Source organism: Lutjanus erythropterus, chromosome 18 (genome assembly GCF_056507025.1).
Source record: "Lutjanus erythropterus isolate fLutEry1 chromosome 18, fLutEry1.hap2, whole genome shotgun sequence".
Lineage (NCBI taxonomy): Eukaryota > Metazoa > Chordata > Actinopteri > Lutjaniformes > Lutjanidae > Lutjanus > Lutjanus erythropterus.
In genome coordinates, this window is record NC_139334.1 from 33,307,731 (window position 1) to 33,596,088 (window position 288,358).

General features: G+C 39.1%; 3 protein-coding genes across 3 annotated transcripts; 2 read left to right on the forward strand and 1 right to left on the reverse strand.

Moving 5' to 3' along the window:
* The first annotated feature begins 52,864 nt into the window (after positions 1 to 52,864).
* On the forward strand, positions 52,865 to 205,744 carry LOC146311340 (neurexin-3a-like). Its single transcript, XM_084743001.1, has 20 exons — positions 52,865 to 52,928; positions 55,867 to 56,168; positions 62,570 to 62,731; positions 84,325 to 84,618; positions 85,051 to 85,198; positions 85,440 to 85,823; positions 106,456 to 106,659; positions 108,600 to 108,626; positions 113,466 to 113,585; positions 113,876 to 113,996; positions 115,070 to 115,330; positions 116,677 to 116,867; positions 118,199 to 118,372; positions 126,659 to 126,778; positions 173,406 to 173,587; positions 175,827 to 175,998; positions 180,589 to 180,678; positions 182,292 to 182,599; positions 184,673 to 184,757; positions 202,972 to 205,744. The coding sequence occupies exons 1-20, from the start codon at positions 52,865 to 52,867 to the stop codon at positions 203,910 to 203,912; spliced, it is 4,350 nt and encodes a 1,449-aa protein (XP_084599127.1). The 3' UTR covers positions 203,913 to 205,744.
* Positions 205,745 to 219,162: 13,418 nt separating this feature from the next.
* LOC146311341 (zinc finger BED domain-containing protein 5-like) lies at positions 219,163 to 219,822 on the forward strand. The gene has a single exon (XM_084743002.1). It carries the CDS (start codon positions 219,163 to 219,165, stop codon positions 219,820 to 219,822), a length of 660 nt encoding a protein of 219 aa, XP_084599128.1.
* Positions 219,823 to 245,425: 25,603 nt separating this feature from the next.
* dio2 (iodothyronine deiodinase 2) lies at positions 245,426 to 250,731 on the reverse strand. The gene is made up of 2 exons (XM_084742719.1): positions 250,399 to 250,731; positions 245,426 to 246,555 (listed from the first exon to the last, which is right to left on the reverse strand). Exons 1-2 carry the CDS (start codon positions 250,621 to 250,623, stop codon positions 245,962 to 245,964), a joined length of 819 nt encoding a protein of 272 aa, XP_084598845.1. The 5' UTR covers positions 250,624 to 250,731; the 3' UTR covers positions 245,426 to 245,961.
* Between the last annotated feature and the right edge of the window lie 37,627 nt (positions 250,732 to 288,358).

Genomic DNA, 288,358 nt, shown 5'->3' on the forward strand with positions numbered 1-288,358 from the left:
AAATATGTTTGGGACCTGCTGATCACCAAGTTGGCACGTGTGAATGCTGACATGTAGTGTAAAGCTGTTGACTGGTCGGAGAGTAGATAGGCGCGGTATAAATGCAGTCCATTTATCATTTACCCATCAAGTGGTGTAATCTCCTATAGGCAATCAATCAGGCTGTCATTCTTCTCTCTGTGAACTCAGTAATAGAGTTAAAGAACTACACGTATACTGATAGAAGTGGTGATAGAACAGGTAACTTCAACACGTTGGTCTAGAACAGCCCCTATAATGCTGTGTGATTTTGAGGTATCTCAGACAAAAGTTAACAATCATGAGAGAACTGTGGTGAAAACTTTGGTTGTCAACACATAACTGATCTGTGAGTCACATTACTGTGATTTGCAGCTTTGTCGACCACAGACAGGTCAAAAATACAAGACAAAAGTCGCTACTGCGTAACTGCTGCCATGACCCAAATGTACAAAGCAATCAATCAGAACACACTAGGACGTGACACATAACTGGCCAGTGCCAGTGACATGGACAGTACACATGATTACCACGTTGGCTTATTGCTCTGCTGCACGCAGTTCTTGAAGTTGAAATAACTAAAGCCAGAGCTTGTTCTTTATTTTGCTGCAATTTCAAAATATGAGAACGCTGCAGATGGACTGGATGGATAATCTGTTTCTGAAGATTTTATCAGAGAGCGGTATCACCAGCAGATCCAGCTGTTGTGTGCACACAGATACACATCTGGCAGCCCCTCATGTTGAGACAGAACCGTCTCTAGAGAGAATCCTCTCAGATGAAACATGCTTGATATTTGAAATGCGTCACAGATCGTTTCTGTTGACGGACATTTCAGGATTCAGTAATAGTGAAGCCAGACGAGATCATTCCTGAACCAACACATGCTGTACGTGATTTTTGTAAACATGCAAAACCACAATATGTCTTGTGTTGCTGACAGACCTGTGTTGTTAACAGCTTTTCTAGTGTTCCCAGGGTAATATGGCTTGCCAAATGGACAATTGTTCATGCAAAACCATTGTGTGTCTGGCCTCAGACCATTCTTGCAACCTGAAAGATTGCTGTTTATGGATTGTTGCCATTGGTTACCACCAGACACAGAGGCTGTTGGCATCGAGATGTTCTTCAACTGGACTGGAATATCCAAGTTCAACCTGTCACTAGTCCAGCAGCTTCACCAGGAGCTCCCACTGTCCAACCACACACTCATGTGCCCAAATCCAAAAAGGCAGCATAAGCACAGTGGAGTGGACCAGAGTTTGGCACTGCCTCCTTTACCCTTTTTCCAACAACATGGATTCAGTTCCATCATGGTTTGGACACCTAATTCTGAACTATTTAGAGGATTTTGACCAAATTCAAAATGGTTCAGAACAAAGTGTCATATTGTACAGGTTGTTGTGCATTGTGCAATCCCCTCGTGGTCTTGATTACAGTGGTTCTGCTAAAAATGGTTGGAAACGCAGGCTGGTTTATTAGATAGTACCAAGGTTCCAAGAATCTTAAATGGAGTGGGTCGAAGAACTAGAGCTTATTGGTCGAAAGGTGGCGTTTGTTGCAACACTTAGCACTGACAGCTGTACTGAAGTTCAAGTGATACCCCTGAGGTCTGACTGAACAAATGTGGAGGTAAAGGAGCATGATGTAGGGTGAGAGATGTCCCCCAAACCATTCGAAATCAATATGATTTGGATGTGATGACTGATGGGACCAAGTTGGACTGGGTCTGTTCCAGTGTGGGTCCATTGGTGTTGGCAGTTGGCAGATAAATCCATAGGAAAGATTCTAACCCAAAGTCTTCAAATTGAGTCACTGCCAGTTGTTCATATGAAGATTTAATATCTATAACAGATACTGGCAGCTGTTGATGTCAGCTGTGTGTTGCCTCTAGGTAGAGATTCAATTGAAGTTTTACAAACTTCCCACATCACCTCTCCTGTTCCTCAGGTGTGTTTTTAGCCAACACGGGCGTGAAAAGGTCACTTTGCAAACAGCTGATGTGACAGGCAGTCAAAGAGTGATGCACAACTGTTTGAGTAAGTCCCAAAAAAGCAACCTGATGTTACCTTTATAACACAAGTGCATCACGCATGGTGTTGACAGTAATCCCATTTTGTTGTTTTCTTTCACTAAAAGAGATTATTGTCACTTCAAAATGTTCTGACATCGACAAAATTGCCCTCCTTGTCAAGAAATGATTTGCTTTTGGGATTTGGGGCAGTTCACAGCCTTCTTTATGGATGAAAACTGTCACTGTGTTGCAGCGTTCGTCCAATTTTTAAAACCTGAGTGCATGAAGATCTTCTCCACTGGATGTGCACAAAACATTGCAAGCATAACAGAAACCGTCTTGCATACGTGTACCTGTGTGTGTATGCAATGTGTGTGTGAGTGTGTGTGTGGAGGGAAGGATCAATGTTTCCTGTGGAGAGACGATGAACTCACACAATGGGTAATGAATTGTGGCGACATTATGGAAGTAGTATGCTAATCAGCTAATCAGGTTTCATTGCTCTACAGAGGTGTGTACTCTTGCTAACCTTGAGGAGACATTGATAATCAGGAGATGATGAGCCCTGGGAATTCTCTGCCCCCCCCACCCGCCCACCACATACACACACTCTCACTCTCTCACACACACACACACACACACACACACACACACACACACACACACACACACACACACACGGATACATACACACATGCAAAAGTCAGCAGAGTGGGATTGATAACGCAGGTGTGTGTGTGTGTGTAATTTAACACCCTTGTTCGTAGAGATTTAGAACTTCATTTAGTGCAGATTTCACCCTTGATTGACTTTGTCACTCATCTAGTTGCTTCACACTGAAAATCTGCATACTTGGACTCAGCCAGTCAGGTCAAACGTGGTCATGGGTAAATGGGTAATGGATAATTTTTTTAGACCAGTTCCCATATTGATATGTTAAAAAGCATTTGATAACAACATATTGCACAACAATTTTACACAAATACATTGTATAAAGGACCGTTTTTTATTCACATCCATTAAATTTGCAATTTCAGTAAATTAGCTCAGACATGTATTTGACTCTACTGATATTTCTTGACACTTATCAACTGGTGCTGACACTGATACGTCTGCGAAAAGCCCTGATCAGCCATGCTGATTATTCTAATATAATACTTTTTTAGGTATTAATGTTGGGATTTTTTCATCTTCTGTTCATTCTTCGAAACTTTCACCACCTTGTACTAATTTAAATTTATTTTGTTTAATCGTAAAGCATCAAAGCAAAAGGACTCCCACACACTGTCGTCTTCACTTGCAAATTCAAATTTTATTAGCAAGGTTTTGGTGCAATGAGCTGCTTCAGGCTAATTTTATAAAACACAAGGATAGACCAATTAAATAGGTAGAGTAATCCAGGCAGACCAATCAGATACGTGGTGACATCATGGAAAAACTACCAAGTCATACTACACAATCACATCATTCAATTAAATCATTCATTAAATTTTTTTTAATAAAAATATGTATTTTACTAATCAGCAGGAAAATTATATGTATTTTCTTAATTCACAATTACAAAGGAAAGTTACCACACCAAGAAAATATTCAGAGCATAAGATTTGAATTTGACTGAGCTTGAGAAAAGTCTCTTCTTAAGTCTGTCTCCAGACCAGAATAAGAGAAAAATACCATCATACACAGAAGTCACAATAAATCCATCATGGTACCATAGGTCCATAATGTAGACATGAAACCATATGTAAATTTGTGCAGATAAAAAATAATGTGTAGAACACAGTTGTCTTAAAAAATAATATGTTAAGTGATTAAAATTTTTACTTTGTAAAATTAAGCTGATGGTCATCGCACCAAAACGTTCAGAATAACTTTGATAAAATCTTGAATATGCAAGTGCAGAAGACAGTGTGAGGGAGCCTTTTTGCTTTTTATTGTCGACACTTCTCTCCTACGCACCTGTCTGCTTACAGATGTGGAAAAGTTTTGCTCTGAAATATTTCCATCTCAGCATACTGTATGTGTATGACACAGCTCTGCAAGCGTCAATGTTTTTCCCCCCTGATGAGTTTCTGTGTGCGTGTGTTTGCACCTGGTTTATGATATTCGGGTCTTTCCGGTCCATCTGTGCCTCCTCTGTCATATCACGAGTCATTTACTTCACTTTTGCATTTAGCTTTTGGCTACTGTTCCAACTTGGCAAAGTCAGTGAGTGAACGAGAGGGCAGAATGCAGATGTAATTGATCCAAAGTTCACACTGGCTGTGTAAACACCAGGTATGATGATCGCCGCAGGTCTGGTGATTCATTACCATTTGGATTTTGACAGCTCCCGGCTCATCTGCCAACGGTGGCCACTGGAGGAAGAAATGTACAGTACACAGAGTTTGGAGGCAATGAGCTTTAAAAGGTAGCATTGAACTTGAAGAGTAAACTGTGATGTCATGGTGTGGTGTGATGTTCAGATGATCCTCTTCTCGTTTGGATAAACAAAGATTTATTGACTTACACCCAGGAAGTTGGTCTTTGTGTTCTGTGTGAAGCTGCTTACTTTTTTTTTTTGACTTAGTTGACTTATTATTTTCAGTTTTCAGTCACAGTTTGGTCACATTTAGGCACAGAAACTATTTTGGGACGTTTAGGCAAGAAAAATTTGTTGTAAGGTTTAGCCAAGAAGACATTACTGTTTGGCTGAGGAACAAAAACTACTTACAGACACAAAAACTTGGGTAGGGTCATGAAAACCTATCACAACACTAGAAGGGCCCTCTGGCAATCACACCTAAACTTCTTCAAGGCAATATGAACTAGCCAATTAAAGCCCAACAGTAGTAGTAGCCAATCACAGCACAACAGGGTAGGACAAATGACCTAGACCAATCAGAGCAACAAAATGTGTGATGTAGTGGTGCTTGGTCTATTTCCAAGCAGGACACATAGTTACCTGTTTTCAACTTTCTCATATTACAGCTAAACAGTACACTAAAATACACATCCAGAAACATTTTAAGTGAGAATTATGCCTTGCACTAAGAGTATCTTGATCCATATCAGGTCGGCACTGCCAAGTTTGACAGTTCGATCTTTTTCGGGACCCAGTGCTGATTCAATGCAATTTACAATTCTGTCTGAATTAGCTCCTCAAATTTATCTGGCTCGCAGGCTTTGCAAATGTCAGTTTTCTTCATGAACTTCCTGTGATTGTATTATTATGCTGACGACATCCAGATTTACGTTTCAGATTTTTATTTGCCATAGAACAGGTTTTATGTTAGCAGAGGGTATCATACATGTCAGGACACTTTGTTCCATTGTGGAAGTTTCCAGGACACTATATGGTGGATAAATTTACACACTCAGAATGTATACTCTCAAAGAAAATGGCGGACTATAGATAGTGGGTGCTATATAGTAAATAGGGAGTGGAACTCTACTCTTAATCTATGCTTTAATGATGGTGGTGCGAAAACTTCTCATAAGTGTGGTGATTGGTCCGACTGGATCCAAGGCAGGCAGAAATCTGTCTGAATGGAAGGAAGGCCAGACGTATCTGCCACAGCAAACTACCCTCATATAGCTTTTAAAACACATAGACACACAGGCACACAAGAGAAATGTTACAATACTGACCCCAAAATATTTTTTTTGCTGTGAAAATGTGCTTTTACAGCCTGTGTGAGTGCATCTGTGTGGCAACCAGGCCATGATCAAAGCAATGACCTTTGAAAAGGCTGGAGAATTACACCATCTATCAGCTGTAGCATGCATGTGTGTGTGTGTCCTTACCTGTGTGTATCTAATTTTGGAACCCTCTGTATACACTTTACCTGGGAATGTAGCCTACTCCTGTGGCTGTGCCTACGTATCAGTGTGTGTGTGTGTGTGTGTGCATGTGTGTGTGTGTGAGTGCCCTGCTCTGCTCTCTGTGTGTTATCCCGTGGGCCAGAAGTGCTTCTACAGCAGAGTCCACTCCATCTCTTTAACAAGGTGCCACCAGAAATAACATGACCCACATTATAGACCACACAGAGCCACAGACACACTCTGAACCCCACATTGTGTTGTCATAACAAACTGCTGGATTTCTGCCTCCCAGAGAGTTAAAATGCTGTTATTTTATTTTATTTTATTTTAGTTTAGTTTGGTTTAGCTTAAGTTAGCTATAGGCTCATTTTGAGCTGTAGCCCCTCGGCAGGAAAAAGAAATTAAAGGGACAGTTCATCCCAAAATTGAAAATTCATATTTTTCCCATGGCCTGTGGTGCTATTTATCCATCGACACTGTTTAGTTGTGAGTTGCAGAGTTTTGGAGATATCACCCGTAGAAATGTCTGCCTTCTCTCCAATATAATGGAAGTAGAAGTCACTCAGCTTGTAGCGCTCAAAGCACCAAAAAAATTGAAAACCTGCAATGTGTCTTTCCAGAAATCATGACTCAGTTCCTTCATGAAACTGCTCTCAACAAGGTCTGTGGATTATCTTGAGTAATAGGGTCATAATTTTTGGGAAGAGACACTGATTTTCAAATGTATTTTTTTGGGCATTTTGAGCACTATAAGCTGAGTGCCATTTTAGTTCCATTATATTGAAGAAAAGCCTGAAATCTCTTCTCCAAAACTCTGCAACTGACACCAAAAAAAAGCTCCCTTTACTATGTCTGCTTTTAAATAGCATCATTAGCAGAAGGTTTGCTGTGGCCACATGCTCTGTATCATCTGCGCCAGCTTCACATCACATATTTTGCACCTAAATGCATGAATCAGCTAACTTACAAGGATACCTGACACTGACATGTGAGAATATGAGAAGAAAATTTAGAAAATCTTATAAATCGCTTACATCTGCACATACAAAGACTAACTGCTGCGCACATCGCTGCACAGGAAGACTAAGCACCTTAATGCTAAACGTGTTCAAAGTAAGACCCCTCTCAGCTGCTGCTTGTCAACCTGCTCAAAGTGTGTGCACTTTCTACTTGGATTTAATTTACCTGAGCTAACAATGATCACAGCGATATACACCACAATGTGCTTTTCACAACTTACTCCTGGTGAGAACATCAGATTAAATAACTAAATATAAGAATATTCAAGCAACATAAATTGTTCCTGTGATCTCTAAATGCTCTTCATAGTTCACTGGCATAGTAACAGGCAGTTCCCTGCAGTTTATTGTTGTTTGTTTGCAGAACTGTTGCCCCACGTCTGTCTGCTGAATGTCAGCTGTAACATTGGGAGTGCTGTTTTTTTTTTTTTTTTTTTACCACAGTTCTACAGCTTGCATTAGAGAACAGTCTGTCAGTGTCGTATGAAGAAGGTATGTTCAGAACAGCAGAGGGGTTTGCTGCTTAAAGTCTGACAGATCAATAGTGCAGACAGACAAGACGTGACTGCAGCTGGCCTGTGTAAAGCTGAAGTCAGCTCTTGTCTTCTCCATGAAACGCATGAGCTTGTCATGTCAGATACAGAGCACAAGCTAATGAAGCACATTCTCAAGACGTACACAGTCTGATGCTTCAGACCTCTGGATCTCTGTTCTCTGGAGGTTGGTCATTTGATTTCATATGTAGAAAGACATGCCACATGAGCATGTACTTTTTGTGTCTTTATTTTGAAAGTCTGACTGGATGTTGCATGCTTTTCATTGCTAACGTGACTATGGAGCCCTGCACATGTAAAACTGATACTAGTGGGGTACCCACAGCGTTATAGTTTGAAGCGCTGGGTCATAGATCAAGCTGCTGCATTTGATGAGTCAGGACTGAGTTGGTTACGTGTGGACTCATGGCCTGATCTGACAGTTATTTATTATTAAAACAAACACCATATTTTCATGTTTATATGGATATAAAATTATGGCCCTTGTCGACTCAAATCAGGACCATAACCAAATGTTTCAAACTGCAACCCTGCAAAACTTGGTCAAAACCTACTTCAGTGTGTTGGCACTTATTGTAACAAAAATCTAAATACAAAAAGAAGTTGTTCTGCATAAGACATGCATGACTCCTCACAGCATGTGTTCCAGCCCAGAGCTAATAGGTATAAAAGTATATCTCTTAAAGTCGTGTGTAGACATAAAAACTCAAATTCACCTCACCCCTTCACCTGTTTATGTTCCACTAACAGTGGAGTATAAAATCAGGGAGTGTATCTTATCTTGAAAATATGCCATGCTTAATGCATAGCATGGACAGTGAGATAAGGACCTGTCTCTGAATTATTTTTCTTTGGCCTATAATGTTAAAACCCCGGTCTGCAGCAGCCATAGCAGCGCTCTGAGCTATCTGCTACAAAACGTGGCAGAAAACAGTCCAGCCGAGCGCTGCTGCATTGTCACACAGACCCGTACAATGAATTGTAACCCGTTCAGCTGAAGATGTCAACCCCAATAGTCCAATTGCCCCGGAGCAAACACATTTCGGCTGCAGAACACTCCCTAGACGACATTTCAAAGAGGAGGTTGTGGGGGTGGGGGAGTGAGAACACGCTTCAGGGGAAGAAAAACATGGCGTCGATCTGGGAAACGATTAAATCCAGATTCCAAGCGACAACATTTCTCACCACCCCCAGAGGGGAATGACACGGGTAGCGGCACAGAAAGGAAGACGGAGGGAGAGAGAGATGGAGGAGGAAGGAGAGAGATTATGAGCGAGAATGTGCTGGTTATCTTAATTAAATGGAAGTGCATTTTATCCTCCTCCTATTGATTTCTGCCAGGGGCACTGTGTGTATTTCAAAGGGAGAGCGTGCTCTGTAATGCTGGTTTGGAGGCTGTATTTTTTACTCATGGCGGACGTGACTATTGCAGTCAACAAACTATTGAAATAGTCATTAAAAGGAACAACAAAGCCAAGCTCTAAGAAACAATGTACAGCTGCCAGACTCAATTTGGCTCAGGCTTTAATGCTGCACAGCCACATGTACAAACAAATGACATATGATATGCATGAAAGAGAAAGCGCGTATTTGCAAAGGTGTCTGTTTGCACGCATGCTTTTTTTTTTGATTGTGTGTGCGTGTTCCATTTGCCGGTGCTGATACCATCCCCCGGACAGCGGCCAGGCAGGTCGCAGGCAGAAAGCAATGCATTTTTATTTCCCTTCCCTCCCCTCCTGTCCTCCCTCCATTCATTTTGATTTTGCAGAGTTAATGTTAACAGTTTTGTCAAGCGCACTGTGCTCCAGGCAACGCCGCTTAAGTATATCTTTTGCAATTTAAGTGACCTGCTTTCTGGCAGGGACTTTTTCCCATTACTGGGAATGACATTTCATTTAGACTCCATCATTCATCTTTCCCACTTTGGGCACTGGCGCTTGGCCTCTGCCTCTTTCTCTGTGTTTCCTTTCTTTCTCTCCCATCCCTCTCCCTTCATTTTTCATCTCTGCCTCTACCTTTATACCCTGTTAATTATTTTTTACATTTTTATTTTGCAATCTCCATTTCCCATTCTCCCCGTTCACATGGCGGCCATATTTGATTGACACCATACAAAGAGGTGTTAGTGTTATTTAGCGAGCCCTAATTGATATAACTAGGGTGGGCAAAATAATTGAAACACCTGTCGATATAAAGCACTAAAGTTCAGCAGCACCACAAAGAGACTGAATTAGTTCTTTAGTTTATAACAGTCAGTCTGAACTGTGAAGTGAGAGAAGACTTTTTAGGAGCCACTGGTTCTGGAGTCTCATTCATTTCACCAGAGGTGGGAAGTACAAATACTTAGTTACTGTACTTGAGTTACTTTTTTTTATATAGCCAATATTTTTTTACTTTTACTCCCGATATTTTAACAGAAATATCTGTACTTTCTACTCCTTACTTTTTCAAAATTATTACTTTAGTTTTAATGTATTTGAGGGAAATTGCTGATTATTTTTATTTTGTCTCATTGTGCACCACTTTCCTAACATCAAGACTGATTTCAACCTCAATGCATGGAACAATAATACAGAGAAAACTTGATTCCTTGGTGTATCTACCAGTGCATATCTCATACAAGACACAACAAGACAAAAAATGGCATAACAAAATGAAAAAAAAGAATATTAAAGTAAAAAATCATGTGAAAGACGAAGAAAATTGTGTAACATGAAGAAAAAAAAATCAAACAGGATGTAAAAGAAAGCCTGGGCATTCCAAAGTTTAAAACCAAGAGTAAAACCTTCTCTCAGTTCTAAAACTTACAGTTAAGCAACAAAGGGCAGCAAGGTTGTACAGCTTGAAAAAATATCTCATTGCCATTATTTTGACTGATATTGCAATTGCGATGTGATTTGCGGTATTGTTAATTTTATTGTTAATTATTATATTGTTAATGCTAATTTTTACGTCATTATGCTCATTTTCATTTAAAACATATCATTTTGGTGTGAGTTTTGCAAGGATCTGTGCCAAACAAAGATTCTTCCTTAAGCTTGTAAAAAATGATGTGTAGGCCAGCAGCACAAATTTAATTTAAAATGGTAGTTTGACACACATTTTGCATTTAACACATATTGCACCTCCTGCGATTTGAAGATTGCCGTAGGCCATATTGCGATTTCGATCAAATTTCAATTAATTGTTCAGTCCTAGTGTGATGTGCTTGCCTGTTTTGTATAAGTTGCAGTCTTCAGGAGAGACAGGACTCAGAATGCAAGCCCTGGTCTCCGGTGCCAAAGTCCTGCACTGTGTAAGTCCACCACAGCTGGGTTGGACTGAGACCATATCTTCATTTGACTGCTTTAATGCCTGACGTAGAGCCAAATTTGGTTTGAAACTTTTCTTCTTGTAGGAGCAGATAAGAGTCCTTTGGTAAGCTTCAAAACATCCCTTCAGAAAGCCTGGCACTACATCCTACAGGGTGATGGTGCTCATGATTGGTAGATGCTACACTGATTTCCTGCTCCACACAGACTCTGCACCACCTTTGATGAGCCTTGTGTTCCTCTTGGGCTGCAGGTCCAGACAGAGAAGCCTGCAGATTCATTTTTTTTTTTAAATATACAAGCACATTTCTCAACTTCTCTTAATCCTAAATCACACACAGAGGTGGAGTAGATTGTTATAAATCCCTGAAGGGCCTGTGTTGGAGCCACGTGAGCACGACCAAATGGAGCACAACCGCCCAGGGGAGAAGAAGAAAAACGAGCACCTCTTCTTCCCTGCCAGTCTGGACACAAAATATCTCGGAGTAATCAGGGAATGACTCACAATCTTTCATGCCATCACCCGGTGGGATCCTGAGTTCCCCTCAGAAGCCTGTGCTTAATGTCACAGATGCTACAGTTATCTCCCTGGCTGTGTGTTTTCATGGTGTGTGTTCATTCACACTTTGAGGGACTAACAGAAAAAGAAACAGACAGGAACAAAGGACCTGGTTGGTTTGAAACATCCAGAAACTTTGTGTGACTGCATGTATGTGTATTCACATTCACACACAGTTCTGCCTTTGTTTTTGCTTGTGTGTGATGGCCCTGCCTGCGTGTCTATGTATAGCCAATGTATTTTGTCAGAATGAAATGGTGTTTTAATGGGCTTTTAATGGCCTTCAGTCAGTGAGGACTACACAGCGCTGAATCCTGGTCAATCTGACCACATTTGAAGGAAATGATCTTTTATGGGTGTTTAGGGAGCAGTCATAAAGAAATAAAGAGCCCACTGCACAGCAGCTGAAGTCAATGCTGCCTGCGTGTTTGTCTATTAACTGCATTTATGCATTTTTAAGTCGACATGTCGTGGTGTGCTAAAGAAACATCTGTATGGAGCATCTGTGAAGCCTCTTCCACCATCATGGAATTGCCCCCATGCTAATTCACAAACCTAATTTTAGAAGCCAAAAGAGCTGGTTCCTAGCTCCTTTATTACAATGGTTGTGCTCAAAAGTGGTGGAAGCGTAGGCCGGTTTGCTCGATTACACCAAGGTTCCGGTAATCCTGAACAGAACATTAGAATTCAGAGACCTGGCAGACTTGCTTGTAATTTGCTTATGAAGTCTTTTGACTTCTACCATGGACCTGCGCACAAAAGAAGCTCTCATGTTAAGAAAGTTAACACGTCCTTAAACCTCACAGTTCGTGACTTTTCCTAAAATTGATTTATTAATCATCTAGTGAATCATGAGGGGTGTGGAATAAAAAGAAGAAAAATTATGATAATTTATATAATATTTAAAACCACTGAGGGGTTATTTTTAATGCTGTGGTGAACATTTGCACCCATCAGCCTGCCCCACAATACCTATTGTTTAGTTAAGACATCTTTTTGATTTAGAGACCGCATGCAAATCAAGAAATTGACCGTGACAAGAGAAAAACAAATGTCCAACACAATGCTCAACTTCAAAATGCGTGACTCTTCCTATGGCGATTCTGTTGGAATGTTGGCGGTTCTAGCGTTAAGCACAAGACGGAACGTTTTGACTTTTTCAACTAAACCACCATCTTGTCCTGATCTTTGTGGGCTCACCACGACCACCATTCTGTGTCTTCTGTGGAGTACGTCCACCAACCCCATGGCATGTGTTCACATCTGTACTTCTTGTATTTGCTGGCTGTAACAGCTCCACTTGGAAAAGCTTTGATGTGCTCTAAGAAATGGATTCATTATCGTCCAGTAGTTGATCCACACACTTGCTCGGCATCTATTATGTATCTGCCGGGAGGCTCGTCGGATAAACAGTGTGGAATTATGTAACACTCCCCAGTCTGATGAGCGTTATATTGGACCTCGATATTCTGCACAAAATATGCCCCAATGTATTCACCCATTCATAACAGACTTTTTAAACATGGCTGCTGTACCTGTTTGGAAACAGATCTATGAATATGTTATCCAGAAGATTATGGTCATATCAGCGAAGAGAGAATCAAATCTTGGAGGGTCTTCAGTTGTCAGTGACAGTGAAAAGGGGACATTTGCTGATGTCTTCCAGCTGTAGTTCATTTCCACTGAGGGTGTGGTCAGCAGACAGTGAAAGCTGCCTCGTTCGCTGCCGATGCACCAAAATAAGGTTTGCATACATTTTCTTCTTTGCTCAATACTTGACAGTCAGAGTGTGCCTTCCTCATCTTTTTCAGCTTTCGCATTGTTCCACATGGCTGACTTCCAATGATCAGCCGATCGCTTTTACTCGACTATAACTGCAGCAATCATAAAGTTATGACAGAGAAATGCTGGCCCTTTTGAAGAGAGAAATGCTTTGGTGTTGCCCTGCTCTTTGATATTCTTTAAGTATGACTGGCTGCTATCGAAACCGTTCTACCCCAGAGAGGAATTATCACTTCAGAAATTGTGAAATGAAGAGGAAAAACTGGAGAAGCAGTGTTTCAGCGCTGAAGGTGACCTCCGATCTTTCAGCATTATGGCTCAGCAAATTAAAACGTTGGTGCTATCAGATGGAGGAGGGCTAAGCGGATATACACACCACGTCAGGCTGGCTGAACATACGTAAGAGGTAAATGCCTATCACTGATTGATCTCACTCCTAGATTACCCCGCCTCATGTAATTCCCCGTCAGCATAATTCAACCTACTAAATATTCCCTTTAGGCTTTAAATTAATGTAAATTCCCACAGAGGACGATGACTGGAAAATATTTTTGCTTTTGTAGGAAATAAGATTGCTGTTTTTGTGACATACCTCAGGGCTGTGTACCAGGCCCGCTAAGCTTTTTAACATTTATAAGCTCAGATAAGAGAAGTCCATTACATCTCATGCAGAATGCTTATTACAGCGAGACACTGGCTTTGATACCTCAAAAGCTGTGAAGGCTTATTTTCTCAGAGGTCAGTGTAGAATCAGAGTGTGATCTGTATCTCTGTGTCCTCTGTCTTGGCTGAAACTTCTCACACATTTTACAATACTGTATAACACTGTAAAGTAACAAGATTTTCCTCCGCAGACACACAACAGAATTAATCATTTGTTCAAACATTTTAAATTATCTATGTTTACATTTTCCTGAAAGGTGACCTTTTACAGCTAAGCATAACTACTGCTTTCATTTTGTTGCAAAGGTGAAATTAATCTCTCGAAACAAATATCTGCATATGAATGCAGAATCTGTAGGAAAGGGACAGGACTTTGGTATCAGAAGCATTCTGGTTTCCAGCAATTGTATTGACCAATCAGTTTGAGCAGGCTTTGGTTGCATGCAGGTAAACAATTTACATGGAGAGAAAAAGAGGTGGAACACATCGTCTGAAGTGCAGTTTTGGATTCCAGCTGCTATCAGCTGACGATGGCTTTGCTTTTTGTTAGCATTTTTAATGTATCTGCATTCATATGCAGATTTATCTGTTAAAAGAGATTATTAATCTTGCAACTCCAACTCCATTGTCATGCCTCAAGTTGCTAATCAGGTTGTAAACGACTGTAAACAGTCTTGGCCCAGAAAGGTGTTACCCATAATCTGGATATCCACTAGCCCGTCAGTTGATAGCTAGTGATTTGAAGGTTGAGGGGGAAGTAACTGGACATGATACCCTCACAAAGCCTTTTACAATGGCAGTCAATGGGTTAGCAAAGCGTTGCCTTGTGACACATAGAGCAGGTGCTGGGCAGCAGGTTTATCAGAGCTTTTACACTGAAAACAGCTGCCTGCTGCGTCAGGAAATGAGACTGATGAAACTGCATTTTGTGTACCAAACCAAAACAACGGGCTGAAAGACGCTTAAATGCTCTGTAGAGCTGAGTGGACCTATAGAGTCAACACTTTCTCACTCTCAACTCGCCAAATATGGCATCTTGGTTTGTGGCCTTACGCTTCAAACTATGACACTCCTCTAATGTCACTTTTGCACATGCAAGGCTAAATAAGCAACTTCTGGTTAGACTTTCAAAATAAAGGCACAAAAATTACTTTGTTAGGTCAAGTAAAAGGTCATGTTTGGTTTGGAATAAGTACAAGTACACTATTTTTGTAAGTTAACAAGTAATGTAACAAACTTAAAAATAATTCAATTTCATAGACTGGTGGTTTCACATGGGACACGAACCCCAGTCTCTGGCGTTTCTCTGACCTAAGCACCCACCCCACCTCCTCCTTGGGCACACTTTCTCGCTCTTTACTACATCACCTGACCTGATGGCATATCAAAACATAACGCCAGAGAGGCACCTCCAGAAATGATGCTAGAGAGGTAGCTTGTCCCACAAAATACTGTACGTCCTAATCTAATTGTCAGTTTCCTCCACAAAGAATAAAACCATTTGGATTTTAATGACTAAATTGCCTTTCTTCTAGCACAACAACAAACACACCTTTACAAAGGAAACATTTGTAACTTACTACTGCTGCTCTAGGCTCTAATAATGCAGTGTCTTCAGTCTGATTGTTCAGTTTAACACTTTTTATTGTAAGTGTTCAACATAGCAGCCTTTAGGTGGTGCTAGTGGGTTTCCGGATTTCACATCTGTGGAATTATTTATTATAAAAGAAGCTGCTAATGTTCTGAATTTCTCCCTCCCTTTGAGGGAGTGAAAACAAATGGCTCATCTAATGCCCTTATGTTTTTCTCCCCTCCATCATTGGCAGTATCTTCTTCCCATTCTCATGAAAAGCTTTCCTAAGGGGCTGAGATTTCTGCACTCTCCTGAGCACAATAACAACACTCATTTGCGGTGGGAGGCGAGTGATGGATAGACTCTCCATGTCTGGTTGCACTATGTTTGCTGGCTTCTAATAGAGCTGCTTTTTCCGTGATGGAGGCGTGATGCTGTATGTGCACATGGACATGACTTAAATGTGAATCAGTCACATGGATGTGTGCAAAGTGCATTATTAATGCGTTTCTCATAGATTAGCTCATACTTAGATATTACAGCGATCATATTACTCTTCCATAATACTGAATGGTCTGTTATCTACTAATTAGTCAAAGTTAAAGGCAACACTGAACTACCAACAGTGATTAGAACATACATGTGCTCTGATTTTAATCTTTAATTAGTTTTCAAATGAGACTTCAGTTTTCTCGTGTGCGTGGTATCATGTTCTGCACTCTTCTAGTTCTCCTGCTGTGTCTCTGCAGTCTTGTAGATGTTTCTTCAAGATCCACATACACGACCGCGTCCTCCTCCCCTGCTGTGACTCCAGGAGGTGATTTCTTGCTGTGAAAGACATTTCTCATCCATAATGGTAGTAATTATAGTAGTTAGCCAGTTTTATAAGCGCCCCGTGAGGTGTAGTTAAAACATAAGGAGAGAGTAGGGATGGGAATTAATTAGATTTTATTGATACCGATGCCAATTATCGATTCTGCTTATTAGGCCACCTCTTTATCAGTTACCTTATTGATTCCTCATCAGTTTTAGTCCAGCTGGCTGCAGCCTGCGAGCTAGCTGTAGCAACAGTCTGTCTGCTGCAAAAACTTTATTTTAGGACTTATTTGAGTAGCTTTAAAAGGACTTCAACTAGCATTTTGTTGTGCCATAAAAAATAATACTACAGCAACATGACTTGTCACTGCTACAACGATGGAATGGACTGATTTTTGTTCTTAAGAATGTATTATTTTGGATGATTATTCATCCATTTATAGGAGGAGCATAAGGGGCTACAACTAGCTTCTCCTTATTTAAACCTGTGTTGTAAAATGATAGATAAATGAGCCTTGTACCTTGTAAAATAGCCTAGCATTATTTGTCACTATAGGGCTTATGTGTAAATGTCTACAATGATGGGGTGCATTGATTTTTGTTGCTATAAATGTATTTTTATGGCTGGATAACTTGTACCTTATAAAGTAGCCTACACCAGCATAATTTCTTACCTTAGGTCTCACCTGCAAATGTCTACAGCAATGAAATGTACTGATTTCTGTTCCTTTAAATATTCCCTTTTTGTTTTGTAGCCATATACCCTACTATTGCTTACGTTTGTCTTTGTCTGTGTAGTCTAAGACAGTGTTTACCAACCCTTGTCCTCAGGGACCCCTGCCCTGCATGTTTTAGATGTGTCCCTGCTCCAACACACCTGATTCAAATGATCAGCTCATCATCAAGCCTCTGCAGAAGCCTGATAACAACCTGATCATTTGAATCAGGTGTGTTGGAGCAGAGAAACATCTAAAACATGCAGGGCAGAGGTCCCTGAGGACCAGGGTGGGGAAACACCGCTCTAAGCTTAGCTACTACTATTTGCTTTACTAGCTACAGCCACTTTGGAAGAGTGCCTCTGCTTGAAACAGCTAATGTATGTATGTATTCTGGGACATGTAGTTCATAGAAACCATTTTAACATAACACAGCATAGGCAAGCTCTTGTGGGCCATAAAAAACAAGATCGGTTTTGGCCAACAGGCAGTTTGACATTTGGTTTAAGAAGATTTAAAGTGTTTTAAATACATATGTGAGGAAAACGGATGAAAAACACAGTAAAAACAACACAAATTCAAATTAATTAGCTCAATAAATAATACACAACGGTAAGAACTATACTATACTGGCTAAACAGTTGTGCAGTTGTGACAGTTTAGATTTTGCTGGACTGCCAAAGATTCTTGAAAAGGCATAATTTCCGTCGTGTTTTTCACACACACACACACACACACACACACACACTCAGAGCCTGCTGCCCTGTTGTGTGTCAGGTTAGCAGACTGTAGTGTTGGCTCCGGCTGTCTGCTTGTTTAAGGTTACAGAGTGCTGTTTGGTGTGTGTAGACGCTAGAAAGCTGTGCTGTTTTGGCCTCAGCTCCTCTAGTGTTGCTCTGCTGTGGGTGTGTGTCATGGTTGGTGAGATAATACAGCGTGAACATGAGAACTGGAACTGGCCAAGCCTGGGACCTTTTCCAAACACACACACACACACACACACACACACACACACACACACAAAATCCTTGTCTTCATGGCATTGTAAGGACACCAGACCAGACAAAAATATATAAATAAAATGATTTGGTTTGAGCCCAACCTCAATAATTTGAGATGGCAAAATGAGTAAGATTTTACTGATGCTCTATTTATCTCTAACCACAGGATGTTTTTTTTTAATTTGGTAAATTAAAATGTAATTTTGGCTAGATACTACAAGAGACAAATGATCACAGAGAATATGGTGTTTTTTGGCTTTTTCTTTTGTACTGAAAACAAGATATGAGATATCTATACTAATTTAAGCAATTTCCGATCATTTTAGCTGATCATCCAACCAGTTCTCATCCTAGGATGACAAACACTGACACTGCTTTGTCATGTCCCTCAGTGTCTCATACTGATAAACCCTTTAGCATTTGTATGAGATGCTGCCAGAGGGCCTTTTTAACATGCAGTTAACATTGTGAAACATTCACAGTTTGGTTAGGTTTATTAACCAAAACTACTTGCTTAGGTGTAGGCACCAAAAGTATTTAAGTAGGTTTATGTACCAAAATTACTTGGTTAACTTTAGCACCGTTTAACACATGTAATGTTCTTGCTTAAAACTTTGGATCAGTTTCACATAGGACACAAACCCCTGTCTCCTGGGTGAAAGCCCTCCAACCCAACTCCTCCATATGTGTACTTTAGCCCTTTAGCATTTATGTAAGATGTTGATAGAAAACCTTTTTTAACATGTGACTAACGTTAAAAAATGCTTAGATTTACGCACCAGAACTGCTTGGCTGAGTTCAGGCACCAAAAACACAAAAAAAACAGATGCTAAATGGTTCCTTGTAAATCGGTGTGAGATCCTGAATGGCGCGACAGAAGTGACAGTTGGGGAATGAGAACGGGCTGGATCCCAACAAGACATGGCCTTTATGAAAACATTGTAAGTTGCATGGAAAATGTCCAGTAGGAATCAGCACTCTGGGGGACCAGCCTGGTAATGGAAGAGTTACTTCCTCTGTCTCCTCACGTCATTACAAAGTTCTATGCATTTAAGTGAGAACCCAAGCCTTCTGCAACGCACTTCCTGGCAATGGGTATTTCACTCTGTGACCAACCCTGCCACAAGGTTTTAATCAAATCCATATGTAATCTTTTGAAATGTCCTGTCAACTGACAAAACAACCAGTGGTGAGAGTAAAATCTTAGACTTCATGACCTTTTCTAAAAGGCTAATTAGGAGAAAATTGTGAGAAAAACAAAGATATACCTGGCAAAAGATTGAATTACTTTGCTTTACTCTCATCTCATGGTTGTCGGGACTCTCTTTGATAAGGAATTGAAGGTGAAACTGAGACAAAGTCTTCTAGTTTCTGATCTGTTCAGGTATGGGGCTGTGTGTTTACACAGCACAGTCTTTTCATTGGATAGATACGGCACTGGTGTTTCTTGCACCCTGGTCCTTAAACTCGTGGTGACCCTTACTGTGATGTTATCCAAGAGCTCTGCCTGGATGGCTGCTGTTTTAAGCTGTTTACACACTGACGTGATGCAAAGTGAGGCGAGAGGTGAGACATAGCCACATGTAGAGCCCGGGGCAGAGCCAACAATTGCACCATGCTCAAAATAATGTTAGTAGGATCCTCTTTTAGAAGTCACCTTGTTGACCCTCCAGCAGCAGCACAGAGGTAAACCAGTTTTATATTTCATACCCTGGGCTTCTGCACAAGCACCGGACGTGTGTGGAAGTAACTCAAGACTAAAAATGAATCTCAATTTGCTGTCAAGCATCTTCACTGCCTTATTCAGTGCACTGGACTCCAAAGAGTCAGATAAAGATATTAAGAAAACACTGCGTCACTAACTACCTCAAAAGTATGCTGACTCTCAAAACATCAGTGATGAACTGTTGAGGAGATCTGGCATTTGAGACGACCATCAGGCCTTCACACTAATGTGACACTACTGTGTCAAGACTCACACTGTGACCCAACAAATAGGCCGTCTGTTCATTTTTAACAGGTTGAATGGTGATGGAAATGTTGTTTTGTTTACCCCGTACTAGCTAACCGACTAATGAATGACCCTTCAGATTATAAATCCAAGATGAAACTCATGAAGCTGGCGAAACTGAAAAATTTGCATTTATAAATCCGTCTGCTACTTCAGCACCACAGACCACACCGTGGATTTATCAATACGCTTCTGATATTTTAGACCAACACATGTGGCAATTGCATTGATTCTAACTGTTAAAAACCTCAGTCAAATCAATGAATCAGACAGATTAGACTATCATATTCAACTAAACAACCCCGCTACCCTGCACTCTCACTGCTACTAGGGAATGGAGAGGGAGGATGGTGGGTAAACAAGTGGCATACATTTCGGTCATTTTGCTCACAAGGGGGGTGGCATCCTCTTTCATAACCCCCTCAAATTGCCTACTGGTCTTAACTGAATGACGTGAATGACCATCCCTGATTTAATGCATTGTTTTCTATGGCAGTGTCCTCTCACGACCAATCATCTATATGTATTTGAACGTATGCAAAATATCAACAAAACCATGGAAAGTGATACACAAGCAAGCAGTAAAGAATATGCACTGCACTCTGTGCAACGTCATCAGCATGCCCGTGCCCGTGAATTGACCTGTTCTATTCACACATGGGCTCACACCGTCTTTGGACGAGGGAGCTGGCAGGGTTAAGTCTTTTTAATGGTTGGTCCAGCTGATGTGGACATTTGTGTTCACACATACAGCTCCTCCAGGTAATGTCTAGATAAGTTCAGGGTTGCGGTGCATGTGTGTGTGAAAGCAGATAAACAATGGTGGACACAGTGCAAAAACTACAGTGCTCGGCTGCCAAACAGTGAACAGCAGTGCAGTACATTTGGACTGGGGCCTGTGGGCTCTGAAACTTTGGTGTTATGCTCTGTCTAAATTGTCTCTCAAAAGTTGCCTGGGCTTTCAGGGGTGGGAGTAAATCTTGGGGTCACAGTTAGGTTTTGCCTGATATTATTCACATGGACCCCCACATTATAGCTATAAATAGCACCAGATTCACAGCAAGAGGCTTCAGAGGATGAATGGGAATGGGACTCTTGCAGGAGAGCAGGTTTTGAGTCCTGTCCTGACAGATTAGGATTTCAGTCTAGTGTGAAATTATAGGTCAGTGTACTTATGTATTACTTATGTTTATTACTTATTATTTACAGTTTTTTCATACAATTTGGTCAGGTTGTAGGAAACAGACTGTTTGGTTAGGTTTAGACAATAAAACTACTTGATCAGGTTTAGGCAGCAAAACTACTTGGTTAGGATTTGGAAACAAAACTATTTGGTTAGGTTTAGGAATGGATCAAAGTTACCTCTGCCACATGGGTGTAAATAGCCTATCCCTGCACTGGCTATTTACACACCATGTGCAAATAGCATTATTGACTATGGACACCTTTTTTTTTGTCTTTGCCATGCTTGGCAATTTATACCTGCATATAAACAGCCACACTGGCCATTCCATCCCAGGTGCAAGTAGTCATCTCCCTAAAAGTAAATCCATAAAATGCCAAAGGATTATCTCAGGAATGCCTCCATGACCATGATGGGTATGAAATGAAGTAGAAAAAAAAGTGATCAAATTAAGAATTTGCCTGGTATTGTCATCACTTTAAAGGGACAGTTCACTCCAAAATCAAAAATAGATATTTTTCCCCTGGGACGCTGCGCTATTTATCCATCTGGATGTTTTTGGTGTGAGTTGCAGAGTTTTCAGCCATAGAATTGTTTGCTGTCTCTCCAGTATAATGGGACTAAATGTCACTTAACTTGTGGTGTTCAAAGCACCAAAAAGATACATTTGAAAAATTCAAAATCAGTTTCTTTCCAAAAATCATGACCCGGTTACTCAAGATAATCCAGACCTTGATATGATGAAGGAATTACTTTCTGTCTGCAGTAGACTCCACTAGAAACTACTTCAGAATCTACCGGAACTACTTTCTTCTCTGCTAGAAAGTAAGGCTATAAAGAGCTTCTCAGTTTGATGTGTATTCTGTACTTGCATTTTTCCATTGTAGCCTACATGACAGACATGCAGTGTCAGCCATGGTCATCTCAACACAACCCCACTTCATTGTCCTCCCATTATTCTGTCCTCAGTGGGACCTCTGTGGACGGTATCAGTGTCTTCATCTAGTGTCGAGGCTCACAGTCAGGGAGCAGTGACAGGGGCCGGCGCTGGCCAGACATTATCTGCATGTCATTGTGCTGCGGGCCTGACTGTACTTTTGTGTGTGTGTGTTTGTGTGTGTGTGGGAATGGAGTTCTGTGGTTGCTGGTGGTGTCTGTCGTCTGTGTTGAGGTTGTGCTTCCCTCGTCGTCATGGATACACAGTTAAAAACATAGTAGGATGTGAGTGTGTGTGTATGTGTGTGTGTGTCTGTGTGTGAGATTAGGGTAGCTAAGGTTGATGGAAGCACGCGGACCGAAGAGCCAAATAAGCCCAATTGTAATCAGTGCTCTCTAGACTGATGATGCAATTATGAGCCTGATGAAGCTCTTAGTGTGTGTGTGTGTGTGTGTGTGTGTGTGTGTGTGTGTGTTCATATGTAGGGCAGTGGCAGTGTTCTCAATCATTTTAAAGAAGTCCGTAGATCTCAGTCTGACTTCATTACTGTCACCTCTCCTCAGTAAGAACCACACAGCACCACTCTATTTAGATCTAATCTATATCACTTTACTGTAGTCCACTTCACTCCAGCCTGGTATCTGTATTACTTCAGAGGTTCAGCATGCAAACAGCAGCTTGTTGTAATAATTGCATCCATAGCAATTTCTCGCAATTTTTTGCAAATTCATAATGATTCTTTTGCATGTATGTTGAACTTTCCATTATTTTTATTTTTGTAACAAAAAAGAAAATCATACTCAACACATTGTCACATTATACAGTATATATTGTAAACACAGAGAAATAATTCAGTCAATCATTTTCTATGAGGCCCATGTCTATTATGCATTATAATGCTTTGTAAACATACCTATAATGGGTTATACTATGTTTATATCTAGGGCCGAACCAAGTCTGGAACAGAACAGACTATAATATACATACATTACACATTCTATATAGAATATAGACACTTTTTTGCAATGATCTCTGAATCTCTAATGACACCAATATATTTTACTTTCACTGGTATTTTTAATCATTTATTAATCACTGTAAACCAATAAAACACAAATAGAGCAACAGTTTGTATGTGTTAAGAAAGAATAGCATATACTTAAAATGCTGTTAATAAAGCTAACAATCCTATTGGTATGTGTTGATGTGCTGATAAGAATATAGACAGATAAAGTTGTGATAGGCCAATACTGGGCCAAAAATATCAGCTGACTGATACATTGTATAATTATGTTTATAAGGTCTCATAATAATTCTCTATAACAAAAATCAGAATACATTATAAAGAATGTTAATTCTGTTTAGGTACTCTTAATACTTTATAATTGCTGGTCACTCACTGACACCATTGTTAAAATGCATTATAATATGATTATAATGCATTATAAAATGCTTATGATGTATTGTATTGTTTTTGGGGGAAACATTACATTAGTGAAAAGTAAATATCTATCATTCAGTTGTTAATCATCACGGTGTGTCAAAGTGGAGTACTGAATTTCATTAGTACTCACTGAACAAATAAATTCCTTTTACCATGTTTTGTTATTCTAGCACAGATTTTTTTTTTCACTTTCCTTACAGGAAGCAATAACCAATTAAACTGACTTATAACCAGCTTATAATGCATTATATCTGCCTGTACCTGAGGAATTTCGTTACTTTACTTTAATCATGTAATGACCACTTGGAGTGTGGCGGCAAATCAGAGTCAATGTGGAGATGAGACAGAGACAGGAACTTGTGCATAAGAGGAGCAGTTGATTTGACAAGCTAGAGTAAAGATGCACGACCTCCTTTTATAAAGTCTCAGCTGCATGTTTATGTGTGTGTGTGTGTGTGTGTAACCTTGACTGATCATTTCTGAGAACCCCCGTCTTCACGTACTTTATTGTTTTGATGTTATTTAGAACGCCACAGTCTGTTGAAGTCAACAACCTCTTATGGTCATAGACTGTTCATGGTTATTTGTGACAGAGTATGAAAGCATTACACAATATATTCATGTGACATATGTTGGCACCACCTTATAATAACATTATAATTTATTATAAACTGAATGTAATGTGTTACAACTATGATAATTATAATACACCATGATCCTTGCAAAATGTCAGTGAATGACAAGCAATTATGATACTTGACCTTATAAGTCATCATAAAATATTTTGCAGTGTGTTATGATTGTTGTTATAAAGCATTATGATACATATGAGTGTTTATAGCTATAACGTTACATTGCTATAAGCACAGTATATACCACATTGTAAGTATATGATAGACATTTACCACATTCACTAATGCTGTTTCCCAAACACTGAAATTCATTATCATTTTATATCACTGTTATAATGCATTATAATCACATTTTAATGTGTAAAAAGAGTGATTATAATGCATTATGTATTAGAACGATTAGAATTATGATACACTTTGATCCTTGCCAAAAGAAATGTCAGCGAGTGACCAGAAAATTGGGAAGCATTTTGATACTTCTTGTTATAAAACATTATGAATATTTATGTGTTTGTAACTATAATTGTACGTTGCTCTAAGCACACTAGAACACATCATATGTATGTTTCTGATTCATTATAATCCATAAAAATATTTAAACCTAGGGGAACATATTTTTGCAATGGCAAAGGCTGTGGTATTTGGAAATATTTTGTTGGTATTTTGCATTAATTTACACACATTTTCTTGAAGTTTTAACCAGATATTTTCAGAAGCTCTGAGGTCTCCACTAGAAACTTCTGTTTTTTGTTTCTTTTTGTCTGTCTTGAGCTTTCATCATATCCCGTGGTCTCGATCAGCGGCTGGAGTTGGCATCACATGTTTTTAAGAACTTTGTTGGTTCTTTAGGAGAGGTGTTCTGTCTGTGTTCAATGATGGTCTCCGGTGTCAGGTGTGAATATCCCTGAGAGGAAAACTGTAAATTACCTTGTGTGTGTGTAAAAAGTGCAGCACATTTAGCATGTAGCTGCTGTTAAGTCCATACAAACACATGTCCACAGACGTCCATACAGGTACAGAGCTCATTTTCTCAAATGGTGCTTTGTTGGATTAATAGTGCAGGTTTACTGAGCGTACAGGTTTTGATGAACACCTCGCCTGAGTAAATTTGATCATTGATAAGGTGTGTTTTTGTGGATTTGAGTGGATGTGTGTGTGTTTGCAGAGCAGATTAGCGCGGTGGGCCCTGGCCCTATCTCTGTTGGCCAGTCGCTCACTGTGACACGCCACTCACATGACAACTCAGAGAGAGAGACAGAGGCCTGTTATCTCTTTCCCTGCAGATCCTGCACTCTCACCTCCTCCCCCCTCCTCCCCTTCAGATTACTTCCTTTTCTCTGTCTCCCTAATTTTTTTTTTTTTTCACTTTCATCTTTATTTATTCAGGATTGATTTAAGGCTCAGTGGTTTAATTATAAGAATTAAGTCTAGATTAAAATAACAACAGTATAAAATAATAAACTAAACTAAAATGGTAATTTTAAAAATTACTTTAAATTCCCCATGCAATTGAAATGTCTTTATATGTATTGCACTGTAGGTCACATATATGCCAATATCTGGCTCAGTAATACTGAAAGATGTTGTTTTGTAGGTATTCTTAATGCAAGAGTTTGTTATTTTCTGGAAAACAACAAAAACAGTATTGATGATACATACTGGACTTGGGGCATACGCCAATTTTGTATCCAACTAACTACTTTATTAAATTAAAAATATATATATATTATTATCATTATTAATAGTATTTCTAGGAGCCTGGCCCCACTGATTTCTATACAAAAATACAACCTTTTAACTTGTGGAAAAAAAAGAGTTCATTATTCACTGATTTTGGTGACAGTGGATCATATTTTATGGAGAAAATATTTAGTTTTTTTTTCTTCTGTTATCTTCCAGCTTCTCTGCTTCAACCTTCTTTTGTAATGGACAGATAGCTTTACTTATAGCTAAAGTAAGTGCTGCTAACTGTAGCTGCCCTTGGCTGTAGGGCACACAAAGTCAAACCATGCCATGCTGTGCTTACCAGTTTAAATGCACTGAGCTGTGTGTCGCTTCGCAGATGCAAATTTTTATGACCTTATTTTTATGATGACCTCTGATGCCTTCCAATTACCCTGCCTCAACTCTTTTTCATTTAGAGTTTCCTGATGGACAGATAGCTAGTAACTACTACCTGCTGCTAACTGTAGCTGCTATTAGGTATGGTGCGTGCAGAGTCAAACCATGCCATGCCAGGCTTACCAGATTCAACCTGCCAAGCTGTACCAAGTTGTGTCAGAGGTGCAAATTGTTCTGACCCTGTCAGAGCGGAGTTTTTCTGGAGGTGGGCCACACTGCCCACTGTACAAAAACACAATCCTTTAACTTGTGCAAAAAACAAATGTATAAGTTTATCCACTGATTTAGTGAAACTGGGTAAAATTTTATAAAATGTTTTCTGGTTTTCCAGCTCCTCAGTTTCAACTCTCTTTGATTTACAAAGTTTGCTGATGGACAGATAGCTTTACTTGCTGCCAGTAATTGCTGCTTACTGTAGCTGCCATTTGCTAAAAGGCTTTTCCAGTGTCACTTTTGGCCATTCAGAGTCAAACCACGCCATGCTGATTTCCTTTTCCGTTACCTCTTATGACATGCTGAGCTGTGCCAAGTCATGGCCGAGATGGACTGTCTCTGGAGTGAGGTGTGTCGTCTTGTAAGCTGTTGAAGTTTAATTTTACTCTTTCATTTTTGCTTTAAGCTGGGTAGGAGTTAAAGGCAACATTTCCTGATTTTGATGCTACATATTAAAACCCTTAAATAACTAAATAACATTTTTGGCTTCATCACATTTTGTTTTATGAAGAAACATTTCACCACTTTATAGTTTTATATTATTAAGCTGTTGTGTCATCATTACAAGTCATTGTAATTTAACATTTTTACAATTCTATTGTGTTTGATTCCTTTTTTTCCCTTTTTTGGATTAAAAGAAACAAAAACCTCTTCATCACATTAACTGCCTCCTCATCAAATCTTTTATCTTTCACCAGCTCTTTCTTTTCGTTCCTCCCTCTCTTGTTTTTCTTCCCCTTTCTGAAGGACAAACAGCAGAGTGAAATGAAAGCGTTGTCTCAAGAGAAAAACAGGGAATAGTGAGGGGGAAAAAAAAGATGCCGGGGTGGGGTGGTCGGTGGTGGGTGGGTGGAAACCAAGCCAATCAAGAAGGAGCGTGTGTGCCGTTACACACCAGTGACTCCCACTCCAATACCGCCCCCACCCTCAGCTGTTCACCACCCTCCTACACACACACATGCACAGAAACACACACAGTCAGCTTCATATATCATCCAGGTTTTTTTTTTTTTTTTTTTTAAATCACGTCCTACCACCTTTATGGTCCTTTTTCAGTAGAGAAGAGTAACATCATATCTTTGAACCACAACCACCATCTTTCTCTAACCTTTAAATTTTCAGCTGCCTCAACTTGACCAAATCTAAAACATACAGCTAGAGATCTAAGCATGGATTAAGAATGCAGAGGCCTCTGGGTAAATAATGTAATCCATAATGTGTGAACAACATGAGAGAAAGCCTGCATTATGGGATGTTTCCCTTCTGTCCTTTCTCCTCAAACATTCCTTCATAAAAGTCTCTGATGAGTTCCGACTCTTTTGCCAGTATTCATAGTGAGTACAAAAGTTGTTGAGTCATCTTTTCTCTTAGCATGAGTCAACATTTTCCTTGCCACATGCAGTTTGTCACCAGCAAAGTGAGAAACATCCTTAAGGCTACATACATGTTAGGGAAAGGGGATTGCAATGCCCTGTTTTTTTATCCATGTTTGTGAGTCAGCAGCTACGTTTAATGTTGTCTATTCTGTGTTAGCTAAGGTAACGTTAGTCAAACTGAATGCCACTTCATCCAAATTCCCACAGTCACCAGACTCATCATCATCATCATGATGCATACTGCCAGCAAACAATCTGAACATTTTTATTTTTTGCAAGTGAAGTTACTCTGCACTCAGTGGTTAAGATTTCTAGACACATTATTTTGTTTCACAGCAACATGAGGCCTTGTCAGTGGAGTTTTGGAGGCCCCTGCAGGCCAGAAGCCCTGGGCACCGGCCCAGTTGGCTGAGTTTATACTCTGTGCTTGTAGCGAACCCTCAATGGTGATTTTTCAAACAGTCTGTCATCTGAATCATTTCGGATTGTTTTTTAGGCTTGAGGACCTTATAACATTAAATTCCATATTTGTCCAATCATTGTCAAAAGTAATGCCTCGGATTTGAAGTTGTTCTTGTCTTTCTGAAGTGTTCAGTGTTTCCTTCTTGTCAGTGTGGAAAAGTCTAAAACACCCTTCATAAGAATAATAAAATCATGTGATTGCAAACCTTGTCACAGTAGATAAATTGTAAGTGAAGCTTAAACAAAACCTAAAAAGGTCTTTAAGTCTGAATATTATATTCACAGCCTTACCTTATAAAGAGTCTTTTAAAAAAAAATGACATAACATATTTCATGTGGCAGCCATGACACAGGTGACAAATCCACCAAAACTAAATCCATGGCTATCAACAATACAGGCAATTTTAAATTAACCTTTACTATCAGAGAAAACACAAATGCACCCCAAAATAGACTTGTAAAGATCAAATCAGTCTGGTACAAGATTTTCAGTAAAGAGGCATTTATCCCTCATTCCAGTCCCCCCACCACCTATTTGATTTTTTTTCCCTCTTATTTTCTTTCTTTGGAATGGTTGAGATTGCGTCGCTTTTTGTCTGTTATTTATTCATTTATCTTGTATAACAGGTATATTAAACATGCAATGGATGGAGAAGAAACAATCATCTGGAATGATGAGTGACCTTATGTTTAAAAACTGAGAAATCCTGTCCTGAATTAAAGCATATTTATATATTTTATTACTACAAATAAGAGGAATTGTGATGATAAACAGAATCAGTCCTTTTGGAAGCGCTGTCTTTAGTTACTGTGTGCATGTACAGTTTGTCTTTTGTGTTGTTCTTTGACATCTGTTTTATTTTTGTATTTTAATCATTAAGTAATTCAATAATCACGCTGATCAGATTAAATTTACCTCTAACACAATTTCAGTACATTTCATTTCCTCCAGTAGGCCTGTAACTGTAATCCAAACTTTGATACAAACATATTTTATTTGGAGGAGAAAAGCAGTTTTTACATCATTTATTTCCACAGCTGTTATTTTCAGATTTTTCCGAATTAATGATTTTGTTAACACAAATTTGTGGGATCATTTAGTGTTTGAATAAGATTTTGTGGATGAAATGTGTCCGTATGATGGTGTACTGTAGATCCCAGACATGAGGGCGGGAGCTGGCGTGTTTGTGGGAGGGGGAGGGGGCAGATAGAGAGGTGATTATTAGCGCTCCTTGGGGGCTTTTGTCTGGGCCCCATGAGAGAAAGAGGTTAACGCCACTTAGCCTCAGGAAGGCCCGCCGAGGCCCATTGTGTGTGTGTGTGTGTGTGTGTGTGTGTGTGTGTGTGTGTGTGTGTGTGTGCAGCTCGCGGGTGTGTGTGACTGATGGGCTTCCCTGCTACGATCCAAAATCACTTACTATTTTCCTCAACCCATCATACCCCCCCGGCTCCATCAGCTTCACGCTGACACAAAGGCCTACATGTGTGTGTGTGTGCGTGTGTGTGCAGATAAACAAAGATGTAAAAAGGCAAATGTTTGCAGCAGAGAGCGGTTGTGTTTTTGCCGAAGGTTCATCCTCACCTTTAGTGAAAATTCCAGTAAATCACCAATAGCTTTCCCCCTGAGATTTTCTCTGAGCAAACTGGACTCAGTTCTTCAGTTTACAGCAAATTCGCAGTTTTAAAACAGTAAAATTTAAATTGAATGTAGTATTTTAGTCTGTAGTCAAATGAAGAAACACAAAAACACACATTGCAAAATCCACTGAGACCTAAACAGCGACCACAAATAAACTAAGGGAAATTTATAATACTTAAATTAGAAACAAGAAAAGGAAAACTGAGTGGACAAGATGTAAAACTGTTTCTTAACATTTGTGAGCATACATTTCAAGTTAATAAAAGAAAGTAGGGCTGCAAAAAAAAAAGTGATTATTTTGACTGAATTGCAGTATGCAATACGATTAGTGGAAATGATCGGTTTTGCGTCACAATTTTCATATTCACAAAACGTACTAAAATCATGATAATGTGATATTTATTGAGGTATGAACCAAAGAAACATGTTTTTTTTCATGTGAAGAACAAGATTTTTAGGCCAGGTCATCTCTGCAGCACCACAGTACTTCATTACAATGCTGATTTCTCACGCAATTTTAATTTTCAAAAAAAAATTGCCCTTTGGTTCTGGTCCTGTGATTTGAATGTTGTACTCAGCCCTATTGGTAGAGATGGTAAATGTTCCCATGTGGGTTATCTGACTACAGACTTGGTTGTGTGAGGGTACATTGATGATAAACTCTACACTTTATCCATTAAACTTGTTTGTTTGACAGTACAGGCCCCTTCCTATTAATTATCAAGTCAGATATTTCTGATCTCTCAGAAGAATCCCAGCTATAATTATGATGTTGATTGTACGATTGTTGACATGAACAGGACATGTGAGAGGGAGCAGATAAAATCTCCTCCAAACCTCTGAAAATAACCAGGATCCAATCCCAAAGCCCACACTCACAAACTCGCACCTTTGAGGCATGTTCCTACTCTGTATTTGAAGGCTTAGGGCCTGCTGTTAAATTATCAAGTCTTTCTGTAAGAAAACATATTTGACAATTACCATTCATCCACTCTGTAAGTCAAGAGCCTGGAAGGTCTTGGCTGTAAAGAAAGAAACATTACATAAAAAGTCCCAAACCCACAATTGTGCGTAACATGTTTTGGCATTGTTGACGAAAGATACGACGCAAAGTGCTGCCCCAGTCCTGTTTGTACCATTTCAGGTCCTTGAAACTACTTGCACCAGGTGATGTCAACAAAGTCTGTGAGGGTTCGGGCTCAGGACTATGGATTGGAATTGGGTTCAAGACTGTGTTATGGTCAAGATGGCGCTGCTGATGCTGACCATTTGCACTACAATGAAGGGGAGAACTGCTGCGTACAACTCGGGGTTGGCCTCCGGACAAATGGAGGAGTAAAAGAGAGCATCCTGCAACCTGCTGACAGTTGTGAAGGAGGGTCAGAGGTAATATGGGGAGAAAGTGGTGTCCCATTTCCAGCAGTTGGACACTGGAGACATGCGGAAAAGACTGAGGATGATAACAGATTTGTCAGAATGAGTGCCGATGCCTCTCTCGTAGAGAAACTTAACTAAACTTTTTCACAGGTAACAGAGCTGGCGATTGCCTACAGGCCTGCACAGCAGAAGTGTTTCAGTCAGAGAAGAGAGTGTGATCACAGCCTTGGAGCTCAATATGAGGAAGTCCTACAGCAGCGTAAACACTCGGAAGGCAGCAGGACTAGACAGCATCCCTAGACAGGCACTGAAGGCCTGTGCTGTTCAGCTAGCACTGATGTTGAAGGCCATTTTCAACCTCTCCCTGGTCCAGGCTGTTATCATCATATGACTCGAAAAATCCATCAACGCGTCCATGTCCAATATCGATTGCCCAGCTTGTCTCAGTTATTACTGTCCAGTGGAGCTTCCCTCCAGGTCAGGAAGTGCTTTGAGCAGCTGATAGAAGACCACATCTGCTTCTCACTGCCCAGAACACAAGACAGTTCTTCAGTTTGCATACTGATCCAACAGATCAACTGACTGACATAACTATGTCGGCAAAACCAAGGAGCTGAGTGGACTTTGGGAAGGAGCAGGAGAGATAACCCTAACCCTAACCAAGTGTTTTTGTCCTGAAACATACATTAGATCTTCACCACAGTGTTGTCACATTATGAAACATAATCATGTAATGTGCAGAATGATCCAGTTGATCTTGGGGTTCACGGTTAGGGAAAGATCATGGTTTGGATAAAAAGGATCACTCGCACAAGATATTTTGAGGTTCTGGGGTTCCCTTCCCATTGGAGAGGGTGGATCACCTCAGGTAACCCTGGGATCCACATCCCTGAGGACCTGACATGGTCCGTCCACACAAACATCCTGATCAAAAAGATACATCAGTGCCTCTATCACCTCAGAGGGCTGCAGAAATTCAGGATGTCATCATCATCATCATCACCTGCACTGTGGAGAGAGCATATTGTCAGAGAACATTAGTAGCACCCAGCAGGACTACAAGGCCCTGCAGAGAGTGGTATGGTCGGCCGAATTTAACAATAGGGGTTGCGCTCCCCAGCCTAGAGAACATTTATTCCAGGCGGGAGCAGGACCAGGACGAGGATTCAAGCCATCTGAGCAATGCCCTCTTTGAACTGTTACAGTCTCAGTCACAGAGTCACAACACAGAGGCTAAATGTAGAGATCTAATGAGTTTTCAAGAAATAAAAACTTGAACTTGAACCTGAACTTGAACTTAAACCTGAATGTAATCTTAATCTAGATGGATAAACTGCACCACAGCAGGGGTAAATATATATGTCTGATTTGGAGGTGAACTGTCCCTTTGGCATTAAAAAGTGTCAGTCTCACAAGGGATGAGTGTTTGTGTTATGTGAACATAAAGTTTTCTTGTCATTTTGACAGTCTTGAACATTTGTCTGGACACATTTTGTGTCATGGATGAATTGCCATCTACAGTTATAGCTACATCTCAACAGGACTGGAAACAGCCATGTATTAAGAAACACACAAGGGACTTTGTTGGTGTGGGAGTGTTGCTGAGAACCAGTGAGGCGATGAAATGAGACGAGAAATCAGTTTCAACTTTGAGCTTTAATATGTTTGATGGCCTGTGTTATTTGCACTTTCTTAATCATTTTAATTCTTGTGTTAATTTTAGACGATCTCTATAATATCACATTGCAAATTGCTTTATTTGAAAGCCAGAAAGATCACACACACACAGATGCACACTGACAGAGCCAGTTTCTGTTCAGAGGAGCTGGCTGCAGGTTTGCGTGGAGGCTGACAGGCGTCTCATCAGCCTGACCTGAGCGTCTTCTCATTAGGTCACAGTGTGCATGCGGTATTAGCCCTGCCACATCTCATTGTGGGAGACGTACGCCCTGCTTGGAGGCCGTGCGTGGAATCATTGCCCACCACCTTACAACTGTCCCTCAGAAATGAGTTTAGTGTTGTGATTAATTTGGCCCCGTGTCATGTGTCCCTCTCAAAACGCAATTATGCCTCTGAGGTAAAGGACAAACCGTCCATCAGACCAAACTGATTACAAATCAAAAAGAAATGGTGAGTGGCAGTGGAAGAGGAGCCGGGGATCACGTGGAAATGTGTTATTTACTGTACGATGCAAAGAGCAATGTGGCAAGGAGAAAGAAAAAAAACAGAAAACGAAAGTAAAAGAATAAAGAACAAAGTTTTCTGACATTTGAGCTCAGTCAGCTCAACTCTAAAACTGATGTCTAAAAACAATATTGCTTTTTACTGAGTGTCATCAAACTATTCACTGTCAATGTAGCATCACTGCACTTGTTGCCCATTAAAGGACCAGACTGTAGATTTAGTGGTATCTAATGCAGATTACACCTCGTCTCACCCTCTCCTTCCAAGCATGTTTAGAAACCTACAACAGTCATTCTTGGACTCCCCGCCCTCTGGTCGGGCCTCAGAGCACCATCTAGTGGGCTGCAGGGGCAGCAGTTCTGCAAAACGGCTGCATTTAGTTTTTTTTTGTTGTTGTGATAATTTATAAATCTATTTATTTTAATATCTAAATGTGCTTCAAAATAAATGAAAACATGAAATTAAAATGCATAATTTCAGTGACCAGTTACATGTGTTTTTTTTTTTGTTTTGCCTCTGTTAGTTAGCTAACATTTCATCTGATGCAGTGACACAAACTGAATTGTTTTATAAATGAAAAAAATGATGTGGGACAACTCTGCATCAATGCAAGCTCAAAAACAAGTGGTGAGGAAATATGATCCCAAATACATTCAATTTAAGTTATTTTTACTTTTTGTTTTGTCATGTTGTGTTTTTTTCTAATTTATTTGGGAAGGTAGTCCTCAGAAAGTTTTAACAATCAGCAGTGGGCCTTAAGTTACAAAACAACAGTGTCCTCAAAACTCGTGCAAAACATGAAAGGCCGTATCTAGAATCAGTGTTTGGTTTGTCTGTTCTGGGCCACAGAAACATGACCGTTCAATGCGGTGGTCTCCATGGAGGAGGACCTGCTCAGTCTATGGTAATGAAAACATACCCATTCTTAGTTTTAGCTCAGTATACACCAATGAAAACATTTTATTTCTGCCCTATTCTGCCAATAAATCCCCATAAATCTTACACGCTGGAACTTTTTTAGTTTAGAATCTAAATTTGCATCAATTATTTACAAGGCCGTGCCCTGGTTCAAGGTTATATTTAAGAATTTTTAACTCCTTACAGCCAAACCAAGCCCTTAATATCAGCTGAAAACCTTTAGGCATTCTAGCTGTTGCAGTTATTCTCCTCGGCCTGAAGCTTTAAAGTGAGAAGATGCTTCCCTTAATAATGTTTTACTCCGATATTGCGTCACTTTCATATTTTCTTTTTATTCAACCATTTTATTGATTTATTTTACCTCATTATTGCATATTTTAATTGTGCTTATTTAAGCATCATCATTTTACTATTTTATATACATTTTTTATATGCACATCGTGGTATTGCTCTATTGTCTGTTCTTGATTAAATTTGTTGTTTTATTGTAATTTTATCTTCTTTATGAGATCATTATACATTATATTTGTCTCATACAGTAGATCATCTCATATATTTAGATCTTATAGTTTTTATGGCCTACTGTATGCACTCATCTCCTTCACTGAAATTCCACCTTCTTTATATGATCTGATTTCTTTTATCCTCATTTTATTTACTTACATAAAAACTTACTTCCTTTGTTTTGTACTTGCACTTCCATTTGTTGCACCGGCTTGATAATTTGATCACATGTTTCTAATTTCTGTTTTTATCACACGGGGGGGGGGGGGGGGCTTACATGGATATATGATTTTTATTTTTTGTTCTGTAAATCCTTGAATCTGGAAAGCACTTTGTGCCTAATCTTTCAAATGTAAAGTTATTGTTATTATTAGCAGCAGTAGTATTAATTTTAGTAGAACATCTTCTCCTGGAAATGTAAGAATAACCCTTGGTTAGTGTTAAAGAAAAATAGAATTACATAGAAGTATTTATTTTGTTATCAGGTGATGTGGTGGAAGTAAATGGTCTTAGAAAATGTTTCTTCATCAGGAATTCTAGTCAAACACTTGTCTATAAAGGTCTAGGTTGTGGATTTATTTTCAGTAGTTCTCTGCCGTCACCCTGCTCTGTGTTAACATGCTGTCACTTTGGGAAAACTGTTTCTCTCTTTTCTTGAACAAGCAGCAAAAACAAATACATCAAATCTGACTTTGCACTCATCCACCTCTCCTCCTGAGCTCCTCTTCTCTCCATCAGATTTCACTCTTTTCTCTTTCAAATCCACTCATTCCCTCCTCCTCCTCTGTCCTGTAACCATGGTGACCGTCAGCTGAGAAATGGCAACCGTGGCCCTTCATTAGGTATCAACACAGGCTCCGACAGCCCAGATAATAGCCAATAAGGAGGTGTGTGTGTGTGTGTGTGTGTGTGTGTGTGTGTGTGGGATGGGGGGGTTTGGGGATGTGGCATTATGTTGGGCAGTAAATGAAAAGCCCCCAGGGACGAAGCCAACCTTGCTGTCATGCTTCAGAGAGTTACGTGTGTGTGTGTGTGTGTGTGTGTGTGTGTGCGTGTGTGTGCTTGAGTGGGATCATCCTTCATGTCTGCATATGTGGGAAGATGTGCACATGTACATGTACACATGGATGCCTCATGTGCATATGCATGCACTCACACATCCTGACGCACACACACACGCACATGCACACACACTGGCTGCGAGGAGGGATTGACTTATAGGCTAAAGTCTATGTAGAGGTTTACACTCAGCTCATTTGTTTCAACATTCAAAGACTTATCATATATGTCATATATGCACAGTACAGTACACAGTGAAATCTTTCCAAGTGTAATAAATGACATGGAGACAAAATAGATAGAAATTAGGAACATTATGAACATTTTAAAGACTGAAATTAGGCAAGAAAATAAGAAAACAATAACAGAAAGGAGCAAAAAGAACAAGATGAAGAAAAGGAGTGTAAGTAAATGGTGACCAGTTTTCAAATGAAAAAAAACAACAGGGAAAAAAAAAACACATGAAATGCCTCCATACTGCTTGTCTGGTATAATCCAAGTCTCCTAAAGACACGCCGTTCACTTGCACGTGTACACCGTCACACCACACACACCATGTTCAGATGGTGTGAACGTGGCTCCAAGCTAAGGATCTACAAATGCAGATTTTTTTCTGTAGAGGAAAGACAGGGCTCAACACTAACATTTAAATCTGGTTGCCAGGCTAGCAACCAAAAGGTATCAGGTTGTCGTTGCCAAAACTAAAAATATGGTTGTCACTTTATATAGAGAGTAATTAAGATACTCTACAGCTATACATCAGCTTAATAATTAAATGTGACATAAAAGAGTGTTTATAGACTTTACTACAGTAACCTGTGGTAAGTAGTGAATTTGATGTGGCACTTATCGAGGTGTATGTTGGACAGGCTTTACAGGACAGTATTCCATCCAGCTCAGAAATGGTGGTGATGTTGACGGGTTAGTTGAACTTCTCACCCCACGGTCATGTGCATTTTGTTTCTAGCAGAAAAAAAGTAGTTCCGGTAAACTCCGCTGCAGAAAGAAAGTAGTTCCTTTGGGAAACAGCATGCAACAATGTCTGGGGGTTATTGTGAGTAACCCGGTCATGATTTTTGGAAGGAGACGCTGGTATTGAATTTTTCAAATGTATTTTAAGCTGAGTGCCATTTTGTCCCATTATATTGGAGAGAAGTCAGACATCTCCTTGGCCAATATCTCCAAAACTCTGCGAATCACACCAAAAAAGTCTAGATGGATAAACAGTGCTACATGCCAGGTGAATAATATGTATTTTTGATGTGAACTGTCCCTTTATGTACTTGTCAGTGATAGAACTGGTTTCCAATTGCCCAAAATGGTTGCCAGTAGGAGCCTGGCAACCATTACTGCTGAGCTCTGGGTAAAACATCATGTGTTTTACCAGTGTTGTAAAGTAGCTCTTTCATTTTGTATACTATAACTATAAATGAGAGTAATATAATGTTCAATAAATGTGCTCAGGTATAGGATGTTTGAAGGGGAACTTCTGGCTGTATGTGTGTATATGACCTGATCGCTATAGAAACGTTCCATGAATACCTAAACAAACATCCCAGCATGCTGTGCAGTGCGTATGGCAGTGATAGTATAACTGCAACAGTGCAACAATGGTAGAAAACCTGACCCAACCACAACCAACCTTCCCTGACATCCCTGAATAAAAAGAACACAATTAGACAAATAGACAGCCATTATACAGTTCAATAGTGCACCTTATTCAAAGAGAGCTACAATGCTCAAGATGTGCTACGAGGTAGTTATTGTTCGACAGAGAGCTGCTGTGTTAGATTTCTGTTCAGCCCTCTTCTACAAACCGCCTGCACAGCATTGTATTGATTGCTATTACTATTTCATATTACCAATAAATAATACCTTCAGCTTCATAATTACTGTGCACAATGCATGTCAAAAATGCTGCATATGGTGCCATTCAGGCAGAGGGTTTAGAGTAATGGAAGCTTTTTATTCCGCTTTGAGCAGCGGTCTTTACTGTGACCTTCTGATTCTGACGATGATGTAACTGTTAAAATTAGCTGTTGAAGAAAAACGAATCACAAATCAACAACTTCATGGTCTGTTTCTCACTAGATTTACTAACTTTTGGTGTTTAGTTTAATCAGGCTAGTGGAAGAAATGTCACAGTATTGCCAGAGCTGCTGAGAATCAGAATCAGAGTCTAATGACAGCCCATCAAGTATCGTGATGTGTTCACTGACGTGTAGGAAGACTCCATGTTGTCTGAGTGACTATTGGACAGATAACCAGGGTTGAGTATGGAATTCTGTACTTTAACGGGAACTTGGTCTGCTTCCAAACAGACTCTGGTGTGGTTTGTTTGTGGTCTGAAAGTAAATGAACAAGCCACAGGATTTTATAATAGAAGGTATGTTATCTTAGCTGATTTAAGGAGCTAAACTTCTAATAAATCCATCTGTTGATAATGCAAACTGTTCAAGGAACGATCTTAAAATTGATCTCTACAAGTCATGTATATACTTATGTAAATCATTTATGCAATCATAACGTGTGTGTTCAAAATAACAACAGTGTTGAAAAAGAAGTTTGGACTTTTTGCAAAAGAAAATAAATTTTTGTTCCATTTCCACTTGAGACAAACTTAGCTGATTGAAATGATCATGTCACTGTTGGTATTTTTGCTGAGAACACCGTGGAGCAGGACAAGGCCCCTCTCAGAGACCTCTGAACTACTGACATCCAGTATCAGTGGACACTGATCACACACTCAGTTTATCGCTCTTTATCAGTGTGTGTGTGAGAGTGAAGAAGCCATTGTCTGAAGAGCTCAGCCTCCACTCTCTTGACGCCATCAAAATGGCAGCACCTCTTCCTTTTCTTCCTCGGAGCTAATGCCTCAGTGGCTCCATCCCCCCCTCTGTTCCACACCGCCGTTTGGTGCAGACATCTCAACGCACCATTGGTCAAGCCGCCAAACAAATGGAAATCCGCCAGCTCGCTGAAATTACTGATGGTTATCTTTCCTAGCCCCCCCCCAACACCCACACCACACCACACCACCACTGCCATACCTTACTTACTCCCTCCCCTCAGCCCCTGCTTGTGCTTGTGTCTCCTTCAGCTATCCTCCACAACCAGACTCCCCTTTGATTACAGTCTTTGCAGAGCAGAGGGGGCTCAGGATTTACTCTTATTTTCCCTTTTTATTTTCTTATTCCCTCACATCCCTCTCTCCATTTATTTTCCATCCACATACTGATAGCTGGCTGACCCATTATGCAATCTAGAAGCCATTGTTCATCGTCTGAAGACCATTTAGCATCCGGGGGCTTCCGCTGTAGCCAGTGGATATCCCTATGACGGATATCGGATATTTCCCCTTCCATGTGCCTGTTATTGTTTACAGTCCAATTAGGAATTTAAAGGGGGAAGTTAAACAGATATCTGCACATGAATGCAGATGGACTTTTAAAAGCCAATAAAAATAGTCTTTTGTCAGTGACTACTAGAATAATTTACTATAGATGAACGTTCTCAAGATTTCATATACTGTCTGACTCTTCCCAAATCCACAAACTGTATGTGATCATTCTCAAAACTGCATATGTGACTGTTCCCAACATTACAGTAGACTGCCACCACTAAAGCAGAAAACTAAATGAGACTCATTCATCATCTCTGATCATTACGGTTTTCCTGAACACCTCCATGGCTATCAAAAACCCAACTTTGAGTCCAAAACCATCTAGGAACTTTGTAAACAGGGAGGAATAAAGAAAGCACAAACCCATTCAATCCTGGTGAATGCTTTGATCGAACACTCCATCAGATGCTTGGCACCTTGACTCACAGGCACAAAACTCATTGGAAAGACTGTTAAGCCATCAGTTGATGCTTCTGAAAGCATTATTACTAAACCTACTACTCAAATACAATTTTTACAGTCTATATGACCGTTCCCAAAACAACATACTGTATATGTCTATTCCCAAAACAACATATTTGCTCATTCCCAAATGACCTACTATATAGAACCATTCCCAAAACTACACATACAGCCATTCCCAAACAACATACTTTATGTGACTGTTCCCAAAACCACATACTATTTATGCCCATTCCCAAAACTATATGACCTTTCCCCAAAATACATACTATACATGACCATTCCCAAAACTAGATATATGACCATCCCAGAATGACATATATGACTGTTCCCAAAACCATATGACCTTTGGTACCAGCAACAAGCGTGCCAGACCTTCATCATACCAGACCTCACTGAACCTTCACTGTCATGTGGTAAACGTTGTGAAAATGTTGCAGCATAGTTAGGTTTCGGTCCCAAAACTACTTGGTACTACTTGGAGCAGAAGTAAGCGGTAGCCAGCATGGAAGGAGTTCATCCTCTTGCTGTTCATTCACTTACGCTGCAGGGTAAGAAATCACATATGAGCAACCAGGTAACTTATGTTTCATACAAACATTATAATATGATGCACATCTGGATTCAAAGTTAGAATCTGAATAAATATTGAATCACAAAACATGATCAAGACAGCCATAAGAAAAGTCAGGCACTGATAATATCTCCAGCTCAGTAGAAATTTATTTAGTATTTGTTTTGTGGAGAGGTCAAAGACACTCCTACACACTCCCATGTTATATTCCATATCATATCCAGAACATGATTAAAACTATGATAACACATAAAAGGGAACAGTGTTCATGTAAGGATATTAATTGACAGATGATGCTGATGATGTGACAGAAAAAAGTTCTATTCAAATGCAGCAGAATTATAAAATGAATATAACTGTCACAACATGTTATAGTGAAAAGATCAAACCCCTCTGGGCCGTCAGTGGACATCTCACCTAGAGCACCAAAATGTCCAAAAACAGCCCTGTCCACATGACTCATTGCTAATAAAACAAAATACAAACACCAACATTTTAAGCTAATTAGAGTGATGACATCATCAGTTTCACCTCATATTAGGTTTTATTCCATATGGTCAGACTTTCATTTTAGTAATCCCTGTGAGTGTGTGTCTGTGTGCATATTATGCACATGAGGCACTGATGTCTACGTTGACATCACAGTCTTAATTTGGTGCCTGCAGTTATTTTCGTGCTCCGTAGCTTCTTTTCTTTTTTGCCATCTGAGCACCAGCGGCCATCATGTAGTAGGTGTGAGATCATAATGCACTCACTGGGGCGCGTAATAACTTCTTTGGTGTGTGTCCATGCCTGTGTGTGTGTGTGTGTGTGTGTGTGTGTATATGCAGAATGCTGGTTACATTACTGTATTGATCTACATCAACATCATCAAATGCAAAGCTGGTTTTGCAGACTAAAGCCGTAGTTTTCTCTTCATGGGGCCTGTTCCACAGCTCCTTGTGTTGATGTCCTGCTGTCTGTCTCTTCTGGATTTCTGTCCATATTATTAGCTGTTCTGTTTTTGTTTGTTTTTTAACCACATTCCTTATTCCTGTCTTAAAGTGCCCTTTCAAAAAATATTGTTTATATTTCTTTCATTTTATTGACACAGAAAATTATGTTTTTCTATTAAAACCACAAAGTGTGTACCATGTAACTATCTGCACCCTTAGAAATAAAGGTGCTAACTAGAACCATAAAAGGTTCTATAGCTTGTCCCCATAGAATAACCCTTTTTGGCTCCTAGTATCACCATTTATGAAGGTTCCACATGGAACCCTTTCAGAGAGCCTCGAAGCAGAACCTAACATAAAGGGTTATACCTAGAACCATCTGTGAAAGGTTTCCCCAGAACCCCCTGTGAGAGGTTCTACAGAGAACCCTTCCATGGTCACCTAGAACCTTCTCTGAGTGTTCTATCCAGAACCTTTTCACCTTCTAAAGGTGCTAACAAGATCAGGGGGTTCTGCTGAGAACCTTTTTATAGTCCAAGGATTTTATCTATATCCTAACCAGGGGGTTCTACTGAGAACCCTTTGTCATTCAAAGTTGGCCAATACAAGGTTTTCATTATCACTCTTAGAAATAAAAGTGCTAACTAGAACAATATAGGATTCTTCATCTTGTCCCCACAGGAACCTTTGTGGTTCCTGGTAGAACCTTTTATAAAGGTTTCACTTGGAACCCTTTCAGAGGGTTCTGCCTAGAACTCAACATAAAGATTATACACAGAACCGCCTGTAAAAGGTTTCAACCTGAATCCCCTTCTACAGAAAAGTATTCTATGGTGTAATGGTTCAACCTGGAACCTTCACTGGGGGTATATCCAGAACCTTTCCACCTTCTAAAGGTGCTAACAATATCTCAATCAGAGGGTTCTACTGAGAACTTTTTTTTATATTTCAAGGGTTTTATCTAGAACACACTCAGGGGTGTCTCCAGAAACCATAGACAAAAAAGTTATGCAAGGATTTCAACAATCGTGGAAGAACTTTCTTCCAAAAAGGGTTCTTTTGATGAAAAGGGTCCTTAATGAAACCCTTAGTCTTACAATTAACCTTCAACAAACCTTTTCCTTAAAAATAGGCTTCTTCAGATACAAGTGGTTCTGGGTAGAACCTCAACCCTTCAAGAAGAACCTTTATCTGTAACAGTGTAGATCTAGCTAACACCTGCATGTGACTGCCAGGTCATGTCCATTCATTGCAGCTCCACTGTCTGTGGAAACACAAAGAGGGAATTTGGTACTAAAGGACTGTGAGGCAGATTTACAAAGGAAAGGGTGCAGCCTGTGTAAATTCAGCAGCTGATTTTGTAAGACAGCAGCTAATTACACAGTCAGCTCCTGCTGCTGCCCTCCAAGACACATTCTGTGAATAAAGGAGCGTTCAATAATGTCATAAACGATCACGTACTGATCTTGATGATCAAACATGGCACCACTTTATTTTAAGTCTCCCTATTTAGTATTCATAAGCAGCATGTAAAGTTTTAATAAACGGTTCAATGACAGAGTTAAAAGCTTAATAACAACTATACCTCCTCCTGTGGAAACCCATGAGTGCAGGCTGCTCACAATATTACAATGTAACAATTGAAAATATGTTGCTTACAACAACAGCATAGTGTGTTATAAACCATTAATTAAATGCCTGTATACTGCTTATAAATATGGTGACTTAAAGAAGGAAAAGAAAAATTGTTATTACTCAGAAAATGGTGATATAATCTTCAGTATTAATTAAAATATGAATAAATTATGACAGTAAACAAGTGCAGGGGAAACAAAAATGAGACGGTGTGACATAACCAGAAAAGTTTAGTTGCGGCCTGCAGTGATTTTACAGTTCATTCATGTTCAAGTGAACATTTGTTTGAAGAAGTTCCTTCTAGGTGTTCTTGAGATAATGTGCTGACAAGACTGGGATGAATGGGAAAAGGGCTTTTAAAGATTTTTCAGGTCCTTCAGCATACAGTCATGAATGTGCACAAAAAAATTTAGACTAATTGGTCCAGTAGCATTCGAGATTAGCTCCAGACAAGCTATAGGTCCTGGGATAACACACACATGAAGTGATAACATGGTCCACTCCCAGTTTATGCCTGGTGGAGATAATTAGAGACACACTTGCACAAATGACACGCAAACTGTGACTGAGCGTCTGTTTAAAACAGTACAAGTATTCTACGACTGAAAAACTGTCAAAGAGCGTTTGCAAATCTGACCCTGTGACTTAATTAATTTGCCTAATTCTGTCTCGCATTGTCTCCCGCTGAACTTTACAATGTGTTTTTACACAAAACTGACTCTTACAGTGGAGTCATGCTATGAAACGATCACTTCACAGCCAGTGTGGAGAGGAGAAATAATTACAGAAACCAAGAACTCATTAAATGCACTCCTGATATGTAAGTTTCACATTAAGACAGACTTGAGAAATTACAAGCCTGTTGTTGTTTGAAAATCCCTTCAGATGAGTCAAAAGTCTTCAGGTCTCATAAACACTTATCAGTAATTTTCCACTAACAACATACAAGAATACTAGATAAGTGGAGTCAAGGTTTATGGGGACCTTAGACCTGACTTTACACCTGCATGTAAGGACATGGATGTCTAAGGGGGACAAGAGGTCATAAACAACTTATCTAAGTGGAGAGCAATGTGTGTACATGAGTAAATGTGAAATTATAGGTATACATAAAAAAAAATCGCACTGTCCTTAAAGGAAGGAAATGTATAAATGAATGGCTTGTGATCTAGCTAGTGCTACATCATTGCTAACACTTACCAGAATTTTTGCGTGTTTGTGTCTTACCCACCTCCCCTTCACCTTTCTTGTAGTCAGGAGCCTGTAATTGAAAAGATGAGGGAATTAATGAAATACTGCCACTGCCAGAAGATGAAAAGAGATCTGCCAAAATTAGCTGGAAACGGCTCCTACAGGACAGCTGCTTGGCAGTGACTCTGCCAGCTTCTGTGGGTTTGGTGACGTGACCCGCAGCACTGACAAAAAGGAATCATTTTCATCTGAGGGAAGACACACGGAGACGGAGAGGGACAGAAAGAGAATCATTGAGATGATAAATGGATGATATTGTTGTTTATGTTTTTCCTCTGTTTTTATTAATTTATGATTGTACACTCATTTCATCCAAAGAACCGTTCTTTGAAGAACAGCATCATCGAGAATTGTTGAAATCCTCATCAAGGGTTCTTGTTACCATAATATGAAAGGGGTTTCGGTTGAACACCTTGGTTGGGTTCCTGATAAAACCACTGGAATATAAAAAGCTTCTTTGTAGAACCCCTTGGGGGAGTTCTATATGAAACCCTTGCAATTTAATTTAATCTGGGTGTGTTGTAAGTACAATCCTTGGAATATAAAAAGATTCTCTGTACCACCTCTTGAATGAGTTCTATATAAAATCCATGAACTATAAAATGGTTCTCGGTATAACCCCCTGGGTAGGTTCTAGATAAAACCCTTGGAATATAAAAGGGTTTTCGGTAGAACCCCCAGAATAGATTCTGTATAAACAACTTAGAATATAAAAACATCTACCGTAGAACCCCCTGAATGAGTTCTATATAAAACCCTGAGCATATAAGAAAAAGTTCTCAGTATAAGCCCCTGAATTTGTTCTGGATAAAAGCCTTAGAATATAAAAAGGCTCCCAGTATAACCTCCCAAATGGGTTCTACATAAAACCCTGAGAATATAAATGGGTATAAAATATAAACCCTCCTTGAAAGAGTGTGGATAGAGTCCCCAGGGTGGGCAGAACCATTACACCAACTTCTCATAGGGGGTTATTGGGTGAAAACTTGCACATATGGTTCTAGGTGTAACCCTTTGTGTTAGGTTCTAGGTAGAATTCCCTGAAAGGGTTCAAAGTGGAACCTTTATAAAAGGTTGTAAGATAGAGCGGACCTCTTTGTGTTTATGAGTAAACAAAATGATGTTTGATATTTTTAGAGAACTGTAATATGTCAAGTAAAGAAAACTTTTTGTAAAGCAGTGCAGTGCCCCTTTAACAATAGCATCTGCTGCAATAGCATGTGACACAGTTTTAATTGATTTCATGTTCAATGCATTTTATAATAACACAGAGGTTTGCTGTGGAGGGCCATCGCCGTGGATGAACGGTTAGATTCGATTTCACACAGAAATCCTATCAGCCGTAATCTAGAGAGCTACAAATGGATGAACATGGAAGCCATTTTGTGCCTTTCCAGTATGTCCACTCTGGCTTTGCTTGAGCCCTCTTCTTTGATGGTGTGGGCGAACAGCTCCATTCAATATGCCGATGGTGTGCAGTTGAAGGCGTACATGCTGTTTCACTCCTCGCGTCTCACTCAGTTCTAATTTACAGTCCCTACCCTGAGAGAAAGGGAGAATCCAGCAATCACATTCATATTCAACACCACCCGAGATAATGCTTCCCTCACTCTGCTGCTCCTTTTCTCTTCCCCCAGCACATTCGCCACTGCTTTATCTTTTTATTAACAATGCAGTCCAGTGGATGAAAAGTTTCCTGTCTGCAAACCAGCCTGTTTTCCCTCTGTTCACCCCTGTCATCAGGTGTGAGAGACAGAGACACATAGATGTAGTACTGGGGTTGTTCAGATGAGTATGAACAGGATTATTGCCTTGCTACCTGTCTATTGAATAAGACCAACAGATGGTCCACCCAGGATTTTTCTAAATGCTCTCACCTGAGCTCATGCCAGATCACGCCTTCATCAAGTGTATGTACCTATGTGTGTGTGTGTGTGTGTGTGTGTGTGTGTGTGTGTGTGCCTGTTCATTGTGGAGATTTTTTATTAGTTAAAGTCAGATGTATGAGGTGATGGCAAAAAACAAGGTATGCATCTTCTTTCTTTTACAAAGAGTTTCTTAAAAATGTCAAAACTAAGTCATTAAAGCATAATTCCAATATATTCCAATTTGGATCAATTCTGTGGTTTTGAAATATCAGAACATGGTGATAAAACATTTGCCAAAATGGTCTGCATGTCCATTGAAATACCAAAACATCTGTTTTGGTATCTCATTGGGCATGCATGTTTAACCAAAAAAACTTCATTAGATTTAGCCACAGAAAATTACTGGGCTAGATTTAGGAACCAAAACTACTTCGGTAAAACTTCTTGGTTGGGTTTTGGCAACAAAATAACTTGGTTAGGTTTTGATATCGAAACTGCTTGGTTAAGTTCAGGCACCAAATCTACTTGGTTAGGTTTAGGTGCCAAAACTCCTTTGTTAGGTTTAGGCAAGAAAACAACTTTATTAGGTTGAGACACCAAAATTACTTTGTTAGGTTTAGGTACCAAAAATACTTAGTTAAGTTTAAGCACCAAAATTATTTAGTTAGGTTTAGGCACCAAAACTGTTTTGTTAGGTTTAGACACAAAAACTAAAGGTTTGGGCACCAAAAATAGTTAGGTTGTGGCACCAAAATTATTTAGTTCAGTTTTGGCATGAAAATTACTTGGTTAGTTTGGGCACCAGAACTATTTAGTTAGATTTAGGAAGTGGTTGTGGTTTGGGTTCAAATATATTTGTTCAATTATATATGCATGTTAAGTTATCTTACATATGTAAGTCAAAACAAGTCAATGTTGACTTTTGGTTTCACGCAGGGACATGAACAGCGCCCCCCTGACTGAAAGTCTGGGTGTGTTTGACTCATCCATCCACCCCAGCCTGCTCCTTGACTTTGTCACTCTTTATACTGTGTCACCTGACTTGTTCCCATCATAATTACTACGGCTACCAGAGGATGCCATCTAACAATAAGCATAAATATGTGTCGCATTAGGCTGCTTTCTGGTGAGGGCAGACTGGAATAGTCACAGGATCAGAAAGAGTGGGAAAAAATTCCCAGGTTTATATAATATGGATGAGAAAACAAAGTTTAAGTGTAACATGACTTTGACCAGCAATACCTACTGTATCTGTGTTCATATGTTTGCATTTTTGACCTGGACCCTCAGATTCTAGATAAAACATATGTATATCCATTGACTTGTTCCACCTATGCTTTGTTGAAATCCCACCTATTGCTTTTGGTTATTTGATTTTGATTTGATTCATACTGAGCTTTCATTTTTGTTGTATACATCTATCAGTATTGTAGCTTTATGAAGATTTGTTCATTCTGTTTTAAAATGTGACACAATATATAAACTTTCTTATTAGTAGTAGCTTTATCCATATTACTTTTATTTCAAAAACCAAAGCCTTACTCTCTTCTGGCAGTCTGCAGACTGTTTCACATGCTTTGATTTCTCTTATCTGTTCCGTCTTGACTAACTCTCTTAATGTGGGAGTCAGTCAGGCGTCTCTGTCTCGCCTGCAGCCACTTCAGAATGCAGCAGCAAGACTCGCTGGTACCAAGAAGAGAGGCAATATTTCCACTGTACTGACCTCTTTTCATTGGTTACCAGTGTATAAAAGTATATTTATTTGGTCCAGATTGGCCACTTTAGGTCATGTTATGTTGGGGCCAAACTTGAGTTAGACACTCCCATAAAAATGAACATTAAAATAAATGGTCATTTAAAATGTAGTATGAATCCAGCAAATGTTTGGATCTAAGATTCTTCATTCTTTATTATTTTCTTGTTGTTTATCTGATCGTCCCACTGTGAGCAGGGCTCGTGGGTCTATTGCATCATCATAAATCATGGTGTCACTCAGTTATGTATGAGCCAATGACTTATTTATTGCAGATTTATACTCAGACTACAACCATTACCCTGGTGCCACTGATGCCTGTCATAACATTAATATTTATACAAAACAATCCATATTATTCATTTATCATCCCTCATATACTTAACAGTCACTTAAGGGTGACAGACTTGAAACAGCCTCTGAGTTTTATACACATCTGGATTCAACTCTGCACTAATATCTGAGGTGATGTCGATTTCTGAAGTTTTTTTCATTTGAAAAACGTAACAACTGCAAAGGAAAGGACAAGAAATCTGACAAATGTCCCAGGAAAGATCAACTATACATTTCTGAAATTCTCAGTCATCAGTCTTTGCAGTCAAGATATTTAGCTGGATTACACAAGTATTTTAAAAACACCTGTTATAGCAGCCAAGTCTTAATAGTGTACAATGATTTATACATTTATACATTGTGCTGGAATTAGGGTGTCTGCCCAAGTGTCATATTTTGGGTGATGGAGCCTATAAATATCAGTGACTACTGCAGAATCATTTGACCCGGCAATGAATGCCAGGTGACCCTTTCAAAATACCTCCCCTTTTCACTCTGTGCTCCAGTAATGGTTGAGCAAGCTTGGTACCTTGGCCAACTTTTCTCTTTCCTGCTTGTCTATGTTGAAAAGACATAGACAAAACATTTTGAAGCTGGTAAAGATTTTGCTAGGGAACCTGTAGAAGTGACATCTATTCACATCTAAAATTAGCTAATGTTAGCAAAACACCAGCTAACTAGTGAGCTAACTATCATTGCTAGCTCTTTAGCTAACATTTTACTAACATTAGCTAGGTAGTTTGTTAGCATTTTTCTGACATTTAAAGATGTTATCCCATATGTCTCCCAAAAGAAGAAAGTTGATCGAGGTATCATGTTGGCTCAACTGTTGAAGCACAGAGCAAAAAGGGGTGGGTCTATTGTGCCCTTTCCCACTGAAGACAAAAGTACCTAACTTATGTCATGTACGTCATTTAGTCACGTAAGTAAGATGCTCGGTTTCAGTCATCATTCAGAAATCTACGTCAGGTCATGTGAGCAAATGTTTTTAGAAGGGCATTTTAATGCTTAGACATAGAGACTTTGATTGAAAAATATATATATATCGATTTGAATACATGAGATTTGAATACAGGTACAGAATGATATGAAAATCTCAAAAAACAAAAAACAATGGACCCACTCTTTAAATGATAAAGGAGATCTATAATTTACTCAAGGTAACGGTATATTTCCTGGTAGCTTTTGCTTGCTCATTGCTAACTTCCAGGAAAACATAGGATATGTCAAACAGTTGGCGAATGTGTCTAAACTTAACAAGAATAAAATTGTTATAATGCCTCGTCTGTGAACATGATTTCTGCCTGAGTCATAAGTCGTAAGATAGATTTTGATCAGCTGTGGTGGTTGTCTAAAAAAATTGAGACAACAACTCCCACGCTACTTACTGACATCAGCAAACTACATATTTTGTTATTGTATTAATGTGAGACTAGACTCCTAGTGGCAGAAGTTACATACTGGGCACATAAAATGTGTAGTGTGTAGTGTTGTTGCTAGTTATATAGCAGAACAATATGACCTTCTGGGAATGAACCTAACCAGAATATTAAAAAAAAATAACAGTAGCAAAGTTCTCAGTGGAGACCAGACTACATCATAATTTATCGCAGATGTTGATGAAAAGTTGGAGAAAAGGGCACAAATTCAGTCCTCTCCCACCTGCAGCATCCAGCACCTCCTTACCTTCCAAATATAAGGGAGATTTACGGTGGCCATAACTTTTCCTTATGCCACCTCTCCCTCTGACATTTTTATGGATGACCCCTCGCAGGACTCATCCAAGCTCATCCATCAAGCGCAGGCTGCAAATGGAACGGCTTACGGATGCCATTAAAACCATTATAGGCTGATAACAATCTCCTCACTTCATCCTCATTTCAGTCATAAAGAAGTTCTATTCGTTCTCAATTCATTACCATTCCATATCTCAACAAAATGGCTACGACTACCTCTGTGGGTGATTGTAATCTTGTATTGAATTTTTCTTTCTCTACATCACCGCTTATCATATAAAACAGAGGTATTAAATTCCCATGTTGTATGTTTGGATCCGGGTGTTTATAGACCATAACAGAATCATTTCAAACCTGACAGTATTGATTGTTTTTCTGCTCAAATTCTGCCTTTCCTTAACTTTTCTTTTCTACTTGTGTGTGCCATGTGAAGCAGGGCAGTGTTCTTATTCCAGCCCTGCAGGTAAACTTCCTCATGGATGAACTTGCATGGTTCCTCTTGCACACAGATAAAGCTGCTTTTTCCTCGCAGTGGGCTGTAGATGGAGAGAGAGGCAGGGATGCTCTATCACCTTAGGGGATCCATGTTGGAGACAAGATGCAGTTTGACTTTGCAGCCCAAAAGGTGGATGAGAAAGATGTATTTATTTCTCTGCAGTCATACTATATATTGATGTTTTTCAGTGGGTGTGAACTCTTTATAATGTTTGACAATGTCCATGTACAGTAATACTTATTCCTTCAACTCCAACAGCTTTACAAACTGATATCAGCTGGAACTTATTATCTGATCAACTTCAGACTGGACGTTGCACCCCTGTTGATCCTCAACGATAGACCCGCCAAGTGTGAAGTTAGTTGGATGAATGGTTCTCAAGATATGCAAGGGACAGTCATACACAAATAATAGATACAAACAGAAAGAAATTCTTTCCTTTAGAGTTAGGTGATGCTAATACAGCCCCATCTATTGGCCAAATGGCATCAAATGTGTCATGGTCCCTCCAACATCGTATCTACACATGTCCACCAAATATGTTTGCAATAGCACAAAGTGTTCAGGAGATGTGACAATTTTTGAAATATGTTGCATTCATTTGAGCAAACTTTGAGGGCTAGCTATAGCAAAACTGAATGGAATATCAAGATCAGAAAATGACCCTTTTTACGGCTTCGTCTAGTGATGTACCAAATTTGGTGGCAAATACTCAAAATTTGTAGAAGAAATGAAATAAATTAATAAAAAATTAAAACAAATTTTGTTTCTAAGACTCAAAAAGTTTAAAGTTTGTTTTTATTGCACCACCACCTGACCTCAGTAATACACCTGCTAAGATTCGATGGACATACACACAGACAGAAATTCTTTCCTTTATAGTTCAGTGTTGTCGTACTCCAACTCCTCAAGCTAAGCATCTTCCTTTCTATCATGTAGAGCAAAAACAACAATGAGTGTGCAGTAGCTGTTGAAGCAACATGAATGACAATTTTAACATCTAATATGAAACTGTGCTAACTTTAGCAAGGTAGGTTAACTCCTTTCACCAACAACTTTCTGAAAGAAATGCAACTTAACAGTATGAGTCTCAATGCTGAATGCTGTGAAGAATAACCAAGAGATAACAGAATATGGATTTGATTTAACATGACAAAACTTCCTGTATCAGTGTTCGTAGGCAATGAAGCAGTATGTCATTCCCTAGCCAGTAGTGCAGAACAAGTCAACAGCTGTCACCTAGCAACACCGACTCTCGGTTGTCACTTAACCAATGCCATTGGAAACACCACCTCAGAGGCTGAAGGCTTTAGATGTTATCTCTGCAATCATGTATGGTCCATTTAACCATACAGCTGGTACTCACCCCCACCCCCAAATCCACCTCCACATACTGTACAGGGCTTTACTGGGATCATAATTCAGGCAGGAATCTAACATCAGCCCAGATCAATCTCCACAGCACACCATGTTATAGTGTAATCATTTAGCTGAAATATTCTTTCTATTAACTGTTTGTGCCAATAGTGTCTTTAAATTTTATTACTACACACAAAAACTGAACATCCCAAATAATTAAAAACAGCCAAGCGTTTTCAGTTTCAACAGTTAGTCAACTGCACTTCCACTCTTAAGGCTTTAGGAATAAATATTCAAATATATGTATATATATATATATATATTCGCATTTCCTTAAAGCTCTGAAAGGACTCTTTATCATAATAAAAAGCTGGTAGCTCTGGAGTTAGTTCCACCTGACTGAAAAGAGTGCAGTCAACTGGGGAAGGGTGGCTGGATTGACCTACGAGCAGAATGACCCATTTTATTTTGCATTTGCAACACTGCAGGCCAATCAGCTGGCCAGGGAAATCCAATGAGGACACAGCTTATTCACCAAGTGTGTTTCCCAATTCATTATATATTAAAGAGCTGTTGAGGAACGGTCTTTATTAAGAAAGCATTCTTGTTAATTAATAATTTATCATTATCCTATCATTGGAAGTGTTTTGAGAGTTGAACTGTCTGCGATGTCAGGTTGCCGTGCCAGCAGTGAGATAACTGACAGGGTGTTTTTAGAAGGAATGTCAAAGCTCTTCGTCAGGAGTTGAGATGAGCTCTGGTTTCTGAGATATGTAGCTTATGATTGAAATCCACATATTTATATTGCTATAGTTTGGATTATTTTGAGTGTGGTTGTATGAGGTACTTATCTAATGTCCATCTATTACCTACAGTAGATGACAGTTGAAACAACCACCAGTTGGAAGAAGCAGCAGGAGTACAATTGTAGGAAGCTAAGCAATGTACTGTTGGTAGACAGGGTCAGCAGCAAAATATATTTTAGCCAACTAAAAAAATCAATAAAAATTGAACTGTACACTATACCTCAAGCATTTTCACAGCTTTACCTCACCATCAGACAGACATATATGAGGTTTTATGCCTTTAAGGACAAAGATTACTCAGCTTTGGTCAGTACATGCTTTGGATGGTCATCACGTTGGCTCATGTCATACTTGTAAGGAGATATGTTTGCATCAGCCCAGCATGGCAGGAATTTGCCTCCTCCTGAGATTACAAACAACAACACAGGTTAGAAGCTCAACTTCAAGCCACAGAGATTCAGTGAGAAGCTACAAAAGTACAGAGAGCTAAACACACAGACACTTTTAAAAACCTCTTTGTTTTGGTCTCCTGCACAGACTTGACTTGAGTCTTGCAACACACTTATTTTAGGGGAAGAAGTGGTGGGGATGGGATCACAGGTCAGCTGCAGTCGACGAGACGTCACCGTAACCCACTTGAAGATGGATTGGGCGTGTTTTGACCGTTCTCTGGAGAATGATTAAACTCAGGTGCGACTTAGCACATCTTTTCAAGCTATAAGGTAATGGAAGTGGATTGACTTGGAACAGCCAAAGGTGACAGTGGAAAAGGTCTTGGACTTCTACCCATGAGCTTTGTTTACTGTGTGAGACTAATTGTCAGAGTCGATTGCTTTAAACCATGATTTTTTCCAAAACCTTATCAAGTAACTTACTGCCAAAACATAGCCAAGACCTTCATTTTGAAAGCCTAACATAGCATTTTTAATGTAGCTAACATGACCGTGGAATGAGAACAACTGTGGATAATCACACTGAGTGTCACGAAAAAAGAGAAAAGTGTCCATCTGTACGAATGTGTTGGGTCTTGCAGAGGTAATCATGAATTCATTTTCATAAATTACTCTCAAAGGCTGCAGAACAACATACTGAAGCATACAGTCTTCTCCCTCGTCACATGCTGGAGTGGTCTGTGCTGTGTGGGAAGAGTCTTCTTTGAGGAAGTGATGCCTGAGGTGTCTGTGTTAAGGAGATGAAAGCGGAGGCCATTTTGTTTCATTCTTTTTTCCCTTTTTTCAGCGTGGGGTGGGGCTTCGTTGCAGAGCACATGAAAGCTGCACTCATGCAGATCCTCGTAGTGTCTTGGCGGCTGATGGATTGTGCTGTGTTGTGGCTGAGCCCACAGTCTAGTGTTTTTTGCTGCGACAGTGAGTTAATTGAAGATGATCTCACAGATAACGACTCCGCTGACTCTGCTGGGCCCTTTCCTTGTTTCTCTCCTGTATCTCCCCTTTCTCTTCCACCAAGATGACAAAAACAGTCAGTCCTCCTGATCGTGGCTTCTCTCAGCGACTTCCCTCCCGTCTTTGCTTCTCTCAGTCTCATCACAAGCATAACCACTGTCACAGGCCGGCTATTTGACAGGAAATGGCAATTTCACTGGCAAGATTAGGCCTTTGATGTTGCTAGATGATAGCTATCTGCGGTCTCCCTTTACTTCTCCCTTTGCCTGCATTCCTCTCTGTCACGTGTTGAATGTATTAGAAGGTTCTTTTCTGGACAGGATGGCTCTGTTTATTTCTCAGGCAGATATTAAATTAGAGACTTATTATTATGTGGCGAATGCTTATTTTTACTCACCTAAAAGTATGTTTTCAAGATAAGAATCATCTGTGGTCTTTGTAAACCTCACGAACCTGTTTTATTTTTACCTTTAATGTCCACCTAGCTTCAAATAGCACAATGATAATATATACCTGTTTCAACCAGAGTAGTAGCCAAGGGCTATCCTTTGGGCTAGCCCAGGGCCATACAATTCACACTGCACTTCTACTAGCCCTGGGTTAAATGTCCATTGGAACTAATTTTTACACTTTTCAGCCCTGTTTCCCACCTTTTAGCCCTGCTCTAGTTGATTTTTAGGGGGTAACCCTGCAAATTTGGGGCTAAATCTGCTTTGAAGCACGGCCAGAAAGCCCCAGGCAAAGGTTGGGATGAGCTGAATTTCAAGGAAATTCTTCCAGGATTGTGCCAGTGTGGAAGCTGTCTTAGCCTGGGGATAAGAAGATTGTAAGAATGCTTTTTGCCTTTTCGGTCTAAGTGCAGTGTAAAAAGTCCCTTTGACTACCAAAGCAACAGCAATTAAGTGACAACTTTTGATGTGCTAAAATACAGGAATGATAAAGATGGCCATACACTTTTAATATATTTGATTGTAAGTCTACTAATAGAAAAAAACCCAAAAATGTATTAAAAATAAAAATAAATAGAAACATTTTGTCTTGGCATTTTTGTTAACTTCAAAGATTTGCAGTTGTCATATAAGGACTTGTTTGGACTTGTCATGAAGTATTTGAGACTTGATTTTGTTGATTTTGGACTTGTTTAGAGTGGTGACCTGGACTTCCATTAAAGAGATTTCAGGAGAGACAGAAATTTTTGGATGGAATTCAGAATTTCTATGGATTTGATCAGCGCTTGGGCAATCTCAGAAAAAAACTATTAGCCATCATGTGACGAGTGTTTAGCCTCTGTGGGCAATGGCCAATGTTTTGAGGGTCCCGGTGCAGCCAGGAGATATCATGATAATGGATATCTGGGCCAAGACCTCCCTTTCTGTGTGGCTATGTGGCAGTCCATTTGAAAAGTAACTGATCTTGATTAACAGATGTCTACATATAAATGCAGATATTTAACAAAACAGCTAATAAAAAACTGAACACTGGACACTAACCAATAGGTTTGAAGATTGCATTTCAACTAATGCTTTTGCTCTTCATGGACTGTTAACTGCATGCGACAAAAGCCTGCTCAAACGTGATTGGTCAATACTAGTCTACATTACTTTATTTGTTTATTTGATAAGGATAATGCATATTAATGAACATCATTTTAAATATACTTAATGCAAACATGCTGTATTTTAGCAAAAAGACTCATTTACATCTGTTGTCCCTAGGTAAGAAACAAAAGGGCTACAAAAAGAAACCTGAATTCTACTGATACCAAAATCTTGTCCCTTGCCTCCAGATTATACATTCATATGCAGATATCTGTTTATAGAGATTAGTGCTTGGCTGCACAATGCCATCTTTGAAGAAATTATTGGTTGAATTTTTATCCCTAATTTGAATCTGTCATGCTGTCTGAAGACTGAAAATGTACCATTCCCAACATCTTTTCTCTTTTTTCTCTTCTCACCACAGCAAGGGAAGAGAACGTGGCCACTTTCCGGGGCTCAGAGTATTTCTGCTACGACCTCTCCCAGAACCCCATCCAGAGCAGCAGTGATGAGATCACGCTCTCCTTCAAGACGTGGCAGCGCAATGGCCTTATCCTTCACACTGGCAAGTCAGCCGACTACGTCAACCTGGCGCTGAAGGACGGCGCTGTCTCCCTTGTCATCAACCTGGGCTCTGGAGCCTTTGAGGCCATTGTGGAGCCAGTCAATGGGAAGTTCAATGACAACTCGTGGCATGATGTTAAAGTGACCCGGAACCTCCGGCAGGTAAGGCACAGGCACAGACTGTATTATGTGAAAACAATTAATGTTGTGCTTTGCTGCAAACCATTTATAAATAAATGATATCGATGATGATGTATAACAGTTGAGTTGTACCATGCTAGATTGCTAGTAGCCAGCGACAACAGCCTGCTAAGCGTCCTCACTTGCGACTTGTCAATATGCTTGCTAACTTCCACTTAGTGAGCAACCTACCTCTTTTATTCTTGCTAAAAACACAGTCTTGTCTTGTCTCACAACAGACTGCAGACCCTCCAGACTTTTAAGATTTTAGTTTATTCAGAGCAGTCCTCGTGCAAAGCAGCTAATTGCAGCTTGAGCAACAATGCTCTTTACTTTAAACATGACTTTTAATTCAGAGTCCAATTAAATAATTGTTTTGACTGAAGGAGCACCAATTTCCAGGTCTGATTTTCTCACTGTCTGTCATCTTAGTTCTTATTCGTTATTTTATAAGGCTGCTTCCATCTTCTTTTTCTATTATCTCTTCCTTTTTCCTTATCTGTCTGTGGACAGGCGCGTTATGGGGTGATCAGGGTGAGAGGCTCTAGTCACCCAAGACCTCTGTTGATTACCCACGACTAATCTCAAGTCAGATACACAATTTCTCACCAACCTGCATGTCTAGATATGTAAATAGACACCACCTTTTATACCAACCCCCTGCCAGCAGAACCATGTGCTTTACAGATTTTACAAAGGCACAAATTAGCCTGAGTTCTCAGTGGCAATGGAGAGATGGATGGGAGATGCCCTCCCTGGAAAGAAGACCAGCTTATTCTCATCAGGGATGAGCTTCAAGTGGTGTGCAGAGAGATGTCAGCCAGATACACAGAGATTTGTGCTGCCATCTGGGCTTCAGAACTGAGAAAAGACAAGATTAGTTGAGTGTCATCTGCATAGAAGGGTGGAGAAAGCTAAGTGAGTGAATGACAGAGCCAAGTGACTTGGTGTAAAGACAAAAGAGGAGGACAATCCAGTTGTCAGAACTCAGAGTCACTCATGTACGTGGACCAAATTAGTTTTTCTATATTTACATTTGCTCTCTAGACCCCAGCTGTTAAGAAAAGCAGCTTTGCAAAATTATCACATTGTAGTTAGCAACACACAGAGTACAGAAATGATCTGTGTTTTATCTGGTTTATTCAGCCCAGTCTCTTCAATGTGTACAAATAACACAACAAGTCCAACCTTGTGCGCAGGTGAAAATACTTCAGATTAATTTCTGTGGGGAGAAAATAAAAGACAGTCTGTGTAGGGTGGAAGTTGGGATTGATGGATGGGACAAACACAGAAATTTTAACAAGGATGCCAGTGTTTGAGTCCATATGAAACCAAAGTCGTAGGCTTGTTTTAATGTATGTTGGTAGCCTAATGTATTGTAATGTAACAGAACATAACATAATGTAATGTAACCGAGTATAATATAACAGATTGTAACAGAACAGAACCTAAAATTCTAGACTTGTTTTAATATATGTCCAAAACACAACGTAACGTACTGTACTGTAACAGAATGGAATCTAACAGAACAGAACAAAACGTACTATTCTACCCAGCCCTAACCTTAATCCAAACCATGATCCCTTTCTAAACCTAACCAAACTGTGACAGGTTATTTGAACGTAGTCTGAAGAGACCAGGTTAGGTGTATTTTACCTTTTACAAATCCATTTCATATGTCTTGATTTGTATGGAACTTCACAAAAACCATATCCTTGAAAATGCTTTACATCAGAAATGTAAGAACCTCTGCAAGAGGACCGTCACAAACACTTTTACCTTGGGTTGCTCTTGGAAAACAAGGCCAAGTCTGCCCTGATTTCCTTTCCATTACTGCCTCTATTTCCACCTTTTAACCTCCACCATTGTCTGTCCTGGTACGACTCTTCTTAAAAGTAAAGACTTGAGGAATGAAATAAACCTTTTTTTTTTTCTTTTTTTTTTTTTTTACTAACGTGTACTAACTCCCTCACTTTTCATCATTTGGTTTTCATTTAATTTGTTTAACATTCCACTGTTCATTTCTAAATTGGTTTCTTACCTACTCCACCTTTCTGCAAAGCAAACAGGCAATGGATTCGCTATGGTAAACACACTCCATTGTATGGTAGATATCATTCTCATTGTCATTTTTTGGTTTGCTGTGTACTTCTCCCCTTCTTCTCTTTTGATTTCTGTATATCTAGATACTATTCCCCCCAGAAAAATCAAGGAAATGGATTCTGTATTCCCCAGCTTTTCTTGTCCTAACATTCACCTGGATCACCCGCTGATGTTGCTTTCCTGCTTTCCTTTTTTTAATCTCTTCCTCTTTTTTTAGTCACCCATAACCTTTCCTTCTCTAGGGTTTTACTAAATCTGCTTCATTCCGGATTTTCCTGTTAAATGTCTTGGGTGATAATATTGTGGAAACTGCCTGAGGCTTACTACAACCAAAAAAGAGAAAGACAAAATCCACACTAGAAATCTTGACACTGTGCTCGACCAGACTGTCCTTTTCATTTCCGCAGTGAAAATACGAGGCAACCCACATTGCAGGAGAGAGCTGGAAATCAACAAAGAGACCTTTGGAGACAAATATCCCTGTATGTTTTAGATTGTATGAGACAAATGAAACGTGTAACTTGTTAAACAGTAAAAACAAAAGTGGATGATGATAAAGGTTGAGAGAGGGCTTGGTGTCATTGTGGCTGGAGATATGTGATACCGAAACATGAGCAGTGATCAGGTATGTGGTTTCAGTACAGCCCTCAGCTCGCCAGCAGGTGAATGTTAAAGATTCTCCACCTTTAGCTGAGGCTACTCACCCATTTGTTTGTCCTTATCTCGGCTTCCGATGGCACGCAGAGCCTGTTCACACCTGGCATTAACATACATCTCCACGTACGTCTCGAGTGACCACTTGTGATCTGATCTCACTTCCCCACTCTATATGCTAATAAACATGTAGCTGCACCATTTCCATTCCCAAAGACCAAATGTGTTATTGTTTTTAGCCAGAGGACAAACAGTAGAAGCCAACACTCACAGATGAATGGACACAATGTTTTTTATAAGAAGCAATAAATAACTGTATAACATTTGCTGAATTTACAAGAAAGCCTAAATAATTAGAATTTGTCATATACAGTTTTTCATAAAGTTAATTCAGTGTCTCCTAACTCAATAACTCAACAAAATCTTTAATGGAAGTCTGGGGATACCGGTTACTGTTCACTGTATTAGTAAAATTTGACATGTTCAAGATCAATAAATTGTTGTCTTGTTTCATAAATTTATTGGAAATGGTGAAATCAGCAGCAACGGTGTCTAAATGGTGGCACGTAAGATGCACTTTAGACAAGATTAGTCACCTTGCACAGATGCTGCGACTGACATTGATTTTTTTTTTTACAAGGAAAGGAAACAACTTCATGAATCGCATTCAATGCCAAATTTGAAAGACGGCATGAATAATAAGGAATTTGCCACAGCACTTTCACAAAGTTTAAGTTCCTCCACACTGAACAACTCCCAGAATTGTTTTAAGGAAGTCTGGAGATGTTGCGGTTACAAATTAAATGGTTAAATCAGGTGAAACAGACACAAACAACATCTACTTATCTTTGCAGGTAAGAGAGCCCAGACATGTTTGCACCGCATTACACTGAACCAAAAGGAAATCAGACAACATGTTTTATGCATACTTACAGGGCATCAGTTGAGTAGGCGGTCCTTCAATGTGGACAAATTTACTAGATGGGTGACAGTCATCGACCACTGAGCCCTCTACCATTGTATTATCGGGATTTAAAAGCCTTCTGTATTTGAGGTGAAGTGTCCCCTAAATTCCTTTTTTGACATGTGGGGAAGTAAATAAAAAGAAGCTGTAGCTGCTGTTCATTGCACTGTACCTCCCAGTCATGTTTAATATATTCTTTTTAACCACAACTAAGTTACAAACATGTGGTGCTCAGGTGAAGACCCTTTTAGATCCAGCACCACTACCATCATCCATTGCAATGTTTTCGCTGTGGGCATCCTCATATGCCACTTTGGTAAATATTGCCCAACCCCAGTGTACATAATGCTCAAAGAATGTGGCCATAGGAGGCCCAGACCACCTCCGAATGTGGTCTGAGTGATCAGATCTTACTGCATCTTGGGTGCATTCACACCTGTACGTAGAGCTGTCCACTCGTGATCGGGTCACCCAAGACGCATCTTAATACCAGGTGTAAACACGGCCGCAGTGCTAGAAAAAAAAAAACAAGATACCAACTGCTATTGGAATTCCTAAAATCATACAATTTCGAAAGACTAAAAAATATGTAAAAGAACAAAGAAATTTAAAGGTGATTTTGTTTCATGACAACAATGGATCAGAGTAACGATACTTCAAGCACTGAAACACATCAGCAACCTTATTAATAAGTATTAACTATGCAGCATGGTCTTTTTCAGCATGTATATGGATTATTATTATTTTTGCATTAACATTTCAATGTCAAGGCTAGTTAAGGTTGAGATTTTTTTTACTCCTTTAGGTCAACAAATTAATTAATCATATGTTTTGAAGTCTCATCTGTAGAGGCAAATAAAGAAGCATTAAGAATCGCCTAAATATTGTACTTAAATACAGTACTTGAATGATCAGTGTATCTTTTGATCAGTGGATGTTTCTGTCAGAATTGGGTATTAAAAAACAAAGAACAAATTTCATTGATTTTCATTTTAAAATACAAAAAATGAAAATTGAAATACACTGTTTTTGTTTTTCATGGTCAAAGAGGGATTTATAAAGTGTTTGATTCCCATTTTTCTATTAAGTATTGCAAAAAAAAAAAAAAATCGCTAGAAAACAAATTTGGTAAAAGTTTTGTTTTTTCATATTCTGAGGAATAATTTTACTGCTAACTTATTGAGGAAATTAAATGGGGAACGTCAGCTCAAGTTTTAAAATTTTCTATAAAACTGAACAGTAAAATAACTCCAAAGCAAACCCATCGAAGAAAAAAAAAATATGAGACTTCAAATGTGAGGAGATTATGGATAGTATAATGTAATTTGACTTTACTTTCCTTTTAATTTTCTATTATAGACACAGATTTATCAAATTAGGACGTATTTGCTGATGTCACATTCAACAAGACTTCACTGAATCATGATGTGTAATATAATGTTAAAAATTATTGCTGTTTCGTGAGTCTTTTGTCCTCTTCCTCTCCAGGCACAAGTACCGTAACAGCATGAACAGACGCACATCAAAATCTGATTGGTGGCTGGCTTGACTGAATTTTTGCAAATGATGGTTCACTTGTGCACAGCGTGATTTCTACAGATGACAGACCCTGTTTTCATATTAGAGTAGGCATCTGAAGACATTTTCGCCCAGGATAAAGACTAAACACTTGTGCGCTGGCAATCTTATATTTGGCACTCATCTTGTATATGATCACATCTGGTCTCTAAATATGAAAAAACAGGCATTTTTTGGTTTATATTTGCTTGTGATTTTATTGTTTTGTTGTTGTATGAAATAGAAATTAAAATCAAACAAATTTTAACAATTTGATTATACTTTTTGACCATGAAGGAGTGACGGAAAACCTCTTGTATTTCAATTTAATTTTTGTATTGTAAAATGGAATTTTTTTGTTGTTATTACATGTTTGTAATGCACAAAAATCAGATGACCAAAAGATACACTGACCTTGAATGAATATATTTGCTTGCATTCTGGTTAGGCTGGTAAGACTTTCAGTTGTAAAATAAATGTTGCCAAAGGTGGGAGGTTTTGTTTGCAGTAAGCGACATTGTTCTCAGACCGTTGTCCTGCAATGTGGTTCTGTCCTCTGCCATTCTGTGTGTCCTGCATGTTTGCATTCAATTTTGTGTGGTGTGACACTAATTCCCACTTCTTTTCTGTTGGTTTGTGAGTTTTTCTTTTTGTCTTCTCCTGCTTGTTATAATGTATGTAGTCCCCCACTCCATGCAGAATATATTTAGACACAAAGTAAGACCAAATTTAAGAGTAAACATAGTTAGTGCATCACTAGTGCTACATGAAGATAAGAATCACTGCATGTTTGTCAGTGTCTGGAGCTAAATTCACCCAGTTCACATCTTTGTTTTGACATTTTACTAACCCCTCATACCATATCAATAGTTTCAACCCACAAATAGCATCTACTAACTCACATCAGAAATAAAGAAAATTGTGGGCTGGCAGATTTTCTTTCTATCTGTCCTGTCTGATCCATAACACACAGGTAAACAAACGCACCAGATATGAGAACACACCTGAGTCAGTTCTACCAACTGTACTGTCGGCCACATTCTACCCTTAAAATCCATGAAAACCTGTGTATTTCCACCCCTCACTTTTCACGCCTCGTTGTCAGGTGACAATATCGGTGGATGGGATTCTGACCACCACGGGTTACACCCAGGAAGACTACACCATGTTGGGTTCAGATGACTTCTTCTATGTGGGAGGAAGCCCCAGCACCGCTGACCTGCCCGGATCTCCAGTCAGCAACAACTTCATGGGCTGTCTCAAGGAGGTAAAGTACCTGAAACACTGTTAACTGTTTGTTTGAATGAAACATGGTCCTGGTGTGATGATGGGTTGCTGAACAGCTCATGTCCATTTTGGGTTGGGAATGTTTAAGTAAGTTTATATTAAAGTTATCATCATCATCATCATGATCTTTTTGATTTGCTGTTTGATATTTTTTTCTATTAAATAAATTGAGGTTTGTGAAGATCTGACAGACAGAAACAGAAGACAAGAACTTTCTGACTTTACAATGAGTTTACATAAAGTTGCACTGATCGCTTTGTGGCAACTGAGGCTCAAAAGGTCTCCAAAAAAGCTGATAGACACTCTAGCTGTTCCCTGACTGCTGAACAGGGAGCAACAGTCTCATGCCATTGAAATTGTGTTTATGTCCACTAGACAAGAGTGGGTGTAGTCAGTTTTATCCCAGGCCTTCTTTGAGAAAATTATCTGGCTGTTTAGCTGCTAGATGTTCCACTCTGTGTGGAAATTTGCCTGTCTACTGTTTGGTGCTGGGCAGTTCGTGTACAGTGGGTTTATCAGAGCTTGTTTGCTGCAGCATCTCAAAATGGTATTGATGAGAGCAGTGGAATTCAATCATATAAAATATCTACATGCAAAGAAACCAAAACAGTGAGATAGAAGTGGTTAAAAGGCTCTGTAGAGCTGAAGAGTTGTGGGCTTGCAGTAAGCACAGTGAAATTTGGCCAGTGTAGTTATTGCTGTGGTCACTTTGTGAGGCAGCTGGCTTTGCGAGATCACGCAAGAATCCACCTCGCCAGGCTTTAAGTTATCTGTTTGTGTCTGCACTAATAGTGGCGCGGCCAATCAGCATCCCAAGAAGCACTATTGGCAGCCACAGGCATGGTTTGAGGTGTGATGACAGCAAGAAGCATCCATGGAAGCATTGATCTGATTGGGTGAAGACTGTGTTAGATGTGATTTTTATTTTAAAGTGCCTGCCCCTTTCCAAACAATTTCTAAAGACGACTTCCCAGATGGTTCTGTGTAACAAACCATCTGGTGTGTCCGGTAAGCACACCTTTGAAACACATCAAGGAGAGTTTTGATCTGCTTTCACGCGAAATCTGATGCAGTTTGTAAACAAAACATAAATCACAGGATTATTTAAAAAGCTCCACTATCACATTTACCCACTTCATGTTTTAATATTGGGAAGTGTCAAGGAAGTGATCCAATATCATTTGGTAATCATGGCAGTACATGTGGCAGTGTGTGGATTGTCATTGATGCATCTCAGTTTGTCCATTTTGTCATACTACGCATGTTTTTGTAGTTCCTCATTAGAAAGTTAGCAACCACACGACTGTGTAATATTATGGGAAAATATGCTTCTTTTTGATCCTGCCTATTCCTGTCCATTTTTATCTATGAGTTGTTTTCAGTCCTGTGGATACTCATAACCATGTGTTGTGTCACGAGCTTGTTGTTGTTTTTACGTATGACAGGTGCTATATGAATAATTAAGTACATACATTTATAATCTGTATTATTTGTGACACCAGATCTGACACCAGGTGATCAGAAAATTGCATGACTTCATGTTTACATCTCTTGTTTTTTTCTTGTATTGAGCTGCTGTGAATACAAGGCAGACCAAAACTAAAAGGCAACTGTGACAGCTCCTAATTATTCAGTCATTTCTCTGCCATACTAACTCTGCGTCTCATGCCAGATCCAGCCTCTCCTTGCCCTGAAGTAACCCCTTTCCCACTGTTTACACCACCTGTCTTTCCCTGCCTACTTACTCACCTGCTTCCCATTTCCATAATCAGCCCAGTTGTAGATATGCTGGTTCATTTCCACTAGTACTGCGCCAGATTGTCTACTTTTCATCCGCCCTCTCTTTCCAGCCTTGTTTATTCTGTCTGCCTGGTCATGTCTGCCTGAACCCCTGCCTGTTTTCTGGATTGATGATTCCTCGCCTGCCCCCCGTCTGGTTGAGTTAGCCTTTTGTGACTTTTTCTGTGCCACAACCGTTACAGTACAATCTGGCTAGACAGCTCTGAGTCAGTTAGGCAAGAGCTCTCGGCACAGGCCTGAGCTGGTCACTGGCTTGAGCCTTGAGCCTCCAGGAGATCTCTGCATAGTACAGACAGATTTTGGAAACAATCTGTGAACAGATCCACCTGCTATCCATTTCCAGTCAGCATCCCATAGCAGTGTTTCCACCCAGCACTTTTCCGGGTTCTCTGGTGCATGCTGGCTCTTCCTCATTCAGTGCACACTCATATTTTTGTCTCAGATGGCCTACATCATTTCCTAGCATCCTGGTTGTACCTGGGATTGAGCCACTGCCAAGTAAGAGAAGCAGTCCTTACTAAGGAAAAGTGCTTGATCAATGTGACTCCAGGAAGTTAGGAAGCTCAAGGTTTACTCAACCTGGTTCAAGGAGGAAGAAGGATGGCCAACTAGTCCTTAGAGTTCAGGACTTTTCCTCCCCCTTTCTCTGTAGTTCCTGCTTCATGCATTCCTGGCTCTTCGGGGAAGTGACTCTACCAATTTTAGGAAACTTGATGCCTCTGGGTTTCGGTGTTCGTACAGATTCTGGTGCCAACGTCAATGCACCCACACAACCCAGGCCAGCTCTTCTCCCTCTCCACTTTTGAGACCAAAGTCATAGAACTATACATCAGTGAGTCCCTTGTGGGCGGCTGGCATCATTCAGCTTTCCTCACCTCTGGCTGGTTTCTTCTTTGTGGAGAAAAAGGACCTCCAACCCTGCATTGACTACATGAAGCACAAGACCACCACCTTCACCAAGCTGCATCTGAGGACTGCAGAACTCTTGCTGCACATTACAGAAGGGGATGAGTGGAACCCATGTTCACCACTCCTAGTGGCCACTATGACGCATGTGTTCTTCAGAGGTTCCTGGACAACCAACTTTTTGTGAAGGTGGAGAGGTGTGACTTTCACATAAAAGACATATTCTTGAGTACATTGTTAACCCTGCCAACATGGATGGGAACTTGGACTGTCCCACCCCATCTTTCAGAAAGGAGCCACCCACATTTCAAGTCCTCGTTTTTCAACTTCTATCGGCTTCAGACGCTTCATCTAACATTTCAGCTGCTTGCAATGATTACCTTATGTACTGTCTGTGATTACACATTCTTGTGTCATCACTAAAACTTGAAGTGATATAAAAAGTAACAGTTTTACCCAAAGTTGAACATTTGTTAACTCATGGTGACCAGAAAAAGATGCCAAACATTCAGTGCTGCCTAGTGGCTCAGCACCGCATCACGCTGGAGTGTAGCAGAGTGTAAATATGCGGCGGAAACAAAAATAGCACTGGATGTAGGAAAAAAAAAAACAGCCCCTGACACTTAAACTCTTTTCTTTTTCTTTAAATTATTTTGTTATTTGTGTATTTACATTTTGTAAACAAATGTTTATTGTGTGCTCACAAAAGATTACTGTTAACGTTTGCAGAACAGACAGAAAACTATTTATTTTCTGCTGTTGTTTTACTGTACAGCTACAAATACTGGTGTCATTCACGCCATTAAATAGAAGTGGAGCCTCAACAGAACAATTTTTCTTTTTTTTCTTTTTTGAGTAGCCCCATTGAGTCAACACACACACACACTTACACATACACACAAACAAATATATTGTTCCCTGAAGCTGATGATGTCATATCTTAGCACTTGACTGGAGCCACACACACACGCACATACACACACACAGACTAAACAGCGTCATATGGGCTGCAGGGAGAGGGAGGAAGTGGCGCAGTGGCCATTTAATCCCCCTCTGGCCTACTTCCTGCTCTGTGCCATGCTGGGCAGGTTTGCAATTCCCTGTACCACCCACCCCTGACACGCACACTCATGCACACACACACAAACACACACATACACACATCTATATACAAATAGAAACATACACACCCAAGCATGCACATTAGGTTTGGATCTTTTATTTCCTCATGATCAAACGCAGATATCAAGGATAAATGTGGTGTCACAAAAGAAATATGAGACGCACAAACATATTTTCATGTGAGCTTATGCACACACATATACAGTGCCCAAGCACACAACTTCAGCTACAATGTTTTGGTGTTGATTTATTACTTTTAATTCGATAATCTGCAAATCATGCAGCAGAGGGAAATGAAAACATATGACACATATACATCCATCATTTTCAAAAACATAGATGTTTTCTTGTATCACCATACTAGCGACTTCTATGAAACCATGTTGATAAAAGTGTTTATATTCGGCTGTGTTGGACCTTGGACGATGCATATGTACAACAGTGGATATGTGTAAACTGTTTGGATGTAAAGACAGAGGATTTAGCAGTTCAGACATGCTTAATTGAGAATGAATTTTTAATCCACAAATGACTTAAATGATTAATGAGTTATTACTGCTGCACAAAGTGTTTTTTCATCAGCAGTAAATACACATTATCTGACAAAAGACATTTCTCACTCAGCAGATGACTGCTTTAAACTGGCACATTGCACTCCTCTAATATTGTCAGACTCATGATGGGCAGTTTAAAGAAGGATGCAGCTCGATCAAAGATATCATCCTTTTTTTTTATTATCTTCCTCAAAGCCTTATGTCCTAACCCACAATGCAACATACCTGGGATATCACTTAAATCAATTTATCAGACTTCTTGCAGCTCCTTCTCAAGATACAACAGACTTGAAACATGACAGTAGTGCTCCATAGTCTCTTACAGCCAGTTCTCTTTCAAGGTTTAGATATGAAAACAAATATTTTACTCAAAGGCTCCCTGTTTAGTATTTCTAAGCAGTATATGAACATTTAATAAATGGTTTATAACATTATAATGTAGTTGTGTATATTTAATGTAGTTTTACACATTTAATATTATGAGAAGTGTATTTAACTATATTGTCAGTCATTATGTTTTTCACTGGCTCCCTCAGAGCAGTGGTTAAAGCTTTTAACAATTACATTAATAATATATCTGCTTATATCAGCATAGATCTGCTTACAACTACATTGTGGTTTGCTATAATTACAAAAAAAAGACTTAATCTGCAACATTTTCCTTTAAAAAACAGTGTCTAGAGTAATACCTGTCAGTCATTGCTAGTGTTTTGCTGCTCAGGATGTTGTACCCACCCAAAACGTTGGTATTTGACCTCCTGATGCAATCCTAGTGACTCTGCCTTTGACCTAAATTTCACTCAATATTTCAGTTTTTGCTAAATAAAAACTGTGCACAGGAGTCGTTTAGATAAACTGCCTTATTTTTTGTGTTAACTTGTTTGCTGCTGCAATTTGAACTCCCACATGTAGTTAAAAATACACAAAATAATGTCAGTCTGTTGAAAACTTTTGTCAAGAAAAACATTCCACAAAAACCCATGAATAACTTAAAATAAATAATATAACTGAACAATAAAGTTGGTTTGATGCCTATGACAAAAATCTGAGAGGCCTTGAATTTGGCCATTTTGCAGAATCAGCTTCTGGCAGTTCCTGGACGGAAGTGGTACAAAACTGTATTTTGAGGGTTTTTTGATTTTTACTCGTCACTTACGCTGGAAAATATATATCAAAGGATGAAAACTCCTGTAGCCATGTAACGGGCCAACCTCCATGTGATTAAAGTTTTTACTAAATGTAGACATCAGCTCCGTAATTTTTACAAAATCATAATCTAATCAGGCATTTAACATGTTAGCTATACCCTAAGGACCCCTGTCTCAATTCCTGGTTTAAAAAAGGTGGGAATATTGGTCAAGCACTGGTTAGCTTTTTATTATTTGATAAATTTGTCAAATAATTTTGCTATCAGATGTGTCTCAACCAAAATCTGTCAACTCTGTAGCCCTTGTAAATCAACGCTAAATAAGAATTATGATCTACAGCTATGCTGGGACCATTACAAGGTTTAAAAGAATTTGATGTTTTAAAATATTTTCCAGCATCATTGAAGAGTAAAAATCAAAACCCCCTCAAAATACAGTTTTGTTCAGTTCTCAAGAATGACTGATTATTATTCTCCGCAGGATCAAATGATACACTTTTATACATGCATTATGGTCACAAACACACAGTCATCACTGAGGATTATCAGCACACCCTCTCCCTCACACAGTCACACACACTCTGCCCACCTCCTCATTACAGGCCCACCCACCCACAGCTCTGCAGCAGCCACCAGCTCTGCCTCCGTCTGCTGTCCAGCACCCTCTCATCCTCCACTCCCTGCCATTAGGGCTAATTTGCCTGTTGCCAATGCTCTTGTCCTCACCATCCACAGAGCAGCATTATGGATAAATGTTTTGTTACCATGGCACCGAGCGCTGGTCGCCCTCGGTAGCCCCTGTGGCTGGCTGGCCCACGATTATTATGCCTTTCATAAGCCAGCAATTACAGAAAAAGCCTACATCTCAAAACCTACAAAATACATAATGGCCTACAATAACACATAATTGCTGTAATTGTCATTGTCATTACACCTCCATCAAGCACTCGTATGGAGCCTCCTGGCTGTGGCTGCATGCTGTATCCAACAAAGATACACAAAGGAGTTCACAGACTCAACACTGAAGATCAGCATTTGTACCATTTATTATTATGCTTTTTGATTCCAATTTACTACATTTAAAAATCTCCCCCGATGTTATTTGCTGCAAAACATAAGCGGATTTCATCAGCACTAACTGATCTTGATTATAGGCTTACCTTTGTGGTACTTTGTCATGTAGTGGGGAAAGTTAACCACATATGTACATTTTAAGTAACTTTTTGAAGCACTAGTACTTTACTTGAGTATTTCTATTCCATGCTACTTCCACTATACTTCTTCCACTACTCTCCAGATGGAAATATTTTGCTTTTTACTCCACTATATTTATTTTACAGCTACAGCAACTTGGTATATGTTTTAAGATGCACAATTTATACATTAAATTTATTATTAAAAATAAATATTGTTATAGATTCAACTACCTAACAGTGTAAGTAGTTTAATCTATTTTCATTTTTGCCAAAATAGCAGCATACACAGTCATAAATCACTAAAAAATCAGTCAGTGATATATTATAACACTAACAAACGTCATTCTGCTGCATAATGAAGAGCTTTAGTCCTGATACTTTAGGTAAAGTTTACGGATAATATTATGATAATACTTACTTAATATAGTTTTACTTAAAACTGCATTCATTGGCTATTTTTTCCACAGCTGTAAACAACACTGACTTTATAACAAATAGTTGCCCAGTTATACATCAAGCAGGTAAAAAGCAACATTGTCATCCCACTGGAGTTTAATATGTCCAACAGACACTCTACTACCTCTGGTTTAGTCTCTACCAACCTTTGAGAAAAATACTTAAAAAAAAAAAAAATGTAATTAGATTTAATTAAATTAAATGTTATTTAATTTTATTTATATTTTATTTATTTTATTTAACCTTACAAATGTAGCCAGGAGTGAAGTCTCCTTGAGATTCAATACATCTTTTTTTAAAGAGTCTGGCAGCACAGTTATACACTGATCAGGCATAACATTATGACCACCTGCCTAATATTGTGTTGGTTCCCCTTTTGTTGTCAAAACAGCTCTGACCCTTCGAGTCATGGACTCCACTAGACCCCTGAAGGTGTGCTGTGGTATCTGTCACCAAGATGTTAGCAGCAGATCCTTTAAGTCCTATAAGTTGTGAGGTGGGGCCTCCATGGATCAGACTTGTTTGTCCAGCACATCCCACAGATGCACGGCTGGATTGAGATCTGGGGAATCTGGAGGCCAAGTCAACACCTCAAACTCGTTGTTATGCTCCTCAAACCATTCCTGAACAATTTTTGCTTTGTGGCGCATTATCCTGTTGAAAGAGGCCACAGCCATCAGGGAATACTGTTTCCATGAAAGGGTGTACATGGTCTGCAACAATGCTTAGGTAGGTGGAACATGTCAAAGTAACATCCACATGGATGGAAGGACCCAAGGTTTCCCAGCAGAACATTGTCCAAAGCATCACACTGCCTCCACCGGCTTGCCTTCTTCCCATAGTGCATCCTGGTGCCATGTGTTCCCCAGGTAAGCTACACACACACACCCGGCCATCCATGTGATGTAAAAGAAAACCTGATTCATCAGACCAGGCCACCTTCTTCCATTGCTCCGTGGTCCAGTTCTGATGCTCACCAATTAGAGCAACAGTAGCTCATCTGTTAGATTGGACCACACAGGTCAGCCTTCACTCTCCACGTGCATCAATGGTCGGCCATGACCCTGTCGCCGGTTCACCGCTCCTTCCTTGGACCACTTTTGATAGATACTGACCACTGCAGACCAGGAACACCCCACAAGAGCTGCACTTTTGGAGATGCTATGAAGCTGTGTGCTAATAAACCGATGGTGCTGTCCATGGTGCTGAAGTAACAGACACATTTGTAACTGCATCCTGTCAGTTACATTTTGGATCTATAATATTAAACTGTGTACTGTATGTGCAGGGGGAGTTAAAGAATAAAAAAACAAAAGAGTTATTCATCAGTCTTGCAGTTTGCTAGTGGCGGGACAGCAGAATGAACCAAGTTACTTAAAACTCGCTGTTATGGTGCTGCCACTGGGCAGTCCCCCTTTTTTTTTTTTTTTAAATTAACCAATCTTATAGCACTGATATTTATCCTATTGGCTAACTGGCCATTGTATGGATTATTTTAATTCTTGTTTCTTTAAGTATGATGTAGTTCTTCTTTTTAAAAGCTCTGAAGAAAGCACATTGTTGCAGAACAATCTAAGCTGCATATCTGTCATTCCAAAGTTATTACTTAAAATGTGTATTATTATATTGTTATTATACTCGGCTTGGGCAGTATCTATTTTGTCATACCTTCATACCTTCCCAACATTTCACTGGGGTATACGGTATATGACTCTATTTGTGTAAAAAACAAACAAAAACATACTGCTGGTGGTAGAAGACATTTTCACATGTATGACATTGTCTGGCCAAAAGTTCTATGTGTCTAATATGCAACTTAGCCTACTTTGACAAGTTTTGCTGGGTTTGACACATAAAATAATGAGTAGATAGAAAATAAGGGTCTTTCTTTCATAGATTCTTGCTGGAGGACTGGATTACACTCGGCCACAGCGGATAGCAACACATCAGTGAGCTGATCAGGTGGAAGATCAGCTGCTTTTGTAGTTGGAAGAAGTCGCCTCATGATAAAATTATATGTGGAAATATATTTGTGATTCCCAAGATAAGCAGTAGGAGACCTATAGAGAAGAAATTACAAATACTCAAATTACTGTAATTAAGTAGTTTTTTGGGGGGTACTTTTACTTTTATGAGTAGATTTCCTAACCTATACTTTCATTCATACTTAAGTATGCATCACAAGTACTGAGTGAGTACTGAGTACAATTTGAATTTATATCCAAACCTTTCATCTGCATTTTAGTAGCCAATCAGCTGATCTGATCACAAACAGGCCAATGAAAGTAAAAACGTATGAACGAAAAACAAAACTAAACATTGCAGCAGCACACATTTGGAGTAAAGATGTTAGTGATCAATCATTAATTGATTAATTGACGTTAAGAATTTAACCAATCAAAAATGTATTCATGGATATTTAATCAATAGTCATGGCAGTAACTGCATCTCATTTGACATGGTTTGTCTGGTGGAGCCGTTTGTTGAAGAAGGAAATTTAAACTTAGACAGTTTTGAAAATGAGGACATAAATATGTGTTTTGTATCTTATAAATGATTAATGATTTATTGATTGTTTCTGCTATTGGTTAAGGAAAACGCACAAAATTTGCAACCCTAGTTTTGAGAGGTGACTGTGACATCAGCAGTTAATGCTAATAATCTGAGTAGTTTTTGTGATGAATACTTTGTACTTTTACTTAAGTGTATTTCTAACACCAATACTTTTACTTTTAATTGAGTATTATTTTAGCGATATATTAGTACTTTTATTTAGGTACAGATTTTCAGAACTCTTTCCACCACTAGAAATTACCAGCAAATTATTTCTTTAAATGTATTTCATTTTATGTTTTTATTTTCCATCAATAAAAAACTGTTGTAGCTCCTACAGTTTTAGATAACTTTGGGGATTGAAAATCATACCTTTGGGATTTCTAAATACCCTGGTATACCATAATACCTTGATACCGTCTGATCCTAATCACAACCAACCCTGAGCTTACGGTCATTAGCATCTTAGCATTTCAGAACAGTGAGAGTATCCACACTTATCAGAGAATGTGGCCTCTTGTTCTGTCTGTGTGAGGAGCAGATTATAACACCGGAAAGCAACCAGGCCAAAAATAATTAAGTACTTTATAAAACTACACTTACACTGTGGCTGGTTAATTAAATAAATTTACATAAAATGTGAGGCCCCTCACCAGACCACTGCCTACACACACACACACACACACACACACACACACACACACACACAAACCATTGAGTGACATGCCTTTATACCTCACCAGATGAAAGCTCGTCTTTATCTAATTAATAATCAAACCAGTGTATAAAGCAGCAGCGTCAGCCTCAGTCGGAGTCAGAGCATCGCTTCACATGTTCCATCAGACTGACTGAGGAGGAGCCCTGCTCACTGTGTGGTAGGTTGAGGGAATGATGCCACCCTGTGGACAAGAACACACACTGCAACACCTCTGATCTTGCAAAACACTCCACAGGGTGTCTCATGGCAGGACCATGTGACCGATAATACTACACAACACTAACATTTAAAGAGAAGTGCTCGCTGCAGGTGTGTCTGCATAAAGGATATATGATATAGGACAGTTTTCTGTTGCCTGGAAGTTAGAAAAAAAAAATGTGTGTGTTGCCAGAGCGACTGGAAAACATCCAACCTGTGCAATTGATTTAAAAGATTTGGTCGATTCCTTTTTTGTGACAGTCATTTCTGAACAGCCATGCATGCAGCACCCACGCACACAGATACACACACACAAACACACACTCTATACACTGTCAGGTGGTAGGCAGAGATTTATGGGCGAGGCAGACATGTAGGGATGATAAATGTTCATGTCCCCCAGTGCCTACACACACACACACACACACACACACACACACACACACACACACACACACACACACACACACACACACACACACTCAGGCTAATACTTAAACGTCCACTACAGTAGGACTGTAGGCTCCACGTTTAAACTTTGGCAAACTGTAACTGGTAGAGTGAACATTATGCAGAGCTAAATGAAAACTTTTTTTTTTTTAGTTTAATAATTAAACCATTATTTTTTGAATGCAGGTGGAGACAGACAGACTTTTTCTTGATTAAACCAAGACCATTATATGTTCATGACCTTAACCAAGTCCAGCCAGAGCCTAAACATAACAAAGCTGAATAATATTGTTGACACTATGAGCAGATGATGGATTGTAAGATTTGATATTCTGGCAGAAAACAACTGAATCATCACGTATCATCATCATTCTGGAGATGTTAGGTAGTTCTGCTTTTTCTGACCCGAAGCCTTGATTGATTACCGTGTATAGAAGGGAACCCTTGATTTGCTGTTTCTTCATTGGACGTCAAGGAAAAAAAAGTTTATGAATCACTGTTTTACTATATTATATGAACCACCTCCCTACACTTGTATTTTGTGTGTAATTCTTTTTTTTTCTCAAAAAAGAGACAAAACATTGATTTCAAATGGTAGGATTTTTTGTTTTTGAGTTCAACCCCCCATCGCACAGGCTCCAGTGCAACCACACTGCCTGCAGTGTCCCACCAACATGATTTGAATGACCTCATGGACTTCCCTGCTTTCACACATCAGGACAGACTTTGCGTTATTGTCCCTCTTCTTGTAAGCCACTAAGAATACAATAGTTTTTTCCCCCAGTGTCCAGAGCTTTAGTATTACATGCAGCTAAATCAGTTTAATAATGTCTCGTGGATATTCTGAGTGGATGGTAACATTCAAATCTAGCTGCTACTGTACACCGACTGCCAATCTGAAAAGGTAATTTCAAGCCTGAGTCATATTGTGTTACACTACTCATTCTCACACACTGATAAGGACGTGTGTGTGTGTGTGTGTGTGTGTGTAATGTTGTGTGTCATGGAGGCCTGGTTGAGGAGATAATGCAGTGATGGATTTCTATCAACCAGCCATTGTCAAACATTTTCAATTGCTTTCTGTTGCTTTAACTCTCACTCACTCACACACGCTGACACACACATGCTCACATACTTATATATATATATATGTATGTATATATGTGTGTATGTGCGTGTGTGTGTTGCTGTGGAGTGTGTGCTGGGTGTCCCTCAGCTTTCTATCAGTCTGCTAATGCTTCATTCTCATGTTAACCTGCAGCCTGCGTCTGCAGCGTGCTGATAAAGCTTCCTTTGCATGTTGAAAGGCCTTTTTGCTATTATTGTTCAGAGGTGGCAGCGACCTGAAAGTGACTTGTCAAATTGTCAGCTACACCCTCCACTCCCACCTCCACCTCCCTGCCATGCCCCCCCCCCCCCCCTTTTCCCTTCCTTTCCAGTCTAAGGACACATTTCATATGATTTATGCTCTCTTTTATCAGCAAGCATGTAACAGAGGGGAATGTGTACAGTAAGCACATCAAATGCTTTGTGTGTGTGTGTGTGTGTGTGTGTGTGTGTGTGTGTGTGTGTGTGTGTGTGTCCAGCCACAGGCAGCATTTTCTCATGGTCATCTCCCATGAAAGGAACCATCCTTTTTGGTAACAATACAGCAATATTTCAGATCTTTGTCAACAAAACAAAACATCACAAAAGCCTCATCATTTCTGTATAGTTCAGTTTTATCTCAGTTTTTTTTTTTTTTCCCAAGGGGGGTGATGTATGTCAGGTAGGATATTTCCATTTCTTTTTTTCCAGCACATGATGATATTGCATTTTTATAGAGTTAAAAAGCAGCACAAAAGTACAAAACAGGTTGTCTCACTGTTACAACAACATAACGGTCATCAGCAGAGAGAGCAATGCAATTTTAAGGGTTTCGAAATCCAAAGGGGTAGGAGCCTATTGTGCCACTTTATTTCTATTTTTCTGTCGCAGCAGCTCAAATTAATGCAAGCCGGACTGAGCGAGAGACATGAAACTCTGCCCAATAACTGGAAATGATGTGCACATGCTTTCAGGAAATATAAGCCTAATTGACACAGTTTTGGAAAGGCCACGCCCCTCACAACGTAAGTCTGATTGGGTGCCCAAGTCAAGCTCAATTTGCTCTACAAAAAAAGCCTCCTGGGCTATAAAAAACAAAACATATTTTTGACATCACCTCCTAAAACACTGCATAAAGTTGTATAAAGCTTATTCATATCGTATTTGATTTTCAAAAAATTGACCAGTGTAGTTCAAGAGGGTGTGGCTCACCACATAAATAGACCCAAGTCAACAATTGTTGGACCGATCATCACAAAACCTGCAGGATACATCAACATAAGTACCTGAAATGTACCCTGAAAGTGTCATTCAAATTGACCACTAGTGGGTGCTATAAATGCGAAAAACGTGTGTGGAATAACGCAATCAGACCCAAATTTTATGTACATCCAGTGAAGAGGATGGGGTGAGGTTGGGTTAGCACCACTTTGAGTGTGCAGTTATTGATGCATGTGGGCTTCACTGTAGCCTGTTCCACTTTGGTTTATAACTCTTCAAATATCAGCAGAGCTCATCGACTTATCTTCAGACAGACTTTGGTATTTAATCTGGCAAAGAGGAGCTTGGTGACTGCAGAAAGCTTCACAGATGACGCTTCTCTTCCTGGGTTCCTCCGACACTGAGAGAACGGCAAATGAAAGCTGTTATTCTTAGATGTTAAACCCAAACAGAGCTAAATCAGACTTTTCATCAATGAGCTCCCCAATTATATATTTATTATATGGTAGACAAGATAAGATGTTATTTACAATATGGACATCTTTGTTGAAATCAGACATTTTTTCTGCTGCACATGTTGTAATGATGAAGTGTGTGATTGGCCTCACTCTTTAAACAAAATTAAACCAGCTGATCTTACGTTGCTCATTGCTGCTGCGGCTTTAACTTTCATTAGAACTATTTGCTTCTGTTAACCATAAAATTGATATTATTAAAGGTTATATTAAGATCGTTGTAATGAACATGATCTTTGTTAAGATTATTATGTGTAATTAGACTATAAAAGTATAAATAATAGTATCATAAACACTTTTATTGCTGTATTATAATACATTTAAAAGCACTAATGAGAATCTTGTTGGCAGTTTATAAACTGCTTAGGAAGGTTAATGAAAGCATCATAATATTCTTACAAAACATTTCTTGTTTACTTAATTTACCTATTATATCAATGTTGAAGCTTTACTAAGCTTTCTTATTTCTTTATTAAATTAATACATACATTATTATGCATTTATTTGCAGTTAACTATCCATTTTGCAGCTACCAGGTTTAAACAACAATGAAACAGTGCCTTAATAGGGTTAATAAATCCTTTATTATGCATTTATTAACAGTTAACTAAACTTTTTGCAGATCTAAAGAACAATCAAACAATGCCTTGTTAGGGTTAATACATTTTTTATTATGCAGTTATTAACAAAGATACAATGTCTTGCTGGGGTTAATAAATCTTTTAGTATGTACTTATTAACAGTTAAATATTCTTTTTGCAGATCTAAATAACAACAAAACAGTGCCTCGTCAGCATTAATAAATCCTTTATTGTGAGATAGCATCCAGCAAAGGGCTATTATAAACAACTATAAGAGACTCATAAGGCTTTTATTACCATTCTTGAGCATCTATAAACTGTTAAGTTTATTATAAGTGCTTATAAATATCTTATAATGTTTTTATGGTGCTATTATTAACATTTGTATAGGATTGTTAACACATAAAATGTTAATAAGCATCTTATGAGGAGTTGTAAGGATCAAGGACCTTTAAATAAAGTGTCAGCATTGAAAGTGTTGCAGGTTTTCACTTTATTACTTCCTGCAGAGCTTGCAGGCCACTGGGGACAAGTGAAATTTAACTTCTTTGCCGTTGAAGTCCGAAGAGATTGTCGTTTTTATTTAGGCTTTTATTTTGGAAGAAAGAGTGTTGGGGCTGCTCAAGAGGCTCAGGGTATTTATGTTCAGTCACAGCAGGAGAAGGAACGGCTGCCTCGTGCAGAGAGGTGGGGGAACGAGATGGATGGAGGGAGGGAGAGGAGGATGGATGTAACACAAAGGGAAGGAAAGGCGACAAAGAAAGAGAGTGAGAGGAGAAAAGAGGAAAAGACAATTTTCCATCCAATCCCCGAGCACCTTAAGGGATGAGTTGATTTACTGTCAAATCTGCTGGTGGATTATCGATAATCTCAGCCAGGCCCCTCAATCTACCCACTCAGCCATCGCTGCTGCACTCTCAGACAGAACCCTGGGCAGGGAGCGTTAGCGGGATGGGAGCAGAGGCATTAATATAAAGGAGAGTGAAATGGAGGAGAGGGTGTGTTTGTTTTGTGTATGTATGCGCCCAAAATATAGCCAGACAGAGGGTGTTTTTCTGCCCAGAGAATTAGAGAAAAAAAAAGGGGCCTTCAATTTTCCACTTGAGCAGATTTCAATTTACACACACATCCCCCTCCGTGACTCCATCCTCCCGTCGTTATTGATAGCATTTAGGGCTGCTGTGATAAAAGATTGGCCACTTAGTGTTTTTCATTCATTTGTTTTCCGTCATTGGCAGGACACTCAGTCATACAGGAAACTGTGTCTGTTATAAAGCAGCTTTATGGCCACGGATGTAAACTGTGTATCTGAGGGTGAATGCATCACACACTGATCTGTGGTCTGTCTGTAGGCTTAATTCAGGAGGTGGAGGCTGATACTCCGACGTATTACTCTATTATTATTAGATTTTTTTTTTATTCTTTCTCAGATAGAGCAGTACTTAACAACCTTTTTCCTTGAAGCCCTTGGAGACTTTAGTATAAATTTCAGGTTCATACAGGTGCTGGAAATCCTTGAAATCACTTGAATTCTAATTCTAAAGAGTTTTGAAGGTTTGAAAATTGCTTGGGTTTTTGAAAAAGTGCCTGAAACTCCTTGTAATCACATTACTTTCAAAATAAATCGCTGCCTGACTGAATGATTTAGTTAAAGATAAATTATTCAGTTTTAGATAAAGAAATAAAATAAGTCAGATATTTAAACATGTATTGACAGATAATTAATCAAGTCTAGAAATGTCATTGATTTTGCCTCATTTGACATTGTTTGGTCTAGTGGAGGCATTCGTTGGATACATTAATTTGCAAGTGTCAGATTTACAGTGGATTAAAGTACATATTTTTGAAATACAGTGATACCAAGCACCTGATATACCTCTTTGTAGTTTCTGGATATAGGCATTTCTGTAACACACTATTTTTAGTTGTATTTTTCACAAAAACAATGGTGAAAATACAAGTCCCTCTGATCACCATTTAGACACATCAGCTTAAAATGAAAAACAAAAACAGAAAAAATACATAAAAATGATGAAAGAAAAAAAGAAAATGTTAATGAAATGTTGAAAATTTGCAACCCTACCTTTATTTTAAAGCGTGTCCGCTTTCCTACTTTAATAAAATTAAATGAAATAAGCCAGCTATGATGTGCAAAACATGAATCGTCTTTTGCAATGAACGTTTGTATTATGAATGTGGCAATAATAATAAGAAGAATTGCAAAATAAAAACAATACAGAAATGTTTTGAATTTTTGCAATATCACAATATTTAATATATTGTTACATCACTACTTTTACAGTTTACAGTTTATTTTGCTTGCTAACACACAATGTATGCACCGTGTTTATGATACATGAAGAACTTAAAACTCACCTGGAAGAAATTTTGAACATGGGGTAGTGATGCACTTTGGCCTCTTTTGGCCAAAATGAATATTACAACAACAAAAACACAAAAGTGATACTGAGTGACTTTTTTTTCACCTGCAAACATAAAAGTAAAAATGACCATTTTGTCTGAAACATGCAGCCAGTATGACTGACAGTTCATTTAACAAGCTCATTCTACACGTCCAGAACTTGACCTGGAGATTCCAGCATGATTACTATGTACCGTTTTTATCTTTACACGCATGACTTGACTCCTGTCCTCAGACTCGTAGGAGGCATCTTCTTACCCTGGAGCAAATCCCATTTTCTTATCCCCATGGGCAGAACCATGCTGCTTGTGTTCATTTTGTATTTTGACATTTTGCAGCTTAAACCACAACTGTAAAGTGCTGCTGTTGGTTGAAAACTGCACGTGAACTTCACTGTTTTGTTCATGTAGGTGTGGGAGATGAAGAGAAGCTGTTTCCGAAGAAGTTATACAAAATACTGACACTGTGGCAAATATAATGGGAAAGTTGTTGTGTTTCCTATCTCGTCTTTTCTTTTTTTATTATTGCAAAACAAAAGACAAAACAGTGACAGGACAGCACAAGGACAACAAAACAGTTGGTGCGCTGGAACAAACGCCTACATGCCTGCACGCCAACATGTCTAAAAACAAAACTTTTTTACGACTCAGTGTTGATCATAATCCCTTGAATATAACATGACTCACTGAAATTGGCTGAGAAATAAACGTTAAAGTGTTTTTAATTCAGAAAAACTCCCTTATTTACATGCGTTTTTGTTGACAGGTCAGTCTTGACCAATTGCAGCAAAGTTAACCCGACATGCCAGATGGTTTGATACACAAAATCATCTGTGAAATCATCCTTAGAAACTGTTTGGAAAAGGGCAGGCATTTTCAAAGACACTTGGTAGGTGATTGGATGAACCATCTATCTATCGTGTCTAACATGGACTAACTTCAACCAACTGTTCTTCTTTTAATGAAGAAATACTCTCCAATTCTGATATAACTGATGCTATCACAGTTTCTATACTAGCCTTGCTGCCATTGTTCTGCCTCGCAAAGTAACAGCAATGTTGCTGTATTGAAGCAAATGGTGGACGTGGTCGATACAGCATTTATGTATAAGTCTACAACTGAAACACTCAGAAAAGCAGTGTCCCACAGCACTGCCCACTTCCTGTAGATGCCTGTGTCGGCCATGCCCTTTTGTGTCTCATTATGTCTTTGTCTTACATGATATATTTTTTTTACATCTTTTTTTGTGTCTTCTTATACTTTTTTTTTAGGTATTTTTTGTCTCATTACTCATTGTCTCATGGTTTAGTCTTGTTACAGCATTTAGGTCCCTTATCTCATTTTCATCTTGTTAAATCTTTTGCATCTTTTGGTATCATGCGACTTTGTTTTTATCCTATTATGTCATTATTGTCTTGTTACGTTATTTTTGTCGTTACATCTTTTTTTGTCTTGGGTCTTTTTTGTTTTGTTACGTCTTTTACATTGTTTTCATCTTGTTACATTTTTTGCATCTTTTTTGTCTTGTGACTGTTTTTATATTGGTACATCATTTTTGTTTTGTTGATCTTGTTATATCTTTTTTGTCCTGTTATGTCTTTTATGTTGTTTTCATTATGTAGTTTTCATCTTGTCATCTTGTTCTATCTTTTGCATCTTCTTTGTCTTGTGACTTCATTTTTATCTTGTTATGGTGTTTTAGTCTTGTTATGTTATTTTTATCTTATGTTGCATCTTTTACATTGTGTTCTTTGTCTTTTGCCTCATTTTCATCTTGTTATGCCTGTCGTGCATGATGTGCACTGATGAATACACAAAAGAATCGTCTTTTCTATGTGTTTTGCTTCCCTCCATTTAGGTTGAAATCAGTCTTAACTGGTTTTGTATTCTCTTGAATGCATTAAATTAAAGTAACAAGCCTGTTTTGAAAATATAAAGAGTAGAAGAGCACCAATATTTGTGTTTAGATGAAGGAAATAAAAGTAAAACTTTGTCAGACAAACAAAATACTCAAGTAACGTACAGATACCTGAAAAATCTAATAAGTACAGTAACAAAGCATTTGTACTCTCACCTCTGCTGATCGAACACCAAGTCCATGCACAATAATTACACAAAACCCTACAAAACAGCCAGACAGACGTCAGCTGCTCATACATTTAAAATCACTGATGACAGGACATCATATTTTAATGAGACATTATGCATTTCTTAAAACAAATTGCAGCATTAGAGAGGCTAATCTCAGCACTACAAGGACTCACAGGACGGGTGACCATGACTCATAGTAGGTTAGTGAGGTCTTTGGAAAATGTTAAGTGCACAAACAGCCAATATTTCCATGACGAATGGAAACTTCACCCCACAGAGTCCACAGTGACCCTCCCTGTGCAGTTGTGTTAGACCGTGGGAGAAAAGCTGCTGCTGCTCCAGTTATTATTCCATGCTTGTCCGCCTGGAAACAATTGTCCAGCTCTGTCAGCTGTGTTGAGGATATTGTTTCAGATGTGTCTTTGCTCGTTGCTGCTTCTCATACTTATTGCTTTTCCCAGACTAGTCGTGAGGACAGATCCCATGTGTCTTGCAGGGAGCACTCTGTCTCTGGAACCGGCTGTGATGTCCAAGCTTGTGACTCAATTTTTCTGCGTCAGTTCGCTCTGTAACTTGTTCATAATCAAACTTGGGATTGTCTCTTTTAAACCAAGTGAAGTTCTCTTTCAATCCCTCAATAAGGTTAATGCACTCGCTCAGACTGACACTGGGCTCTGTAAACCCTGAGTGGTGAAATAACTCCTCTCAAATAATTTCCAGAAAGCATCAAGGCAAATGTGGACTTTTTTGTCTGCCTCAACCTTTGTCTGATCACTGCTTTCACCACACTAAGGGAGTACCTCTAATATAAAATTAAGTAACATCAGATTTTCTGTTATTGAGAGCATCTGCGTTTTCCCTGTGTCCATTTAGGGGAATGTACTACTTGGCACAGAACAATACAATATCCCAAACTACTTTTAGATGGTCCTGATCCCTCTCAATACAGGAATAGCGTGGCAGCCATGGCAGCCATGGCACCACGCTTCATTTGATTTAACACATTTTCCTGGCCTGCGGTTTGGCTGGCCCTCTAGCTCTGACACTTGTCCAGTGAAACTGAGTGGGGCTTGCTCATCTGCTGTATTCCACATGCCTACAGTACAACAGGTTCTTCCAAGTGCCACCAGCTCCCCTGGACCAAGAAAACGGTCCTTACCATTTTGATGAGAAGCAACATGATTTTCCATTCTTGGCTGCACAGGGAAATACCTTCAAATCTGGCTGTGATTGAGTGGTTAATCAGTTGGCCTAAGTCCCGCCCCTTTTTGCTCTGTGCTCCAATGACAGTTGAGCAAACTTGGAACCCTGGTTAACTTTCTCTTTTCCTGTTTCCTGTACTTATATGCTATGTGCTAGGCTTGTCTATGTTGAAAAGAAAACATTTTAAAAATGGTTAAAAGATGTTGCTGAGGGACCTGTAAAAATTACATATATTTGGAGCTGCAATGATTAATCGATTATTAAACTAATCACCAATTATTCTGATAATCAGTTAATTGGTTTGATTAATTTTTTTTTAGGAAAGAAAAGTCAAAATTATCTGATTTCAGCTTTTGAAATGTGAATATTTTTTGGTTTCTTTACTCCTCTCTGACAGTAAACTCAATATTTTTTGAAGAAACAACTATAAATCGATTAATTGAGAAAATAATCGACCAATTAATTGACTATGACAATAATCGTTAGCTGCAGCCCAACATATATTCATTGCTAGTCAGCTAAAATGAGCAAAACATTGGCTACTAGCTACATCAATCATTAGTTAGCTAGTGCTAGTGTTTCTCTATTATTAGTTAGCCAACATTTTGTCAACATTAGCTACCCTACCTATGTTGCTTTTAAAGAAAATGGAGAAAACTGACCGAGGTCCCACTTTTGCAGATAAATTGCAAGAATGAACTCACATCAGGCTGCGTGCGAGCCTGAAAAACTTGGCTGAGTAGCCTCAGTCTTGTATGCTGTATCTTCTTCCTCAACTCTTGCTTTTTAAAGATAATGTATTAAAGAAAGTTTGTTTAGCCACTTTTGTAGCATTAATATAAAATCGCCTGCAAAAACAGCGAGCTGACTGTATAAAAGCAGGTCAGAAGTGACGGTGATGGAACCACAAAAACCAATTACATAGCAGGAAAGTATTAATCTGTGGATGAAAGACCTGTCAATCCATTTGGGGAGACAGCATGTTCCAACTGTGTGGTGCTTATTTGTGTGATGGGGTGATATTTGAATTGTGTCTTTAAGACAAGCAATGCCTTCAAAGCTTGATTCATCTGTCCATCATCAAACACTACATTCATGTCTGAACAGACACGCTTGTATAAAATCTAAGTCAGCATGATTCAAAGGTCATATCCCCAGATGTGCATTGCATTCATCTTGAAAACATATTTTCTCATTATTTTGAGGTCTTTTTTCTTGTTTCATTAGGAAAACAATATAAAATGTAACTTCTGTATTCATCAGTGTTAATTATTTTAACTTTATTTTAGTGTTAAAGTGTTACCAGAGGTACTTGGTGGAGTGAGAAGTGTAAATATATCCTTTTCCTTTGACAGGTGGTGTATAAGAACAATGACATCCGTCTTGAGCTATCCCGCCTGGCTCGAATTGTAGATCCTAAGATGAAAATCCAGGGAGAGGTGTCCTACAAGTGTGAGAATGTGGCCACCCTGGACCCCATTTCCTTCGAGACTCCTGAGGCTTACATCAGCCTCCCCAAGTGGAACACCAAGCGGATGGGATCCATCTCCTTCGATTTCCGCACGACGGAGCCCAACGGCCTCATTCTCTTCACCCACGGCAAACCCCAAGAGCGCAAAGACGCTGCCCGCAGTCAGAAGAACACCAAGGTCAGTGAATAATACCCAAGATCACTTGCTAATGTCAGCTCTGCTTTAAGAAATACCATCCTAATATCTGCAAACACAAAGTCAAAGGCAACTGGACTTCTCTGTTTGTTATTTAGAATAAGCAAGTACTACTACTATTAGGTGGCAATCCTAATTATAAGCTGACCTCAGGATTTACAGTTTATGGCATTTAGAATTTCTACATGATTCATCTTTCCTTACACGCATACCTCAATTGTATTATGTCAAGTCTTTTCTCAGGTCTCAGTTTATAGGTGGTTTTGACAATCACAACACTATGCAGAAAACTTTATTGCAAATCAAATAATAATCAAATGAAGACCCACATCTTGCATTTCTTCTTTCAGAAAATGAAATGAAACTTTGAATCAATGGCAGTCTCTGTTGTTGTGTTCTTTTGTCCTTGTCCAGGTGGATTTCTTTGCGGTAGAGCTGCTGGATGGCAGCCTGTACCTGCTGTTGGACATGGGCTCAGGGACTATCAAGGTGAAGGCAACCCAGACAAAGGTCAATGATGGTGCCTGGTATCACGTGGACATCCAGAGAGATGGACGCTCAGGTCAGCGGGGTTGGTGAACTAATGAAACAGTGAAGAATTTATATAACCCTCTACCATAATGCCACTCCCTTTAAGTAAACTTTAAAAAGTACTAGAATTGTCTTTACAATCTACTAAAACGAAGTAAACCAAAAACCTTAAAAGCAGTGACAATAGCCAGAATCAAAAAATCAATATACGTATTAAAAACTTTTCAGTGCAGTCCTGTACGTGATCTCTGCTCCCTCTGTCCCCACCACAGGCACCATCTCTGTAAACAGCAGAAGGACCCCATTCACAGCCAGCGGTGAGAGCGAGATTCTGGACCTGGAGGGTGACATGTACTTGGGGGGGCTTCCCACTGACCGCACCAACCTCATCCTGCCCACCGAGCTCTGGACGGCGATGCTCAACTACGGCTACGTGGGCTGTATCCGTGACCTTTTCATTGATGGCCGTAGCAAGGACATCCGTCAGATCGCTGAGGCACAAAACGGCGCGGGCATCAAACCCTCGTGCAACAAGCAACCTGGCAAGCAGTGTGAAAGCTACCCGTGCAAGAACCGAGGTGTCTGCAAAGAAGGCTGGAATCGATTCATATGTGACTGCACCGGCACTGGCTACTGGTCACGAACCTGTGAGAGAGGTAAGCGTGCATTGGATGTGCCCATGCTTTGTTCTCTTGCATAAACCTTGGAACATACTGATACTATCTCCATGGCAGAGGTAACAGTGTCCAAGACTACTGACACAATAGAGAGCTGAGGCAGCAAAGAAGAGTCATTATGACAGAGAATGTCCTGATCACAGGCTTTTTACAAACTGACTCCCCTATTCAGACAGAATTCCACCAGCCTTGGATCTCGTCGGGCCACCCACAACAGTTTATTTAATAAGGGGCCAGTTCTGTATGATGATTGACAGAGGAGCATTGCTGGTTCAGATTATCCAGTCTATCCAATTACATCCAGTCAGCAGAGTCTTCCAGTACAACACCTCAGGCTCATGAAACTCAGATCAAACTGTCAAACTTGGCAATGCTGATAAAATATGAATCAATCAATCAGTACTGTTACTACACTACCCATTTCTCTATTTCTCTCCTCCAGTGTTTTCAGAAACATATTTTAGTGTACTGTTTAGCAGTAATACAAGAATGATTGCAACCCAGTGACCACCATTTTGTGTCCTGCTTGGAAATGGACCACTATGGTTGTAGGTTTATTCAGAGGTTAGAGGCCTTTTGGTCTGCATGTGGTGATAATGCCCCTTGGAAATTGAAAATGAGTGGAGACATAGTCTGGTAATGCCATGCTAATTGATTGTATCCCATTTAAAGAATCACTTCCTTTCAAGGACAAAGCTTATTAGGCTGAACCTGTGTCTGTTCGCAAAAGTTTATCATCATATCTTAGTGACGTCCCACCATAGAGAAAAAAACCCCCCAAAGAAATGGCATGCAGTGGATTTTGGGAAAGTGAAAACTAAAAGAATACTAACAATACATTATTTGTGTGCCCAGTCTGGCTGCAATCAATGGCTGGAATAGTGTTCGAAATATATGGCAGAAATGCGGGGAACTTGGTGAAAATGCTTGTAAAACCAGAATCAAGTGGCCATTTTCCCCGTTTCAGTGACAACAACTGGGTCTTGGGATGAGGCCTTGGTGCCGTTCCTGGAACTGATGTATTTAGTCAGTGGCTCATATGGGCCAAGGTAGAAGTCTAGGTGGAAAATCTAGATGGAGAATGAAGCTCCCATCTAGTTAGTTTTACTTCTCCAGAGTGTGAATATGGCAAAGTCAGAGATATGAATGTTGTCAGATAGACTGGGATAAAGAGAAGAGGTACAGGTCAATAAAGCTGGGGCAAATTTGAAGCACTGCAGGAAACCAAAACAAGGCAGCAAGAACATGGATTGTAGAGTTAGGTTTAAAGAAAAAGCCCTTGATAGATCCCCAGTAGCATTTTGTCCAGTTTTAATATTCTGTATACTTTGGAAAGCAGTTTTTGAAGGAAGGGATGTAACTAATTAAAGAGTTGGGGAAAGAAGATTTGGGTTGGTGGCCATAAAATTACATTTTGCTTTGACTGATTATTAATATATCATCTGCATAGAGAGTGATCCTGTGATGTGTGTTTGGATTCATTAAATAGATGTTCTGATGAATGTCTGCTGCAAGTGTGCAATGAAAGTGGTGAATAGAGGAAGGAGGAGTGGGCATCCTCGCCTAGTCCCCCTGGTGCACAGTGAAGCCTTGTCATAATCTATCAATGATGGCAGTGGCTGGGGGTGAGATATAAAGCATCTTGACACAGTTAACAATTTTTTCAAATGTGGTAAAGAGAAATTCCCTTACCCTATCAAAGCCCCCCGCCCCCCCAGTAGTCATGATTTTTGCCTGTTGTAATTATGAATAATGCATTAAATCTGCATGTATAACTGAATGAGTGTCTACCTATTTTATTGAAAAAGTGAGTTTACATTCAGTGATAGAAATGAGATGGTAACGTGGTGCTAAGATTGGGTCTTTGTTAGACTTCAGGAATGAAATCATGGCTTTGTGCATGGTTGCTGGAAGTCTTGAATCAGTTTGTTGGAGAGCGGTCTGAGAATGGAGCAGAGGTGTATGTAGAACTCAGCAGGCATGCCATTATATCTTGCTTTACTATGATGCTTTATTATGTGCATGATCGAGAGCAGTAGACACTTCATCATGGGGGTATGTTGCCCCTTTTTTTTTCTTTTTTTTTAAACTGTTTTTGGATTAGATAGTCTCTTCCATATATGCAGAATTTCTTTTAGTTTTCCCCTTTGTCGTTGAACTAATTCTTTTTGTTGTGCTCCAGATTGGCTATGATTGGCCATGGTCTGTTGTTGGTTTTCTTAAATCCCAGATGGTGTGTGTGTGAGGCGCAGTGTGATGTTTTTGACTGTCTGTGCAGATATTTTGAGCTGTTTGGTCATGAGTTCCTTTACCAATTGTTCAGGGTCATGTGGGGTTTGTTTGGAAATACCTGTGAAAACTAAACTGTCTCTCATGCTGCATGCTTCTAAGTCCACAATCGTCTCTGTTTTCTGAGATAACAAGGGAGAGCTGGGTGGGTAGAGTGTGAACAGAGTGTTGTGGTGATTTGTTTTCCCCAGCCAGTGTGTCTTTTTAGTCCTGACTGAATTCCAGATGTTGGTGCAGTGACTGGAATTCCCTTTCCAGTACTTCAATGAGTGTGATTCAGGTGTCAAGCCCTGTGAGTTTATTTTTGATGGAAATAGACCTGACTGGCTGTATAAAACGTGTCCAAACCTGTGTGGGTGCAGGATCAGGTTTTGGGTTCTGTTGGTCTTCTTTGACTGAAGCACAGTCACGTCTTGGAGGCAACACACATAGGCAGTGTAATTCATTATCTGTGAGAGGGAAAAATATTGCAGAGTTATCTATTCTAACAGAGGTGTCTGGGAGAACATCAGGAGAAGCTTTATTCATACTGCTTATGCTTTCATAATCGGAAGAGAGACTGGGGAATATACTGTACTAGGTCATTTGTAGAGATTGTACAACAACAATGATGGGCCCAGAGAGGGCAGTTCTTCCAGGATTAGGGCCAGGCATCTCAAGGTCAGAAAAGCATTACCATCATGTCATTTACTTGACTTGTCATGACACATTGTCTTTTTTATGATCTGGGTATCTCAGTGTTTGTTTAAGCTAAACAATAAGATCTAATAGTTTAAAAAAGTGTCTAACCTTACATTGTTGGGTTTCATCTGATGTAATCGTCTATGCCTTAACATCTGTGTAACACCGGTCAGAGATTCCCCCACTGTATCGCAAGCCCAGTGGCCCATTGGGCCTAAGTTGAGCATCTAGGACTTTTATTTTCAATTAATGTCTTTTTAAGTTTATTTTGGAAAGCACATATGGCATAAATGTTTGTCAATCTATACGAAAATGTCACAAGTCCAGAAAGTCATAATTCCAAGATTCAAACTTTTTTCAAAAATGTGTCTTGAATAAATGACCAATTCATAACATTGCATTACATAGTTATATTTCTATATATATTTCCAGGAAGCTTTTAGCAGTGACTTAATGTAGGGCCTGATGGAATCTGTTTTGTGGGTTTACCGCCATAATTATGTTATCACAGAAACTATCGGGCCCTACCTTAATGCTGCCATCAGTCTGTTGCTGGCCAGTGCCATGGCACCTTTCAAAAAAGACGCTTGGCTGCTGACCCCTGTCAAAAAAATACTTTCCTCCAGGCCTTAACAGCTCTGCTGGGGGAGCTCTGACTGGTAATGTCTAAAGTGCTACTTTGGCAACCCTAGCTGCTTCTAACCAGTAGCGGATCCTGAAATTTCCAAATCTGGCTGACATATTCAATTAGTTTAACAACCTCAACGTATCGATCCAAGGAGGCTACACATCCATCCTGACAACCTGAGTTTCATCACAGAAACTGTTTGTGAATGCAGTGAGAGAGCCACCTTTCACCTCGCTGCACTGAGTGAGCAGTTAAGCACATAATTCTCTGATGTTATCACTGACGCTTGGGACTGAATGATCATTTTGCACCAGCTGCAACAACTACAAGTGGTTTAACTGGTAACGCAAGAGAGTAGAAGTTGGAGTTATTATGCTGTGACTGGACACGCAAGGTCAGATTTCAGCAGGTGTCCGATGCAGACTTTTGGCTCGTCCTTTCAGACACCATGAGAATACTGACCCCTTCCCTGACTGTGATCGCACTGTGCACCAAAACTGTGTATTGTTATCTTGAGAAAATTAGACAATTAACTTGTAGAAATAGTTTTCTTTCCAGGGATGATAAGATTCACAATTAGATTAGGTCTTACAAAGGAAGAGGTAACCTGATCAAAAGCATATAAAGACTCAGATCTGCTTAACTGTCAATCAAAGAGACAGACAAGACAGAGAGTGAGACGGAGAGAAAGCAAGGAAAGTCAACAATTTTCTGAGTGTCCAGCATTAGTTTAAAGATAGTTTTGTTATCATGTTGTTGTGTTATCATTTTGGCCATGATGGCTTTTCTTCTCATCTACTTAAAGAGAGAAAAGGGATAAAAAAATAAAAAAAAGTGGAATGAAGGGGACAGTGAGTTACTGGGAGGGAACAAGATAAAACAGAGAAGGGACGGGATAAGAGTGAGCTTGTTTTTTACAGCCAGCGCTACTCATGTCCTTATTTGTGAGTTGTCCAAATCCATTATCTTCTACTGCCAGCAAGGCAGCCCACAGAACACACACAGGACACACACACCAACACACGGGTACACCTAATTCTCCTTGGCAGTGTTTCCTGGTTGATGTTGTCAGTGTACAGTAGTAGCCCTGACTGCTGTGTGCCTGTCCAGCAGTATGTTGTGCGTATTCTGGATACAATGCACTTGTTCTATACCATAACGGTGTTAGGCAGGCATGACTAATAAGACCATCCACACAGTTTTTATACATAATCAACACAGACAAAGAGACAGTGTCATGAGATAATATGCTTTCTGAGCACATGCAGAGTCATTTACAGCTGCTTCAGCTATACTGCAAAATATGTCCCTTTGCATGAATGCAAACGTAGGGCCTATCATGAGAGCACAGCATCATATTCTGTTGTTTATCGGTATGTGTTTGCGGCTTCGGTTCTGAGTTGATGGCAGTGGTGCTGTAGGATCCTGATGCTTGGTATTCCTAGAACACCCATGTAAAGGGTTTGGCTGTGTTCTTGTTCCTGTCTTGAAGAGTCCATGAACAGGCCAGGCCCTTAGGGAGTCAAATACAGCTCAGTCCACGTCAGGATTTTCACCACATTCCCATGAAGGCTCACACCAAAATGACACTTTATGCATCTGTTAGTATGAAAGGGTTGGCAGAGTAATCAATAGTCTGACTCACCGGATGTACACTGTGGGTATAAGCCTGCTGTTGGCTGCCTATGTCAGCCAACATTCACTATCTGCATGTTACCATTTCCCAGACATTTCAGGAAACATCAGCAACCTCCAAATTAACAACCTACACACCAAGAATGGCAAATTACCACTTGGGTCACTAACGGAACAAATGTAAACAAGGTGTCACCTTTTCTTTTGCAGTCATTTAATCATTTTGATGCCAGGGCTCACCTCCCTAGGTCCAAATGTTCCACCAAAACAAGTTACCCCCTTACGCTGTTTTGCAAGGGTGCCATGACTGCATCCTGGCTTTTGGTTTAAAGAAAGACAAACATACCGGGGCATTTCTTCCCCCTATGGCAGAATGCTTTATTTTGGAACCAAACTTTCTCCAGTGCTACTGTGTTGTGGAGATAGGTCTGGCTGTGTGAGACAAGGCAGTTAATGATTACTGGTGTTGTGCCAACTCAACAACCCAATTGCCATGAGTTCAAGAACGCTGATATGGAAGAGGACATTCCAAAAGGCAACATCTGCTTGTGGCAAGCACAGAGAGTGAGGGTTGTATCCTCAGCTGTACAAACTGGGGCTAAGCCCACACATTACACTAGGTGCAACAATGTCACGGTGCACTGTCAGGCTCTATGAGTCTGTTCTAGGTACTGTATCTGCTGACCAGAGTGTACTGTCATCCTGGTAAAGCTGCAGGTGAAGTCCAGGTGACTCTTGACATGGCTGGAAGACCAGATTCAACCAGTGAATCAGTATAGCTTGGTCAGTTCTCCTATGCTTCACTACTTCACAACTATGACACTGTAGGTATCCCATAGTTAAGTTACCTTACCCTACATTAATTTACGTTACCCGAGCTGTCTATTAAACCTACCGAGGTACTTTTCCTGTCTTCCTGGACATTGCATTTTAATTATTTCTAACTTAACCGTGGAGCCCTGCATATGCAAAATTAGAGGGGTATCTACAGCACCATAGTTTGAAGCATAGGGCCACTGACCAAGCTGCTGTATTTGACATGTTGGGAGTGAGAATGTGTTTATTTATTGTATATTTATGACAGCATAATGCATTACTGATGTTAGGAATGTATTGTATTAGGATTGTAGATTACAGATTTGGGACACTGTGATTGTTTTTTGACAAGAACAGATCCCAGACCTGGTGGTAAGGGGACAGTCCAGGCTCCACTGCCCTTCTGCCCTTCTGACCAGTTTTCTGTCATGATGTCCAGACACTTTAATAAAGACAGATCAGAGGTAAAAAAAAATGATTAACACATCCCCAATCCCCACAAATTGCTCTTACTGCTTTTTAGCATATCAAATAACAGCTTTCTGATCATATCTCTCCATCTATAGCCATTTTTCTCTTCCTTCATCCAGTGTGCCGCTGGATAATAATTTCCCCTGAATCTCATTTTTACTTTTGAAAGGAAAAGTTGTAGGGCATCAGTGGGTCAATCTGATATGGGGTGCACATTTCACCTTGAATTATTTTGCAAGGGATATTTTATTGAAATATTGCAATATAATTACCAGGAGCCAGAGATAGTCAGGGTTGCATACTATCTTTTTCATTAACACTATTATTTGGCTTTATACATTTAGATGTGTGTGAGGATATTGCTCTTTTATGCTACATTTTCCTTAAGGTCATTGAATTGTACGAAAATGAAGACATTTTATTACCCACTGGTCTTCAACTGTGCATTTGAGCTGGTGCTGTGATTGCAAAGCTCTTCACGGTGCAGGGCACTCACTACCTCTGTGTGTGTGTGTGACACAGCAGACATTATATCTTGGCGTCAGTGCCGTTTGCTGTTCTGCATGGCGTTACCTGCCATTTGTCTCTGGCTCTGACTTCAACCAATTTGTCCAGCAGAATAAAGTGCCACAGCACTGAGACATCCCTAGTTAGGTAATGGAGTTGAGGATATATTGGTGTTTATGGAATTATATATCACACCTCTTATTCTTGGCATGAGCGTCGTCACCTGTTGGTCTACTTGCAATGGATTTATAGAGGAGAGAACGGTCTGCTTGTAAATAATCACACCTTTGGCTCAAACAGCAGCAGTTGTAAGAAACCTGAACCAGTGGACTCCGTAGTATTTTTATTATAACTATTATAACGTGACAATCGAACAAGGACACATGTAGGTTGCAAATTAAAGTTAGATTTATGCTTCATGATTACAATAGCTGTGTTTCCATCAACATATTTTTATGCACGTTTTAAAGTACCAGATTAGAAAAGGCTAATGGCATTATTTTTTATGAACTATTTTGCAAAAAAAGTTTTTGCACTCACTTGAGGTGCCTTTTTTGAACAGAAATGTCATATTTCTATCCTGTTTTCTACATTGTTTTTCACAGTTTTCACAGCACTCTTCTTCGGCATTGCTGTAATGATTTTTCCGAGAGTAGAATGGCGCCATCTACGCCTTATCTTGATGAACTAACTTCTAATAATCGCATAACGGTAGCGGATGGAAACAAGTATTCATTGGCATTACCTTTTGCTGATTTAATCAGACTTATGTCAACATTTATGATACATATAATGACAGAGTACCGTAATTTCCGGACTATAAGCCGCGACTTTTGTCACACGCTTTCAACCCTGCGGCTTATGTAATGATGCGGCTAATTTATGCATTTTTTCTAACGGCCGCCAGGGGCGCTCGAGCAGAAAAGGTAAGAGTGAGACAGGTGGAATATATGTGTCGAGGAAGACGCAAGTTTAATGTAACTTTGCTGTGCTACCGTGTTGCTGCTATGTTACTGCCGCGTCTCAGTGACTTTTACCGGTATGTTTTTTTAACCAGCCCTTTTAGTGCTGTGTTACTACCGTATTGCTGCTGTGTTACTGCCGCGTCACAGGCACTGTTTGGAAAGAAAAGCTAAGGTATATTATTAAAACTTTGAAAACTCTTTCTGTGTACCGTCTTTCTTTGTAAATATCTCATGTTTCAATGTGGGCACATGCGGCTTATAGACAGGTGCGGCTTATGTATGTACAAAATGGTTTTTCCTTTAAAAATGTACTGGATGAGGCTTATAATCAGGTGCGCTCTATAGTCCAGAAATTACGGTACTACAAAGACACACCTGTGTTGGGCAACAAGCAACAATTTTCACTTTAGTCTTAAGACTTTAATTTTCCTGTGTGGTATCGATTAAGTCTATCTTTATCTTAATATTATTGTCATGTCATTTCCAATTGGACTGACTGCAGCTGTTGAACTGTAGACATTTCATTGGTCATCTACTAATAATTTATTATTATTGATAATCTTGTCCAGGAAACATGCTTTTACAATTGGTTCTTTTCATTACTTTGGAAGTAGTGATGCTGTTATTTGTCTTTTCCCTAATACCACAATGTCAGTTTAACATACTCAACAAACATACAAACACAATGCTTTTGTTTTTGTTCCCATTTTTCATGAGTTGAAGTAAAAAATCTAAAATTCTGACTGGCTGGTTGCCTTCCTTGGTTGGGTTAGTTTGGTTAAGGCACAATGGGTGATTGGTTAAGATTAGGGTAAGATTATCAGGGGAAACCAATGAGAGGCAGAGTAAGGTTGGTCATGACTTTGACCACCTGGGAAAAACATTAGGGATCTTTAGCCCCATATGAAATAACCATACTTCAGTATCTAATCACTGTTTTTTTTTTTCTCAAGATCAAACTGCAACTTTTAGAGTGTCCTTTTTTGTTACTAGTCCAAGAAAGGCCTTCGCTGTGATCACCGTGTTTCATCAGCATCTCTACATATCACACCCATCAGGTGGGTGGATTATCTTGGCAAGGAAGTACTCACTAAAACAGATTTTAACAAAACCATGAACAAAACTTGAGAGAAATAAACCTTTCATGTGCATAGAAGAAATCTGAGATGGGAGTAGAAACAAAAGTGTTGGATTTATATTTTTCTTGAGCATTATTCTCATTAGATCAGGTAATCCAATAATGAAAAAGAAGGTTTGTGTCAATCTGATTGAAGGCCAACACAAATAAACACCTGTCCTTAATAAAGGGTGCTAAAAACATTGATGAGGTTAAATTACACATACTGTAAATAGTTCACATGACAAACTCATCATGAGTCCATGATTTCTACTTCTGCTTTAATCATGACTGAAAAGTTGAGCCAGTTGCGACCCAACCATCATTAGCATATTTCAGCCCAAAACCTATTACAGCCCCACATTTTTCTCAATGACTTCCCTGCTATGCACCAAACAGTAGCAGTTTTCAGTGACAGGGACAATACATGCAGGGAATTAGAATTGGCAACAACTAAATGGGGGAGAAAAATGAAAATAAATACATAAATAAATAAATATAGTACAAGTCAAACCCAACATTAGCACATGAAATATGTGAGAAGTAAGGCCTGACCCGACCCAAACCCGTTGGTTTCAGGCACAGACCTCAAGCTCTAATTTATACAGCACATAATCCATTAGAAAAACACCCCAGTCATGTCATACTGATCACAATGATCATCTAAGTTCCTCTTTTTCAACAGAAATACTAGTGTCATTCACTAATTCACTCATACCTCACTTACCTCACTACCTTTTTTTAAGTATGGTTGGAACTGAAAAATCCTAGCAGCTGTTACATTTTCTTTTGCAGGGATTTAGCCATTTTAATCCTAAAATTATAAATAACCCAGGATGTTTTTCCTCCCTATTACAGACTGATAATGGATACAGCCAGACCTTTATCCAGCGCTGGTACAACAAGTATGTAGATACAAGACTAGGTTTTACATTACTGTCAATATCTGTCTCATCTTGTGCATACATTTAAAATATAAAATGTAAAAGCATGCCAGAAAGGGATTAATCATGCCCTGTGAACTGCTGAAAATCTTTTGATCTGAAACATCTGTTGTGCTGTGTGAGTTTTATTGACAGCAACTTAACCCTGAATGCAACAATGCAACACAACTGACACAACTCAAGATGTACTGATAGAATTATCTCATATTATCAAGACAGCAAGTAAACATGGAGGAAGTGTTGAGTTTGAATGAACAAGTTAAAATTGGAGCAGATCAAATAAAAACATGGTATTAATTAAAATAAAGGCCTGTTTCAAATACAGGCCTGGTTCTCTCTACAGTCGTGTATTTCCTTGCTCCACCCAGCAGCTGAGTTGTCTTTCATATCTTTCTTGTCTTTCATTTTCCCTGATCTTCATTGTGAAGGTGTAATCAGATGTCAGAGAATTCATTTTTCTGCTGTGTCACAAAAATGAAACAAAATAAAACAGGAAAAGCGAGCTGGTCACATATGCAGCATCCTCAGAGCAAACAAAATGCATTTAAGTCTTCCTCTGGGTGGTGTGAACGTGGCAAGGTCAGTCAGTTAAAAGTGTATCAATCCTTTGGACACACTCTATTGAGACTGTCTCACACGCAGGTCATTACACACACACACAGAGACATACACACAGATATGCACACGCACTAGCACACACAGTTACATCCAAGAAATATGACATGTTAGAATTAATCTGACAGCCCAGCCCTGAGCTGTAATGAGAATTTAAATTGTGTATATTTCACCGTGCTGTAATCTGACACCTTGTCAATTAGACATCAGTCCCAGGCATCCCTGTGACCAAACACTGCCATTTATTTCATGTGCAGTTGAGCATGGACTCAGACACTTGTACAGCATCTGAACACACAAGTGAACAAAAAACAGACACTGATATTGATTTAGTCACATCATCATTAATGCTACATTTTTAGAGTGCATTAAGTTGTGTACATATAGCAAGAATGTATATATTTTTTTAACTTGTGTCTCTACTAGGAAGCTTGCCCCTATTAGTTGTACAAAGTTCCTGTAAAATGAAGAAAACTCAGCTAATTAAATCTTATTTTCACCTTGGAACATCATAGAATGACATTTTCATTGCTGAAGCACAAAAACATGGATTGTCCTCAGCAGGAATTAACTGTTGCGTATTTTAATGGAGCATTTGATGAACCTAATCCATGATCAGTCACAACGGCTTTGAAGACGCGTGAGTTTGGATGGACGTTTATGAATAACCAAGAAAATGGCTTCAAAAGTTAGAAAAATAAGTTTTAGATATTAGCTGAGCTAAATCCTGAACCTTCAGAGCACAATGGATAATGACTTCACAGAGGACATTACTTCTCAAAAGCGCTTGTATCAAAACTTCTTTGGTTTGTGGGGTTTTTGTTTGTTTGTTAGTTTGCTTTTTCTTTTGTTGTTTTTTACAATTGCTAACCCATGTTTCACTTTTTCATTACTTTTCACCCAATTCTTTTTACTGACATGCAGCTCAGCACAACAATTAAAAAGCACTGATGTGATTTACACCAGGGCTGGGCAATATGGACAAAATCAATAATCACAATATTTGTAACTGAATATCTTGATATCAATATTGTGACAATATTGTAGGGATGACTGTTGGTGCATTTACAAAATATAACTCCAATGATATTTTTAGGACTGCAACAACCAGTTATTTCCATTATCAGTTAAGTTAGTAAGTTAATATTCTTGACTAATCGATTGGTTGTTTGGTCCACACAGTGTCAGAAAATTTTGAAAAATGTTGATCATTGTTTCCCAAAGTCCAGATGTTTTGTTTTGTCCACAACCCAAAGATATTCAGTCATAGACTCATAGATTAGAGAGTCAGTGTCATAGTGGGCTAGAGAAACCAGACACTATTCATTTTGAGAAGCTGATATCAGACAACTTGGAATTTTTTTCTTAAAAACTGACTCAAAATGATTTATCCGTTAGCAAAATAGTTGGTGATTAATTTAATTATTATATAATTTTATAATTAATTAATTATTCACTGCAGCTCTGGATAGTTTTGATAAATAATCATCAGTAATTCAGTTACAATGACGAAGTGGGTAAAGGCAAATAATAGAACAGCTAGAAGTTCAGAATTATATATTATATAATTTGAGTGCAATGAAGCCTTTAAAACTAGGAAAATACAACACTTATGTCATATCACAATATGACAATATCCAAAATCAGACAAAAGGGCAATATTCAGTATTATATCACAGTACAATATAATATATTGATAATATATACGATATATTGCCCTGCCCCACTTTACATCTTACCTGACAGACCGCTCTGAGTCTGTTAACCATGAGAGTGAGTCAATCAGCGCCAATAACACAAAGCATCTTTTTAGGCCCACTGCTATTTTGCATTTACAAGCTGCCTCTTGGTCATATCATTAGGAAATATGGACTAGGATTTCACTTCTATGCAGATGATACACATGTTTATATATCAACCAAGCCTGGCATGACTGACTTCTACCTGATCCTTTCTGCTTGCTTGAGGGACATTGAAATTTGGATGCAGCACAACTTCTCAAAACTTCTTAAAACATACTTTTTTTTTACCCATGCTTTGAACACCAGGAGGGAATCTTAGGAATCTTGTTTTCTGTCACTGCTTGATCATACAAGTGTTTTATGCTGATTGTTTCATTCTTTATGTGCTTCACCATATATTTTTACTTGCTTTTATGCCTCCTTTCTTGATTTGCATGATTGTCTGCTAGCACTTAGGGTCTACTAAAATCATTTAAGTGAATAAAATGTGTTAATATTATTATTTTTACTTTATAAAAGCAACCACAACAACTGATTATTTCTAGGCATGGGTGAATACATGCACACATTTCAAGGTGGATTGTGATTTTGATGCCATTTTCAGCTGTTGTGCTGATGTACACTTTTAGTATGTATTCAACACAGTGTTTTATAAATTAAACCCCAAATCTGTGAGCTCCTGTATTCATGTGTGTGTAGGCATGTATGTGAGTGACAGAGGTAGATCTGAATTGTTGACTAAACCTGGAAAAGGTTTGAAACTGTTAACAGTTAAAAACCAGAGGAGGCAATATCTGAACAAATGGTGACGAAAGCTGGCTGACGCTAAACTCCATCGCTGGCTTTAATTTGTATGAGGACGCATCTGAAGGAGGATGAATAGTGGAAATCTGGGAAAGGGATGAAAGATGCAAAATATAGTGTAAGCAGTCAAAGGAGTTCAAATGAGGGTTATAGTGTAAGGATTTAAAGGAGCTGAAGTGGATGGAGAATGACAAACTGCATTGCTTCCTGTACAGCTGGGAGCTAAACTGCATTGCTGGCTTAACTTTGTATGAAGGAGCATCTGAATGAGTATGAGGAGTTGGAATAGTAGGAAAGGGATAAAGAGGGTAAAATGTAGTGTAAGATGAAAGATGATGAAATGGGAGTCATAGCATAAGGATTTGCATGAGATTAAGAGTACAAATTGCATGTGTATAAAGGAAAAAGTATTTGGGATTTTTATTTTTAAAGTCTTCAGTGCTCAAGTAACCCTTCCCCAGAGTTAGAGCAGTATACTCCTCTTACCATTTGGTGGCTTTTATTTCCCTCCCCTAGGGCTCCCTGCTACACTCTGTTAACATTTCACAGCTTTTGTTTTGAAAATCCTGCACCTCTGAGGCTCACTGCTGAAGCCCTGTTAGTGCCTGGTGGCTTTTATTTTGAAAACCCAGTCTACAAGGAGACTCCTGTTGAGGCCCTTTTGCCCTATTTGGAGTTAGTGCTTTCAAAAAGTATGAATAACTGAATAAAACTCAAAGACTCATAATCTAAGTTTTGATCAGATCTTAACAAATCTAGGTTTAAATAAAATAACTTAAGCACAGCTCTGTTGCACAATGAAAAACTAATCTCAGTTTAGTAAATCCAAGTTTGTGGATACAAACTGAAATTATAGAGTTTAATCATTATGGAGATGCTTGCTTACTGATATTAAAAATAATAGATTTTAAGAAATCTAAATTTGGGTGATGTACAAAAGAAGGGGTGAAAACATTCACCTTTGGCTGCTCTGTATTCCTTAACAAAACCTTAGACTACATTGTTTGCTAGCTAGCCAAATAGTTACATAATTGGCCTACTCATTGGCTCAGCAAAGTAGCTCAAATTTTCTCTCATTTGAGGAAAACCTGCTGACCAAATTAATGGAGCAATATTGCCAAATAACAGTAGAAAGAGTTGCGTGGACTGAACAGGTCCCCAACATCCAGTAGCATAAAATGTGTTGGTGGTTGATGGCAGCTGTTTGACGATCAAGTCTGCACAGGCAGCTAATTACAACCCATTATTGCTTATTATTTGGTGGTGAACTTTAGTGGACATAGTAATTATGACAGGAGAAGTACAAAGAGCGAGAAAGTCCACATATTGAGGTGGTAAAGCATAAAAGCATAAAACTTTCACCCAGGAGACTGTGATTCAAGTCCTGCCTGAAATGAAAAAAAATCAGTGTTGAGTTATCATATTTAAAGGGACAGTTCACCCCAAAATCATAAATATGAGATCACCAAAATCTAATTTCAAATAAGGTCTTTTATTGGTCTTTCCTGTATTCTATTTTCAAAAGCCTTATATAGTACATAGTCAAAGTCATGCACCTAGCATACGTCATCCGTGACTGATGGGAGTTCTGAGCTAAACTGTGATGGCAAGAAAATAAGCAGAGGTAAAATGAAGAGACTGAAAATGAATGCTTCAAAGAAACTGCAATCATGGCTTCAAGCACAAACTTTTATGCAGATCAACAGCAGAATATTTCAAGCAGCGGCGTTGAAAACCGTGTGGACGACAGTAAACTGAACACGACCGCTGGAGGCTGCTGAAGAACCACCGGTTAAAAGTCTACGGCACCTGCCGGCATTAAATGGCGCAAAACAGTCAGCTGGTACTTGCAGAGCTCAATATTTTGAGGTGGTACATGGTGTGAAAAGTTGAGAAACACTGATCCACATTGTTTTGCTGTGAGTTTCCACAGACCGTGGTGTGAGCAGGAACTGCTTTCTTTCTGCAGTAGAATCTACCGAAACTACTTTAAAATCTACCAGAACTACTTACTTTTCTATGAAAAAGAAAGTACTTCCTACATGAAACTGCTCACAGCAAGTTACGTGGTTTATCTTGAATGATGATTTTTAAATATATTCTTTTGATGTCTTTGAGCACCACAATCCATGTGCCATTTAGTCCCATTATATTGGAGAGAAGGCAGACATCTCTATGGCTCATACCTCCAAAACTCTGCAAGTCACACCAAAAAAAAATCTAAATCGATAAATAGCACCACAGACCAGGGGAAAAATATGCATTTTTGATGAACTATTACTTTAAGCTAATTTTAAAGTTTGGTGCAACATAATCTAAAGTTAGACCATGAAAAATGTACAAAATGTATATGTGTATGTGTGCATCAAACTGCACTAATTAGCAAATCTCAATCAGCTGTGTTCCCCCAGCTGCAATCAAAGGTTGCCATGGTGATGGAAGCTGCTGTCTCAGTCCCGGCTCAGACAGTTCATTTCATAGACATTAAGCTGAGGCGCTCCTCTCATTGTAACCTGCTGATCGAGCTGCGTGAAATTTTTGTGTGTAGAGTCAAAAATGTGAGAATTCATTTAATCTTTGTAGTTTAATCTTTGCCTTTTATATAATTTGCATGTTTAATATTGAGCTCACAGTTATCACACCGCCTCTGGTTTTTATGTTAGTCATCACGTACGCTGTTTTTACTTTCTCCCACTCGTGGCTCCGTCCTTTATTCTCCCTTTTCTATCTTTAACCTCTCCTCCCCTCTTTATATTTCCTCTCTTCCTGCTCCACTACACAGATGTTTCCCTGCAGACAGATGGGCTGTGTCTCCACTGTGTGGACACATGGTAGAACTACAGCTTCCTATTCATGCACCAAAACTGAACAAAGGGCGTTTAGAGGACACATAATGTCTCAGCATATTATTGGTTCATTTATCATATTAAGCCATTGTGACAGGACAAAATAATCACCACTGATTGATACCAACAGAGTGCAAGGAAACAACAACCAGCCCTGTTTTTCAACTGAATATAAGATGACGTGGGACAGAGACTGGGAAGAAAAAGGGAAAATAACAGATATATAAAATGCAATTTTTTTTTTCTTCTGGTGAGGAATTACAGTCTTAAAATAGCAGCGGATGCAGTTTAAGCTGTTTTTTCGTATTGCACTTGACTTGAAAACCACCAGCTCTTTATACGTTCCATGCTGACGGAGACCAAGATGAGAAAGAAGCTGGACAGAGGGAGGGAGAGAGACAGAATAAAGAAGAAAAGGGATTGTTTGATTTTGTGTGTTTACAGGTCCACATGTTGTGAGACATGGAATCAACATACTGACTGGATCTAACTCAAGTCTCAAGATTTCACCTGGAGATCTCTCAGAACTCTAAAAAATAAATACAGCAGGTGGTCAACACCTTACATAAGCAATTACTAGGCTTATGCATTGCTTTGTTAGTTGTCAGCTATAAAAAAGTAATTTGTCATTTGTCATTTTTAATGGTTGGCAATCAGACCTGAAATACTTGCAGCTGACTTGCAGTTTGCTTGTTATTAAAGAAACATTCAAGAGAGAATAGTTGCAACTTCTGATGCTTCACATATCCCTCTTTTTTTATATGTGAAGTTCACACAGTCTGCTGTAAGCTCCTTTTACCCACCTCACTGCTCAACAAGCCCTTGTTTCCATCTGAGGGCTTTTATTCTAAAAATCTGGCCTCCCTCCTGAGCAGTACACTCCTGTACCATTTGACAGCTTTTGTTTTGAAAAATCTGTCCCATCAGAGGCGTCTGAGGCATTTTATTTCTAAAGTCATCAGTGGTAACTTAGCTTGCTGTGAGGTTCCTTTTATCTGCCCCCGCCCACAAAATCAGCCTTTGTTTCCATCTGGGGCTTTAATTTTGATAATTTGGCCTACTCCAGAGCCCCCCAATACAGTCCAGTTATCTGATCCACACCTGTTAGTGTCTGTGCCCATTTATAATGATTTTATTTTTACTTTTTACATGTTCAGTGGTCAGGTAGCCTGCAGTAAGCTTCTTTTCCCTGGCCCCACCCACCAAACAGAACTTGTTTCCATCTAGGGCTTTCATTTTGAAAATCTGGCCTATCCCAGAGCCCCCTGTTAGACTCCTGTCACCATTCAGTGGCTTTTATTTAAATTTTTTTAAAAAACCCAGCCATGCCCAGGCACACTGGTACACTCCTGATACCATTTGGCAGCTTTTGTTTTGAAAATCCAGCCCCTTCAAGGCTCCTCGCTATGCACCTGTTAGTGTCTGTGCCCATGTTTATCATGATGTGGAGACTATTTCATACTTTCTAGAGTCATCAGTGCTAAAATAACCTGCTGTACTTGGGGTTTTTATTTTGAAAATCTCTGTGAATGTGTGTGAATGCCTGCTTGGACACTATGAATACATGACAGAGAGTGGAATGCTCCCCCATACTGTATGAAAGGCACAAGAAATGTGAATTAACATAACAAAGTCCCATGAAAACTGCTTAAAAATTCTGATTTACTGACTGTTTCACTTGCAGACTATAATATATACTGCCTGGATGAAAGTAGCATGTAACAATTCTAAACGGTTATATCAGAATATTAATTTCATTAGGCAGTGGCTCAAACAAGCAAAACACTCACATTTAAATTTAATATTAGTATACTTGAGACAGTGACAGGTAACATGCAACCATGGCCTTCACCTTCATCATTTTAGTCAGGGCTTTTTAACTTGAATGTTGATTACAATTCCTGATACAAAAGTAATGGACAGAACACACAACATACTGATCTTTCACAAAACAGTCCCAAGTCAAGGTCCACTTAGCATTTTCCGCAGCTTTCTACCATATCACACAGTCTTCATCAGTGGATAGAGCTCGCTCAGTTGTCCTGGAGACGGATGTGTTGACATGCAAGCTCAGTAGCTGTTCGGTTTTCATCCCCCAGCACAAATGCAAGTTAGACACACACTCTCACGTACAGAAACTGTCTATCATGCTATGTGTTCTCTGTGTGTGTACGTGTGAGTTTAAGCGCTCTATAATTTCCTTGCACTCACCACTATAGACATATCCAAATGTCTGTGAAAAGGGGAGCAGAATCAGAGCACAGCATGGTGTAACAGCTAATGTGAAGTGCAGACAAAGTGTGCCGACAGTTCACAGAGTCAGATGAGGACACGGACTGAAAGGAGCCTCGTGGGATGGCCATTTCGCAACTCCCGGAGCCAAATAAATGAGGCGTACACTGTACGACTTCATGTTTTGGCAGGGATTAGCTGTTGTTGGCAGTGGAAGCAGACTTTCTGTAATAGTACCTCACTTTTTCTGCTGCTGCTAATTCCACACTTTTGTGTTTGCTTGTATGTGCAGAAGCAACCATGCATGAGTGTGAAGTCACTGGTCAGTTAACATACACAAAAAATGTTGCATCTAAGAGTGGCTGCTTTGTCATGGTCATTTAGCACTTCTGATTGGTTGCCAAGCTTCAAAAAGGAAGGTCTTACCTTTTTTCATCAAAACAGTGACGGACAATGAATGATAAATCTCATCCCGAGTATCCTGGTTGGGTTTCTGTCTGCATCTATTTGTCAACCTAAATGAACCAAATCTAATGCGGAGCTCAGTGCACGGTTTGCTACACAAGAAGAGAATCAGAACAGGCTGGCTCCCAACCACCAGCAAATGAGAGACCCTGCGGGGGAAGAGTTGGGCGACTGTGGGAAGCAGGTCAAGCTTAAGGATGCAGCCTTTCTTGCTGTTGGCAACCGAAGCCATTCAGCGTATGTCAGTAGCTGGTACAGCCATAAGGCTTAGTGGTAATTAAATCCCCAGGACCTAACACCAAATCATTCTGCTGCCGTGACAATTGTTAGTTAAAATAATGTCACTGCAGGGTCCATTCAGTAGAGATTTAAATCATATCACATGGTCTTCTTCTGTAGATGGAGTTTGCCTAGTTGCTATGTAATTGTATCTGTTGAAATTTCTTTTTTTTTGTCTTAAATATGCTGTTTAATCAACCGGGTTGGAACAGTTATTAATCTTCTTCCCACAGTACAGGCAACCAAAGACAAGTAATGACAAGTTACAGGACAGATAGCAAAGCCCTTTGTATACATACTGAACTGTAATGGATTCAAACCAGTCACATCCTAATGGTATAATGCTATTACACACCTGAAGCTGATACTTTGACAGATGTGATGATCTATAGCACACGGTCCAAACTGCATGGCACAAGGGTATTTAGTGCATGTCCAACTCCACTTTGCCAGGGCATAATCTGGGTGTTAAGTAAAGCACAAGGGGCAAAGAGGTTGTATTTAGTCTCTTGATTAATTATGGGTGTGTGGTTTGGGCATAATGTGAATGAAACCAGTGTCATTTCTGATTCCCTTTAAGAGTGTCTGGCTCTGGCACATTGCTATTTAAATAATGGATTTGGCAGGTTGGAGAAACAAACAGAGATGTTGAAATGACCCACTGGTTGTGATTGGGGCACTGCAGATAACCCACAGCTTGGCCCGGGACCGGGTTATAAAAATTAATATTGCGATTACAGCTGAAGGGGTGCAGGTGGGTGAAATAGGCTCTTTCCTTGTCCTAACTATGTGTTTGCATTCTTTCTCGTGCACAATCAAAGGCAACTGTTAGATATTTTGTGTTAATTTAATTGCAAATGTGTTGGGAATACATAGCCAGACTAGAATTCAGTGATGCAAATTCGTCTGGAACCTCTCAGTTTTCAGTTTTTAAGGGGTGTTATCAACACATGCAAGTCAACATGTCTCTTCCAACTGGATGGACCTATGACAAATCAGAACATGTCATGTCATGTCATGACAGTGCTCGGCCTGTTTCCAACCAGGGAATCTTGATCCATATTTGATCAACACTGCATAGTTTTAGTTTTACGTGAGTTTTGGGAGCCTTTGTTTGAAAGCATGACACAAAATGGCAGCTGAGTGGTATTTCAGCTAAATGGTACGCTAAAATAAATTTCTGAAAACATTTTGATCCATATTTAATCAGCACTGCCTTGGTTGACAGCTTGATCTGAGTTTCGAATATGCTAAACTAAAGCACATTTCAAGTTACATGATTATGGTGTTAAGGTGGATCCTGATTTATTACCTGACCTTGAGGCCTCATATTGAAGTGTGTCAAAATCCAGTTTTAATACTTGCATTTCTTCAGGCGTTTGTCAGCTAATTTTTGCCTGAAGGTCCTTAGCAGGTTAATCAAGCCATGGTCGGGCTCAGAGTGGTGGATCAACTGCTAGACTAGAATGCAGAATTGAATATTTGCACAAAGTATTGGGTTCCAGCTAACAATATTGACTGAAACCTTATTTTATGTGGCTAACATCTCTCTAATCTCCTGCCTGTCTCATGCAGAGGCCTCCATCCTCTCCTACGACGGCAGCATGTACATGAAGGTGGTGATGCCGACCATCATGCACACCGAGGCCGAGGACGTCTCCCTGCGTTTTCGCTCCCAGCGGGCCTACGGCCTCCTCATGGCCACCACCTCCCGAGACTCAGCCGACACGCTCAGGCTGGAGTTGGACGGGAGTCGCGTCAAACTCACGGTCAACCTAGGTATCGTATGCCCCCACCCCCCACCCCATTCCCCTCATCTGCCCTCCACACCTCCACCTTCACCATGAGATGGTTTACCGTTGAGCAGTGACCTCTCCTCTCCCTCTCTTTCTATCTTTTTGTGCAGTCTTTTGATCAGTTACTCATCACTATAATACTTTAAAGATTTCTAGAACATAGTTAAGAGAGTTTTTATCTTTTTTGCATGGGTGTTAATGCAGTTTGTGCACACCGATAACCTTGGACTGCTTCCTGATATAACTATTTACTGGATAATATCTTAACTTATGGCTATACCATCATAATATATTTTATTTCAATGGTAAACATGTTTGGCCCATCTTTGAAACAGACAAACCATAGTCATGTCCATCTTCTTGTCTACAGAACTTTTGAGACAGTCACAGCACAACCAGCAGAATACATATTGTGATCTAGAGATGCTAGGCTTTAAAGTCTAGTTTCTGATAAAGTCTTTTTAAAGAACAAAGTGTGCTGAGACTTTCTAAGAGGTAATTTCCACCAAGTATGCCCACTGATCTTCAGTCCATCATCCAACAGGACATTAGAAGAAACTTTTTTTGTCTTTATCAGTAATTTCTCTGTCTGACATTGAGTCATTTCTCTGTCACCTTCTTGTTTTTCTGGGTGGTTTCTTTTCTTTGCTGATGATGGTGTCTTTTATGGAAGTCTATGCTTTTTTTTCTTTCAGTGTTTTTTTTTTTTTTTTTTACGTTTACCTGTCAACTCCATTTCCCATCATGCTTTGTCAAAAGATGGTATTCACCCCTTCAAAGGCCTTAAGCCTGCGGCCCGTCAGGCGAACAGCCCGAGAACAGAGCCCAGCAAAACCTACAGCTGGCTGAGACCCCAAATACTCCCAAACACTTCCAATCATAATATATAAAGATTGCTACAAGGACAAATGAGTCGCACACTTCAATTTATATCTCACATATACTATATGTTTAGTAAAAATTATGAAAAGCAAGCAAAGTTAGTGGACACTTTTAGACAAATCCTTTAGTAATTATATTAATTCATAGAAATCATACCCTAGATTTCAGTTAGTTCTAATTGGTCAGTGCTCATATGATTTCTTAGCCTATATTCATCTGTGTAAAAGTTTACATGTTTACAGATCTAGCCTCTGATCTAGCTTAGCGACACATGTAGCTGTAGGATAGTACTCCAGATGTGACGGTTGGGGTTCCTGTGCCTCTGCATGGTGCTGGTGCTGATTGGATCGTGGCTGTTTGCTCCCACTTTTCTGTTGCGGTTGACGACACATGAAACCCACCAGCCACATGGTGATCAACCCTCACTGCCTTCACAGCTGCATACAGCAGTTATTCTGGCCTCAGGTACATCAGATCTTCACTTTCAAATTTTAACTTTGCGGTTTTAACACCAAATCAAATGATATCAGTGTTGACTTTTCAAAGATCCGTGGCTCTAAAATGAATGGCTGCCACCACCTTGTTGGTGTGGAGGCTTTGGAGCCAGAGACTTTGACCTTTTCTAATCTGAATATTTACACCTAAAGTCAAACAGTCGGTGTTGGGTTGGAAAACTCATGTAGCTGGTACTACAAGTGGCCATTTTACTGTAAATACTGTGCATAAACATTTAATAAATTTGAACTCTGGTACCATGTGTAATGAAAGAGCACAAGCTCTAGAAAAGCAGCTTTTATCAAGCAGGATATTTCTATCTATAAATCCATGCATTGCTTTATTTATTATTAATGTTGTTGTTTGAAATCTGTCATTTATTTCATGGTAATTTGGCGTAAAGTTAAGTATAAATACCAAAGGAATAAAATGGCTGCCTTCCTGCATGTGTGCGTCCCCGGAAGGGTGGACTTTTTGTTTTTGGATGTCTGCAGCAGTAACCTTGAAGGATGCAATTTCATCTGTCATTTATTCTTCCCCATCTAGACTGTATCAGGATAAACTGTAACTCCAGTAAGTTAACACTCAAGTTTCATTTTGCTCTCTATGTTGATGTTGTTTCTTTTAAACGGAAATGTGCTTTTTTTAAAATGTCACCGCCCTCCACCTTCTCTTTAGCCTATCAGGTGGAGGATGAGTTTGCTCAGTTGGTTTGGGAACCAACAGAAATAGCCTCAGTCAAATGGAATGAGTGGTGATTTGTTTTCATTATTACATAAATCTTAGCTTTTTCTTAAATCTAAAATTTTGCTCTGTTTTTTGCCAATGGGTCTTCTGTCCCATTAGCTGTCAGAAATAACAGTATTTCACTTACAAAGACTTTTTGTAAGCAGAATTTAGTTGTAGATGTGTGCTACATGGGTTAATTATCCAACCTTTGAAGCTACAACAGTGCAAAACATCCAGCTATTCTAAATAAATATCTTTAATACTGTAACACACCTTGGTCCCAATAACTGAGACACTTAATTTGGATTGTCTGCTGATGATTTTGATCTGTAGAAATTCAACACTTATATGCTGGACCTTCACAGGCTACATAACCATAACCCTATAAACCAGTTCTCACTCCCAACACATCAAATAGGGCAGTTTGGTCAGTGCTTCAAACTATGACACTGTATGGACCCCTATAGTATCATTTCTCGAGGCGCCCCTGTAGCGTTCTTTTGAAGTCACATGGTATACAGTGTCAGAAAGTCTACATGTGGGTGGTCAGGTAGCTCCGAGTATTTGCCCCATGTACCGAGGCTGTGAGTCCTCTGCAGCGGCCATGGGTTCGATTCCCACTGATGGCCCTTTGTTGCATGTCATTACCCCACTCTCTCTCCTCTTTTCCTGTCATGTCTTCAGCTGCCCTATGAATTAAAAGCCTAGAACAATATTTTTTGAAAAGTCAGTATATGGAAGAGGTGGAGTGGATAGATGGGTCAAACAAACAGGACTTTCACCCATGAGACTGGGGATTCCATCCCATATGAAATCAAAAATAAACTTCTTTCAAAGACATCATGTAAAAATGTACAAACGTCATGTACATGAAGTGAATGTACATGCAAGTAACGTAAGTAACGTAGCCTACATATGTGCTTGTTGAAGTCAGGTGATGCAGTATAAAGCACAAGGAGGTTTGCGTGGGTTGGTGAGGTGGGCTGGATAGATATGTCAACAAACACAGGACTTTTTCTGCCCAGGAGACAGGAGAAACCACAAGTAAACATTAACTTATTTTTCAGACATAAGTTACGTAACATGCTTCTGTATGTAGATTACAAACATGAAAAAATACGGAACAGGTGGTGTAGTATAAAGTGCAAGAAAGTTTGTGTGGGTTGGACAAATGGGTCAAGTACACACAAGACTTTCACTCAGGAGACTGAGTATCACTTTCCATATGAAACCAAAAGTAAACATGAACTTCTTTTGAAGACATGACAGAAGTACCAGAATTATGTACATGAACAAACAGTGGTCTTTCAACCTAGAGACTGGGGTTCGTGTCCCATGTGAAACCAAAAATAAACTTAAACTTCTTTTAGACATGACATAAGTTACTTAATGTTATGTTACATGCTTACGTACACAAGTTTTGTCTGTGAACTTTTGTAAGTAACAATAGCAATAAATAATATGTATTTTCATCCAAAACCAGTCTTTTCCTAAAAGTACCCAAGTTTATTTTGAAAGTCTACCTAAACATTGCATATATAATTTATTCCTAACTTGACTGAGGACCCCTGCAAGTGCAAAACTGATCTTAGAGGAGTGACTTCAGGATCATAGTTTGAAGTAAAGGGCCACCGACCAAGCTGGCGTATTTAACGAGTTGGGAGTGAGAACGTAACTGAAAATATGTAACTTAATTCCTTCCATCCATTAATGTTAATTATAAAGAATAAATATATGGCATGAGTAACAAACAAATTCTATTATAGAGTGCCAAAAAATGGTGAGTAGTGCATGATAAAGTACTTCATGCTTCAAGAACCCACATTCCATTAGACCAACACTTCGACCACGATGTATAATATGGAACAATATTTATTAACATTTACATAAGGAGAAAAGGCAACATACAGTTTTAACATGGCTTAAAGAATGTTAAAATATTGAATATTAAAACAACATACATTGAGTATGGTTTTGATATTTAATCTTGAGTAACATGCATGTTAAAGACAAATAACTGGTTATTGATTGGTTTTGTATTTTCTTATTGCCCAGCCCAATTGCCGATCCAAAGACTGAAGATGGACTCAAATAGCATAATCATGGTTAATGACAAATTTTAGTCATGTTATAGGAAACTGAGTAAAAATATGCAGGAAAGCTCTGTATTGTTGGGAAAATTTGATCTCCAATATATTCTTTATAAATGCTTTTTATGTGCATAGCAATTGTCAGGTTTTCTAGAATTAAAATGGATTGCTTTTACTCATAATGAGGCTATGGAGATATTTGCCTTTTCATGTGCCTGCTGATTGTAAAAATAAAGATATATGATAAATACTTACAGATCAAGAGGCTGAATCCCCCAGGAGAGTTATTAAGTGTCGTAGACCTCAGGAGATGTCCGTGCAAGCTGATACAGCCTCAGTAGATCAGGAGTAAAGAGAAGAGGAGAGGAGAAATTGTGTAAATTGTTGTGTAACACACAATACACATGTTACAGAAAAACAGGACACCAGACAAAGAAATAACCAAGATCTAAAATCCTACATGGATGTCGTCTTTGGTTGCACCCATCCACAACTTATTCAGAGGCTAAAAAAACTTAACCGACTCTTGAAGGGCCCCTTTCCACCTAATAAGCTCTGGTTCTTGAACCAGTTCCATTCAAGATCCTTGGAACCTGGGTGCTAGCTGCATTTCCACCAGTTTTGAGTGGAACCATTGTAATCAAGGTTTTCATCCAGCTGGGAACCAACTTTTCAGATTCCGAACCAGTTTATTTTTGACGGGGCCGGTTCCATGTTGGTAAGACAGACCTCTTAAAGGACTAGAAAGAAAGCACTGTGATGCACTGACTGTCAAGTGCTAAAACACAATAATACAACACTGAAATTCTTGTTCTGTAAATTCATACAGCACTTCTCAGTTTGAGACAGACCATATCGTTCCTGCTGCTGTGTGATGCCAACAGGAATTTCAAAAGTCAAAGGAAAGAATTTGACAGATATTTCCATAGGTTATGTAATAGATACAACATTTTAGAGTAAAGCAAAAGAGGCTAAACTTAATACAGCTGCATGAATGGTATTTGGTGATTGTTCCAGCTTGTTAACACCTGGTATTAAATTATTCTTAGGTGATCCAATCACAAGTGAACAGCTCTAACTACCTAAACTCTCATATCGGGCCTACATGAGCCTCATATCTTACCACTATTAGCAGCCCAGAGGTATGAGGTATGCTCCATGGTGCGCTGGGATATTATTAAACTGTGACCAGGATGCTCATGTTTACTTTCTCTAACTGTGTGGAAATCTCACAGTTGATGGAAAAAAAACATTAATGCTAATGTCATAGAGAGCAAAAGTGTGCTTCTTGCTCAATGTTCAGTTATGAAATCCCAGCGCACCACAGAGCATCTCTTGTGCCTGCTCCAAACATGTAATTTGAGTACTTACAGGATGTCAGTTGAGTGTAGCCCAGAACACCCTGACAGACACACTGCTGAAATAATGTAGCCATATGTGGCACAGACCACCTGAGAATATGGTCTGAACGATCATATGTCAATTTGTCCTTGGTTGCATTCACACCTGTGCTTAGAGCCTACCAGCTGTGATTGGATCACCCAAGATGCATGTTAATACCGGGTGTAAACAGAGCCTCAGCTCTGTGTGTCAGCACTCTTCCGTCAACTAAAGCCAGACAAACTGTGGCTTTTGCACTCGCTTTAATATTTACAGACCAATGAAATGCTGGAGGCAGCAGCCCGCTCATTATCGCCCCTAACAACGCCAGTGGTCAAACAAAAAAATAGCCAAATATATTGATAGCAGATACTGCAAATCCATCTTGACTCATACCGACATTCAAAGTTAGTTTTCTTTGATCGTGACCATTATTGTTTCTTGATCATAAACAAGTTGATTTTTGTGCCTAAATCCAACCAGACCTTACCAGATGAGAAATTAAATTTTATTTTTTTTCCCCACCTTTCACCTGTGTTTGGAAAAGGTGGCAAGCTGACCTTGAGTTCTTGGCTGGGGTTTTGTCAATTTGTAAGGCACTGAAAAACAGCGTATTTGGTTGTTTAGTTTCAAGGACTTGTTAGTACCTCACCTCAGGGTTCTTTCAGCATCCCTTTGGATATGTTATGATGTAGTGGCTTATCATGTCATGGATCAAAAAGATTAGGAATAGGTTACCAAGAGGCTAATGTTGTTTTATATTGGACTGATGTCTGATGAGGCCCGGCTTACTGGTAATGATTACCTTGGTCAGAAAAAGTAATGAAGAGTGAGTCAAAAGGAAAGAATGAAAGGAAGACGTGAAAGGAAAAGATCTCCACAAGCCTATGACGAGTAAAAGCAAATTCTCCTACTGTAGTTGCCCTTTCTCTGTTCAAACTATTTGAGAGCCTGCAGTTCTGCAGCATAGTGGTCAGGTGTATTCTATGAGAATTACAGATGTCAAGAATTTTGTATTTTATTCTCTGTATATTTCACTGACTAAACCAAACCTTTGTTTCCCAAAGGCATACTTTTGAAAACTACATTTAAAGCCAATTCAAGCCACAAAGCTGCTTGTAGAATTTTTGATTCCGGGCCGACTAGTGGGAAAAAAAAGGTTTGGTTTTAGGTTCAGGTTGTCTTTAACTTTGTGATTGACCATTGTTCTCAGGCAAGGGACCGGAGACCCTGTATGCCGGGCAAAAGCTCAATGATAATGAATGGCATACAGTGCGTGTGGTGCGTCGCGGCAAAACCTACAAGCTAACGGTTGACGATGATGTAGCAGAAGGTACTTACCCGCATCAACTCGGATCATGCTTGAAGAAATGTTCTTAGTCTTGCCTTGTCAGTGGTATTACACCATGCTGTGGTGTGTTGCCGTAGAGATTGACAGTAATTCTGCCACAGAGAAAGCATGTAGATATGTAACCGTTAGTGACAGCCTGCATCCATCTAATACTGTTAATGTAATTTTCTCCTTAAATCAGCCCTTTTGTGTTAGTGTCAGACAGTGTTCTCTTTTCTTTTCGTTTTTTGTCTTTCTTTTCAACCCATCCCCTCCACCCTCCCCGTCTCCAGGCCAAATGGTGGGCGACCACACTCGTCTGGAGTTCCACAACATCGAAACAGGCATCATGACGGAGCGTCGGTTTGTTTCCAGCATCCCGTCCAGCTTCATCGGTCATCTTCAGAGCCTTAGGTATGCAGAACACTTACTTGTACTTTATTTTTAAGATGTGTGTACTGTATGTTGTACATTTCACTGTAATTATCACCTCAAATCTGTGTCCCTACAGGATTGTTTTGTATGAAACCATGAAGTGGCCATACAGAGAAAATATCTTTATATATTGAGGCCTTGTTTTACTACACTTAGTCTTCAAAATGCTATTGTGTATGCACAAGATGCAATTTGTTCCCATGGTTTGATTCATTCGGGGAACTAGATACAAATAATTCCAACCTTGTTTTGGTATACTTGGATGTTACGTGCCTTAGTTGCATGTTGATACCTATGCGCTCAACTTTGGCTTTATTATGGTGGAGAAACTGATTCAAAGTTAAAGTTGATTTTACATCATTTTCAGTCTTGTGCCAGTAAACACACCAAAAATGAGGTAACTAATTGTATCCTGTGTTAATGAATTAACCAGAATGAGGGAACTGATTGTATCTTGTGCATATTAACACAAAAGTCAGAATGAATTATTGCTTGTGTCCACAAATTAACCAAACAATGTGGAAACTAATTGTAATTGAATCCATGAATCAACCAAAACACGGACATTAATTATTTCTTGTGTCCACAAATTAGCCGAAAGTGTGGGAACTAATTTCATCTTGTTCCCATGAATTAGCCAGTATGTGGGAATGAAGTACATTTTTTGCCAAAAAATTAACCAAAAATGTGAGAACATTGTGTTTGTGCCCAGAAATTAACCAAAGTGTTGAAATGAACTGTATTTAATGGTCACAAAATAACATTTAAAGAACTGTTGTAGTAAAACGTTATATACATTAAATATGTGTTTGCCAGCTTTTTTTTTTGAAGTTCTTCTGCCCAGGCTTACCCAATTACACCACATTTATTTTCTCAAGAAGCAAGCAATCCATTAATGAGAGATTTATTTAGCTAAGTGTCTCCCATTTCCAATCTTTTCTTTCAATTATCCTTGACCAAGATCTTTTCTCCCAGACTTTGAAAAGCTCTTAGATCTTATTTTTTTTATTTATGACAATCCTTTCAAATGCATGTTCCTCTCCTTTCCTCAGATTTAACGGCATGCTCTACATCGACCTGTGCAAGAATGGCGACATTGATTATTGCGAGCTCAATGCCCGCTTTGGGATTCGTTCCATTATCGCCGACCCTGTCACCTTCAAATCCAAGAGCAGCTATCTGAGCCTGGCCACCTTACAGGCCTACACATCCATGCACCTCTTCTTCCAGTTCAAGACCACCTCCCCAGACGGCTTCATACTCTTCAACTCTGGAGATGGCAATGATTTCATCGCTGTAGAGCTGGTTAAAGGGTAAGTTTAAACAATGCTTGGTAACTTTTTGTCTTGTAGTGAGGAAACTACAGCTTCCCTTTCCTTTACCAAGCTCTATAGCCAGTTTCAGTTCTTAAAAAAGGCATGGACATGAGTGGTGTGTGTTGATATGACTGCAGCAGGTTTACCCAAAACCATGTAGAAAACAGGTTAAAAAAAAAAAAAAAAAAAGCCAAAGGAAGGGAAAGAGAAGGAGGGAGTGTGTGAATAGGGACAGATGTTTCGATGTGATATAAATAATCTTTATGACTATGAATCCTGTTACTGTACAGCTCTGTGGCCTGTCTTATTTGTATGCTTTTAAATATTCAATCACTCTGTTAATTAATCAGAAATAATTGCGAGTGAAGAGAGAAAAGAGCAGACAGAGAGGGAATGTGTGTGTGTGTGTGTGTGTGTGTGTGTGTGTGTGTGTGTGTGTGTGTGTGTGTGTGTGTGTGTGAAGTGCCGCTGTGATATAAAAACTTTATTTTAATCATGAATCCAAATGTTATTGTAGAGTTCTTTGGTTTCTACAGTGTAGACTATAGTCTCTGTCTCAGTGAAAAACAGACAATGTTTGTAGCTGAGCTGCTTTCTCATTGATCTAAATTGGCAAAATGAAACTGATGTAAGTTATTCAGGCTGCCTTAATACAAAAAAATCAAGAATATCACCACTATTTAGTCATTATATAGACTAACCCGACCTCTTCTCCAAAATGCTTGTGCTAGTCTTTGCACTAATCTGAAAAAAAGCCGACATTTTCATCATCTAGGTCAGTGTTCCCCAACCCTGGTCCTCAGAGCTCACTGTCCTGCATGTTTTAGATGTTTCTCTGCTCCAACACACCTGATTCAAATGATCAGGTTGTTGTCAGTCTTCTGCAGAGGCTTGATGATGAGCTGATCATTTGAATCAGGTGTGTTGGAGCAGAGAAACATCTAAAACATGCATGACAGTGAGCTCTGAGGACCAGGGTTAGGAAACACTGACCTAGGTGACATACAAAGTGTCTACTTTGTTACACCTGTCATTAGTTGTGTGTGGTGACTTTTGAGAGATCTTTTGAATACTGTTCAAAGGCAGAGCATTTCAGAGAATTCCACCTGCAGGGAATGACAAACTGGTACAAAGCCATCAGAGACTGACTGGAGTGGCACAAATAATAATTTTGTCTGCAGTGACAGTGATACATTATATAATTCTCAGCAAAAATCACTCACCTTTAGGTTCTGGCTGCCAGTCTGTCAACGTTTAAAAGAACAGCTGTGAAGGCAGAAAGCTTAACATTTCTTTAACATTATATAACCCTCAGTAACTTTTCATGGATTGTATTCTTGCAGGTACATCCACTATGTGTTTGACCTTGGAAATGGGCCCAACCTCATCAAGGGCAAGAGCGAAAGAGCGCTGAATGACAACCAGTGGCACAATGTGGCCATCACCCGAGACAACAGCAACACCCACACACTCAAAGTAGACGCTACAGCCACGAGTCAGAGTATCAACGGGGCCAAGAACCTGGACCTGAAAGGTTTGTAGATAACATGAGGCCTTTTTACGCATTTGTATTTCCAGTTTTCATTCAGCTACACTGGTTTAAATTGTTATACTACTAAAACACTTCAAAATTCAAATGTGTCAATTTTACTGTATAAGTCATGTATCCTTTTTTCAAATTGTTTCACATTTTATCAGGGTAAAGATCAGTCTTCATACAGTATTATTTATCATGAAGACATGTTTCTCCACATTACTGTGTTTGTTTTTCTGCCATATCATTAAAGGGGCAGTTCAAAATGTTTGAGGTAGCATTAGAAACCCGTGATATGGAATTATCAAAAAGTAAAAAAGTAATTCCATCTTATTTCAGAACATCTGAGATTCACACTATAGTGTGTCTTACTCAATCTGAGTGAGAGAACCACCTATTGGACTGAGGTATTACTCACTGATGAGGCATTAACTTCATAAATAGTCTACAGTGTTGAGTGTGCTGCTGCTCTAATGTACCGCACGCTTGGATTATTAATTGAGGTATATTGGAAATGGAGGTCGGATATACAGAGATAATGTTATTAGGAAGTAGGAAAACAACTCACCAGTTCTGATGTTGGCTGTGTTGATTTCTAAAGTGAAAAGCCATTTTTTAAAATCAGTCACAAAGAGACACAAAACAACCACAACGAGACACAATACTAAAACTAAACAAAACACTATAGCAAGGAGACAAAACAGCTACAAAGAGACACAAAAGAACAACCAGGAGACACAAAACAACTACAAAGAGACATAATACTATAACAGAGAGAAACAAAACAACCACCAAGGGACAAAAAGCAACTATAATGAGACACAAAACTATAATAAGGACACAAAATGACTACAAAGTGGCACAAAAGAACTACCAGGGGACAAAAGACAACTACAAAAAGACACAAAACAACTACAAAGAGACACATCAACTATAACGAGACAAAATGACTAGTAAGAGACATGAAACAAATACAAAGAGACACAAAAAAACTACCAGGAGGCATAAAACAACTACTGAGAGACACAAAATCACTACAACTATGAGAAAATACAAAACAACTGCAAAGAGACACAAAATGTCTGTAAAGAGAGACAAAACAAAAACTATAACAGAGAGAAACAAACGACTATAAAGACACTGTGTCTTGTTGCATGTCTGTGTCCAAGGGCCTGTTGTCTCATAAACCATCCATAAGCACAGTCTGCCAATGTGTTGATCTGTGTTTTGGTTCAGTACCTCCAAATATACTTCACCCAGACTAATGACACAAAAGACATACATTCTCCTACACGTCTTGTCCTACAGCTTCTGTTTTTTCTGCTCCCCAGGTGATCTGTTCATCGCAGGATTGGGTCCAGGCATGTACGGCAGTCTGCCCAAACTGGTGGCGTCCAGAGAAGGCTTCCAGGGCTGTTTGGCGTCGGTGGACCTCAACGGTCGCCTGCCGGATCTCCTCAATGACGCCTTGTTTCGCAGCGGGCAGATTGAGCGCGGATGCGAAGGTACACCGTCCCTCAGATCTGAGCCTGATTTAGACTACTACAACACAAACTTCAACTCCAACTCCAGCTCCAGCAGCCCTTTCTTCCTGCTCAATGCAAACAGTAGCTCCACAGCCCTGCATCCACACGGAGGTCCCTTTATCCTATTAACTGTACTTGTTGCCTCAGTTACCCACTGCTAGAGTCAGGCCAAACATCAGACACCTCCTCACCTACACCACCACATGTTATCGGCCACATTGGTCGCCCACTGACAGTGCCGTCCGTCACAATCACCATCAGAGCAGCTTTTGCCAGTGCAGTGATATAATATACTGCCAGGTGCTCAGTTTTTATCTCATGCTTTTGTAAAGTTCATTTTTTTCCGAATTTTTTGTGACTGTTGAAACAATATTATCTTATAAGAAGGTAAGACAGAGCTGCTGATGAGGGTCTGGTTCAGGTGTGTTGGTACAAAGACACGTATTTATTTGATTGTACTAGAGATTCACAGACTTTACTTTTTTAAATTCTATTATATATCTAATTGACCCTTCACTAAGCCCTGCCCCTTACTTAGTTTATCCTTGTCAAGCTTTCCAGTTACTACATTTACAAGCAAAAATATATTCCAGTTTTTGCCCTTACTCCAAAAAAGACAATTTTCCAATAAGCTGTTTACATGACTAAAGAAAATGATTATTGCACAAATATGTCCATTCACATGCAGCTGTACATACAATGATTAACATAATGATATATGTCCTACATCTTATATTATGTATCATATCTAAAATATACAAAAGCTTTTCCAAAATTCTGTTGATAGCCATGTCTTTCATAATGGTTAAAAGTAGGTGTGTTTATCCTTCCAACCAGAAATGTGGGGTTTTCTTATGTGCCTGCATCTCGACCCTAGCCTTGCGAACTGTTGGCTCATGTGGTTTGTTTACGACAAAGATGCTTTGGCTGTAAGCAGTAGGGGTGTAACATTGGTCTGTGGTCCACACGGATCTCACCCCCCCCACTGTTTGGCCGGCACCTGTGCCGCAGATGGAATTCAACCATCACAGTTTTAACTGTGGCTGTTACTTTTTAAAGTAAGAACTCCTGAAAACTTGCAGTGAACAGACAAGACAGATGTGCGCCGTGTTTTACCCTGAAGCGCTCTGTGTGGCAGAGCGACTAATTTAAAAGTCATCACTATTCCATTCAGTGAAATCCCGACCATGACTTTGTGCATTTTCAGTGGTGTAACTGTGAAACTGGGGATGCTTGTCGTCATAGAAATAGATAAGAAGATTGCGAAGTTTCTTGTAACTTCAGCGATATTATTTTTGTTATTATTATTATTATTATTATTATTATTATTAATAATAATAATAATAATGCTTCTAAAAGGCATCTAATATCGGCATATCCAACATGTCTTTGAATAGAATATGCTGTTTACATGACCTGTGTCAGACAAAAGCTTCTCACTTTTTTTCTTGGCAGCTGATTTCACTGAAATGACAGCTGTCACTGGCAGATTTTATTAGCTCTAAGCTAATCAACATTAACTCTGTGAGTTCACTAAAAACTCAGAAGATGCATTTGATGACATGTTGTCATGTCAACTCTGTGTAACATAGCAAAAAGAATAGACTCCTTTGTAACATAACACCATTCATGAACGTGTGACAAAAAAAAACTCTGAATCTTTAATCTGCAGGTGTTTACAGTAGTAATACATAATCAAGTATTTTCAGGGAACATGTCTCACTCCTATGTGATAAAAGGGTTTGAGGATGAGGCCTAACCTATGAGTTTGGCAAAGTTGTCTCAGGTAAATTTAGCCAATACCCAATACCATGGAGTGGATGTATCAATCCTGAATGGCACTTTCTCTAGTGTGAATCCCACAAAATTACATAGTTAGATTAAAAAAAATATGCAAATACACTGTCCAAACAGCCTGCAGCAGCTTCAGTCCTCTGTCAGTGTCTACACAGGATGTGCTCAGGACAGTACTGAGTGTAGGTCAGTACATTTTAGTTTTGGCAGCACTAAGAGGCCAAACAATGCTGCAATGTAAAGAAAAACATTTAAAAGGGCTTTTCACACTGCTATCCTTAGCCTTCAGCTAAGAGTCAACTCTGAGATAACTTAAACCCTTTTCACAAACACATTGTTAGTCCACAGTTAACCTAAGCCCAGGGCTGTATGGTTCATACTGCACTGTTACTAGTCCTGGGTTCTCTTTATTATCCTTTACCCTTGTTTCACATTCTCATTTTTTAGCCCTGTGTTTGGTTGATTTTCTGCGGGTAACCCTGCAAATTCAGGGTTAACTCTGCTCCAAAGCGGGGCCCTGCAAGCCCTAAACTAAAGTTGGGATTAGCCCACTTTGGAATGTGCCAGGATTGTGCTAGTGTTAGGGCTAACAGCTCCTAAGTTTCTAAGGATAGATCTGGGCTCAGAGTTAACCCTTCTAACTAGGCCCCTTTTCACACACCTATTGTTAACACAGGGTTAACTTAAGTCCAGAGCTGTACCATTCATGCTGTACTTTTTCTAGTCTTGGGTTAAATGTCTGTTGGAACCATCATGAATGTTTACATTCTTGAATGTTGTGTAACTGCTCTTTAACAGCCTTCAGCCTCGTTTCACACCGCCACCTTTTACCCCAGTGTTTAGTCAATTTTCATGGGAAAACCTTGCAAACTCAGGGCTAACTCCAGCAACCCCTTAGTTAAGGTGGCATTAGCCCACTTTAGATTGTGCCTGGATTGTGCCAGTGTTAAAGCTTTCTTAGCCTGGGGCTAACTGCTTACTTAGTTTGGGGCTAAGAAGCTTCTAAAGGGCTTTTTACACTGCACATTCATAGCCCAGGGATATGTTTACCCTGGGATAACCCTGGGATACCTTAACATTTCACACACAAGTTGTTAGCCCAGGGTTAAGCCCAGGGCTATACAATTTATACAGTATGTCTTCAAGCCCTGGGTTAAATGTCCATTAGTACAGCAACTAATGGTTAGTTGTTAGTGTTCCTTTACTACTCTTCAACAGCCTTTAGTCCTGTTTCACAGTGGCACCTTTTAGCCCCATGTTTATTTGATTTTTAGGGGACAACCCTACAAATGCTGGGCTAATTCTGTTCTATAGCAGGGCCAAGAAGCCTTAGTCTAAAGTTGGTCTTAGCCCACTTTGGAATGTACCAGTGTGAAAGCTTTCTTAGCCTGGTGCACCCCTAATCTAAGGCTGCCTGCATTTTTTTTAAACTGCCAGCGAGCACCAGCATTTGTGACTAAATTCACTGATATTTCAACACCCACAGAATATTTAGTTCTATGAATATGTTTAGATGCAGTATGTCAAAAGAAAGAACAAATCTTATAGTTTCAGACACAAAAAATGTTTTGTTCAAGCTTCATTCATTCTGGCTGCATCAAAAAGTCCACTTTTCAGTTGAAAAACTGGGGAAATAGCATTTTTGTGAAAGAGACATTTTTAAGGAGAATATCAACTTCAGGTTTTTATTTTTGGCATTTCATCACTTCATATTAAGTGTGTGACATCACTGTCACCGGTGCTGGCCGGAGCACTCTCTGCCCTGGCTGAATAGCGCGTCCCATCCGCTGCAATGTAAGCAGTGTTCGGGACACAGCAGCCTCACTGTGTCCCAGCTGCTGTGGAGGTTTGGGGGCTGCAGCGTGAGCAGCCTTCCTCTGTGCCTGGGTCACAGTGCTCTCTTCCCCATGGATCTGCCGCTGAACACCAATGTTTTCATGCTATATACACCATCTTCTTTTTCTGCCGCTCAATTCTAGTGGTTCTGCTCTTCTTCAAATGACAGTTTTGTTGTCAGATGACCCAACACCACGTCCCCTACTGCTTGGCAGTGAAAACAGCAATTGACAAGATATCTTGTCATTGGCGGGGAAAGGGGCAACACTTTGCACTTTGCACCTTTTAGCCCTGTGTGTAATCTATTTTCAGGGGATAACCCTGCAGGCTCGGGGCTAACCCTTGATTAAAGTCAGAGTCAGAGTTTTGAATGTGCTACTGTGAAACCTTTCTTAGCCTGCAGCTAAAATCTCCCTTAGCATGGGGCTAAGAGTTTTAAGAATGCTTTTAGCCCTAGGCTACCTGCAATGTGAAAAACCCTAATGTAACCTTAAGGCTGTTACACAGCCTGTGTAGACAGTTAATTAAAATTAAGTGTAACTTTTCTGTCAGACAAATGAGAGACAGATGACTGAAAAAACATGGCTGAAACACCTTAACTAAAGCCTTAATGATCTCTTTTGGGGTAGGGGTTTAGTAAATGGTCAATTACAGGGGTAGAGCAAAGGAAAATATTTAAAGTCTATGAATTTGGCCGTTCAGTTTTACAGCTGGCCATGACATCATAGCAGCATTGCAAATCTGTACCAGGCCATACCCACACTCCAGACTCCCACTTGCTTAAGGTTTTAATTAGTTTATAATTGATTTACAGCTGTTCATGCATAGCTACATCAAAATGGGCTGTTGAAACATTTTGCACGAGCAAGCAAACATCACTGTGGACAAAATGTTTCCATCTTTCTGTGCAAGTCGCGCATTCTTTTGTGGTTGTTTTTGTCATCCTCTTAAGGTTCTGGGCCAGCTTCCACAACCTGTTATTGTTTGCATGGAAATCATTTTCTGTACAGCTGTTTTTTCTTATGCCTGCCATATCATTCAGTTGAACATTGAGTGTACTGTATGTTGTTGTTGTTGTTTTGTTTTTTTTTTACATTAACTTGCAAAGCCCCATGTTAGACGAATAAATGTGTTAGTCATTGTTTCATTTGAACCAGAACAGAACATTATGTGTACTGTATGTCCTCCTCGCTGTGACAATCTGAATGGGGTTGATAACAATGTTATTCACTGTACTGAATGTACTGCAAGAAAGGAATGGTTGATCAATTTATTTTTCAAAATAAAATCTCATCAATCACAGTTTGTTGGTCTTGTCCATGGCATTCAAGTGTCTCATTTTTATGTGTGCTTGTATGATTTCTTTTCTTTTTCTTTTGCTAGTGTATCATGATCAGTTGATTAGTCATTGAAACTGTATGACCATGTATTGTCTGCATTTCATTGCAAGCTTTCATCGCATACAACAAATTTGTGTTTCTCCAGGTAGTGAGCCCTTATCAAAGCCCATTAAAGATCACTGAGTTGGCAGCTCAGGTTGCTGCAGTACACTAGTATGGCCACTAGATGGCGATGCTGCACTGCTGGCAAACATTTTACAGTATCAGCACAGGTAACATGAAATGGCTTACAATACATTCTGAACCAGATCACCGGATCAAGGATACAAGGATAGGAAGATACAGAAAGATTTATTTATAATTTACAACAAGATGGTAAAATGAGTGGTAGTTCCCTCAGTCACCAGAAATAGAATCATTTACAAAGCAGGAATATCCTTCCTTCTACAAGTTCCAAAATCTGTCCCCTCTTCCAACTCATCATCAGTTCGCTTGGTCCTGAACAGCTCCTTTAACAGAGCACCTGACATCAGTTTACAGGTAAGTCTTCACTTAACACCCTAATTTGAGTTGATGTAGACTGGCAGTTCCTCTGCCATTGTGATGGTGTATGTACATCGATGTGTAAGCAAATATACTGAAAAAAAAAATCCTGTTCCTGTTTTCATGTTTTGCATAAACACAACTGAAGACTGGATGATTAAGTCTGAAACTAATAAAAGAAAACAATAAATGCATTATTCAAGCATCAGTACAACAATATGACAAAGTGGACTGACGTGACAAAAAAAAACACCTTGTGAGTAATACACTCACTATTGAAGCTTAGAGGGTTCCTGTTACAGGTTCATAGTTTTGACCTTCACAGAGAACAGCAGTTTGGGTTGTAAATTAGAACTGGGCCACAAGAAGGGGCCATTTATTAACATTAGTTAATGCATTAATAAGCATAAACTAGCATTTTATGAATAATTCATGAATGTGTCTAGTAATCATTTACTAAAATGTTCATATTAATAAAGGTATTAATTTCTGCATTTTTAAATATAGTTTATAACAATGCTATTAACATTAGTTAATATTAATAACTATTAACCAATATTTAATAAACAGTTAACTAATGTGTCTAGTAATCATTTGAACAATGGTAACTAAGGTATTAACTTATACATTATTTAATAGTTCATGAAGATGCTATTAATATGTTAATACAGTCATAAGCATTAATTAACAGTTAATAAACAGTTGACTAACGTGTGGTAATCTTTCACAAATGGTGTTAATGTTAACTAAAATATTAATTTATGTATTACTTGATAGTTTATAATAGGGCAAATAACACTATTTATTAAGTAATAACCATTAACCAACATTTAATAAAGAGTTAACCAATGTGTTTAGTAATCATTAACTAGGGTATTAATTTATACATTATTTAATAGCTTATAAAGATGCTATTAGCATTACTTAATGCAGTAATAAGCATTTATAGTTAATTACAATAAGTAACTATTGATAAATATCTCTTGTTAAAAAGTAACAAGGTCTTACAAGTTAATTAAGGTACTAGCTCATTTTAGAATATAGAAATACTTTACTGTCTACCATTTGCGTGCAAAAGGCAGAAATGCTTACATGCTTTTTGCTTACATGTACAGAAAAACTGCTATTAAAAAGTAAGTACATTAAAAACACAACATATCGCATCCAAACAGAACACAGTAAAAATACATTTAGAGAGTTGAAAAGCTGAGTCACATGACATGGATACCAAAAATCTGAGAACTTTTAACAAATTCTAAAAATATCTCTCTCAAGAGGAGCCATGTATACACCATGATTACATTTGAAGAACTCTAAGTATCTAGTTCAAGTCAGTGAAGAATGGACTGAATTTCTTTAGGACCAAACACTCAACCTCTTACTCAAAGTAGTAGTTTAAGTAAGTAAGTAGTTAGGATTTGGGACTTAAGTGTCAAGTTTTGCAACTTTATTGCATCTTGCAGAACAATAATTTGCCCAAATCCCACCAGGGCATCTTATCAAATGACATTCAAAAATCTTGTTGCATAGTCTAATAATTGTATCATAGGTGGCACACTGGGACATTTTCTTGTAGTAGTAAAGGTTAGATAAAATATAATACAACACAACACATAGCTACTTGCTACATACAATGTGTTGTTTTCTTTCTCTATGTATTGTTTTACAGTCATAAACATAAAGACTGCCTCATGTTCATGACAGGTGACATGTCATTGTTATGATACCACTTATGTCATTTTAATTAATAATTTAGTTAACACATGAAGCTACATAGTCTCTCTTAGTTATGACACATGGCTATGGCACATTTATGACAGGTTATATTATCTCAGTTCATGTAAAGTTGTCATAGCAAAGATATAGATATCGTCAACAATGTCACCTTTGCATTAAAATGACATAATTGACCAAATGATAGTTAATGGCAACATTCATAAATATTCAGAAAGACTCTTTCATGTTCATAACAAGAATCAAATTAAAAATAGTTACCACATAAAGCTACGTAGTTTCTTTCAGTTTGATCATTAGGCAGGCTATGGCATGTTTATGACAGTTTATGTTGTCTTGGTCAGGTGTCTAGGTCCACGGCTAGCCGAACTAACTAGCTAACTCCAGCTACAGGTAACAGCAGACTTCAGCAACAAGTATTGTCGTTGTTATTAAATGCTATGAGGCCAGATTGGCAATGAGGACAGTGCCAAGGTGATTTACCTGAGTTACCTGATGAACAGACAGCAGTTAGATAATTTACTTGCTGCTAAATCAGGCTAACTGCTATCTACTGTAATCTGTAGTTGGTGTTAGCATTTCTTGCCAGGAGCCAAACCTGGTAAGAAATGTTGGCATAACTCACAAGACTTTACTGGCATGATTAATGTCAAGGTGTCATAACAAAGACATTGCAAACAATGTCAACTTTGCATTAAAATGACATAACTGACCAAATGACACTTAATATCACAGTCATAAAGATTCCTTCATGTTCATGACAGGTGACATGCCATGGTTATGACACTGTTACATCACTCTTATGCACTCCCCTTCAAATAAAGTGTTATCAAAGATTTAAGCTTGAAAATCAGTCGAGAGATGGTGGCTGTGGGTAAATCAAGTGCTTTCAGAGTTCTTAACCAAAACCAGTGATAATGATTAAGCCTGCTGTGAGTTTGTATAGTATTAAACCTGGTTCTGTGTGCGTGTTTGTTTGGGTGCGTGTGTGGTTGTGGGGATGGTTGGACTTCCACAGGTCCCAGCACCACCTGTCAGGAGGACTCCTGTGCCAACATGGGCATCTGTATCCAGCAGTGGGAGAACTACACCTGCGACTGCTCCATGACCTCCTACACTGGCACACAGTGCAATGACCGTGAGTACTGATCTCATTGTTAAATATCTGATGTCTACCACAGAGAGTGGACAAAATCATCTCAGTGTAAAGCACACTCTCTAAACACCTCTTGTGCCATCACTGAGGGCTTGGAATGATGATTAAAATGACAGTAAAGATATGATCAGATGTTTCTAGTGTAGTAAACATTTTATTTTAGGACTCCATTTCATGGATATACAGAGTTTGACACGAAGTGTGAAATCTCACTCTTTTTGAGCAGTCCTACACACACCATATACAGATGGTCATCACAGCAAACATCTGTACTGATAGTAGTTTGTGGCTAAAAAATGACTGAATCCAAAGAGACAAAGTTGCTTTGCAGGTGTAACTTTACACTGATCAGCCACAACATTAACACCACAGATATGTGAGGTAAATAACATTGATCATCATCAGAAAGATCTGAAGGACAATGACCAGCCTATGAAGGCTAGATGACACGACAGGGCTTGTGGGTGTTCCTGGTCATGCAGTCGTTAGTAGCTACCAAAAGTGGTGCAAGGAAGAGCAACCAGTAAACCAGTGATGTGGGCTTTTTGTGCATGTAGTCCATCTGGTCTGATCCCACAGAAGAACTACTGCAGCACAAATTGCTGAAAATGATAGTTCTGGCTATGATAGAAAGCTGTCAGCGCATCCCTATCCACTGCTGACACCGTCTCATGGGCACCTGAGCATCAGAACTGAACCAATGGAAGAAATTGGCCTGGTGCTGACAAGGTGTTGACTTGATGTGCAAATTCTCCGATGGTGAGGAGATGTATATATTGTGATTGTCTTTTACAAACACCTGCTGTTAGGAATATCAGATTGCATGTGCAATACGCAAAAGAACATGCTTGGGATGTGAGGTTAGCTTCAGGGTCCTTTCCAAAATAACTCATTTGGTCCAGACTTTTGGACTTTCAAGTTTGATCCAAACCTAAATTCCAGGGCCATGTTTCATACCAAACAGTCAAACCTTGGTCTAACCAAAAGACGTGGTCTTAAGCCGGATCAAATAAAACCATGGTTCAGTTCATTTCTAGTGTGAAAACATTTTTGGGATGTTTCGGAAGTTCAGACCAATTACAGGAAGTTCTGCCAAGCTATCATCAGAACAAAGGAAAAACACAGCATATGATAACCAAGAAAATAAACAGACAGTTAATCTGATGTTGACAAGGTGCTGACTTCAATCTGATCTCATTCTGATTGTGTATCTGCGGGATGTGCTGGAACAACAAGTCAGATCCATGGAGGGCCCACCTCGCAGCTTACAAGACTGCAAGGATCTGCTGTTGATGTCTTGGTGGCAGATACCACGGGACACCTTCAAAGGTCTGGTGGAGTCCATGACTCGATGGTTCAGAACTGTTTCATTGACATGAGAGGGACACAATAATACGATATTAGGCAGGTGGTTTTAATGTTGTGGCTGATCGGTGTAGCCTGTACATCTACAGTCTCTTAGTTGAAATGCAGGACACTGGCAGCTCAACCATGTCAGAAAACTAATCTTAAAATGTTGCTCTTTGGTTATTAAATCCAGTGGCACCTTATAACAGCGGATATTTACACCCACCTATGTAATACACAAGTTCCTCCAATGACACAATTTGTAAATAGTTGACCACGTGATTTTACGTGTGATATGATCATCAAAGGTAAGTTCTGCTGGCTGTTGAATGTGTCTCAATGAGAATTTCATCGGTGGTTGTTGCACTTGAAAGCAGGTTTCAAAGACCACTGAGCACAGCCTCACACTGACTCACCACCTTTCATAACGGCTCCTCCTTCAGAAATCAATGATAATGAAAGGGAGTATGAACTCAAATGTAGAGATGTAGCATTAGAATCACGCATCAGCTCAAGTGTCTGGATTGATTGAGAAGAATTCCTTTGTCTACTTGTTTCTTCCTCAGACTAAGTGCAGTTGAGTTGAAAATCTATTCCTGTGGATACAAAGTGAAGTCCTGCCTGGGCAGGATTTGTTGCTATTGTCTTCTTTCCACTTAGACTAAGAAATGTGGGTCATCTTCAGGAGTGGTTATAAATGGATTTACAAGGATCCAGTATTTAAAGTGAAAAGATGGGCTTTCTTACACAATGTATAACACATGACATGGTGAGAAGGTGCAACACACTAGAGTATGCCCAGTATGTGAAATTAGATCAAAAATCTGTTTCTTCTGCTCTTTTATCTACCACCATTGAAGCTAAATCTTGCAGAAGACACATCAGAGGAACATCAGAGAAAGAAAAGAAGTACGGTTTGGAGATGATTCTTTAGTTTCCCCCTCACTTTACTCCACACTAATTTTTGTTGGAATTGAACTGTCACAAACGTCAAGCAGTGAAGCAAAAATGCAAGAGGATGGGCTCAAATACAGACTACGAGAAATCAAAATGTGAAAGGCTTATGGAAGTTCAAACAGGCACAGATCAAAACCAGCAGATCAGTCCAGTTAAAGCAAACAGATCCAAAGAAGCAGGAAAAAACATGAAAGTGGCGAAGTCCAAGAAACAAAGTTGACATCAAAAACACAGGGATGAGGGCTGGAACTCTTGACCAATAGACAAGGAAGAAGTGGCAAACACATACTCTAAGTAAGAAAAAGAAAAAAGACAAGAATTCAACAAAGACACATGAGGACACTTTTAAAATAAATAAGGAAAAGCCCTGATGTGGTTAAACACCATCTGTTACTGGCTGCAGAATTGTGGTAGTTATTTACATTGATATCCATGATAACTGAGAAAATATATAGACAACAAAACAAAAGACAACATGACGATATTCCACAGAAACACAAAGATCACATACAGTTAGCTGCATAGTGACAACACAAAGGACATGGCCTGCATGAGCATAAAGATCCGAATGTATAGACATTACTTCCCACTAGAGGGCAGGGTAGCATCAACATCTCATGCCCAGAGAGAGCACTTAAGGACACAGAGGAACACACACCCGCAGACACACAAATATGTCTTCCTTTGTGTTTGTGCTATTTATACCAATTTGACTCTTTCAACAATATGACTTCATCTGAAAGCAAACTAGAATATTTTAAACAAGGAATGTATATTTTCAGTGTTCACACATTATGCAGAGTTGCAACTTTGAGTTTGAAACTTTGTATTGTATTGGTGTATGTGATATAAAAAACTGAACCACATCTCATCCAACAGTCCTCCAGACCCGCAGCTCCATCCATGCATCAGCCTGGAGCTGCATCATGTCAAGTGTTTAATCAGAAAGAGGATGGTGGCTGAACCAATCAGTAGCGGGTGTGCACAAACACACAGCAACAACAACAAAAAAAATATGAAGTTCATGAGAATGAAGGCTTCACTGAAAAGATTAGCCAGCTGTGTTTCTCTGCTGCAGTTAATCCCAGTATTGTGAGTGTGATAATCCACAAGATGGAGCTTTGGAAGCTCTGGCTATCTGATGGAACACCGGGGGTAGTTGGGGGGTGTCCAGGTAAAACTGCATATGTACACACAGCAGTGCAGATATATGTAATGTGGCATGTCAGATACTAATCTGAAGACAAGAGCAAGCTCCTTTAAATACAACAGAAATGCTTAAAACAAGAGGGAATGTAGGGATACAAAACGTTGTTGCACCAACAATTTAATCATTTAATCAATCATAGTGCACCAAACTTTTAAACAAACTTAAAATTAAGAGAGAGTAAATTTAAACCTCAGTTTTGTTAACCTAGACAACATTTTCTTTCGAAGCTACAAATTCAAAATGTGATTGAGTACTAACTTTAAACCTAACCTTGAGGAGGTTGAATCTTTACAATGGCTGCATTTTTGAGATTTGCATCTTCATATTGATTAAACTCTTGTAAATCCAAGTTTATTGATGTACGCTTAAAGTAATAAACACAGATCAGTTTTATTTGTCCAACAGAGCTCTGCTTCATTTTAAATATGAATTTACCCATTTTAAATCTGGTTTTGCTAAAGTCTGATTAGAATTCATCTCAGATTTAATTGATTTTGGTTGGTGCAAGCCAGTTTAGAATAAAATTAAACAATAGCAGACATCCTGCTGACTATCTCATTTGTCAGGACTGGAATTGAATGGTCTTTATGCCTTTACCCCCCTACCTTTTAGTCTGTCCTAACAAACACATTAAACATGAACGTTAAGTTTTAATCATAATCTTTCAGTTCTTTTTTTCCAGCAAAAATGCACACTTACATACAGAATGCATAATAACACCTCATACCAAACTTATGAACAACAGCAGCATCATATTTTCAGCTGGCTCTTAGGTTTATAGAAAGAGGCTCAGGGGTTTCAAACAAACTACTTTGTCTGATGTGTCATCCGACCAAGGCTACGGTCAGAGGTGCGTCTACCTTTGAATACTCACACTGCATGGGTGGTTAAAAATCCTGCTGTCTTAGCCTCCTCCTGCTGCCTCCTGCCTCCTTGGTCTCTCCAAGCACTCTGTCTTTTGTATGCCTTTTCTAGCTTCACACAATGAATGGGTCAAACAGGGCTAACAGCCCACACTCTCAGACAGTCTCCTCAAAGACATTCCTGGCGTTGCATCCGGCTGTGCAAACTAAAGTGATAAACCTAGTTGTATGAAAAATGTCAAAAAGAGGTTGGGAGTCGTTTGCAACACTGAGACACAGGGTTTCAGATGCTTTTAGACCAACTAATGAGCACTTCATTTAAAGCACACTGAGGCTTAAAACCAAGAGTTGTTGTGTAAGGTTTGACTTAAAATGCATTTCTTCTATTCTTTTTGAAAGACTGAACTTGTTTTAGACATGATTAGCCCTTACCATTAATTACTACTAAAAGTTAAACAGGTGAAAGCTTTGGGCAGTTGTGTGAAACTGCCATCAGGTGTCTGTAACTCTGCTTGAAGATCAAGTCCCTTCCATTCTCTTTGAAACAGGCAGCTGTCTGTCTGTTGACACAGGGTTGCATCATTGGCGTGGCCCGATGTGTCTCAGCTGGCCCTGCAGTAAACTATCATCCGGGGATATTTGATTAACTATACCAATAAATGTCTCATTAGCAGGCCCATTGCCTGGTCAATGATCTCACTTCAAATGAATGCAGGATATTTAGAGAGGCTGGGGAACTCACAGCCTGTTCAAGAGTCAGCAAAATAAAAAATGTCACCTTATATTCACTTCATGTTTTTCATCATTAGTGTCAGTATTGTTTGTTCTTAAACATTAAGATTAATATCACTATCAAGTTTGTTGTTATTGAATTTTTTGCAGATCATTATTGTTTCTCTGGTGTGGAACATTACAGATCAAGCAACACAGGATTGTGCAGAGGGAGCTTTCAGGGAATAGTGATGCTTTGATTCTGAAATACAAACACCTGTCAGTTGACAGCTTGGCCTTCATAGTATTGCAGTATTTATTACTGTCTGGTCGAAACCATACAAATTTAATAATTTTCATGTTTTCAAATAACTCAGGGGTCTTCGACTACATTTGTCCAATTTTTAGAGACAGACACTGCAGGGGCTGGACTTTCAAATAATACTAACAAAAATCATTTAGGCCTAGTTATGCTATTATTGTTTAATCTCTTAATCTCTTTAATCTCTCTTCACTTTCTTACAATATTAATGTTATTAGCCTATATTAGTGTGAACATACTCTTCAAAAACATAGGAAAGCTAGATATTTGACTACAAAATACTGTTGTTGACTTTTCAGCAAAAAACTCATGGAAAAGGCTGGTGACAAGCTTTTTAATCCCAGGAACAGGGGATGTAATGAAACCAAGATGTAAGATTTAATTTTGAATTTTTGAAATCTTGCGGGAAGGCGATGAGAATAGTCTCAAATTTATCCAGAATAAGCTTCAGGTAGATGCAGGTCATTCAAGCGCTGATATCATTCAAGCAGTCAAAGTGCTTGTGGGTTTAATGTGTATATAGAGTTAAGTGTCATCAGCATAGCAGTGAAGACTGAGGCTGCTTTGACGAATTATATGTCGTCAGTGGTGATCGGATTTTATGCTGCACACAGTTGAGTCGGTGCACAGTAGGACACAGTGAAAAAAGTTTGTTACCTTGGCTCACTCAGAAGTTGGAAGTTTGAAGCCTGTCACCTGCTTTTCATCAAAGAATTAATATAAAAGACCATTCTGGTGATGTTTGATTGTAGAGTTACACCAAGACTTTTGACCTCAGCAACAGGGGATGTAATGAAACCAGGGATGGCCAAATTTAAACCAGAAACTTTTGAAATGTGGCTGGGGAAGCTAGTCTCCCCAGCTAGTCTGGATTAAGATAGGGGTAGCTGCAGGTGGGATGTGGGAGACCAAAAACTACCAATGGAAACAAACTGTTGTTTAGCTGTGAGGTAGGACTTGATTGCCAGTGACACCAAGTAGTAGTATCCTATAGTGTATGTACTGTATCAAAAGAAGCAGTGAGATCTAACAGGATCAGTATGTTAAGGCAACCAGACTCAGTAGCCACAAGTATATTACTGGTAACTTTAGACAAAAGTCACACAGATTGGCCCACCAGAAAAATATGTGTTGGTCAACTGTGCAAGCAGCTTATTCCGACTGATATGTCCATTTATTGTTTGGTGGTGCCTCCTAGTGGACGTAGTGACCATGACAGGAGAAGTATAAGGAGCAGGAGAGTTTGTATTTGGAGGTGGTGGGGTGGGTGGATGTCTCAAACAAGCACAAATTAATGACAGGAGACTCGGTTTCGAGTCCTGTGTGGAACAAAAGGTAAATGTAGAGTTATTAAAAGTTCTGAGTAACTTAAAATTTCATTATGGACCTGACTTCCATCATGTGACATACGTATATAACATATGTTAACCCAAACTACGATCTTTTCCTAACCCTAACCAAGTATTTTTATTGCTTAACTCTAACCAAGTTGTCTTTGTACATAAACCTAGACAACATATGTCTGTTTTACAGTGTAAACTACATGTGTAATTCCACATGAGTTGTGTTACCTGATCTATGTAATGTAGTTAAGGTCTGGTAAGCCTGTCAATGCTTGTACTTTCCACTGGTAACATATGTTGTTTTGGGAGTAATTTACAATTGACATATTCTGGTATGAGTATGTGTTGGAAAGTCACATGACACATGCAAGTCATATGACACTGACGCGACTCGCAGCATGAAAGTCAGTCACATAACAAAGGAACTTCTCTCTGAACGTTTAAAAGGATTTTGGTTTCACATAAGAACTTGACCCCTGGTCTCCCAGGTGAAAGTCCTGTGTGTTTGAACCATCCATCCACCCCACCTCTTCCATGCATGGACTTTCTTCCTCTCCCTTTCTCCTTCTTTGAAAGGTACAAACTCAAAGTATAAAGTTCCTTGCAGCAGCAAAGTAGCAGAGTGAAATGAGTGACTACTTTAATAACATACTGTAATTTCTTTCAACTATCTCAAAGCTCTGTCATCCACTGCACTGATCTGTGCTTCGCTGCACTGGTCTCCTGAGCAGCCTCTCCTCCTCAGCAGTGAGCTGATGGTTGAAGGTGTGAAGCAGTGAGGGTGCTGGAGGAGGATATCTCTTGGAGCTGGAGCTCATATCCATCATGAGCTTGTCACAAGACTTATGATGAGGAGACTGACAAAAGATGAAGTGGTGCAATAAGAGAGTAAACGACCTCCCCCACGACAGATCAGCAGCCACCGAAAGATGGATTTGAATACGGCACGAGAAATACAACAGGGCGTCTCAGTTGTGGGTTTTCTGGGTCCCACCTGAACTGGAATCGTTTTTTATTTTCTGCTGGGCATTCTGAATATAAAGAGTAGTGGAGGATCCATCATGGGCGTGCACAGGGAAAGAGGAATTGCCCACTTAAGATATATGACCCAATCGATTGAAACGATTGAATGACTTCTATTTATTTGGATTGCCCTTATAGTCCTCTCTGTCAGTGCAGTAGTGTGTGGTATATTTAAAGTGGCATGCACATGAATTTGTTTGAAAATACAATTCAAGGCATTTTCTTACACTATTCATATTTTCCAGATGTTCCAGAGAATCAGTGGCCCTCATATCACAAAGTGACTCCTCCTAACTCTGATGCAGTCTGGCCTGTTTTGACAAGAGGACTAAACATTTCATCATTGATATATCTGACTAAGTTTATGATTTGGCAAAAGCTGTACTTGAGTAAAAATATCTTGCTTGAAACAAGTACTCAAGTAGAAGTAGAATAAGTAAAGTAAACCTGCTTAAACCTGACTCCTTTCTGAACACCTGGCCAGATGCCCCTTTTCTTATGTGTCGCTGGAAAGAGGAAAAGGTGTCTGTGTGTTCATCTCTCAGAACTTTTGTAGCTTCTAACTGAATATCTGTGGTTTGAAGTTCAGTTTCTGTCCTGCACTGCTGTTTGTACTTTGAGATATCTGCCACATCTTTTGTTTCATGTTCGCTTAGTTAGTTAAGTTTCTGCTGATGAAAAACCAACATTTCGTGCTTTGCTAATTCATAATAAAGGTTTTAGATAATAAAATATCAGGTGTGAAGAATTGGTTGTGAAGAATTTGTAGGAAATGATTGTGTTTATCCACCGTGTTACAGTCGCTTGACTCAAGCTTGTCATTGGATAAATACACATCCTCAAATGGATGCAAATGCAGCTGTGGTGGGCTGATACGCTGAGTCAAAGTGAGTCAACCCACTCTAGCACATGTATGGATGAAACAATGGAAAGAGTGTTGCAGAAGTTACAGACAACAGCAATAAGCCTTCATAGCATCTGCCAGGAAAGGGACAAAGATTTGCGTGTTGATCCTTGTGTGACGTTGATGACTGCTACAGAGTCATATGACCCAGGACTGCTGATTGTACCCTTTCCCACTGAAGACAAAAGCTAAATGTTAGCGGGTGTTTTGTCCAGTGTAAAAGGGGCTAAATATAATGTTTTACTTGAATAAAACAATAGGTAAAATCTTCTGTTTGAGGTACAGCTCAAAAGTACTGTTTCCACTCCTGACCTTCTTTCTCTTTCCACTTTTTCTCTCACTGCCATAACAAAATGTTTCCCTGAGCTTTGGAGGGCGGTGAGAGGCAGAGCCCTGACAGATGTGTCTGTAATGCATGAACCGCTGCTAAATGAAATGTGTTAGGAAAGGGTGAGGCAGGTACTCTGGCAAATTGTCCAGGGTCCTGAACCAAGACACTGGGTTCAAAGCGACAGCGAGGAGGGGTGCAAAATGATGCTTATGGCAATCAATAGCAATCACTTGACCCATAAAGCAGTACACAACATAAAGTAGAAGAACACCGGTTAATAAAATCAGCATCAACAACACCACCAAGGTTTAAGGTCCAGCTGCACTGCTGACAGGACTTGCTTAATCAGGACTGTCTTCCAGATTATTTCTCCAAAGGTACAGAGGTGTGCTCACTTAACATTTAAAATGCCTTGAGCTAAATCTAATAACCTTGGTTCGTACTCATCTTATCAGTGTGAAATTCACAGCACATGGACGCTCATCTTTCTTTTTAAAACTTTAATTAGTATGCTATAGTTCCTAGTCGGGATGTTGGCTTGAGCCAGGACAGCTAGAATAAACCGGTGGTGAAGTAGAATAATGGAGCAGAGATCATTTTATGGCTTAATGTGCAGAGGGAATGAAGGGTGAAATGGGAGGGAGCAGAGACATAAAAGAGAGAAGAGGGACGATGGAAAAAGTGATAGCGAAGTTAGTTTGAGATCCATGACTTAGCTGACTACCCAGAAACCAATGATGACTTTGTATATGGCGTTGTCATTTTATTCAAAAAAAAACAAACACTGTTGAAATTCAAAAGTGCACTATTTAATATTGATATTTATGCAAAATCTCCACAAGATGAGGACCCTAATTGGGTATAAAAGAAGGCAACTTAGTGCACTTTCATTGGACCAGCCCTTGGTTTCTTGTGCTTGCACCAAAACTACAATAAACCTTGTATTGCTTTGAACTCTACTGGACTCTGTGTGTATTCTCTGTTGTTTTGGAGGACTTGAAGAGATTTAGCCCATCTGAAGGTTTTTTTCAATAACTAAGGCGTGTCTTTAACTGATGATAACCTTGTCTTGAGTTGAACAGCTGTAAAACAGTGAATAAACACATTCCATTTCCTTTAAATTCTTCACAATAAAAGTACCCTGTTATTTTGTTGTTTAAAAGTTTTTATCATGAAGCAGCAAAGTAAAGAAAGGTTGGGTTTTCATCAGCAATAACTTAGACTAACACAACTCATACAGCTTGTGTACAGACTTGAGTTGAGTCTTGCAGTTGGAGGCGGGTTGGGAGTGCATTATTTTTTTTCCCCAAGACTGTTCCGCTGCAGTCGGCCCTACTGTGCTGTGATTGGCTGCTACTGATAGATGCTCTGATTGGCTGTGTGTAAATTTTTTATCAAGGTGATTGTAGTAGATGAATGGATCAAATTCAAGACTTTCTCCCAGGAGACTGATCTTTGTGTCCAGGCTGAGGCGAAATGTTACTTTTAACTTTTATGTAGACTTTGTGGATTTGTTGTTATTGTTTTTAAATATTTTGGGGGGCTTGTATACCTTTAATTGATAGGACAGCTGAAAATATGACAGGAAAGGGGGACAGGAAGTTGGGGAATGACATGCATTACAGGGCCATGGAGTTGAAGCCACGGCCACTGCAGAGGACTCACATCGGGCGAACGCTCTACCAAGTGAGCCACCAGGTTACCGATTTAGTTGACTTGTTATTTTCAGTTTTCAGTCACAGTTTGCTTTTGGAACAAATACTACTTGAGTAGGTCTAGACATGAAAAAAATTGTGGTTAGGTTAAAGCTGATGGTCCATCTTGGACACAACTTGGACAGCTAGGTATAGTATAACTTGCAATGGACATGCAAAACAATGCAGCATGGTTTGACTTGGCACAGGCAAAAGTGCCAATGGAAAAGCCTTACAAAATACAGAAGAGTACAGTAAAAAATAAGGTTTATTTGAGTTGGTACCAGTCTATTATAATTTGCTCCCAATACCAACCCTTATCAGCTCAGGATGTCTCTGCAAGTGAAGATGATCAAACATAACCTTTGTTGGAGTTCAGTCCATGAATGAACATTTGGAATAAGCTGGTCAGCGTGAGAGAGAGACAGGCTGTATATTGTCATGCCAGGTCTACTAGGGGGGTCTTACAGGAGGTCTTACAGGTATTGGCTGGGCATTGATGGGGACGGGCCATCTGGTCACAAGTGAGCAGGCTGGCAGGCAATCAGAGCAATCGGCGGGGTGACAGAGAGTCTATTTTCCCCTTCGCTGATCTTTATATCTGTCCTGCTGCGTGCTAGATCATTCCCATCGATCCCTCAACCTCTGCACCCCTACCCCGACCATTAGCGCCAAGTGCATGCCATAAAACTGTGTCTTTATGCACAGCAGCCCCAACTTTAATCCTGGACTACCTCTCCATCCACTTCTGCTGTGTGTGATGGGATGGGTCTCAGAGTGGCAGGATGGCAGCAGTTTGAAACAAGGCAGGAGATAAAGCGCCGTATCATTATATTGTTCTCGGCTTGGGTGGTGCAGATAGGCGAGGTTGGAGAAGCAGGCGCCGATGCGACCTGGTCTGTCTCGGTGTAATGCAAGAAGGGGAATGAGCTGCGTTAATAGACTGTTGATAAGTGGAGGATAATGTGTTTGTTGACCTTCACCTTGCCTCGTCTGCCTCGGCTGTTGTTTGTGTAAGCTTTGCACCTCACCGCTCTGCCTTGCATAAATCTGGTGCAAGAGGTAAAAAAAAAAACAAGAGAGCAAGAAATAAAAAGTGGCGTGTATGGGGGAGGGGCGGCAGGAGAAGCTGGCGTTCTTTCGTAGGTGGGGAAAAAACAGCCATGCATCACGCTGGACAGGTCATTTGAACAGTGCAATGCTGCATCTGAGTGTTCCTGAGATTAGGGAGGCTAATAATTTCTGAGGACCATGCTTTATGTTAATGTGACAGGCCTCGCTGTATATTTCTGCTGAGGCACCGTCTTTGTGGTGCTTAATTTTGCTTTAATGGAACTGTTGTGTTAGTATCAACAGCCACCTCCGAGATTTAGACTGGCTGTGAATTAACTGGTTTTTATAGCAGAGGACGTCCTCTGATTATTTCTCACACGTGTGTGAGGACACAGCCCAAGGACATTCCAGACAAACGAACTTTCTTCACCAGAAGTAGAATATAATTTCAAGATGTGGAATGCTTTTGACAGTCAACGTTTGAGCTTTTTTACTGCTTCTTCCTGGAAGGTTAAAAGAGCCATTCTTTCTTAGTTTGGGATGTTTTCAGATTTTCAGTCTCGTTTTTTTTTCTCACCACTCTCACGGTCTTAATAGTCTTTAAGATGCTTTCTTCTCAGCTTGGTCTCCCTCCATGAGCTCTAAAAATAAATCACTGTTTGACTGCAGAGAGACAAACATGAAGGCAGTGCAAACACAAAAGTGAATTCTTCTACTTGCCGAGGGACTGCAGATGGAAATTAGCTTGTGGCTAAATCTAGTACAAATATAGATCTGTTTTCTTTGTATGACATCATTATTTTTGGTTACACTTTCTATAAAGGTCATATCTATAATGCATTATTAGCACATTCATAAGACATTGTAATGCATTGCTAAGGCTTTACAAATCTCTTCACAAATGTTTCTAATCATGACAACTTAAATCAAGGTTTATAAGTTAATTTAAGCTCAGCATTCATAATGCTTTATAGCTTTATAGACAATGGTGTTTTAGAGAAGAATCTGAATCCTGGGTTACACAGCACATTATAACTAAATAACTGGCTTAGCTGGTTATAAGGTCACATAGAGGGCTTCATGGTTGCTTTCTATGATGGTTACGTGTATAATGCAGTATAAGCACATTGATAACACATTATAATACATAAATATGGTTTTACAAAAGTCATTCTAGCTGTTTATACTCATGCAGGACAACTTATAACAAGTGGTCCATATAATGTATTATAAGGTCAGCAGTCACGTTTTATATCATGTCATGGCTACCAATCACAGTAGTTTAATTTATTACAGTTGTGTTACGGGCCATGTGTTGAAGGTCAGGTCTATAAAGCATTTATGAGCACATACATAAGACATTATAATGCAACAAGTAATGGATATAATGTATCATATGTTCAGCATCCATAATGCTTTATAATGCCATGCTAAGGTGACAACAGTGTTTGAAAGAAGAATCTGAATCCTGGGTTAAACAGCACATTGTAACTACCATGACATTAGCCACTTATAATGTCACATAGAGACCTTCTTGGTAACACTTTAAATGACGGTCATGTCTACAGTATAATGCTTTCACAAGACTTTATATTGCATTTGTAGGGCTTAACAAAAAGAAATGTTTATAATCATGCATGACAACTTATAACAAGGTTTATGAAGTATTATAAGTGGTGGACATAATGTACTGTATTACAAGTGACAACTAACATTTAGAACTTTAACCAGTTATAAATGCACATAGAGAACTGTTCATGTAATGTATCACAACAGATTAAAAATTCTAAGGTACTGAAATGGAATAATAAACATAATAATAAACATTACAATAAAATGCTATAACTATTACTATATGAGCTGACAGCACTGTGTAATAATTTCATAATAATCCTTTAAATAGTTTTGTGGTACTGTTTCCACAGAATTTATAATCTGTTATGATAAGTTAGAGCAGTCCTCTATGTGTTGTTATATCTGGCTAAAGTTAGTCATATGAAACGTTATGATAAGGCATAAACTGTTATGGATGCATTAATATGGACTTCACTGTATTGAACACATACAATGATGATATAAAAGCACATGGATTATTAGCGAATACTGTGAGTCCTTACTGTAGTTGTTGTACAGGTAAGTATAGTCCACTATAATGTATTATAAGCCCTGTCAGTCAGTCTCTTGATTGTAACCAGTCAATAGCATCCATAAGACAATGTCTTATTACTGTTGATATAGCGCATGCATCAGAAAGCATTATGGATGTTTATGAGTATAGTAATGAAGCATTATGATTCACAATGAATTCCCCCTTAATGCACTATAGAAAGTGTTATCCTTCTTTCAAATACTGTCACTTTGGTATGGAGGTATAACGCAGTATTAATGCTTAACTTATGCAACATTGTGTCTACCACTTATTCTACTTTATAATTTACCCCTTGTAGTAAGTTGTCATGCATGATTATAAATATGTGTAGTCTTACAAAGCCTTATAAATGCAGTAGTTATAAACATTTGTAAAGCACCATGTAATGTCTTATAAAAGAATTATAATGTCTTATGAATGTTCTTATATTGCATTACAGGCATAACCTTCATAAAAAGTGTTACCATATTTTTTGTACATGGCTCTTAACAAATAAATGTAATAAACTTAACTACTATAATTGTTAGTCAGCTCCATATACCAGGGTTCTGTTCCACAGCAGCAGAGCTGGGTGCCTTTTCCAGCGGAAAATTTACATAAAAGCAGAGTAGCACAAGAACAACAGCTGCATATATTTTAGCTGAGTCATTCCACATTTGATTCAATTACATTTGTCATATCACAGACTGCACCTGTTTCACTGGTAGCCCCCACTTTCTCAAAAACCCAGATGTTCAGCCAACTACTTGAACTACTCAAATATTCAAACTGACTGAACATTTTGGTAAGTAGACAATACACATTGAGCTTGGAGGCAAAATGAAAAAGAAATTGAAATCATAAATGACCATAATAGCTCCCAGAGTGCATTTATCCTTAAATTTGCAACCTAAATTTGATGAATGTAACATTTGTTCTGAGTCAGACAAAGTCTTTGCTAGTTGTTTCCTAGTATTATGTCTAAAATCAGTGTTTTATTGTATTGTGATTTCTGAAAAACAGATTTTTGAGTGGCCTTTCCCTCCTCTGCCTGTACTATATTTCAAAGTCAGCTACATAAGGGGTTTTATTGGGACTGAAATATTCATTCATTCATTTTCTGTAACCGCTTATTCCATAATGGTCACGGGCTCTTGGAGCCTATCCCAGCTGACATAGGGCGAGAGGCGGGGTTCACCCTGGACAAGTCACTAGTTCATTGCAGGGCTGGGACTGAAATAATGAATCGATAATCAATTGGCAGAAAATGAATAGAAAACTAATCTGGAAATTTATAGGTTTTTGGCAGAAAAGACAAACTGGTTCCAGTTTCTCCTGTGAGAGGATTAGCTGCTTTTCTCTTCCTTGCTTTTGTCTGTCATTACACAATGGGTGTCTCTGGCTTTTGTACTGTTATTTGGACAAAACATGACATTTTAAGATGGCAGTATGGGCCACTGGGGAGGAAATTTTTGGGTTTGCCACATTTTTAATTAGATTCGGATCCTTTGTTTGGATTCTTGAAGTATTTCGAAGTTCTCATTTCTTTCTTCCTGTTTTCACATAAACTTTATGTACTTTTAGTTGGGGTGAGCATACAATTACTTGCAAGTACATGTTGTTGAATATAAAAAGTTTAAATTAGCTTGTGCGAGGTGAAGAATTTCTTGGTGGTGGCCATCTTGTTCACTGGAACCACCCACGTGACACAAGTCTGATCCTTGGTATCAGTTCTGAACCAGTTCTTACTTCAATGTGTAGAAAAGGTGCCATTTTCAGGCTCTTATAGCCAATAGTCTTCCAAAAGAATATCACCTTCTAAATTCAGGTTTCTCGATTTGTATTTCCATTGTCCAAAACAGTCACCAACTCTGGTTTGGTTGAAATAAGCCCTTCATTCACCATGTAAGATATGAAAATATTCTGACTCCCTTTGTTTCTTCTCCTGCTTCACGCCTCTCCTGTCCCCAGTCTTTGACATTCATGGAGTTAGAGTCCTGGTTGGACTCGCTGTAAATCACCTGGGTACTGTATTCCCTGTCGCCAAACTGACCTCCATCGGTCTTGGAGACTATGTTCGGTCCCTGTCTGCTTTAGTAGGAGTCTGCTAAGCCTGATTCCATTTCCCCCTGCTCCACCTGCAGTTCCAGCACCTCTCCCCGTCAGCATTACCCACTGAGTCCCCCTGCCCCAGGCCTGAAAACCTTCTCCCTTGGCAGTCCAAAGCTCCTGTACTCGCAGTGTAAACACCTTAGTCTTGCTAATGGCAGCTACAGTTAGCAGTTACTCTGGTGCTATGCTGGCCCATGTGTTTGGAGTAACTTTTGCGTTGGAGACTTGTATGTATTGTTTCTTTATTGTGCATTACACAAACTATTTCTATTCTAAGTGACAATGACAACACTGTGACATTCTAAAGTATCTGGACAAAAAAAAAAACACTTGGTCAGGGTGGAGAAAGATCACGGTGTGCGTTAAAATAATCACACTTGCTAACAGCAGCTACAGTTGGCAGCAGTTAGCTTTTACTCTGGTGATATGCTGTCCCCTGTTTGTTAGAAGAATTTATAAGGTGACCAGTTCTTACATATTGTGCTTTTAAAACCCTTAAACTACAGAGTTGTGAGTGAGTGAGCAATGAGGAAACACATTATACAAGCACTGAGTACAAAGCAGACAGCGTCACTCCATTTTCTTATGTCTTTGACACAGTCAACACAGTCTTAATGAAGTTTGTCCTCTGCCCTCAGGTTTTATCTTGAATCGTTGTGGTCTATTCCCCGGGCTCACACTGAGGCAGAACCAGGCTTCCATGGTTCGGTGGCCCAATCAATTTCCACAGCACTTGTTTGGATAATCCTGTGCTTCTTTGCAGCCTTTGTTTGCCAAAGACACTGTGGTGGTGAATTGAAAAATTCTCAGCACAGGGAGGCCTTGTGGGTAATATGAGGGCAGCATGACCAGAAAGTTACAGCAAAGTTACAGCAGGAGAAGAAGGTTGAAAAGAGGGAAAAGAGCGTCGCTGGGATTGCACCCTTAAAAGAGACTTCCAGACCACCTGATAAGATGAAAAGTAGCCTTTGAAGAAGTTGTTGCTGATTGAATTTGATTCATCTTGCTAAAATGAGTCTGAATTCTGCATGGTAGGGTAGAAATGAGATGGTTTCACTTGTATTTTCCTCACTATGCATGACATGGATGGGAGATGCGAAGTCACTTGGCTTTAATTTGCCACCTCCTCTCTATTTGTTGTAATCTCCGATATATTTATGTGGCACAAAAGCTTCTCCAACGCACCAATCCTTTATCAAGTCCCTGTGGTATTTAACAAAATGTTCTGCATTGTTCAGATTTCTGGATTGAACACAAAGACAGTGATTAATGTTTGACCTGCTGACACTGAAAAGCTGATAAAAGCTCAAATTGTGGTTTAGCAATTTGTCGTCAATCAATGTGAAACCTCACCATGATTTAATGTCTTGAGGACTACTGCAAGAAGTCTTCACAGATATATTTGTACTGCAGAGCAGAGACACACAGCACTTTCAATTAAAGAGATGTTGTGAAGTTGTGTAAAGTACTTATCCATAGTCAGCGTACTACCCACAGTAGATGGCGGTCGACACACCCCCTGTGTAGAGAAGCAGGAGGAGTACTGGTGCAGGATGCTAAGCAATGTCCTGCTCTGGACAGGTTCAGCAGACAGCCTTAAAGTGAGGCTGTTACATAAGCCAAATATTTCTCGCTCCAAAGCCATCAGACTTCTTTAGCAAAATCAGCAATTTTACCTTGCAGAACATGAGCGTTGCTTCCTCGATCATCTATTCTTGTTATTCTGTGGCTTGTGGTAGATCTGATTTCCCTATCCAAACTGCAACCATCACCTGAAATATTTCTAAGCAGTGGTAAAGTAAATTATTGCCAACTTTTCTGTGGAATTAGAAGACGGGTACTTTTCATCCCAAGGCAAGCCAAAACATGACGCTGCCACAGTATCCTCTATTAGACCGACAGTCTGTTACACCCTTTGGCGAGATGCCAAGTTGGCTAAGTACCTTCTAACTGTTTACCCACGGCACTCAGCATTGGACAGGTTGTAGGGGCTTTTCGTTACTTCTAGACTGTTACCAACCCTTAGAACTATAGATATTGGTCATATATGGCAAAGTGAGCTTCTCACCAGAGTAAAATGTATGACCCAAAATGGACTGAAAGTGGCACATGATCAAATTGGCAACTTTTTGTCAATTCAAAGAAACAATCTGTGGAATGGACAGAAACTTTCCTTTTATAGTTTCCATTTAGAAACCCAGCTTTTCCATACAAAGGTATTCATAATGCAAAGTTTTTTTTGAGTGAGTGAATACAAAACGTCCCACATATACATGCTAAACTGCCTAAATGTGCATTTCCATGTGGAATAACATTATACATAGTGGCTTGGTTTCCTGTTGTCCAGCACAGATTTTGAGCAATTGAGCTACTGCATGCAAGTGTAGTATCTCCGTCTGGGTTAGAGCAGGCCTTGTCTTGGCTCATTTAAGGCAACGTACTCCATCTGGACAAATAACATGATCTGGACTCAACTGAGGCAATGTACCGGATCTGGACAAAAAGGGGCCTGCCTTGACTCAATCTGGGCAATGTATTCCGTCTGGACAAAAAAACGTCTCTTCTGGGGGAACACCGTGACCCATATGTACAACAAAGGCTTCCATTGCTATAAGACGGGTAATGGTGGCTCAGTGACAACCCCCAATTGGATTTGGTACAGCTGTGACTTAAAGACAATGGTAAACGCTTGCAATTCAATTTAGCTGACATTTAAGAGAAAGATCCCTTCCAAAGAATTTTTTTTACAAACTCACTACTTGTGTCATGATTGTGGTGGGTGTCACATTACCTCAATGTGACCTAAATAACAGTCAACCAGTGTGACTCCACCTCCACCCCTCCACTTTGAGAGTTCATCAGAGCCAGAACACAGTGTGAAGCAGACCCATGAGTCCTGCTCCAAGTCACATATTATGGCCAGCTCAGTCTGAAAATGCAGAAAATGCAGGACCAACAGTACATACTGGATCCTGAATGAGGCTTCATGGAGTTATGACCCTGTCAAAATAACTTGATAACGTGGTACTTGTCTTCAAATCTGCGCTTCGAGCTTAGTAGGTTTGGGCATTGGTACTCACTACCTTAAAAACTATCAATTGAAATAACCCAGTGCCAAGTAGTATTGAAACTGTCAAACACTACCTGCAATTAAAACTTTTTGGTACCCAGATGTAGAAAAAATGCTACTATTTATATGGTTTTGCTTACAGCCAATCACTGCAAGCCTTCTTCATAAAGAGGAACCTTCAAAAAAAAGTATGGAATGACATACTTAAATGGTAATGGTATCACTTTAAGAGTACTGGTATTGGTACTGGTATTGTCATTTTTTAAGTGGTACCCAGCCCTAGAGCCAGGGTGAAGCAGGGAGGGACAAACAAATCTCGCAAATATTTTGAATTTAGACTGCAGTGCCCATTTTTGAACACTAGGGTGATGCATATTTCACCTTTAACTGGCAGAACTGGCCTCTTCTGTTCATTTTGTCTTTGTATTGGAAGTTTGTTTCCTCATTATCTTTTTGGTCTTCTTATAACAGGCAGTGCTGAATTAGCTGCATGCTTTCATTTTCATTTTACCGAGAAATATTAACTAATTAATAAAAAAGAAAGGCAGTAGCTGCAAGATGGGAGAAAACCGTAATCAGGGAGGTTCTGTTCTGGAAAGGAATGACATTTTCAAGGACAAAGTAGCAAATGCAGCAATGGTATGCACCAAGCAACAATATGAAGAACACTAATAGGATTACTCCAGCACCGTCATCTTGCCTTTTTGTGGTAGCAGTTGAGACAGTTATAAGCTGAGCATCATCACTGCCGTGGCAACCACCGTCACACCTAATCCCCAGACTGTACTGACACGGCACACTTCTGTCTAGACCTCCAGTGAATGCTACATCTGTCAAATTAAATTTACTTGTTACTACAAGCCCAACCAACACACTTGCAATGAAATAGGCTACTTAATATCAATTGTTTTTATTTATTGTAAACAGAGTTTACTTTTCTTTCTTTCTGCTCTGGTTCTCTGTTGTAAGATACAGTAGTAGAGACATTTTTCTCTTTCATTCACTTTCAAACATCACCAGCAGTTCATGCTACACTGAGTACAGGTGTAATTTTAGTTTATTTGACCTGGAATTTGCTACAGCATTGGAACTGTGATGCACAATCATGCACAAGCACCAGATGCACTGCATTTAGTTTTTGTTGGAAAACACTAATTTACAACAACTGTCCACAGCTTTTTAAAAGTAATAAAAGAGAGAAGAAAAGGAGAGTAAAAAAGACAAAAAATACAATACAGGTAGAAATACCATACAGGTATAAAATCCAACAAGTGTGAATTCGTAAAGCCATGACCAGTTCTTGCAGTTATGACAGTTACTGTTAATAGTCAGCTGTTTGTCAGCTGATGTGCTGACTGGACTGGAATGCTGGTCTACACATTTAAAGATAAGTTTTATCTCTGGAAGATGAATATAATGTTGTTACATAGTGATGTGATGGTTGATTGCGAGGCCTGTGAACAGAATGACATATACTTCCTAATGTGTCAGAAGAAGTTGAGATTTTATTTAACCTTTTCAAATCAAATTGTCTAATGTCTTAAACGCCTGGCAGTCATGGGGCTTACACACAGACAATGATGGGGTGTGCCGTTGGGCTTTAGATGATTCCTACGTACTTGATGTTGTCAGCCTCACTGATGACCTCATCCTTTATTTTATTTTTATGTTATAAATGTTTAATTGTCATGACGTTAGTGTATAGCGTATATAGCATTTTAAATGACTGTGTCATCAGCATACATTTGGCAGCCAATACTTAGACATCTCTCAGATGGGTAGAAGATTGCTTTCATACTTTTAACTTTGGTCCACATAACTGGCACCATTGTGATCTGTCCCAAACAAGAATTCACAACTTAATTTTAACATAATTTAAAAACATGTTAACATACTTCAAAATCTAAAACTAATGATACCAACTGATAACAAAAATGAGAAAATGTGTAATAATTTTTGTTTTAAAATGTATTTTTTTTTTTTTATGGAAATGTTGGCCCTTTGAAGTTGGGTCCCAGATTTTCATCAACTCAATCAGATTTTTACAAAAATATGGTTTTATTGGGCATGAAAAGGGTTAGCTATACCCCAAGAATCCCTGTCTCACTTCCTGGTTTAAAAAAGTGTCCATTCTGCTCAAGCACTGGTAAACTTTCTATTTTTGACAAATTCAATGAATAATATTGCTATCAGATGTGTCTCAACCAAATGTGTCAATTCTGTAGCCTGTAAATCAAAGCTAAACAAGAATTATGTTGTTGTTTATTATTATTTATTAGCATTAAGAGAACTCTGAGCAACTTTAAAAATGAAAATGGCTGCTCACTATGACTATGCTGTCAAATGAAATTAACATTTTGTCAACTCAGTAAGATGTCAAGTCTGTCAAGATTTATTAGCCAAGGGTTTGATCTTTTAAAATATATTTTCCATTACAATTGAAGAGCAAAACTTAAAACACCCTAAAAATATGGTTTTGTCCTAATTATCAAGAATGAGTGATATATGTCAGCTTTACAATAGCATTTTGCTGCACCTGACATTTAGTCACTTAATCAGACCAGTGTGCAAACATGCAGTTCATATAAGGCAACAGAAAAATTGAGCCTCACAACATATTGAGCACAGAGAGATAAATCTTCCATTAAGGAGAAAAGAGCAACGAAGGCTCCGTGCCAGTTAGGATCTTCCAACATCAGAGCTCTGCTGTGGAACCTGCCTCCATTGACAATAAATCAATTTCTGTTTAGATTAAGAGGATTGAAACGTGAAAATTACGACAAGCTTTTGGAGCCAAAGATGTGCAGACCTCCAACCAGAGACTAAAAAATGCAGCATAAAATTCTGTTCCAGCATTTTGATATTCTGAGGCACGTGAGCTCTGATCATTTCAACAGCAAGACGTCTCTCTCTCTCTTTTTTTTATTTCGGCTTCATGTGTTTAAAGATATCTCTCAGTCTGTGATAAAACAGACCAAAACGCCTCTCTCCAGTAACATGCTGAGGTAAATTACACACAAGTTCACGTTTATTCCTGTCTCTCTGTCTTCATTCAGGTCAAGCATCTCACCTCATTTCAGGCACAGCGTGACGGCGGCGCCACACAGGGATCAAATTATGTTCAGTCAGAACGGATGAGGCTCAGGCAGACAGACAGCCTGAGAAATCATTTCTGTTTTATACAAACATACAAAATCTACTGTGAGGCTTTATTATTCACAATTATTTAGAGATTGTAACGAATTTCTGTGACGATCTTTAAAAGTTGAATCACCACCAAATGATACAGATGCATGGATTATTCTGGATAGATGTGGATGTGTAACAATGGATAAAGACATGTATGTGTGTGATTGCATTGCTGTGCTCATCTTGCTGTCATGAAATGACTTCAACCACTCTGAAGTGAGTTGACCAAGGCAAAATGAAATGATGCAACATCTTGCAATGGTGTTGAACAAGTTATTTCTTTTTTATTTTTCCATATATTTCACATTGCCAAACTCCATATGCAGTTTCTTTCAAAAATATAGGATTTACCACATCAGATGCTGATGAAAAACAACCACTGGAGAAAATAGCTGTGGGCTATTTGTTATGCTGCACCAATACTTTTTGAATATATGCATGGAGGTTTTCAGTCCATTTCACAATGGAGAGCAGGATGATCAGTTTTTTTTTGTTTGTTTGTTTGTTTTGTTTTTTCATCTGGCCAGTATGATATTCAGCTTCCCCACTTTATCCCCTCAGGCTACAAAAGAAGAAGAGTCAGAGGCAGTCCGAGCTGCAGCCTGCAAAGTTGAGCAGCAAAGTTCCCACCGCCCCAGAATGAATTTATTTGCGGAGTCCTGTCACAAGGATTGACAAGGTCATACATCCAGCATCCAGATGAATGTCTTTACAAAATGTTTGAAAAGCCCACCAATTAAATAAGTCATAGTCATAATTAGGGCTGCTGCTTAGTAGTTGAGTAAACTGTTATTCAGTGAGTAGAGTCTTGTTGACCAAGTTTTCATGTATGCGTTATTTGCAGAAAAAATAAATAAATAAATAAATACTTCAAACTCCATTTGGACCTGCACCTTGCCATTAGGGCTGTGCGAGTGTTGTGACACAACACTGAAGTCACTGGCACACTGCTGCTATCTGTATTAGTAGCTTCCGTTTGCTAGTAATCTCAGTTGACAGTCTTTTTAAACTCATACACAGCCCCCAAACCCAACAGTACCAAGGTGATTAAACGTTATGGCTTCATTCCACCAGACGTTACAGCTGCGCCACGTCTGACAGAGTCAGACATGGAAGAAGCGGAGAGAATCTGGTCAATTTTCAAAAAAAAAAAAAAAAAAAAGACCCCGTGCAGACTTGCAGTCATAAAGACTGACAGACAGGAAACAAAGTTAGTCGCTGAACTTCATCCAGGAGCTGCGAATTGCCGTTAGGCCTGGGATACTTGCAACACAGGCCTTTACTCTTGTAACGCTGAACTCGTGGGTGCACTGCTGCTAACTGTGCTGCAGCTGCTATTAGCTAGTTAGCTCAGTTAGCTGTCCTATTAGACTGGAACATGGCCAGTTTGACAACAGGGAACACCATCTTCTCTGCACTGGACTACAAGGCAGCACTGGAATAGAATAAGAAGAAGAGAATAAAAATACGTCAATGTTGACTTTTGGTTTCACATGACACAAGAACTCCACTCTCCTGGGTGAGAGTTCTGTCTTTGTTTGACCCCCCCAGCTCCTCCATGTGTGGACTTTCTTGCTCTTCACTACAACACCTGACTTTGAAGGCACATCAAAACATAACGCTAGAGGGGCTCCTCCAGAAATTGCACTAGAAGGGTACATACAGTGTCATAGTTTGAAGTATAGAGGCACTGACCAAGCTGCCATATTTGACTCAGGAGAGAATGGGTTGTACTTTTTCTACATTTTCTTATAACGGGGCTGAAAGATGTGAAGAAAAAACTCTGGTGTACATTTACTAAACAAGCACCAGACAACACAGACATTATCCAGGCGGACATCTTCCTCTTCATGTATAACACGGAGTTTAAACACAGGCCTAAATACACAGTAAGTCAAAGTTTGCAGTCTGGGTTTGTTACATAAGTTGAATCTATTTTGTTCCACCAGCAATGTAATTAACCATGCATGTCAAGTATAACTCTGAGAGACAAAACAATTCAGATGTTGGAGGAATGCAGCTGTGGGGTGGTGGCAGATGAAAAAGAGCTGGTGCACAAAAAAGATGTCATGTTGATTGTGTGGGCATACTTTGACTTCAGTGATACACAAAGCTAAACATATATACTGTTGGATAATGGAGTAAAAAAAAGATTGGCACAGCCTGGTTGGAATTTGAGAGGAACTTTTGATATGTCAGGCAGAGGAAGAAGGAACAAAATCATCTTGGTAATCTACAGGATAAAAATTGACACTTCGTGAGGATTTTTTTTTTTTTCAGTTGGGTAAGGTTCTTTCATTGGACAGTTGATGCCAAAACTGGAAACATCATCAGCTGGCCAGCCATGTGAGTCACATGTTCGCTACCTCAGAACTAATCAGTGAAAATGATTTCCATCACCCTCATTCCCTTAGGCTTGGGCACCTACGAGCAGCTAGTCCAAGGATCTGAGAAAGGAAAGAACCTTAAATTCTGTCCTTTATTTAACCTGTAGCCACTGCAGGTACGTCAGTAGTACTGACTCAGTACGGGCGTGATGCAGTCACACTTCCTGGTACCAGTTAGTAATCTAGCAGCAGCATTCTGCATAAGCTGCAAGGAAGACTAATTCTTAAGTAAAAAGAATTGAGGTAATCCATCTGAGGGGAAATGAAGGCATTTAGGATAATCTCCAGATCATTAAAACAAGAGGAGTTTAAGTTTGCAATAAGCTGGAAAAAACCAAGGTCTCACATCAGAGTTGATATGCTTGTCAAAGCTATAATAATATAAAATAATTACATTTATATGAATTTTTTCAAAATCTCCTTTATTTTACATAACAATTAGCTAATTATGCTTATTATTCAAATTGTTTGTCTAATCATAAAATAGATGCAGGCTTGAGGCCTTTTGTAAAACTCAATAAATAAACATTTATATCACAATAGTTTAAATAAATGCCTCTGAAAAGTTTTCACGGACCCTCTGGCAGAGTGCCATGGACCCCTGAGGGACCTCAGACCCCTGTTTGAGAACCACTGCTCTAATAGGTTATGCAGTGAGGGAAAGCAGGGGGAGGGAAAACCACATATCATTGCTCATAAGATTTTTTTTTTTTAAACATTTCTGGACATCACAAACATAGACTTAGATTCTTAGATAACCTTTCCAAGTTAACAAAAAACAAAATTACAGCCATTTTCAGTTTTCTGGCAGTAAATTAGTTTATTATGCTAATTACTCAAGTTGCCCAACATGAAGCTCTTAGCAACCAAATTGTATTTCATCTACTAGGCCTATAGATGATATTTCAATCATAAAAGTTAAAAGAAACAACATTGCTGGGTTTCATATAGGCTGCACAGGGATAATATGACACGGAGATTTCTGGTATGTGCATGAAGGTTAGGTGCCAGGGGCCTTAAGTTTGATTTTCCCATTTTAGCAAACAAATATTCAGTTGGTGATTTATTCATTTTGAACAAGGGGAAAGGTCCAGTGAGAGGGATAGAGTGACCGGGGATTTCCATCAGATGTGGCTTTGTGACGTCACATGTGTGCCGCACACATGCGACGCTGCTTTTGTTCCGTCATCCAGGCAACTGCACTTCCAACCAGCAGCGTTTCAGAAGCGTTTCAGCAGTGGAGTATTTTTTCTGATTATGTTTACTTACTCTGTTTTTGTTGATTAAGTCCTCTTTCCTTGCTCTTTGTGCTTCTACCATGGATAAGCAGGCTACGCAGTTACATAGTTTATTTTCTGTCTGTCTTTATGATCGTCAGTCTGCATGGGGTCTTTTATTTTGAAAATTAACCGGCTTCTCCCTGCCCTGTCAATGCCTGACTTCCTACCCGTTCGACGTGTTCTGTGCGAATTGATGCGGCATCTGTCAAAAATAAGACTCAGTGCATATTCTCTGCGGAACGCCAAGCTGCTTCTGGGAAGTGTCTGAAATGCACCGCGGCGCTTCTGGTGGAAACACAAGCATTGTCTAGAATGGCTGCAAGTTGGCTCGAGTGTCGTGGCAGCCGCGCCTGGTGGAAATAAGGGGTTAGGGTTTCAGCAGCACAGGCAGCCTGGTCTCATTCCCGACTGATGTTTTGTCGCCACCCCTTGACTCATGAAGATGTGCACGGTGCCTGTTAGCGGCTAAAAGAGACGCACCAGGCATTTTGTGAATTTTTCATTCATTTCATTCTATTTTCATCAATTAAATGCAGTTTTGCCACATAAACAACAAAGGTTGGCATGACAGTGCACATGATTAATTCAAGTGATCTGTTAGATGATTTCCCAGTTGTTCATATTCATGATTAGAATCAATAATGTAAATTCTGTACGTGTTCAAATTCTATTATTATAATACTCTCCTTTACACAGCAAGCAGAAACCTCTGTGCCTGAATTCAGATGTGTTCAGTGAAGCAGGTGTTTGTGGGATTAATGGAACTGAAAACAAGCATTTTGATCAATGAGCACCTTTTCTCACTCTGCTGGGTTCTTTTTAAGATACTTAACTTAAGAAGTTATTGGCTTTCAAGCCTTTTTCGATGTGCTATTTTTCTTTGCTTTTCTATCTCCTCTTGTTGTGGCACTGCATACTTTATTGTTGTCATCAGAATTAATGCCAAGAATCTCTTCAGGCTGTAGGAAAACAAGCTTTCTGGCCAAACTGTGCCCACCTGACCTACAATATTTTACACAGCAAGTCTGATGCTGGTGAAAGCTTGAATATAACACCACAATCCCATCATATGATGGTCCACTAAGTGGGTCTGTAATAAAAAAAAGAAAGAAAAAGAAAAAGAAGACAAATGCAATCCTGCCAACCAAAAAATGGGGCAGACAGGTCTGTAATGTTTTTCATCTTTAATAAGAAAGAAATGTTGAATATTTCTGCGAGGCAAACAGCAGACCTGAATTGAATTAGCTCCAGATTTCAACCAACAGAGCCTTCTGCCTGATTTGGTGGCTGCTGCTCTCCTGTTGGTAACCGTCACAAAAGCCTCCTCGAAATAGCAACAGAAACAGAAACAGTGTCCTAATTTAATTTCCAGCCCTTGTTCTATTACTGGCACGAGTATCAGCAGCCATTAAGCTTTTTAGCTTTGGTAATTTACTATTTTTGGAGGCACTGAGACACACTGGTGTCCACGGGCAACATATGATTTAAGTAATGTGATGTTAGACAGACAGAGGCTCAGTAAAAACAGCAGAATCAAGACATGTTCCATTTCGATGATTCTGCCTTCACTTCCCCAGAGCTCTCTGCGACATCTCTGGTCATCAATCTTAGTTGTTTTCTCTTTCTGACACAGACATCTGTCCATTTTTACAACTCAGTGCCTCTGTGCTTGTCAGATTCAAACTGAAAATAGTCTTTATGATTGGCATTCATATAATGATGTCCAGTATTGCCAAAGTAGGTTGCACAAAGTTCACAATGTACCTTCTTTGATGAGGTCCAGTGAAGTTTAAAATAGGTCTACAATAACTCCCACCTAAATGACAATAATTAGGGATGCAATTTTGGATATGTTCCGACCCATTTTGACTGGATGATATATACACATATTTTTTCCCATCTAATTTTACAGAACATCAAGTTTTTCCTGTGGCTGGGCACTGACACCTGGTGCTCATATGGCACCGCTTCCTATATGATCGGTACCGCAATCACAATCACAACACAGATCATTTGGTTGCCACATGCCTGAGCTGACGATTGAAATGCCTAAGATGCATCACCAAACCACTTAACATTATGGCAGCCTTCAGTTAACTACTAAAAAACTGTTTTAAAGCATCTTTTTAGCATTGTATCAGAAAAAACCCAAATGATACCCAACTCTAGTCATGCCTATGTTTTTTGTGATGGCCCACTGGCAGATGCAGACGTGTCTATTGTTTTTCCAACCTTGTTTTGATGAAATTACACCAATGACTGCAGGACAAAAGCCACTGCAGCAATGACAGCTATAGCTTGAAAAAAAACACAGCAACGTGAGGCACTGAATTGGATGAACTTACTGTTTGTCAGAGCCAGCGGTGGTGCTGATACAGTGGGTTGTGAGTGGCTGCTGGCGAAGGATCTCAAGGCTAGGCAGAGCACAGAGGCCGGGCACATGCATGGCTGACTACTGCCAGGCTGCCCCTTTACACAGTCTCGCCAGGACGGTACCAGTCAGCAACAGCGATGAATTTGTTGGGTCTGTTTGCCAGAGCCATAGGGTCACCATCATCCCCTGTTCCACTCTCAAACAACCTCACCCTGCCACCACTGAAACCAAGAACCATTAATCCAGGCCATATCATTGTTCCTTTGCATTGTATATGTATGGACGCGCCCTGTCCACTCTGCCTTATGGTATGTTCAGACACCCGATAAAATCATTTTCAGTGGAAGCTGGAGACATGAAGCCAGAAACTTGTAGGGCGTCAATCAATGTTGAGCTGACCTCAACTTTCCTCAGCAATCAGCGACAACATAGATGGCAGCGTCAGACCGTTTTGTAGCTGTGACACCACTAATGTTGACATATGGATAAAAGAGAGCCAGCAGCAAAGAGCGGCTCCTGGAGAGGAGCAGCAGCCGGCAGCAGACAGGCTGGTGTATTGGGAGTGACAAGCCCAAATTTCTACTAACTCGCTCCTCCTGTCTGCTAGTAGTTAGTACCAACTGTAAAGACGAGGTGAGACCACTATCATTCTTATATTAACAATATTTGTGGAAATGTATCAAGTTAATTATTATGGGCTGCATGAATCACCACAGTCAGTAGCCATCCAAGAATGAGCATCACAGCCCTCACAAAATGATTCATTTCACTATCAGAGTTTGATCCATTGGGGGTGGCCTGGTAGTGAGTGTTTGCCCCATGTACCGTGGCTGTGAGTCTTCTGCAGTGGCTGTGGTACGTGCCATTCCCCTACTAACATTTAGAAAGAGTCAAACAATTAAAATTAGTTTATCCTATTCAAGTTAGCAGATGGCTAAATCAGAAGTTAGCCAGCTTGGCTGGTAAAAGTCTGAGCTCTGGCAACTGATTGACCCAAGACCCAGATGAAACCTGATAGTTTTTAGTGAGTGACTCATACAAGTTTGATTAAGTGAAAAAAGTCAAACTTCCCATCTGTAATATGCATTGTCATCTTATCAACCTGTCATATTGGCAGAAATGTTCATTTCGGGCCAATACTTCATTTCAGTTTAGACTTTCTTGGCAATACAGATGGTACCAATATTGTTATGCCTATGCTTATGATAAGGTTTGGTTTTGCATACATAGTGTCAGCTGCTGTTTCCAAGGTTGTTTATTTTTAATTGACATTTGAGTCCAACATTTTGTCCTAACATGAATGTTGTAAGACATTTCTTTGGACATTTTCATACTGTGAATATCCACCACCCATCTAACCCTCCCTATATATCTGTAGCTAAAAATAAATACTAAGAATATCAATATACAACAAACAAAACCAAAACTGAAAACAGTATATATTAAGAAATTGTAATAGATCAAAAATAAATAAACATGAAAAAAAAAAAAAAAAAGAAACAATAAAACCAAAGAAAAAACAATAATACTGTGATGGTTCCAAGGTCAAAAATGAACTCTTAGTACAGTTTCATGCATTGTTGCTGGTTTTCATCAGAAAAAGACTGATATACTCTTACGCTTTTATAGATTTTGCTGCTCATATTGAAGTTATTACTCAGTAAATCTGGTTTTGGACTGAGTGAGTGTGTTTAATTTTGGTGAGTTTCCCTCTACAGGCTCCAATAATATGGTGTCCCTCCTTCATCCTCTGTGTTCCTTCTTTCTGTTCTTCTTTTCTCTTTCTTAAGCATCTCCGTCGATATTTACATCAGGCCGGTCGTTTCTGTTGCTCTGTGTGCCTCCCACATCCCTGTATCCCCACCATCAGCGCTTCACCTTACTTTTACCTATTCCATCTCTCTCAGCACCACCCCCCTTCTCCCTCTCTTTCTCTCTCTCTCTCTGTCTCTCCCTCTGCCTCCCTGGCTGCTCTGGGATCCAGATCATTGCTGCTGTCTTCTGTTGAACTGCGTGCGGCAAAATTTTGCGTACATCAAAGGACGGTCTGTTGCAGAAATGGAGACAAACAAGAGAAAAGGATTTTTTTTTCTCATTGCTGACATACTTTGATTTTAATGGATACTTCTGAAATCTTCAAGAAGTGAAACTGAAAGACAGAAATAAGAGAGGAAAGAAGAAGCAGAGCGTGCAGAAAGAGGTCCGGTGGATGTACAACGTTCAGTACAAGTTTCATAGGATTGGACAATGACCTTCTCTCTGTGGCTTTGAGATTTCTATCTTTGCAAGCTTGCCTTTAGACGTCTTTTTGAGAGAGTTAACGGAGACTGAGCGATATAGGCAGACAGATAGAGGAGTGAGGATAGTGGAGCACATGAGGAGCAGCCAGTGAGCTGGCAAATGGCTGCACAAGCTGAGTCCTGTACAGAGGAGGCAGGTGTCCGTCCACCCTGACTTTTTGTAATACCTGCAGACCAGAGGGACAGAGTTTAGAGGTTTTGAATTAGACATAATTTTTTCTCTGACAGTCTGTGTTTTTTTCTATGGTTGACTAATCTCAACCCACTGAGCGGCATGTGTGCAAGAAATCAGAAAATATCAGGGACTGACAGGCTGGTTGGGTTTTCTCAATCATGAGACTGTCACTCTGTAGAATACTCTTTTGCGTCGCGCGTCTGTTTGAATCGTCTCGCCTCCCGTCATGTGCCCTCTGGGTGTTTTACCTTTACGGGGTCTCATGAAAGGGGGCTCCTGCCAAGCCCCCGGTCTTATCATCCTCTATCATACCGCCTGGATGGGGTGGCTGATTCTGGGATGTATCGCCACGTCCCCATCGGGGAGGTCGTCGTTGAACTCTGCGAGCGCCGACAGACCGCAGGTGGTGGCAGTGTTATCGTACGCCCACCCTGAGCAGCATCACCCCCGTGCGACGAGGCACCGCTCATCTCCACCCATCTCCATATACAGGTCTCCAGCATCACTGAAGGGTGGTCACAGTGAGTGGTCTTCAGCTGTCTAATCCATTTACTAATTATCCAAGGCTGGGTTGCACCAATGAGGATTCATTTTTAAACCTGATGAAACTATGGCTTTACTTTAAATTATGTTGCACCAAACTTTTAAACTTGTTTAAAATGATGAAAGATTCAATTGAAATAATTTTGCTGCAAACCTAGATAAAATTTAATAAATCGTTGACTTGAAATTGCACCAAAACATTACACTTTGATTTTTAATTGTGATCCAGTATTACCTTTAAACTTATACTTGAGTAATGTTTAAAATGGCTGCCTTTTTGAGATGGATTGAGAAAAGTACTGAAGTTCCTCAAAGAAATTAAGGGACAGATTTAACCCAGTTGGGTTCTTTGATGCGTCTCTCCTGTCTTTCATTCTCATCAAACAAGTGTTTTCTTTACTGTGCTGTTCGTTTTTTAAATTCTATTTCTTCTTCTTCTATTATTTGGTCGCATTGATCCATTAATTCAGCCAGTAAGGTTTCCTCAAAGCTGGCCTGAGTAGACTAACTAACTTTTTAGCTAGCTGGAAAACAATGTAACATTTGGTAACTTCTTGGTTAGCTAGCAAACAATGTAACATTTTGTTAACATTTTAGTTAGCTAGCAAACAATGCGATACTTTGGTACCTTTCTTTTAGCTAGCTAGAAAACAATATAACATTTTGTTAACATTTCAAGCTATAGAAGAATTAAACATTTTAACTTTTGAACCAACTAGCCCACAAGTAATGTTTATTAACTTTTTAGCTATCTAGTCAACAATGTAACATTTTGTTGTAGGAGAAATTTGTAATATATTTAATGTAATAATTCATAAAAAGATGTGTCATTAGAGATCAAGGAAACATGTTAAGATGAAATTCTCGCTTGACTTGATATGAACGCTGCAGCTGCTGTGTCCCCTTTTAAAATATCTATTCAAGACCGGAATAAGTGTTTTGTACGTCCATTTCACATTAATTAGAGTTCAAATGAATGCAATGAGTCGTTAAGAAGTTATTAATCCTGCAGCCTGCCTGTCTCTGCTATGTCTGAGGAGGAGGAGATGGGGTGGAAACGACTCGCATCAACCAAAGATTGTATATTAAACAGGTTTACAATCTATTTAATAGACAGTCTATGGTTCCAAGTCGCTATTTGGGCTGCTCAACTCATTTTTGGAAGTACAATGAGACAGAGGCAGGAACTTAGTACATAAGGGGAGCACTTTATTTATAAAGTCTCTTTTGTGTATGTGCATGTGCATGTATGTATGTGTGTGTCCTTGACTGAACCCAGATGTTTCCTCAGTTGGTCATTTCTAAGAACCCTGTTTCAAGATACTTCACTGTTTTGGTGTTACACTGTTATTTGTGATAGAATTTGAACATATTATACAATATATTTATGTGACATACTGCTCCTATAAATTTTTAGCTAGTTAGCAAACAACGTAACATTTTGTCTAAAGTCCTGACAGCAGTGAAATTTATTTTTAATTAATTCATTTAATTTGATTTGGGTAAGCAATCATCTCCATTTTGATAAAACTTGATTTAATTTTTTAGTTTAAATCAATAAAATTAGGTTTACTAAATGGAGCTTAGTCTGGATTTACTCATTTTAAACCTAGTTTTGCTAAATCCTAAATAAGAACTAATCTCAGATTAAAATAATCCTTGTGGGTGCAACTCAGTCTAAGTTTACAGTACAGATGCAGATGTCATCTTTAAAGATATTATGTCTAAAGCATTAAAACGGCTGTATAGTATCAGGAGGGCAGAGGGGTGGTGAGGTTGATGAGGTGTCAGAAGGTCTCAGGAGGACTGTGTTCTCTGAAGCCCACATCTGGGCTTATATGTTGAGGAAAGACATTGGATGTAATATTATAAATGCGGTGCTACATCGACTAATTCAAAACATAGCATGCACTGTCTGAGGTGTGTGCAATGTTAAGTACAGAATGAGGTTGACACAAAGTTCATCTGAAGCAATTACTCCTCCATCATGAGGTAACCTCTAAAGTAATACTGCGAGTGCACGTATATTTTAAATATAGACAAAAGTGCATGATGAATTTACCCAAAGTTTTAACTTTCTTTTTTATTGTGCAGTGAAATAAAACTGATCATCATATTAAAGGATTCGTTTTTAAGTGGTGCGTATAAGTGATTTAGGAGACCTTGCTGTATTCACCAATTTTTTCATATTTTGAGTTTTCGCATAAACACGGACACGATTTACGAGCGGTCCAGACCTGTCGTAGGAGTCGATGTGCAATTAGTCTGCTGTTATGCAAGTTTCACTAATTACTGATGGATTGTACATTTACTTTAAAGCACTTTTGTCCAGCGGAACATCCTTACGTTGCAATGCCTGACAGAGCAACATCACCTGTGCTGACATGTATTCTTTAGTCCTTCTCTGATTCCATGATGGAGTCATTGTTCGCCTTGCTGTGGCGAGACTTCTTCTTTAACAAGAAGAAAAGAGGATGGCCATGAAAACACACATGGTTTGAAAGTAATGATTCATTTTACATTTTCGATTAGTCATATGACAATTTGAATGAATGTCTGCACTTTGATGAGTTATACGTTTTGCCCAGTAATTTTCCGCTAATCGACTAATCAGCTCACTGTCTCAGTACTCATGTAGACTGTATGGAAGCCGAGAAGGGCCATACTTACTGTTTTAACAAGTTAATAATTTTGTTATCTTGAGATAACAAACAGCGTTTTCTCATGGTAATGGATTAATTAATTAACCAATTTTCCAAGGTTAATTATTTTACAAAAATACAAAATAATACTTTTTGTAGTTATTGATGACAAGGTAACTACTTCATTATTTCAAGATAACAAAGCTCATTTTCTTGAGATAACAGGTTAATTATTTTCTTATCTTGAGATAACAGACCTCTTTTCCTCATGGTAATGGTTTAATTAATTAACTCATTGTCATAAGAAAGTAAGTGTTTAACTGTTTTGCTCTAACAAAATAATTAACCTGCTGTCACAAGAAAACAAGCTAGTTTTTGTCGTTATATCAAGATAACCAGTTAATTAGCCTGTTTCATTAAGTTGAGATAACAAAGCTTGTTTTCTTGTGCTAATGGGTTAATTATTTTGTTACCACAAAATAATCACTTACTTTGTTGTCAAAAAAGCATTATCAATAAATATGAGCTTTGTTATCTCAAGATAACAGATACAATTAACCCCTCATCTCTGTTAAAAATAGTTCAAATAAAGTATGGCCATTCTCAGCTGCCATACAACTGTGTCTATACAATAAAAAATATATTTTGTGCGTATTTTCTCTGTCTGAAGGCTCTGTGTTAATAAGTTGTGATCAAGGAGCAACTGAATGTTTTGTATTTTGTTGCTCAAGAAGTCTTTTTTTCTCTACTGAAAACAACTTTAGTGCTGCAGGCAGTAACAATTATGATGTAGTGTTCCACAAACCTTCTCAACTTGCTGGAAAAACCTGTATTCATGAACACAATTCAGCCCTCAAACTTCAATAAATATGCCATTTTAAAAAACAGATTTGAAGTACAAATCAGGGCAGATAATAATGGTAGAACGTGCCAGGGGCAGAGTTTGGACTGACTGTGAGCAGTCATCAGGGAGGCTGTCCTGGCTGAATCCTGATCTGACCTTCATCTCATCAAATAATGGACAACTCTGCCTGTTTTCCTTCAGGCTACATTGAGAACCTGCATATGATTACTGTGGTCCAGGGTCAACAGGCAGACAGTAGTCACAAGAGGCCACTGAGTTCTTGGTATTCAGCTTCAGTCATGTGAACCCTGAAAATTTTGTAACTTGATCGTCCCTCATCTCACCCAGCTGATGAATCAGAAGACATCTTTGAATGACCAAACCCAAAAACTGATAAGTAAAATTTGTTTAAATGCTTTTGGGGATTTGAGAACCTGCTAACTCGGCAGCCATTTAGTAATTAGAACCTCATTAATAGAGAACAAGCAAAACAGCCATGGTGACCAGATGTCCCCATGTTCTAAGGACAGTCCTTGTTTTTGGTGGCTCTTACCCAAGAGGCTCCTCAGAGCTAGTAGGTGGGGCTGAAGACTGGACCATGGATGAGAGTAGCAACACATCACTTCCCTTGACCACGCCGCATTCTGGGTGACAACAAACGCTGTGCTAGCGCCAAACAGAGAAGACTAGTGTAATTTTAATGCATGTTAATGTTGGTAATGTTTAGTTTACCATAATGCTACGGTGAACAGAGAACTAAAACAGGAATATAGTGTTTCAAAAAGTGACAGATGTCAGAAATACATCACCTGGAGATTCAATAAGGTACCTGTATATGTCAGGATGTACCACCTCTGACCACTAGGTGGAGTCTTTTTTCCAGTTAGATCTAGGCAGACAGTTATCAACCATATCTTTATTTTGTTCTATGCCAGTCATTGATCGGCAAAGACAGAGCAAGATTGTGCACCTGACTGTCTAAAGGATTTGGCTGCTAACAGCTCAACAGGGAAGAGGTTATTTTTATTTTATGTGCTTAAACTGGCAAACTGGCAAGAGGCCAGTTTGATTGGCCCACATATTCTGCAGTGGGCACTACTTGCTTTCCCTGGCTGGACCAAATGTCATTGTTTTTGGCCAACAGAGGTCATTCTATTTAGCTAAGACAGACTGCATATTCTGTTTGCATTCAGAGGCTTGTATCCTGCGTGCCACAATGTTAGATTTAGTAAACCTAATAAAGACAGTGATCACTCAAAGTTAAAAAGGAATGCTCACAACATGCTCTAGTTCACTTAGAGTGAGATTTGGATGGATGAACTGTGATTCACTGCTTTTCCTCACATGGTCCAGAGAGGTGGAGCTGAAGTAGGTCAAATCTGGCTCTGCAGTGAGCACTACTTACTTTCCCCGACTAGACCTTCCCCGTAGACGTGCCTGTTTTTAAGATGTGTTAAAAGCAGACCACAAAGTGAAAGTCCGGACAACAGAGTCTACCAGTTAATTGCTCAATCCAGTTGTTTTTGGCCAACAGAGGTCAGTCTATTAAACCGGGACAGACTGCATATTCTGTTTGCGTTCAGAGGCTGCAGCCGTGCACAGCAGAAAGCTGGCACCATGCACGATGCAATGCAAGATAAAGTCAGCCTAATAAAATCAGTGATCATTCAAAGCTAAAAAGAAAAGTGTGCAATATTTTTTCCTGCTTTGCTTCAGGATTGGGAGGTGTTGCACCCCCATCTTTTACTTTGATGGCACCTGTAATGTATGTTACGTTACATTACGTTGCGTTTCACACAAACCCTGGTCTCCTGGGTGAAAGTCCAGTGTTTGTCTAATCAATCCAGCCTGGTCATCTCCTCCATACACAGACTGTCTTGCTCTGTATATGAATAGCACATTCAGTGTTGCTTTATACTTCTCCCTCATAATTACTATGGCTACTAGAGGTCAAATAAGTCGTTTGCATACAGCTGATTTTCTGGTGAGGCCTGGCTAGTCTGTATTGACTAGAGTCTACTTTGTCTTTTCTTTGTGTTGGCGTGACAGTAATTGTAGCTTCCTTCTACGTAGGGGGGGACCTCTCAGTCTTTGAGTCTTCAATCACAGGCTGCTTGTAACAATGAGGAGGAGGAGTCGTCTGTTGAACATTTTCTGCCATTTCAACGTAAACCCTTTTATACTGGTATTTCCTGCGTGGACTTCTTTATACAACGTATATGATTTCCCTGACATGCTTGTCACTCTGTTCCTTTGTAACCACAGATAATTTCAGGGACTTAACAAAATTTTCTATCCGTTGTTCATTATCTAATTTATGCAGGCAGTGTTAGTTTGTATTGTTAATTTCGAAGCTCTGAAGACAGGGATGTAGCCTTCTTTTTTTGTTTCTTTTTATTTTACACACTTACCTCTTCCATGGATTAAGGACAGCGCTGCACCTCATGGCCTGGTGGTTGTCTCCACAGAACTCACTTTAATGTGGCTACGTCTGAACATGCATAATTGAGTTCCTGGGAGATTTAAAATACGTGCAGTTTATACAATGTTTTGGTTTTCCTTTAATATATTTCATTTATTTCAATTAATTTAATTTACTTATTTCCATCTGACAGAGTTGGCGTCGACAGTTAATAAAAAACTGTAATCACTCAGAGGCTGGCCTGTTACAAGGTTTAATAGCCAAGAGTTTGATTGAGTTTTGAAGTATATTAGTAAAAATCAAACCCTCTTTAAAAATGGTTTGTCTCAGTTCTTGGGTAAAAGTGACTTAAGTGTAGGCAGAAGTCCCAGAGTGAGCTTTTATACCATCTGGTCATTGCACATTCACATATCGAGCTGACAGATGTTTCTAGAAATCTGTCTGGCTGACTTTGCAGTGCTGAGTGTGTGTTTGTTGATGTGCTGCTGTCTCTATCTGTGGACACACAAGTGTTTTTTGTCTGTGATTGCAGCGGGACACTTTTTGATCCTTGTTGTGATGTAATTATTGTAATCATGATTCTTTTCACAGACAACGACTTCCTCTTGCAACTTGGAGAGGCCAGGTGTGTGTGTGTGTGTGTGTGTGTGTGTGTGAAGACTTGTCAAAATACTTAAATATCACACACACACATCTGTATTGATGTACTTGGGCGTAAATGAGAAAGACTCAGTGGGCCATTTTCCACCATTTATTTCACTCTCTGCAGGAAGACAATATAACACACACACACATATTGTCCCCACATGAACCCTCATCAACGCAGAGCAACACAATGTTCACTTTCCTGTAGAATATCTCAAGCAACACAACAGTATTGCATAACATTACAATGCATATATACAGAAATATAGAATTACAAGTCATTAGACTTCCCCAGGTGATACTAGTCTGGTTGGAATGTGTATTTAGCAGATTTTACAGTGTTGTGGGTGAAAAAATGTATTGTAAGATTGAGTAAACTCATTTAAATTACAGTATAATGAGTAATGGTTTAATATTTTCAATTAGAACCATTTAATTTTCAGGCAACCAAATGATATGGAACAAAGGAACATTTTGCACATCTATTAGATGAGACAGGTGTGTTGGAGAAAGGCAAGTACACCAAAAACTTGCAAAAGGACACTGTCTTACTTGCAGTATTTCATTTATTTGCGACATTTCAGTAGACCTTCATCAGGCAAATCAGTTTTTGTCCATGTGAAGCCATCTTAAATAGTGAGTAGTCGTCTGTCCACAACCAATCACATTCCCCACATACAAGAAGGGGGACAAAATTATTAATGGGTTATTAAAACACAAAAAAATACCCCAAACAGATGCAGAAAAAATAAAGCACTCTTTATGATAACAATCAAATGTATCCCCAACATGCCTGAATATGCAAATTCACAAATGATAGTAAATATACAAAATACAAAATAAATATTCCATATGTAAATACTGCAGATTATGTTTGAAAGAAAGCCAGTATAGAACCTTATATCAGCTACAGCAAGGCAAATAATGCATCAAGATATACATGTGTTAAATACCAATTATCAGAGATACCTTTGCCCTGTTCAAACTGCATACATTTAATTAAATAGGAACCTATAAATACAAATCCTACAGTTGCAATAAATGATAGCAATAAAAAGGTTCCAACATTTGTGGCTATACCTGATCTTTAAAAACATCTAAAAAGATCAATATCCTAAATTTTAATGATGTAGAACCCTCTAGTCTACAGTAATTAACAGGGCCTCAGAAGTCACAGATGCATACATATATAAATGAACTGTCACTGTCACCAATTTACTTATACTTTTTTGAGTTTCTACAAATCAGAGCTGCAAGATTATCTGAGGAAGAAAAATACATTATTACTAAAGATTACACACTGGCAAAACTTTGTTTCATTTACGTCAAAACTTAAGAGTTCAGTAAAAGAAGTCCAAATTCAAAATTTGAAAAAAAATGAAAAAATGCAGATGCATAAGGGCACATTAACAAAAGATGACTTTAATGTACCTAATGAAGGCAAACAAACAAAAAGTGGAAATAAAAGTTCAAAAAGCAAACTCCAGAGCAAAAAACAGGAACATGGTTAATACTGGGGACACTGGAATCAACACAGAAGACCTGACAGCTGACAGACTGACCACCAACTGACTAAATACACACACAAGGGCTAAAGAGGGACAGGTAGAAATACACAAACACAGGAAGTAAAGACACAAAAACAAGAGGGGAGGCAAAAACTACAAAATAAAACAAGAAATGACTACCACTAAACCCAAGAATGGAGTACTAATCTACTGGGAATACACACCCTGTGCATATTTGTGTAATTTTGTGTACATCGTTGTGTTATAGGTACTGAACTTTGTCAGTTTACTGCAGATTCATCCTTTTCAAAAGACTGATGGATAAGCACCATGTAGTCTGTATGAGATCATATTCTTTATAAATCTATAATACCTTTTAATATATTTTTCTATGTTTTATGTATAAATCTACATCTGTTGTAGATGTTTATTGTTCCAATTGCTTGAGTTTTGCTCAGAACTCAAAAATCTTGTGTAATGGTTGTTGTTTTTTTAAAGTTTAATATAACTGTAGGCTGTTGTGTTGTATTGGCAGTCTTTGAGATTAAACTGTAATCAAACTTTTTTTTTTGAATAAATTAATAAACAGACTGTGTACAGTAGGAAAAAAGACAACCAACCCAAGCTGCATCGTGCTCCACATGCTGAGGGGCGAAGGCAGCAGTCCATTTCTGTGTTTCTCTTTCGGCTTTTTCAGCCACATAGAGAACAGCGGGGGCGTGAGTTTTGGGGGTATGGGTGAAAATGGGACACCCACGCGGTATTAGCATATTGTATTAGGAGATGAAATAACAGTTTTTCAGCAGGCAAAAGGAGGAGGCAGTGTTTTCATAAGGGCACTGATTTGTGCAGGCTGAAGCAGCTCAGGTGGAGAAACGAGAGCGGAGGTTCATCTGCTTCGTTAGCATCAGCTAGCCTCCGCTGTGTCACTCAGTGTTTCGGCGGTTGCGAAAGTTTAAGTGCGTTTGTGCGAGAGCATCGGTTGCGTGGGCTTCTGCTAAATTCACGGGAGGTCCGGCATAATCGCGTGTGCTCACACACACACACACACACACACTGTCACGTCCACGCACACACATTCATCAGTGCCTCCTAGCGTAGCAGCAGTCATACGGAGCGGCATATGGCAGGACAGCCAACACGTGGAGAGCACAAACTGAATGAGTCACGCACTGAGCTGTGTGAGAGGATGAGGCAGCTCACTGCAACTTCTTAATAACAAATAGTTTGAAACGATCTTATTTCATTCTACATTAAATACCCTCAAATCTATGTTAATGTGAGGCAGAAGAAGCCATCACATTCTTAAAAGATAATTTCTGTTAAATGCATTTCATCACTGTCAGGCAGCAGAGGCGGGGAGTAATGAAATACAGATACTCAAGTACTGTACTTTTCAGGTATCTGTGCTTATGCGTTACTTGAGTATTTATTTTTCTGGCAACTTTTTACTTTCACTGCCTACATTTTAACACTGCTGCTACTACTGACATTTTCAAAACAGACTCATTACTTTAGTTTTAATGCATTTGAGGGGAATGATTGATTATCTTTATTTTGCATCACTGCATATTGCCTTATCCTAAATGGACGGGACAGTAACACAGAAAAGACAATTCACTGGTGTATTCATCAGTACATATTACACACAACAGACATAACAAGAATAAAAAAAATTTAAGAAGACAAAATTGATGTAAAAGAGATAACAAGACGTAATAAGAAGTAAAACATAATAAGGCATAACAGACCTCGCAAGATGCAAAAGACATAAAAGGCCAAAAAAGGCCTAACAAGACCTTAAAGATGTTCAAGACATAACAAGACAAAAAATAATAATCTATAAGATTTTTAACAAGCTGACAACGTAAAACATGAAAAAGACGCAGCAAGACAAAAAAGACAGCGAGATAAAAAAAAATCAATAGGATGTAATGACAAAATCAGCGTACAAGATGAAAAAGACATAACAAGACAAAAAACAACGCAAAAGACATGAGACAAAAATAACATAAAAGATGTAACAAAATGTAAAGATAAAGAGGGTAACTTTTAACTTTTGTAGTGTCAGTACATTGTCTCTACTTTTTCACTTTTACGCGAGTACAGAAGTTGAGTCCATACGGCTACTTCCACCAGAGTCATTTTTTACCCAAGAATCCTTTTTTTTAATTTTATTTTACTCAATCAATGCTATTGGTCATTTACAAGCATTTAACCACTGAAGAGTGCTAAAACTAGCTTGTGGCTAAACCTTGTAACTCCATTTGATTCTTAAATTCTCAGCAAAACCTCATAGATTCACCTTGACCACCATGATCTTGACCAAAGTGCTGCACACATGGGAGAAGTTAACCTTCAGGGCTTTCTGATAGAAAGCCTTTGAGGCAGATAGCCTTACATGTTTAAAAAAAATACTTTTTTGAAATTTCCTGGAAAGTAACACTTTTTGACATACAAGGCCGCACAGTATGAGAATCTTAAAAACTATATATAAATGTAACAACATCCAAATAAGTTTTACTACATTTATTTTAAATGAGATATTTGTGTGTGCATCAGAAATACATTTATGAACTTTGTGTCTTTCACTTGTAGAACAGTAAGTATTTTTATGTGCACTGAAACATATTTATATTTGTGTGTGGTGTGTACAGTCATTAATATTGACCCTAATTTGACTCCATAGCAGTCATCCACAGTTCACAGTAATGAATCAAAGTCTTCTCTATCACTTTCTCAGAGTCTTATTGTTTGTTAAACCTAAAAGTAATAGGCAGATGTTGTATTTGCACACACACACGCACACACACACACACACACACACACAGAACTGCAGGTGAGGGTTTGCTTGGGTTCAGCTGACGTTTAAAGTTAGTAAGACAGACAGTGACAGCTGAGCTGTGGTCGTGCTGCGAAGAGAAAAGCAACATTATCAGAAAGGTTTTTCACTCTGACAAAGGAAAGATGTTCCTGTTACAAGATGAGATCTGAAGAGGCAGAACATTTTCAAAACAAAGATGCTTTTTTTGTTCTGCTGAATGAGAGATGTGTTAGTTATGTCTATTTATGTCTCACTGTGGGAAATCAAGCCTGCGCACACAGTGATATTTATTTAGAACAGTATTGTGCCATATCATGTAATCTGTGATAAAATTGGTATCATTTATAATGCACTAAATATGTCATGATATTAACATATTATCATCATATCAGCAGGCCTCTGGGCTTAAAGTAAGTTTGTTTGGCCCTATTTCCACGTTAATCAGTATTTAATTATATAATATGAATATGCCTTTTTACTTTATTGACTGTGCTAAAGTATACATAATAAGAATGAATCAGAAGTGCTTCAATATCCTGTATTTTTTCTATTTTTGCATATAGAAAGTCGAATGTCGAAACAAAAAACTTCTTTCTGAAATTCTATGGCTGCAGTACAGTAATTACTTAGATAATCGACAATATGTGTAGTATAATTACTCATACTGTACAGTTCCATGTACCTATGTATTAGTTTTTTATTTTTGCATCGTGTGTCACTTTCCCAGCATCAAGAAAGATTTCAACATAAATGCATGAGACAATAACACAAAGAAAGGACAATTCCTTTGGGTATCCATCAGTGCATATCTCACACAACATGTATAGGACAAAAAACAAAGTAATGATAAAAAAGAACATAACAGATGTAAGAAGGCAAAGAGATTAAAAAAATGTAACAACGAGATGAAAACTAAAATAAAAGACAAAAGAGGCATAACAAGATGAGGAAGATGTAACAAAAAGGAATGTAAAACACAAAGACAAGATGAAAAAGACATAAGACAAAAATTAAAATAACAAGATGAAAGACAACATAAAAGACAAGAAAATGAAAATGACATAAAAGATTTACCAAGATGGAAAATAATGTAAAAGAAAACAATGTAACAAGACAAAAAATGGCATAAAACAGGTAACAAGATGAAAGGAGAAATTAAAAGACAAAAAATAAACCATTGATGTAAAATATATTATAAGATGAAAAACGATGTAAAAGATGCGACAAAATGAAAAACGATGTAAAAGAAGCAAGAAGATGAACAACCAAAAAACAACAAAAAAACATGTAACAAGATAAAAAAGACATTAAATGAAAAATGAAATATGTTGTTGAAAAACAACATAGAAAATGTAAGAAGGTGAAAATGATCTAACAAAAAAGATGTAAAACACATAATGAGATGAAAAAGATGGAAAATATGTAATAATGTGAAAATTATGTAAAAGATGAAAAAGATATGACAAGGTGAAAAAGACGCGAGTTCATCAGTTGACTTTCCACAATAAAAGTTGAGTGAAGACTCAGCTCTTGTAACTTGTGTGTGGAAACGGATTTCTAATAACAACCATGAGAGAAAAAGAGCGAAGCAGCTCAACATGACACAGCAGAGGCCTCACACACGGTCCGATGCCTCGGGCGTCAGGGTCGGTCTCATTAAGCTCGGCAGGTGACGGTGATTGATCGGTCACACCGAACAATTGCTGTGTGGTAATTATTCAGAACAGCATGCAGGTTGGGCGGGGAAAAAGAAACCCCTCTGAGGTTCTACAAGTAGAGGTAAAAACCTCAATCAGTCTCAGTCGAGTGTGAGAAAATAAAGCAGCACAGTCTGTTTCCAGCTGAACTTAAAATCTGCATCAATGACTCTGATCAAAGACTTCTTTAAAGTTCTCTTCCAGACATGTTTTCAAGTGTGTAAAAATACTCTGCTATGATTAATATGAAGTTTAAAATGGTTTAATCACATGAAAAGTACAAAAAAAAAAATCCTCTACCCTGTCTCGCTCATTGAGATATTCTGGATCTGGCCTTGTGTCCCACCACACCTTGATGAAAGAGCAAATAAATCCAACAAAAAAATCAGAGGGATCTTTTTTACAGACTGCCAAAAGCTAGCTAGCAAGTGTATCACAGCAATTCACAGAAACAACTGGAATCCAGGGTCTGAAGCATGGTTTGTGATTTCCATTAGAGATCTTTCGAAACCATTTTTTCCTCAGCCTATCCAGTGATACAATATATTATTATTCAGCAGTAAGGACCACGCCATCAACAAGACAGGGGTGAAAGCTGGGGTGGTCCTGCTCCTGAAACTCTGCTAGATATCTTCAATTAATCCTGAAGGAAATTCTTGTGCCAGATTGCTCCAAAATTACAGCAACATAGGAACATCAACAATAAAATATCAAATAAGTGAAAAATATGTTATAAAATCTAAAGTTTATGTAGAGTAAATGGAAAGAAACGGTGCCTTATTGAACAACCACAGAGGTAAGATAAATTAAATACAAATGTAAGTTAAACAGAAAAAGTGTCCAGCCTTTTGTCTGCCTTCTTTGCTTTGTGTATTGTGTTGAAATCCACTACATATAAATATCAGGCTTTGCCACTTGTCAACGTCCATGGACTACTGTGTCCTTGGTTAGTTGTAAGGATGACTGACTAGTCCAGTGGCCCTTAATGTAAGCAGATAACTGATTGTTTTACTCCAGCTTTCTCACATGTTGCAGGATGATTTGGCACTCAGTGAGAGGCTGTGTTTCGATGGTACAGTGACATCCGTGCATATACTTTGTTGTTTTAACCTTTGAGTCTGTGCAGTGTGTGTTATCATGATTGAAAGTATTTGGCCAATCAGTTGTGATAAAGCATCATTAAATTCAAATGAGCGTGATTCATGGTCCTGATGCAATTCTATAAAGAAGCAATGATGCCAAAATGTATTTGAAGTTGTTCTCCAGAAGTCCCTCAGCACTGTTTTCGCGTCTGATCTAGACAAAGGTTGAAAAAGGCAGGTTAAAAATTTTGTGTTATGAGAATAACAAACATGGCGGAGGGCCTGTTGGTGTCATCTGTTGCACTGTGTCGTGCAGTGTTGTGCGACAGTGCTGAGCTCTGTTACTACGATGCCCTGTTGTTGTTCCTGAACACAGATGGTGAGTCGTGTTGATGCTGCTCCAAAATGAAAGGTGTGTGGGTGGTGAACATGGAAGCATCCTGTTTGTTTGTGTTTGAGTGTGGAGGACTCTGCATTAAAGCCAATCTGATGTCTCAGTGAAGCTTTCCTGTGTACCCAATTACAACCATACACACATTTAAAACTTGTATTTTATAAGCATTCAGCAGATTGTGAGTTTTTTCTTGGATGATGTCATGCACCTTACAAGTCCATGACATCATCAACATGACTTGCATCACATTACTAATATCAAGTATACAGGTGGGCACATATTTATGTACTTCTGGGTATATACAGTATATACTCCTTGGTATATTTTTATATATTCCTGATTATCTACAGTATATACTCTTGGGCACACATATATGTATATATATATATATATATATATATATATATATATATATATATATATATATATATATATATATATATATATACTAATTGTTATTTTCTAATATGTTTTAGTGTGTTTATAATTTTCTTTCATTGTCTGAAGGTTTGTGGTATGTGAGGTACTTTTTGCCTACTTTAGTCTTTCAGCATAAATTATAAAATAAAATAGAATTATTATAAAGAATTTGCACAAATTGAAGTACCTTAACTTACCTTAACTAAGCAAGTTCCATCAGGTTATAAAACATGTTCATTTAGTTCTGCAAGTACAAGTACCTTTTCATATATTATATTACACTGGTGTGATACCTTACAATGTTTGTCTGATTTTCGCTATAGCCCCAAGAAAAATTCACCAGCTGCCACTGCTCTTAGGTATATATTTATATACTCCTGGGTATGCATGTATATATATATATATATATATATATATATATATATTTACTCCTGGGTATGTATTTATATACTTCTGGGCACATATTTACGTACTCCAGACTATAAAAATACTGCTGGGTGTATATCTGTGAAGATTCTCAGTCATTCAGGTCATGTTATTTGTAGAAAAGGTCGTCGTAGGCAACTGGACTTGGTAGAGTTTTTGAAGACATTTCGCCTCTAATCTAAGAGGCTTTTGCAGTTCTGGCTCCTTCAGTCCTGGGTATATATTTATTTACTCCTGGGTACATCATTTTATACTCTAAGGTACATATTTATATACTCATAGGTATATATTTATACCTCCCAGGGTATATATTTAAAATTAGGATGTGGCCCCTGTTGTAGTTTGGAGTTGAGTTTATTATTTACACTCTGTTCTCCTGCTCTGTTCAGCTGGGACGACGTACATCTTTGGCAAAGGAGGAGGCCTCATCACATTCAAGTGGCCAGCCAATGAGAGGCCGAGCACCAGGACAGACAGGCTGACCGTCGGCTTCAGCACCTCCCTGAAAGATGGCATCCTGGTCAGGATCGACAGCGCACCTGGTCTGGGTGACTACCTCATGCTGCACATAGTAAGTTCTAACTACTTTACCTCTACTGGTTGTCGCAGCTGGTGTGTGCATCAGCTGATTTGACGCTATGTGAGGCAGTCACTGTTTTTGACTGACTGGATGGATGTTTACTACAAGCCATTCTGAAATGCAGCAAAATGAACTGGTCAAGAAAAAAACAGTAACAACAGAGAAGCACACTGTTAATCAGTAACTACAAGTATTTGAAAGGGGGGGCAGGCAGGGGGATGTGCAACTGTCAAATTGTATTTGCACGGCAACATTACTTTAAAAAAAATAGAAAATCTGAATCTGTATGCTTTGCCTCTATTTTATCTCTGCCTGAATGCTTCATTTACATGTAAAGTAATGTACATTTTCACTGGTTCCATCCTATTTGAATCTGCAGGCCTTTGGCTGCAGAGGCTGCATACAGTTTTGTGCACACAGTGGTTTCACATATTTGAAGGGTTATCCTGCCGTACTTTATGCTTAACCCCTGCCTAGTTCAGCATGTCAACTATCTAATATGGGTTATTAGCTGACAGACATTCAATTCATTGGGTACATCCCAATTCCCTTCATTTGATAACTCCTCAACCTGTAAACTGTTCAGATCAGCCATCATGAAGGACATTTCAAATCCTTCATTTCTGCTCAGAGGAGTGAGGATATGGAGACATGAGCTAAGATACACAAGACTAAACTTCTTGGAAGTCTTCTACTGAACTGACAAACCCCTTGTATTGGAAATATGTCGATGCAGCAGTTTGACTGTTTTGACACCACAGTTTTATAGCTGGACAAATCTGATCTGATTTTTTTCCCTTTGTGGATGATATTATGTGACTCCCCCGTAATTCTGACGGCCCATAATTCTGGCAGCAATGGTCTGGAAAATGTTCCATTGGACCGGAAACCCATTTGTCCCATAGCTTTGCCCTTAATAGATTATCTTTCTGGCCTGAAACCAAACATGATCAGTAAGTGCGCTCCCCCATCACCAATCTTTAGATGTAGACTGATCAAAAACTCAGTCTGAGCTACCTTAATGGCCTACAGCATTTTTGTTGCCTTGGCTGTTCTGAGTAAATCAAATATGTTTGATATTAGTTATTAGATATTAGGGTTAGGGTTATTTTCAGAACCCTGAGCAATGTGCATTTATTTTCAGGATAAAAGGATATCAGGCAAATGGGCTTTCAGTCCAGTGACTATTGATGTATCAGAAGAATGGGCCTTCAGAACAATGGAATGGCACTAATATTATAGTCAGGCAGAGGAGACAGTTTGTTGTCTTTGACTAATAAGCACATTTGAATTGTCATTTCCATTCAGTCACATCTAAGGCTGAAAAATCTTTTGCATCGGGTATAAACTATACTTTGAGGTGACATAATGTTCCCTTTCCCTAAATCATTTGGCTTTATGATTTGCTTCATGAAGCTACAATTGGATTATTAAATAATGTAACAAAAAAATATGTCACCTTAGTATCTGGTCACGCATGTATGTGCAAATAGAAAAATCAAAAGTCACTACAGAACTCCCCTCTTGTCTTGAAGTGAATGAAATGTGGATGATATTAAGGGAACTGGGATGCATCCATAGCTGCTGTCTCATGTTTTGCCTGCAGCCAAACAGGCTGCAGCCAGCAAGGGCTGGGTGTGGAGCAGTGAAAACCACATACAATTTACTAAAACTGAACAATCATTGGTGGATAAAACATCATCGAAGTACTTCAGTCAGCATACCAGTTGGTCAATAAATAAGACAATCTTCACTTTAAAGCTACTACAAAGAACATTTATATTTTGTTGATTTTGGAGCCCCCGTGTGGACAAAAGCAGCAGTCTTTCCACCATAATAACCACAAATTATAAAGTCAAAAAGAAAAGTATGGAAATAAAAATCTCCTGCTTCTTTTTAACTGGTCAGGGAAAATGTAAACACAGGCTGATTTCATCTGATTTCAAAGAGAATCCAGCCTGGTGGCAGAACAGCTGTACAGAAATAGCTGATCATCTTGTTCATGGTCTTGCTAACTTATGTAGGTCATATAGAGGCATCAGTAATAAATTGAGACAGTTTCATTACCAGATAACAACTCCTAGCAGTAGCTTTAATGTAGTAAATGGCTGAAACATTAACAAAAAAATGAACTTTGCAAAATTAAGCATTCAGTGCATATAACAGATTTATCACTGCAGCTTCAATTTGTTTCATTGTTTGAATAAAATGAATAATTGTGTCATTTCAGCAACAAGGCAAAATAGGAGTGACGTTCAACATAGGCACGGTGGACATCAGTGTGGAGGAGAGCAGTACCCCAGTGAATGATGGGAAGTATCACGTCGTCCGCTTCACCAGGAATGGTGGCAATGCTACACTGCAGGTGGACAACTGGTCCATCAATGAACACTTCCCAACAGGTACGACACAAATCAATCAATCAATCACTTCTTTATTTACATCTTTACTACTGTATATAAACATCATTTTTGGGAGTTAGCAGTTAACAATGAAAACCTGCTGCAACAAGATATGATTCAGGAATGGGATCACAGCACTGTGAGATGTTTGGGAAGGTCACTGGACAGCATCTGCATCTGTTGTGAAGGAAGGTTTAATGAAAATAACACTTCAAATTATAGGCTGACGGCTCAGGACAACATATTTTGATAGAAGATATTCCTCTAAAATAGTTAATAAAGTGCATTGTAGAAGTTGGTGGTCAAACTTTTTGTAACCAAAGTGCACCAAAAGCCAAAATATCATGCAAAATTGTCTCTATGACCAACCAAACCAAAAGAGGAACTAGCCAATGAGAGACAATAAGGTATCAGTCATTCAGGGCCTTGGATGTGCCACACTCTAGCCACTGGGGTTCGCTTTGATGGAAGGTCTCAGGGTACAGACATTGCCTCCAATGGGAAATGAGAGCATGCAAAGTGCTGAAATAGTAAATTAAAAGTTGATTCATAAGTTAGTATTATGTTGATTTGACATTTATTGCGGTCTGTACCAAACAAACATGTTTTCTTTCATCTGAAGAACAAGATTTTTGGGCCAGGGCATCTCTGCAGCACTACAGCACTGCATTATAATGCATTTTTCCTTTTGAGACAGACTTTTTTAGGTATTTGTTAATATTGGCATTATTGTGCATCTCTACTTTTTGTATAGTTGTGCATACTGTGTATTGCAATAATGATGTATCGTTGTCACAAAAACCCATGGCAAATTTAGACTTACCTCACGGCATACCGTTTGCAAACCACTGCTGTAGATGAAGACACACTGGCTGATGTGTCCCATGATGGAACCTCGAGTAATAATTTGACATGAGATAGGTCATTATGTCTGATCATTGATCACATCTGATCATAGGTCCTTAGATGAAGACCTTTAGTAAATAAAATGAATGACCAGAGGCACCAGAGGTAAATCTCCCCTTCAGTCTTTTGTCCTACAACCTCAGAAGAGTTTTTATGTCAGGTGGCAAAGAAAAACCATGTCTTAGTTTTATTCCCATTTTTGTTTTTTATCATGGTATCAAATTAGGTATCGATAATCATGAAAATTCATTAGTATTGGTACTACTACTAAATTTCTAGTGATGTGACATGCCTAAGTAGGGCACTGCTGCCTTACCTTTTTCATGTCTGACATACATGTGTAAAGGACAAACATTTGCTGCCACTAGAAGTTGGTGTGTGTTTGTAAATGAGAAAGAAGAAAAGGCAAAAAGTTGCTGCAAATTGCCTGTGACAATCCAGATGTCCTCCTTATTAGTAGCAGCATTTGGAGACAGCACAGCTTGTCAGAGCATGATTGCTTTTATTTGTGCAGCCTCTCCCAGCACCCACACTCACCCTCTTCACACTTTCCAAAGCAGATTGTGACAGCTGGATGCAGTACTGCAAATTTTTTGGATTTTCATTTTTTTTTTCAACACAGACAGACAATGGAGACTGCAAGAGCAGTGATGGGGGATAATGTCTAGCTTTGTCTTGGAGGACTGGTACTGAGGACCCTCAATCAAAACGTTATTTCTCCAGAGGACCTAACTTTCTTTGATAGTTTGAGATGGGATTGACAGATTCTTGATAGTCCTGCTGTGAGGACTTGTTAATGGAACATAAGGCATTGTGGAACAGCACTTGGGAAGCGCTGTCAAAGAAAGTTAGAAGTTATGGTTATGACATGGGTCTTTAGATAATTTGTTTTTGTAAAGTGAAAGCAAGGAAGAGGAAGGAAGTTGAGAGAACATAAAAAGATGATGTAAATGTAGATAATTTATAGGAACCTGTGGGGAAGAGTGAGTAAGATTCCACTTGGGGTTACAGGCCACAGGTTGTGAGGAGGTGACTGACTGCAACACCCTATATCAACCGGACAAATACAATTACTACTATCGGACACAATCTTGACGCAGTATAAAACCTTTGCGGAGCTGCTGCTCAGTGCTGTGTGTGCATGTTTGGAGGTGGGAGGGAGACAGATAAGCTGCTCATGGAGACTTAACTATCCAATCCCATATGATTTAATGACTGTGGATGGTAAATAAAGTCATATTTTCATCGTGATGACACAGCGAGGATTCCTCCCAGTGTCAGTCAGAAAGAGACAGCAGACAGAAGAGAGGTGGAGAAAATTGGAGGGCATATCCTTGAAAGATGATGCTTATCCATCCATCCATACATACTGGGCCTGGGTTGTGGTGGCAGCAGGCTGAGCAGGGTATCCCCAATTTTTCTTTCCCCAGCAATATTTTTCCAGCTCCTTCTCAGGGATCCCAAGGCATTCCCTGAAGATCACAGTTTAATGAAGCCTACAGGACCATGCAATTTGCAAAAGGCAGGAAACAAACAATCCTTTCACCCTGGCGGCGCCTTGAGATCCTGTCCATAAATATCATAAACAGGAAAGCAGACAACGGGCAACCTTTGAGTCTACCATCCACTGAAAATGTAGTTGATTTGCCAAGAAAACAGATGCAGCTCTCGCTTTGGTTACACAAGGATTGGACTGGCTTTTAGTGATTGCCCCAGTAGACCATACTCCTGCAGTACCCCCACAAGATTCCCTGGGTGACATGGTCATTGGCTTTCTCCAAGTTCACAAAACACATGTAGACTGATGGTCAAACTCCCATGACCCTTCTACCAGCCTTGCAAGGGTAACGAGCTAGTTCACTGTTTATTTCCAGGATGGAATCTGCATTGCTCCTCCTGAATCTGTGGTTTGACAGTTGGTCTGAGCCTCCTTTCCATCATTACAGGAGCTACCTGATAACTTGCTACCTAGCTAACTGGATTGGTTTATGAGCACCTCTAAATGCTCTTTCACCATTCAACAATATCCCCAGTCTGGGTTAGCATGGGCTGAATGCAGCCTGAGCCATGCCCTACTTTGTCTCCCTGAATACTTTGCCTGAATTCAACAACTGCCAAAGTTGCAGTCCTTCTGACTTCATAATACCTGCCTGCTGCTTCAGAAAACCAACCAAGGCCAAAAGTCCTTCTTCTTCTCCTGCCAGACGCCTCTACAAAGGAGGCTATGAACTTGGTTCATTCAGACTCCATGTTGAAGCCTGCCCTGGGCTGTACGAGAAATTCTTCTGAACATAGGTGATGAAGACCTCATAGGCTGGGACCTCTGCCAATTTACTGCTCTGCATTTGGCTTTACCCTGTCTCTCCAGCATTTGTCTCTGCCACCTGATCCAACTCTACACCATGTGATGATCAGTTGATGGCTCTGCGACTACAAAGTCAATCATCCATCTTTGGCCTAAGGTGTTCTGATATCAAGTATACTCATGAACCACCTAATGCTTGAAAATAGTGTTTGTCATGGCCAATCCATGACTAGTACATAAGTCCAATAACAAAACATGCCTCTAGTTTAGATCAAGCAGGTTGTTCCACCCAATCATCCCCTTCAGGTTTCTCTATCTTTGCCCGTGCGAGTGTTAGAAGTCTCCCACAAGAACTCCCATTTCAGATCATCATTTGTATTTTTGCTTAGTTTTGGCATCACTTCCATAAATGCACATGCTGTCCAGTGAACTCTAAATAATGTTTAGCTCTATCCTTACGTACTGTGTATTGTGTTGAACCATGTCCTGTTATACTTCTGTCATATTACAATGATTAAAAGCTAAATGTCAGTAGATTATCACTCTGACTCTTGTGATGCATGGGAACTACAGTACAGTAGCAAATGCTAATTCCAATGTATGTTTTAACCATTTTTAAGAATTTTACTGAAATATACATAAATTAAAAAAAAATAAGCAGATGAGTTTGCGCTGATTTTGACCATGATTTAATTCCATCATGCTTCAGTGAAGGCACTGTTGACTGCTGTTTTACTGTAAATAAGGTTTCTCCACTAACAGAGTGAAATACTAACAAAACTATCAGCCATTGTGCATTCACATGGAAAAAACATGAAAAGCAACAAATTCAAGCGAAAGACCTAACAGACTGCTGAAGGTCGAACTGAACTGAATAAATCTGATGTTCTTCAAAAAAAAAAAAAAAAAAAAAAAGATCAATATTATAATAATACTACATAGTTCTCACACTAGTAGATAATGTTTTAGACAACGTTTTAGACCTGTGATTTGTACATCAACAGTCACAGATGAATTCTACAGTGGACATTGTATTCACACTATATGAGAGCTCCACCCATTCCTAGCAGATGTAGTGTTTGTTATACCACTCAATTAGAGCAAAGTGGCATCAGTGCATATACTCTCTATACACAGTAAAGAGGAAACATGGGGAAAATACACAAATGAGCTGCTTTTTTGTTGTATGGTTTGTCTAAAAAACAAATACGAGCCCTAGTAATTCTGCAACTAAACCAAGTTTAATCCAGTTGTAATCTTCAGATAAAATCATTTAAACATATTGTAAATGTTAGGAGGACAGTGGTATTTGCACCAGGTGACATGATGCTGATGATGATCGATAAATGTCTTTATAAATGTCTTTTTAAACTTTAAAGGGAACAGCGACAATGAACGCTATCAAATGGCCAATAAGAAAATCCCTTTCAAATACACCAGACCAGTAGAAGAGTGGCTACAAGAGAAAGGTAATTCCAAGCAAACATCTTTCTATGCTTCTGTGTGTTCACTATACTATACTATATTTATTAAACTTAGTGGCACGAGCATGAACATGACTGTAAACCCATGCATGCAACCTTATATGGAACTCCGTGTGGGCTAAAAATGGTAAACACATAACTAATTAAGGAACTAAATAACTGTAAATAAATGAACCCATAAATTGTAAAATAAGTCAACATATAATGGAAAATTAAAGAGATATAGCAATGAATTGAAAAGAAATCTCTCATCAAATCTTTCATTTTAGGTTTTTGCACACGTATTCATGTATTTTATGAGTCTTAGGGTCCTATTTTAGTTATGAAAGTGCAACGACTAGTCCAAAGTGGTTGGTCTCGGCTACAGACTGTGTTGCCTTAACTGAATATGAGAAAAATGCTTTGAAAACTTTGAAACCACCTGCATTGAAAGCATTTATACAGTAGCACACATCCGACACTACTTCAGTCATAATTCTGCTGTATCTCACGCTCTGAATTGTCACATCATATCATCACTGATGCACCGAAATTTATGAAGTCCAGTGTCATTTGCTGGTAATTAAATCAAGGTAAAGACACGGGTAAGCCAAGTGTAATGGCATCAAAAATACCAACAACTCACTTCATTGTTAGAGTGAACTTCAAACCTCTGCACAGTGCCCACTGTGCTGGGGACCAAAGCAGTGCTCAACAAAATGGACTGCCCAGTTGCCTGGAGCAAATAAAGTGCCACGTTGAGCTAGTAAATCTAGGCCCTCAATTGCCTGATCAGGCACGTTGTTTCTTCTAAAGCTGATGATGGAAATAGCTAAGGAGTGAGCCATCTTGCTTCCGTCTCATCTCTGTTAAGAGCTGCACCTATGCAGTACTGATGGGGCACTCGTGAGAAAATGGTGACAGGTAACATTTCAGTTATCCTGGGATGAGGTTGGTGTAAAAAGATGTGGGTGAAATTCCAACTATGGATTGCACAGTTTGCTGCAGGTTTTAAAGCAAGGCAAGTAAAAGAGGATCTTTTTTACAAAGATGCGTCAAGCATCTGAAAAATGTTGTTGGGAGTGCCATAAGATGCGATGCCAGATGAGACAACCCCACCTCCAGGGCCTTGCTGGTGTTGTGCCAATCCATGACACCTATCAAGATGTGCTACATATTGGTTCTCTGGGTTTGGGGGTTAGGATTAGTTTTCGGGTTACTCTGCTATTGATTTGTACTATGGTAGCTTTCTTCAATAAGGCAGCATAAACTCTCAGAGAACCGGTCCTTGTACAAAACATGAATGCAGAAGCTAGGTAATCACAAAACTGAATACCACAGCGTATCATGACTGCAAGCAAATAAAATAACCACGAGTAAAAATTGAATTTGGGAATTTGGGCACACCCTAAAAACATTACTTTGAACCCTAGAAAGTACCACACAGCAACAAACAAACAACAAAATTGAACTGTTGAAGCACTACTTCCACTGGTCCTTGCACTATCATAAAGTAAGGCTCTCTGTCTTGTTGTAAATGAATAGCGCAACTACAAAGGTATATCACAAGGTGCTTTTCTCTGTTGAAAATACCTTACATCTGGATGTCTCCTCTATAGGACGGCAGTTAACAATTTTCAACACCCAAGCAACAGTCGCAATCGGTGGTAGTGATCGCAGCCGGCCCTTTCAGGGTCAACTGTCTGGCCTTTATTACAATGGCCTCAAGGTGTTGAACATGGCTGCCGAGGCCAACCCTTACATCAAGATAAATGGCAGTGTGAGGTTGGTAGGTGACGTGCCAAGTGTGGCAGGCTCCGCTAGGACCACGGCCATGCCTCCAGAGATGTCCACTACCTTCATTGAGACTACCACCATGATGTCCACCACCACCACACGGAAACACAGATCCTCCTCAACTATACAGGTATGGAGAGACTTCCATTATAACTATACATATAGGGAATCGAGTGCCAGAAGACATACTGATAATACACACTGAAGGAAAATAAGAAACAGCTACAAATGTATGTACAGTAAGACGTAATACAGGTTAACTCCTGTGGGATGCATGTAGAACAGAAGGTTTGAGTGGATTCTTATTGGTGCTGCAGAGAATCGGTTATGTTGTTGGGAACTGAAAACTGGCCCTCTTGTAGTCTATTGGAGCACTGAACAAAGAAACCAGTCAATGGATAGAGAAGTCATGTGTGCAGCCCGTCCAAGGAGTGGATCAAGACAAAGTGCCTGTGGGAGTAGACCTTTGGTTGGTGCATAACATTAGAGCTGCAACGATTAATTGATTATTTGATTCACTGATTATTCATCTGTTACTAAATTAACTGGCAATGACTTTGGTAGTCGGTTTGGATAATCTTCAAAGAAAAAAGTCAAAATTCTTTGGTTACAGCTTCTAAATGTGAATATTTTCAGTTTTTTTTGTTTTGTTTTGTTTTTTTTAATTCTGTATGACAGTAAACTGAATATTTTTTGGGGTTGTTGGGCTTTGAGAAACACTGGTCAGCATTTTTACCATTTTCTGATATTTTACAGGCAAACACCTATTAATTGATCAATCGAGAAAATAATCAACTTATTAATGAGATATGAAAATAGTCATCAGTTGCAGCTTTATGTAACATTGCATCCCCCTCTGGCCCAACTTATTTTGCTCTGTAAATGGTTGTCAACTGTTTTGCTCAGTATATAGTGACCAGAAAAGTCTGTCCTCATTAAAACCTAATTCAAAGGAATGTAATGTAGTCTATTGACTAATTTTTGTAAAACATTGTACACAAATTTCAACGATGGAATTCCCCTTGTAGTTATTTAAGTTGGCTAAACGGTGGTGGTATTAGCACCATTAGCATCATTCTTTTATTTAAAATGAAGCAATTCAGTGAAGTGACGCTAAGTGTAATGTTACCTGTGAATATGGCCTGAGCAAGCTAACTGCTCATTGCCAGTCATAATTACACAATGTTGCAGTTTAAACATTTCTTTTTAACGTGTAGCTATATCAATTAGCTTCAGGGCATGTCTGTCAAGTACATTTATGTACTGTAGCAAAACACGTACACACTCCTGCATCCGACCATTAATTTGTTGGCTTCAAATTGACTGGCACAGTTTCTCTTGACTGTCCCTCAAAAATGCAACATTAGTCCAACATTGCCCCACCTTGTGAACATAGCCACAAGGATGGACATAACATGTCACAGTTGGTGGGGACGATAAAGTCGTTTTGCTTATGGCGACTGTCCCCACAAGCATAGTAAAAGCCAGTCAGTGTCCTGCCCCTAAAGACTAAAACTGGAGGGACAACAGTTGTTATATGGACAGTGGACAGTTAAGTACTCCATAGATCTTGAAAAGGATGCGCCCCTACAGTCCCTACCCAATTCTACACCTTCGGGTGGCCACACTGGGTTCAACAGGTTCACGTAAGAAAAATAAACAGTAAATCAACACAAAATATGTTTAAAGTTGGATCATGAAGAGTAGGAGGATGTGTCGATCAACTCTTGAGCTTGAATTGTTACTGCTCCTCATATGGCTTGTTGAAATTTTTGAAGCATCGATTTATTCACTGAATGCATATTTAAGTGTAAAACAAAAGGGAACAGAAAAAGACAAAACGTGAACACAGCAGTTTCTGCAGTATCTTACCACCCCATGGTGGCTTGTCAGTAGTGTGATATTTCTAAATTGTGGTTAATGCTGAGCAGTCTTCATGATAACTGAGCAAACTCGCATGAAATATGAGGGAGAATGAGATTGATAGTTGAATGCTCTGAAAAAATGACAAGTGAACCTTGAGTTAAGATCTTTTTGTTAAACTACAGTTTCCAAGGTCTAAAATGAACTTTCATGCTCACCTCCTAACTTGTTTTGTGTATTTTCCCTTGTTTCTGTGTGTCTTTTTCTCTGGTGCCTCTTTGTGTTTGGGTATCTTTTCTGTGGCCGTGTCCTCCCTCCAATGACCAACGTTCTGCCCAAGAAGCATACATCAGATGACAACGGGTCATCTGCAGAGTGTTCGAGTGATGACGAAGACCTGGACGAGTGTGAAACTAGCCATACAGGTGGGCTAGGCTAGTTTGCATTTGCTTGCTTTCTTTGTGCTTTCGCTCATCTGCACCGGAGGATCGAGGTATCCTCAAAGCATCACACCCCCATGGTTAGACAAAGTGTAACTTCATAAAACTACCTATGTAGTGACAGCAAGCATAGCAAGCTGCACCTCACATTACCCAATCCAAGGCAAGCTGGATTGTTAAATGCAAAGTTCAAATTCAAATTGAAAATATTTGAACTGGTACATCAGTCATACAGAAAGTTCATTCAATATGTTGCTAGTTGACGACACAGGCCATTAATATCATGAGCTACACTTGCACATGGGGTCTTCCAAAGTGGTTAACATGGTCGCCAATATACATACAAACTTTGTCTGCTGAGAGGAATAATAAGGGTTAGTACATGTCATCACAAATGTGCAAAATTTGTATGACGGTGAACCATGTTCTCTGCACTGATGCTGCAAAATGTACCACATTGTGTTTGAGTCCACTGCTCCTGCCATTCACTGCTCCACTGATTTTCATTTTGAAACCACACATTTTGACACACTTTTTTTTTAACATGTGTTTTCTGCTAAAATGCAGTGTGTCGTCTGGACTCCAGTGACATATTTTACTTTTTGTTTTCATTTGTGTTTTTCCATGTTTAGAGGCTTGCATTGGTAATAGAGAACAGATATCATTGAATTTCTGTGTACAAGTTTTTCCTTTTTTTGGGTCATTCTTTTGCTTTTAGGTGTATTTGTTATTCTGTCTTTTTTGTATCTAAGTATAACAAATTCTAAAATGTTTAAGCATTGTGATAACTGAGAGAATCAGTTTGAAAGAATTTGGGAATTTCCGTATTTTAGCAACTTTATTTTTGTAGGAAACAGCAAGCAGTCATGTTGTCGCTGCCATACTGAAGGGCTTGTAGTTCTAACATGTTCACAACAGCCTGTTTCTGTAGCATAACATTTCAAAATAATGCTTATTTGAATGCTCTGAGTGCTAACAAATAATTTAATTCATGATATCCATTCAGAAAGCAAATACAACACCTTTAAATAGCTGCTGTTGGGTGTAAATGGCATAAAGACACGCTGGTCAGTACCTGCAAAAAATCTTCCTGTTACCTTTACTCTACACACTCTCCTTAGTTTCTTTCAGATTATATAAAATAATATATAATGTTATACTATTCCTCATGCATTTTCAGGAAAGCATTACTTTCTTTTCTATTAAGGCTCTATTCCAACCTGTTCTCACTCCCAAAGGCAGATATGGCAGCTTGGTCAGCAGCCCGAGGCTTCAAACTATGATGTTGTAGGTAACCTCTAGGATCATTTCTGGAGGTGCCCCTCAAGTGTTATGTCTTGATGTACAGACACAGGACTTTCACCCAGGGGAGTGGGCTTTGTGTCCTGTATGAAACCAGTAATCAACATCAGCTTCTGTTTAACTTGCCTAAACCTAGTCAAGTACCTTTTGTGCCTGTAGTTAACTAAGTGCCTTGGTTGCCCAAACTTAACCAAGTACCCTTCGTGCCTAAATCTAGCCAAGTAGTTTTTGTGCCTGAACCTGACCAAGTAATGTTGTGCCCTAGCTAAGTAGCCCAAACCTAACCAAGCAGTTCAGTTGCTGAAACCTTACCAAGGAACTTTTTGTGCCAAAATCTAACCAAATAGTTTTGGTGTCCAAACCTAACCAAATAGTTTTGTCACATAAACCTAACCAAGTACTTCAGTAGCATAAATCTAACCAAATAGTTTTGGTGTCCAAACCTAACCAAATAGTTTTGTCACATAAACCTAACCAAGTACTTCAGTAGCATAAATCTAACCAAATAGTTTGGCTGCCTAAACCTAACCAAGTACCTTTGTTGCCCATCCAAGTAGCCCAAACCTAACCAAATAGTTTTGGTGACAAAATCTAACCAAGTAGTCTTGGTGCCTAACGAAGAAGCCCAAACTAAAAAGTAGATTTTGAAAAAGTAGTTTTTGTGCCTAAAACTAACCAAGTTGTTTTATTGCCTGATTTTAACTTAAACCTAACAGAGTAGTTGTGTTGCATAAACCTAGCCAAGTACCTTTTGTGCCTATAGTTAACAAAGTGCCTTGGTTGCCCAAATCTAACCAAGCACCCTTTGTGCCTAAATCTAACCAAGTAGTTTTTTTCCCCCTAAACCTGACCAAGTCATTTTGTGGCCTAAGCAAGTAGCCCAAATCTAACCAAGCAGTTTTGGTGCCTAAACCTAACCAAATAGTTTTGATGCCCAAATCTAACCAAGTTGTTTTATTGCCTAACCAAGTAGCCCAAACCTCACCAAAAAGTTTGCTGCCTAAACTTAGCCATGTAGTTTTGATGCCTAAACATAGCCAAGTAGTTTCTAGTTTATAACTGATAACTTGATTGTGGAGCCCCACATGTACATAACTGATACTAGAAGGGTACCTAAGCATCACAGTTTGACGCAAAGGCCACTGACCAAGCTTTGATGGACTGGGAGTGAGAATGTTTCACCCATTCCCCATACAACCAGACTTATACTTCAAGAATATTTACATATAAAATGATCTTGAGCTATTTTGCAAATCAAAAGGTGGGTGAACTGAGTTTGGCTGAGTTGGAGTCTGTGATATTTTATAAGAAAACAAGTATTTTGCTTTGTGTCAAACATCATAGCTTGTGATTTCTCTCAGGTGAGACATTTGTAGGTTAATTCCTAATGCTACCATTCAGGAATGTGATTTGTGAGAATTTTAGTGCTGTTCTGCTGACCATGAGTAGGTTCTCCCTCTTTAAGGTCATTCCCAAATTCTTTCAAAGAGTATGTGAAAGGTTGTGGTGTAAATGGGTTTAAACCTGTGCTGTGTAGCCTGAGATTCATGGGGATTTGTGAAGAAAGACAAAGACAGGGCCCCAGTCATCCAATCATGTGTTTACACAGAAATTCACAACATTTCTAACCCTAACATCACTTTGACGTTGACAGCGGCATGCTTTGATTTTGAAATTTCCTTTGTTGTATCATTTTGGGAGTCAATGCTATTCCTGTTTCGTTTTGTCTTTTCTAAAATTTTGTTGTCGATCATTCCCGTCTATTCGCCAATTATCCAAAAACCCATTTTTGTATTTTGGCCTCATCATGTGTGGCATGACGTTTTGGTGGGTGATAATTGTTTCCACTTATATTCTGGGGTACCATGCGGCTTTGTTCCATGCGGCTTTAATTGAAAACATACCTATTTCTGTTTTCAAAGCAAATAAACTGGCAAAAACATCTTTTGTTGCCATCAACTTTTTAGTCCTGAACAGGGGAAGTTCTACATGTATCTGGTGGCAGTTGTATTTGAAAACCATTGTACCCTCCTAAATTGGTCTTCCAGCCCCTTTCTTTACCTATCAGCTTTCTCCCTAATGTTACAGTGCATTTTGTGCAACATAATTTGGTGTAGATGGCATAAAAAGATTTCTTTTGCCACAAATTCTAGTATTTTCCACTTTAATTTTCCACTTTGATCATTTCTCTGCATGCTTTTTGATTGATCCTTGACTCCATGCCCCCCGACTAACTTGGTTGCTTTGTCTGCATTCGTGTTTAAGTTTGAAAACCATTTTTTTTTGCGGTCGCAGCAACATCGAATGTCGTCTATCTTATCCCACACTGTCTTAATTTTGTCAGTGTGTCTGTCTGGTTTGTCTGGAGAAGTTATCAAGTGATTCTGTTCTCTGTTGTAAATCTGTCGTGTTCTCCTTTCCTTTCAATCAATTTCATAAGATGGCAATTAAATAGTTTATATTGTAAACTAAAAGCAAGGAAACAGGTTGCATATTTTTTCTTGGAGACCAGAGATATTCTCATTGAAACAACATGATATTAATACAAAAAAAAGCATTTTCCCCCACCAACATCCAGGTCCATTTCTTGAAGCTGATAAAATAAGACAGCTAATATTGTTTTATAATCCTGGCCCAAAAATGTCACCAGTTTTTTGATCAAAATGCAAAGAACTTTTAGCTGGCTTATTGTCCACACTAAACCAGATAAAACTGGAGAGCATATCCACAATTCATTCTCAGGCTGTTTTCATAAAGATCTCTCAAAAGCAGTAGGAAACTTCTTCCTTCTCAAAGGTGTGCATCATAATTATCACTGCCAGATGACAGTTAGAATAATTTTGAAAGCTGTAGGACCCACAGGTGAACAAAAAAGACAATTCTCTTGTGTATCTTGCATGACAGGCTTAACAAGATAGATGAAAAAGATGTAACAACATCAAAAAGATGCATTAAGACAAAGGATGATTGAAAATGAGCAAGTCAAGATAAAATGAAAAAGATGTAATAAGAAAAAAAATGATGCAAAAGATGCAACAAATGACAAAAAAATGATGTGAAACACTAAGATGAAAAAACATAAGAAAAAAATTACAAAACATGTAAGAAGATGAAAAACTGTAGCAGGACAAAAAACAACATTCAACATGCAACAAAACAAAAAACAACGTAAAAGACATGATGAGGCAGAAAACGATGCAAAAGACAAAAAAGATGTAACAACATGAAACACCTAACAAGAAAAAAAATGACAGAAAAGAGTAGCAAGGGGTAAATTATGTAAAAGACATAAGATGAAAAGGACAAGAAAAACAATGTAGCAAGACAAAAAAATACATAAAATATGTAGGAGGATGAAAATCACACATACACTGTGGTTGTTACACACACAGTGCTGCACATAAATATAAATTTCATTGCATTTACTCATATGTAGTCAAAGTGAGCTGCTGATTGGACAGAGGACTGGTAGACGGTGGAGGTAGAAGGTCCACTGGACAAGGATCAGGGTCAGAGAGGACCAGTACAGTTAAAAAATGTTGCTTATCCCACCAGGCTGCGCCAGACATCTGTGACGTCCTATCATATGATCTGGAGACTGATGCCAGCTGTCCATAAGCACTCCATGTTCTGTCAAAGATGCCGCTGAGCTGCACTTCTTTACAAGTGGATCATTGCGGCATCCCCTGAGATTGTGTACGAGCTGTTCTGTTTCACCGCTTCTCCAACTCGCCAAATGCACCATTAAAATAGAGATGTGGCAGATGCTGCACACCTGGCTTTTAAAGGAGATGGGGGATGACACACTTATGATTAATTAAGCGACTAAATACAACCCCTTTGCACCTTATTTTGCACCCAGACTATGCAGCAAAAGTACAGTTGGACACACCCTAAATGCTCTTGCACCATGCTCTTTAGACCATGTGTCCTGGTCTAGATCGCTTAAATAGGACCCAGGTTTTTAGGCAATAACAACTGAGATAAGAATGTTCCAAATACGATGCCTAATTGACGCCCATGAGAAGACAGAATTCAATACATAACTGTGATATGTGAGTTTATTATGTGATAAAATTGCTGCTTTTCTGGGGAGTTGACACGCGCTGGGGAAACGGGACAGGAGTGAATCTTACATCAGTCTTGTCAAGATGCCGCCGGTGTCTGAGCTGACAAAGAAAACAGTTGCACAGCACATCTGTGTGGCATTTCAGTGCCCGGCGTAATGAACATAAATCAGGCAACGGGACGTGAAACGGGCTTAAACAGCGAGAAAAGAAAGAGGAAAAAGTAGCAGTGAAATGCACAGCTGGGAGAAGAGGTGCAAACAGGTGTGAGATTCCATCAAATGAAGCAGCAAAGCAGCTTGTTGGTGTTTCGGTGGAAATTATGTTTATATGTAGACGTCTCAGAACCACATCTGTCTCTGCACAGCGTCACTCTGCTGGTAACCTGTCCACAAGAGTGAACTGAGTACTTACAGCAAATGCAAAAAAAGACACAATAATGCTTCAAAATATAAATAAACAATTTTAATCGATCAGATCTTTAAATGCCGGCAGCGTCTGAAGGCAGCAGGACACACGTTGATTCAGATTCAGCCAGGGTGTAGTGCCTTAAATGACAAACAGGGTTGCCAGGTCTGTGTGACAAAAGCAGCCCAATGGCAGATCGAAACCAGCCCAGCGGCCAATAAAACCAGAGCCAACAGGCGTGCATCAGACATGTGCCAGGTTTGTGTGTGTATCTGCTGATCTGGAATCAGTTTGGTAGGGCTTAGGTAGAAATAAATGATTTCATTTCAAATACGGATGTGTATTCATAGATATTAATGTTATTTGCATGCAGTATAGGTCCAACAAACCAGCTGAGAAAAAATTTATCCTGCGACAACACTTTATTTCTGCAGAAAACACAAGAACCTGGCAACCCTGCTGATAAAACACCTTCATCGTTCATATCTGCCTGCAGATACTGGTGCTCTGTTGTCATATAATAATTAAAACAAACTATCAACAATGTGTAAAGTAGATATAACGTGAAAAATAACAGCTGATGATGCACTGTAATAAAAAGTAAAAGTAAGAGATAATGGTAAGAGATAAGCCACATTAAATCTGGTGTGTAAAAAGTTGCTCATCAATTCATAGTTAAAACAAATATAATGAAATCACACAAAGTGTGCAATGCGTCTCCTGCCCTCTAGACTACTGATGGTCTCCATTAATTGTCCCTTGAGTCAAGACTAGTCTGACATTTGCCATCTTATGGAATTCCTCTCCAATTATATTTTCACCTACATGGAAAAACCATGTGGGTTGCATTAGGCAAAATACTGAATCATATGTCAAAAGACAGTACGGGGTTAAAGCTGGTATCCGTAATATTTTTCAGTCAGTAAAAGTTTATATATCCCTCTGAGTGGTGGAGTTTTTGTAAAAAAAAAAAAAAAGACAAACCACAAGTGTGGTTTGACAGAGGCGTTGTTTTCAGGTTCCAGGTTTGTTTGTTTGAGTCTAAACTTGACTCTGACCTAAGGATGGCTACTGCTGTCCTGTTGTGTGTGTGATTTTTTTTTCCACCCCAAGACTGTTCTGCGTAGTCCCACCTTCCTGTGCTGTGATTGGCTACTATTAGTGAGCTGTGAATAGTTCTTGTTGCCTTGATGACATGTCCATGTGATTGCCTGGGATTGAGAGCCTTTCTAATGTTGCGAAAGGGTCCATTTTTCTTATAAACCATGATTTTTTGTGTGTGTGTGTTGACTGAACACTGATAATAATAAGTCAACATATTCCTAAAAAAAAAACAAAAAAACAAAAAACAGTCGTGACACAAAGGACAGTCTCCTGGATGAAATTCCTGTTTTCAATCGTTCATCTACCACAACCACTTTTGCTAAACTCGCAGGTGCCACTCTACACTCATGCTCACAGCCAATCAGAGCAGTAGTAGCAGAGTAGTATTAGCCAATCACAGCACAGTAGGGCGGACTGTGATGGAACAGTCTTGAGGATAAAAACTGCGTGTTTAGAGTGCATGGAGAAATTACAACTCACCTGGAAGAAAACACGAATGCTTTCAGTCCTATTTAGAAAATGGGGTAGAGGGAACTTCAGCCTCTTGTGGCCAAAAAACAAGCAATCTAGATCAGACTTGGATCAAATCAAAAATCGCTTGGTTCAAATAAACTGCAGCTTCCACCTCCAACTGCCCTTTTTGGAGCACACTTTTCACTAGAGTCCTGCACTGGGTCAGATACCTGCGGGTACTCAACATGTGACACACAGTGTAAAGGGTAAAAAATATATTTACAGAAATTCCCTGGTAAAAATGATCTACTTACAGGTGGGCAGCAGGTGAAAATTATAAAATAACACAATACAGAAACTTGTTTTTTCCCTGGAGCAATCAGAAATGAAAATGATTGTTCAGTACTTTAAACATTTATATTCTAATAAAGAATTATCAAGCTGATAACTACGACTGATGACATGAAGGCAAATTAAGTCTGTTGAGAATAACAAATTGTTGACAACACAGGGTCTAGTCAGACATTTGAGAGGATTTTGGTGCGTTCAAAGATTGTGAGAACAATATTGTTAGGGGGTTGGCTGCTTATAAAAAGTTTCAAAATGTGTATGTTTTTGATAACCACAAGTGAGACTCGTCGTCACTACGGTAACACATCAACTACTACAAGAACACAGGTGCTGTGCCAAAACACAAACGTGACAAGTGTGTTTGTATGTTTAATTATGGTTCTGGGCGGGTGCAGATTCGACTTTGAGATAATTGCGGGTAACGGGTCAGTTCTGGTTCTCAGCTTTGCCAAGTGTTAAGCCACCATAACGTCACCCATCACTATTTTAAAGCCTTAAGTTTGGCATTAAGTCTGTTGCGTTTTTGGTTTTTCCTCCTCTCTCTCTCTCTCTCTCTCTCTCTCTCTCTCTCTCTCTATGTATTCTATGTATTTAACGAAAGTTACCTTATTTAGATGAGAGTGTGGAGCTGGTGGGTGACACACTAGGAGTGGTGCTTGGTTTAAGCTCGTCCATTCAGAGGAAAAATACAGCGGGTGCCTGGTCACAGTCTTTCTCATATTACAGCTAAGCAGTGCACCAAAATATGTTTTGGACAAGATTCGAAGTAATAAATAGACAATACAGTAACAAGATCTTGATTCATATTTGATCAACTCTGTTTTGAAAGCCCTGTGCGTTGCGCTGGACAGACTCATGGAGAATGACCTGTCAATCATACGCTAGCTCCACCCTAAAACATACCCTTTACTCTAAATGTGACCATAATTTACAACCGATTGAGACCATAAACTCATCAGGAAACTGTTTTCTGAGGTCAGACATGAAGTGAGATTAGGCTCATTTTGCCATAAAATTGCATACAATCTGACTTTTATTTCTTGGCAAACAGTGGAGCTGCCCCCTGCTGGCCATTAGAAAGAATGCAGGTTTATGGAACATCAGGATTGGCTTCACTTTTAAACCCAGAGGCTCCATCCACTATTTAACAGACCGTCTAAGGTGACAGCATGTTATGGATATCAGCTTTAAGCTTGTCTTTTGACTCTTTATCATACTTGAATCCAGAATAAATTGCATTTCACATAAAGTACAAGACAAAATATTATTGATATATGTTTTGTGTTTTGATTTCTTTCCTCTTCCCCACTGCTATTAGTTAATCTTGAGCTGTGTCCCAATTGCATACTACTACAGTTTTTTGTTGTTTTTTATTTACTTATTTATTGGGTTGGGTTGGGGGGTATGTAGTGCACTTACACTGGAAAAGTGACAAAATGTATACTCAAACATGTCAGTTTGCATATTTAATAGTGATTGTGGTGATAATTTTTACAATTGTGTCACAATAGAAAGAGAATTGGCTGTAGCGTTACACTTAAAAGTTGCAGTTTGACTGACGTCTGTCTGCACACATGTTGCATCATGAGTATCACATGTTGTTTCTTGCCAGTACAAACTGTTACATGAATGAATTAACATAGTAAGGGATTGGGACACAGTGTCCGTCTCCTATTTTTCTAACATTGGTCAGTCTTACCTGCCCCCCAGTTTGCTGTGTTGTTTCTTTTCTACTTTCCCTAAATGCAACTTACTTTAAGCATGCATCAACATCCTGCAGTACGACTAAAACAAAACCAAAAGAAGTAATAAAAATAACCCATTCTCAGCCAGTACCGTCTCTCTCTGATGTACACCCAGACTGCACGGCCGCTTCATGTTTAAAGACTAACATTACAGATAGATTTGTCATCCAGAAACACATGAGAGAGGAGCCCGTCCTCCAGTCGAGTGCCTCTCTCAGCAGTGTCTGTTTTCTATTGTGTGCATCTGGTTGCAGTGTGTGCAAAATTTTAAATGGCTTTGTTCTTTCATCTTAACATTTCTCATTTGATAGTTTTGACTGGTCATAGTTTTTGTATTTATCCAATTGATCACTGGCATTTTGGTTCTGATTATGGTTTTTGGCTTATTAAGTATGTTTGGTTTGTTTTTTTGTCAATCAGATAATCTTTAGATCACAGTGTGAAATATTTTTTGATATAATTTGACTTTTTGGGATTTGGAACTACTTCAGTGACTAACTTGCGGGATTTATTTCCCACAGCTTGCTTTCCTGACAAATATCGAATTAAAAAAAAAAAAAGTTCAAAACAGCAACAGTTGCACAATCAGCTTCACTTCCGGCGTTTTGTAAAAGTATGCCCAAGCCCACAAATTAGTAGGTGGAGCAGTTCCAGATCCACTTCTCACATATCTTCCATTTTTCAGATTTTTTTAAATCTATTTTGACAAAACAAATTAATCTATGCTGAATAATATTTTGACTGTAAGACAAAAAACAAATGAATTGCATGGCTAAGAAGTTGCAGTTTAGGGTTTGTCAGACTTGTCAGTGTTAGAGTTCTTCTGTTCTTTTCTGTAGATGGGCATGTATATTGCTCATTGTTTGTATATCCCCATCCCTTCCTTACAGCCAAAAGCTCTAATGCCGCCCGACCGCTTCGTACTGCCTTTACATGGACATGGCAACTGACTTACACTGTCACCCTCATCACCCTCATTTCCTATGTAGTATGTTCATAGGTCCCACCCCTTCTTCACCTTCTCCCTTGTCTTTAGAGATATTAAAATATAAAGTCATCCATCCATTCTACACTAAAGAACAAATGACAATTTAAGCAAAAAACTGTAACATGAATAGATTTTAGATACTATTGAAGTCTATTGCAATGGAAAAAAAATGTAGATACACATTTTTTTGTAAAAACAAATTATTTACCAGGAAAAAACAAAACATAAAAAAACAGAATTATGGTGTTTATTTTTTATGTTATGTGGTGTGGATGTATGTGTTGTTGCCTCCCTGTACCGTCGTGTTATAAGATAGAACACAATCTATGGATAAAAATGATCTTTAACGGTACCAAGTGGCTATCCAACATTCTTACACAACTTTTCCTTTGTAAATTCTTTTCTTCATGCCTAAATCATGCGGGCAATTTGTTGATGTAAGTTGACACTTTACAGTATGTATATCACTCTCTTGGAATGTTTTTTTTAAAGATGCAGTTTGTAAAAGAAAAGTTTATTCTTGTGTATGTCATACTAAAAACAAAGCGGCTAATGAACATGGTGTTACATGTAGCAAGATGAGCAATTTCACACCACTGAACTGTTGAATTTCTAGGAAACACCAATAATTTGATAGCAGGTTGGTAAGTGTCAAGCGTCAGTTAAACTTTAGTCCAACAAGTTATTGATTACCAGAGGTGTGGGCTCAAGTCACATGACTTGCAGTCAAAAATAAGGCACAAATCTGATGACTTAAGACTTGACTTTACAAAATCAAAAAAGGCTTGGACTTTACACCAGTGACTTGTGTCTTGAGTCTTTTGAAACACTTGATACCTCCCCCCAAGTCCAAAGATGAAAATGTCTGTTCTTTAAAAAGGCTTTACATGCAGCACTTAGCCCAGGGCTAAAAGCATTCTTAGAACCTTCTTGGCCCCAGGCTAAGAAAGCTTTCACACTGGCACATTTCAAAGTGGATTAACCCCAACTTTAACCTAGGGCCTGCCGGATCTGTTGGGAGCAGGGTCCGCCCCAAGTGTGCAGGGTTATCCACTAAAAAAGAACTAAACCTAGGGCTAAAAGGTGCCAGTGTGAAACGAGGCTAAAGGCTGTTACAGAAAAGTTATGCAACAGTCTTTTGGCTTGGTATCCTTGATACCTCCACCCAAACCCAAAGATTAAAAAGTCTGTTATTAGGGCTTAGGGCCTAGGGCTTGCTGTACCTGCTCTGCGTTAGCCCCGAGTTTGTGGGGTTATCTCCTATAAAAGGACTAAACCCAAAGGTGTGCTAAAAGGTGCCATGGTGAAACAGGGCTAAAGACTGTTACAGAGAAGTTAGACAGCATTCTAAATGTTAAAGTTGCCGTTCCTATGGACGTTTAATCAGGGCTTATTAAAGTGCAGTATGAAATGTATAGCCCTGGACGTAAGTTAACAATGGGTTATAAATCTGTGTGAAAAGGGGTTAAGTAATCAAGTCTTAGCCCAGGGCTTAGTCAACCCAAATTGCACTGCACTCACATGTAACATGCCTCCTTCCCTGTAGTACATACCAAACCCACCCTTCCAATCTGGCGGTCTGTTTAAACTGTTAAAACCTCCCAATCTCTAACAATGTTCTGCTCCTGCAATAAACATTCTTAAACGTGAGTTGTGTGACTGAACTAACGTTGCATTACTGAGCTCTGTTTGGGAAAAAATGATACCAAAGATCATTTTGTTTGCGTACGAAAACTGTGGTCAACAAAAAACAAATTGAAATATGCAAAATGTGCTTCCATTTTTGTTTGACATTTGAAGTTGCACAAAAAAAGGTGAGCCAAGGCTCTGTTGTTAGAATGGCATTACATTTGGTGACAAGGGCATTATGACATGTTTAGGACTCTAAACTCAAAGTTTAGGAGTTGGGACTTGACTTGGGACTTATCCGTGTTGACTGGAGACTTGGACTTTTAACTTGTAAGTCTTGGCTTGTGACTTTGACTTGAGCGTTTTGACTTGGAACTTATTTATTTACGGAATCAACCAATATTAATGCTATTCATTGAAACTGACACTTAGTACCCCACATCCACTTTTTTGGAACCAATAAGACAGCATCCAGTCAAGTCACAGGAGAAAAAAGTGAAAAATATATGTTACTAAGCTCCAGATGTAATGAAAAGACACCAAAGATTATTTCATTTACATACAAAAACTATGCAGTCGTCAACAAAAATTGAGGAGGAGTAGCAATGTCCTCCAACTTCGTTCGACGTCTGAAGTTGCACAAAGAACGGTGAGTTGAGGGTAGGACTGGGTATTCAAAAAAATTAAGATATCAGTATCAATGCAAGTACAAGGGTGCTGGTGATACCGAGTGATACTGATACCAATGCAGTACTTCATTCAGTACCATATTTTTAAGGTTCTTCTTCATGAGAAAAGCTTGTGGTAATTGGCTGCGAGCAAGAACATATTAATATTCTTTTTATTTTCAGAACTGAATGCAGGTATCGTCTGACGGGAAGTCTCAATACTATTTGCTACTTGGTTGTTTCAAAGGATATCTTACGGGTTTTGAGTAGTGATGCACAGCCCTAGTCGAGGGTCTGTTGTTAGCATTATATTTGGTGAAGAATGCTTTATGACTTGTTTAGGACTGGAAAATCAAAGTTTAGGACTCAGGACTTGCTCATCTTGACTTGGAAATTGACTTGGGACTTGAGTGCAAACATTTGAGACTTACTTGTGACCTAGTCCCACCTCTGTAACCAATGATTAGTCCTCCTCACTGGGCTTCCGAAGCTTTCAGCTTTCTGTGCATTAAACTAATTTCTTTGCTATTGAGCCACGGATGCTACAGTTGCACAATCTACAAACTAGCTCTCACTTATACTCCTATATATATATATATATATAATGCAATAAATGATTTCTTCCAAGGACACTTAACTGGTTGACGAGAACATTTTCATCAACTACATATAGGCTGAATAACTAGTAAGCGTTTAAATTCAATTAAAAAAGGCTGACATGACCACTTAAGCGTAGTTTTGATAAAGCACATTTTACAAGATGAAATATTATAAGAAATTAAACAGTTACAGTAAGCTGCAAAACCAACTACTGTGCCAATATTTTGTAATATACAAAAATAATAAATAATATAAAATAAGAATAGGAAGCTAAACAAAACTGATATTGGATATAATATTCAGTAATACTCTATAAGACACAATGCTACATGTACCACCTGTAAGAAATATTTGCTTCATCAGAGACATGATCAAATGTCTGTTTGAAGCAGCACTTATCTTAACGCTTGCAAACTGCATCTCTTATCAAGCTGTGAACATTGATAACTGAATGAGTCTTTAATAGTGTTTGACTGTTTGAAATGATAGAATAAAATGGCCTTTGTTTGATCTACACAGTTGTGTGCTTGTGAATGTATATGTTGGTGTTTGTGATGACTTGTGAGTTTTGCTTTAACTGATATATAATTCAGGATGTGCATCAAAGATTCAGTATGCACATGCTTGATGGTGATGGGTTCTTGTTATGTCAATGGCACTTTGAATGTTCACTCCAATGATACCTGCTTGAGATAACATTTCTGTGATAAGTAAATCAAACTTTTTTTTTTGGTACAACTCTTTGCGCTTTATGAGCTGTTTATCCCCTGTCTTGAGAGGGATGATGCAGATGTAACAGAAGGAAACTATTTGCATTTCCTAATTTGTTGTCCAACACTTCATACAGACTGAAAGGCACAGACAGACCAACATAATTACAGAGTTAGACATGTGGTAATGTTAAGTATTTTGTTGTTTGTTGAATTGCTGTGTTGGGTAAGTCCTGCTCTGTAAAAGCCCATTCCAACAACTTTAAAGCAGCCACATCACCGCACCAAATCCTCCATTTTTAACAAATACAGAAAAGACAGTGACAATTCATTAACTGTGGTTCCATCAACATTTTTTTGTGAGCAGAAAAGGTTGATGGACAAATCAAAAATCAAAACAACTTCTTCAATGTTGCAAAAAAAGTTGCTATGTCATCGTCATCTTTTTCGAAAAAGAGCTGATGGGCTTAATGGGAGATGGAAACACTTTCCAAATAAGTTCTGAGGTAGCAAAGATTTGTTTTCTACTTTTTTTTTTTCACTTTATAAGGTTCGGCTGGCACTCTTTAAATTACTTGTTGAGCCATCTTCATCTGCAATAGAATAATGATTTTCCCACTGGCACCACCTACTGCTTATCTTACTGACCTAACTAATAATCACAAAGTGGTAGCGGATGGAAATGAGCATTCCTTCCCTTTTTTTTTTTGCTGATTTTCTTGAAATTTGGTTAATGTGCAAGACATCTTGATGGAAACACAGCTATTGTTCAATAAGCAGCAAGTCAACTGTATTTACTGACCACCAGCCTGCTGGCTTCTCACCCCTGTCCCATCCCACTCCTACAAAAATACTCCCAATCCCATGACAGAGTCATCCCAGAAGAATGGCTTCTGTCCCAGCCCAATCCCATCAATCCACAGTCAAGTGCCTGCAAAAAAAGTGACCTATTACTATTATGATTCTGGCTCCTGTTGACTTTTTTCCTGTCCCATCCCAGTGAAATTGACTTCCATCCTGCGGGAATCCCATGGGAATCCAGTGTCACAGAGTATTCCCCCCAAAAAATGTCTCTACTCTGCCACTCTGCCACAGTGACAACACACAGTGAGACAAATGGAGGACCAATATTTGGAAAAAGTTTTCAAGAAATGACTGTGCATGCTACACTAATATGTGCAAGGTTTTACACCTCAGTATTTAATTTTTTGTCAATTGTTGGCTGTTAGAAAGACCCGACAGATATTGTTGTATTGTGTAGAGCAGTTTGACTAACTGCTCCTTCAGTAAGAAGTTATAGGCAAACTACAAAATGAAGCTTTGAAATGCACATTGGATGAAAGTTCATAACATGACATCTTTGACTCAGGCCAGTGTTTCACACAGAGTGAACATTCAGGTAACTTTGCTCTGCCATTGACATTGATTAATCTTAAAATTCAAGTTATAGTTTTTTACAGCTTTTTCTTGGTCACAGAGCTACTCTCAGGAAAGAATCATGGTCACTTTTCCAAAAAAAAGTCAATCGGCCATTAAGAATATCTCATCAAGAATAAGTACAGTGAAACCCAGTGAAAAAGCAAAAGACAAAAAGCAGGTTCCTAATGCCATTAAATGCTGGATGACAGCATAATGACACTAAGATGATCAGTGTTCCCTGTAGGGTGAAAAAACATCTCCAGAATCCATTTAGTTATCTGGTCTGTTTGACTTTCCATTATATTGTATGCCTTGATCATGAGTATGTGAAAAGCAACCGGGCTTCTCTGATCTGACTTCATACAGTATGTAGTAATTAACTAACTAATATGCGCAACTAACTTGAACTCTAGGTCATAATATGCATTTTCTTCTGATGTTTAGTTCCCACTAATGGTTTGCACATGGCAAAAAGGAGAGTTGACTTTATATAGAATTATCTGGCTGCTTGATTATTCTATTGACAAACTGCCTGGAATGTGCACAAAATTTAATACCAGTCCTGCTTCAATAACATGTCAAGAAACTATTGACTTGCATCCAAATTTTATGATTGAGGTGTGTTCTAATTTTTTTTCTTATTCAGTTTTTATAGAGTTCTACCTTTACTATTCAAGGTGGTTACATGACCAAAGTGTTCCCAAGTTTTTGAAGAGATCATTTTCACCTCCAGAACAGCTCTGCACCTGAGAAATATTTGTAGAACTATAACTACAATTTTCTATATTAGCATGGATTAGCAAAGCCCTTTCTCATTCACAGGTCATCAAATACTGATGTGGTTACGGCCCTTGGTGTCTCATACAAATGCACATGGTATGCTATAGCTTCTGTAGGATATGTATCAGGTTTTCTGGTAACTTCAATGAAAACCCATCCATGATGTAGTAACAGCCCCTCCACAAGTCTTTTTTGGGTGATTGTTGCAGCCAAATTTACAGCCAAGCTTGATGTTACAGCAGCTTTTCCAAAACAAAACAATGCATGTGAGGAAGTGAAAATTGCAAAAAAGCTGATATTTGTAGTACATGTAATAGAAAATATGTTACGTAAATATACAATTTTAAAAAGTAGTATATTTATGTATTATATTTGTATGCAAGGAAAAACAAAAACTGCACTCTACTGCTGTGTTCAAATAACCTGTGACAAAGTTAAAAAGTAAAAAAAAGACGCACATATGCGATTGGTATGGGATTGGTTGAATTTATGTGAATTATTGTGATCACAACCTCTTGGGGGCACTGGTATAAATGGCGAGAAGGTCTGCGTATGGAGGAGGTGGGGTGATTGACCTTGAGTCACAGGACTTTAACCCAAGAAGGTTGGGGTTCATGTCCTGTGTGAAAAACCAAAAGTCAGTGTTACCTAAACTTTTAAGTTACTTAACATCATGTGGCTTACTTCCATTATGTCATGTAACATACAGAACATAATGTATTTATTTTAACCCAAACCATGATCTTTTTCTTAACCTAACCAAGCAGTTCTGTTGCTTAAACTTGACCAACCTGCCACAGTTAAAAAGGCTTTCTGGCAGCGTTTTATGCAGATACCAAAGGTTACCTTGTGCATCGGTCTGAGATGTCGAGGGGCATGACAAAAACGTCAGTATTTGGCTACCTGGGATGAAAATGGGTTGAAAAACAAGAGGTCTAATATTCTTGGAGAGCCATTAAGCGGTGACACTGCTGTCAATGTTTCTATTATGATAGAAATCTGTGGTCTGCACAATCTTTATAGAGAGGCAAAGTTATGCCCCCAGAGACCTTACTTTGGTAAATATATGGACCGAAGTCTACGGCTAGAAACAAATTATTTATTGATTATGTTTGAATTGTGCCACAAATTACATATTTGATGTTTGTTAATTTAAAACATAATTTTGCAAGTCAAAAAAGTCTCAGTTTGTAGTTTAGTTTTGCGTGAAACTGCTCAGTGAGCTACATCTGTTGTCTCGCTGCCCCTCGTAACATTATCTTACCTGAAGTGTTTTATCCAGCAACTCCTGGTCCTTTCATCAGCCGCAGAAAAGGTTACTACATCCTGGTGCGAAAGCACACAGGCATCATAGCTTTGCTAACGTTTTTGGAGGGAAAAAATCGTGACAGCTGGGTTTGTTGTCTTTCTAAATATGTATCGTCACAGTCTGATACATTGACAGTTTTATGACAAACTGTGACTGTCTTGACTTGTTAAATTATTATTTAAAATGACAAACATCATCTCTGTAACTCATAGCACAATTCCAACAATCGCCAGTGTTTCGTACAGTTCGTACAATCGTACAATTTTTACACATTTTTTGCAAAGTATGGTCCAATGGTGGTCCACCAGAAGGGGTGTGACTTTGCCTCTCTGTTATTTCCAAATAAATGTTTCTGTAAGTGCTATGAAATTATGTTTTATGATAATCAGAGAGAACTATATAAACCTGAGTAAACTGAATTTAAAGCAAACTTTGCTTGATTTTTCTGGCTCATCCTTGCACACCTCTTAAGCCTTTTAGAATTTTTTTTATCAGAAACAAGCCAATTTTCTTTTAAATTGCTTGTATCTGGGTTTAGCAATGAGTTTATTTTCATGCATTCTGATTTAGTTGTTGCTGCACTGGTCTCCTGTCCAGATGTAGCTATTTAGTTCATTTCCCAAATGCTGCTCTCTAACACGACTACCTGTCTGTCTCTAATCCCAGGAGCTGAGTTAGTCATCCCAGTACTTGAGGATCCATTAGCGCACCCCTCTGTAGCTCCTCGTGCACCCTTCATTCCCACTCCCTCAACCCACCACCCACTCCTCACCATTATTGAGACCACCAAAGAGTCCCTGTCCACGGCCACTGAGGCGGGGGTACCTTGCTTGTCGGACCGAGGCAGCGATGATTGTGATGATGATGGCTTGGTGATATCGGGGTATGGCTCTGGGGAAGCGTTCAAGTCTAACCTGCCCCCTACTGATGATGAAGATTTTTACACGACCTTCTCCTTGGTAACAGATAAGACCTTGTCCACGTCAGCCTTTGAAGGTGGCTACAAAGCTCATGCACCCAAGACTTTTAGACCTAACAAACCTTCAATCTCCAGACGCGGTAGGGCTACCACTACCGCCATACCACTAACCGCCGACCAGAGCCGCACCACCGCCACCTCTGCCTCCACCGCAACCCTCCACAATGCTCCGGCCAAACAGCCGGCCGGCAAAATGAATAACCGCGAGCTAAAACCCCAGCCCGACCTAGTGTTGCTTCCATTGCCCACATCCTTTGAGGTAGACAGCACCAAGCTGAGGGGCCCATTAATAACCTCCCCAATGTTCCGTAATATACCCACAGCACTCCCCACAGAGCCGGGCGTCAGGCGAGTTCCAGGGCCCTCGGAAGTGGTCCGTGAATCTAGCAGCACCACCGGGATGGTCATCGGAATAGTGGCGGCCGCTGCCCTGTGCATCCTCATCCTCCTGTACGCCATGTATAAGTACAGGAACAGGGATGAAGGCTCCTACCAGGTGGACGAGAGCAGGAACTACATAACCAACTCAGCAGTGCAGAGCAATGGCGCTGTCATGAAGGACAAACAGCAGAGCTTGAAAGGCAGCAACAAGAAACAGAAAAATAAGGATAAGGAGTATTATGTGTGACTGTGAGACTTTCGTGAACACGAGAGAGTGAAGAAAGAAAGCACTAAAAGAACATTTACAGTTTCCTTGTGAGGAGCTATGACAAATGATGGTATAACGTGGAACTTGAATAATCCTATACTGTGCTGAGTAGTTGAACTGATGATATGTACTGTAATATAAAGCACACTTACTATTGTAAGCATACCGACAAGGCTAAATAGCAACTTTAGAGACCTAACTCTTCTATCTGGTCAGAGACGTTATCAGTATAGAAATATTTCACAGCTACATCATTCTCCTAAGTGACTTTTAGAGCTATGTGATCCTTGGCATTGAACAAAAAACTTTTTTGTAAAATTGTTAATTACAAAAGGCTCATAATCTTCTACATTTTCAGCATGTAAGCAACATGTAGTGCTTAACAAGAGGGGGTCAGGCACACCATCATTGTAAAACGAAAAAAAGGACTCTTGTTATATCAGAATATGACAGATTTTTATGGTTTATACATAATACAAGTGTGGTGTCTAACTTATTTTTGCTTTAAGCAAAAGAAACAAAAGAAAAATCAAGAAAAGAAAACTATTTCTGTGTATAAAATGATACCAAGTGTGCAAATTGCCATGGGCAGATCTCATAGAATCTGTCCGCTCTGGCATCTGATTCACCACAATTACTCTCATTGTATGACAGACGGAGTGACTCACTTTTGTGGAAAGAAGTGGCCGTTTCTCTTGGTGAAAAAGCAAGTGATTGTAAAATGCATGCCATCCTAATTCTACAGTAAAGTACAGTACAGTAAAAGTCCAGTATACAGTGTTCAACTTGGACCATGTTCTCTTTGATGCCAAACAATTCTTCATCATCAGATCAGAACTTAGCCCCCGTCCTCTTTTTGAACCCCTCGAAAATGTTTAACCATGGAAAAAACTATCTCTTAAAGAAAAAGGTCTATTATTGATGCACAGCCAGTGGTGGTTTTATCTTTTTTGCAAAACTGTATGTTGGTTCATTGCCTATCGTTCTCTTTTTTTAATGGAGGTGTCAGGAAACAAATGCAGTACTACAACACTGTTAACAAATGTGTATACAGAAATAAATCAAATGTTGAAAGTGTGAATTCTATCTGCTGTCACAGTCAACTGTGTCAAAAAACAAGAAATTTGTTTACATATTTTATTACATGCTAGCTGTTGTACTTTGTAGGTAGGAAATTGTACATATACCATGACAGTTGTAATTTTTAGTACCTCTATTGTACAGATTGAACATATGGTTTATCAGCGTATTTCATGACAAAATCTATTAACTGTTAATTTACATGGAGAAAAACTTTAATCAGAATGTGGAGAATCATATTGATATTTCATAAAGAATAAAAATGTATTGTTAGCCTAGAGATCTAACCAGAGATGTTTCTAAAGTTGCATGAATATTTAACTACTTGCAGTTGTCCAACAAATACAAGGTGCCCTTCCTTCTGTATCATGGCTTTTTTTGTTCTGGGTTACTTCTTTTCGAAAGAGAATAAAGTCAGAGTTATGACAAAGACAGAAAGACAAAGATGCTATAAGGGATGGAGGTTCAGAGTTTAAAAGAGCCAATATTGTGGTTTTTGGTTTATCTTCAAGTGGGACTGCTCACCTCAAATCATTGTCACCTCCTTATCATTAGTTGACAATATTTTACAGTCCATTTATGTTTCCATTATCTGCCACTTTCATTTACTGATGTGGAGCTGCAGTCTTTTTCTTGCCTGAAATTCATATTTTTGTGTTATAATTGTTACTTTTCATAACCTTTTTTTCATCAGTTTGATAACAAATAAAATTTTCTTTTTTTCTCTGAAATTATATTGTAGTCCTTGGATAAATCCAATTATGCAATTATTAACAGAAATACGTTACCACTTTAAAGGGATAGTTCGGATTTTTAGAATGTGGTTGCATGGAGAAGTTATTCATAGTCAAGTGTGTTACCTACAGTAGATGGCGGTCAGTTTGGAGAGGCAACATGAGTACTTGTGTAAGAAGCTAAGCAAAATATTGCTGTGGACAGGATCGGCAGCAAAACGTATTTTATTCACATAAAAAAATCACTATCAATTAAGTATATCTGTATGCTACATTTGGAAAATTTTCACAGGTTTACCTTGCTGTTAACCTTGCAGCCTTTCTGGGTGGGAAACTGATTATATGTAAGCCAAATAATATTCTCCAAAGCCAACAGATTTCTTTGGCAAAACCAGTAATTTTACCTTGCATAACACCTGACTTTGTGGTCTACCAGTGCCTCAACTGATTAGTTTGTTTGAAGTTGCATAACACAAACATACTAACTAACTGAGACAGCAACATGTTTCTATGTTCTGAGGTAAAATGACTAGTTTTGCCTGTGGAGTCTACGTGCCTTGCAGAGAGCGGTGATTGGCATATATATAACATCGGTTAACTGACTGTTGCTGTTGGAAAAGGATGTAAAGCTGTGACCTTTTTTTAGGTGTCTGAAATTTGTTTTTCTGCTAACCCTTTCCACAGCAGCACCTTAGCTTCCACAGATGTGTGAAAATAGATAGTAAGTATATGCAAAGATGGCATCCATCAGTCACATGAAAGTTGTTCACCTGGCACATAAACCACTGAATATTAGTGTTAGTGTTTCCCCTTGAACCTTGCCAGTGAGTTCCCGCTTGGCCCAAACACTTAACATTATGATGAAGTCTCTGATTCTTAAATTGCTTGTTTCTACTTGAGAAACATGTTACAATTATAAAACCCTCATAGATCAAAGTTCTGCATACTGTTTGGACCGGTGGGTAATTTTTCGCTGCAATACTGCGAGTGGCCACCAGGGAAAACTGAGGCTGAGTTACAATGCCCTGTCTAGTTCTAAGCCTATGTTAGCTTCCTACACTGATACTCCTGCTGCCTCTCCAAACTGGGGCATGTCAAGTGCCATCTACTGTTGGTAATACAATGGTTACGGATAAATACCTCATACAACTCTACTTCAAAAAAATACAAACTATCCCTGAAATATTTGCCCTTATTTGCAGCACAGAATTTAGACTCTAGATACGAGGCAGGTTTTAAGTCCCTGAAAACTTGGTTTCAAATAATTATTTTTCTATGACATTCAATATTATATTGTATGGGAGTGGTGTGATTTCTTTCTTCTACAGTGGCTTGGCAACATGAGCAAACAACAACACAGCTGTTGCCGGATTTGTACTCAAATGTTGCGAAATTCTGGTTGGTGCATGAAAGTAGGGAGAAAACTTTGTCTTTGTGAAGGACCCCATAGCTCATTGTGAGGAGCTGTTTGAGAAAATAGGTTTTGGGGGACCTTTAAAAGATGAGCTTGAATACTGGTAAAAATCAGTAAGTAGTTCTGTGTTCACATTTCTCTCAGACTGAACAATAAGGCAAGAAGCTCCGCTGAGAATATCCATCTTTGAGAATGTAATGTACATCAGCCAATCACAAAATAAAACAAAATAAAAGAACCAGCCATTCATTTATTTTCTGATACTTACCAAGATCCAGGTTTTACTGGGAAGAGGAAAGATGGAAGCATCTGCGTCACGTTCCAGCTCCACCAGACGTCAGTCTGTTCTTTGGCAGACAGATTTTCAATATGGTTTATGCTGTTGCATTCACATGGATTAAGGCAGCTGGTAGACGGCAAAGCATTCAATTCAGTGGATGATGGTAAAATTAGGTGAGGCAGACAATACCGGCCGGATAATACTTAAAACATGTTTCCACTTCAGGATCTTTCCCCAAGGGACAAGGAATCTTTAGACAAACTCAATGCTTTTCCACTGTAGGGCCCAGGGTCTAAATTAAGTTCCAGGGACAATATTGCCTCTCAAAAAAAAAAATACTGGAACTTTAAGAGGTTGGGCTAACAGTGCTGGACATTTCTGATTGGTCAGGTAAAAAAAAATCTGCTGTTGCTGACCAGTTTGTTTTTTGGTCCTTCAACATATCACTACAAAATTGGACTGATGACCAAGTCCAGGGCTTATTGAGCATTTATGCTAAGGATGACGTCCAGAAGTAATCGGAAATGGCAACATCATCTTTGTATTGTCACAAAAATGGCACGTGTAAACATATGTTACTGTTTAATTCTTGAGTGTATTATATCCTTATTATTAAGGAGTAACAGACAACAACAGACTGAAGGAATCTCTTTGTTCCTTGAAAAATAGTTCCTGGTACTTGGATGGAAACACCGTTTTAGACTACTACTACTTACTAGAATAATTACATAAAATAACATGTTAAAAAAAATTTCTTTAATAGATTTTATTCTGTTCTTTGTAAACAATATAATGTCATCATAGGAACACATCGTCATCCAACATATCATGTTTTGCTGTCCTGCCTTTCTGTCTGTTTGTTTTTCCCGTGCCGTCCAGGAAATGCATCTTTGAACTTTAGCAACAGAATAAGTTGATAATAACCAATAACCAAAAAGTATGTTATGTATGTATGTTAGTAAAGTATGTTACGTAAGTCACGTGGTGCAAATAATTCAACGTTAAACAAGTAGCTAATGTTGTGAGACAGCAGCAGTTTAGTAAGGTTCAGTAAAAGACTGTGGTTTGAGTTAAAAATAATATGTTAGGTATGAAAGGTGATGGAGGTGATGTAACAGAGGTCATATATGTAATGTAGGTACCTTAAAACTTTAAATACTGTAAGTCAACATTTACCTTTGGTTTCACACGAGGCGTGAATCATGGTCTGTTCGGTGAAAAGAGTTCATTTTAATTATTTTTTTTATTTTTGGACCCATCTGTCCACCCCAACCACCTCCTACTACAAACTTTCTCACACTTGCCCCCTTCCCTCCGCTTGCCTCCCGTCATAATTACTACTGCCTGACAATAAAGGTAAATAAGTGTCGTAATAAAGTGCTCTTGCAAATGACCTATAGGGTTGTTTTTCAGGCAGACTGGGCCAGAAGGTGTTGTCCATCTGCCAACCGCCTGAAACCATGTGAATGCATGCATCAGTGTGGGAACAGATAAAATTGCTGTGCACACTCGGGACTCCCTAAAAATTTGGTATTCTCCTGGATGGGCGTGGCTTTGGTTAATAAACAGCTTTTTAGGTTATGGTTTTGTTAGTTTATCCAGGAAGTGACGAGAAGTGAGTCGCCAAGAACGCACATCGGGCACACAGCACTCTGTGTGATGCTGGACATAAGGCACTGCCCTGAAATACCAAGTTTTAGGGAGCCCTGTACACACTCACAAAGAAATCGTGATCATAGGCCGACCCCCAATTGTTTTTTCTTCAAATGTATCTCAAGTCACGTGATCTAAGTTAGTATGGAATTACGATTAGGTGAAAGCACATGGTTGTGTAAAGTGGAGCTCTATGGAGCCAGGACACCAGGTTTAAATTTTGGCATTTGAAAATAAAACCTGAACTGAAAAAAGAAACAATGTCATGAAACACGTGCTGGAAAAAGTTGCACAAGGATTAAAACAAGTATCAGCATTAAAGGACCAGTGTGTCAGATTTAGTGGCATCTAGTGGTGAGTTTGCACATTGCAAACCTAATCTGCCTGTGCCTAGAGCCAGTGTTTGGTTTGTCCATTTTGGGCTACTGTAGCAACATAGTGATGCAACATGGCAGACTCAAGTGAAGAGGATCTGCTCCCTCTTTAGATAGAAACGGCTCACGCTATGGTAACAAAAATGCAATATTTTTTTTTTTCAGGAGGAAATTTTCTCTAATAAAAACATACTTATCCACTGGACCTTTAAAAAAGGTAACAGGCATTCAAACTTGTATTTTGATTTTTTTTATTCTCAGGTATTTTCTTCATGCCTGTCTTTTTTCTGTGACAATTATTTTTATTTTTCCAGTGTCGGTAGATTTCAGTTTCTTTCTTTCTGTCACAGTTTGGTAAGGTGAGTGTAATTTACATCTGCATACCAAGGAGAGGATGTCACTCTCCTGGACCCGATGTCAGCTCTGAAGCCTCCGACATGACCTCACACCTACCGTAGCATGCAACAGCGGCTTCCACAAGTTCACCTGAAACTCTCAATACACAATTATGTTAAGTCTGTGTCTCTCTGCTGATGCTTTTCCTTCCAAAATAACCGGGTTGGGTTAAAGTTAACTTCTACTGATGTTACGCTGGGGCCTGTATTACAAAGCGGGATTTGTGGTTAGCGAGTAACTTTCAGGATTAACTCAGGGTTTTCAGTGCTATGATGGTGCTTCACTTCTTACCAATGGTAACTTACACTGAACATGTAACCTGCTCCAGAACAGCACAGAGGTGGAAAATGTGTTATTACTTTGTGCTTTTATATACTGATTTCATCCGACATCACAGACAGGTTGAAGCACTAAAAGCCTACACTAATGACTGCTCTGAATTATATTTTTATATTTACTTTTTATTTGCTCCCAAGCCTATTTTATACTGCGCTCTTACAGACTGGTGCATTATCCTAAATGTATCCATATAAAGCAGAGGGTCGCACTCACATAAATGTAATTTAAAACATTTAATCAGCTGCCTGCAGATCAGACAACAGACAGATGATCAGTAAATATATTTAATCATATTTCTCTCCCAAGTAAGCCTGACAGCACAGGGTGCAGCTGACAGAATGAAGCTAAAACTGTCTCACACACCATAAGAAGACGTCTAAGCAGCGCATTAATTTAACTGAATACACACATGTAATTATAGTCAGATTTACTTGCACTCTAATGACGGAGCAGTGATATTTTAAAGCCCTGTGTGCAAGGTGTTTTTTCCCAGCAGGCACTTCATGAAAACACCCAGCTGAGAGCGCATGAGAGGCTTTGGAGAAACAGTGAGAGGACGATTAATTTACACCTTGAACTATTTTTAATGTGTGTGTTAATGTTACAGATATTTTAGTGTGTGTTTTCTTTCCTTACCATTTCAACTTATATTAAGTGTCTGAGGATCCTTAAATGCACTCTATGGAATAAATGTATTATTATAATTAGTCATACAGTTGGCAAATCTTTTTTTCTTTTGCCATCTGTTCTTCCTCCATGTGGCAGCTGTAGGACTGTTTCTTTTAGCCTAGATTATGATGATTATGCTCACCTTTTTCATTGTTATTTAGCTAATATTATAATTTGCTCTTCATTTGTGAAATATGCCAGTGTGTTGTCAGTTGTCTTGTCCATGATGCAACTGGTCAGATGCTAATTTATGTGAATGTGCTTGTGTGTAGTTTGACAAACCATGCAATGATTAACTGAGCTGATGACCAGCTTAGTGTTAGTGCTCATCCTTAATCGCCTTTGTTAGGTTTAGTGAGGCCAGATCACCAAAAGGCACCCTGGGTATGCTGAACCTGCTTCATAGTACAGGCCTCAGGTGAGGGAAAAATGAATCCTTCATTTGAAAATACCAACAGGGGATGATCAGAAGGAATCCAGTGGGTGGGTTGGCCGTGGGAAACCCTGGGATGAGAGCTGGCAGAGCGGCTGAGGCTGGTGATCCTGGAGGAAAGGAGAACTGGTGTCTCGCAGGCAAACAAACTCACAAAATAACTAGTCTAATAGATTGATAGCATTGGCAAACTGGGAGTGAAACTATGATCCTGCATTGACTAAACGGCAGAGCTGGGTTCTTGTAGAGTGTTGCTCCCTTGATGACCAGCAGGTGAGCTGATCTCTGATCAGGAGCAGATGTGGAGCAGAGCTGGGGGCCAGGAGAAGGAGGTGGTCGACTGGAAGTTTCTTAGCCACTGCCTGTATCATCCTTAAGACATGGAAATTCACACACCAAACGCCATGGCTAGTGCTTTCTTTCTTTTTAATGATTGATTTTATGACTGAACTTCAACAGTACATACACTTTACTTTCTTTGACCGTGAGAAAATTTAATGTTTTCACATCACAGATGAAGAAAGAAATTAAAATGTGAATCAACACTTCTAAATTGGTTTCAACTAACATATATATACATAACATACAGAAAACATTTGTTGTTTATGCATGGAAAGGGGGTAGTGAACTGCCTGTATGTCTTGCATGTGTTGTGCAGTACGTTGCCAGTCACTTTTGGAGGAATAGGAGAAGCAGAAGACATACTGACACGCAGAGCCTGTGGAGCAGTGACCAGGACAGGCACCTGTGAACTCACTGGACCCAGAGTAGAGCAGGGAAGAGGTGCTGCTGCTGCACCAGTTGAGGGCCCGAGGATGGGAGGGAGGGAATAGCATAAAAATAAATGTTCCTTACCTGCTGGTTGATGAGTGCCAGGGAGGGTTGGCTCCTCAGCTCCACTACACACTCTACCAAGCTGTTGCCCCTGTGGATGCCTGGTGGCGGCATGGTGGCAATAGCCTGGGACGACGCAGCGGCCTGAGAGGTTTCAGCAGGCAGACAGGAGGCAGCAGCCAGGGTGGACGCAGCAGGCTGCGAGGACACAGCGGTATGGCGTGTGGAGAACTGCAGCTTTTCTACCCCCTTTGCCCATGATTTCAATTTGGCTGAAATAATTTGCAGAACTTCTGTTCAGTTTTTGACAACCCAATCTTCATGGAGCTCTGTGCTGTTTCTGTCATGAAAACTTTGGAAGTGCATTTCTGAAACCCCCCCAGCACATCTTTGATTGAACACAATGTAAGTTTTGCAAGTTGAGCATAGTTCTGAGGCTCCTCCTTCAAGTTGCAAAAGGCACTTTGTGCAGAATTCTCTTTCTATAGGATCTGAACATCTTCAGCTGATGGCTTGTTGTACTTTGCATCACTAAGTGTGTTCAGGGCACTGTGAGACACCAGCTCAGACCACTTGGAGGTGTACAACTTCTTGAATATGTCAGGTGACCTGATCAGTTGTTCATCTTCTGCCATGAGTGCTCTTCAATGAATCATGAGTGAGTGATTTTCCTCAGTGTGTGTCCCAGTTTCAGTGTGAGGGTTGGTGTTACATGTGGGTGTTTTTCTTCATCAAAACCTGGAACTTTCTTTACTGCCCGCACAGCTCTCTGGAAATTCACAGGTACTGAGAAATCTGTGCATAGACATGACAAATGTCACACTTCTGAGCTTCTGACACATGTATTCATACTTTGAGACAGCATCAGTTGGTTTCAACCTATACGAAACAGATGCTCTAATAACATATGCACTCCCGCATACAGAGTACCGGTCAGCGTTGCATGTTGAGGATACATGTTGAGGATAAGAGGTCACAGGTTAGCTGATGAAGTGTGCCACAGATTCCAGATTCCAAACTTCAAATGTCACCAGTGCTTTAGAAAGGGATTCAATCAGTTTTACAAATTAATGGGATAAGAAAGCAGGGGAATAATAGAGAAATATGGTGATCTAAGCTACAATAAACTAATAACAGTATAAAAGTAACAGGCTAATTTAATGAATATCACATCACATTGCAACTCTTATGAGATATCGCACAGATATCAAACATTAAATGTAAAAAACGTGAAACTTGACTGGTACCTTTATGTTTGGTGTCATCAAAAATATTTTATGTGTAGGCATTTTGGAAAAGGCATAATTATTTTGCTGTAACATGTTGCACAATATCATGTATATTTAATGCAGCACTTCTGATCAAATGTTGACCTACAGATTTAATAACATGCAGGCCTCTTGGACACATACGAGACTATAAATATCAGTGAGGTGTGGTGGTGCTTCAGCTGCAGACTTTAAGGGCTGCTATGACTTTTGCAAGCCACCAGATGTCACTGTGTTTGCTGAGCTTGAAGCTTCAAAGCTTTGAATCTTTTTTGGCACAAAAAGAAAGAAAGCCCCAAAGCTTGATGAGGCTTCATCTGCCCATCAGTAAGTCTTTGTTATAAAAAGTTTTAAAAGTCTATTGGATGTCTATATTTGGGGGGTGGAGCTTTTTTTGTAGGATTCTCTGACTCATGCCTTCAGAAGTTAGATCAATGTTTGGACTTTGAGGACCCAGGTTTAATCCTTGGTTTGATTTTGAGACCTGTTTTCAAAGGAAATAGTAAAACACTCTAAGAAAGAGCTCGCCAGTGTCTCTGGTTAATTGGCTTAAGAAGTAAAAGCACCACTCAGTGGTTTTGAGGCCCCAGGTTTCATCAATACAACGGAAAGATTGAAAGGCTCTCAGAAAGAGGCTCGGGGTATCTATTCATTGGCTTAGGTAGATAGATCACTACTTCAAAGTTCGAGGACCCTGGTTTGATCCTTGGCTTAGTTTTGAGACCCGTTTCCAAAGGAAAGAGTGAAAAGCTCTAAGAAAGAGTCTTCATGTATCTCTGATTCATTAACTTATGAAGGCAGATCACTGTTTTTAAGTCCTGAGGAACCAGGTTCAGTCCTTGGGTTAGTTTTGAGCTGAAGTTGATGCAGAGAGACAGTTCAAGAGGATGACCTGCTGAGATTTAACTTCAACTCAGTGTTGGTTTGAATCCTGCTTGAGGACATGTTGTCTTTAAAGACACCAGCAGAGCAACGCCCCCTACAGGCTGCTCTGCTTCACTGTGTATGTCGTGGATATTAAAAAAGATTCAAGATTGATTTGTAATTTTTATTTTATTTTGAGTGCAAATTGAATATAAAACTTAGTATTCTGATTTTGTTTGCACCTGAATCATCAGTTATTTTTCCACTGTGCTGCCTTCAAAATCCCTAAAAATAAATATGAAAAAAAAAAATCTTTAATTAAATTTGATTATGTTTAATGATGCTTTTTAGGTTTATAAGATCAATTAATTGATCAGTTGAATTTTGAACATAGATATGATGATTTTGTGGTAAATCAGCTTTTATTTTACATATGGCCAACAAGAAACAGATGCAAAAAAAATCCTAAAATAATTTTTAATACTTTCCATGAAATAACACATATCAATTGTACTTTTGCATACTGATAAGGGGAAATAGTCCACGCAACAGTGTGGCCATAACAGTTGTGCAAATATTATATGCGTTTATTTTCATTTTGCATTTGTGTTATAATATTTTTAGAATTAATGAATCTAAAATTCAACTTAAATTAAAAGCCCTAATTACTATATTTATGTTAAAATAAATAAATAAATAAAAAATATGCATGATGAAACGATTGTCGAAGATCATACAATTTTCCCGAGTTCCTTTGAAGATCGATAAACTTTTCAGTTACTGCAGCTAGTAAGCTAGTGTTAGTTAGCCAGACATGCTAACGTTCACAGTTTATGTCAGAGCAGATAAAGACAGAGTTTAATCCACTCACCACACGTGTGCTCCTGTATTTCATGTTTGTGAGAGACTACAGAAAAGACGTCACCATCAGACTCATGAAACGCTGAGTATCATTCTTCTCAGAGCCTCCTGCACACCTTCAACATGGAGAGAAATGGAAAGCTTGACAGCTCTAGTTACAGTTGCTAAGCTATGATTGGACAGTTGCTGTCGGAGGCGGGGCTTAGTGAAGGGTCAGTTTGCAGCATTTGAATTACAAAGACAGTGTCTTTGAAAATACTTCAGTAAGTTCATATGCAACAGCTGTTTTACAGCAGATTGTGAATAAATGTAATGAAGTAAAAAAAAAGACATGATTTTTGCCTCTGAAACATGGTGGAGAAGAAGAATCAGAAAAATACAAGTAGTCAAGTATTGTATTTGAGTAATGTGTGCAGATGTGCAACTTACTCTCTAAAGGTTTGGGGCAGTCCTTCCCAAAGGCCTTGTCTTTTGGGAAGAGCGGGTTCTCTGGGATGTTTTCGGTGGCCATCACCTTGTAGGTGGAGATGATGTCGGGCAGGGAGAATCTTGAGATGGCGGTCAGCTCCTTCTTCGTGTACGACTCCACAGACTGGAAGACCGGCTTGTCTGGGTTCCAAAATGACAGATATTACAAACTCAAGTTCAACAATGGAAATATTCAAAACTTGACTCTGCTTTTGGATGTTCCACAGAAAGAAATGTTAAAAAAAAAAAATAATAAAAAAACACGTACCAAGTACCATTCATTTCACAATATTTTACTTTTCCAAATGTGTTGAGTTTGACAAATCAAAATGAGTAATCCTTACTAGAAGCTGACATGAGTGACTGATGGTGTGCTCACCGTGGACGTGGTGTTGGATCCAGGTGAAGGTGATGCTCCCTCTCTGCTGCTCTCACTGAACCTGAGCAGGAAGGTCCCGGGACACTTGTCTCTCAGCGGTCTTCTCCCTCTCCTTGCTGATGAAGCCCATGATGGAGCTGCACACAGACGACAAAGACATTCACAAATCCAGTCTGGACATCTCGGAAATGGTCACCACTCACTCTGAAAATCACAAAACACAAAAACGCTGCTCAGCCATCGTTCCACAGGGGAAGCAGGTGTCTTTTAATCACATCCAGGATTCCTTCCATCCACAGCCAGAAGGGAAAAGCTTCTCATTGGCACTTTGCTGCAGGACAAAAGACACAGATTTTTAGTTGAGCAAAGATGAATTAACTGTACAGATACCACTTTTGACATACATACTTTACATAATAAAACAAAATTAATTACATTCACACAAATGTGATCACACATTAAGTGGGCATCACATATGCACCAACATGCCACAGCAAATTCCTTGTAAGTGAAAACCTACTTGGCAATAAAGCCATTTCTGATTTTGACATTTTCATAACCTGGCTGACTGAGTCTCACCTTGCAGAACTTGGTCCAGGGAATGAGTCCCTCTGGGTTCCTCTGGGCTTTGGCTCCTGCAGAGAAACATTCAGGTTTACATTAAACAGGCCTTAAAAACGTGTGCAGCTATCAGAGGGGTTTATTTTGCTTCTTGCTGCATTTTTGTTTTTTGCGTTTGATCGTACCCAGCACTTGTCGGCCAGCATGTTGAGCTGCTCACAGCTCAAGCTGACACAGAAACATTGGCAACAACCTTAATTTTAGTTATATAAATATACAGAATTGCACTTTCTGTAAAACCTTTTGTACAGTTATGATTACAGACTTTCACTCGACCTCCTTACACTCAAGTTCACCATAAAGAAGCTAAAGATGAATCTGACTGATAGCATTTCATACATCTTCTATAGATGATGTGATATTTTTAGCTCACCTTGGGCTCGGTGGTCAGCATGTTGTACCACAGGATGGAGGCCCAGCCGCTGTGCAGCTGACACACATGAGAGATGACCACAACAGGGAGAGACATGGCCTACAACAACAACAACAACAACAAAACACATGCAAACAACAAGATGTTAACAATAACTTGAAAATTTCACACAAAATTTTGAGTGTGCCTGATGCTCGCTGCCAACTAGTATCCACACCATAATGCTAGTAGTATTAATAGCAGTAGATGTATTATTGAGGGTGCGTATGTCTGTGTGTGTGCACATGCATACGCTGTTGCATGCATGTGCACACACACAGACATGTACATACACACATGCATACGCTGTCGCGTGCATGTGTGTATGTACATGACTGTGTGTGTCTGTGTATGTCAGTAAAAGTCCTCTTACAGATAGAAAGAACAGCTTTTGCATGTGTGTACATAAAGTTTCTAAAATGTCAAAATTGGACACTTCAGGTGTAATTCTCTCTGTATGAGCTTTGAACAGCCAAAAAACAGTTTTAGTCAATCCACCAATCAGAAGACAGGACCAGCCTCAGGTTGGTGAAACTGGCCAATCACCTGTATGTTACAGCACAGAAATTCAAATACTGAAAGGACCAAAAGAAAGAATGAAAGACAGAATTTAACCTGAAGCAGCCAAGGTTTGAATTTATGAACAGTTGAAATCAGACAATTGCACAAGTCCCTCCAATCCGAGTCCCAAGCAAGTATCAAGTAATTCGGTCCAAGTCTCAAGCAAGTCCCAAGTTTTTTTGTCATGGGCAAGTCAAGTCAAGTCAAGTCACAAGGTTATGTCGAGTCAAGTCAAGTCACAAGGTTATGTCGAGTCAAGTCAAGTCAAGTCACAAGGTTATGTCGAGTCAAGTCGAGTCAAGTTGCAGATTATGTCAAGTCAAGTCTCTCACTATTGTTCCTCATCCAAAAAAGAGCATGCAGTCTAGTCTGCAAGGATTAAAGCATAAAGCTGTTAATTTGATCTATTCTTACATTACATGTTTGATCATTTAGACCAGTGGTTCCCAAAGTGGGGGGCGGTGCCATTGCAGGGGGGGCGCGGTAAGGCTTACCCGGTATTGACACCAGGCGCGGCTGCGCTGCGGTTTTGCTCCGTCATGCACACGACTTCAATTAAGATCAGCAGCGTTTAAGAAGCGTCTCAGCAGCGGAGCGTGTTGCCCGCTTCTACCATGGATAAGTAGGCTACATAGTTAAATTGTTTATTTTCTGTCTGTCTTTATGATCGCGAGTCTGCACGGGGTCTTTTATTTTGAAAATCAACCGGATTCTCCCCTGTTTTCCGTGCCTGACTTCCTGCCCGCTCGACTAGCTATGTGTCAATTGACGCGCCATCCGTCGGAAATAGACTCGCTGAGTATTCTCCGCGGAGCTGTAAGCGGCTCGGCGCTCTGCAGACTCGCGATCATAAAGACAGACAGAAAATAAACAATTTAACTATGTAGCCTGCTTATCCATGGTAGAAGCACAAAGAGCAAGGAAAGAGGACTTAATCAACAAAATCAGAGCAAGTAAACATAATCAGACGGGCAAAACACTCCGCTGCTGAGACGCTTCTGAAACGCTGCTGATCTTAATTGAAGTCGCGTGCATGACTGAGCAAAACCACGGCGCAGCCGTTCCGCGGCGCAGGCGCACCTGGTGTCAGTCCCGGGTTAAGAACTAACGTTAGTTCAATGCTTGGACATTGCTAGCATAACATGGACAAGTTTTTGACAGGGCTCCCGCGTAAACGTAAAGCAGAGGATGAAGCATCACCAAATGTGCTTCCAAAACAATTTCATTCCAAGGCAAAGACAAGAAAGTATGAAGACTCATATCTTGCCTTTGGCTTCACCTGCACAACGGTGGGTAATGAGGAGAGACCGCAATGTGTTGTGTGTCTTAAAGTGCTAGCTTGTGACAGTTTGAAGCCGAACAAGCTAAGACGCCACTTGGAGACAAACCATCCAGAGCACAAAGACAAGCCAGTGGACTTTTTTAGACAAAAACTCATAAAGTGCCGTGCTCAACAGTGTCTCTTTACCAAAGCTGCATCCGTGCCAGCAAATGCTCAACTCGCCTCATATAAAGTTGCCTACCGAGTGGCACAGTGTAAAAAGCCGCACACAATAGCTGAGGAATTAATACTTCCCTGTGCTATGGACATGGTTTCAACTATGCTTGATGACACAGCAGCCAGCAAACTAAGGGCTATTCCTCTGTCCAACAATACCATCGGCAAGTGCATTTATGACATGTCAAAGGACATAGAGGAGCAGCTTAATGATAAGGTGCGTGACAGCTGCTTTTCTTTGCAGATGGATGAAGCCACTGATAGTAACAAAGACTGTTTATTGATAACGTATGTCAGATTCATAGATGAAAATGAGACGAGGGAGGAATTGCTTTTCTGCAAACAAGTTCCTGGCAGAGCCACTGCAGAAGAATTGTTTAAAATCACTGACTCTTACTTGAAAGAGGCCAACCTGAAGTGGGAGGACTGTGTGTGGATCTGCACAGACGGGGCTCAGGCTATGGCTGGGAAACGAGGAGGGCAGCAAGCGCTCATCAAGCGCGTCTCCCCCAATGTGCAGTGGACGCACTGCATGATACACCGCGAAGCACTTGCGTCTAAACAGCTGAGTCCCGAGCTGAATGATGTAATGACCGACGTCATTGCCACCGTCAACTACATCAAAACACGACCTGTCAAAGCCCGGATTTTTTCGGCACTCTGCGAGGAAATGGGCTCCGACCATACAGCTGTTCTGTTTCACAGCGAGTCCCGATGGCTGTCACAGGGGAAGGTGCTGTCCAGTCTTTGAACTGCGAGATGAGATCCGCATCTTTTTGAAGGAAGAGGGCAGTGATCTTGCCCACAGATTTTATTGTAACAAGTTCCTCATGAAACTTGCATACCTCAGTGACATGTTTCTGAAACTCAATGAACTGAATTTGCAGATGCAGGGCGCAAACACACATCTCCCACATCTGGCAGATAAAATAACATCATTCATCAGAAAACTTGAGATGTGGCAGCAGCAAGTGAAAGATGCCCTGGCCATACTTCTTCCTTTTGCCACATCCTACCTATGTGAGATAGGTTTTTCTGCTGTGGCCTCAATCAAGACAAAATACAGATCAAAGCTGGACATTGAAAATGAACTCAGAGTGGCAGTCTCGCAACTGCAACCCAGATTTGAGAAGATCTGCAGCATGAAGCAGGCCCACACCAGTCACTGAAAAGATGTGAGGATTAAAGGTTTCATTTTTGCACAACAAACCTTTAGGTTTTTGTTGTTGTTTTTTTTTCCTTTCAGGGAGTTCATATTTGTGTTGTCATGTTTTAAAAAAACATTTTTGCACATAGATGCAATTTTTGAAAAATGCATTGATAGCAATGTTGAGTATTGTTACACAGTAAAAAAAAAAAGAAACCTGTTACACTGAACATAATTACACTGTTACGGTGGTTTGTTATTTTGTTATTTATTTCTTATTCCAAAAGAGGTTGTAGTTTATTGCAACCTGTAGTTTATGAGGGTTGTATTAGAGTTTATGAGGTTTGTATTAATTACAATGTGTGAAATAAACTGCAATGGAGTCTGAAAACAAAATATGTGTATGTGTGTCAGGTTTAGGGGGGCGCGAAAATTTTCTTATCAACCAAAGGGGGACCCAGCAGAGAAAGTTTGGGAACCACTGTCTTTGAGGAAGCTGAGTTACAATATATGTATAGTAATAATTAAACATGCAGCATAAACATAATTAGAGGAAAGTTACTATGCTAACTTTATTAAAACCAAAATTACGAACATATATTCAAATCAAGCACAACTATGGTCCTGAATTTTATGTTACAGCAAATCTTACAAGGAGTCAGAGGTGTTTAGTTGCACAGTTGAGAAGAGGAATCCTTCCTCTGAACCTTGAAGTTGGTGGATTTAAAAACATCCAGGAGGATGACGGGTTATGTGAGACGTGTGATGTAGGAGAAGTTGAGAACGCATTGCATTTTCTTTTGTATTGTCCTTTTTATGATGAGTTAAGAAAACCTATATTCAATGAAAAGTCTCTTCAAAATCCAGAAATGTTCTGGTGCTCTGATGATGTCACAATGGAATGGTTGTTTAATTTTACTGCGTATAAGTTGGCCAGTTTTGTTTCTAAAGCTTGGGAAAAGTGTCAGGAAAGATTATTTAATTAACATTAATTGTGAGCTATGTTGTGTTTTTGTTTTGTTTTGTTTTTTGTTTGTTTTTTCTGGTTTCTGGTATGTTTATCTAAATAATGGTGTCTTGTAAGCCTGTTTGGGCTGGGCACTTGCTGGTGCATGACACAATAATAAAGATTCATTCATTCATTCACACACACACACACACACACACACACACACACACACACACACACACACACACACACACACACACACACACACACTCAACTTCAACACACAAAAGTGTAATGTTCACTATTTTCTGCTATTTATTTTATGAAGTGTACCTTTTTGTTTTTGTTTGTAATCATTACAAGATACTTTGACAATAATGTCTTGTACATTCATGCCAATAAAGCTTTTTGAATTGAATAGAATTTTTTAAAAAAGTGTCATCAATGGAATTTTAAATAAAGATTATCATCAAAAGATTTTTAAAAAAAAACATCAAAGGAATTCCATTCTGTGATGTCATAGTGACATCATTACCAGGGTAAACACAGCCATATCCCTTCTGTAGTGTGTAGTGTGTAGTGTGTGTAGTATTTGAAGCAACAGGAGATACCTTTGAACAGGACATATATCACTGTGAGATAAACAACAACTTCAGTACACTAAGTATTTGAAACTAAAGCTAAAAGATGAGTTCCATGGAGGCCCTTATCAAACAGGTGAACATGCTGCAAGCTCAGCTCAAAGCAGAAAGGAACCAGATTGAGTATCTGACTGGACAGGTCGAAAAAGGAAGGAGATGGAGAGAGAAGCACAAATCTCAGCTGCAGAAAGAATTGGTCAAAAGTCAAGAGCTGTACACTCAAAAGGTCCATCTTCAACAACAACTGGAAGAACAGGAGTGCAGGGAGAAGCATTTGATGATTAAGTACCAAGAAAGTCAGACAGAGCTTAAGAAAGTCTATTTAGTCAATAAGGACCTTGTTGACAAACTGGACGAGATGGACGCTCAGCGCCAAAAAGCAGAGGATAATTATAAAGAACAGTGTGACCAGACTGACTATCTGACCGGACAGGTCGAAAATGAAAGGAAATGGAGAAAGAAGCACAAATCTCAGGTGCAGAGAGCATTGGTCAAAATTATAAAGCTGTACGGTGAAAAAGTTCATCTTCATCAACAACTGGAAGAACTGCAGATACAGTTGTCTGAACAGCAGCGCAGGGAGGAGGATTTGGTGTGTGAGGACCAAGAAAATCAGACAGAGCTTGAGAATCTCTCTCTTGCCAATGAGGCCCTGGTTAAAAAACTGGACGAGATGAACACTCAGCGCCAAAAAGCAGAGGATAAGTATAAAGATCAGTGTGACCAGACTGACTATCTGATCGGACAGCTCAATGTTGAAAGGAAATGTAGACAGAAGCATAAAGCTCGGATGCAGAAAGAATTAGACAAAAGTCAAGAGCTGTATGGTGAAAAGGTTCATCTTCAACAACAACTGGAAGAACTGCAGATACAGTTGTCTGAACAGCAGCGCAGGGAGGACGATTTGGTGTGTAAGGACCAAGAAAATCAGACAGAGCTTGAGAATCTCTCTCTTGCCAATGAGGCCCTTGTTAAAAAACTGGAAGAGATGAACACTCAGCACCAAAAAGCAGAGGAGAGGAATGCTGAGCTCTCCACCAACCTGGAAAAACAGAACTATGACTATGGACAACTGCAGTACCAGATGGAGTGTTTGACTAAAGACCTCCACATGGAAAGGGATTGTAGAGAGAAGCAGGAAGCTCTGTTGCAGAAAGAATATGTCAAAAGTCAAGAGCTGTGTACTCTAAAGGTTCATCTTCAACAACAACTGGAAGAAATGCAGACACAGTTGTCTGAACAGAAGAGCCGTGAGGAGTACATGGTGCACAAGCAGCAAGAAAATCAGGAAGAGCTCGAGGACCTGAAGCAACAGATATGCCAACTGCAGTCTACGCAAGAAGACAATCAGACCCTCCGCACTGAATCGGATCAGCTCATCAAAGACCTTAAGCTACAGATATGCCAGCTCCAGGCTACAGAAAAAGACAGTCAAACCTTCCACACAGAATCTGAGCAGCTCACTGAAGAGCTGAACGAGCAGGTTTGTCAGCATGAGAAGGACAAGTCCTCTGCTGTGTCACAGGATCCAGAAGTCATTCAAGGGGAGTCGTCCTGTATTTCACAAGAACCAGGACTTGTGGAAGAGACTGAAGTCAGTCAGGAGCAGGCTGCAGAGAAGAAGAAAAGTCCATCCTTCTGGAAAAGAACTCGCCACTTCCTCGGATTAAGAAAAAGAAACAAGGATATGAACAAGTCCACATCCAAATTATGTCCCAAATAAACATCCCCATAATATGACCCCCCCCCCCCACCCCAAACAACAAATTTAATTCAAAAGGTATGCAGGCACCAGGTAGGAGAGTTTGCAGACCACCAGCCCTCTGCAGTAGAAGGCTGGAGGTTTGCATGTTCTCCTCGTGTCTGTGTGGGTTCTCTCCGGGTGCTCCGGCTTCCTCCCACAGTCCATCACCATCATTTTCTCATATTGCCATTGATAGTTTATTCGTTCTTTTCATTGACAGTTTTTTTCTTTTGTCTTGTGTATTTTGGTTTGCTGAAAATGTTGAAAAAATAAATAAAATAAAAAAAACCAAGTAACTCTGCCAAAGTGTCTCTTTTGGGTCACTTTGCCGGTCCCAAGCCCGGATAAAGGAGGAGGGCTGGTTTGAACTAGCAATTCCACCCCACATAACAGTCTTTTTTGTTAAACTTGATATTCTAATATTTAACATTACAGGACAAAAGAGACTTACATGGGTCTCCCTGTAGCTCAGTTGGTAGAGCGTGTGCACTACTGAGGCTGTCAGTCCTCTGCAGCGGCTGCTGGTTCGACTCCTGCCTGCAGCCCATTGGCTGTGTGTCATCCTCTCTCTAATCCCTTTCCTGTCATATCTTCAGCTGTCCTATCACAATAAAGACACAAAATAATCTTTGATTTATGTAATGTGGGTCTAGACAAAGCATTTAATTCATTTATTAGTTATATATTTCAGTTATTTTGAGGAGTGATGGCCTATTTCAGTAGCAAAGTTAAAAACAAACAAACCAAGAATCAACAGAAGAAAGTTCATTTGTAGTTCTAAACATATATAAGGTGTTTTTACTCACTTTTTTGTCTCTCCCACAACATTATTCCTTCTCCTACAGCATCAGTTACAATTACATGCAAAATGTCAATTATGCAAATTAGGCCATGACATCATTTAGCGACTTTTAGGACATCTAATGGCTACTTTCCTTACTGAGGAGTTGACAACACTGCTCTTAAGTTAATTATTGGCCTAGCAAGGTTGTTTATGAGCGATATAGCTTATAAACTGAGGGAAGACGTTAAAAATGAAAAGTAACTGAGCTGCATGTTCGTAAAATCACCAGATGAATCCATATAATGCATAAATCTAACATAGTGTCACAGCGGCACAAACTGTGCGTCACACTGTCATGTTAACTGCTGTTTGTGGAAGCAGATTCATTTTTCCTGTTTGCTGCAGGTCCACTTTAAATTGACATGGTATATAATCCACTCACTAAAATAACGATGAAGAAACTACAACTCAGAACACTGATTAGAAAATTCATCATCATTTATCACAGAAAATCTTAAATCAGTTACACTCATTTTACGTTGGTTTGACCAAAAACGTATGTGATCTCCACGTCTCTGTCATAGGAGACAGTGTCAGACTGACAGCGTCATGTTTAAATCTGCTGTATGTATATTGAAATAGTTGTTTTCTTCTTTTTTTCAGTCAAATGCAGATTTTTAAAGCATTGCTGACTGAGGGGTCAAAGGTCACAGACATTGAATGTCACCTCTTACATGCAGTGATTTCACTGACTTCTCTAAATCTGTTAATGATATTATAGATTTGACATGGTGAGATCTCTAACTTCCTGTCCTGTTTTCAAATATATTGCAGGCATCAAGTATTTGTCTGTTCTATTGGCCAAGTATTCAGAATTTTTAACATCCAATTTTACATTTAAATACCCCAAATAATTATACAAACATGTAAATAAATGTGTCATTACAATAACTATTAACATCATAGTTATCAATAATTTATTCACTTCAACCTGTTATGTATTGGTTTAAGTTCTATATGAAATATTTGACCTGGTCTCACAACCTGACTGTGATCAGTTGAACCACCTGACAGTAATGACAGGAAATATGATGAATTATTGCATTTTTATTTCAAACACATAAAAGTGTTGTTGTTTTTAAGTCAACAATCTCTAATGAAGTAAGTTTACTAGGAAGTTCATACATTTATGATCAAATAACATTTGACTGTTTTTACATCAGCTGTACCACCTGACATCACAAGAGTTTCAGTCGCCTACAAGAGCTGCATGATGTGGCACAAAAGTCACAATACAATTATTTTGACTGAGTTAGTGTAAATGATGAGTTTTCATGTTCGCTGAAAAAAAAGTGATGATGTGATATTTATTGAGGTGTGAACCAAACAAACATGTTTTCTTTGACCTGGAGAAGATTTTTAGCTCAGATCATCTCTGCAGCTCTACACCACCTCATTATAAGACTGATTTATCACACATTTTTACTTTTTCAAAAAACTGTGATTTGGTTCTGGTTCTGTGATTTGGATTTTGCACTATTGTGATTTTATTGTGATTTTATTGTGATTGTGATTAATTGTGCAGCTCTACTACCTACCAGTTGAAAGTAAGTATTTGGAGCAGCAGTCTCCTGTTTCCTGTTCAACCTCTTTTCCTCACTATTAAAGTACGACTGTTACAGTTATGACACCCCGACATTTGACAACATACAAATTACTGGATAATTTTTTTTCAATAATCTCAACATCTTTACTTGTATCTTGTATTTTTTGTTGTTGTTGTTGTTGTTGTTGTTGTTGTTGTCTATTGTTGAGTGCACACTGAGATTCCTCTGACAGAGTTTCAGACTGCTGAGCTCTGGTGAACAGAAACCTGTTTACGTCCAGGTGATGGGAAAAAAAATCCAGATTATTTTCCATGTTTCTCATGGATTGAATTGTGGGTGCAGGTGTACGTCTGTATCTATGTTCATACAATATTATATTAAGGTATACATGGATATGCATGTTTGTATTTTATCTGCAGGCTTGGTACTTTTGTGTACATGCATAACATAATATGAAGTAATTTAAGTTTACTCATTTCAAAAGTGTATCCATATATGTACACCTAATTTTTGTTTGCTTTGTCAACATGAACTAATAAAAAGTTTGTTCACAAAAAATAATAATAATAATGTGTCATGATGAAACTGGTGATTTACACTCCTACTCTTTATACCTCATTAAATCATGTTTTGGTAAAAAATCTGACAGAAATCTAGTAACATTTTTATAAAAAATATATTTTAAAACAAATATGATTGTAATAGTACATTTTTACACCTCACATCACGTGTGAAAAGCAAAACTACAGTTGATAGATTTTAAATCAAACACTCAGGCTGCTACAGGAAACCTCCACACACACATTTTCCTCACAAACATGAAATCATACTTTGATACAGAAGAATCGCTGCGTTACAACATGCAGAATCACATTCTGAAGTTTCACTGGTTTACAGTTGGACATGAAGGCGAGTTTAAAGTCCACATTTCATAAAGAGAAATATATGTAGACAAATAAAGTGAAAGGTCACGTCTACAATTGAGTTTTTCTGTCAACCTTTTTTTTTTTTTTTTTTACTTTTTTTAGATCTGGAAAAAACGCAAACGGATGTGACTTCTTTGGATAAATGAGGCTCCTAGACATTTTTCCATTGCAGAAATCTCTTCTCACACTTACCAAAGAGGAGATAAACTAACCTGACACCTGACTGTTTCCATAGAAACACTGATGAATGCAGCCATAAAGGTTTGGTTTTCTTTGATTTGGAAGAGAAAGATCACACACCCTGGTGAAAAGTTTGGATGTAAAAGCCAGAATTTGTTGGTCTGTGTCACATTCTGCTGCAGACGACTCGACACCAGAGTAAAATGAGGCTTCTTGTGCTTCGACTATTCCTGACTGATCACAAGTTTTGTAACTGAGAATCATTCAAACATGATTTAGGGCATCAGACAACAGTTTGCATGACTGGTCAATGCCAAAAAATTCAAAAGCATTTACAGACATTTTAAGCCGAAATTTTCCTCACATGATATTGTTTTAGTGTGTGTTTGCAATGCATCATGGGGATGAGTCTGCTGTAAAAAGTACAATGTAAATTCACATAATTTCTTCCCTCATTTGTTGGAAAATGCTACGCCCCAAGTGCCAAGTGTTATTACTATTATTCATTTATATTTTATAATTCTGGATTTTCTATTCAAAAAAAAAAAGAAAAAAGAAAGAAAAGGGGCAACAGTCTGGAAACACAAATATTTTTTCCATCCTCTTTTCTTTTGTCCGTAGTTATTCAGAGCCTGAAGTTCCTCAAATCAAATCCCACAGTGTTCCAGACTGTGTAGGAACCCTGACAGACTCTTCTGCACCAACAAAATCTGAGAAAAAAGTTTCTTTCTGAGACTTCAGGTCCAAAAGTTTCAGGCTCCCTGCACAGACAACTATAACTGGATTATTTTGATATTGACAAAATCTTAGAAATCTGATTAATGGCAGACAACTTGTGAAGCATCTTTCATTGATGATTTCTAAGCAGATTTATGGAGGTTTGATTGTGATGGACATCAGAGACGTCACACTGAATGATATCAACATAATTATTTCCCACAAACCAATGAGATGCATCAAATCTGTACTTGATACTCCAACATTTGACATTTAAATTCTGCAGCTCTGATTAAATATACATTCATGCTGTAAAGGTGATGTGATGTAACATCATGTGAAATCAAATGAAAACAACCAGGGGTGGAGGTAACTAATTACAAATACTCAGATTACTGTCATTAAATAGTTTTTTGGGTACTTGTACCTTTATGAGTAGGTTTTCAACTCAGAACTTTTACTGGAACATCTACATTTCAGTAGCCAATCAGGTGATCTGATCACAAACAGGCCAATGAAAACCAGGACATATGGATGATTAACTAAACACTGCAGCAGCACCATTAATAAATTAATCAATTAATCAACACTGAGAATAATAGTGATAGTAATACTTACCCCACCATAATGGCAGTAGTATTAATAGCAGTAGTGTATCATTGAGGTTGTGTGTGTTTGTGTGTGTGCACATGCATGTGCTGTCGCGTGCATGTGTGTATGTATGTGACTGTGTGTGTCTCTGTGTATGTCAGTAAAAGTCCCCTTACAGATAGAAAGAACAGCTTGTGTGTGTGTATATATGAAGTTTCTAAAATGTCAAAATTGGACACTTCAGGTGTAATTCTCTCTGTATGAGGTTTGAACAGCCAAAAAACAGCTTTAGTCAATCCACCAATCAGAAGACAGGACCAGTCTGCGGTTGGTGAAACTGGCCAATCACCTGTATGTTACAGCACAGAGAAATTCAAATACTGAAAGGACCAAAAGAAAGAATGAAAGACAGAATTTAACCTGAAGCAACCAAGGTTTGAATTTATGAACAATTGAAATAGACCACAGTCTAAAATGTCAAAACTGGACACAGAAAGACAAGACAGAAAGAAGCAGACAGTCATAGGCAGACAGAGTGACAAAGACAGACAGACAGACAGTCATTTTAAACTGTTAATAATTTCAAACCTTGAGCTGCTTCAGGTGTAATTGTCTCTGTATGAGGTTTTAACTGCTAAGAACTCAGGTTGGTGAAATTGAACAATCACCTGTGAGCAACGGGACAGTCAATTTTAAATACTCCAAAAAGAGGCAAAAGTTGAGACAATGTACCTCTCCAACTCCAGCTGATTAATGAAACACCGTAATTTCTAAAACAACAGCTAAAAACCGCATACGGTGATTGAGAGGACAGGCTGCTGAACACGATGGTGCAAATTTTTTTCTGTGGTGTGAAAAATGAGGCCACCACCATGATGGAAAAAACTGGAATCATCTGCTTTCTTACAGAAATGGGCTCTCTAGCTGTGATGTGTTTAGTTAACATTCAGATATACCATATAGGAAGAAATAAGAATAAATAAGAAAATAACCATATTCATTGTGGATAAATTATAGTAGCTTACTGAAAAAGTCACTAAATTCAGACACAATCAGACACACATTAGTGTAACTGTGAAAAAAATACATGATTTTGATTTTGACAGGTTCCAGCCCACCACTGTTTGTATTTGCAGTTTGGCTGCACTGTCACCAGGCAGTCCTTTCAAAAATGCATTAATGATGATCATACTGAGACTAGAGCTGAACGACTGACGCTGAAGTTTGTTCAGAGGTATTGCTCACAATATGTATTATACATCACATGTCTTTTATCTCCTTTAAAGGTTTGATTGTAGCACTGACCCAGTGAAATCACAAAACCTGTATGTAGTTGGGTTTTTTGTAGTAATACGAGGGATTGCTCCTCGGGTTGACATGTCCAAATTATTAGAGCCATATAACATGCAAAAAAAGTGGCATTGTATTTATTGGTGGTGAAAGAATATTCATTTATATCAATAAGATGAAAGATGATGAAAATAAATCAAATCCCACTGACAAAAGAGACATGTTAAAAAGGATTTACATGCACACTCATTATGCAGTATGTCCATTAAATGCATATGGTGTCATTAAATGGAGGAGGATATATCCACTGTGTACATGCCTGCTGTAGGGAAATACTGCCGTCCAAAGGCTAATCACAGTAACTACATTTTTGGTCAAAATTGAATAAGAACTAAAAATGAACTTCTTGATTCCAGTTTTATCCTATAATAAAGTTATTTTTTAGAGAGAGAGATTTTTTTTTATTTAATTTTTTTAAGTTGCAAAAAGTTCTCTTAATGCCAATCAAAATACACATTTTCCTTCCCATTTTTGACCAAGTCTTAACCTGAATAAATAAAACTTGTAACTTTAATTAAGTATCATTATCCAATTATTTATCTGTCCTCCTCAGTTTGATCTAAAACACTTCCTGGATACTTCTGGGTTTGTGATTGCTGCGCAGTCTTTGCATGTTGGGTCTAGGGAGCGTTCTCTCATGGAATCGACTGATTTTCATCAGGACGTGGACATGAGGATGTGTTGATGATGTTGCACAGTGTGTAGCTGCTTCATAATGTTTCCAGCCTGTCCCATTTTTGGTCATCTGTGATGTGAACACATCAGATTTCCACACAGTCAGAGAAGTGTCTCTTGTCACGCAGACAGACTGGAGTCATGCCGCCCTCGGTTTCAATCACCCGTCTCTGCTTCCATCACAGTTCGTTAATTTGGAGACACTGCGCGGTCGTGTCCCCTTGACTAAACCATATGGAGTATTTCCACCATGTGAGAACACGTCTGATGCAGACAATCTCCTGTTGTTTGCTACATGTGTGAAAGGGCAAATTCAGACAATGTCCCGACCTGATTCTCAGGACATTGTTCGAGTTCATATGTGCAAACGCCTCATGTGTCGTGATCTTCTGCTTCTGGCCCTGTATCAGCATCAATGGCTCTTTTGAGAGTGGGCCTCTATTTGTCCCATGGCACCTGGAACCTGTCCAACCAAATGCTGTTCTCACATGGAAAGGTTTTTTTTGACAGGGGTAAGACACAGCATTGGAGGATGCCACACTTTCTGCCTCCAGGGAGGAGGTGGCCAACTAGGAACTTGTTGGACTCCGATACGCAATATCAGCAGATGTCCAGTAACTTGACCTCGAAATTAACTGTAGATCATCCAGCACTTCCACCCCTAACTTGGATACCAACTCACCAACCACTGTTTTAGTTTCTATCTAGCTGTGGTAACACACACAATAATAGATTCCTTTGTTTAGTCCAGAATGGTGCATGGCCATTCAGTAGAGACCAAACTGATAATATAGACACGGTGGACAGTGATCTGCAAAATTATGTGTCTATGGTTACTCTCTGTAGCGCCTTTCTAGTCTTCTGACCACTCATTGTGCTTTACACGAATGTAAACATTCACCCATTCATGTATACATTCATACACTGATGGCACAGGCTGCCATCCAAGGTGCCAACCTGCTTATTGAGAGGCGTTTCTGATGCTCATTCACACACGCTCTCACGCAATGGTGGCACAGACTTTGGGAGCAATTTGGGGTTCAGTATCTTGCCCGGCGACATGGCCGATCTTCTGAGCCATAGCCGCCTAATGAGCATCATTAGTGCTTTGTAGACACTGCACACCTAGATCCACAACAAACATGCCTCATTTGTAAATTGTCCCTTTGCATGTGACAGGGGCGTTTCAGTAGTGTCATCTGGACAAAGGCCCTTGATCCTGACAGCCCTCTGAATGCCAGTATGGTATAAATGGTCATCAAACTTTACTGCTTCCCCTATTTAAATCATTGGAAGAAATTACCCAAAATATGCTTGAAGCAACTGGTGTCTTTCAGCTAAAGTGCGGCCAATGTTTTTAGAATTGTGCAAAAATTAAGATTGAGCTCACAGTAATGATGTTTGGCTCTCAGTGGTTTTCCTGGGAATAAAGTTCTTAGTTGGAGGTAGCCTGGCATCATCAGACGAATATGCAAATGTTAATTAGGCTGCAACCTCTCAGTTCATTTTTGGACACAATTGGATAGACCCACAACTCAATCAGAGCAAGAAAACCTAGCCATGCTTGGTCCTTCTTCAAACAGGACAAAAAATGACTAAAAGATATCTCCAAAAACATTTGAGGCAAGAAATAGGCAATATTGTTTTGTTTTTTTAATATTTAATCAACAGTGTCTTGTCTTACAGTTTGATCTGAGTTTTGTCACTCTAAGGTGTTATGCTGGGCGGAGCTGCTGACTGGACACAATTAGATAGACCTAAAACCAGTTAGAGCATTGAAATGTATGAAATGTGGCCTCAAATCTGGACCGGTGAAAACATATTGAACCTGCCACAAAATCTGTGAGATCTGCCAGAATAAATGAAAACATGACAGGTTCCCAGGCTAAGGTGGAGATATTCCTCATTAAGTATCTTTAGATATGCTACTTGGCATATGGATCTTAGGTACACATATCAGATCAAGAGATCAACTGCCAAACATTATCTTCAAGTGAAGTTTTGATCCCCAAAGCATTAGAGGAAGGACATGTAAGAGGTTCTGAGCAGTTCTGAGGAGCATACCCTCTGAGCTTTTCCTCATCCGGTCATACCTCACATGGTTTGTTGTTAGCATTACTGCCTTTGTATGGAAAGTCTGATATTATCCTGCTAAACTGGTAATAACTGTTTCTCAGCAGTCACTAAGCGAGATTAGCAGAAACAATCCCTTCAAACCGGTCACGACCCAAACAGTGAGGGGGGGCCTAGCAGGCAAAGAAGATAATGCTGCAGCTGATTGCGACCTGAGTCATACTTTACACTACTGGATATTTCTTACTGTAATGATGACTGGGCCACACAGTTGACCTAACAGGACCTGATTCTGTGGGTGTCTGTGAGGCAATAGGTGCTTTTAGCTCTAGATTGCCCCGTTATAACACACTACCCCTCACAATGTTCCATTCAGGACCATAAAGTTTCTTCCATTTCTTTCAAGTCACCAACTTGGCCCAAAAAAATGAAATCTTAATCTTGTTGTTCTTCCTGAACAACAAGATTACCAGCATTAGATCAGTGGAAGACCTGTTGTGTGTTGGGATCAGTCTTGCATTTATTTCTGCCAGATCCTAGAGGGTTGGCAACCTGAAACGAATCTTGATACAAGGTTGTGAGGTATAACTTAATAGCTTATTCACTAGTAGTTTGGCACTTTCTAACCCACACAAGTTCCTCATTCTAAAGTTGCCTTCTCTTCACACTAAATCCATGCCAGCACAAGACTAAGGCAATTAACAGACTCTTCTTAAGGGGTTACAACTTGAAAAAATGGAGGTCTGTTTTTTTCAAGTTTCTTCAAGCCTAACAACAGATGTACTGCCAAAGCTTGCTGTATGATTTTCAGCTGACACAGCTTTTTGGAGTGTAAAGGATCACACAGAGACAGGCTCCATTTAGCCCCCTAAATCCCACATCTGACAACCAACACTGGTCAATATAAACTTGGTCTTTTGTGGCTAAACTCACATGTTCAGTATTTCACACTTCCAGTACAACATAACATGACAGAATTGTACCTGAACAAACTAGCTAACTAGTATTTTATTACTTCATCAACAGGGGAAAAAGTTGGCCTCTGGATTTCTGTGTTTGTCTCAGTAATGTGGGTCACAGAGCACAAATGGAATTATGCATTGGCCAAAAAACTGTAAATCACTCCACTTACCTTGCTTGATTCGCAAGACCTTGAGGTCATGTGAGAACACCTCTTGCCAGCCTTCAAGCTGAAGCTATCCATTTGTGTCCACATCAGAGGCGGTGCAAGCCAATCAGTGTCCTGGGAGGGACTACAAGCAGCTACGGGCGTGGTTTGAGGCGCACAGACAGCGAAAAGCATCCATGGAAACAACTTGTCTCACACAAACTCCTGAAGAGATTAGCATAGATACTGTGATAGCATCAGGTATATCAGAACTGGAGAGTATTTCTTCATTGAAAGAAGAGCAAAGACGCTGAAGGCTTTTCTCCATGGAAAAGATGTTATAGCTTTTCTTCCGGCTTCAGCTTCAGTTTGGAGAGTTGATCTGATTGGTTGAAGTTAGCCCATGTTAGACACGACAGATGGTTCATCAGTTGCCTACCAAGTGTTTTTTTAAGTACTCACCCTTTTCCAAACAGTTTCTACAGATGGCTTTCCAGATGGTTCTGTTTAATAAAGCATCTGATGTGTCAGGTTATAACTGTGTTTTTCTCAGGGGTAATGTGGATCGGACACTTCTTAGGAAAGGACAGCAAGGTCTCAGTTGCGGGATCAAACAGCTCATTAAGATTCAGCAACCACAATCTATAATACATTTAATCAAATCAGATAAACACTTCACAGATATACTATCAGTCTACAATTATTTCTTTTTTTTTTTTTTTTTTTTTTACTATTTTCCACATTTTAGACAGTAGATAAGAAACTTTTTCAAGAAGTCCTGCCCTAAAAGTCTAGTACACTGTAAACCCAAATAAGTTAGCCATACTCAAAAAAATGGTCGTCGGCCGCCATTGTTTTTGAGATGATAAAGTTAAAGTCTGGAGGTAAAGTTATTGCAGCTAGTAAGCTACTCTTAGTTAGCCGGACATGCTAACGTTTGCAGCTTAGTTTTAGTTTAGCATAGTTTCACATTTCTCCTTTTTTTATTATTATTCAATATTTACGATGCACAATGAGTTCCAATGAGTTTATAGAAAATGTATTTTTGTCCTTACCACTTAACATAATGTTGCAGTTGCAGATTACCATCTTTATGCAAGTTTTGGTTACCTATTTATAAGAATTACAGTCTCTGATGAGTCAAAAATGCCTGTGTCATTTTGTGTCTGTTACAGTTTTACACAAAAAGAAATAGTCATGTAAATGGAGTCCTGGTTCTCCTGCAGTTATTTGAATAGATGTTCAGAGGAACAATGAAATTCAGAAACTAGCATGTACCAAAACATGATGTATTTGTGTCTTTGGGTCATGAGAAAAAGGGGGTTCCTGTTATGATTCTGTACCACGAGTCCCCTTTTCTTTAGAAGGCTCTCTAAAAAACACACACACACACACACCAGCCCCTCTTTTCTTGTCTTTGGTGCTTGAACTTGTGTAGCTAATTAGTCTCTTCCTTTCCAGCGCTGCACTTTTTAGCATCACTGAGCATCTGGCTGGACGTTTAGTGTGAGAGCATACGTGAATACGCAGGCTGCCATCTTTTTGTTAACACTTTGAGGGTAATTGCCCAGAGTGTGCCACGAAAGTGTATTTTTTTGCACTGCTATCCAACAGAAAATGTACTGTCTTGCCACAATAAAGCAGCAGCTGTGAAGATGTGAAGATGAGGTTGTGGAAACAGAGAAAAAGTCCAGGTGGTGGGAGCTGAAAAACTGGGCCGACACTGGGTAAGAAAGGTGTTAAAGGCGACGGCATGTGTACTAAATGCACTCACACCACTCCGTTTCCTTTCCTTAATGTATTCTTTACTACTCTCTGTCCTCCTCCAGCCATGCTCTTTCTCCTTGGATTAGTCGGTAAATCTGAATGAACAAAAGTTCGGCCTGGATAAACAGAGGGTCAGCCAGAGTAGACTTTCAGAAGCTTCTATATCACATGAACCTTCAGGACTCCATGTCCTCACAAAGCCTGAGTTGTGAGTCTCCTGAGGAAAGGGGTAGTATTGAATGATTTCGCAAAGAAGGGATTTAGGTCAGTGTCAATATTTTTTTTTAATTTGGTGTTCCAGCACGAGCTACACAGACGACTACTGGCTCCCAGAAAAATACAGCTGGGCAGTGATATTCAGTTTAGTCACAGACATCCAGACCTACCTCTGTCAGTGCTGGAGAAATGTCTTGCTGCACACATTATTATTCTGCTATAGAGTCACGCCGTGTCCACCGAACCACCATTCAGAAAAAAATATGTACTGTAGCACGACATTCGACATAATTTTACAAGTCAAGAAAGTTGCTGTTTGTCGTAAAACTAATTAGAAAGATTACACGCGAACAGCTGTTGATTATCTGGTTAGGCTGAGTTGAGGGATCAGGGAAGAGAGAGGGGATATTTTTGCTAAGTTTGGCTTGTGTTTAGTTATTTCTTTAGTTTATGAGGTGTTTTCTTTAATCTGTGTTAGTATTTCAGTCATTTGCATTGTGTCTGTTCATTGTATGTAATGATAAATTGTAAATGCATGTTTTAAAGTTAGTGGGGGAGTGTCACAGTGATTTCATTAGTGTGGGAGGAGACTCAGGGGTAAAAGGCCAGGTGAGTGTGTCTCCTGTGTGTCTCCTGTGTGTCTCCTCTGCTCTGCTGCTGCAATTGGCTGCACCTGAGCAACTTCTTTGTTACCTGCTGCATGTTTGGGAAGAGATGCGGGACTGCATGTACTCTGCAGTAAAGAGAAAAACAGAGCTCTGGAACCAAAAATCCCTGTTGTTTCATGCTCTTCCTTTCTCCTCCTTGCTCTACACCTTCATGCCATCGGTTTCATCCAGTTTGTAGAGGTTTATTACCACCCAAACCCTACATCTGTAGTATTATTATTATTATTTTATCTGTTTCTTGTGTTTTGATGTTTTTTGTGATGTATATATGTATTTTTGGCTGCCGATTTTGACCAGGACTGTGGAAGATAAGTTAAATAAACACAAGGTACCTACAGTATATTGCATGTTAGCCAGTTGAGTAACATCACCATTATGTCTGTCCTTTGGCTGCTGATTTTTGATGCATATTAAAATATATGTCTAGCTAAAAGAAGACGCTTTTTGTCTTCTTTACAACTTAGCAATGGTGCATTTCAGCCTCTTGTGGCCAACATGAGTATTAAAACAACAAAAATAAATGATCCCAACAAAAAAAATATATTTTCCGCCTCTTTTCACAGGTGGAAAAAAGTTATCCTGGTAAAACTTTTATTTTCATGTGATCTTAAGTCTTAAACACAGGGGACAAAACGATTTAGATCAGACTTAGAAAACTGATCACATCACAATTTTTTTTTTCTCTCTCTCACTTGTCTTTCAGTGTTTCCGTAGCCATGTTCCCCACATCCCTAGTGGAAATTAGGCCCTCGACTGAAGCTATTTCACTGCTACACATAAACAGTTTTTACTGACAGCTTTGGAGATGTGAGATCATATTTATGTACAGAGAATGAAAAGTTTTCAGATTTGTAGTGAGATCAAGTGTCAAATCAGAGGGTTTTTCTTTACATTTTAGGCTTTTTCAAACTTTATTTACATGCTTTTTGATGACAAGAAACTAATATGTTTTACTTAATTTTGAATAATTTTTCCCCCTGGGAATTTTGTCATTTTCAGCAAACTTACCGCCTAAAAGTGACAAAATTCCAAATGTTGGAAAGTATGTTTACAAGAATACCTTACCACTTTAAAACCTTTATTTTAGGAAAAGCTCACAGTGAATATTAATTTCTTTTTTCTGATATTTGCTGGTACATCCTGACCACCCCACAATAGAAGAATGGACAAATATTGTTGAAGAAATATGTACAATGGAGAAAAAAAGAAGAAAAGTTTCTTTCTTCACTTACAGATGGTAATTGTCTAAATAGGTTTCTTATATGAAAGTCACCGCCAGGCTTTATGAACTTAAATTAATACACCTTGTTATGTTATGGGGCTTATTTTCTTGTTAGTTTGTTTGTTTGCATGTATGTGTGTTTTTTTGTTTTTCTGTCCTCTCCCCTTCTCTCCCTGCAGTGTAAGGAAAGGTTTGCTTGGTTTCCACCAATTTTTTTGGTTTAAAATTTACATAATTTACCAGATTGTCTCCCAACATGTCAGAGCATTCTTCTGTTAATAGCCTATGCATCCCTCATTCAGAATGTAGTTATTGTACAATTTCTTGGCTGCATATTCCTTAATCCATATTAATCATATTACAGACTTGTAATGCTCTCTGTAACAGCAAGGATCTGTCTCTGTAGTTGTTGAAATGATGTCAACTGTCTTTAAAAAAAAAAGAACTGAAGAAAAGAAAATGACAAAATTACCAGGGACAAAAAAATGCATTATGAAAATCTTAAAATTAAGCATTTGCATCTGAGTCACCCAGTGGGAATTTCTGTTTTTCTGTCATGAATTTCCTTTTGATTCCTTTGTGACATAAAGACAACATATAAAACAGTTTCAGCAGCAAACATTCTCCTTTATTTCCACTTTATTTCTCTCTTGACATATTAGAAAAATAAAACATTGCAATAAGCAGTAATGAAAAAAGTGCAGTAGATTAAATGGAAAACAGTTGTGTACATCAGTTACTGAGACAAAACTAGTTTTAGCAGATCGACAAAGAAAACAGATGTGATGTTTCTGTGTCACGCTGACCAGGTGCAGTTCAGTATCCAACCAGAGACCGAGTCAGGGACTCTTTCGTCAAAGGTTTTCATTTGCACACCTTCGTCACTGTGAACCAGAACCAACCAATCTGTGTGTCCTGTGGAGCTAAAATGCTATCGCTTCAGCACGACACCTTCTATACCCATCTTTAACCTCACATCCCACACAAACAAACTGACTTTCAAGAGTTTCTGACCTTAACATTGAAACATGCCCTACAACACCATTTGAAAGTGAAAATCATCTATACTGAACCTCAATCGTAAAACATCACAGGCAGAGAACTTCACAGGTCTGCTCAGTTCCTCGTAACGTACAACAACCTGGGAACTGAGGCGGGTCAGAATCATGTTCAAAGTAATTGCCTTTGGGTGGCTTCCTTAAAAAAAAAAAAAATACAAAAAAAAAAAAAAAACTTCTGCTACCAGCATTTGGGCCTTTCAACCTTCTGTTGGATCAGGTATTATCCTCATGTCACTTTTCTGACAGTGCTGATAATGCACTTTAAGTAAATAAAAAAAATAATAATATAAACGATAAATAATATTGTATTTGCATTTTTACAACAAGGAACTCTTTTACTGTGGTCAATCTTTGAGAAGAATGTTCACTGTATATAAAAAGGAAGATTGCATGGATTTTTTTATATGAAAAATGTAGTGTCTGACTATTTCTTTTAGGCTGCATACAAAACAATTAACTTCCATCAACATGTCAGGTCAGGCTGTGTGTATCCTGAAAGGCAAGACCCAGGGCAGAAAAATCTGAAAAGCATTCACTGCTGATCCTTAAGCTTGTGGCTTTAAGCGCTTCTTTCTATGGTGACTTGACAGTAAGAGGACAGTGTTTAAAAACAAAGTCTCAAGAAAATAAGAACTGTCTGAATCAATAAAATTGGAGAGACAGAAATAAGATTTTGAAGTGAGATGGACACCCCCCCCCCCCCCCCCCCCCAACACAAGTGGAAATTATTCCTGTGTCAACCATTCTTACTGGTTGAGTCCACTAGGCACAGCATGTCTGTGGCATGGTTTTGATCCATCCTCCACGCATCCGCAGCCCCCACCAGAAGCATTTTGGCCACCTGATTATGTTTACTTGCTCATATTGTGTTGATTTAGTCTCCTTCCCTTGCTCTTTGTGCTTCTACCATGGATAAGTACACTATGTAGTTAAACAGTTCCTTTCATTTCTGTCTTTATGATTGCAAGTCTGCACTGGGGCTTTTATTTTGAAAAGACTTCTTGCCTGCTCCACCAGCTCTGGGCTAATTGACGTGGCACAGTGCGTATTTGAAGTGGAGGGGAAAGCTGGAGGCCGTAATGCAACGCAGCTGTACGCCACAGTGCCTGGTGGGATTTAGCTGCTAGAACCTTGTAGCCCCAGATTACGGGAGCTATTAGCATCTGGCTAAGAAAATGTAACACTGTAACAATCCTGGCACACTGCAAATCAGGCTAGCCCCTGACTAAAAACTAGGGCTTATTCCCTGAACATTGACTAAACTCAGGACTAAAAGGCACCAGCATTGAATTGGACTGAAGATTTTTAAAGAGTTGTCAGACATCAATCTAGAATGTAAACATTAGTCTCAAGTTCCAATGCCAACAGACATTTAACCCAGGGCTAGTAGATGTGCAGTGTGAATCCTATAGCCCTGGGCTCAGGTTAATCCACAGTAAACAATTGAGCCTTTCACACTGTACTTAGTACAGGTTGAAAAGCATTCTTAGACCCTTCTTAGCCCCAGGATAAGAAAGCTTTCACACCAGCCCAATCCCGAAAGATTACAGAGTAGAATACCTTGAATTAAGTCTTGAGCTTGCTGGTCCTGAGCCAGAGCAGGGTTAGCCCAAAGTTTGTTGGGTTATCCCTTGAAAATGGACTAAACACAGGGCTGAAAGGAGCCTGTGTGAAATGGGGCTAAAGGCTGTTACAGAATAGTCACGTGTCATTCTAGAATGTACACATTAGACGCTTGTTCCTGACAGACATTTAACCCAGGTCTAGTAGAAGTGCAGTATGAATTCTATAGCCGTGGGCTTAAGTTAACCTTGCGTAAACAGTTGGGCCTTTCAAATTGCACTTAGTCCAGGTCTAAAAGCATTGTTGGAACCTACTTAGCCCCAGGCTAAGGGAACTGTTAGCCCCAGGATAAGAAAGGTTTCACACCGGCACAATCCTGGTAGATTACAAAGTGGGCTAACCCCGATTTGAGCCTTGGGCTTGCTGGTCCTGCGCTGGTGCAGGGTTAGCCCCAAGTTTGTTGGGTTATCCGTTGAAAATGGACTAAACATGCTGCTGAAAAGTGCCAGAGTGAAATGGGAATAAAGGCTGTTACAGAGTAGTCACATGTCATTCTAGAACATAAACATCAGTCATGTGTTTCAACAGACATTTAACCCATGGCTAGTATAAGTACAGTGTAAATCGTATAACACTGGGCTTACGTTAACCCCGGGTTAACAATGTTAGTGTAAAAGGGGGCTAGATTATCTGAAAGTCAACTCATAACTCAGGGCTAAGGATATGCAGTGTAAAAAGCCCTTGAGTGTTCTTAGCCCCACAGAGAGATTTTAAGGTGGGCAAGTTAGTGGGGATACCCTGATGTAAGTAATTTAACTAAACAAAGGGCTAAAAGAAGCTGGTGTGAAACAGGGCTAAAGGCTACAGTGTGAATCGTATAGCCCTGGGCTTAGGTTAACTCTGGCTTAACAATGAGTGTGTGTGAAGTTATCCCAGGATCAACTCTTAGCCCAGCACTATCTTTAGAAGAGCAACCTTTATGGCGATATCCCACACTGTAAAACATCATGGGCTGAAAATGATGTTGCTAGAAAACAATCCAGGCAGCAATAATATAATATGCATTCTAATTAAATGACAAACTGTAATGTTTACATGCAGTAATTTACAGTGCCTATAAGAGTATTTTGAAGGTTTTTATGGTTTCATCATGCAATCAAAATAGATTCAATGTGGCTTTTTTTGACACAGACCCTTTTTGTGTCAAATAATTAGTATTCACCCACTTCAATAAGACACATATACCTCATCAGTAGTGCAGGCAGCTGGTTTTAAAAGTGACATAATTAGTAAAACTAAGGCCACCTGTGTATAGTCAAGAGGTTATAACTGGCCCTTCCCAAGACCCGCCCCTTTTTTGGTCTGTGTTCCATTGAGCACGCTTGGTAACCAGCGAAACCTTGGTCAACCTTCTCCTTGACAGTTCCCTGTACTTAGATATGCTATATGCTAGATTTGTCTTTGTTGGAAAGAAAACCAAATTTTGAAGATGGTTAAAGGACAATTGTTGGGGAGACATACTGTGTAGTCACATCTTAAGTTAGCTAATGTTATTAAAATGTGAGCTAATTACCTACCCAATTACTGGTGTAGAGAAGCTAGCTCACAAGTAATTTGCTATCATTAGCTGTAACTAGCTAATTGGTGACTGATGTAGAGCAGCTGGTTAGCTTTTTTTCAGTAAAGACCAGCCTAGAACATAACGTGTTTAAGTACAGGAAACAGGAACGTTCCGAGAAAGTTTCGGGGTTCCACAGGGTACCTGTCTTGCTCAACTGGAATTAAAATGGATCAATATGTCTGTATTATGGCAACACATATATACAATTAAGACAAAGTAACTCCATAAGAAAGGTTGAGGAGGAAAGTCATTGAAAAGCCAAAGTCAGAGGATGGATAGAGTTAAAATTCTGAGTCACTGAACATCTGTTGGAAATGAAAAGTGGACATCTGTCATAAACCATGGAGAGCTTCAGAAGGGGAGTAAGAAACAGAAAGACAGACTTTATTAGGCTGTCACCTCCAATAACAAATTCTACAAAGAGAAATAAAATGAAAGCCAGCTTGTTATGCAAATCGCTACATCCCTTCTATTCTGAAATCTTGTTTTTAAAGTAGGGTCACATTCACGAAGCTGCTTCACAAAGGTATGAAGACCAGTAAGGTCTTTACTGCACGCTGATGGACAGTAGCCATGTTAGGTGTCCAGTAGCCAACACTGCACTGGTTGTTCAGATTCAACACCAAATCCATGCAAAATAACTACGCACAAACAGCACATGAAAGCAGCCCAAATCCAACAGACTAAAGACATCCTTGACAGAAGACACAATCAGCTACACTGATCAGGTCAGAGTCACACAAACATTTACAATTCACTCATTCTTAAGAACTGGGACAAAACTGTATTTTGATTTTTACTTGTCAGTTATGCTGGAAAATATATTTAGATCAAACTCTTGGCTATTAAACCTTGTAACAGGCCAACTTCCAAGTGATTAATTGTTTATTAAATATAGACGTCTTGCAGAGTTGAAATGTTTAATTTTTTTAATTTCACAGCACAGTCACAGTGAGCAGCCATTTTATTTTTTAAAGTGCCTCAGAGTTCGCTTAATGTTAATTAAAATATACATTATTAAACCATAATTCTTATTTAGCTTTGATTTAGAAGAACTACAGAGTTGACATGTTATGGTTGAGACACATCTGATACTAATATTATGTAATGTATCTGTGGAAAAACAAAAAACTCACCAGTGATTTGAGCAGTATTCTGCCTGTTTTTAAACCAGGAAGTGAGACAGGGGTCCTTAGGGTATAGCTAACCCTTTTTATGCCTGATTAAATCATATTTTTGTACAAATCTGATGGGGTTGACAGAAATCTGGGACACAACTTTTTCCAGCGAACAACATTTTGGCCAACATTTTCATATAAATTTGATTTTAGAACAAAGAGGATTATAATAGGATATTTTATACCCATGTTATCTCAGTAGGTATTGTTAGTTTTAGATTTTGAAGACTTTTAACACATTTAACGTTTGAAGTTGTGAATTCTTGTCTGAGCCAAGGGTCTTTTCTGGCAGAGCAAGATTAAAAACTAAAAAAATGAAAGCAAAACAAAACAAATCATAAATTACATATATTTTATTATATAAATCCTTAAAGAATATGTTTTCACAAGAGAAATTGGTATTTAGAATGTTGGTATTAATGATTTTCTAAGGTTTTTTTTTTTTTTTTTTGATAGGACATGATTCGTGCCAATTCCCAAGACTGGAGATTTTGTCCTTCTGTCATTCATCGCAGCATTAGAAATGCTTTTGACTTTTAGTTTTTCGACACAGAACTAAAGACAAAATTTGGTTGTTCTCAGGTCTGAGCCCCTGTGGCTCACCCACAAGTCCAACACTGGAAATGGAAAGAATATGAATATGAGACAGCTGTAAATCTTCATCGAGCAGACATGTGCGATTAACCATTCGCAGCTTTATGGGAGAGTGGAAAAGAGAAAAAAAACAAAAAAAAAAACATGCCATCTGGGCTATAGTTTGCCAGCATGTATGTGGAAGGTTCTATGTTCTGAGGATATGTAGTGTTTGGCACCGTGTCTGGTGTAAACCAGTGTGAACCACCGTGAAACATGCTGGTGGCAGCATCGTGCTGTGGGGTTGCCTGCTCAGGAGGGTGGGGGGTGTGAAACTAGTGCAGGAAAGCACACAGAAACCCTGATGCAAGAGACCTGCCACTGGGGAGAAGATTTGTTTCCAGCATGAGGAAATAAGCCTAAAAGCATGTAGCTTGAAGCTACACAGGAATAGCTTTAAAAACAACAAGCTGCTGAGTCAGAGACCAGTTCTCAATCCAGTCAGGAATTTGCGGCTGGACTGAAAAAGGCTGTTCACTCGAGCTGTTCCATGCAACCTGACAGCTTGAGCGCTTTAGTGAAGACAAATGGGGAAAAATCGCACTGCCCAGATGTGCAAAGCATAAAGCGAAACCTATCCACACAGACTCGAGGTTGTAAATGCTCCCAAAGTTTCATTTACAAAAACTGACATGGAAGGGGGGTGAATACTTACTCTTTGAACCACACTGGAAAAATCTATTTTCACTTTTATTACGAGTGTTTTTTTCTGTGGACCAGTGTCAGAAAAGCCACCTTAAATCATCTTTGCTTCAATATCATGAACATGAAAACTTCCAAGTGGATAAATGCTTTTCATAGGGACTGTATGGACAGTAAAGAAATGTGTATATATATATAGCTGTCAGATGGAGAACAGTGGTCAGCATGTACTGTATGAATGAATATTTGCCCAAAGAGATAGGAGCGTAGATAAAGATCATACATAGAGTTAAGTTGTTGACAACAGTGCATAGTACATACTTCATAAAACATATTTAAAGAATCTGAATTTCAGTTTTCTTCCCTATTTCAGTCAGTTGTCCTTTTCGTTTCCAATGGAAATCACATAAAACATGATTTTAGCAGCTAAAAGTGGGCATAAATAAGATTTTATGGCAGCATACTGCTGCCACGTAAGAAAAGTATGATCAGTAATACATTATAACGTGAAACGACTATTGTTGCTATGAAATGTTTCATGTTTTAACATGAAAACTTACAACATAAAATGTGTCATGTTATCACGTGATTTTCCCAAAGTTAAATTTTGTTCATGTCCATCCCAGTTTTTCAAAGTCCAAGGTGATGTCTTTAAATGTCTCACTTTGTCACTCCAAAACCAAAAGATATTCAGTTCAATATAATAATAAACTGGTAAAAAGCAGGAAATCTCCTTATCTGAGAAGGCCAAAACAGCATTTTCTGCCATTTTGCATGAAAAATCACTTTAACAATTAATCAGTTGTCAAAATAGCTGAATTTTTTTTTTACATCTCGCCTGGATGAGCAAGTAAGTTGCCAGATTTTCTTGCCCAACATGGCATTTTATTTGCCCGGGGCAAGTGGGTAAGCCTCATTGTTGGGCCTAGATTGTTATAACATGATAAGTCATCTTAAAAGCATCACATTCACCTAAGGTGAAACATTTTATGTTACAACAATAAGTTACCATGTTATAACCAGATAGATAGTATATTAGTTTATTCTTATATCATGATAAGTTTGTATGTTGTAATAAGATTAAAATACCTTGTTATGACTTGAAAGACATCAAATTATGAGAATATACTTTTCATGTTATAGCATGACAGTGGTCAGTTTTTCTTCCATAAGACGAAGCGCACACACACTGTCCACTTTATGATGCCTACAGTCAACTTGCTAACTATTCAGTTTGAAAGGACCTGCATGCGAAAAATTGGCCTGATTTCAGAAGTAAAAGAACTTTTGGAACTTTTTGGCACAATATTACAGTGATGGAAGAAGTGCTTAGAAATACCACAGTGTAGAAATACTCTGTTACAAGTAAAAGACCTGCATTCAGTGAAAGTACAAAAGTCTTAGCATCAAAATTTACTGAAAGTACAAAAAGTAAAAGTATTCATTAGGCAGAATGGCCCATTTCTGAATAATGTGTATTATATTACTGAACTGTAATAACTGATGCATTGATGTTCCGTCACTTTGACCATGAAGCTTGTAAAGTTGGGCTTATTTCTTTAAAATTTAGTGCAGTAAGAAGTACAAAATTTCCCTTGGAATTGTACTGGAGAAATATAAAGTAGCATAAAATGGAAATGCTCGAGTATAGTACCTCAAATCTGTACTTAAGCACAGTACTTAAGTAAATGTACGTAGTTACTTTCCTTCACCAACATAACACACCTTTTGATTCAGCCTTTCATGCTTATACACAACCAGATAATGTCATTAGTTCCCTACTGAAATACAGGACATGTCCTCTTCTGTGCTTGTCCTTCAGTACTCCTACCGTTTACCGTAGCTCTGTTCCAGCCACTGCCGCACATCCTTCAGATTGTAAAAAAAAGGCCCCTTCCCACCCAGATACGCGATCTTTCTCTGTTGTACGATACACACCCGTTCATTGGACACGCCGTACGCCACATTGGCATTGTTGTCCATGCAGTCAGCCACCAGCTGGCACTGCGGCGGCAGGGAAAAGTGCTCAATGAGTTTGCGTGCCGCCCCTATCCTCTCCTCCAGGTTCTGATGTTTCCGCACGCTGAAAGAGCAAGCGCCCATGGGAGGGGCCACCCAGCCGTCGGACGGGTGGGCCTCGTCAATGTACACTAACAGGAAATCAGCCACATCGCTGAAGTCCTCCACCAGCTGCCGGAAGGCTGGCAGGTGGCTGATGAAGGGGGGTCAGGTGGCCGAGCCGAAGTTGACCACCAGAGGGCGGTCTGAGGACTCAAAATCCAGGAGGCGGCACTCGTCCCCATTACGGATCCTGGCACCAGGCGGCACATTGGTCATGTTGCTGATGTTGCTGCTGCTCCACCGAGGGACGTCAGGCACCTTCACCAGTTTGGAGTTGGGTGCCTCACAGCCAAGTTTCACCTGAGGACATCAAAATATGTTTACTCACACAATGCAAAGACATGTACAGTAACTTTTACCTCCTGCAAAACTGTTCATATTGTGTCTGTCTTCATTGTAAAGCCTTTGACACTGAGATAAACGGTAGGGACTCCCTGTTGTGACTGTTTATCAGTTTATAATAATTATTGTTTTAAATCAATGAGCTTCAATTTATTCTTCAGTCCTTCTTGTCTGATAATACAATATTCAACTATACAATTACAATACGACAAAAGTAGAAGCATGTTACTCCACGTTTACACCTATGACAATAACATAAAAATATTTTAAAATGTAATAAATATACAATAAATGCAACACCCTTACAATTAATATTCTTGTTTTAATTTTTATGAAACCAAGTGTGAAATTACCCATAATCTTTATCTTTCCTCTTTTTTTGTTTAGATTGAATTTTACTGTCATTTGAAATTGTTGATATTGTGGACATATACACCTGTATTATTATTTTTATTATTATTATTATTATAAGAAAAAAGAGAACACATCCACATTTCCACCACGTGAAATGTCCAATTTGCACACATTACAAGTGGCTGTTGCACTGTCTTCACTGTTCAGTTTAAAATACCTCCAAACTGCAGACATTTTCACTGTCCTGAGGTGACACGTTTGCCCTGCGTTAGCTTACTAACTACCAGCTCATTACTATTATGTTGTCTGAATTCCCTGCCTGCCATAAATTGTGACGTTTACGGTGTTGTTTCCATCTGTGCAACAATGAATATTGATGTTGTGGAATTTATTCAAATTAAAAATAAGCCATTGTCATTCCATTTGACAATCTCTTTGTACCTCAGGATGAATTTAAAACGTGAACATGCCCATGCTTGTTGTTTTTTAAGGTTAAATCCGATAATTTCCACCCAATTCCGATCATTTGAAAATCACGTGATCGGACCCGATTTCCGATCACATGATCGGATCAGGACATTCCTAATCACAATATTATCAAAATTGCAATATCGCCAACTTTAAAAAAAAAAAAAAATAGGAAAAATGTGAGAAAACAGCATTATAATGAGGTACTGTAGCACTGCAGAGATGCTCTGACTGAAAAATCTTGAAATAGAAAGAAAACCTTCTTTAGTACAGATGCCAACAAATGTCACATCATAAAGATTTGAACAGTTTTTCTTTTTAATAAAAATAAAAAAACTGCATTCCCACTTATCATATTGCATATGGTGATCTCAGTGTCAGTTAAAATAATTGCAATATGACTTTTTTTTTAATATTATGCTGTCCTAAATTGCAATACACATAAATATACATTAAAAGTAACAGCCGATATACTGATGTCAGATGTGTATCAGCCCCAGAAATCCAGTATGGGTCAGGCTCCAATAATACATATAGTGTACACACACACACACACACACACACACACACACACACACACACACACACACAAACACACAGGGAATGAGAAAAATTCTCAAGAAGCTAAATTCAAGTCTTTCTTTATCTTCAGTGATTCAGTGTCAACTCACACACACACACAGGTGTTTTCACTCTAGCTAACTTCATGATCTGCTCAGGTTGACACTGGATGGAGTTTTATGCCACATTCTTGTTATTTGTTTTACACTGTAACACAAAATAAGATAATTTTCTCTTTCTTTAACTGAACAACATGCATGCAGTGCTTGTACAGAAAAAGACACAGTACACTCTGTATTTCAGGCAGGACAATAAAGCCTGAACTGAACTGAGGTCTTGAACATGTGGTATTGATAAATTATCAATTCTTCTGACAGCCTTAGAGTGCGGCTACAAGGTTAGCAGCGGGGCTAATCTAATTCTAGAATGATGTTTTTTTTTTCCCGCTGACATTGTGTAAATGCAGCATTAAAGCACAGTAACACATGCACATTTGTGGCACCGCTTGGCATTGAGTTCAACTGGGTGAACTTTGCCCAGCGAAGCTTCAACCAATAGGAAAGATGCGTGTGGCATTCGCCTTTGGCGGGCGAATGTCACTCCCCCATATTCACACATGTGTAACCCTGTGCTTAGGCTGAGACTTAGATGATGATGCTTCATGAACTAATTAAGATAAAAATGTTTAGAAGGGATAGGTCACCCCAAAATCAAAAATTTACATTTTCTCTCTGGCGTGTAGTGCTATTTATCCATCTAGACTAGAACTAAATGGCACTCGATTTGTGGTGTTCAAAGCCCTTTGAAAAACTCAATATCAGTGTCTTTTTCCAGAAGTCATGACCTGCTTACTCAAGATAATCCACAGACCTTGTTATAAGCAGTTTCATGTAAGAACTACTTTCTTTCTACTTGGAAAGAAAGTAGTTCCGGTAGATTAAAATGCAGAAAGAAAGTAGGTCCTACATGAAACTACTCACAACTAGGTGTGTGGATTATCTTGAGTAACTGGGTCATGATTTCTGTAAAGAGACACTAGTATTGCATTTTTCAAATGTATTTTTTGGTGCTTTGAGCACCACAACCCAAATTCCATTTGGTCCCATTATAGTGGCGAGAAGGCAGACATCTCTACGACTGACTCACACGAAAAAATGGATAAATGGCACTACACACCAGGGAAAAATGTGAATTTTTGATTCTGGGGTGAACTGTCCCTTTAAGTAGTCCAATGGACAAAGGCCAGACAGAAGCCAATTAAGCACAGTCTGTACACGCCCACACAGCTCCAACAGAGGATCTGATCAGGAACAGTGACTGTCAACACCTGACTGGTTCTAACAGTTCAATAACAGATGTGTCTGTAGTTCTTGTTAAAAAGTGTCAGCTTTAAAAATCTCAATAAAATAACTTCTTGATTGAATAAAATAAAAAAAAAACATAAATTTATTCCAAAGCATATCACATAAATCTGAATTGACTTCAGTTTGTGACTTCAAACCTGTGAGCAGTTTATAATATAATACATTGTATCATAGTGCTGACAGGTTACTGACATAATTTATCATACAATAGTTGCCACGTGCAACAAGTTAAACTACAAGTGTATGAAGTTCCCATCTGGACATGTAGTAGAACAAAATACATGTGGAGCTCAGTGTGAATGGAGGGAACAGACTGGTTAAGTGTGCGCACGGACACCGCGCCCTCGGAACCAACTTAGTGACCTCCGCGCTGCCTGAACTGTGAGGAGGGCGGAAAATGTCAGGCTAAATGATGAATTATTAACTTGTACTCTACAGATGCTGTCATACACCTTATTTTCGGTCATTTTGTCTGATATTATCAAATTATGAATTAATCTGCAGCTCAGGAACTTGGCAATGACTAACCCTTAACGTAACTAAAATATTAACAACAAATTTCACCCTCACATAGTTATCTCACAGCCGCAACAGAAAAGTATGTAAATGAGAGAGACACTGTGGTGAATTCGGCTGCATTACAACACAATATATATGACTACAGAGAGCAAGAAAGAGCCAGAATGAAGGTTTGACCGCCAACCCTCCCTGTCTGTCTGTCTCTCCCCTCTCTCTCTCTCTCTCTCTCTCTCTCTCTCTCTCTCTCTCTCTCTCTCTCACACACACACACACACACACACTCACACATTCTCACGCGCACTAACTTGACACATGAAAAAAACAGAAAATAATTTAGCTTTTCTATCTATATATGTTCAAATAACGAGAAATCATACGGGAACTTGCCAAAGATTTGACCGTGCGCCCTCGGTTAGATATGTGGAGACATGCATGCGTAAAGTTTAAAATGTGAAGCCATATAGTCGATTTATAACATTGTCAAAGTTTAATTCACTTCACAATGATCCATATTAAAAATCGGCACTAGCTTTACCTGTTTGTACGCGTCCAGGAGGAAGCTGTTCCAAATGGAGCGCAGCCCCGCGGAGGTCAGCATGCGGCGCCACTCTCCGGAGCGGGCGGACCTGGAGCAGCTGAGCAGCGACACGACGCGCTTCACCAGCACCACGGAGTCGTACAGCGCGAGGAAGAGACAGTTCGAAAAGAAGCCTGGCAGTATCTGGAGTGTCACGAGCAGGTCCTCGCTCGCCATTCCCATCTTCTCTGTCTGCGCTCAGACCAGTTCCTCCAGACTGTCCTTCATTACGCGCAGCGCGGTGTCGTAGGTCTCAGCGGCTGTCCTCATAGTTCCTTGCCCGGCTCCATGGACTGTGCGCAGAGAATGAGGGAGGAGGTGTAGCAGGTGGGTGTTCTTTTCCTCTCCAGGTGTTGAGCGTTGTGCGCGGTGACGCGAGGCCGCTGGAGCTCCGTGACTCTTTTTAAAGGAACGAACATTGTAGTTCACATTAAGCCTCGCGGCTTATCTTTGGAGCAAGATTCTGACGTCAGATGTGGAGCATACCCTCTGATCCCTCCTTCCCCTCCTATCCTCCCTCAGTGGAGGCACAGTGACTCAAACAAGCTGCAATTCCACTTTTTTTTCCTGCATTTTTGTGTTTGCTGTCTGGTATTTGGAATTGTATTGACCCTGTGGAGAAACAAACAAACAAACAAACAAAAATACACCACAAATACTCAGACATAGTGCAGTTTAATCAAACAAGAGTCAGACTTTTACAGGATGTTACCTATTTATTATACTAGGTATATTAAATATGAAATATCTGTTTATTCATTTATTCATTCATTGTTTGGATTTTGTGCTATGTTGCATGTTACAGGTGCACCAGTGTACACTGTTAAAGTCTGTGTAAAGGAAAAAAAGGACTTTTTCTTTCAAACATATATTTTTTTATCACCATAAGCTAATGTTTTGCACATGTGACCTATTTAATGTTCGTATTTATTGTTATTTTATACTGAAATCTCATGGTTTGATGCAGAATTTTCCTGTTATCCAAGATGGAGTTCTCCTAAGGAAGACAAGAGGAAGAAAAAATAAAGAAGACTGGGACCTGAGTTGTGCTGAACTGTGGAGTTAAACAGTTTAAGTGCTGTTTATCATTCCTGTGTTGAGGAGTTTTTGGGTGGACCTAAAATATAGGTCGCTGAGGAAGTGGAGCCAGGACACCCCCAACACTACATAAGCCCTACGAACTGACAAACAAACCATCTTTCTCACCCCTCACCCTCCTTAATAGTCAGTTATGACAGTCCAAATCAGTCCAGCAGTTCACTTCAGCTCACTTCACTTCCAACAACCCCACACAGAAGAAGTCCTCTTCGTCCTCTGGCTCTGGTGGCTCAAACATGTCTGGACATGTCCAATAAAGCTGTGAGATGGAGCGTCCATGTTTCAGGTGGTTTTCAGGTGGTAGTGGTGTTTGATGCTGAGACACGTCCCCAGTGTTTCAGAGCAGAAAAAAATGATAATTTTATCATGACTGAGACCTAATTTTATATACTTGGAATTTTTTAAAAAACAATTCAAATTTAGCTGGGATGTTAATAACATGTTTTTGTGGTGTGACAGTCTCAGAACATGAATCTTTGACAAAAACCTTTGTTTTAATTAATAAAAAACTGGGCTGCCTGAAAGTTTAAGTTTACTAAAACAGAAACTTGATATTAATTCCATTATACTAAAGAAAACATGTTCAATGGACTTAAGATACTGTACTGACTTTGGAAATCTACTAATATTTCAATTTCTTTATATTAACAAGTTGATTGAACTCTGTACAGTACATTCAATCAACTCACCATTTCATGTCAGAAGACTTCAAGTTAGAAGAACTCAAGTCAAAAGTTCTTAAGTGTTCTGAAAATAAAAAAAACTAGAGGTTTTCAAAGTTTAATTAATGTGAACAAATAAAATTTGTTTTACATTTATTCAATCAAAAACTAGTAAAATTCCACACTAATACCCTGTATGAATTCAACTAAACTGTTTATAGTTCTGACTATTTGAAAAGTAGTGTATTACCCATATTACTATATATAGTATTAGAGAAGTATTACTTTGAAACCTGACATGTTATGATAGAAATAGGCTATATGCAAAAAGTTATAAAGAAAATATTTTTTGAAAAGTTCCACTTCTCTCATTTGAACAAAAGAAATTAGGAGGGAAAAAAAGAGCAGCACCTTCAAAAAAGATATTTCTCTTTAGATATGAATAACTCAAACTCTACTGTGTTCAATACCGTAGAAAAGCAAATCAAATTCACATGATATGATAACAGTCAGTTTTCATACCACACTGAAATGAGTGTACAGCTGAACATGGAGGACCACACCTGTCAGAGAATAGTAGTATTATCTGATTATACAATAAATATAATACTAAAGATAGACATTTTTTGCAAATTAATGTATTAACACATAAGTGAATAATTTAAATTAAAAAAGTGATTATTATTATTATTTGATGTTTGAATTGACAAAAAGAGAATTTTTTTACAAATGAAATATTAATATAGATAAACAGTCCAAATTAAAAGGGGAAAAAGTCAATAAGCACATCATTTAAAAGAAAGCACATTCATGCATTCATAAATAAATAAATATGAATTTTAGCTACGTGATTTGCTGAGTCCTTTAGCTTCTCCTGTTAGCTTTTCCATTTAGCCTTTCTGTCAGACTTTTTTGCTTGCTTGTAAACAAGATAAAACAACCACCTATTTATTTAAAGATTCAAAATGGTTCGAACTGAATTCTAATTTGTATTATTTGATGAAATGCTTTATAACTATTTCCGTGACACTTGTGGTCCTCCAGCAGTCCTATATTTGAACAACTCTTATTTACTTTGATTCGGACCATGTTACAACTGATAAATCTGACATTGCTTCTTTAAAATACATTTGATTCACACGCCAAATATCTATGTTACCTAGCTCTCTGGGTTTCTTATACAAGCTGTAATGAAGGACATCATAATATTCAGGTCCTTCAGACCCACCAAATGAGTCCTACGCAGTCACACATAAGGACATAACACTTCTTGGACAGGACAAATGTTGTCTGTGGAATTTGTCCACACAGCAACTATTAGTCCCTCAGAACATTTGAGGCAAAAACATGTTGTGTAAAAATAATCTGGTGGCAACAATGTAATGATGGAATCATTTATATTTTGGCCACTGCACTTCTAACACAGTGATAAACCAGAATGAACAGACTTCTTCAGGGGGCAGTGCTTAATGGTTATGTTTGAGAATATGGACATTTCTGAAACCCCCTGGCATCTTTTAGTAAGTGGAGTAAAAGTTATCTGCTTTTGCCACAAATGTTGCAACAACATCTGCTAATAAAATCCAGTCACCATGAGGACACGGTTCCACAAGTACGCACATTCTGTACTCAAGTAGAGGTACAGATACTTGTATTCTTTACTCTAGTAAAAGTGAAAAAGTACAGGCTCTAAAATGTCTAAAAGTAAATAGCGTCCCTCTAAAAGACATTTCTATCAGCTGTTTCTGAGCTGAACTTCACCTTTTCTTTTCGTCTTGTTACGTCTTTTACACTGTTTTCATCTTGTTATTTATTTTACCCTGTTTATGTTTATTTACTTGTTTAAAAGGGACCATGTAAAGTTTAAAACAAAAAAATCTGACAATTTGATGTGCCGTAGCACATTATAGTTTAGAGCTAATTTGTATAGTCTTGTTACCTCTTTACATAATTTTTGTCTTATTTCTTTGTGGTTTTCAACTTTTTACGACCTTTATGTTGTTTTGTCTTGTTACATCTTTTACGTCATTTTTGTTTTGTTTCATCTTCTTGCACTTTTTACATTGTGTTTGTGTTGTTACATTGTTTCCGCTTCTGTCGTTTTGTTACATCTTTTACATTGTTTATGTTTACTTATTTATTTATTTAAAAGGGACCATGTACGGTTTAAAACATAAATCTTACTATTTGATGTACCATACCAGATTATAGGGCTAAATTGCATCTGTAGTCTTGTTATCTCTTTTGCGTTATTTTTATTTTCTTAGTTGTCTTTGTCCAATTTGGCGTTTTCATCTTGTTACATCATTTACATGCTTTTCATCTTCTTGCATCTTTTATATTGTGTTTGTTGAGTTCCAATTTGTTACATTGTTTTTGTCTTAGGTAGTTTTTCATCTTATGTTATTTTTCTCTCGTTACTTCTTTTACATTGTAATTCTCCTGTTATACCATTTTTGACTTATGTTTTATGTCATTTTTGTCTCATTTCTTTTGTAATTTTCACCTTGTTATGACTCGTATTCGTCTTCTTACGTCATTTTAGTCTAATTACATCCTTTATGCTGTTTTCTCCTTGTTATGTCTGTCATGTGTGATATGCACTGATGGATCCACCAAGGAATCATGTTTTCCATGTGTTTTTTTTTTGTCCCATCCATTTAGATTGAAATCAGTCTTGATTTTAGGAAAGCAGTGTGCAATGGCACAAAATAAAAATAATTAATAATTCCACTCAGATACATTCAAAATAAAGTAGCGAGCCTGTTTTGAAAATGTAAGAAGTAGAACGTACAGATATTTGTGTTAAATGCAGGGGAGTGAAGTAAAAGTTGTCAGAAAAATAAATACTCAAGTAACGTACAGATATCTGAAAACTCTTCAGTACAGCAACAAAGTATTTGTACTTAATTACTTCCTATCTCTGCTCTAGAATACTGCTGCTTCTTCAATATATCTATATGCTTGCATTAATTTTAGCGACATGTTTGTGACATGATTTCTAATTTAATCATTCTCATCTTCTAGTGTTTGTAGAATAAAGGTGATGTATTCACACCCTAGTGGTGAGCTGGGAAAAACTAAACACAAAACTGAAAAAGAGTCGCTGTTCCATAGCTGTGTTTCTGTGAAGTTTCTTAAAATAACCAAATGCTCATCCATTTGATATGTTTACTTTGATGTAACCCGACTAAAGAAAAGGAGAGCAGTCACAGACGACAGTGGAGGAGACATGTAATGAAGGATCATCGCGAATCTTCAAAATGCACCAGCCTATATTCACCCACAGCTATCTGTCATGTAATCATGTAGACCCATACTGTTCAAACATGAACAGCATGCATTGGTTTCCCAAATAATCTCACATTGACTCTCGTGAACTCAGTGAACAGACAGTGAGGCAGAAGGAGAAAAGGAAGCTGGAGACAGAGCAGACATGTGCGACTTGGAGGTCGTCACCTTATACACACAAATAGACGCGCAGTTACTGACAGTGTCATGTTTGCACCAGATCATCTGGGAAACATGGGGACAGAGGGAAGGTGTAGACAGCAGGGCAGGCACAGGTGACTCGGAGGAGGTGAGTGAGAGTGGGCATCTTCTTGGAAACCACGACAGAAATAAACCAGACTGAGAGGGCTTTTGTGTCAGGGACCTGGACCAGATCCAAATACACATGACTCCAAAGGTCCAGTTTGTTTGATTAGTGTGATCACTGCATATCATACAGTGACCCGCTGTATATATTTTACGTTTTTTTTTATCTTGTTACATTTTTGTCTTGATACATCTTATTTCATTTTCATCTGTTCATGTTTTATAATTTTTGTGTTAGTTTTTATGTAATTTTCATCTTGTTACATCTTTTATGTTATTTTCATTTTCATCTTATTTGGTTTACATCTTGTTTTGCCTTGTTTTTTTTTACGTTGTTTTCTTCTTGTTACATCTTTTACGTTATTTTCATTTTCATCTTAATTCGTTTTCATCTTGTTACATCTTTTACGTTATTTTCATTTTCATCTTAATTCGTTTTCATCTTGTTACATCTTTTACGTAATTTTGGTTTTGTTATGTCTTTTATATCATGTTTGTCTTGTTACATTTTGTTATGTTGTTTTTTGTCTTATGTCGTTTTCTTCCTTTCATGTGTGATATGCGCTGATGGCTGCTCCAAGTAATCATCTTTTCCATGTGTTATATAATATAATTCCCCTCAAATACGTTAAAATTATGATAAGAAGCCTGTCTTGAAGATGTTATTAGTATTATTAGACAAGAGGGCTTTCAAATCAGTGACCTGGGGCCGGATCCAAGTACACTTGACCCAAAAATCCATTTGTTTGATTAGTCTGGACACTGCGTACCATACCCAGCTGGACATGGGTCAACAAACTGCGTCCACTTGAAAAGGTCGTCTCGAGTATGGTTCGCATCAGCCGGGAAAACTAATTGTACCAAAAAAAGGAAGTGGACTGCAATTGGGATTTTGCAACTGGCAGGATTTTCTAAACGATAGCAATCACATAAATAGACAGAACAGAACGTGAAATAGACAGAACAGAACGTGAAAGCTGACGGACATGGGAGTGGACAGTGGGGCCAGCTGTACTTGATGTGAAAACAGCCTTAGTTTGCAGAATATTGTCTAAATTTTAAAACCAAACTATTTGGTGATTTGGGTGTTTAAGGGCAGGTTCACACCTAAAGATCCGGTTCATGAAATGAACCAATGCGAGGATTATTCATTGTTTAAAGTTTCCAAAAGGTGTGGTTTGCATTCAAAAAGGCCAAACTCAAATGGTCCAGAAACTGTAAAGCCTTTACACAGCTGTAAAACAGTGGACATTTTATTCCCTATAAATTCTTTGCAAAACTGCAAGAGGTCACTCAGTAGAGTGCAGATCCCAGGAAACAGACAGTGAAGCACCTACTGCAATGCCACCACAACTGCCAGATGCAATCAGCAAAGATTTGCAAAGTTCTGCCAACATTAACATGATCCCTACATACGCTGTCTCGAGCTGAAACAAGATTTCAAACTGAGGCACTTGTCAACCTAGTGACTGGATAAGAAGAGCGAGAATGTCAAGCTGTCAATGTCAATGAGAACTGTAAAAACGCAACACACGCTTATTTAAAGGGGAGCTAACTGGCTAGCTTTGGCTCGACTTGTTTAGGGTCACCATATATGTATCTTTGGTTTTACATAAATTACTCTCGCTGGGAAGTTTGAATTGCACTTAGAGTAATTTAATGAGTTGCTGCCCACAGGTTTGTCACCCGCCAGTCCACTACTAGTACACCAGTCACCAAAACAAGAAGATAAAACAGTTTTTTAACCAGTGAAATGACACATGGAGTGGTACGCTTCTAGTCAGACCAGACAGTGGTTGTTTGGTCTGCACCAGAATTTGAGTTCGGTGTTCACACCAACCCAAATGAACCGCACCAAGGGGGTAACTGCTCCAGGGTTCGATTTAACCGGACTGAACAGAGCTGGTGTGAACTTGTCCTAACAGAGAGAACACAGAATAAGAGGAAACTACCATCAGAGAGAAAGGCTACTGGAGTAGCTACATATAGCTGTAAATTCAAGAGTTCATAGAGTACAGAGTGCACAGTGTGCCGACATTAGTTGGAATGTTGGCACCAAAGCAAAACTGATATATTGCGCCATATAAGCAGAGTCTCACATCAAAAAGGAAAAAGATAGAGAATTCTCCCAGAATGCAGAGATACACCCTGCTGGGTTCAAGTGAGACTGCGCAGCTGGAGACACAGATGAGCCATGTCAGAAATAAAGTGTTGCAAACCCAATCTAACATATACTTGCTAACTCTGCAGTTATTATCTCCCACAGGCGGACATCTGGAGGGGATCATTGATTTTGTCATTTGTGAGTGTGAGTATTACATCCCTCCAGTTTTTGAAGACCTAAAGCATGCACTGGCACCAACTATGTCCTGCCAGTTTGTCAAGAAGGAGGCCACAAAAACACTCCAAAGTCTTTTTTTAAACTTTTAGTTTTCATTTATCATTGTTGTAGTGATTCCTACATGTAGCATACATACTGCAATCAATTTTAAAAATGTATATTTCAACTAAAATGTGTGCCATATCTTACATTTATGGCTCAGTACCTTTTCTTCTAAACTGCTGAATCCTGAGTCTCTGTCGGCTAGCCTTGGATGCCAAATCCCAAAAAAGAAAAGTCTCCGATGAAAATACAGAATGTGATAGTTGCGATTCTAGACAGAGTTTTCGTTTACTTTTCTGGCCAAAAATGGCTCTTTTGATAATAAAGTAAAGGTTGCAGACCCCTGGTGTAGCAAATCTGAACAAGTGATTCAAAGTGCTTTACATAAAACATAAAAAGCCTCAAGGCAAAGTCCAAAATGAACATAAAAAGAATTTAAACACAATCAAAAGAGAAAGTAGAACAGAGAAAACAGGAAACAAAAGTTACAGTGCAGATTAAGATAATAATCAAAAGTCTCTGATTTTGTTTAATGAAAGGCAGAGCCAAACAGAAAAGTCTTCAGTCTTGATTTAAAAGAATTTAGAGTTGCATACAAACTGAAAGCTGCCTCTCCATGTTTTATTTCGATTTTGAGAGGTCTGGATGGTTTAAAACGTAGCAGGAGATCAGAAATGTATTTTGGCCCTAAACCATTCACTGCTTTACGGACCAACAGCAGGATTTTGAAATCAATTCTTTGGCACACAGGAAGCCAGTACAAAGACCTCAGAACCAGAGTGGTGTGATCCACTTTTGGGGTTCTAGCGAGGACGTGAGCAGCAGTGTTCTGAACCATCTGCAGCTGTCTGATCGATTTGTTAGACAGACCTGTACAGCCAGCGTTACAGCAGTTGAGTTGACTGAAGATTTTTCCAAGTCCTGCTGAGACACAAGTCATTTAGTTCATGATATATTCTCCAGGTGGTAGTAGGCTGTCTTTGTACTTATCTTAATGTGGCTGTTGAAGTTCAGGTCTGAGTCCAGGATCGCACTGAGATTTCTGGCTTGGTTTTTGGTATTTAACATCATCTAAAGTGGATTGCTGACTTTTAATCGTTCTTCCTTGGCTCCAAAAACAATTACCTGAGTTTTGTCTTTATTTAATTATAGGAAATTCTGGCACATCCAATTGTTGATTTGCTCAATGCAACTACTGAGTGTTTGTATTGGTAGTATGAAAGTTTCATGTTCGCCTGTTTTATTTATAATATTATTTCTGCATACTGAGGTCCCTATACACCATTGGAATTCCATAAATAGGTATTATTAGAAAGCTGAGACTCAGGTTGTTGGTGCAGCACCTGTGCTGGTAGGATGTCCCGGCCTAAGGTCAGTAATTAATAAAAAAAAAAGTAATCAGAACTAATCAAACAAAGCCATGGGATTTAAATTATGTGTTATTCTTCCTAGTTTTACAGGTGTTACAATGTATTTGTTGACTTGTCACATTAACACCAGAACATATTTTATATCTTATCATTTGTACAGTTAGCCTCATGTGTTGCTAAGAGTTGTGAGTAAAGGTTTGGGTGGGCCCCAAAAGAGTTTCAGATTTAAAATTGGGCTGTGGCATTCGTAAGTTTGGGAATGGCTGCCTTTGGCAAAGGAGAGATGGAGCAGGGAGCCCTACTACGTATATGGCATTGAATATTTTTGCATCTTCTTGTTGCTTGCTCTGACCCGTAGCTGCAAAGTGAGGAGCAGTTGAAGCATGGCTAATGTTAGCTGTGTAGCTCACGCTCTGCACTTTAATGAGTAATTTCTGAGATGGAGGGTATATCTTGTTTGTTTTTTTTTTCGCTTGTAAAGCTACAAAACAATCCGCTGCAAGTATCTATAAACTTGGGATTACAATATAGCTAAGTGTCCAATAATGTGTAGCTAACTAGTTAGCTGGTATGATAGGTGCAGCGCTGTGTGTAGTAGCTCACATGATTGCTGATCTATCTTTGCTATGCTGAATTCATTCAAAAATAAATAATATAATAATAATAATAATTAGGGTGACCCACTACAGTAACTCTGAGGACCCCCAAAGGGTCCTGAACCCCTTGTTGAAGACCCCTGATCTAGAACTTAGAGTACTGGCAAAAGCAACAGTCAAAGAGAGAGGATACTGGGTCAGTTACATATAGCTGTAAAAAAAAAAAAGAGTGCACCGAGTACAGAGTGCACAGTGTTCCGATATGAGCAGGAATTTTGGCACCGGGGCAAAGCTGATATATTGGGCCATATAAAATCTCTGCAATCTGCAATAGGAAAAAGATAGAGAAAGCTTGGAGGAATACACTGCTGAGGTCAAGTGAGACTGAACAGCTAGAGACACAGATGAACAATATCAGACATAAAGTGTTGCAAACGCAAACTCATATATTTGCTGTCTCTGCAGTTTTTGTCTCCACCAGGCGTAAGTCTGGAGGGGATCATGCGTTTGGTCAGCCCATTGTTATTCCTAACTCGTCAAATACTGACATATTGTCACCGCCCCTCTGTGACTCATACAGATGTGCATGGTACCTATGGCTGAAGAAGACGTGCCAGGCTTTTAAGTGACTTAGGTGCTTACACAGCTGGGCTTTCTATTATGTATAAAGAGGGAGGAGTCACGTGACTTTCATCTCGCAAGACATTTCAGACATAACATTCTTATTCTAACCTCAAACATGGTCTTATCCTAAACCTACCCAAACCTATCTTTGGTGCCTAACTCTACCCAAATTGTGACCATTTCACAATGTTAACCATATGTTAAAAAGGCTTTCTGGCTGTATCTCATACAGCTGCTAAAGGGACAGTGACAAAATGTTGGGATAAGAGCAAGTTGGTTTAGCCATGTGTTTGAGAAAAACTGGCAAAACCATTTTCAAAAGAGTCCCTGGATCTCTCACCTCATGATATCTGAATGGAAATGGGTTCTATGGATACCCAAGAATCCCCTCTTTACAGACGTGCCCACATTATGCTAATCCCAAGGGGGTTTTGGGCACAAACCATGCTGTTTTTTTGCAAATTCTTTTTGAATATTCTTGTATGCTGGGGTTCCTAAACAGTATTGGAATTGCATAAATTGGATTTGACTGGAAGACAACAAGTTATGTAGATTCAATGATCCTCATAAATGCCCTTTCAAGTGACCTTCCAGTAGACAAAACATGACAAAGTACATTACGACTTTCAGCATGATGCTAGTGCCCATGTAATTTGTTTATGGTAATCTGTACCTAACCTACCTATAAAGCCAAGGTTAAGGTCGTCATGACGATAGTTCGGCGCAACATCCCCTTAGCCTTCTCAGTCCACCTCAGTCCATTCTTTCAGAGGTGTTTATGTGACTCAGAAATTGCTCAGAGGTCCTCCACCAGACCTAAATGGCCGACAGCAGTGGCCAACAAATGTGTAGCCCCCTTGTTTCTGTAAAAGATGGTGAAACAGCTCTGTACTCAGTCATTAGCTACAGATAGGTCCAACAATACTGGTAAGTGTGTACTGTTCGTGTTGATCATTTCAATACTGGGTGTTAAAATTGATGTACAATTAATGGATCCATTACATAATGAATTAATCTATTTGTATTCTCAGAACTAACAAGAAGTCACATGCAGAACAACATTATTTCGTAAGAGTTGTATAAACTTATGTCATCATGGGGACACAAAAGCTGACTCCACTGCGCTTAACAAGGTGCTGTTCAAACATTTCTTGATATGGGCTTGATGTCCGGCGCTGGCTGCTGTACAGCAGAGGCCATATTTGGCAAGATGCATGAGGTGCTGCCCTGCTGTGTGGGCTTGCAGTCGATAATGTAAAGTGTAAATGCCAGAAGAAGAAAGTCCATCAAGACCAGGGTCCTGGACCAAAATCCACTGATATTCATTCTTGTCTGTCTGTACCACATCGTGCACAATAACACACATGCTGCATGGTTGGTCTGCTCAGGGCTTTGGAAGTTACAGCTGTAATATATATTTAGAAAATCTTTATATTGGTAAATTCATTGTATTTTACTTTGGAAGAAAATGTCCAATAAAATTAGCACAAATTATTTTTTTGCTTACTCTAAATATGTCAGGCTTTAATGTCTATGATTTTTGTGCTGATCTGGCATACTGGTTCACATCAATCAAAAACATGCTTGATGGGAATTATTCCAATTTCAGTTTCTTGTTATAAGGTAACAATATAAGTCACAGTATAATAAGGAACTTTTCACATAACAGGAATAGAATTATAGCACCACTGTAACACCGGACAGTTTCTTGTCATAACATTATAAGTTTGTATGTCATAATAATTTTAAAATATTAAAATGAACTTTTCACATTATAACGTGATATTCATCTGTTTTCTTTTTTTCTGATGTGGCAGCTTCCATAATTACATAATACCTTGAAGGGCTCTCTGAAAGCAAATTTTGTTTGTCCAACCCTCTTAATTTGGAATATTTATAAAATAAAGACGAATGCATAAAAACTTAAAGTTTATAGGAAGAATAAATGTTTGTTCTGAGATTCTCACACCACAGACACATATTATTAACCCCAGCCAAATTTGAATGATTAAAAAAATCACTAAGTATATAAAATTGGGTCTCAATATCATGAAAAAAGATCAGTTTTCTCTGCTCTGATATGCTGAGGGGGTGTCTGCTCTGCTGTCTCTGCATCAAACACCACTACGACCTGACAATGACCTGAAACATGGACGCTCTGTCTAGCAGCTTTATTGAACATGTCCAGACATGTTTGATCCACCAGAGCCAGAGGACAGTGACAAGATGTTTTTTTTTCTTCTGTGTCAGGTTGTTGGAACTGAAGTGAGCTGAAGTGAACTGCTGGGCTGATTTGGACTGAGAGAGTCACTGAAGGTATGTTTGTAACTGACTGTTAGGGTGGGGGTCATGTCAGACAAAAAAAATCCTGAACACAAAAATTGTGAACACAAGTTTTTTTTCTCTTGTATTTGTTTAATATTTGATTATCTCTACTCAAATACTTTGGTGTGGAAACAGTGAAATGTCTCTTGGAGAGCCCACGGTCTCCAAGTCTTATTCCTATTCCATTATTCTTGCACAACTTCTTCATGTGTGTTGATGATTTATGAACTGCAAACTATTATGAATCAGCTCCCATATGTTTTATTTATGAGTTTCATATGTTTCAATTAGTTCCATGTTTCACAAGCATTTGGAACCCTGGTCCACATTTAACTCGCTCCAGCGACTGGCTGCTCAACAGTGCAGTGTGACTATCATATGTGGTCTTGGGGCAGTGTGGTGCAGAGTGGTTGATGACACCATTTAGTCATCAAAATCTCATTCAAGTCACATAACCACAGCAGGAAACCCTGTGTTACACAAAAGCCCCTACTGCTCCATGATCCTCTCCAACAGCAACCTTGTGTAACATTTTGTACAGCCATTAAGGCTGCAACATTCTCCTGTACCGGTTTTTGATAATGAGGGTGTCATAATCTGCGATGTGTGTCAGAGAACAGGGTCTGGTTCTATTTCAGAAAAGTTTCCTTCATCTCCATCAAACATATTTTATCTGGTCAAAATCGATGCTGACATCCTTGAAGACACGTTTCATATGATCCACAACAGACTTTTTATTGGAATAATTGTTTACAAACTGTGCAATATTAGTGTTTCAGGTGTAATTTTTGCACTTCAAACTGTGCAATATCAAACCTCACTCAGGTACTTTGTCATTTTTGATCTTACAATATTAATATTCCTATGTGCAATGGTGTAAACTCTACTGTTGAGTCTATTACTTGTTTATGTTTCATATATTGCTCTATTTTTTATACTTCCTCCTGTTGTCTATATTGTTTCTGCTTTGTAATATTTCCTCTCGCTTATATTGTTCCTACATTAGATATTTCTTTTGTTCTAAATTGTTCCTATCGTCTACATTTCCTATTGTTTGTATTGCTTCTTTACTTATTATTTATAGTTTTTTTTTATTGATGTTCCTTTCTATTTTACCATCTTCTCTGCTGCTGTAACACTGCAGATTTCCCCGTTGTGGGACTAATAAAGGATTATCTTATCCCCCAAAAGGATGAGGTTGGAAGACAAACCAGAGGCACAAACCTGGGATCCAAAAGTGCAGCGTCTGCCAGCACGTTCTCTTGCTCAATTCCCCCAAAATCAATTGGCCACAAACCTGTGGAAAATAAAGAGTATTGTTGTTTTTTCTTTTTTCAATTTAACACAGTTATACCCTCTTACCCTCATGAAAAAAACAAGTTAATTACTACTCATCACTACTATACAATATATACACAAAACCTACTGGTTCCACTACTTTGCTATTGAGATGTATAGTGTGATTTGTGCTGTAATTTCATTAATAATGAGTAGAGTTTTGGAACATATTAAATTACTGCATGATAATTACTTAATTACTTCTGTCTCACTATTAACTTTCGTGAAATGACTACATACAAACTAGTCATTCTTTTATACTTACTTTATAAGTATATAATTCCCACACATTTACTGTAGAGTGCCCTCACAACTCCTATTGAATTACTACTTCCCTCTGTATGTGTAGCATTGTGTCATTACTGATCACTATTGAATTTCTTTTCATTTCTACACAAACCCTGTTGAATTACTATTAATTACTAATTTTTTTTATTAGGACACAATTACTAATATTTGCTTATTTAACACTATATAGCCTCGGTCTAGTGTTACTGTGGCTCTGCAAATAAGTTAATGATGTTCAAAGATGATTGTCTGAATGGACGTAGGCTAACCGTTAACTGCTAACGTTAGCTAACATTAACCCTAGTAGATTTGATTGCGGATTAGGAAAATGCCTCCTGCCTCAGAATCAGAAACGTTTTATTGCCAAGTAGGTTTTCATTTACAAGGAATTTGCTGTGACATGTTGGTGCATAACAAACATGGGACTTGAAATATAAATAAAGATTAAGGCAAGTTCTGCGCAACCACATTCAGCACCTGCAAGGACACTGACCTGCAAGCAGAGCAGGCTGCTGCTGCTAGCACTGCTAATGTTATCTGCACTGTGTGACAGCTATCGTCAGCTCAGGGTAAATGATGTTGTTAACCTGCAAATTCTGATCCTGTTCAGTCTGAAAAGCTGAAGCATTTTGTGAATTATTGTTAAGTTTTAGAGGTTAATGTGCAATGTCTATAGCATGCGGTGCAAAGTACACATTTCAGCAACATTAAAAATACGATTTGGCTATTGTTGAATATGTTTCACAACTTCACATGGCTCTTACATGCAGTGTTTTTCCGGATGTTGAATTGATTAATAAAGTTGTATTCAATTTTAACAATTTTCTGTGCATTTTCCTACTGTCAAGACAAGTCAACCAGTCTAAATTAAAAATTTTGTTCAGTCGACAGGGAAATTTGTCACCAAGAGCATCCCTGACTTATATAGTGACATGCAACAGCCATCCACAATCGAAAAGGTCAGAAATCATTTTAACCAGTCTAATCTATCTTGCTCTGCTGTAGTGGCATCAAAGGCCTTGAGACAGATCCTCCCATGTTAGTTTGCCTCTGCTGTTTGCTGTGCTGATTGGTCCTGTCCTCATGCTGTTTGTGTGCTGATATTTGATGTGGTGGTGGTTGTTGTTGCTGATGTGGTTCCTGTTGCTGTAGTCTGTGCAGCTGTGTTAGTCAGGTCCTCTCTGACTTGTTGTAAAAGCAATTTGCAGTGTTTACTGCTTAAATGCCTTCTCATGTTTGATGTCCTCCCCCTCTACAAGACAAAAGCATCATGGGTAGCTAGCATCTTGCATGTATTTGACTATGCATGTCAAAATGCATCCATGTGTCACTTTTTTAAAATTATTTTTCTCCACTGAAAAACTTTATTTTCTTGACTCTGCAAACTCTTTGTGAGGTGTTAAGGCAGGTGTACTTGCTGACCAATCACAACGCAATGCAGCCACAAGATGGCGGTGTAAGCAAACATACATTCCATCATAAAACATACCGTAAATCCCCAAGTTACCACTGGGACAACTCATAAGCAAGCAGAAAATCCAGCACCACTGTTACGCAGATAATACACAAATATATGTTCCAAACCAGTGACCAGTGAGAAAGACAGTTTTAACCATCTTTTATCCCGTCTATCAGACATAAAGCACTGGACGTCCCAAAACCTTCTCCAGCTAAATGAAATGAAAAAAAAAAATAAATAAATTGTTTTTGGTCCTCGAAAATCCATCACTATTGTACAGAAACATTTCAGTTCTTGTCTTCTATTATCAAACCAGGAGCCGGGGACTGTTGGAACTATTGGATGTAGATGTAGATGTAGATAGGTGTACTTGCTGGCTGATCACAACGCAATGTTGCTGCAAGATGGTCATGTAAGGAAACATACAGTTCATTTTTATCCCGTCTGTCATAAAACCTACCAACTTAAATAGGGGTGGGTGAAAAAAAATCAACTCATAAGAATCTAGAACCCCCCCTCCCTCCCACACACACACACACACACACACACACACACACACACACACACACACACACTGCTATAGTTGTAGTTCATCACCTTTTCATCATCTTTTTCTTTATCTGGTGTCTAAATAATCATCTTTATAAGAGGAAAGTAATGCATATTGTGAGTACTTTCTCCACTGTTACCCAGAGGCTAATGTTAATCAATCAATTAATCAATCAATCAATCACTCACCTACTTCCAATCTACTACTACTACTACTACTACTACTACAGATCCTGAAAAAAGTTACTAATTATATGGTTTTGCTGGTACCGGTACCAGTACCATAACTCTTTAAATGATACCCAGCCTTAGTCGATACCATCATCTCCACGTACGTGATTGGGCCGTGTCCTGCCTGAATTATGTTGAAATTAAGGCCCTTTTTTGTCTGACAGAGCCAGTTTATCCTGCCACAGTAGCAATAAGAGGGCAAGACACACAGTATCAAAAGCCACACATACATGCCCACACTCTACTAAAAGATTTAAACACTGGAGTACAAGGTAAGGAAAAGTACAAAAGTTCGAATGAAGTGATGAAGAAAGAAAGTTCTCCTTTCAGGCAGGGTTGGAGATGCGCTGATGCTGCCGGTGGTTCACAGAGTTGAGCAATGAATTGGCAGAGGGTCTGATAGAGAATTTATATCCACTAGTTTCTCCACTCCACACTGTTTACATTCTTTAATTCACTGTGATATACAGTGGACTCACTATGGATACAGCTGGACAATGTTTCATATGCTTTGTGTATGTGTGTTTGTATTGCAGCAGTCTGTTTACATATGAAGCTGTGTAAAGCGTGGGTATTGATCAGCAGATGTGAATCCTCCTGCATGTTCCTGTTTTGAGTCTGTATCTGTATGTATATCACTGCTTTATTCGTGTGGTATCAAGACTGTTGTTCCTGTTATCACTCAAACCATTTTAATCAATTTATTTCAAGCTTTTTCTTTTTTTTTAATCAATATTGTTAAGACAGTATATCTTTACTGTTCCAAAGTATAACTGAATATTTTCTTGTTATCACTCACAGAAGAATTTTGAATCATTCTTGAGAATTGGGACAAAATCATATTTTGATTTTTACTCTTCAATTATGCTGGAAAAAATATTTTAAAGGGTCAAACTCTTGTCTATTAAACCTTGTGACAGGCCAGCCTCCTAGTGGTTGATGGAAAATCTGATGAAGATGATGCTGTATAGCGTTAACAAAATGTTTTTCATTTCCTTTCACAGCACAGTCACAGTGAGCAGCCGTTTATTTTTTTAAAGTGTCTCAGAGTTCTCTTAATGTTAATCAAAATACACATTTTAAAACCACAATTCTTGTTTAGCTTTGACTTAGAAAGGCTACAGAGTTGACATGTTATGGTTGAGACACCTCTGATAGAAATGTTATTAAATGAATTTGTCTAAAAATAGAAAGTCTACCAGTGCTTGAGCAGTATTTCCACATTTTTTAAGCCAGGAAGTGAGACGAGGTCCTTGGAGTATAGCTAACCTTTTCTATGCCTGATTAAATCTTTTTTTTTTTACACAACTTTAAAGGGTCGACATTTTCGTAAAATCATCCATTTTAAGACAAAGATGATTATAATAGCACATTTTTATATCTATGATATCAGTAGGTACTGTTAGTTTTAGATTTTGAAGGCAATTAACACATTTTTAAATTATTTTAAGTTGTGAATTTTCTGACACACAGCAAGTTTATAGAGTTTTAGAAATCTAAAAAAAATAAAGCAAACGGAAACATTTAATGAATTCCATATACTTGATATATAGAAATGCTAAACACTGGGGTGTCCACTCCACTGTCTCAGCATCAAACACAACTACGACCTGAAACATGGATGCTCTGTCTAGCAGCTTTATTGGACATGTCCAGACACATTTGATCCACCAGAGCCAGAGGACAGTGACAGGATGGTATTTTTTTTTTCTTCTGTGTCAGGTTGTTGGAACTGAAGTGAGCTGAAGTGAACTGCTGGACTGATTTGGACTGAGAGAGTCACTGAATGTATGTTTGTAACTGACCGTAAGGGACGGTGATGGGAGGGGGAAGAGGTGTTGATCATGTATCGATTCGTGGGGCTTATATAGTGTTGGGGGACCATGGCTCCAGCACGTCACCGAACCATGTTTCAGGTCCACCAAAAAATCCTGAACACAGAAATCATGAACAACAGTCTATCAGTCTGACACCACAATACAATTCTCAGTGTTTTCAGCAACTATGTTCTAACATAAATTTCACATCTACAAAGGAGTTTCAGGTTCCACTCAAGAAGCTCTGCAGAAGTATTTAAGAGACATTTAATGTCTTTCCACCACCAAATTTAAAAGCCATAGATTACTTTGACGAAATCTTGCATGTAACATGGGCTTAAATTTACAGCTTATCAAAAATGAAAATCCTTTCACTGTGTGCCAACTTTTGTTTCCAGGTACTCGTTAACTTCTCAGTATGCCATATATTCTGTGAACGGATTAAGTGGAAAGTTCCACAGCACAAGCCTCCAAACCAATGCCATATGTGTACTCAGTAAACAGGCCATATCAGTCTAAAAACAGACAGACTGAGCGTGCTGACATCACCAAGAAGACTCGCATTGTGTGCCAACACCCTGACTGAATGTTACATTGTGTGCCACACTGTCAGATATTGTGAAAAAATGTCCCCTTTGGGACATGAAGTAACAAGTTTATTTCAAATACGGCCTTAATATTCAGAAACATGAACCCAATGCTGCACGTGTAGCGCATAAAACTGTTCATTAATGTTTCAGTAGCAACCATTAACACGCTTTTTGAGCCCTAACTAACAAATAAACATCTGGACATCCTTATCAGGACATGAGGCAGCAACAAACACCTTGCACAGCTTGTTTAAGCACACATCAGAGGACTGTGGTGCAGTATCTATAACCTCTTACCTCCATCTAAATTTTACTACAAGTAAATATACAGACCCCGGCAATTCTTATTCTTTCTACATATTAATCCTGACCTCTGATTTGACTTTTGACCTTATTTGGAAGTTCCTGTATTGTGCCTTTGCAGAGTTTAGCAAAAAATATTGGGTCGTACCAAAGTAAAAGGCAGAAACATCCATTTTATCTGATCACTTCAGCTTTATAATGACAAATATGATCAAATCCTCTGATAATTATATAAAATAATATCACACCTTTTACTGTTATTCTTTTTGTTATTATCATTATTTATTCACAACATATAACATCACACTATGCTGGTGGTGTTCCAAATAACTTACAAAGTCAAATTCTTTCAATAGTTTTGGGATGTTTCTGAGCATTTGAAGCTACTAATATGTATATTCTAATAAAATAAAATTGGAATTTTAAATATAAAAGGCAATATGCTGCAATAGAAATACCATCAAACCTTTTCTGATAAAATATGACAGTATAATTTTAATGCACTGGTTTTTCATTTTCATTTTTTCATTTCATGCTTTTCTCATTTTAATATTTTTCTGTACTGTTGTTATATATACTACCATAATGCAAATAGTTGACATATTTCTTCATTGTCTTGCAGATAATTTACACAGTAAATATATACAGTAAGTGAAGTTACAGTGGTTTTCTTTTGTTTCTCTGCATTTTGCAGTTTTTGTAATTTCAACTCCCTTTTTTTTCCAAAATAAAACACATTTGAGATATTTGTACACATAAAAAAGGATGTCTTTAATGTAAAAAAATGATTGTAACTAATTTTTGACAGTAAATAAAGTTACTGCTGACACACTTAATAATATTATATTCCTTTTTACATTTTAACTATAAATGCCACAATCATATCAGCACAAGCTTAATAGCCGTCACAAACCTACCTTTGATGAATCTTTCAGTCTGAATCTGCTTCCTGTCCCGGCAGTTACTGCTCACATCCGACTCAGAGCTCCAACAACATGATGCCGGGATCTGGCTCACTTGTGTCTTTAGCTCTTCAGGTAGAGAATGACTCATTGTTTGGCTTGGTATAAAGAGTGTTACAAATTTGGATGAATGTGATATATGTAGGGGAAATAAACAAGTTTGATGATTCTATCCTGCAGGCCTTTATTTCACTAATACTCATATTTTTGAATATTTTTTTATCAGTTCCATCCCCAATCGAACTTTTTTCAGCATGCCAGAAAAAGTTTGGCAACCACTAAGAAAAATAACATTTACAAAGGACAGCGATATGAGTGTTGATGACGTATATTTTGCAAGACAAGAGATGTCGAAACTCAACTCTAACAACCCTACGACGAATCACGACTTTGTTTTGTAAAATCATGTTTTAAATTGACAGATATCATCTGGCACAATTCAAATGGGTGTGTTCCACTTGAAAGTTATGTTTTTCCAAAAGTCATGACCCATGGGGCGCACTGGAAGGGGCGGGACTTCACCTTTATATTCTATTGAGCCGAAGGCACAATTTTGGTTCCATTTACGCCTACGAATTTAGTCAACTCATTTCTTTTTAAGACTCATTCAAAAATAACTATCCATTCGTGAATCCAACATCACTCGCTTAATGTTTGTGACAGAATTCACAAAATGAAAGCTAATCGAAGTTGTCAGTCCGGTACTTTCAGAGAGGATCATTTTAGGTTCCTTATTACTGGTTGATTCCCACACATGTCCAATTGGAGTATGAGTGACTGACTGGTCTTCCTGTACAAGAGCCAGAGGCAACATTCAGCATTTGTTGACAGAGTGAGATTATGCAATGTTAGATGAGGTTATCCTTGAACACGGAGATGTGTTGATTCAACTCTATATAAATAACAGGTACCTATGAACCAAAATTCAGCCGCAGTGGTAACTGACCTATAGTTTAATCCAACCAAACATTCACAAAAGTGCCAGTTGAACCAGATGCAGTGAAAAAATATGCAAAAATAATTTTAATTTTATATTTTTTATACGGTATACATTTAAGTTTGCTTATTGCAGGGCCAGTGTATTGACGAGCAAATCTGTGTTTGTTGTTTTGTCCGCTGCTCGACAGGAAACTATGAGGGAAGAGGACCGGTGTGTGTGTGTAGATTGTGCTTGGAAAAAGAGCAATCGATAAATCTGACACAGCGTGTTGAACTCTATTACCGCCCCCGTCACCCCAACCCCCCGGCTGGGTAAATATGTAACAATGAGTAAGTCTGTGCAGATGGCATAACCTTATATAATGTTACGAAAGAGCTGAGACCATCCACACAAGGTCCGCTGTGTGTTTGGTTACAGTTTGACCTTGCTGGTTGGCGGGCAGAGATTTTACAGCACTGCTGTATACAACAGTGAAGGCAGTGTCACTTGACTGGCTGTGACTGGTGACACCATTTACATTATATTATGCTATTTAAAAAAAGAGTTACACTTATCAGCAAAAGCAAAAATTCAACTCAAGCAAAAATGATTATAGTTATAAGGCATTGTGAATATTTATGAGAGCTTATAACTGTAATGATAATAATACAATAGCCATTCCTATACTTAAGAATGCCACAGTCCACAGCCCACCCAGATCTTTAATCACATCAAACAGCATAAGATTTTCCTGTTAAGAGATCTGTATTAGGGATTAATATTTTTCTCAAAAATAAGACTTTCTACCCCGGGGAATCCTGGGAAATACACTTTCTTTAAAGGCATAACTTCAGCTAAGCCCTGGTCATTTTATTTTGATCATTATTAAGGCAAAATAACAAAATTTATGTCCATCAATATTAGAATTAATATAAGCTTCATATCCAGCTTGAACTTTGTTATATCTGATGCTCAACTGCGACTGACAAACTTATGAATTATGAAATGCCAAATTTATTGTCTGGGATTTGTCTTCTGAGAATAACAATCTCATGAAAGTGATATTTTACAGATCTTCATTATATAAACTAACAAAATTCGCTAAAGCAAGTCATTTGTTGTTTTCTAAGCCATTCTATTAAACTAGGGATCTTACGGCTGCTCTGCTGGTGTGAGCCGAGGCTGTGAGTGTGAGCTACCTGCAACTGATGAATTCAGTGAGCTGACCATATTAACTACAGTATTTGTGCAATCACAAGAGGCCTGCAACAGAATGAATTTGATAGGCAAAAAGGTGTTACCGTACTAAGTACAATAGAAGCGCAATCCCACAAGGTCAGACTCAGAGCATGCATGTGCTTTTTAATCATAGGGCTTTGTGTTTTACCGGCGCACAGCACACACACACACACACACACACACACACACACACACACACACATATCTGCTGCATGTTTTATGACAGTAAACTGTCAGCCTACATTTTTCATAATATATTTTAATATGATCTGTGTTTAAAACAGGAAATTGTCTTCAAAAGATTTCCAGGGAATCCCGTTTCCCCGGATTAAACCCAAGTCTATATGAGAAGCAGAAAAACATTCCATGAGTCCCCCTGCTACTTTTTTTTTTTTTTTTAAATAATAAATGTAGTCTTTAATTTTAAAACAGTAGCCTTGTGTTGTTATTTAGCCTGCATAAAATCTTGCTGACATTATTAACTGTCTGTAGTAGTGACAGTACACATTTCCCAGTAACCCTGCAACTGCCCGCGCTGCTTGGCACTTTCATGTGTGCAAGAGCATGTGACATGTTCAGCAAAAGTGCATACCAGAAAGCCACTGTTTAATTTGAGGCCTGGCTGGTGCACTTCATGAGCACCTGTGGGGAACAACTATTCATCAGCTGTAATGTGTGTCGCTGGTTTAGTAGAGGCGATGCCATTTCAGATGAGTCTGTCCCACACCTCATTGACCAGCGCAAACTCAGTCAGTCAGATGCACCGAGAGTCTTTTCTGTAGTGCATTATTTCCCTGTACCGGTCCATTGACATGGTGCTGAAAAAGGGAAGATCCCAGTCTTTCAACAAGTCTTCCACGTCTGTGTTCCTCCTGTTATTCCCTTCCCTGGCTAAGAAGAGTGAAAGCCTTCAGCTCAGTCAAGCTGGTTTTGTAGCTGCATTCTTCCTGTTTCATCGTTGCCAGTCTCATGCAGTTTGCCCTGATCCTGTTAAGCCGACACTAAAGAATAAAAATACCACTTTATGTATCTGTCACCAGGCTATTTTTCAGGATGTCGGCTCCTGGTCCTCAAAGAACTGTTTCTTGTCAAGTGAAAGTGACGGGCCACTGATCTCTCTCCCATATTCTCCCTTACTCATCTCTGCCACTCTCTCTCCCCCATCTGATTCTTTTTCTTTTTTATTCCTATTACACAAGGGGTACATACACATGACACAGACTACAATGATACTAAAATAAATAACAAAACATCAAGTAAAGTGATAGAACAAAGAGACTGTCCTGCAAAAAATGTGCATTTCCAAAATTAGTGATTTTGAACCCCTCGCCAAAACCGCCACACCGCCACAAAGCCTAAAACAGGCTGATCCCCTCAGCTCTTGTACAGTTGACAGTTGAGCGAAGTGTCTTTCACTAGACAGTGATGACATGCAAATGTGGCCGTGCAATTAAATACACATATCCACCCACATTCAAAAATTAAATTGCTCCTTCTTGTTTACGTCCTTTTCAGGAACGCACTGATACTTCGGAAACATTTTGAAACATGCAATGTGTGGTTACATACGTTTGTCCAACAAATCCTCCCATTTTATCTGAAATGCTACTGGTGCAGTCGAGATATATATATATATACATATATATATATATATATATATATATATATATATATATATATATATGTATATATAAAACTGATACATTCCCCTGTTAATTGTTGTAAGTTTCTTATTCCAGTTTCATTGTATGGCTGTAGAGTTGACTATATGTACAGTAAAAGGGTCACAGGCATCCTAAGACATCATTTCACCCCTTTCACTCCACCATAACACTTGACTTTGAATTTCCTAGGAAAATTCTGGCTGACGATATTGGATTTGATACCAGTTTACTATGAATTCTTCTGAAAAAAAACCCCTGATAAATATGGAAAGGACGTTTACTTTGATGCCGCAAACTGAAAGGCAGTTACCTGAAGGTAAAGAAAAATCTATGTCAATCTCTATTAACCTATCTCTATCTTGTATCTAACCATCTATGAAATCTATCAATCAAATCTCAAATCTGACTATCTCTAGCTTCTGATACAATATGACAGCATTGTTGTGTTTTTGTTATCTCCTCAGTCCAGGACAGACAAACCAAGCTGGCTCTGGATTGGGCATTCAGCATTCTTCCATGAGTTTCATGACCACTGCAGGTTTCCCTACACACTTGGAAGGACAGGATGAGGCAAACTGGTTGCAATCTGCAACTTTACCCCCAGATGCCACTAAATCCTACACACTGGCCCTTTAATACAATGGGCAAGTTATTTGGTAATAATATTTGGCCCATTTTAGTACTTTAATTTAACAAAGTTGTTTCATATGTCACATATGCACACAAGGAGACACACATGCTGGCACAAAACGAACACTTGTATGGTCAGCATTGTGTGGGCACAGGGGGCATGGATCAGGGGCAAAATCTTGTTTTCATCCTGCCCCTCCCCTCCAGACAAGGGATTAGCAGAGGTCATTGTAACCAGCCCAGACACACACACAGACAGACAGACATACCCTCAATGGCTGCCAGCCCAGTGGCTCAGATTGGGACGTTTGTCGAAAGAGCAAGACAGTCCTGTTTGTTTGTGAGCATATTTGTGGGGTGACTCTCTTAACAGAGAGTAAACTGCCTCAGACTCCTCAGTACCGCTCTTGGCATGTTTTATGTGAAGATGGAAATGTTCAAACATATCTGATCATATGATTACAAAAAATACGCATTTACTTTAAGCCACATTGAGGTGTGTATGATTGTTTGCATGTTTGGGTGCTGAAAAATAACCTTGGATGGAATTCTGCAGACATGACAAATATTTGAACTTTTTATTTCTGTTGAAATAGATAAAAGTGAAATCATCCTCTCAAAGGTTCTCAACCTTTTGTAACTTAAAGCCCATTTTCTGATGTTCCTTCTGATGTTTTGAGGACCAGCTTCCAAAAAAGAAAAATCAATTTTGTTTCACTGCATCCGTTTGCTAGCTAACATTCTTGTTTCTCCCTCATGATTTGTCTTAACTGACATGGTGATAAAGTAGAGATTGAAATTCTGCAATTCTTTACTTTTTTCTGTGAATTCTTGAGCACATTTGGATATAAAAATAGCTAGTTTTGTAAATGACCAACATCAAAAAATTTTTAACCAAACCATTTTACAGTACAACTGCCTCCAGGGACCCACAAGATGGGGCTTCTTTATTTTAAAAATGCATTAATATAAAATACACCAACACCACTAATACACTCCTCAGTATTTAATATCATTCAGTGACACCAGATGATCAGGAGACTCCATCACCTCAATGTTCCACAACTTCTCATCCACTGGGTGCACAGCTTTCACAGTGACAGACCACAAACAGTGAAAGTGGGCACTGCAACATCCTCAACCGTCATCCCCAAAACCGCAGCCCCAAAACCGCAGCCCCACAATGCTGCTGCCTGAGCCCCTTCCTGTCTACCTTCTACTCCATCTTACACATCACAAAATGGTGCACTGACAATTACCTGCAGCTTAAAGTATCTAAGACAAAAAAAACTTCCAGCACACCCAGCATGGCCCAAAACTCCACCTACTACTCCTACTACTACTACTACTACAAACCAAACCTGGGTGTCCACACAAATAAAGTCTTTGTGTGAAACACTGCAGAGTGATACATCGTGCTGTTTACAGACAGTCTGCTGTCTGTAGTTTGACAGAGAGACAGAGAGGGTCGTGTCTAGAACCCTAGACCCACGAAAGATCGAGCGAGTTTGATTATTTTAGTAGAAATAACGAACACAAATCTTGTGAGAGTTGTGCAAATAAAGCGTTACCTTCTAGACACGACCGAAAAAGGTGCGCAGCTCCAAAAATAGAAAATCATGTCGTGGTGTCGATGTTTTTAATGTGGCGGGCCGCCATAAATAAAACACTATTCACTGATCCACAGAGAGTCACTGAAACACTGATCACTGACCTGCTGTGATGGAAAAATACTCACATTCTTTACTTAGGTATTTTTACATTGTGGTATTAGTGTTTTTACTTAACTACAATTTAAAAATTGTGCATGTTATTGTTTCCTTTTTTGAAAAATCAACATTTTTATTGCTGTTGTTGTATTTTAATGGTATTCTTATTTCTATTTTTTTTTTATTACTAAATACAGACGTGCAAACTCATAAGAGGAGAAAAAGGTGTCATGTTGGTAAACCAGTCCCCTGTCCTCTGGGGGTCTGGGAGCGTCTGTCCTGCTCCAGAAGAAAAATGTTGTGATTTTAACATTTGAACAAAACATCCTGGTGACTGGAGTACTTGGAAAAAAAAAGTAAAAAGTAAATTGAAAACAGTAAAAGTAAATCTTTTGTATATTTCCATTGTTCTTAAATAAAGCAAAAGTAATGTAAAAGAAAAAAATGCAGAACACGCAATATTTCTTATCTGATTACTTGATTAATCGGCAGAATAATCAATAGATTATACTTAAATTTTATTGGTTCGGCCCACTCGAGAAAGTTAGACACTATGATGTTCCGGACCTTTGCTTTAGGAAATTTTCTCTAACTGGACCTCTTTGAATTTTAATTGAATACCCCTGGTCTATACTGTAGCCAGCCACCAGGGGGCAATCACTTTTGGGGAACTGTCATGTTGTCCAGCTCTATATACATCAATGGTATCAGGGATCCTTATGAAAGAAGCTGCCTCAGTGTGAAGTTGTATGTCTTTGCGTTGTGTCATGCTGTCGTCGTGGAAAAAGTAAATGCCATTCTAAGAAGACAGGAAGAGTTGCCAAAGACACATTCCAGTGTGCATGCGTCATCCAAGACAACTCTATCGTGGAGTGCGGGTACAGCTGTTGCTTTGGTTAAGAGATTAACATTAAGGGTTTCCCTTGAGGGATTATGCATATGGAATATAATTGAGGTGGTGGAGAAGGGCCAGAAGTTGGCATTAGGTTCATCTGTCAGCTAGGAGATAGTTTGACAGGAGCAAAGTGAAGCACTTTATTTTCTCTGTGGGCAATGACGCATGGACAGAAATGGAGTCCAGGGTGATCCCTAAAAACTGGAACTACAAAGATTCTCTTCAGAAAGAGAAACACCAAGTTATAACTTTTTTTAAGAGTGGTAAGGTGTGTGGGTGAGGATGGAGGAGAGAAAAGAGAACATTTAATTTGTTTGTAAAGTTCCAACATAGAGCTTCTGAAAGGAAGTCAGAAAAACAAAGCATACAGCAAAATAATAGACGCCTTTCCAGCAAACTCAAAATCCTTGCCAGAAGTCTTGATGGATGAGCTAGTGATGCCTGCTTAGAAAGCCAAGCTCTCCATGGCCTGCTGAATGGATGACAGTGGTGGTTGCATACTGCATGGAGAAATCTAGACTAGGAATGATGCTGTTGACATAGGACATGTGTGACCTGTGAGTGGAAAGATAAGTCTGTTATTAGCTGTTTTTTGGTGGAGTATTTACATGTGGCAGTGGTTACCGGTGCGGAAAACTGATCCAACTCACCACCAGATGGTCATCAGCTGACATCTCTGCTCCTCCATTCACCCATGTGTCCAAGACATATGGCCAAAGATCTGATAATATAACCATAAAATCATCTTTAGCCTCAGGTGTTCTGGTGCACTTGGGTACACTTTATGCTCAAACATATTGTTTCTTATGGCCAATATGTGGCTAGCAAATGAGTCCAATAACAAAACACCTCTTTAGCTCAGATCAGGAGGGCTGTTCCTCTCAGTCACCCCCCTTCAGATTTCTTCATTGTTACCAATGTAAGCGTTGAAGTCTCTCACCAGAAATAAATGGAATCCTTTCCTGGGTACTCTGAACAGCTGTTTGGTGAATAAGAACATAAATCAGCCGGCCTCTCCTTAAGGGATTTGCAGTCAGGTTGAGAAGACCCTCCAAAGAGAGCTCTAGGAAACGATAATTTCTAAGAGGTTTCCCTTGTCAGTTTCTTCAGCTTCACAGTGACCTCTTTGTGCCTCTCTGAGTTGCACTCTAAGGGAATACTTCTGTATCTCTTGTGCTCACTCCAAGCAAACATGATATTAAGCGTCTAATCTTTAATTATTACCTGATGAAAAGCCTGATTCTGAGGTGCAAACAGGTTGTGATGCATGAAGTGTCTGTCTTAACAGCAGAATCTTTCCTTTACAAATACTCAATCTATGAATACAGATTAAACCACAGCTCTTACCAGCTTTAGTATACAAGGCATCCTCTTCTCACCTTGGATGTTTATTTGTGAAGGTCTTAAGACAAAGCTGAGTGGTCCATAAGTTCCAGCTGGGGGAACAAGGGCTGCCACATCACTGTTCCTATGTGACACTATATAGCCTGTGAGGAGGCCTACTGCCAGATGCTCATCACCGTCATGGTCTGAGAGTGGCTGACATGACACACCTGAAGCATAAAGGGATCATAACAGTTATGTCAATTTATTTGTAGGTCAAAGTAGTCATATCTAGCCACACAGCAAATTGATATTTTCCCATCACAAGTCAAAGCAGCTTTAAAGGAGGCAAATGCATACAGACCCTGATGTGCAGGTGAAACTGAGGGGCTTTCATCACTAGTATCCTTGTCAGACTAAATCATAAGATCAAAATCATATACACAAGTTAAAATCACTATCATTAAGAAACAACAAACGCACACCAACGTGCTTGCTCACATTCATGATTGTTTTGTTTGTTTTTGCCAGTCCCAGCATGCCATTGCAAAAGTTAACCTTGAAAGGACATGCTGACCAGACGTAAAATCAAATAAATCTCATTCACACAAATAAATAACTAGATCTCTCCTGCTGATTTCCTGTCTGTGTTGTAGCTCACTGCTGGATGTTAGATGTTTGCTGTCTGTCTGTCCTGTCAGACAGGTCAATACTCTTTTCATACTCTCTGCCAGTGACCTGGCCAAACAGACAAGACCGGGAGACTTTTTTTACTTGTCCCTTTGCTGGCAAAGGATGTTTTTTTTTTGTTTTTTTTCAAGAACGATGTGTTACCAAAATTGAAGACTGGCCAAATATTGTGGGTGGCCAGGCAAAGCAGACCTGGCATTACATGTCACAGATCCATCCTGACTTTCAGTACAAAGCATTCCACTGTTCAGACTGTGCAAACAGACTTATCAGAAAGGTGAAATCAGAAGATGTGACCATGAGGTTTCAGCACTTGGGAAAAGACAGCTCCCTGAAACTGGTGGTGGTCTGATTCCACAACGGGAGACCGTCACTGAGAAAAGACTCTGCCTTGACATCAGCACTGTCAAGGAGCTCCTCCACTCTTGCACACTCCTGCAGATTATGTGGTCAACTCTCAAGGAGCAGCTTGTCTAAACTGAGGGTTCAGTGAAGGTGTATACTGACTTACAGTCTGAATGGACCAGACAAAGACCCAGGAAAAGGATTATGGTTTGGGTGACAATATGTGACTTAAGTAAGATTACTTAAAGTGATAGTTCACCAAAAAATTAAATTTCACTCGATATCTACTCACCCCTGTACTGATTTGAGGAGGGGTGAAGATCTCAGTTCACAAAACACTCCTGGAGCTTCAGCGGAAATCAGCGCTGCAGTCAAATCCAGTACAATTGAAGTGAACGGTGACCAGTTTTACAATATAAAAAAAAGAACACAAAAAACCAAGTGTCTCCAAGTGTCCATAAGCTGTGACATTAAAATGTAAAATTTTACCCCAATACACACCATTTTAGCCTAAATCTCAACTGTAGCCTCCCAGACCTGCTCTTCGTGCAAACGCCTGAAGCAGGTACACAAGCTCTCCAAGTGGCACGACACGAGATATACAAGATCTCGCGATACCTTCACACCTGTGTTTACATGCTACCTGGAAACAACTCTGACAACAGAGAGAGATCTGCTCAGAAATAGTGACTTGTTATGCGCACAGTTGACTTCTCAAACTTTCAACAAAGAAGAAAATGTCTGAGGACTTCGACATAGAAGAAGAACATAATTTCTTTGCTGCAGCTGCGCCGCTTGGGCGAAAGCCTGTGTACCCACTTCAGGCGTGTGCCCAAGGATCTGGTCTACAGTTGACATTTAGGCTAAAAACATGATGTAAATGGCGTCTTTTTGGGTCAAATTTTAATGTTGCAGCTTACAGACACTTGGATTACACCACACGAGCAGTATGGAGACATGTTGTGTTTTTTTTGTGTTCTTTTTTAACATTTTAAAATTGGTCACCATTCACTTCAATTGTACTGGATTTGGCTGCAACACTGTTTTCCGCTGAAGCTCCGGGAGTGTTTTGTGAACTGGAGATCTTCACCCATGCTCACATCAGCACAGGGTTGAGTAGATATTGAGTGAAATTTCATTTTTGGGTGAACTATCACTTTAAGAATCAGATTCTCTATAGCCTTTCCCAGTCTTGAGTTTTTTGGGAGAACAAGTAGGTCTTTTACTTTTTTCTCTTGTCAGGTTTAATGTAAAAACATCATAATGGAAATTCTGTGGGCGCTACAGGATATTAAGGTGTGCCACGTTGTAGAGACAGAATTGATTAGGTCTTGTTGTCATAATCTGCCTTTCCCTTCATCCCTCATGTGTCAGCTGTTTCCCCCTCCCTTTGTTTCTTGTGATTCCTTGTTTGTCTCTCTCTGTGTCTGTGTGTCTGGGCGTGGCTCTGCTGCAATCAACCCCTGCTACCAATCTGCCTGCTCACCTGAAGGCCGTATAGCAGTAGAAATACTCCAGCTCTGCAGTCCAGTCTCTGCCAGATTGTTCAGTCAGTTGTATGGTACAAACATGTAGGCTCACGCAGCTGAAGAATTTGTTGTGTTTTCGGATGATTTTTTCCTTGGACCTCTCTAACCTTTTTTCCCTGTGCCTCAGATTCTCCACACCCGCTCCGTTGCCTGCTCTGCTCTGCCACTCCAACCAGCCTCATCTCTGCCCACTGCCGCCAGCTCTCCTGTCTGCCCCCGCTCAGTCTGCTGCGTCCCGAATCCTGCCCATCCCCGCCATGTCTTCAGAAACTATTTACAATAAACTGTCAAAACTTTCTTCCGTTCTCCAGGCTGTGCTTGCTTTTGGGTCCCGGTATTGAAAGGTCACAACACTTGTAGGTAGTTATCAATGGTTGAACATTATCTTTCCACAGAGCGCTCCTTCTTCACTTGCCTTTCGCAGCTCCACGTTCATTTTGCATCTTAACAGACAGAAAATTACATTAAAATGTCATATCAAGCTACCCTACAATATCCTATAGGTTCAGTGTCACCCATTACCCATTTTTACCACCAATTTTCTTCTTTTGGAATGTTAAAACAACAGTATATCATTGATTCTTGAGTATTTTGAAAGGGGTTATATTTCATATATATGCAGTATAAATCCTTAAAAATACATTTTCAAAAGTAATTGTACCAGAGTGGTGGTAAATATTATTTTTGAGGTTGTTTTCTTTTGGTAGGATGTTATTTGTCCCATTTCTCAAGAATGGGTGATAATAATAAAGTGTGTGATCTTCAGTGATCTGAACTCAGACTTAATCATCTGTTCTTCCACAGTTATTGAACTATTACCAAGATATTTACAGCTTCATTTATACATAAACCTGTGTGTAAAACTAAATTAGCTGTACAAACCCAGATTGTGTTGTACACACAGCTGTCTCCCTCTCTTTAACATTTACCAAAGGTAATGAAGATGAGTTTTGATATTTAACTGTGCAGTGTTTGGCACACCACACTGGTGTCATGTAACTGTTTTAACTGAACACATACATCAGGCTAAATCATCATCTGATCCAGAAGCACACGAGGTCAGTTGCTGCTAAATCCACATGTCTGTCAAAAGATTTAAACGCCAGCTGGATTTTGCAGAGGTCTGAGGTCTGTGATCCTCTGCCAGCGAGTTGGTCTGAGTAGGAGGAAACACAGGTGAACATAACTCACTGAAAACATGGGGGGTGCTTCTGCCTGGAGTTAAGAGAATACCTTATGTCATCTTTAACTTGATCTGTACTCACTGATTTTAGATGTTGACATGTTACACAGCTCCTGTCATGTCGGACATCAGGATTTAAAATGATGATCTGCAGCAGATTTGGCAGAAATGGAATATAATGTTCTCATTAATGTTTAATCACCTGAAAATAAGAATCATTGTGTTTTCATTAGCAGAATGAGCCCTTTATATCTACTCCACCATGTTGACTGCCATGTTTCTAGCCCAGAATGGACAAACCACTCACTAGCAACAGATACGTACTTTAGCGTTTTTTTAGAGGTTCGCGGCCACCATGAATTCCCCGTACACATTCGGAAGCAGAGGACTGTACTGGGTTTGGGATCATGCTGGACCCCATGCAAAAAAATCACGGCAGCAGCCAGTCAAGATTTGCGTTGCGCTGCAGGCAGTCAGCAGGACATGCAGTGGATCTCTGGATTAGAATGTTTCTATTCATTTGCTAGTTTGTTTGAGCTTCTCTCCCACTATTCTTCTCCAGATCTCTGGACAAGATGTCCCTAAAAAAAATGCACAAAATTCACATGTGACCAAATGCACATATGAAAACTAAAAAGTTAAAAGAAGACATGTGGACCATGTGTTTTGTGCATGTTAAAATGTTCTTTCCACATCAGAAATGTGTGATTTTGGAGCATTTTCATGGTGTAGCCCATGTAAATTCCTATGTAAAACCTATGTTTTTAGCCTAAATCTTCACTGTAGAGACTTAGCATTGAACTACATGAGTGTGCACACAGTCTGAACTGTGTGTGTGTGGCGTGAAGGTGTGCACACGCAAGTGAACGGCATGTTGGGGCTTTAGGCATTTTATATTTTTTCTGTTTGCAAACTGCTCACCATTCACTTCAGTTGTTTGGGAGATTCTGTAACACTTTTCCTCCAGCGGTGTCTTGTGGACTAAAAAACTAAACCCAACCTTCAACTCAATGAAGCTGAGCAGTTAATGACTGAAATTTCATTTTTTGAGAGAACTACCTCTTTAAGGACCGTACAACGAGATCAGCATACTCTGTGTGTGGCAGCAGTAGAGGAAACACGGTAACATGCGTTCCACGTGTTACCACATATTGCAACATGGAAACAATTTCCACATGTGCTCCACATGTTATTATGAAATGTGGTAACATGTTTTCCACATGTGCACCATGTGTGGCAACATGTAGAAAACATGAGAAATTCATGTTTTGTTTTGTTTTCTGTAGGGGAATATTTGTTTGATCTCGTAGATATTTAAATAGTTCATTTGATTTTGTTCCTTTGCTTGCAGATTTTTTAAAAACTTGTTGTCTTTAAATATACAGCGTGAACAGATGTACAGGAAGCAACAACCTCTGAGCTGCAACCTACATACAGTATATGGCAAATTAGCACCTTGGCTGCTGACAGTACAAACATAAGCGAGCTAGCAGCTCCAAAATAAGTTACTGTAAACATTATTTTGGGGCACTGACGCTGAATCCTGGGTTGGCATGAGCATGAACACACGTCTTCGAGACAAGGAAAGCACATGAAGCAGGAGCGTTGAGTTTCCTCTCCAGGTGTGTGGTTATATATAAGGCCAATTCAAATTGTGTGTAGGTGATTTGTGTAGGACATCAGTACAAAGTTTGACAAGAGGTTGTTAGTTAACACAAAAGACCCTGTGTATGTGTGCATGGGGGATAATTAACATCAACTAAAGCTGGACTCACACTAGAGGAGGTTAATAATCCAAACAGAATTTAAAATCTAGTTGCACCACACACATCAGGAGAAACTTCACAGATTCTCTGCTCTCTGATCCCAAACACTCACACACTGCAAGATTTGACACCATACAACACAGGATATTATCAAGATTACTGTAGCAGAGGGAGCACGCTCTTGCATGATTTCAGAAATAAAGGGACCTCGCATGGTTTCATGTGGAAGCAGATGTAAAGAATGGAGAAGGACCTAGCAGGACAGCTCCCTGTAGTAATGTTAAACAACAATGTAACAACCAGTTACCCATTTTTATCAACCTTCTTTATGCTGCAAACAAGAGAGGAACAAACAATCTCAATGTGGACCAGGGTCTCAGTATTCTAGGTCGCTCTGGGAGAAAATGGATACCAGGCAGCAAAAGTGTAAAAAGACTCAGCAGGTACATTTAAAATAAAAATGTAAATATTTATTCAATTCCTTTTTCCTGTTTCAAGTGTATATTGGCTGTGTCTTTGAGATGAACAAAACAATTCATGTTACAAAATTATTTTAAGTTAAATCCATTTGACATTGAGTGTATTAGACTTAAAACAACATATTTATTTTTTGAGGTCTGTGTGTACGGGTCAACGCATGTCAGCTGGGCCTCTTTCACAACCGTCTTCCTGACCAGGGGTAGACAATTTAACATCATTGAACTAACTCATCATAAAAAGAGAGGGGACACACACACTCATGGGCAATCAAGAGAGAGAGGATGTATATGGGGAGGAAGTGGGTAGCTTAACTATGATCTGGCAAATATTTTGTGTATTTCAGTTTAATTTTCCTGATTTTCTTTTAGGTGCTTGTGCTGCCATGCAGACGGGGTCTGTGGCAACAGTGACAAGCAGGATGAATCATAAGAATGTGTCCAATGAGTGAGTAAAGCTGCTTCATTCACACATCTGCTGTTATAATAAGTATGATGAAATTCTCTAAGGGTAGAGTTTTAATTAAGTTTATTAATTATGGTAAATTTTTACGCAGATCTGGTACCATTTCTCTCTGACACTTTCTTTTATTTGCTATAAATCAGGGGCTATTTCTTCATATCTTTTGGTCATTTTAGCATTTCTAAAGTACAGAGACAGGAAACAGGGGTAGACAGACAAGCATGACATGATAAATACCTTTGTATCATATCTCATGTTACACCTAAGTGGACTGTGATTATTTTTATCTTCTGTTTATTCTGTTCTATTTTTTTTTTTTTTTTTTTTTTTGCTTCAGTTTTGTTTTATTACCTTTAAATGACATGGGCCTTCTCCATTTTTACTTTTGGCTGTGTTGAGTCAAACTATGCTGCAAGGATTTGCATTTCCATCACCACTTTTATCTTGCAGAACTTTGCTGAGTCACTTCTGACCAGTGGTGGACAAAGTACTCAACCCCAGTACTTGAGTCAAGGTATAAATACTCCTGGTCAAATATTACTCAACTACATAGCCTCATCCTATTCCATCAACCCTGTTGGGATTAATAAAGGATTCTTATCTTATCCTCAGAGGTAGAGTCAGTCTCATTCACTGTGGGTGACACTGCTCCTGCTGGACACATGATTTGTCAAAAGTTAATTTTCCCGCAGGAAAAATACATTTTATTTAAAGAAAATTCTGAAGTGAGGTAACCTACCAAAATCCTCAATATCACGAGCCTGCTTTGTGATTGTAGAGTCCAGTGCAGCATCCAGAAGCACACCAGTTTCACACTCAGACACTGCTGTGCCACTGTCATCAGCTCGTCACCGTCACTTAACACAATTTCATCTGGAGAAATGGTATTAATAAACATCACATGAATAAGCTTGACATGAAACAAAAAGAAATGGAAATATTCCTAACTTAAATGGATTTTCAATGATTTGTTTGTGAAATTAATTGCATAATTTCCGCAATAAATCTCAAGCACAAACCCAAGAAAGGAAAGTGAACAAAAACTTAGTCAGCATTTAGAAGATTTAGAAGTCTTACAGATTTTATTCAACAATGGGTTCAACAGTGAGAATGGATGATTTTGGGTATTGGATTTTGAGTAAATCTGGCAACTCACTTGCACCACCAGGCAAGTGGTAAAAAAGTATTCAACTATTTCGATAACTGATTAATCAATAAAAGTCTGTTGTTTGATGATCGCTGATTAATAAAGTTTGTTCCAACAAGTAAAAACTGATGACCCACTTGACCAGACAAGTGAAAATAAAAACATTATGTTGAACCCTGCCAGACACCTTGAACTCAATGTTTCGAAAACAAAAACACAAAAAATAACTACAAGTGCTTCTATACAAACCATCAATTTCCCTTGCATACTACAAAGATGTCCTTTATCCATTGACAAAAGCAGTTTGGAAATCTTGGCCAGTTCCTGACCCAGGAAATCTGCAACCTGATCGAGTTTTAGTGTTTGGTGTTTTGGTTTTGTCATGTTTCTTGAGCTGTGTTGACCTGAGGTGTCCTCTGCCCTGTAGAAGCTCGTTGATTTGGGTCTTGCAAACAGGAGGACATTAGTGGTACAAACATCAGATTCAGCTCTTTTACCAACAAGCAGTGACAGAGCGGCCAGCATGCTTGGTGTGGTGAGCAGTATTAAAGCCTTTCTGCCCCTTTTCCCCATGAGTTCAATCGGACTGAAATGGTTGCAGAGCTTCTGTTCAGTTGTTGAAAACCCCTTTCTCCGGCTACATTAACCAGCTCTGACTGGGGGATCCCGAGGTGTTCCTAGGCCAGGGCAAAAATATATTCCCCTCACTTAGTCCTCAGTCTGCCCCGTGGTCTCCTCCCAGCTGGACATACCTGGATCACCTCCCTAGGGAGGCGACCAGGTGGCATCCTTAAAAGATGCCTGAACATCCTCAGCTGGCTCCTTTCTACACAAAGGGACAGTGTCTCTACTCCAAGTTCCTCACGGATGACTGAGCTTCTCACTCTATCCCTAAGGGAGATGCCAGCCACCCTCCTGAGAAAACCCATTTCGGCTGCTTGTATCCGCGATCTCGTTCTTTCGGTCATGACCCACCCTTCATGACCACAAACAAAACAGTCATTTCTCCTACTCATGGCGAGCCGTGTTGTCTGTTCATGGTCATGATGCTCAGGCGCGGCTTCAGCCTCACCCTCTGGCTTTTCTTTTCAGTCTGTCCGATAAATTCCGGTAACATCAGGGATTACTGGTGTTACTTTCGACCGATGAGTACTATTGGGTATGCTGGGCATGGTCTTTTGATAATTGCTCTGATACTGAATCCTCATCTGACTGCAGTTCATCTCCAGGAAATATAGAAAACTGCTGCTTCTTAAATGATGACAAAGCAAATTATTTTACGTGATGATAGAAAATCAAAGTTCGATTTCAACAAACAAAAACCGCATACTCACCTGTGATGGGTCCTCTCTTGTTATTCGTCTGAGGCACTGTGGGGAGGGAAGACTATCTCTGTCTCTCCCCCTCTTTTTGTAAGCAGTGCCAGAGACAAGAAGTACAAATACTTTGTTACTGTTCTTACGTAGGTTTTTCAGGCATCAATACTTGACTTGAGTAATTTTTTCACAACTTTTTACTTTTAGACCCTATATTTTTACACAGATATCTTTACTTTCTTCTCCTTACATTTTCAAACAACAACCAAGGAGTAACACAACAAATACGACATAACAAGATGAAAATGATATATAAGATGTAACAAAAGAAAAAGAATGTGACAATACATAAGACAAAAATAACATAAAAGACAAAAGACGAAAATAATGCAACCAGATGTGACAATACGAATACGATGTAAGACAAAATTG

Bases quoted from the DNA above. Each gene is read 5' to 3' on its own strand.
- LOC146311341 (XM_084743002.1), top strand. From the start codon at position 219,163: ATGGTTTCAACTATGCTTGATGACACAGCAGCCAGCAAACTAAGGGCT.
- LOC146311340 (XM_084743001.1), top strand. From the start codon at position 52,865: ATGTTTGCATCAGCCCAGCATGGCAGGAATTTGCCTCCTCCTGAGATT. The intron at 115,331-116,676 runs GTAAGTTTAAAC...GTATTCTTGCAG, and splicing joins GCTGTAGAGCTGGTTAAAGG to GTACATCCACTATGTGTTTG. The intron at 116,868-118,198 runs GTTTGTAGATAA...TCTGCTCCCCAG, and splicing joins CAAGAACCTGGACCTGAAAG to GTGATCTGTTCATCGCAGGA.